This window comes from Armigeres subalbatus, unplaced genomic scaffold (genome assembly GCF_024139115.2).
Source record: "Armigeres subalbatus isolate Guangzhou_Male unplaced genomic scaffold, GZ_Asu_2 Contig1706, whole genome shotgun sequence".
NCBI lineage: Eukaryota > Metazoa > Arthropoda > Insecta > Diptera > Culicidae > Armigeres > Armigeres subalbatus.
In genome coordinates this window covers 1-220,225 of record NW_026942513.1, presented here as the reverse complement: position 1 = coordinate 220,225, position 220,225 = coordinate 1, and the positions used below count along the sequence as shown (strand labels likewise).

General features: G+C 41.3%; 3 protein-coding genes, 2 long non-coding RNA genes and 1 pseudogene across 5 annotated transcripts; 3 read left to right on the top strand and 3 right to left on the bottom strand.

Moving 5' to 3' along the window:
* The first annotated feature begins 25,857 nt into the window (after nt 1–25,857).
* Nucleotides 25,858–160,264, top strand: LOC134203233 (neurexin 1-like). Its single transcript, XM_062678115.1, is given in 19 exon segments — nt 25,858–26,663; nt 28,072–28,524; nt 28,815–29,010; nt 31,342–31,405; nt 37,093–37,253; nt 37,379–37,405; nt 53,326–53,484; nt 53,558–53,710; nt 102,048–102,176; nt 102,211–102,595; nt 102,661–103,037; nt 103,208–103,319; nt 142,501–142,648; nt 142,834–143,591; nt 143,655–143,833; nt 143,898–144,069; nt 144,130–144,362; nt 158,743–159,061; nt 159,126–160,264. Coding segments are annotated over 19 exon segments (5,970 nt in total).
* A 33,991-nt stretch (nt 160,265–194,255) lies between these two features.
* On the bottom strand, nt 194,256–195,290 carry LOC134203229 (zinc finger CCHC-type and RNA-binding motif-containing protein 1-like). Its single transcript, XM_062678111.1, has 3 exons — nt 195,025–195,290; nt 194,854–194,965; nt 194,256–194,798 (listed from the first exon to the last, which is right to left on the bottom strand). Exons 1-3 carry the CDS (start codon nt 195,138–195,140, stop codon nt 194,466–194,468), a joined length of 561 nt encoding a protein of 186 aa, XP_062534095.1. The 5' UTR covers nt 195,141–195,290; the 3' UTR covers nt 194,256–194,465.
* Nucleotides 195,291–195,664: 374 nt separating this feature from the next.
* Nucleotides 195,665–197,160, top strand: LOC134203231 (general transcription factor 3C polypeptide 3-like; annotated as a pseudogene).
* A 4,692-nt stretch (nt 197,161–201,852) lies between these two features.
* Nucleotides 201,853–203,723, bottom strand: LOC134203230 (protein gustavus-like). Its single transcript, XM_062678112.1, has 2 exons — nt 203,703–203,723; nt 201,853–202,930 (listed from the first exon to the last, which is right to left on the bottom strand). Exons 1-2 carry the CDS (start codon nt 203,721–203,723, stop codon nt 202,040–202,042), a joined length of 912 nt encoding a protein of 303 aa, XP_062534096.1. The 3' UTR covers nt 201,853–202,039.
* A 1,718-nt stretch (nt 203,724–205,441) lies between these two features.
* Nucleotides 205,442–206,286, bottom strand: LOC134203234 (uncharacterized). The gene is made up of 3 exons (XR_009977539.1): nt 205,961–206,286; nt 205,793–205,893; nt 205,442–205,730 (listed from the first exon to the last, which is right to left on the bottom strand). It is a non-coding gene; the product is annotated as an uncharacterized LOC134203234 (long non-coding RNA).
* Nucleotides 206,287–209,133: 2,847 nt separating this feature from the next.
* Nucleotides 209,134–210,633, top strand: LOC134203235 (uncharacterized). The gene is made up of 3 exons (XR_009977540.1): nt 209,134–209,253; nt 210,327–210,437; nt 210,494–210,633. It is a non-coding gene; the product is annotated as an uncharacterized LOC134203235 (long non-coding RNA).
* Nucleotides 210,634–220,225: the final 9,592 nt, after the last annotated feature.

Genomic DNA, 220,225 nt, shown 5'->3' with positions numbered 1-220,225 from the left:
AACAATGGGTTTGATAAAGCTGGTTGTAGCAGTTTGCCGTGACGAAGAGGAGTTAAGAGGTAGTCCAGTTCCTGGGAAGTTTGCGTACCGTTCACGCGAGAAATTAGGTGCGTCAAGACGATGGTAGATCAGTAAGATGATGCAAAGCTCGGCTGGTCTACAAATGGTTTTAACTTCGTTATGGGCGTAGCATCACTGGCTTCGGCCAGACATATACCAGTATTTGTTATCTGTCAGGAAAGCAGGGTCTACCACTAGCCGAATGTGACGAGGACGAAAGCATTGTTGTTTCGCGTGACGAGAAAGAGTTAGGAGTAGTCCAGTTCCTGTCAGGGAAGCAGGGTCTACTAATGGCCGAATGTGATGAGGAGGAGTTAGGAGTAGTACAGTTCCTGGGAAGTTTGCGTGCCATTGACTGACAGGGAGGCAGGGTCTAGCACTAACGATCAATCTGGTGCGTCCAGTCGGTGGTGGAGCAGTGAGGCGATATAAAGCTCGATCGAGACACCGCTGATAACGCGAACTCGCTGCAGTTCGAAGGCGAGAGATTACATCAAATATTGACTAAGGTTGTTTCTTAGCAGCTGCTTCACAGCAGCATTGTATCGACAATTTCCATAATGAGAGAACGATTTTTTCCCAGTTTCTGTGTTTCTACGTGCCATGTACAAGTTGGTCCGATTCCTGGTTTCATGTGAGTGATCAATGATCATGTCTCCGGAGAATGCAGTTGTGATGGAACTTGGTATTGTATAGTAGATTCTGCATGGTTATCAAAGTCTGTAGCTCACGCAAGGCTAAATTGGACTGGTGTACGGGGCTGCATTTGAATACAGGGCAAAGGTAGCAGATAATTGTGGTTTACCATAAACTATTTTCAGGCAGCGGTTTTGTGTAGATTGCAGTGGTTTCAAGACAGTTTTAGCTCCCCAGATAGGCACTAAATATTGCAGTTTAGACTGAACGAATGCTTGGTACATAGTGATGAGTTATTTCGTTGGAAGGAATTTAGAGATTCTCCAGAATATTCCACAATATATCGCTCCTAAGATTGTCCACATGAGCCTTCCAACTTAGAGTAGGATCGAATATCAATCCTACCCAAGTAACCATGGCGCTATATATGCTAGCAAATACTACAGCCATTAAAGTTGACTTAAAGTGTAAAAAGGCCCTTTTACGTCCGAAATAATGCTTCATTACTTTAACATGTTGCAATAAAACATAAGTAAAGTATCGCTGCATTCGTAATGCTGAACAAGTGTATCGACAGTTGATAAATGAATGCATCTTTACATCGTTAAAACTAATCTAATGCAATTAGCATTTAATATGCTAATCTTTGATTGATTACATGCAATAATTAATGCTTGTTGGTTACTTGGGTAGGTACTTGTAATGGCGAGTAATGCACGAGCACGGATTTTCGGATAAACTGATAAGGTTGTTTAAGTCGATGGTCTTTCGTGTCTGCTATTCATCATCGCTTTGGAGGGAGTAAAACGGAAGGGTAGGGATAAGCACGTCTTCTTCTCATTGGCATTACTTCCCCCACTGGGACATTGCCGCCCCGCAGTTCAATGTTCATTTAGCACTTCCAATTCGGAGACGCATCATGGAAGGAAATACTAACTACTATAGTAGTTACTAAACTGACTATCTTCAAAACGCTCATAAGACCGGTAGCTCTCTACAGACACGAGACCAGGACGATCCTCGTAGCAGACCAACGCGCACTTGGAGTTTTCGAAAGAAAAGTGTTGCGTACCATTTATGGCGGGGTGCAAATAGAAGACGGTACATGAAGAAGGCGAATGAATCACGGGTTAGAACAGCTGTTAGATAAATCATCCACCGTTCACATCGCGAAAATCGGAAAACTGCGGTGGGCCGGTCACGTACCCAAAATGTCAGACAATAACACTGAGCTGAATGGAGACGACTGTTAGGTACTGCACAGGTCATTCAGAATAAATAATAATCAATCCCGAACTATATATTTTCCGACCGTACAAAACAGAACTGAACACCCGGTCTAATACGAAACACGTTCATTATATATATATATATTAAAAATTTTATACAGATTTTGCAAGATTTTAATACAGAACTGTATTAAAATCTTGCATCCGCTTATTGGGTGTAGAAAATTAGAAAATGTGTTTAAAATCCGAAAGGAACCACTGGATAAATTCCAGATTGAACTTTAAGATAAATTCAGCAGGAAGTGCTTAAGAAGTTTCAGAATCTTCTGGAAAAGTACAAATGTGTTCTTTGAAATGTTTCCCAACGAGCTCTTCAAATCCTAGAAAAAATCATCCGTGATTTGTTAAAAAATTCTTCCTTGCATTTATTTCAATGTTCCTTCAGAAATTCCCCGAAGATTCTTAAAAAAAGCTCAAATAAAAAAAAAACAGATTCAGTAGAAATTCTTCCAGGAGTTCCGCTAGACCAGGAGTTCCTTCAGCTTTCCCCTAGAAAAGGTTCCAAGGAAAGGTTCCAAGAATTCAGCCTGCTATTCCCCCATAAAATCACTAAGTAATTCACCCGGAAATTCCTCCAAGAGCCTTTTCAGAAATTTCCCAACAAATTCCCCTATAAATGATATCGCAATTTCTCCAGAGACTCCCTCAACCATTTGTCAGGAAGTTCTTCAGGAATTTATCAAGAAATTCTTCTAAGGATTCCTACATTTTTTTATGAATACTCGAAGAAAATCCAAAAGACACTCCTCGAGAAAATCTAGGAGAAATGCCTGCAGAAAATTTATGAAGAGCTCTTGGGAAAATCCGGGAGGAAACTTAAGAAGAAAACCTAGAGATATTTCAAGGCAAACTCCTTGAAGAAATCCAGGACGAAGTCCTGGAGAAGCTCCATGAGGAATCTCTGGAGAAGAAATATCAAGATGAATTACTGAAGAAATTCCAAGAAAAACCCTGTAGTATTTCCGGGGAGCAATCTTGGAAAAAATCCAGGAGAAACTTTTGGAGGAATTTTCTCTGACAGGTTTCCATGAAGAATTCATTTATATATTTTCAGAAAGCACTTCTGGAGAAATTTCTGGAAGAAGTCCAGCTAGACAAATTCAGCAAGGATTCCAGCATTAATTTCTGAAGGAATTACCATTTTTTTAGAATTTTCGTAGGGTTTTTCAGTAGAATTTCTACAGGATTCTCCGGAACTCCTTCAGAAATCTTAGGATGCCCGAAGATTCATTTTCAGGAGATATCGGATCCATTGTCGAAGGAATTCCTAGAATTCCGAAAAAATTGCTGCAGGTAATTTTCGAAGGAACTCTTATAATTCCACAGGAAATCTTTTTGTATTAGTTGCCCTTGCTAGATTTACTAAAAGTCGCACTCTATATGATAAATCCTGCAAAATTTTTTGTTTGCCAATTTATGTCAAATTTTCAGCCGTAAGTGAACGAAGCTGCATTCTCTCTTATAGTGCCTGCAAGGTGAAAGCAAAATTTCTACCATTTATAAAATTGCAACCTCTCAACCAACTCTCAACGTTGAAAAAAAAACGCTACTAAATTTTTATCACGAAATTACTTTTGCATATTTTCCGCCCAAAAGTGCAGCAACAACAACGCAACAAACCCGCAGGGCATCTTTATTCAGGCGCCTTCCATAGAACCGAGTGAGAGGAAGAAAAAAAGTACCACAGCCATTTCTGCACTTGCACTCCATACCAAAGTTACTGGGGATACCACCTCCTACCAAGGACGCGGTCGGTGGACGATGTAAGTCACCCGCGAAAATGGCAGCGGTTTGCGATAAAAAATCGATTCGCCACCACCTTTTGCCGTCGCGTCGCGTCACGCTACCGCGCGCGCTCTCGCTGTTACGACGGGTTCGCCTAAAGTTATGCTAATACCGAAATCTTTGAGGTCGTTCGCGCTCGATGGGGCGGCGACGTAGGAATCCGCGCGGGATGGCACGCGGTTTGCGATGGGGTAATTTTTCCGGCGAACGGGCGGGGGCAGGAAGGAAGCGCAAGGGCAAAAAACGGAACTCTCAAGCCACACGCCATTATATGGCTCAATTTCAGGCTACCGCCCGTTGGCATTGGCGTCGTTGACTATTGGCGCGAGGTGGAACACAAAGCTAGTGGAAGGTGGCCGGGTATTTTGCTACCCACTATAGGTCATGTTCCGAGAAATTGCTTCTCATTCAAGCAACTGGAAGCCCGCTAATGAAAGTTTAATGCGTCGTCGTCGTTTTCTTCGATGTCGATGATGGCTAGGTGTGCAGATTGTGAGAAAATTTTACATAATTTGGTTGTCACCAATCGAAGTATGATGAAAATTGCTTTTAAATTTGTTTTATTATACCCATTTTGAGCTGATGGTGTCGTTTAAATTGGAATAGAAATACTAATGTTATTGCCATGTACAATTGGGCAAAGTGGAGATGCCTTTCAAATCTTTAACAAAATTATGGTGAAAATTAGTAAAAGTGTCTTTATATTTTCCACTATTATGAGTGTTTTGAATGAAATAATTTTCTACCATATCAAACAGACACAAAAAAACTCCTTCAGTCGATTAATATATTTCTACCGCTCAAAATCAAGAACCTCTTATCAACGTTCAATCCTTTGCATTCGTTCTCCATTCGAAACCACTTGCTGTCACAGCCAACCGACCAGCTGAGTGCCATCAAGTTAATTGGCTTGTCCTGTAGCTTCTGTACGTACATCTACTTGTCAGCATCATACGCACGCACCCTGCGACAGAACTGGCATTGTCACTATTGTTCCTGCCTCGAGAGAGCGAGACTGTCAACTACGATTTATCACACAGCTAATTATCGTTATATTGAGTGGATATTGCTACTGATGGTCATCTACAAGTGTAGGATGCCGCCGTCAAGTTTTTGCATATTTAACCGATTGATGAAATAGAGTTACCAAATTATTTGCCACAGGAATATTCCAGCGATTTGAACTACAGCTTCTTCTGAGTCGCACAGCATTTTGTGCGAATATGATTACCCTAACGCCGCACGGAACACGCTGGAAGCATCTATAGAAAAAACTCCCATTCAAAGCTAAATGACAAAGTTCCGTATTACAAAAAAATGATGAATAATGACCTCCGCTGCGTCGCCGGCGACCCTGCTCGACCCCACTGGTGGACTTAAGTACACCATTGGCCCGATTCTTGCTCGTACGAGTGCATGTACGGCAATAGCCATCAATCAATTGATTTTCGTTGGCTACGCCTCTTCCACACTGAACATACGGATAGACACATAGATATGCTAAACTCATTTTCCGGAATGAGAGCCGCGACTGGTATTATGGAATTTTCGCACGTTGTCTGACTGGGTCAAAGTGGAATTAGCCGATGATCTATGCTAAAGTAATGGAAACGGATTACATCATACTCGCTATGGCATGATATCTAGCCAAGGATTTGTGATTACCACTTACCCGCCATTAGATTATAATAACTTATCCAATTAATTTAACTCTGCAGGACATAAACGGTGCGCAGTTGGCCTGGGTAGGAAAGACACAGCAGTAACAATTCATGGGTGGCGAGTTGGATTCTCGGTCAGCTACGCTATTAGGAGCACTATGCTGCAAAAAGGCTTAGTTTAGGATGGAATGTACTGCCACAAGAACTACATTTCTCTATCAAACTCCCTTTTAGGCGGCGCCAGAGGTATAAAAGTCCTGCGTCTGGCTTTTTTTACAATCCACATATGCCTTCGGAAGAACAACCATCTTTCTAAGCTTGGTAGGAGACATGTAACTGCGCTGTATGATGGGTTGTCATCAGTAGTCAGAACAACCTTACACCTTCACTGTTGAATCTTGAATGTTTCGCTTTATTTCCAAATAAGTTTTATTCTAAATTAAGTCTACATAAGTCTACAGAAAATAACAGAGATAGAAGAGTGGGAAACAGAGTAAGAGATAGACGCCTGGACTGCTATTGACTATTGGTAATTGATATATGCTTGTACTGTAAATAATGAAATGCAACGTATGCGTTAAGGGTTGCGTTCCCACAGCAGGGTACGTTGCCGTCAACGAGGTTTGTAATTTGACCTTCTTGCTGGCAACGACTTGCCGGACGATGCACTCAGCATGGTGTCATCGTTTTATAGAATAATGATGATGATGATGATGATGATGATACTACCATCTATGGAAGCAAGGCACCTGCCGATAGCACTGGCCATATCTGGAAAACGATTTGATCATGATTATACTACTGTTTGTATTTCATCAAACTCCTGTATGAAGGGCCAAAATGGATGGGGTGGTTCCATAAGCAAAGACACTTATGCGAATCCACGGGATGAATAGAGAATCTCCTTCCAGAAGAAAGTTCGTACACACAATAATATAATCTAGCCCTCGTTTCCCAGATTGACCCAATAGATGAGGAGAAGAGCCCGCCATTTATCCACGAGATGTTAACAATAGGAAGTTGGCGATTCCACTCTTCCTATCCAAATCGCTTCAATCGGGTGCCCTGATGGTTTTTTATATGGTATTTAATCATACAGTTTCAATATAAGTAGGCAAGTATATAATGGAATTCTCTCACCAAGTTCCAATTCCATCCATGTCCTGGATGAGGGAGGACCTTTCCTCAACACCAGCTAGTTTTAGATTTATGCTGTCTTCCGAGTTAGAAAACCAATAGTTCGTCAAAAAATGTCCTGGTTTAAATCGGGGAATATTCTTGTTCAAAGATTGAAAAATAGGGTTCTTGATTTCTGAAAAGATGAAATGAAAAGACGGATGGCAGTATCATACATAATAACATGAACGTTTTGATGAAAATTAATATGTATTCTGTTTTTGTAATGTCCAGGAATTGGAAGCGTTGGCTAAGAGATTAGTAAAAAAAAACTGGGAAAATCGGTTGAAAACCACTGAGTCATAGCCATTCGAATAATGTATATAATAATGTCACTAAAATTGTATGGCAACCAGATGTTGGTTTAGTTGGTTCGTGAAAATTGAACCACTTGAAAATAGAGGTGTTATTGAGATATTTCAGATGTGAAATGATGATGCGTTTATATTACGACAGACATATGCAGGCTCATGGAAAATTATTTGGAATCTCTACTCAGATACTTTAAACTTGCATCAGGAAAACTATCAAGCAAACAAATTTCAAACAAACGCCTGAATATACAAGACGCCCTTACTTATTGGATAATTGATGGGCTATAGCACCTACTTAGGGCTTGGAGGAATAAAGCAATAAAGATGAGGACAGATTCTTCAGCACCAAGCATTATCACAAAGGAGGTAGCTTCATGGGAGAACAGATTCCTTGGTGAAGAATTGTTCCTCACGCCATATGACACTTTCGAACGAAACAGCAGGAAAATTAAATCAAACACACATTGATGCCGAGTTTCTTGCCTCAGTCATACTGAATTGCGCAGATTGCGCATTAGAATGAAAGTGGGAGAGAGAGGTATCTTGTTCAGACTCTCTTTTTCCCACTAACTTATATCAGTGTTTACGCAAAGATTACTCGCATCTGAAACACTGCCGATAAACGAAGGAAGCATTGTCATCTCATGGCATCTTACTGAACGATGCCTTCTCGCCACTGGCTCGGCTCTTGAAGCTCTTGAGCTCTACAACAAATGCTTCGTGTTTTCTTCTTCCGATTATACGACAATTCTCCGAAACCCAATTCTTCGAATGCAATTTCACACCGAATGTAACGTTTTCGCGAATGAAACAATTCCTAGAAAACAAAGTATCTCTTGCAAATCATCAATGCAATCGACTGTATGCGTGTCTCGTTGAAGATTTCACACGCTGTGAAAAAAATTGATTATTATCGAATTTTTATGTACCTACCTCTGTTTTTTTTCACAGAAAGTTAACCCAGGTTATATGAAATGGGGCACGGGGTATTTTTAAATATTTCAAAGGCGATTTTTTTTAAATACCTTCGCTTGCCCCAGAGGGTACCTCAGACAAAAATGCGTAATGGCGAATGTATGTATAACAATTCCAATTAAAACTTTATTATATTTTTTCAATTCTAATACTTTGTATTTTTAGATTGTTGATTTTTTTTCCAGTGAATCAACAATCTAAAAATATAAAAATTCACGTTGACCAAAACCCTACAAAATCTTTTGATTCCTGCGCATTCTAACTAATACAGTGTATGAAAGGCTGAGAGTCATACGATTATAAGGATAAACCTATCTATCTATGATAAAACGTCTAATGAACCAATTTTAAACATCTTCAAAGTAATCTGTCAATGTTCATCAAAATCCATGAATGATATTATTCTGAACGAAAATCTAGAATCTAAAGGTTCGGAAAACTTTATTTGAAAGACACGAAGGCTTGGAAGCCTCTTTTCAAGAGGCTCAGTAGCCTCCTTTCAAGAAAAGAAGCTTCCGAGCCTCCTCCTCGGCTCGGAAGCCTCCTTTCAAGCGGCTCGGAAGCCTTCTTTCAAGAGGCTCGGAACGCTTCTTTCAAGAGGCTCGGAAGCCTCCTTTCAAGAGGCTCGGAAACCTCCTTTCAAGAGGTTCGAAGCCTCCTTTCAAGAGGTTCGTAAGCCTCCTTTCAAGAGGCTCGAAAGCCTCCTTTCAAGAGGTTCGGAAGCCTCCTGTCAAGAGATTCGGAAGCCTCCTTTCAAGAGGCTCGGAAGCCTTCTTTCAAGAGGCTCGGAACCCTCCTTTCAAGAGGCTTGCAAGCCCCCTTCAAAAGGCTCGGAAGCCTCCTTTCAAGAGGCTCGGTACCCTCTTTTCAAGAGGCTCTTAAACCTGCTTTCAAGAGGCTAGGAAGCCTCCTTTCAAGAGGGCTCGAAAGCCTCCTTTCAAGAGGGCTCGAAAGCCTCCTTTCAAGAGGGCTCGAAAGCCTCCTTTCAAGAGGGCTCGAAAGCCTCCTTTCAAGAGGGCTCGAAAGCCTCCTTTCAAGAGGGCTCGAAAGCCTCCTTTCAAGAGGCTCGGAAGCCTCCTTTCAAGAGGCCCGGAAGCCTTTTTTCTAGAGGTTCGAAAGCCTCCTTTCAAGAGGCTCAGAAGCCTCCTTTCAAGAGGCTCGGAAGCCTCCTTTCAAGAGGCTCGGAAGCCTCATTTCAAGAGGCTCGGAAGCCTCCTTTCAAGAGGCTCGGAAGCCTCCTTTCAAGAGGCTCGGAAGCCTCCTTTCAAGAGGCTCGGAAGCCTCCTTTCAAGAGGCTCGGAAGCCTTCTTTCAAGAGGCTCGGAAGCCTTTTTTCTAGAGGTTCGAAAGCCTCCTTTCTAGAGGCTCGGAAGCCTTCTTTCAAGAGGCTCGGAAGCCTTCTTTCAAGAGGCTCGGAAGCCTTCTTTCAAGAGGCTCGGAAGCCTTCTTTCAAGAGGCTCGGAAGCCTCCTTTCAAGAGGCTCAGAAGCCTCCTTTCAAGAGAGCTCAGGAAGCCTCCTTCAAGAGGCTCAGGAAGCCTCCTTTCAAGAGGCCTGGAAGCCTCCTTTCAAGAGGCTCCAGCCTCCTTTCAAGAGGCTCGGAAGCCTCCTTTCAAGAGGCCTGGAAGCCTCCTTCAAGAGGCCCCAGCCTCCTTTCAAGAGGCTCAGGAAGCCTCCCTTTCAAGAGGCTCGGAAGCCTCCCCTTCAAAGGCTCGGAAGCCTCCTTTCAAGAGGCCTGGAAGCCTCCTTTCAAGAGGCTCAGCCTCCCTTCAAGAGGCCTGGAAGCCTCCTTCAAGAGGCCCGGAAGCCTTCAAGAGGCCTCGGAAGCCTCCTTCAAGAGGCCTGGAAGCCCTCCTTTCAAGAGGCTCAAAAGCCTCCTTCAAGAGGCCTGAAAGCCTCCTTTCAAGAGGCCTGAAAGCCTCCTTTCAAGAGGCCTGAAAGCCTCCTTTCAAGAGGCCTGAAAGCCTCCTTTCAAGAGGCCTGAAAGCCTCCTTCAAGAGGCCTGAAAGCCTCCTTTCAAGAGGCCTGGAAGCCTCCTTCAAGAGGCCTCAGGAAGCCTCCTTCAAGAGGCTCAAGCCTCCTTTCAAGAGGCTCAGAGCCTCCTTTCAAGAGGCTCGGAAGACTCCTTTCAAGAGGCTCAGAAGCCTTCTTTCAAGAGGGCTTGGAACCTTCCTTTCAAGAGGCTCCAGAAGCCTCCTTCAAGAGGCTCAGCCTCCTTTCAAGAGGCCCGGAAGCCTCCTTTCAAGAGGCCTCGAAGCCTCCTTTCAAGAGGCCTGGAAGCCTCCTTTCAAGAGGCTCGAAGCCTCCTTTCAAGAGGCTCAGAAGCCTCCTTTCAAGAGGCCTGGAAGCCTCCTTTCAAGAGGCCTCAGAAGCCTCCTTTCAAGAGGCCTCAGAAGCCTCCTTTCAAGAGGCCTCAGAAGCCTCCTTCAAGAGGCTCAGAAGCCTCCTTTCAAGAGGCTCAGAGCCTCCTTTCAAGAGGCCTGGAAGCCTCCTTCAAGAGGCTCAGATGCCTCCTTTCAAGAGGCCTGGAAGCCTCCTTTCAAGACGCCTGAAACCTCCTTACAAGTGGGCCTGGAAGCCTCCTTTCAAGAGGGGCCTGGAAGCCTCCTTTCAAGAGGACTCAGGAAGCCTCCCTTTAAGAGGCCTGGAAGCCTCCTTTAAGAGGCCTCAGAGCCTCCTTTCAAGAGGCCTTGAAGCCTCCTTTCAAGAGGCTTGGAAGCCTCCTTTCAAGAGGCTCAGAAGCCTCCTTTCAAGAGGCCTCCAGCCTCCTTTCAAGAGGCTCAGGAAGCCTCCTTTCAAGAGGCCCAGAAGCCTCCTTTCAAGAGGCTCAGCCTCCTTTCAAGAGGCTCAGAAGCCTCCTTTCAAGAGGCTCAGAAGCCTCCTTTCAAGAGGCTCGGAAGCCTCCTTTCAAGAGGCTCAGGAAGCCTTCCTTTCAAGAGGCTCAAGCCTCCTTTCAAGAGGCTCAGGCCTCCTTCAAGAGGCTCAGAAGCCTCCCTTTCAAGAGGCTCAGAAGCCTCCTTTCAAGAGGCCCGAAGCCTCCTTCAAGAGGCCCGGAAGCCTCCTTTCAAGAGGCCTGAAGCCTCCTTCAAGAGGCTCAGCCTCCTTTCAAGAGGGCCTCAAGCCTCCTTTCAAGAGGCTCAGAAGCCCTCCTTTCAAGAGGCTGGAAGCCTCCTTTCAAGAGGCTCAGAAGCCTCCTTCAAGAGGCCCGAAGCCTCCTTTCAAGAGGCCCAGAAGCCTCCTTTCAAGAGGCCCAGAAGCCTCCTTCAAGAGGCCTGGAAGCCTCCTTTCAAGAGGCTCAGAAGCCTCCTTCAAGAGGCCTGGAAGCCTCCTTCAAGAGGCCTCAAGCCTCCTTCAAGAGGCCTCAGATGCCTCCTTCAAGAGGCTCAGAAGCCTCCTTTCAAGAGGGCCTCGGAAGCCTCCTTTCAAGAGGCCTCGGAAGCCTCCTTTCAAGAGGCTCTGAAGCCTCCTTTCAAGAGGCCTCGGATGCCTCCTTTCAAGAGGCTCTGGAAGCCTCCTTCAAGACGCCTGGAAACCTCCCCACAAGAGGGCTCGGAAGCCTCCTTTCAAGAGGGCCTGAAGCCTCCTTCAAGAGGGCCTGGAAGCCTCCTTCAAGAGGGCTCAGAGCCTCCTTCAAGAGGGCCTGGAAGCCTCCTTCAAGAGGTCTGTAAGCCTGCTTTCAAGAGGCCTGGAAGCCTCATTTCAAGAGGGCCTCGAAGCCTCCCTTCAAGAGGGCCTGGAAGCCTCCTTCAAGAGGTCTGTAAGCCTGCTTTCAAGAGGCCTGGAAGCCCCATTTCTAGAGGGCCTGGAAGCCTCCTTCAAGAGGCCCGGAAGCCTCCTTTCAAGAGGGCCTGGAAGCCTCCTTCAAGAGGGCTCAGAAGCCTCCTTCAAGAGGGCTCAGAAGCCTCCTTTCAAGAGGGCCTGGAAGCCTCCTTCAAGAGGGCCTGGAAGCCTCCTTCAAGAGGGCCTGGAAGCCTCCTTTCAAGAGGGCCTGGAAGCCTCCTTTCAAGAGGGCTCAGAAGCCTCCTTTCAAGAGGGCCTCAAGCCTCCTTCAAGAGGGCCTCAGAGCCTCCTTTCAAGAGGCTCAGAAGCCTCCTTCAAGAGGCCTGGAAGCCTCCTTTCAAGAGGCTCAGGAAGCCTCCTTTCAAGAGGCTCAAGCCTCCTTCAAGAGGCCTGAAGCCTCCTTCAAGAGGCCTGGAAGCCTCCTTCAAGAGGCCCGGAAGCCTCCTTCAAGAGGCTCTGATGCCTCCTTTCAAGAGGCCTGGAAGCCTCCTTTCAAGACGCCTGGAAACCTCCCCTTACAAGAGGGCCTGGAAGCCTCCTTCAAGAGGGCCTGGAAGCCTCCTTTCAAGAGGGCCTGGAAGCCTCCTTCAAGAGGGCCTGGAAGCCTCCTTCAAGAGGGCCTGGAAGCCTCCTTCAAGAGGGCCTGGAAGCCTCCTTCAAGAGGTCTGTAAGCCTGCTTTCAAGAGGCCTGGAAGCCTCATTTCTAGAGGGCCTGGAAGCCTCCTTCAAGAGGCCTGGAAGCCTCCTTCAAGAGGGCCTCGGAAGCCTCCTTCAAGAGGGCCTGGAAGCCTCCTTTCAAGAGGGCCTGGAAGCCTCCTTTCAAGAGGGCCTGGAAGCCTCCTTCAAGAGGGCCTGGAAGCCTCCTTTCAAGAGGGCCTGGAAGCCTCCTTTCAAGAGGGCCTGGAAGCCTCCTGTCAAGAGGGCTCAGAAGCCTCCTTCAAGAGGGCTCTGGAAGCCTCCTTCAAGAGGGCTCGGAAGCCTCTCCTTTCAAGAGGGCCTGGAAGCCTCCTTTCAAGAGGGCTCAGGCCTCCTTCAAAAGGACTCGGAAGCCTCCTTTCAAGAGGCCTGGAAGCCTCCTTTCAAAGGACCTGGAAGCCTCCTTTCAAGAGGCTCGAAGCCTCCTTCAAGAGGCTCAGGAAGCCTCCTTTCAAGAGGCCTGGAAGCCTCCTTTCAAGAAGCCTCGGAAGCCTCCTTTCAAGAGGATCGGAAGCCTCCTTTCAAGAGGCTGGAAGCCTCCTTTCAAGAGGCTCGGAAGCCTCCTTTCAAGACGCTCGGAAACCTCCTTACAAGAGGGCTCGGAAGCCTCCTTTCAAGAGGGCTCGGAAGCCTCCTTTCAAGAGGGCTCGGAAGCCTCCTTTCAAGAGGGCTCGGAAGCCTCCTTTCAAGAGGGCTCGGAAGCCTCCTTTCAAGAGGGCTCAGAAGCCTCCTTTCAAGAGGCTCGGAAGCCTCCTTCCAAGAGGCTCGGAAGCCTCCTTTCAAGAGGCTCGGAAGCCTCCTTTCAAGAGGCTCGGAAGCGTCCTTTCAAGACGCTCGGAAACCTCCTTACAAGAGGGCTTGGAAGCCTCCTTTCAAGAGGGCTCGGAAGCCTCCTTTCAAGAGGGCTCGGAAGCCTCCTTTCAAGAGGTTCGTAAGCCTGCTTTCAAGAGGCTCGGAAGCCTCATTTCTAGAGGGCTCGGAAGCCTCCTTTCAAGAGGCTCGGAAGCCTCCTTTCAAGAGGGCTCGGAAGCCTCCTTTCAAGAGGGCTCGGAAGCCTCCTTTCAAGAGGGCTCGGAAGCCTCCTTTCAAGAGGGCCTCAGCCCTCCTTTCAAGGGGGCTCGGAAGCCTCCTTTCAAGGGGGCTCGGAAGCCTCCTTTCAAGGGGGCTCGGAAGCCTCCTTTCAAGGGGGCCCGGAAGCCTCCTTCAAGAGGGCCTGGAAGCCTCCTTCAAGAGGGCCTGGAAGCCTCCTTCAAGAGGGCCTGGAAGCCTCCTTTCAAGAGGGCCTGGAAGCCTCCTTCAAGAGGGCCTGGAAGCCTCCTTTCAAGAGGGCCTGGAAGCCTCCTGTCAAGAGGGCTCGGAAGCCTCCTTTCAAGAGGGCTCGGAAGCCTCCTTTCAAGAGGGCTCGGAAGCCTCCTTTGAAGAGGGCTCGGAAGCCTCCTTTCAAAAGGACTCGGAAGCCTCCTTTTAAGAGGGCTCGGAAGCCTCCTTTCAAGAGGGCTCGGAAGCCTTCTTTCAAGAGGGCTCGGAAGCCTTCTTTCTAGAGGGTTCGGAAGCCTCCTTTCAAGAGGGCTCGGAAGCCTCCTTTCAAGAGGGCTCGGAAGCCTTCTTTCAAGAGGGCTCGGAAGCCTTCTTTCAAGAGGGTTCGGAAGCCTCCTTTCAAGAGGGCTCGGAAGCCTCCTTTCAAGAGGGCTCGGAAGCCTCCTTTTCAAGAGGGCTCGGAAGCCTCCTTTTCAAGAGGGCTCGGAAGCCTCCTTTCAAGAGGGCTCGGAAGCCTCCTTTCAAGAGGGCTCGGAAGCCTCCTTTCAAGAGGCTCGGAAGCCTCCTTCCAAGAGGCTCGGAAGCCTCCTTTCAAGAGGCTTGGAAGCCTCCTTCAAGAGGCTCGGAAGCCTCCTTTCAAGAGGCTCGGAAGCCTCCTTTCAAGGGGCCCGAATGCTTCCTTTCAAGCGGCTCGGAAGCCTCCTTTCAAGAGGCTCAAGAGCCTTCTTTCAAGTGACTCAAAAACTTCCAATCGAAAGGCTTAGAATCTTCCATTAGGAGTCTCGGGAGCCTCTAAAAGTCCAAAAAATCTTGTAGGAAGCTTGATGTATAAACTTGTATAAATTTTAATTGGACAGTTCCACGGAATAACGAAAATTTCAGTCAACTTTTTGGAGAGCCATATATCTCGTTAGTTTTTAGGTTCGTTTCTAATATATCTTATGAGCTTCGCATATTTTCATTTACAGCGAAAAATATAGGGCGTACCTCAATAAAAGAATAAGTTCGCAGGGGAACCGCTGATCTACCCGATCAACCAAGATCTGAAACATGTTTTCGTGCATCGCTAAACATCCTAGCCAGTCCATCAAGCTGATAGGATTGATTGCCCGACACCAACGCCTCCTTAGTCACAGTCCATCGGTAGATAACTTGATATCAACTCAAGATCATTTTGGTGGACGTTGGATAGCTCATGATCATGGATATTAGGATCATATGCTGATTGATCCGGATGTATATGCCGATATTGAAGACATTACAAACGCCTTGGATGATCTGGTGGAAACCCTGGACTGAACTCGTCAATGTTTTGGAGAATCTTGAGCATCTTGTATTTCTGAAAATTGAACACTGGCTTAACGTACAGGGTAACAAAACAAAAAGTGTTCAGAATTATCAATTAATGCGGTATTGGATCCGAGCATTTCAGATTAATTTGCATGGTTTCAGAAGGGAAACATTACCATGGTCTAGGTTCTAGGAAAAGGAAGAGAAGGTTTATACTGGTGAATACCGCTATTTAATATGTTCGCATCACATGACAATATAATCCAATAAACAATGCAATTGCATTTCATAATCCATCATTGTTTTACATATATTATTAAAAACAAATGTAAAATGCATTCAAAGTTTGTTCATTCATAAATGGTACTAACTCGTTTTTAGACGTTTTCAGTATTTGAGCCAAAGTTTTGGCTGCTTGACAGGTCTCTTGCTCGATGACTGTTTTTTGACGGTTCGATTGGCGGCATCTACATATCCGCGTTTCATTTATCAAAGCCTCTAATATGACCCATCCGTCCCGAAAGGGTTGAACGTCTTACAGCTTTGCCGGGACGGTCTGCTTTGTTCTAATTATCTTTTGAAACGTCTCTGTCCTTAACCTTCTTCGTGACTTTTTTTGAAATATCTTCCACTAAGCGGCTAAGCGGCCACTGTGACCGACTCACAGAGCATAAACTTTATGTGCTTAATATCTCGACTGTGGTTATTTTGGGTCCCCAAAAACTTCATGATTACGAAACTAAGTTTCACATTCATTTTAATTTTCATCTGGCCAACTTACTTTTACCACATCTTCCAACTTATCTTCATTTTACGTGATTTTTTTTGTGGACCTAATTTCTTATGACCTTTCTATTTCTCTGCATCAGTAATACTCAGAACATTGATGTTAGTTTAGCCTCTGATTTTATTCGTGTCATGCGAAATGGAGAGGAATGTTTCTTTTTGTTGGAGAATCAATGCAGATTGTCCAGTGTGACCAAACTGCGAGGGATCTTTGCCGATCTCACCGCTTGGAAAGTTATCGGTGGAATGTTTCATCAGAACCAAAACGTATACGACTACGGCAGTGATTGCATATTTGTGATCCTGCTCATAATGATGCAATTTTTACTAAATAAAACTTCCTTCCTTCCTTATGTAGGTGCATTATAATGCATCATAATGTATACTGTTCGCCTGAGATTGCCTAGTTGATGAACGCACGGCATCAAACAACCGGTGGTAATGAAGGTCTGTTCGAAATGGGGGGATTAGATTTTTGTTTTAAATATTATCAAATGGTTTCTAAACGACTTTTCGGATTTTGGCCTCGGTTAGAAAAATCTTTCAATACGAACATCGTGTATGCCTTTACATTGTTGTTGAAATCTCAATCGATAGTCGAAGAAGAGCATCTACAGCACTTAACTAAAAGCCAACCAGAATCCTATAAGCCATTAACAAAATGGATGTAAATGCCGAGGAAAAGATGAAGAACATTGCATCCATTACCTACATTACCACCGCACTATCAACCCCACCAAACACGCTTCCTGGTGGTGATTTCTCGCTCGGCATGCACGGTTTGATAAATAAACCCCGACGTTAATTACTGCACCTCATTCCGTCGACGAGCACCGCCGCACAGACTTCACATCGTAATGCAGCCCATTCCTGACAGGTTCAATTACAGTATGTGCCATAAAAAGTTCGAGGGATTTCCGTTGTCGATTTTGACATATATAAAATGGCCATTTTCATTTAATTTTTTTTCCGCCCCATGCTTTGTAGTTTTTCGGTACACCCTAAATGGAGAGAAAGGCAAAATCGTGTTACTAAAATCCAACTTTGCAAGAAATGTTGGAAAACTTTTCCGACAAAGCCACGTGAAAAAGTTCTGATTACAGCAGCCATATAGATTTTCTATTCATGTGGCGCACATTGTTGAGTGGTGCCAAATTCACCAAACAGCCGCGTCGACTCGGGTACTGTTGTGGCGGTGAATCGTGACAGCATGAAATTAACTGGCGTGACGCGACTCGACGTCGATGCCAATGGTGTCGTCGTGGGGCTCAAGCCAACTAGGCAAACTGAATTCGATGAAATGTTTGGGGACATATTGGGAGAGCTTAGCATGGGGCGACATCCAACAGTGCGCCGGGAGCGGCCTCAAAAGTACTTATACTGAACGCTTATACTTACTTCATCCACGAAATTAACCGGGACCGGGCCGGGATCCGGCGTGTAGGTAGAACGACTAACGTTTTCACTCGGGGGCTCATTCTCCACTTCATTTCAAAGCCATTCGACGGTGAAATAGCGAAGGTCACGCCTGTGAGAGAATGTGAAATGATTAGGCATATGGTATTAGGAATAGGTACGTGTTTGTTTATGATTACAGCGGGTCACGAAGTCATGGGAACTTGGTCGTACTGGTAATCGAAAAGTCACGATGGAATAGTACTGCGAAAGCAACTGATTATTGGAACGATCAATTTAAAGACGATTGAATATAAAAAGAACTTAGCTTAGCTTAGGCCCGTGATTGTTCAAAATAAGTGAGATTGCCCAATGAATCAACTTAATGATTGGCATGCAATAACGGCACCGGTAGCCAGCAAGGAAGATGGATGGGATATTAGAAGAAGGTTTGTCCTGATGTTTAACTCTGCTTCTCCACAAAACCACAGGAAGGATCTCTTCTTTATTGTCGATTATATCGGTCCTAAAGAGTGAATTCTAAGAGAAAAGAAAAATTAAATCTCACACATCATCTCTGTACTGGCGAAATGTAAATCATGAATAGCGCGGATCCGAAAACTAGCGCAGCAGAAGGTAATCAACTGCCAGAAGCTTCAGGGCCCTCCTTAGCCGTGCGGTAAAACGCGCGGGTACAAAGCAAAACCATGCTGAGGGTGGCTGGGTTCGATTCCCGGTGCCGGTCTAGGCTATTTTCGGATTGTAAATTGTCTCGACTTCCCTGGGCATAAAAGTATCATGTGCTAGCCTCGTGATATACGAATGCAAAAATGGTAACCTGGCTTAGAAACCTCGCAGTTAATAACTGTGGAAGTGCTTTTCGTGATCGAGCTATTCCTGATGATGATGATGATGATACTACCATCTATTGTAGCAAGGCACCTGCCGATAGCACTGGCCATATCTGACAAACGATTTGATCATGATCATACTACTGTTTGTATTTCATCAGACTCCAGTATGAAGGGCCAAAAATGGGTGGGGTGGTTTCATAAGCAGAGACACTTGTGCAAATCCACGGGATGAATAGAGAATCTCCTTCCAGAAGAAAGTTCGTACATACAGTATTATAATCTAGCCCTCGTTTCCCAGATTGACCCAATAGATGGGGAGAAGAGCCCGCCCTTTATCCACGAGATGTTAACAATAGGAAGTTGGCGATTCCACTCTTCCTATCCAAATCGCTTCAATCGGGTGCCCTGATGGTATTTTTTTGGTATATAATCATATAGTGTTAATATAATTTTAATATAATTAATATAATGGAATTCTCTCACCAAGTTTCAATTCCATGTCCTGAACGAGAAAGGACCTTTTTTCAACGCCAGTTGATTTTAGATTTATGCCTTCAGAGATCGAAATGGTTTTCAAAAGCTCTTCAAAAGATATTCTGGTTCAGATCGGGAAATTGTTTCATTATGGTTCAAAGATCGAGAAATAGACTTCTTGATTTCTGAAAAGATTAAATAAAAAGACGGATGGCAGTATCATACATAATAACATAATTGTTTTGATTAATATGAATATGTATTCTGACTTTTTTGCCTTTCTCGTACAATGAACTTTTTTTTATCAAAAACTTTTTTTTTCCTTTTTTGCCTTTCTCGTATACTAAGTATACGTAAAGGCTATATGTTCACAAAAACAAAACAAACTTTTTATAGAAGGCTCGGAGACCCATAGTGTTATATACCAATCGACTCAGCTCGACGAATTGAGGTGATGTCTGTGTGTGTGTGTGTGTGTGTATGTGTGTATGTGTGTGTGTATGTGCTCACCAAAAGAGCAAAAAGTTTAGCTCACTTTTTTTGCACTTACCCTCAACCAATTTACTCGCAACAGGTTGCATTCGACGCATTATACTGCCCCATTGTTTCCTATTGAAAATTGGCCGGATCGGACTATGGGCTTGGAAGTTATGGCCAAAATACTTTTCCTCATAAAAAAGCGCGTAAAAAAGTCTAGCTCACTTTTAATGCACTTACCCTAAACGGATTCCCTCACAACAGGCTGCATTCGACGCAGTATACTGCCCCATTGTTTCCTATTGAAAATTGGACGGATCGGACAATAGGTTTGGTAGTTATGGCCAAAATACTTTTTCTCATAAAAAAGCGCGTAAAAAAGTCTAGCTCATTTTTAATGCACTTACCCTGAACGGATTTCCTCACAACAGGCTGCATTCGACGCAGTATACTGCCCCATTGTTTCCTATTGAAAATTGGACGGATCGGACAATAGGTTTGGTAGTTATGGCCAAAATACTATTTTTTACCGCACGAGAAAAGCATCATCACCGCTAGGTGGATTAATCTGGGTTTTTATATCGTTGTAATCAGAGGATTTATAAACGTGATAAGTACAAAACAACTATATTTTGGACTATGGTGGGCTGGTTATTCAACAAAAATTAACAATAACTCTGCAGTTATCTGATAGGTGGAAGAATACGTGACGCGCCTTACATTTAAAATACATTTTTTCTCTACACATAATATGAAATGACAAAATATGAAAATAGTTTGCTTATATGTGAATCGTTTGTTTAAGAATTTGCATATGTGACATAATTGGGGAAAATGAGATTTTTATACATTCTGAATCCTTGTCCAAAAATACGTATTCTGGCACAGAGATTAAATTTAGTTCGGAAATGTATGATTTTTTTCGTTTGTTTGAGAAACTACATATATACACGCACTTTGAAAACTACGGAGATTATGTAGCACTGCTTACCATTTCCGAAATGAAAGTGTGCCAGAGCGTTGAATAATGCCAGCATGTATCGAAGAAATTGAAAGATTCGGTGCCAATTTGTTCAAAAACAGTATTTTGTCGTTTTCTAGGAATTGTGTAAAATGACAAATGGTTCATGTATTAACTTAGCTTGTATTGTACAAAAGATGTTAACATTATGATTCTAAACGTTTAATAACATTTTGGTTATAATACAATATTGTAGGCATAAAATCGCGAAAATTTCAGATTTCTGAACTATAATGCTTTTCATATTAATTGAAGGAAAATACAAAAGCAAAAAGAACAAAAATTCTATAAGAATCCAAGAAAAGATAAGTGAACTGAACTTTGAACGTTTATATTTATTCCTATACTGGTTCTGAACCAATGTGCGATTATTTGCGTAGAGTATAAGAGGCACTGTATTTTGGAGTGCCAAGAATATTAGTAGCGTAAATTGGCGCAAACATCGTTCTATGAAAAGGTGGTTTTTTCGGACAGGTCAGGTGTTGATGAATGTTTTACAACATATGTATGTGACAATGGAAAATTGAATATTGTTTGTATAGATAAATTAAGAAAATTAATGCAGAGTCATATGTACTCCGTGAGCTTATTTGACATGATAGCAGCGGATAGCATAGATCCCTATGCTATCCTCTGCTCATCTCAATTCGTCGAGCTGAGTCGATTGGTATATACCCATAGTGTTTCCGGACCTCCTATCATAAAATCGCCTTGGAAGTGAATATATAGCCTTTTCGTTACACCTTGGTGTACGAGAAAGGCAAAAAACAAATTGTTTTGCTCCTTCATTCAAGCCCATGTGTCCATATCAATCATAATCAATACCCATTAACTATTTCAATATTAAAATATTTACATTCATCACAACATTTTAGATAATTTTAAAGTTTTTAAACATTTAAATTAGATAAATGATGTATCGTCATTGAAAATTAACTGATGAAATTTAGAGAAACAAATTACGGATTATACTCACCTGGATTTCCAGGTATTCAACCAGTTAAAACTCACCAATCCTCTGGCATTTTGTTTGATCAATAAAATTCAGTAGAGTCAGAATAGCGGGAAAGCTTCTTAAAGGTCCCACAATAATCACGAAACGGTCATCAAACCTTCATCTGCATGTCCGCATCTAATCGAAAAACGTCTCCGGAAACAACTGCATTAGAGCTGCAAGGTCCCTCAACAAGAACTTCGTCCCGTTACTATTGACTGCGTCCCGGTACTTTCGCAAGATTCCAAACCTACGGCATTCAACAGCATTGGCATTGGCAACAAGATTTTTCAGCTTTTCTTCTTAATCAAACTGGTACGTGAGAACCGTCGCTTGGTTTCAATTTTTTTTGTTCGCTCAACACATTATTTTTCTTCTTTGAAAAACGTTAAAATTCTTGACAGCTGTTAAAAATTGCTTCCGGCCACAATCGAGGCATACTTCGATCTCTTTTTTTTTCGTGATCGAGCTATTCCTGCCTTTAAAATCACAGATGACTCCCTGTTGCTCCCCGAACAGACGTTGATCATCAGATGACTATGCTGCCTTAATCGGACAAAGTGACATATGTGCCAAATTACAACATGCATGTTCTTCATTTTTCTGTTAAAGAGCTCGATGAGTACAACTCGTTAACACCATTTTTGAAAAATGGCGTATACGTCACTTTGTCAAATTACGTTAGTATAGGCCTGATTCATTTTTTGCCGGTGCGTCTAGAACGTTGTCTGCAGAAATCAGAGCCAACATCTCCTCAGTAAGCTAATTTACATTTAACAACAATAATTGGAGATATGCAGGGAGAGATCGAAGGCATACGTACGCCGGTGCATCGTTCATCAACGGCTCCGACAGCATACAATCAGGTGAGAATGAAGAATGTGGAAGCGACAATTGGAAACCGTGATGACCCAACAAATTCCAATTCAGACCTCTAGTGCAACACCATATGGTGCATTCGTCTCCAGTGCAACAGCTTTCAGCGCAGCAGCCGGCAGTCATCGGTGAAGCAGTATTCGATGCAGCAATGTATGATACATCAGCCTTCAGTACAGCAGCTTCCAGTGCAGCAGCCTTCGGTACGGCAGCCTAAAGTGCAGCAAACTTCGGTGCAGCGGCTTTCGGTACCGCAGCCTTCAGTCACTAGAGCAGCGGGCCACAACACTCAGTGTAGCAGCCGCACGAGAGTTATTATTAAACTTTTTTTTTTGCAGACGGTTAGAATGGAGAAGGGCCGTTTGGCCGAATACCGTTCGGCCGAATGCCAAATATACCATTTGGTTGGACAGACCATTAGGAAAGGGTCAATTAGCCGAATAGGACCTTTCACCGAATAGAACATTTGGCCACATTGAACATTTCGCTGAATAAGACATTGTTCGGCCAAATGACCAATTCGGTCAAATGTCCTATTCAACCAAATGTCCTATTCGGCCAAATGTCATATTCGGTCAAATGTCCTATACGGCCAAATGTATCAGCCGAGATGCTCAAAGCTGACCCCATGACATCTGCTCAACTACTGCATCGTTTATTTCGTAATATCTGGGACACCCCAACTTTCCTGGTCGGCTGGTTGCAAGGTATCTTAGTGAAGGTGTCCAGAAAGGGTGACCTGACTGTATGCGATATCTGGCGAGGCATTATGTTGGTGTGCACCGTTCTCAAAGTTCTATGCAAAGTTATCCTAGCCCGGATTCAGGAGAAGATCGATGCAACTCTCCGGCGGCAGCAGGCCGGATTCCGTACCGGAAAATCCTGTGTGGACCATATTGTCACGCTCCGTATCATTCTGGAGCAGATCAACGAATTCCAAGAGTCCCTTTACTTGGTACTCATTGACTAAGAAAATGCTTTCGACCGTGTCCATCACGAGAATATGTGAGGCGCCCTAAAACGCAAGGGGGTTCCTGAGAAAATCATTGGTCTCATCGAGACACAGTACGAGGCCTTCTCATGTGAATGATGCACAACGGAGTTTTGTCCGACCCTATCCGGGTGGTAGCTGGTGTGAGCAAAGGATGTATTCTATCACCGTTACTGTTCCTCATCGTAATCGACGAGATTCTGGTAGGTGCAATTGACCGTGAACCAAACCATGGAGCACCTAAACGACTTCGAATTGGCTGATGACGTTGCACTCCTCGCTCAAGTAAGCTCGACGACCTTGCCGAGCACTTCTCTTCGGCAGGCTTAGTCATCAACGGCAACAAAACCAACTCGTTGGATGTAAACACGGTGACCCCTTCCAGTTTCACAGTAGCCGGGCAACTAGTGGAGAATGTTGAAAACCTCCAATATCTTGGTAGCCAAATGGCGTCAGACGGCGGTACCAAGATCGACATAGGCGCACGGATCAAGAAAGCAAGGGCTACCTTTGCGAGTTTAAGAAATATCTGGAAAACAGGCAGATAAGTGAACGCACCAAAATACGAATTTTCAACTCTAACGTGAAATCTGTGCTGTTTTACACTAACAAAACATGGTGTGAATCAGTGGAGAACACTCAACGGCTGCAGGTGTTCATCAACAGATGCTTGCGGTATATAATTCGGGCCAGGTGGCCTCACAACTGGATCTCTAACAACGACCTCCATCGTCGGTGTCACCAGATTCCGATAGCAACATAAATTCGGGATCGGAAGTGGGGCTGGGTCGGCCACACTCTACGTAGGGGCGGAAACGAAATCTGTAAACAAGCATTAGACTGGAACCCAGCGGGACATCGCAGCAGAGGCAGACCCAGAGGCTCATGGCGGCAAAGCCTCAATAAAGAAATAAAAGAAGTCGACCGCAATCTAACCTGGCAACAGGTTAAAGCGATAGCTGGACATCGCTCAGGATGGAGATCTTTCAAGTCGGCCCTTTTCACCACCGGAGGTGTACAGGACCCATAAGTAAGTAAGTAAAGCTCAAACTTACTGTTGCATTCAAGGTTAAGAAAGGAGAAGGATCCAATAGCCGTCAAAACACGACTGGGGTGGTGGTGCATCTACGGGCGTCAACATTCGTGGGTGAGTGAAGCATACAGCTATCACATTTGCTGTTGTACAAGACTGTAGTCTACGGAAGAACATCAGCCATGTTACAACGAGGGATTCATCTACGAAACTGGAGGTCAACTGGACCTACGAAACGACAAATTTTATTATGTGTCATGTCACTGTTCGGCCCTCTCGGGCTACTCCCGTTTTTCATAGAGCCCGAATCCTCAGCCGAGGATGGCCAGAACTTCAGTGTTACTGAACTTCGTAGTGGAATTGAAAGCGAATATTGCACACTATGGCATATTTTCTTCGTTTTCTCTCTAAACATCGCTAAACCAAAACAGCTGCAGCAGGGATCCTTTACACAAGACAAGCTTATTGAAGCACAGTGTAGAATTATGAAACTCATACAGCGCGAGAGTTAACCGAATGAAATATCCACCCTCGAACGTAATAAATCTCAGAAGATGCCCTGGATCGGAAAAGTGCCTGGTTTCAGCTAATACCTACACTTGATGACACCGGTTTAATGTGGCAACAGAGCCGTATACTAGCAGGGAAGGGTGTGTACCCGGGTATCTTGCCGCCAAAGCACCGAGCAGTGAATGTGCTAGTGGAGAATTGCCATCGCCCTTACCTTCATGCGAACAATGAAACCGTCGTCAACGAGGTTCGTCAACGCTACAACATTGTGAACCTACACCAGGTTTTGAAAAAAAAAAATGCATTTCGGTGCCAATTGTTCAAGGTCCTCGTCCAAATGATCCATCGATGACTGCACTACCTCCAGTTCGTCTGACAACGAATGCTCGTCCGTTTAGCTACGTGGGTCTGGATTATTTTAAACCATAACTGACAAAAGTGGGACGCTCAAACGTAAAGCGATGGATCGCTCTCTTCACGTGTCTCACGGTACGATCAGTACAGTTTGTCAACGGCTATGTGCATCTCCTGTGCACGACAATTCATTGGCCGCCGAGGATCGTCAATCGAAATCTTCAGCGACAATGGAACAAACTTCCAGGGAGCGGGACATGGTCTACGAGTGCAAATCGATGAGGACCTTTCACGATTGTTCACCATTATGACGATGAAGCGGAGCTTGGGTGCTTGGGAAAGGCTGGTACAGTCTGTTAAGTCTGTTAAGCAATGAAACACGCCTAATTCGAGAGAATGTTGAACGACGAGGAACTACAAAAAACTAATAGTTAAAGTTGAGAGTATTGCTAATTCGGGGCCTTTGACATTGTCGCGACGAGACACCCCTGTCGTAGGTAAACTGTGACCAGTCATGGGATTGGTCACAACGATGGTCAAATGTCAGGTTAAAAACGAATAGCGCGAACGAAAGAGGAGAGAACTAAATTCGACACAATACGTGATCATTGCTGAGTCATCAAAATAGTAGTTCTTCGCACATTTGCTTCGATTAAAAGTAATATTATATACATTTTTCCCAATAAGATTAGTTATTCCAATTACATTTAGTTATCGTAAGTACCTTAATTATTGTATAAATACGTCGCCAGGTTTTACCAATACAATAAGGTACATGCTTACTACGCTATATAATTGACCGACCACGTATTCTAATAAGAATCACTCTCAGATCCGGGTTGAGTTTCATCGTACCTTAGTTAATATACATCAGAAAGGAATTAGAATAGACATATGATCTAAACTGTAAGTAGTAGCATTGAATTTACCTTGAACTTATCTCAATTTGAATATGTTATGTTAGGAAAGAATAGCTAATACGCACATTGTCGTTACAAGATCGTGAAGTAAAAAGTTCACCAAAACTGTGAGTATATCGCCTTGTAATATCGCAAAATGCTAATTAAAAGCATTTTTTAGCTTAAAACTTACCCTCAAAAAAACTGGTTTGCTCTTGAGATTTGGAATATCTACTCCCCCACAACATCCTTTAAGAGTTTTGTACGTGGGATTAAGATGACAGGACGTCATGACCGATCAGTGTATCAGTGTAAAACATGTTCCGGTCCGGATTCAGAAGTCGCTCATATGTTCTCATGTGACCAGTGTCGCCAATGGGAACACTTTCGATGCGCAGGGGTTGATGAAGCCATTAAACGCCGTCCATTCATCTGCAAAGAGTGCAGACAGGAAGCTGACTGCAATCAACGTGTACTGAGGGCCCAAACAAAGGGAATCCAGGGCATCAAAGACGTTGAAGCGAGATCAGAAAAATCCAATAAAGGCAGCAAGGTGCCGTCTATTCGTAGTGCCGGTTCCCAGTCGTCAGTCACAAAAGCGCAACTAGAACAACTGGAACTCGAAGAAGCACAGCGGAAGCTGGAGGAGAAGAGAAAGCTACTAGAGGAGGAATCACTACTACGTCAACGCACATTAGAAGCAAATCGTCTGCGTCTTGCAAAGCAGCAAACGATCCGACGTGAATCGCTAGAGAAGAGGAACGAAATTCTTCTACAGCTATCCGAACGAGGGAGTGTTGTGGAGGCCACAACGAATTCCGTTGAGAAAGTGTCAAAATGGTTGACAGCTCATCCATCCAGAGGGATGACCGACAGGAAATCAACAGGTGTACAAGGTGACGCTGTTACAACAATGGTTCCTCCGGCCCCGATCGAAGTACAGGATGCTTCGACTGTTATGATTGCGAAGCTGTCGCCACAACAATCTCAATGCCTGCCTGCTGAAAAAGGCCGTATCACGAGTATGTACCCGGTCAGGAATCCGGTCATCACTGAACCATTCGGTTCATTGTCGTTGAACAGGTTTGTACGAGGTGTGCAATCCGTTCCACGAGACGTTCGTTCCGTTACGGTCAGGGAGTCATTTCAACAATTTGTCTCGTCTTCACGCCCTCTTCATGATTCGGAGCCCATCCCCGCTAGAATTTCTTCTTGTCCACCGATGGTTTATCAGTCATTTAATCCACGAACAATAGGAGCTACTGCACAGTCGCAATCACATCTAGGGCCTTCTTTGAGCACACCCCTTCCAATACAATGCAAGGTCGCTTCCGAGGGCTTCGAATCTTCGTAATGCTATGGCAGTTCCAAGATTTCAGTATCGGGATCCCCCGGTGGAACACAGCCATCCCAGCAAGATTGTGAATCCATCTGCAATTATAAATCCACCTGAAATGCGATCTGGAAGAGAAACATCTTTGTCGGAGGAGCCTCCAGCGGTTCTCAACTCACAACAGATAGCGGCGCGACAAGTTGTTGGGAAAGACCTGCCAATGTTCAACGGAAATCCGGCAGATTGGCCGATGTTTATTAACAGTTTGGAACAGTCTACCGTTGCATGTGGATATTCAAACGCGGAAAATCTCGTGCGGTTACAACGATGCCTCACAGGACATGCCCGGAAAGCGGTACGCAGCAGACTTCTACTTCCAGCTAATGTACCTCACGTTATCAATACACTTCGAACACTCTACGGCCGCCCTGAACTACTAATTAGGTCACTCCATGAACAGATTAGGAGAACGCCGGGCCCTAGACAGGACAGGCCTGAAAGTATTCTAGAGTTCGGATTAGCGGTCCAAAATTTTGTCGACCATTTACAAGCCGCGCAACAGCAGGAGCATCTCTCTAATCCGATGCTGATTTAAAGGAATACAACCACGTGCTACCGTTTTGACATTCGGCGAATTTATGTCGAAGCTCGAAAGCGCGGCTAGCGAAGTTAGTTTCGAGCTTCCGGGACTTATCAAAAGCCAAAATGCCGGGAAGCAAGGACATTCAGCAAGAGTACAGGAAAGAGCACGAATTCAAACGCATTCCACGGAGGAGGCCCCTCGTGTCCAGAAAACGGGTGCGAACACAAAGATAATTGTGAAACAGTGTGTAGTTTGCGATCGCGAAGGGCATAGAGTTGCTGAATGTCTGAAGTTTAAGCAGTTGAGCGTAGATGAACGGTGGAAGACAATGCAAAGCAAAGGTTTGTGCAGGACGTGTCTGAACAGCCACGGTAAGTGGCCATGTAAGTCGTGGCGCGGATGCGGGGTTGAAGGATGTCAGTTAAAACATCACACACTACTGCATTCGTCGTCTACTACCGCGAATTAAGCAATCGTTTTCCACACCTGAAAGGACTACCGGTAGAAGGGTACGATCATGTTCGACCAAAGCTGTTAATCGGGCTTGACAATCTTCGCCTTGGTGTACCGTTAAGATTACGCCAAGGCGGATCACATGACCCTATCGCAGCCAAGTGTCTTCTTGGTTGGAGTATATACGGCAATGTGTCAGCCAACCCAACGCCGACCGTTACTGTTAACTTTCACATAACTAAGTCTGAAGAGTTACTAAACGAGCAGCTACGAGATTACTTCACATTGGAAAGCTGTGGAATCGCGACTCCTGCTGATAAACTCGAATCCGAAGATGATAAAAGAGCAAGGCGGATTCTCGAAGCAACGACACGGCGGATCGAAACCGGATTTCAAACAGGTCTCCTCTGGAAATTGGACAATCTAGAGTTTCCGGACACCTATCCCATGGCACTACGTTGTATGAAATCACTAGAGAAAAATCTGCAGAATGATTCAACAATGATGCAGCGAATACAACAGCAGTTAAACGATTTCGAACAGAAAAACTACATACACAAGGTTAGCGAGACAGAGTGGGTACTATGGATCAACGGAGAGCTTGATTTCTTCCTTTGGGAGTTGTCACAACACCAAAAAAAACGGGCAAGATCAGATTGATCTGGGATGCCGCAGCAAAAGTTGGAGGCATTTCTTTTTACTCCTATTTGTTGAAATGTCCCGATCTACTTACACCTTTACCGAGAGTCCTCATTGGATTTCGCCTGTTTCCAGTAGCTGTTTCTGGGGACATTAGGGAGATATTTCTCCAAATTAAGCTACAGCCGAAAGACAGAAATACTCAACTGTTCCTGTTTCGCCACAGCCCACACGAAGCAGTGCAGACCTATGCAATCGACGTCACTATGTTTGGGTCAACGTGCTCACCATCCTCGGCTCAATACGTCAAAAACGTAACCGCCGAACAGTTTTCCCGATACTATCCTCGAGCTGCAGTCGCCATCAAGGAGCACCATTATGTCGACGACTATCTCGACAGTTTTAGAACAGTTGACGAGGCGGTACGAATGATAAACGACGTCAAGCATGTTCACTCCAGAGGTGGCTTCGAGATACGTAACTTCTTGTCCAACAGAGCCGAAGTACTTTCCTATCCCTAGTTACGGTAAAGATGGGCGTGGCCGGGAGTAGTAATCCTCATGCTTATGCCATTTTTATCTTAGATTGGAATCAAGGGTAATTCCCCACCTAGATTTCCGATAGCAATCTGGATAAGGATTCCATAAGAAACATGAGTATCACTAGTGACCAATCTACGAAGTATACCGTAACAACGCTAACGCTAACAGAGCCGAAGTACTGAGACGAACTGGGGAGATCGAACCAGGACCGTCAAAGGATTCCGCTCTCGTGCGAGCAGAAATCATCGAATCTGTGCTAGGAATGAGATGGCTGCCAGAGGAGGATATTTTCTCCTACACGCTAGCATAGCGAAGCGATCTGCAACCGATTCTGAACGAACAACACGTTCCCTTGAAACGAGAAGTACTTAAGGTGGTCATGAGCCTGTTTGACCCCTTGGGCTTCTCGTCATTCTTTCTGGTGCACGGTAAGGTGTTGATGCAAGACGTTTATGCATCCGGAATTGCTTGGGATGAGAAGATCGGCGAAGTACTTTTCCAACGTTGGCGCCAATGGGTATCTTATTTCCCCCAGTTGGATACATTACGTATTCCACGATGCTATTTCCAAGATCCATTCCCTATAAATTTTGACCGGCTTGAATTGCACATCTTCGTCGACGCAAGCGATTCGGCATATACTTGTGTTGCGTATTACCGACTCGAAACGGAAAACAGAACTAGAGTAGCACTTATCGGCGCTAAAACAAAATGGCCCCGCTGAAAGTGTTATCCATCCCACGTTTGGAATTGAAAGCCACCATTCTAGGAGTCCGGATCCTAGACACCATTCAAGGCTTTCACACGTATCCTATAAGCCGCAGGATTCTCTGGAGCGATTCCAGTACTGTGCTGGCCTGGATACGTTCGGAACATCGACGATTCAACAAATTTGTAGAGGTACGAATTGGGGAGATACTTTCAGCAACCGATGCCCAGGAATGGAGATGGGTTCCTTCTGGAATAAATTCCGCTGACTAGGCCACAAAATGGAAAGTCGGCCCTGACTTCTCCTCAAATTATTCGTGATTCAGCGGACCGCAGTTTCTTTTTCAATCTGAAGAGCTCTGGCCTCAGCAAGCTAAGATACTTATCACTACCGAGGAACTTCGATTAAACCACGTACACTGCACAACTCCTCCGTTGATCGACATCTCCAGGTTCAGCAGATGGACCAGACTACACCGAACGATGGCCTTTGTACTTCGATTTGTCGACAATATACGACGGAAGTCCAGAGGTGACAAGCTCCACCGAAGTACTCTCCAACAAGATGAACTGAAGCGGGCCGAAGAAGTGTTGTGGAGGGTTGCACAGTAGGGCAGTTCACATTTCAAAAATGTTCGAAAATTCCAACTCCCATATGTCTATTAGCATCATTTTGATAATATAGGAGTCCTGGTAAAATTTCAGGCAATTCGGTGGCCATTTAGGGGTGGCGCGAAGTCAATTTATGTTTATATGGAAATTTGTATGGGAAAAACTGAAAATTAATTCAAATCCCCCTACAACTCTTAAATCGTGATGAATTCAAATAAACATCCCCAACCTCTATTTTTGGAATCTTTTTGAGCTCAACCAGTGGGTAACTCATTAATTTTGAATCATAGTTCCACTGCTACGTTGAGGCTAATTACACCATTTCAGCCATTTATCACATATTCACACTGTCAATAGAACCGTTCAATCCACTCATAACTAATGTGTTATCCAGAGGTCTCATTTATATAGATTCCAAAAAGGGTGTTTGGGGATTTTAATTTAATTTCATCACGATTTGACAGTTGTAGAGAGACTTGAATAAATTTTAAGTTTTTCCCATACAAATTTCCATATAAACATAAATTGACTTCGCGCCACCCCTAAGTGGCCACCGAATTCCCTGAAATTTTGCCAGGACTCCTATATTATCAAAATGATACTAATAGACATATGGGAGTTGGAATTTTTCAAATTTGAACTGCCCTATTGCACAGTCGGACTCATTTCCCGAAGAAATCGCATACCTTTCGGCCACAAGAGGATCCTCACCCAACGCCCGCCATGAGCGCGTTGCCAAATCCAGTTCCATCTACAAGAACTGGCCCTTTCTTGATGCAAATGGCGTACTTCGAATGCGTGGAAGAATCGGTGCAGCAACCTTTGCACCGACCGAAGCTAAGTACCCAGCCATTCTCCCCAGGCAACATTTAATTACGTTTCTCATTACAGACTGGTACCATCGCCGATTCCGCCACGCCAACCGTGAAACCATCACCAATGAAATGCGCCAGCGGTTTGAAATAGCGAAGCTCCGATCATTGATCCAAAAGATCGCCAAAAACTGTATGATATGCACAGTGAGGAACGCTGTCCCCAACCCTCCTGTGATGGCACCTCTACCGGTGACTCGGCTGCAACCGTACGTTCGACCGTTCACATATGTTGGCCTGGACTATTTCGGACCACTTCTGGTCAAAGTTGGCCGGAGCCAGGTGAAAAGATGGGTGGCCCTGTTTACCTGTCTCACCATCCGGGCTGTACACTTGGAGGTCGTACACAGCCTTTCAACAGAGTCCTGGGCTCTGTCCGATCTTCACGATGGGCCTTTCTCATTGCGCCCGTCTCGTCGCAACAGAACTGTGCAATAAAAATCCTATTCGACTAAATGTTGATGTCATATTAGAAATTCGGAGACAGTACTCGTCGATAGAAAATCCTTCCGCACGCGATGGCATATGATGATGATGATGATGGTCCCGCCACATACCCCTACAAAGGTTTGAGCTAGACGATTTATCTTTAAGATAATTAATTGAATTTAATTTTTCAACAATTTAATCAGATTTGCAAAACAAAACAAAAACGATCTGATTACCATCACAGATATAAATTTCATAACTTTCCATTACTATCCAGCAAAAATAATAAATGTAAGAAACTGTTTAATTCATCTACAGATTCTCATAAGTATCAGTAGTGATGCTTCGAGTTCATAAAAATGCAAAACTTGTGATACCTCTCGCACAGATTTCAAAAGTTCCACCAAGAATCGCGTTTCATGTTATTACAAGTAACGTTAGCCACTCGAAAGCATCAATAATAATCTAATAAACTATGTCGTTGTCAACAAAATCAAAACTTGTGTTACCGCTCCGTCGATATCAAAAGTTTCGGTATCAACCGCGGAAACCAAACTCTACTAGATAGCCTATTACTAATCCGCAGAATCATTGAAACAGCTGAAAAAGCGCAAGTCTGTACATAAATTCATTCATATCTGCTTTACGCGCGCGAGACTCAAACTTTTGTAGACTACACAAGAAAAAGGTCAAATTACAATTACGTCAATAAATATAAAATCCATCATCATCATCGAGGCGAACAAAATAGTTTATTAGTGCCTCAATAATTGAAAAACACAATTGTCCAAACAAAATATCCGTAGGTCAAACTTCGTCAAGATACAATAATTAATGATTTTTAAAAAGTCAACTAAGTAGCTGCTTAAAATACAGCTTTTACGTGTGAAACACAAAGTCTCTTGAATTGTGATAATGTCGTTGCACGTTTGATATGTGTAGGCATCGAATTGAAATCATTGATACCAAACAAAGAATTTTGTGAAGCTCCATGCAGAAAGTTGGGTGTTCTTACATCCTCCGCGTTTCTAGTGTTATATCTATGAATGTCACTTCCTCTTTCAATTCGATCACACAAATATCGAGGCAGCAAACCATTTACTACTTTGAAAATGAACACCATTGTTAAATACACAATTCTTTGCTTCACCGAGAGCCACTGCAATGGATGCAAAAAAGCTGAGGAAGTGAATCTGTTACATCTTAAAATCAAACGCATAATCTTATTCTGCAAGCGCTGCAATCTCGATATTTGTGTCTGATTTGCTAAAAACAAAATGGAAGGACAAAAGTCCAAGTGAGGAGAGATGATTGATTTGTACAACTGTATTTTACTAGCTGTATTTAATTCGTTTTTCAGTCGACATAGGATTCCATACTTCTTGGCTATTTTCTTGATGACATTGTCAATATGTTGGTCAAATTTCAATTTATCATCAATAATCACGCCAAGATATTTAATTTCCCGTACGCGATCAAGTGTCTCGTCATCAATTTTCACAGAGACATTATCAATTGAACGATTTCGCGAAATAACCATATACTTTGTTTTACTAATATTCAATTTTAACTGTTTGTACTTCAACCATCTACTTAAAGAATGCAAATCTTCATTCAAGTGTTCAATCGCTTCCTCCAGATTTTGAGCTGCAATGAATATTACAGTATCATCAGCAAACAAATTAATGTCACAATAACGTAAGACCCGTCGCATGTCATTAATGTACATAATGAACAAAAGGGGCCTAATACACTTCCCTGTGGTACACCAAGGTCATTCTCCACGGGACACGACACATAATCATTGAAAGCAGTCCGTTGGGATCTGTCAGACAAATAGCTTTCAAACCATTTGTATGCAGAACCCGAAATTCCAAAGCGCTTAACAGTTTCCAACAATAAGGGCCGAGAAATTGTCTCAAAAGCGCGTTTGAGATCCAAAAACACAGCTAGAATAGTATCTTTACGCTCCATATTTTCCTTCCATTTAGATAATACCAAGTTCAATGCAGTTTCACAGGAATGACCTTCCCTGTAACCTGATTGTTCCGGTATTAACAAGTTATTACTATTTAAATATGTAATTAGCTGGCCTTTAACTACAAGTTCTAAAATTTTCTCTAATGTGTGCAACATGTTGATGGGACGAAACTCTTCGGCTTTTTTGTATTGGAATCACTAGTGATTCCTTCCAAACATGCGGCACGTGCCCAGTTTGTAACGATTCATTTATAAGGTCCAGCAAGTTGCGTCCAATGACATGAAAGCAATCTTGAATAACTCTAGCATTAACATTATCAACTCCAGCCGTTTTACCTAAAGAAAAGCAAATGTTTTTAAGTTCTTCAAAAGTAATCGGGTGAAAACAATCAAATCTACAGTTAATATTTATCGGCTGTTTTATTTCATCAGGCTCATCCACTAACTCGATAGATCGGTTAATGGATAAGACACTATTGACGAAATAATCGTTGAATTTAGATGCAATTTCTTGTTCTGACTGTTCTAATGTGCCATTGAAAGTTATGGACCGCGGCTTGCAACTACTAGGCTTTAATAATGATTTCAATATTTTCCATAACTCTTTGCTGTTGTTTTGATGCTGATAAATTTTCCTCTGAATATACTCGCAACGTGTACGTGTCAAAGATTGCGAATATTTGTTCCGCGCTACCTGATACCTATTCCAATGATTTTCATTATTAGTTCTACGAAACTTTTTATACAATTTATCTCTTTTACGTTTCCGGCGCAAAAGATCTAAATTATACCAGCTGTTAGAATTATGCAAAGTTACTAACTTCTGTTCTACTAATTGATTGGTACAGGCTTTCAAAACGTTTGTAAGAACAGCTGATCTTTCATCTATATTACCGGAATTTTCTTGAAAATCCACGTTTCTTTCGACAAGACCCGAAATTGCTTGTTTAGAATATTTTCTCCAGCACTTCATTTTAATTAAATTACTATCATTACTATTATTGTCGGAAACGTTAATGACTAGCGTTTCATGATCAGTTACTTTTAAATCATCACTCGTTTCGCTAGTTACAGAATCAAAATTTGTATACACATGATCAATCAAAGTTCTACTGTGCTGGGAAATACGCGTATGAGAATTTACTTTTTGTTTCAAATTAAAAAAATCCGCTAAATGTTTCAAATGATTCGAATTGGAATCGTCACACCAATTGATATTAAAATCACCAGCAATTACATTTAATTTACTAGGATCTATAAATGACTCAAACCAGTTTTCTAAAATTTCAATAAAACGCTGGTCACTAGCACTGGGAGAGTGATATAAAACACCATAATTACCCATCTTCATGCCACGTACAACTGCAATGCCTAAGAACCAGTTTCCATCACAAACTTCGTTTAATTGAAGCTTGAACTGAACTGATTCTTTGACATAAATAGCAACACCGCCAGTGTGTCTAGAATGTGATAAACAAGCAGCTACACTATAACCCGGAATGCTATACTGATCAAATGCTTCAATGTCGACTATATGAGTTTCAGATAAAAACACTAAAAATGGACGTTTATCTTCTACAATCTTACGTAATGCAACGTAGTTTGTAGACAAACCCGCAATATTCAAATACAAAATACCGAATCTGCTCACATTTCTACTAGAACTTGGTTGCTATTCATTGAAACGTAAGCTGCTCTTTTTCCGTTCAACTAATCGCTTATAAACACTACACTCAGTACTGAAGGCACTGTGGTTCACGTCCAATTTCATTTTACGTTCGGAATTCATTTTTATACAATTGACACATTTCAATACAGTTGACGTGCATTCGGATGTCTTGTGACGATCGCTGCACTTTGAGCACGCAATGCTGTTTTTGCAATCCGTACTCATGTGCCCAAATTCTCCACATTGAAAACATCTCAAAACACTAATTTCGGGAACAACAAGGCACCGATCAAACCTTATGTTAACTTTTCTCGCGGTCAACAAACAACTATAAGTCTCTTTATCGACTTCAATAACAACATTGTTCTTGTTATACTTAAAACGTGGATTTTCATACATTCTTATTACTTTAACATCATTTATTGCGATGTCTTCATTCTGATCTTTCAAAATCTGAATGAATTCATCGGAAGAAAACTTATCGCACATTCCCATCACTTTTAGTCTTGGCACCGATGAGGGAACAACAGCATTATAGTTTTCACCCAGATCGCTTTGAATGCCATTTTTCACAACATCAACATTAAATCCTGTTGCACACTCAGCAATAATAGAGCCATTTTTCCCGTTTCTAAAGTTACTGATCCTGTGTGTTTTCGGATCCAGTTTACTATTCAAAAATTTACGAGTATCATCGCTACTCTGGTTGGACTCTTTCGGTTTAATCACAATGACCGGACGAGCCTTACGAGGGACCTTTACTTCCTTAGGCGCAGTGACTTTTTTCATTACTTTGACGTTATTTTTCCCAACATTACTTTTAACAATATCCGCGAAACTAACATTTTCTGGCATTGCAATATCAGATGTGTCGTCAACATCTTGTACCTTACGCTTTTTCGTTTTGGGAGTCAAATTAGGCCCCGTAAGAGCAAGTCAAACCACCTTCCTTTTGCCAGTGAAGATATATCAGCTTCCACACTGATATTCTTCCCTCCCCCTTCATACGGGAGCTTTGCAGAAGAAAGGTCGTGTGATATGTGCCATCACAAATATTGCCCTCCGCTCGCTTTCAAATCGACTTCTATAAAAACATTCTTCATGCCTGCCGTATCCTAACGGAACTATCAATTCTATACTTTCGCCTCTAATTCTATCATGAACATGTACGTCCAAGTTTGGAAGATGATATTAGCATTTCCATATAATTATACAACAGCTGCCCTTGCGAGAAGTTGTTCCAGAACCAGCTAATAACGATGGGATATCTTAATTTCCAGTTTGGAGAATTTGATTACAAATCTAATGTGTCGCCTTCTGTTCTGTTACTTTTGCAACAACATGAAAAAAATGTTAATAGTTTTTGAAAAAAAACAAAATGAATAATTTGATATAATATATACCTAATAATATTGTCCACAGTTATTAGCGACAAGATTGTCATGCAAATTGTTGAGACTTGAAAATTGTTGAGACCGAAAAGAATCTAAATGCATCCGTCTTGAACTGCTTCAATTCCTCGTATTTCTTATTGATTAGGTACGGAGCGGAAGGACTCACTCCGCCCCACTCCACTATTTAAGTCATGCGCAACATATGCAGCAATCACTATTAAACCCTACTATAATTTTGACCAGTAGCCATCTCACAAACTAAAACCCCTACGTTTTATATTCCTTTTTTTCACCACAGGACACGGAACGGACTACCTGAATTTGGCCCTCCGAGACGGTGGTGTTTCGCTGACGATGGGCCTCTCGAACGGCAAACAAGAGATGCATATCAAACCGGCTCGGGTTCGCTTCGATGATCACCAGTGGCACAAGGTCACTGTCCACCGACGGATTCAAGAGGTAACAAAAAAAGGCGGAAATCCATATCTCTCTACTCGATGGAACGTGAATAAAATAATGATTTCAATTTCATCCCCACGCTGCTGCTCTCCACGATTCCGGAACCCCTTTTTCGAAAAACGCAGATCTCATCAATAACTAGCTTCTGCCGGGTAAGTTTTCAGTGCAAAGTGCAAATTATCTCTTTTTCTAGCGTCGTACGCCTACTACAGGAGTGTGTCTATACGATCGAAGATGATGGCACCGTAGTTGAAACGGCAGATAATGAGTTCGTAGAATAGAAGGGCAGAAACTTTCCTTAATTGCAACGATGAGTTGTTTTACTGCATTCACTGCGGCATAGGTAGTTAGCTTTGCAGCTCAACGGGGAAAACTTTTAGCACGGAAAATGGTTTTCTGTTTGCTGCATTTGTTGAAGACGTGGCAATTACAGGAAAACTCGAACCTGATCACGGCATTTTATTTGTTAATGATGACTGTTGATTTATAAACGAACATATTAAATGATGTTCATGCATTAATATTCCATTCAATCACATAGGTCCGAAGTATTTTGCGAATTATGTAGGTACACTTCGGAAGCTAATTTTTATCAAAATAGGATTCCATCCGAACCCCGAATGGGATTCTATCCGAACCCCGAATGGGATTCCATCCAAATCCCGAATGAGATTTCACCCGAATCCTAAATGGTATTCCGTCTGAATCCCTTTAATATTCTGATCTATTGGGTAAATTGGATTTTCGAATGTAAAATAATTTCTCCTGTTACGCCGTGTATGACTAAACTCAACAAAAATCTCCCAAGTGAACTTTTCTGAAGAATTATTTTTTCGTTTCAAGAAGTCGGGTTTTACGTGAGATTATAACTAGACCAACATTGGAACAGGAGGCCAAAATTTATTCTTTACAGTTCTTAGTCTATGTATATAATATGATAAGGAACTGTAAAAATAAATGTTGGCTGCTACGTCCTTTTCTAATGTTGGTCTAGATAACAAGAATAGCATTCCGAAGAATATGTTTTGGATGTCCGTTCTCTGTGTTTGAACTTTGTCACAGCAACTGCCGTTCGACTCCGCATTATTTGCCGAATCATAAGTTATCCCCATTAATCTTACTCGCAGGACATAATTTATCCCATTCTCTTGGATCCCACGTCAGCATCTTTCTGTCGAACCTAACCACCGGAACAATGCCATCCCTATACCTGCCCTACCCCGTTCGGCATCCGTCCTCACATTGAAGCATCATCATTATTAAGTCCTCGTTGGCAGCAGAAGTAGCAGCAGAAGCAGCAGCAGCGATGGCAGGCAACTACTCACTCAACGAAAATAATGAGTAAACTTAATTCCAATTAGCGTCTCATTAATTGCAAACTTCTTCGTCGCAGAGCTATTACCGGGCCCAAGAGGTTGACCCCCCTGACACCCTTGAGGTTCTAACATCGCTGTTATCGTTAAGGATGGTGGAAAACACATATCTGTTACACACGTGTACTCTGCCGGAAAGGAAATAAAACTTTAAATGCTGAATGCAAACAAAAATGACAGCGATGCTGATAGATGATGAATATCATTTGCGTGGCTTAATGCAACTCGAACCGGTTTGAGGAGAGTGGCTTCTTTATTAGAAATTTGACATCAGTTTGATCATGTAAAACAGTTCTGTGCTTATGCTCAGTGAATTACTGGAGCATTGAGTTTGTTGAAATTCCTTCGATTGTCATAAATATTTATTTATTTACTTGTCTTCAAACTAATTGTACAGACAAATACTACTAGCTAACTATGCTACTTGTAAACATACACGTGGTCATATTATTAGCAAAATAAACGTCGACCACAAGTATCACATGGGCTGGTTTGTCCAAAAACGGTGCGGTATGCTGGAAGACGTAGGAAATCTGTATAGCGGGTTGATCCAGCACGAACGTTGATGTTGACATTACTTAGCACGGTTGGATAGTCAATGTTGTGGGACAGAGTATCGAGCATGACTATGAACAACCGTTGCTAGCCAGAGATGACAAATGAATTAATCCACAGCTATGCTCATAATGGGGGATGCGGGCGAGGTCATTCCACGGTAGTCGACGAAGCGCAAATCGAATGAAATTTCGCTGAATTCATTCGATCCGATTACTCTGCACTACATGATAAGGAGCCCCCACAAGGACAGCATATTCCAGTGTACTGCAGACCCGGACACAGTAGACAGTTTTCGAGCAGTATTATATGGCAGCAAAATAAAATTTCCATTAAAAATTAGAAATTTTCCATAAATAATTAGGAAATTGCCAATAAAGAGAGTAGAGAGAGGGTATGGGTATGAGCAATAAATAAATATAAAATTTCCACAAATAAAACAAAATTTCCATAAACAATTAAGAATGTTCCACGAAAACAAAAATAAATATGCAAAAGCAAAATAGCAAATTATAAAAGAAGAATTTTCCATAAAGAAATACAAATGTTCCACGGAAATAATCAATAAAGAGCAATAAAAATAAGAAACGGTGCTTACCCTTGTGACACTGGCGGCAGACAGACTATAATCGAAGACAGACGAACTTCTCGATCTCCTGAGCGATATTACGTTGCATTTTTTGACGTTGATTGCACCGTGTACCATTTTTTCAAGGTGTCGATGTTAGCTTGAAGGGCACAGTATTCTGCTAAAGACACATTCCAGCGGAAAGCAACACCATGTGGAGCCGACTTTCAGCGAGCAATTAGGTCTGCACTTGAAAATTAGCTTCGGGACATAAAATTGAACAGGTATGAAATTATCCGCCCATGGCTTAAGCGTTGTGAGATATCGTAAAGGAGGCGAATGTCCCCGGTTGCGGCGGCTCTCTCTCATTCGTCGGCCAGAGAGTCTGCCCACGCTCGCTTATCCCGTCGACATGAGCGTTTTAATTCCTTCTCAAGAGCCGCGTATCGTTGACGGGCTAAGACTTTGTCTCCTCTGGTTTTTGATCGCTCTATCGCGGCTTTGGCTTCTCTTCGCTCTTCTATCTTCATGCAGGTCTCATCGGTGATCCATTGTTTTCTCTGGGTGCGTAGTTCGCCCAGATTGCTCTCGCTGGTGGCGATGAAGGCATTCTTGATGGCGGTCCATTGGTCTTCTACGCTGCCACCTTCCGGAATATCTGCAGCACGCGTCTCCAGCGGCGAGGCGGCTTTGTACCAGTGTGGGGATGTAATGCCAATAAGAAGAAGGATGTTCCGGATGTTTCTCCAGGAATTCGTCCAGATATTCCTTCAGGAATTTGTACAGATATTCCTCCCGGAATTTCTCTTGATATTCCTCGAAAAATTGCTCCAGGAGTTCCTAAAAATATTCCTCCAGGCATTCATCCGGAAATTCCTCAAGGAATTCGTCCGGATATTCCTCCAAAAAATTGTCCATGTAATAGTCCTGAAATCTCACCAGATGTTTCTCCAGGAATTCCTCTGGTTATTCCTCCAGGAGTTCCTCCGGACAATCCTCCAGGAATTCTTCTGGATATTCCACCAGGAAGCCTACCGAGCCTCTTGAAAGGAGGCTTCCGAGCCTCTTGAAAGGAGGCTTCCGAGCCTCTTGAAAGGAGGCTTCCGAGCCTCTTGAAAGGAGGCTTCCGAGCCTTTTGAAAGGAGGCTTCCGAGCCTCTTGAAAGGAGGCTTCCGAGCCTCTTGAAAGGAGGCTTCCGAGCCTCTTGAAAGGAGGCTTCTGAGTCTCTTGAAAGGAGGCTTCCGAGCCTCTTGAAAGGAGGCTTCTGAGCCTCTTGAAAGGAGGCTTCTGAGCCTCTTGAAAGGAGGCTTCTGAGCCTCTTGAAAGGCGGCTTCTGAGCCTCGTGAAAGGAGGCTCTGAGTTTCTTGAAAGGAGGCTTCTGAGCCTCTTGAAAGGAGGCTTCCGAGCCTCTTGAAAGGAGGCTTCCTGAGCCTCTTGAAAGGAGGCTTCCGAGCCTCTTGAAAGGAGGCTCTGAGCCTCTTGAAAGGAGGCCTGAGCCTCTTGAAAGGAGGCTTCGAGCTCTTGAAAGGAGGCTTCTGAGCCTCTTGAAAGGAGGCTTCTGAGCCTCTTGAAAGGAGGCCTGAGCCTCTTGAAGGAGGCTCTGAGCCTCTTGAAAGGAGGCTCTGAGCCTCTTGAAAGGAGGCTTCCGAGCCTCTTGAAAGGAGGCTTGAGCCTTCTTGAAAGGAGGCTCTGAGCCTCTTGAAAGGAGGCTTCTGAGCCTCTTGAAAGGAGGCTTCTGAGCCTCTTGAAAGGAGGCTTCCTGAGCCTCTTGAAAGGAGGCTTCTGAGCCTCTTGAAAGGAGGCTTCTGAGCCTCTTGAAAGGAGGCTTCTGAGCCTCTTGAAAGGAGGCTTCCGAGCCTCTTGAAAGGAGGCTTCTGAGCCTCTTGAAAGGAGGCTTCCTGAGCCTCTTGAAAGGAGGCTTCCGAGCCTCTTGAAAGGAGGCTTCCAGGCCTCTTGAAGGAGGCTCTGGAGCCTCTTGAAAGGAGGCTTCTGAGCCTCTTGAAAGGAGGCTTCTGGAGCTCTTGAAAGGAGGCCTGGAGCCTCTTGAAAGGAGGCTTCTGAGCCTCTTGAAAGGAGGCTTCTGAGCCTCTTGAAAGGAGGCTTTGAGCCTCTTGAAAGGAGGCTTCTGAGCCTCTTGAAAGGAGGCCTGAGCCTCTTGAAAGGAGGCTTCCTGAGCCTCTTGAAAGGAGGCTTCCTGAGCCTCTTGAAAGGAGGCTTCTGAGCCTCTTGGAAAGGAGGCTTCTGAGCCTCTTGAAAGGAGGCTTCCTGAGCCTCTTGAAAGGAGGCTTCCTGAGCCTCTTGAAAGGAGGCTTCTGAGCCTCTTGAAAGGAGGCTTCCTGAGCCTCTTGAAAGGAGGCTTCTGAGCTCTCTTGAAAGGAGGCTTCTGAGCCTCTTGAAAGGAGGCTTCTGAGCCTCTTGAAAGGAGGCTTCCAGGCCTCTTGAAAGGAGGCTTCCGAGCCTCTTGAAAGGAGGCTTCTGAGCCTCTTGAAAGGAGGCTTGAGGCCTCTTGAAAGGAGGCTTGAGCCTCTTGAAAGGAGGCTTCTGAGCCTCTTGAAAGGAGGCTTCTGAGCCTCTTGAAGGAGGCTTCCGAGCCTCTTGAAAGGAGGCCTGAGCCTCTTGAAAGGAGGGGCCTGAGCCTCTGAAAGGAGGCTTCCTGAGCCTCTTGAAAGGAGGCTTCCTGAGCCTCTTGAAAGGAGGCTTCCGAGCCTCTTGAAAGGAGGCTTCCAGCCTCTTGAAAGGAGGCTTCTGGAGCCTCTTGAAAGGAGGCTTGAGCCTCTTGAAAGGAGGCCTGGGCCTCTTGAAAGGAGGCTTCTGAGCCTCTTGAAAGGAGGCTTCCTGAGCCTCTTGAAAGGAGGCTCTGAGCCTCTTGAAGGAGGCTTCTGGAGCCTCTTGAAAGGAGGCTTCCGAGCCTCTTGAAAGGAGGCTCTGAGCCTCTTGAAAGGAGGCTTCCCTGAGCCTCTTGAAAGGAGGCTTCCTGAGCCTCTTGAAAGGAGGCTTGGAGCCTCTTGAAAGGAGGCTTCCGAGCCTCTTGAAAGGAGGCCTGAGCCTCTTGAAAGGAGGCTTCTGAGCCTCTTGAAGGAGGCTTCCTGAGCCTCTTGAAAGGAGGCTTCTGAGCCTCTTGAAAGGAGGCTTCCGAGCCTCTTGAAAGGAGGCTTCTGAGCCTCTTGAAAGGAGGCTTCTGAGCCTCTTGAAAGGAGGCTCTGAGCCTCTTGAAAGGAGGCTTCTGAGCCTCTTGAAAGGAGGCCTGAGCCTCTTGAAAGGAGGCTTCCGGGCCTCTTGAAAGGAGGCTTCCGAGCCTCTTGAAAGGAGGCTCTGAGCCTCTTGAAAGGAGGCTTCCGAGGCCTCTTGAAAGGAGGCTTCCGGAGCTCTTGAAGGAGGCTTCCTGAGCCTCTTGAAAGGAGGCTTCTGAGCCTCTTGAAAGGAGGCTTGAGCCTCTTGAAAGGAGGCTTCCGAGCCTCTTGAAGGAGGCTTCTGAGCCTCTTGAAAGGAGGCTTCTGAGGCCTCTTGAAAGGAGGCTTCCTGAGCCTCTTGAAAGGAGGCTTCTGAGCCTCTTGAAAGGAGGCTTCCAGAGCCTCTTGAAAGGAGGCTTCTGAGCTCTTGAAAGGAGGCTTGAGCCTCTTGAAAGGAGGCTTCCTGAGCCTCTTGAAAGGGAGGCTCTGAGCCTCTTGAAAGGAGGCTTCCGAGCCTCTTGAAGGAGGCCTGGGCCTCTTGAAAGGAGGCTTCCTGAGCCTCTTGAAAGGAGGCTTCCTGAGCCTCTTGAAAGGAGGCTCTGAGCCTCTTGAAAGGAGGCTTCTGAGCCTCTGAAAGGAGGCTCTGAGCCTCTTGGAAAGGAGGCTTCTGAGCCTCTTGAAAGGAGGCTTGAGCCTCTTGAAAGGAGGCTTCTGAGCCTCTTGAAAGGAGGCTTCTGAGCCTCTTGAAAGGAGGCTCTGAGCCTCTTGAAAGGAGGCTCTGAGCCTCTTGAAAGGAGGCTTCCTGAGCCTCTTGAAAGGAGGCTCTGAGCCTCTTGAAAGGAGGCTTCCGGGCCTCTTGAAAGGAGGCTCTGAGCCTCTTGAAAGGAGGCTTCCTGAGCTCTCTGAAAGGAGGCTTCCTGAGCCTCTTGAAAGGAGGCCTGAGCCTCTTGAAAGGAGGCTTCTGAGCCTCTTGAAAGGAGGCTTCCTGAGCCTCTTGAAAGGAGGCTTCTGAGCCTCTTGAAAGGAGGCTTCCGAGCCTCTTGAAAGGAGGCTTCCTGAGCCTCTTGAAGGAGGCTTCCTGAGCCTCTTGAAAGGAGGCTTCCTGAGCCTCTTGGAAAGGAGGCTTCCTGAGCCTCTTGAAAGGAGGCCTGAGCCTCTTGAAAGGAGGCTTCTGAGCCTCTTGAAAGGAGGCTCTGAGCCTCTTGAAAGGAGGCTTCCTGAGCTCTTGAAAGGAGGCTTCTGAGCCTCTTGAAAGGAGGCTTGGAGCCTCTTGAAAGGAGGCTTCCTGAGCCTCTTGAAAGGAGGCTTCCTGAGCCTCTTGAAAGGAGGCTCTGAGCCTCTTGAAAGGAGGCTTCCAGAGCCTCTTGAAAGGAGGCTTCCGAGCCTCTTGAAGGAGGCTCTGAGCCTCTTGAAAGGAGGCTTCCTGAGCCTCTTGAAAGGAGGCTTCTGAGCCTCTTGAAAGGAGGCTTCTGAGCCTCTTGAAAGGAGGCTTCCGAGCCTCTTGAAAGGAGGCTTCCTGAGCCTCTTGAAAGGAGGCTTCCGAGCCTCTTGAAAGGAGGCTTCTGAGCCTCTTGAAAGGAGGCTCTGAGCCTCTTGAAAGGAGGCTTCCGAGCCTCTTGAAAGGAGGCTTCCGAGCCTCTTGAAAGGAGGCTTCTGAGCCTCTTGAAAGGAGGCTTCCAGCCTCTTGAAAGGAGGCTTCCTGAGCTCTTGAAAGGAGGCTTCCGGGCCTCTTGAAAGGAGGCTTGAGCCTCTTGAAAGGAGGCTTCTGAGCCTCTTGAAAGGAGGCTTCCGAGCCTCTTGAAAGGAGGCTTCTGAGCCTCTTGAAAGGAGGCTTCCGAGGCCTCTTGAAAGGAGGCTTCCTGACATTTTTAAAGGAGGCTTCCGAGCCTCTTGAAAGGAGGCTTCCGAGCTTCTTGAAAGGAGGCTTCCGGGCCTCTTGAAAGAAGGCTTCCGAGCCTCTTGGAAGAAGGCTTCCGAGCCTCTTGGAAGGAGGCTTCCGAGCCTCTTGAAAATAGGCTTCCGAGCCTCTTGAAAATAGGCTTCCGAGCCTTTTGAAAGGAGGCTCTTGAGCCTCTTGAAAGGAGGCTCTTGAGCCTCTTGAAAGGAGGCTCCTGAGCCTCTTAAAAGGAGGCTTCCGAGCCTCTTGAAAGAAGGCTTCCGAGCCTCTTGAAAGGAGGCTTCCGAGCCTCTTGAAAGGAGGCTTCCGAGCCTCTAGAAAGGAGGCTTCCGAGCCTCTTGTAAGGAGGCTTCCGAGCCTCTTGAAAGGAGGCTTCTGAGCCTCTTGAAAGGAGGCTTCTGAGCCTCTTGAAAGGAGGCTTCTGAGCCTCTTGAAAGGAGGCTTCCGAGCCTCTTGAAAGGAGGCTTCCGAGCCTCTTGAAAGGAGGCTTCTGAGCCTCTTGAAAGGAGGCTTCTGAGCCTCTTGAAAGGAGGCTTCTAAGCCTCTTGAAAGGAGGCCTGAGCCTCTTGAAAGGAGGCTTCCTGAGCCTCTTGAAAGGAGGCTTCCGAGCCTCTTGAAAGGAGGCTTCTGAGCTTCTTGAAAGGAGGCTTCCTGGAGCCTCTTGAAAGGAGGCTTCCTGAGCCTCTTGAAAGGAGGCTTCCGAGCCTCTTGAAAGGAGGCTTCTGAGCCTCTTGAAAGGAGGCTTCCGAGCCTCTTGAAAGGAGGCTTCTGAGCCTCTTGAAAGGAGGCCTGAGCCTCTTGAAAGGAGGCTTCTGAGCCTCTTGAAAGGAGGCTTCCGAGGCCTCTTGAAAGGAGGCTTCTGAGCCTCTTGAAAGGAGGCTTCTGAGCTCTTGAAAGGAGGCTTCCGGAGCCTCTTGAAAGGAGGCTTCTGAGCCTCTTGAAAGGAGGCTCTGAGCTCTCTTGAAAGGAGGCTTCCGAGCCTCTTGAAAGGAGGCTTCCAGAGCCTCTTGAAAGGAGGCTCTGAGCTCTCTTGAAAGGAGGCTTCTGAGCCTCTTGAAAGGAGGCTTCCTGAGCCTCTTGAAAGAGGCTTCTGAGCCTCTTGAAAGGAGGCTTCTGAGCCTCTTGTAAGGAGGCTCTGAGCCTCTTGAAAGGAGGCTCTGAGCCTCTTGAAAGGAGGCTTCTGAGCCTCTTGAAAGGAGGCTTCTGAGCTCTTGAAAGGAGGCTTCCTGAGCCTCTTGAAAGGAGGCTTCTGAGCCTCTTGAAAGGAGGCTTCTGAGCCTCTTGAAAGGAGGCTTCTGAGCCTCTTGAAAGGAGGCTTCTGAGCCTCTTGAAAGGAGGCTTCGAGCCTCTTGAAAGGAGGCTTCCGAGCCTCTTGAAAGGAGGCTTCTGAGCCTCTTGAAAGGAGGCTTCTGAGCTCTTGAAAGGAGGCTTCCTGAGCCTCTTGAAAGGAGGCTTCTGAGCCTCTTGAAAGGAGGCTTCTGAGCCTCTTGAAAGGAGGCTTCTGAGCCTCTTGAAAGGAGGCTTCCGAGCCTCTTGAAAGGAGGCCCGAGCCTCTTGAAAGGAGGCTTCCGAGCCTCTTGAAAGGAGGCTTCCGAGGCTCTTGAAAGGAGGCTTCTGAGCCTCTTGAAAGGAGGCTTCCGAGCCTCTTGAAAGGAGGCTTCCGAGCCTCTTGAAAGGAGGCTTCCGAGCCTCTTGAAAGGAGGCTTCCGAGCCTCTTGAAAGGAGGCTTCCGAGCCTCTTGAAAGGAGGCTTCCGAGCCTCTTGAAAGGAGGCTTCCGAGCCTCTTGAAAGGAGGCTTACGAGTTGCTTCGGAAAGAGCCTTTTGAAAGGAGGCTTCCAAGCTTCTTGCAACGAAGCCAAGCTTTTCGGAAAAAAAGCTTTATGTCTTTCAACTGGAAGCTTCAGAACCTTTAATTTTTTTTTTAGTTCGCAAGCATATTTATCAATATATTTTTTTTTTGAATAAGTTTTTATTGGAATTATAATACATCCGCCATTATGCATTTTTGTTCGAGGTACCCCCTGGGGTACATGTACCCCAGGTTGATAACCGCTGATCTAATATATGCTTTCATCTCATAGACTAGGTGTTCCGTGTTTTCTTAACACTATCATGCTTATTTGCTATGTTACATATTTGTTATTATTAATACATTTCAATTGCCTCTGGCAGTTGGGATTTTTCCGCAAACAACAATGATTTTCATGAAATAACTTTCACTGCGTGTGGTTTATTATGAATAATTTCTGAGTACCTGTTAAGAATTTTGTAAACCTTCTAGACAATAAATTACGGGTTCTGTTCATGAATTTTAAAATTTAAAATAAATTTAAAAATTGAAAATTATTCTTTTTCTGATTTTGTCACATTTCCTATTTTATCACCCCAAAATTCACCAGGGCAGTGATAACATCAAAATATCACTGTATTTCGCAGAAAAATAAACTTGTCATTCCAATTAAATAAACTCTTTATCTTACATCTAGACATGACAATAAACCAACACCTACTTCAACAATGACCTCCTGGCAGCCATTATTGTCCATTGATCCTGTATGAAACGTGTGGTAGCGCAATACAATGTCCCATTTCCTTTAGCTTATGAAAGGATAAAGGAGTTGTTCAACAACAAGAGCGAACACGACTGCTTCCAGTTGTGAATGTCATCATACTACTTCCAGCAGCATGAGTATAATATATTGTATGTAACTATAGAACCACTCAACCGCCAAAGTCAAAGACCTTTCCGGACAAACAAGTGGCGATGATGGGATGTCATTCGACAACGACGTCCCCACATTTGGCATGAGGAAAATTGGTCTCATTTGTCGTTGCCTCCTATCCTATACTGGATAATGGGAGAACTATAGAAAGGACCTCTAAGAATGTCTCACTATGTGCAAAAGTTGTAACGAATATCAACTTTGAAGAAAAATATACAATGAACGCATAATTTTATTTGTTAATATTTAGGAAATACAACCAATGGTCAAAAATATCTCTGTTACCCTATGAGCAAAGGATGTGCAAAGTGGTGGCTTACCCTGACAAATCGAACAATCGAATGCTTCTGCTGAGGCTGTATCTGAGCTCAGCTGATGAGAGCCGAAGGTTAAACTAATTTTCCAAATTCTCTTTTTCTGTGTGTTACCTCCCTAGGTGGGAGGGTGGCGTAAAAGCGAATTTGTCAGTTGTGCCACATTGAAATTTGGGACTCGGAAAACAATCCAATTTAGTTGTCAATTTCAGAAATGTTCAAGCTGATATCTCCAATCTAAACGTTCATAGCGGATGGATAGGATTTGGAGATAGAAGTCTTCGTAATTACTAGGTGCCAGATTTAGCTTCCCGATTCAGGGTTATCAAATGTAATGTAGCGTGAAAGTGATTGACATTGCTAGTCAGCATTCGTTGCCAAAAAGCATTTCGTCCTATATCCAAAGTAAATGTCATGTTAAACTATGAGTCATATGCACGTTCCTCTTTATTTGCCTTACAAAATGGACAAATCGGGTTTCCTTTCATGGTATAACGAATTGCGGGATGCCAACAGTTTGTGAAATGCGATTACTGCAGAGCGATTCCAAGCAACAGCATCAAAATTTAAGAAAATTTTTAATTCATGATTTTCTATTGAGTTGTAACTTTGCACAGTTTTTCAATTTCATCTAAATCGTCATTTTTCGATATCAAATCTTCATATTGAGTCACGACTAACTTTTCAAAAGGGTGTATGTGAAAATGGTTCAAAAATATTTGAAAAGCTGCACAGCAAAAACGGAATGTTCGATTATTATGATTTTTTCAGCAAAGTTAGGCAACTAAATGGTGATTCTTAAGAAAATGCGCACAGTAAAAAAAAAATTTTTTTGCCTTTAAAAATATCATTTTTGTCACAAAAACTCAAATATCTCAAAACCCTATCTTTTTTCGAACGTAATTTTTTTTAGGGAAAACGGTCCATTATATTAGCTATCTACCATAAAAATTTGGTGATGGTAAACTAATAAACAAAAAAGTTATGACATTTCAAACATTTCACAATTTTCACATATAGTAAACAAAAAAAAATTTCCGTGTATTTTTTTTTTTCAAGAGTCGCAGTTTGATGCTGATTTTATTGTTAAGGGCCTTGCGTGAGTTAAACAAGTTGTTTGTATGATATTCCATATTTATGTATTCATCGATATTATGTATATTATATGTATAAATATTATATGTATAAATAAATAAAAATGAATTAATATTATCCTAAGTATTAAATTAAATGTGGCAGTTACACAATGTTGTTATAGAAACTCTAAGAGTTTTGGGTTTGAATTTTGGTATGGGTTATGATATCATGAAAACAGTTTATTAATACTTATTTTTATTTATTTTATTCAAATTTTTAAAATATCGAACACTTTTTGAATTATTATCAGCACAGTTTGAGTATAGTTTTGCTTTAATTTTATTTTCCGACAATGGAATGAAACAGTGAAATTTTGGGTTCCTTGGATCGTTTTCGCGTTATTAAATTGTTCGCTGAGCTCTGAAGCCTTTATTTCGTACTCTTCAGTAGTAGTAAAACAAAATGATAATTTGGTTAAATCTTTTCTTTTCTACGATTTGCCCAATCAAAAGTTCTTTCGCAGTTTTAATTGGATGCTCACGTGCTTGGGCTAAACTTGCTCTTGTGGCCATGCGCTTTATTGTTCCTCCAATATGATCACAAGGACCTTTGCCATGTGATGTAGCGAAAAAATGCCATTCTGCATCAATTCCGTACATTGATTTAAATTGACATAGGCTCGAAAAATTCTTACGATTTTTGTACTGCGACGCTGCTCCATCAGACATGAAATATATCTTTTGACTTCTTTATGCTTATCAACGCGTAAAAAGTTAATCATTTTTCAATGAACAAGTTTACGGATACTGAATCGTGTCTTAAATCTTCGGAAATTATAATAAAACTTAAGTGTTCAATTTGCGTACTTCCATTAAAATAAATAACGAATGGATGAATTGTAGCTTGTTGTACGTTCCAGTGATGGGACTGCACTTCATCTTGCAATACAAAGCTGTAATTTTCAGAAAAATCACAAATGACTAAAATTCACCATTTTGTAAATGTATTTTTCGTATTTTTAAAAAGCTGGATTGTTCTGTTTTAATGAAATCGTGAGGGAGTAAACTTTCTAATTTCAAGCAAAAATATGACACAAACTCATCTACAGGTTTTACAATAGTTTCTATGTCACACCTATCCGTGGTCACCCATTGCTCAAATGATAACTGATCAATATATTTTTCTTCAAACTCAGCGAATAAAGTATTTTCCAATGATGAAGAATCTGGACAATCCGAACAAGATCGTAGATAGCAATTTGATGTTGTATTTTCACACAAAGACTACCAGTTAACATTTTAATATCCTTTGTTAAATTGATTCTTTTCAAACTATGTAAAATAAGATTAATATTCTCATGGGTTGTGCACACACACACATTATGTGTTCCTGAATTGGAAAGAAGCTTACATTGCCTTGGCCGAAGGCTTGCAAATGAGGAAAAACCTATTTTAATATTATCGTGAATTTCCTTGAAGCGTGTGTACGCTTCTTTCAAAGTCGTCATCATTAATCGTTTTTGGATTGCTTGACGCTTTCCATCTTTTTACTGATACATAATCTTTTTGACCAGGCATAGCTCGACTTACTTCATCATCTTCAAAATATTGAACTACTATTTCTTTTGTCTCATCTGTTAATGCAGTACTAGACCTAGTATTTTTGGTTGAAAGACAGTTATTCTTCAATTGTTTTGCCTCTTTTACTGTATTTCTATTGGTTTTGAACTCATCAATGGCATCCTGAATAGACCACGAACTTGGCAGCATCGACAAAATCAATAATTTTTCTTTCCTTGTCGTGGCTGCATTCGAGAACCTTTCCTTCATATTTATAATTACCTCATCGTAGTCTGTATTTTCCACATCATCAGGTCCTAATTTGAAGAGGTTTCTTCGTACAGCTTCGTTTATTTCACGGTATTTTTCTCCGGGTAATAAACGTAGTCCATCTTACTCCATTTAATCGGAGTCACTTTTATCCCAGCTATGCCCTCGTTAAAGCGTTCGATGTTGACCTTTTGGATACACTCATCTTCCGATTGATTTGTTGAAACAGATTTCGCTGATGGTACGGTGGCAAGGCTCTCAGCACTTAATACTTCTGGTAATTCCTCAGTTGTTGTCGATACATCTGGCAATTCCTCAGTTGCTGTCGTTTTCGAACTTCCTGCGCTCTGCTCAACCGATGATATACAGATTGCTCTTTTGTCAACGTTTAGACGGCAGGACGTGCAAATGCGTAAATTTGTATTCAATGTGGACATTGGAGCATAACCAGTCGCTTTCAGTTTATCTATGGTGCTTTCGGTGAGATTTCGTAACTCTTTTGAACACTTTTTTCCATCAAACGGCCTACAACAGTTGAGAAAGCGGCTACTCATGTTGTTCGTAATATTTCAATAAACAAAATCACTTTTAAGTTTTTACTGACTAGTTTGGTGTCATTTGCTTGACTGAAGAAAAAATTACTATAAGATCTTTAACAACCTTAGTAGTAGTAATTTTTGCTTTTTCGTGAGCATTGTCATGGTATGTACCTATCATGCAATTGATGTAGTTTAAGATACCCGTCTCCTCCCGATCATAAAGTCTGTTCGCTAAGAGGTATATTGGTTGCAGGTAAGCTATAGACGTACACGTGTATATAAATCTTTGATTTTGCAGCTTTTGTCTTAAAAATAACATTTCTGATATGTTTCTATCAACGTTATTATCAACAGGTTTCAACACTATTAAAAGAATTTTTCGCCAGTCACGTGCAATGAAAATTATGACACTATCAATACTTTTGATCACAACACTGGATCGTGTCTAAGTTTCTTATAGATGCTATGAATAATTAAATCAAAATATCATGAAAACAACTTGTTTAAATCACGTCCCTTAACAATAAAATCTGCATCAAACTGCAATTCTCGAAATAACTTACACAGAAAAAAAATTTTTTTACTAAATGTGAAAATTGTGAAATGTTTGAAATGTCATAACTTTTTTGTTTATTAGTTTACCATCACCAAATTTTTATGGTAGATAGCTAATATAATGGACCGTTTTCCCTAAAAAAATTACGTTCGAAAAAAGATAGGGTTTTGAGATATTTGAGTTTTTGTGACAAAAATGATATTTTTAAAGGCAAAAAAAATTTTTTTTACTGTGCACATTTTCTTAAGAATCACCATTTAGTTGTCTAACTTTGCTGAAAAAATCATAACAATCGAACATTCCGTTTTTGCTGTGCAGCTTTTTAAATATTTTTGAACCATTTTCACATACACCCTTTTGAAAAGTTAGTCGTGACTCAATATGAAGATTTGATATCGAAAAATGACGATTTAGATGAAATTGAAAAACTGTGCAGAGTTTCAAATATTTTCGAAATGGTCGCTCAGGATCGACTGACATGCCCCCGTGGAATGCCTCTGCATGCCTCCTAAGTCACCACATCACACAGCACAGTCAGAGAAAAGGATAGAAAAAAACGGCCGGAAACTGCAAATATAGTTAAAATCCAACTAGACCACCATCTGGGATCGGAACACTGCTGAACACCCGTCCCGGTTACCATCCAGCCATCGTTCTCGTAAACCGAGTTAAATTACTCGGAAAAGATCCCGAAAGCGGTTGCAGCAACGGCAGTGGCAAAGCCAAAGTTTGCTACTGCCTCTCTTACACAATGCTTCTGCTACACTTTGGACATTGCAACACACTCCCCACGCACACATTTTCTATGATAAAGTGAACAAAAATGCAAATAGCGCCATAAATTTCCAAGTGGAGGAACGGGCGGAACGGTAGCAGAAACGCACAAATTGGCGAAACTTTCTGCGCTTCATGTATTCTAGTCCGGGGGTGCCGGGAGACTTAGGTTCTTGTGTGGAATAAGTATGGGTAAAAGGAAATAAGCTTTCCATAATGGGCCAGCTCGCATCATCGAAGGAAATCGAGGAATGCTAGTTTTGAAAAGTTTCAACTGAGATGAAGAGGCAAAAGTAACAATCACATTCACATGAAGTTTTTTCTTCCATCAAATGGCAAACAGCATCAAACCAGCAGTTTTTAACTCTACGATCTTTACGAAATCTTTGGCAATGCATATACAAAACTGGTTGATTATTTTGCGAATGAGAGTTCTTTTTTTCAACTGGCGTCGCATCCTGAAACTTGGTGGAATTTTAGAAGAAAACGCATAAAAACATTCCTTTTAAACTGAAGAAAGAAGGGAAAATGAGACTTCTTAGGCAAAACGTGAAAAAAGGGGGTTTCTTGGCCATGTCGTTTTATTCCAGATGTTATCTATGATATTTAAATACATTCTATTCTGCCGAAATTACAGGCATTATAAAGTGGTTATCATTTTCCTAAATACTGTGTTCTTGATTCTTATCATTCCAGCTGGTTGCCGTCGTGGACGATGTCTACACCGACCATTCGCACATTGCCGGGAAGTTCACAATGCTTTCGTCATCCCGAGTCTACGTCGGTGGAGCCGTCAACCCTCGAGCCCTACTCGGCGCCCGAGTGCACAACAATTTCGTCGGATGTCTACGGAAGGTAAACTGCACCGTAGAACAAAAAAACGTACGTTGTACTTATGGAACTTATCTGGTTCGTATCCTTTATCCAGGTGGAATTTTCGGCCGATACTCTTCGGCTGAATCTCATCGATTTGGCCCGAACGGGCTCCAAGCTGATACAGGTGGCAGGAAGGGTGGATTATCAATGCCCAAGCGGTGATCCACAGGATCCGGTCACCTTCACCACGCGGGAATCATACTTGGTAAGTCCTGGAAAAAAGATGTTTATATTTTTAAACAGAAACTTAAAATTTATTGAAAGCATTGTTGTCCTTCACTGCATTTGCAGGTATCTATCACAATCATCAAACCCTACTTAACTATCCAGATCAGAGTGTAAAATAATCGAAAATTTTTGGTGAAGTCCATTTTTCTTCATTTGTCAGTTCACTTCCGACACATTCATAGTCGGCTCTGGACAGTCAATATTCAGTTGAATATTAGTCATTGAATATTTATGCACATTTTACAAATTGATAAATTATCTGAAATCTGAACACGTTTCAAATGAGTAAATAATGTACCTATCACATAGAACTGAATCCGATTTTCATCCGCGAGGCACTTTCAACGGTAAACATCAACATAAACAATGCTAATTATGTTTTTTTCTGCACATAGTAAACACACTCAGTGACAGTCGAATGAATGAGTTCGTGGAGTAGTCGTCTGACTATGTCATTCTATGTTTTGAATATTCATGCGATGTCTGTCAATATTCGGACAGAAGTTGCTTCATGAAGATGAATATTTTAAGCTCTGATCCAGATTACGTGACAAATTCTAAAAACATATTCTATGTACCTACTAAGAAAACCATAACAGAGGGGTGTGGAGTTATAGCGAAAGGAGGGAGGGATATTTTTGAGAAAAATCCAGTACAACTTCTGTACTACTGAAACGCTTTCCACTATAACTAAAACACATATTCTTTATCCTAAGCAGAGGAATCAAAGGGAGTGGGAATGTCAATGAGTAAAGAGGGAGGTGTGGGGAAGAGGTAAGTGCGCGGCGCTATGCACTATAGACCATTCCTATAATAATAAATGCACTTTGTTTATAGAATGATTTCAATTTTTTTCAAGTCATCTACTATTTTATGGTTACATATGGCCCAAAATTTTATTTACTTTCATATAACATCGAGTATTCGAAAATGTTTCAAATATTTGTCATTTTTACTATGAATTTTTACTTCCCATTGTTTTGAAGATTTTGAACAACATGTTTTTCAGCTATTACTTAAAATTGTTCATAAATATTTTTACTTACTCCATACGATCTATTTTTGGCACTCATTTAACAAGCATTATGGATTTTGAAAATTAAATAATTGCGATTTTTAAATAATAAAATTAAATAATTGCGAGGTCTGTGTCATTAGTGTCCAGATCAAACCCCAGGATAGAGCGTACCTGAAAATCGTCTGATTCTAAAGCCATATCCGTATTCATGAGGATTATTACGTTTTTGAAATAATGTTTGAGGTTTTTCGGAATTTTCAGGTCATTGAAATATTTTTTCAACCAGATCTCGTATTTAATGCAACAAGACAGACATTGTTATGTATCTGTATTGAAAATTGCATTAATTTAACAGTTATACGTTTTTCTTTAGGTAATTTTCCAAAAAACACGTTCCAACAATAACCCATCTTGCGCAAAAAAAAATTTTTGGTGGAAATTCGAACCTTCATATTTTGCTTATTTTGACGTAGGACTTTTTAGCTAAAAAAACGGAACTAGTATATCACGTGAAAGAGTATGATGTAATCTGTAGGAGGAATCGACATTTTCATGAAATATCAAGCGCCACTTGACCTGCCGACTATTTCTTAGTGTGTTTATAATTATCCTAACGGTCTATAGTACGTTGTAAAGAAAAAAAGCATATTAAGTTACTTACCTCCGCTGGATTCATCGCAAGTGTAGAAAGCCTGAAAACAAAAGTCTCTAATTATCGTCACTCGATCGCCGTTCTAATATGTTCTTGTGGGCGGGTGTTAAATGCAGAAAACAATATTTCTCAGAAAATATCATTTTTCTGAAAATGATGTTTCCACGAAACACAAAAATGACATTTTATTGAAAATAGCGTTTCTACTCTTGTTTCATTAACAGTTACTCGAAAATGACAAAATGACGTTCCGCCGAACATAAGATTTCTCAGACATTAATATTTCCACAAAAATGACATTTCCCCGAAAATGACGTTTGCTTGAAAATAACACTCCCCCAAAAATTACTTTTTTATTGGTAATGGTAAGTGATAATGACATTTCTACGAAATTATGATTTGTCCGAAAATAGCTTTTCCCAAAAAATGACGACGCCACGGTTGCTCTTGGCGGTGGCGACGGCGACTCGGATCGGTGCGATTCAAAATTATCATTTCATCGAACAATACCTTTTTTGAATATTATTTGCATGTCTCGTGCATTAATGGCAATAAGCATAATTTATATTGTACGCTGTTAGGTAATCCTTCTGGAATACCATGAGAAAATTCACCTGAGATTGCTTTGAAAAATTCTTCAGGAATTTCTTCACTATCTCATCCAGTGATTTATCCAGGATTTTTTTTTGAATAGCCTTCATGAATTTCTTTAACAGTTCTTCCTTATCCTGGCGACCACACAGCAAGCCCAAGAAGTAAATAGTGAATCTTCTTAGAAACCTCGCAGATAGAAACTGTAGAAGTTCTGGATGTACACCAAGCTGTGATACGGCAATATTCTAATGGAGATGTAATGCCAACAAAAAAAAAACAGAAGAGAAAATTCCTCAAGGACATATGTTAAAATCATATAGAAATTTACAGGAACTGATAAAAAAAATTTTCCAGGAGTTTCCCATCCAGGAATTCTGCACAGTAAAATATTATGAAAATTAGCCACGACGGAATTCATAATTGAATGTAAAATTCGGAAACAGAATTTGTACCAGATCATAATTTTAAGTTTCTGTGATATAAATGATAAAACCATTGAAATTTCAATTGAATATATCTTAATTTTACATGACGACCACGAGCACAATTTTTGGTGAGCGCGCACGTGGCTGTCAAAACAAATCAAAACAAACTTCACTGCATTTCATGCAAACCGCAGCTTGCACCTATTTTACTTATATAAGAATGAACCTAAACGGATATCTTCGCATATGAAAATAAAGCAGCCTTTATGATGCTGCATTTCATCGCTGCAACTCTTTGTTTTTTGCTTCTTCCGGCGAGAAATCTGTGATGCATTCAGCATACTGAGTCTCAAATGATTCCGTCTCGATGGAGATTCCGTGTCATGTAAATTTAAGCTATCGTTTAGCCTAATGAAGAATTATCGAATCACCAAAACGTTTAACCTGTTACACCTTGATCAACTCGATATTAAGAAGCGGAAATACCCGAGAGGATATCAAGTTCGGCTCTCACTCTGCAGACCAATGTTCGATTCCCATGCTATGCTCCTTTTTTTGTTTTCAAATAAAAATAAGAACTGTAAAATTCCAGCTCACGTAAATTTAAAACAACCTATAACTTCCTGTTGTTTACCACGGAGCAGATTTGTTACATCTACTTGAACTTCCGTTCAAGGTTTTTTTACAGGTTTTGTTCGTACTGTGTGGGACACGTATTATTCACTCCTCAGAACTTCTGGATTCCCTTAATCCCCAAATCTCATAGATAAGGAATTCTCGGAATGAATTGAAAAAACTGGGAGTATAAACCACCCTCACCCCGCAAATTCACAGGAAATCTTCTAGAAGGAACTTTTAGAAGTCCTATCGAAGGAATTCCCCAGAAGACAAGAAGAAGAAGCAATTAGAATAATAATAAAACAAGACTTAGAAAACTTCAGTTTTCGTGTTAATTAATGCCTCGAAAGTATGCTGCGAAAAGTCGCTGTGAAGGGCGATGCATTAAAATCAAAGAGATGGAACACTGAAATTGGAATATCCCAGAGTTTCTGAAGGAGAAATTCTCACAAATACAAATGTAAGAATATCTCACAACTTTTGTATAACGAGTTTCTAGAGTTCTTAAAGATGAATTTCTCTGAAATTTCCAGAGAATTTTAGAAAAATGGAATACCTGGGTTTATGGGGGGGGGGTTATTCTGCAGTTCTTTGGATTTTGGAAGCTTTGGAAGCCCAACGGATCGTTCTCCAGTTTTTAAAACAATTAGAAAAAACTCATCCTTACCGATACCGAAAAAATATGCATCTCAGCTCATACAACAATTGCCTGTAGTATAGCCCTTGAGCTCCTTGGGAGCTGCTTGCCATTTTATTCGTTTATGCTGGTTGTGTGGTCTATAGAATTGAGTTTTTCAAAGCCAGAAATACCAACACTATTGACTTCTCCAAAGGCAGAATCACCAACACTAATGTCACTGCGTAGGATGTATAAAATAAAAGTGGGTGGTAATCCAATTGCAGCAAAAACATCACAAACACTGCAAGAGGAATACATCGGATTCACGCACATTTTTATTCATTTGGAGATCTCAATTGAATTGGATGAACGTTCAACAATTTTGCCATTACCGTTCATCCAAGAATTCCCTGGAGTTTTGGTCTGAAGGTCGAAATCTTACAAATAACCCAGAAAATCTGATTCGAAAATTATTTTAAGCTTTTAGTGGAATGTATTTACTCATCATAAGACAAGTTTCTACAATTCCATTTAATTCCACTACTTTATTGTACCTTTTACAGATACGTATTTCGACCTTAACAGTAAGTCGAGTCAAGTACGAGACACTGAACACGGCCTTACTGTTGAGGTCAAAATACGTATCTGTGAAAGGTACAATAAAGTAGTGGAATTGAATGGAATTGTATAAACTCGTCTTATGACCAGAACATCTGTTTACGTAACGCTTTTTTTTTTCTAACAAATTGGGGGAGGATGAACTCCCAAAACCACCCCCAGGCACTGGAATTATTTCAACGGCGCGCCCAAAAGTCACCGGCGATGCGGTAAAGAAATTGCAGCGGCGCATCGGTCAAAACTTGTTTTTGAAATAAGTGTTGCCAAATTCGAAGAAAGCAGAAATGTTGATTGAAATCTTTCGTATTTTCGTATGAAAATTTTCATCTGTCACAATTTTCGGTCATGAATTTCTTATTGGAAATAAATCCTTTGTTCTCAATTTAAATATTTTACCATTCAAAAATACCAAATTTGATCGAGTTTTAATTTCAAACTACAAACTTCTTGAATTCATACTGTTTTTGCTATTCTTTCTTCCGACATTCGCACTATTTCGTATTTTATACGATTCACAATATTTTATTCTTTGTATAAAGTGTAAGGCTCAAACCTTAGCCTATTATGCTGTTATTGGGCACATTTATCGATTTAAATATTCATATATTGAAGATCTTACCGAAATTATGCCACCAAACGGCTTTCTTACTTTTGGTTATTACGCTAAGTATTCAAAAACAACAATAATGGTTCAAAATCTATTATTTAATCCATCAAAAGTTTTGTGCGAAATAGACTTTATGTTCAGTCAATTTTCTTAATCTCGGCTCTGGTGTTGCATGCTATTTCGGCTCATGAAATGTTGGTGCATTATTCACTGTAAATCATTATAATAATAGTATAAGTTTGTATAAGCAAGGTAGGCAATCAGGGCCGGACTTAGGGGGGCGGTGGGCCGTGGCCCCGGGCCCCCACAAAACTTATGTACCAAAACCAACCTTTTTTGTACATTTTGAGGCCCGCACAAACTGTCGGCCCCGGGGCCCCCTTCCGGCTAAATCCGCCCCAGTAGGCAATTATAATGTGCTGTTTCAAGTGAAAATCGTCAGCCGAATTTTGGCAACGAGTGTTCTAATATTGTTCAAAAAAGTTTTGATTAACTTTGTCACTATACTAATGAAAATAGTGAATTTAACATGAATGCTAAAATAGTGTGATTGTTATCCGTTCATCTAATTTGCGAAAATAGGTAAGTCAATTCCAAAAACTACATTATTGGGCAAAAGAAAAATCTCTTGCACTGCCTGCCTATTTAAGTGGCTGCTAACGAACCGAGTCAAAGCATTTTTTCACGCAGATCTCATTTCATTCAATTTTTCATGATTCATGCGCCTGCGCCACACAGAATTTTCTGGTCTCCCTCCGAGTATTGTACGCAGAGCTTTTCGCTCGAAAACCCCAAAAGCTCTCCGGTCGCCCTCCTTAACGTCCATGCTCCAGGTTCATAAAGAAACACTGGTAGAATCAGAGTTTTGTAAAGAGCAAATTTCGTTTCCGTTTGCTTGTAGAAGGTCCTATTTACATTAGCAATACTTCTTTTAACTTCGCGGGAAACGTCATTGGTACATGACACAAGCGTTCCAAGTTAAACAAATTCTTCAACAACTTTATGGTTCGGCCTATCCTTGCCGTCTCCCTCTTCAGTGGGACAAAAGCCTCCACTACTGTTCTGCGATTGATTCCAATAAGGTCGATGTCATCCGCAAAGCCCAGGAGCATATGAGACCGTTTGATGATAGTGCCGTTCCTATGCACTAGACCTCTTCATGTTTTCAAAAAGTATCAAAAATTCAACCGGTCAGGCAAGAATCACAATTCTTATGCCTAAATAAGTCTCCTGTCAAATTTTCAGCTGATTCGGATAAAATTTCGAGGTGGCTCAAGTCGATTTAGTGTTTTTGGGCTATTTTCAATTTTGGAAAAAATCTTACAAGAGATATAAACGTCGAAAACTATCGCACCAACCTCTATACGGAAGCTTTTGGTGTGCTCTACAAGTCTTGTGAACATTGCGATTCGTTCCGTTTACGTTTTGTCCATGTTAAAGTGATTTTCAAGCTTTTAAGTGCATAAAAATACTGTTTCTCCCGAAAGTCATTGTTCTACAAAATTCTTGAGTTTATGACAAATGATTGTTAATTTATTATATTATATTTCCTCTTTTTTCCCTGGAAATTTGACTAATATAATTGCCCATGTGCGATTTACCGTTAAATTCTTAAAAATCAGAAGCTGAACATTTGTCATAAATTTGCACGCTGAGATTTCTTTAAACAAGTTGTTCAAACAAAGAAGCTTCGATTTCGCTTGTTACTACAAGGCACTCAATGAAAGCCTGCAGACATATGATGAATTAAACAAAATTTGGAAGTCGTTTGTTTTAAGCATCAAATATCATATGATTTAATTTATGTTTTGTTCGAACAACTTGCTTGAAGAAATCTTAACGTGTAAATTTATGACAAATGTTCAGCTTCTGATTTTTAAGAATTTAACAATAAATCGCACATTGGCAATTATATTACTCAGATTTCCAGGGAAAAAAGAGGAATAATAATATAATAAATTAACAATCATTTGTCATAAACTCAAGAATTTTGTAGAACAACGACTTTCGGGAGAAACAGTATTTTTATGCACTTAAATGCTTGAAAATCACTTTAACATTGACAAAACGTGAACGGAACGAATCGCAATGTTCACAAGACTTGTAGAGCACACCAAAAGCTTCCGTATAGAGGTTGGTGCGATAGTTTTCGACGTTTATTTCTTTTGTTAGATTTTTTCCAAAATTGAAAATAGCCCAAAAACACTAAATCGACTTGAGCCACCTCGAAATTTTATCCGAATTAGCTGAAAATTTGACAGGAGACTTATTTTAGCATAAGAATTATGATGCTGGGCTGACCGATTGAATTTTCGATACTTTTTGAAAACATGAAGAGGTCTACTATGCACGCCAGATATCATAATAGCGCCCTCGAGTGCAATGTTGAACAATAAATTCGAAAGTGCATCACTCTGCTTCAATCCGTCTAAGGTCACAAACGAGGTTGACACTTCGTCTGCAATCCGAATACTTGATTTCGAGCCATCCAGCGTTTCACGTATCAGTCTAATCAGTTTCGCCGGAAAACCATGTTCAGACATTATCTGCCACAACTCATTTCTCTTCACTGAATCGTACGCTGCTTTGAAATCAACGAACAGATGGTGAGCCTGCAAGAAGGATGATCCCTCTGTAATTGACACACTTTAGTCTGTGCCCTTTATTATATATTGGGCATATGAGGCCATACAACCAGCTTGCAGGCAGTTCTTCACCCTCCCATATTTACTGGATAATGTTGTGGATCGATTGCTCTTATCCATGTTTGAAAAGCTCGGCCGAGATATCGTCCTTCCCAGCAGCTTTACTGTTTTTCAGCTCGTTTAGAGCCTTTTTTACCTCGTCCAGCGTTGGTGGTTCCACATCTTGACCGTCGCCTACTATGTCCATCCTGCTCCTTAATATACCTTCATTTCCACCGTTCAACAAATTTTCGAAGTGCTCCTTCCACCTGGCTGCCACTGGCGCAGTCTTATGCCATTGACAGTTGCTTAAAACCTCCGCATATCGTTTCTATCCATGTTCTCCTGCGCTTCAGCTATCACACTCTCTTCGTGTTGCCTTTTTCTCTGCGGTGAATTCGTTTCTCTTCTGCCCTTGCTACACTGTATCACTCTCTGTTGGAACGGGTACGAGCCACTAGCATTCGACTCCTAGCAGCATTTTTCTCGTCCGTCATTCGCTGGCACACCTCATCAAACCAACCATTTCGTTGGCGTCGTTGTGTAGTGCCTAACACTTCCTGCGCTGTTGAAGTCGCGTGGATCTTTTCCCACAATCGGTTGATGTCTCCAGATCCGGCGGCATCTCCTATTCACTCGTCTAGCAACTCCTTCAACTGACAAGCGTTGGATATTGAAACGCATCGTTCTGTTGTTTCGTGAATTCGGAAAGTCGCGCCCGAATTTTAGCAACTACAAGATAGTGATCCGAGTCGATGTCCGGACCTCTGAAGGGCCTTACATCTATAACATCCGAGAAATATCGTCCATCGACCAGCACGTGGTCGATCTGTGTGCAAGTGTCTCCACTCGGATGATGCCAGGTGTGTTTGCGGATAGTTTTACGTGCGAAGTGAGTACTGCTGATTGCCATCCCTCTAGCTGCAGCAAAGGTTACAAGTCGCAGGCCATTATCGTTGGTAGTGGAATGAAGGCTTTCCGTACCAATGACAGGGCGAAAGAAACTTTCTCTTCCGATCTGCGCATTTGCATCCCCGATGACAATCTTTACATCGTGTGTTGGCCACTCTCCGTTGGCCTTATCATAGAACTCGTACTTTCCGTCATCAGGCTTATCGTTCGTTGGGTCATAGATCCTGATCAGGCTATAGTTGAAGAAATTCCCCTTCATTCTCAACACGCAAATGCGGTCGCTTATCGGCTTCCACCGGATAATATGCTTCATCTGCTTCCCGATCACCATGAAGCCAACTCATCGTTATGCTCTGTCACCGCCGCTATAGTAGATGTGGTACTTAAATGTGTTTGCTATGGGTTCCACGGGCAGCAGGGACTATGTCCAAGGGCTTGACGATCCCTCCCCAGGCCATCTGCGAGTTGTGGGGCTTGCCCAGGATGTGGTGGGGTTTGACAGTGGGCCCTGTTAAACCTCTATAAAAAGCTGCATGTATCCGCAAGTAGGCCCCACCAAAGCGACCGTGTGCCGCTCAAAGCGCACAAGCCCAAGTCCTGGTGTTAGGTGGGACGCTAAACAGCCCTGACACGACGGCCCTCCGACGAGACAGGAGGTTTGCGCAGGCCCAATAAGCCGCCTAGAAAACCAATCATTACGAACAATATAAGAGATAATGCGACTCGATATAATCGGCAAAGACCTAGGCGACGAATACAGGATCACGATTGGAAGCTTGGAACATGGAACTGCAAGTCGCTAGGTTTCGCAGGTTGCGACAGGATGATCTACGATGAATTACATCCCCACAACTTCGACGTCGTGGCACTGCAGGAGATTTGCTGGACAGGACAGAAAGTGTGGAAAAGCGAGCATCGAGCGGCTACCTTCTACCAAAACTGTGGAACCACCAACGAGCTGGGAACCGGCTTCATAGTGCTGGGTAAGATGCGCCAACGCGTGATTGAGTGGCAGCCAATCAACGCAAGGATGTGCAAGCTGAGTATTAAAGGCCGTTTCTTCAACTATAGCATCATCAACGTGCACTGCCCACACGAAGGGAGACCCGACGACGAGAAAGAAGCGTTCTACGCACAGCTGGAGCAGACATACGATGGATGCCCACTGCGGGACGTCAAAATCGTCATCGGTGACATGAACGCACAGGTAGGAAGGGAGGAAATGTATAGACCGGTCATCGGACCGGATAGTCTGCACACCGTATCGAATGACAACGGCCAACGATGCATAAACTTTGCAGCCTCCCGCGGAATGGTAGTCCGAAGCACCTGCTTTCCCGCAAAAATATCCATAAGGCCACATGGAGATCACCTAACCAAGAAACGGAAAACCAAATCGACCACGTTCTAATCGACGGTAAATTCTTCTCCGACATCACGAACGTCCGCACTTACCGCAGTGCGAATATTGAATCCGACCACTACCTCGTTGCAGTATGCCTGCACTCAAAACTCTCGACGGTGTACAACACGCGTCGAAGTCGGACGCCGCGGCTTAACATTGGGCGGCTACAAGACGGTAGACTAGCCCAAGAATACGCGCAGCAGCTGGAAGTGGCACTCCCAACGGAAGAGCAGCTAGGCGCAGCGTCTCTTGAACATGGCTGGAGTGATACCCGATCCGCCATTGGTAGCACCGCAACCACTACACTTGGCACGGTGCCCCCGGATCAGAGAAACGACTGGTATGGCGAATGTGAGCAGTTAGTGGTAGAGGAGAATGCAGCATGGGCGAGGTTGCTGCAACACCGCACGAGGGCGAACGAGGCACGATATAAACAGGCGCGGAACAGACAAAACTCGATTTTCCGGAGGAAAAAGCGCCAGCAGGAAGATCGAGACCATGAAGAGACGGAGCAACTGTACCGCGCTAATAACACACGAAAGTTCTATGAGAAGTTAAACCGTTCACGTAAGGGCCACGTGCCACAGCCTGATATGTGTAAAGACATAAACGGGAACCTTCTTACGAACGAGCGTGAGGTGATCCAAAGGTGGCGGCAGCACTACGAAGAACACCTGAATGGCGATGTGGCAGACGAAGATGGTGGTATGGTGATGGACCTGGGAGAACGCGCGCAGGACATAATCTTACCGGCTCCGAATCTCCAGGAAATCATGGAGGAGATTGGCCGGCTGAAGAACAACAAAGCCCCTGGGGTTGACCAACTACCAGGAGAGCTATTCAAACACGGTGGTGAGGCACTGGCTAGAGCGCTGCACTGGGTCATTACCAAGATTTGGGAGGAGGAAGTTTTGCCGCAGGAGTGGATGGAAGGTGTCGTGTGTCCCATCTACAAAAAGGGCGATAAGCTGGATTGTAGCAACTACCGCGCAATCACATTGCTGAACGCCGCCTACAAGGTACTCTCCCAAATTTTATGCCGTCGACTAGCACCAATTGCAAGGGAGTTCGTGGGGCAGTACCAGGCGGGTTTTATGGGCGAACGCTCCACCACGGACCAGGTGTTCGCCATTCGCCAAGTACTGCAGAAGTGCCGCGAATACAACGTGCCCACTAGGGTGGTTCAAAAAATCGATTTTGCTCCACAGCGCTCGTTTGATTCTTTACCATGTTCTGAGTGTCTTCTGAAAATTTGAGCTCATTTGGATTAAAACTGATTTAGCACAAGCCGTTTCAAGTTTGCATGCAAATTAGTATGGGGAAATTTAGTTTTGCATTATACTGTTAATGACGCTTCCTCATTATGCGCAGGTTAAAAGAAAACCTACATAGCTAAAAGAGATACTCAACAGTTTGCACCCAACGAAAACCGCATGTTGATTAACCGCCCCAATAATTAGTAATCGATTTTAAGACAGGTTGCGAATCTTTAGTCATGATCGTTAAACTTCTTTGAGGGCATCACTGAAATGTGCAGTGCAACATAGTAGCCTGAATTTGTGTGTGCTATCTTTCGGGCCACGAGCAGCAATGTTGCCTGTTGATGAGTTATGCAATTAGCTCCAGAAAACATCGGTATAGATTAAATTCGATTACTAATTATTGGAACGATTAATTGAGATGCGGTTTTCACTGAGTGAAAGCTGTTGAGTATTCCTTTAAGCTATATAGGTTTTCTTTTAACCTGCGCTTGATGGGGAAGCGTCATTATCAGTATAATGAAAAAATAAATTTCCCCATACTAATTTGCATGCAAACTTGAAACGGCTTGTGCTAAATCAGTTTTAATCCAAATGAGCTCAAATTTTCAGAGGACACTTAGAACATGGTAAAGAATCAAATGAGCGCTGTGGAGCAAAATCATTTTTTTGAACCACCCTAGTGCCCACACATCATCTATTCATCGACTTCAAAGCCGCATATGATACAATCGATCGGGACCAGCTATGGCAGCTAATGCACGAACACGGATTTCCGGATAAACTGACACGGTTGATCAAAGCGACGATGGATCGGGTGATGTGCGTAGTTCGAGTTTCAGGGGCATTCTCGAGTCCCTTCGAAACCCGCAGAGGGTTACGGCAAGGTGATGGTCTTTCGTGTCTGCTATTCAACATCGCTTTGGAAGGGTAATACGAAGAGCAGGGATTAACACGAGTGGTACAATTTTCAATAAGTCCGTCCAGCTATTTGGCTTCGCCGACGACATAGATATTATGGCACGTAACTTTGAGAAGATGGAGGAAGCCTACATCAGACTGAAGAGGGAAGCTAAGCGGATCGGACTAGTCATCAACACGTCGAAGACGAAGTACATGATAGGAAGAGGTTCAAGAGAAGACAATGTGAGCCACCCACCGCGAGTTTGCATCGGTGGTGACGAAATCGAGGTGGTAGAAGAATTCGTGTACTTGGGCTCACTGGTGACTGCCGAAAATGACACCAGCAGAGAAATTCGGAGACGCATAGTGGCTGGAAATCGTACGTACTTTGGACTCCGCAAGACGCTCCGATCGAATAGAGTTCGCCGCCGTACCAAACTGACAATCTACAAAACGCTCATTAGACCGGTAGTCCTCTACGGACACGAGACCTGGACGATGCTCGTGGAGGACCAACGCGCACTCGGAGTTTTCGAAAGGAAAGTGCTGCGTACCATCTATGGTGGGTGCAGATGGCGGACGGTACGTGGAGGAGGCGAATGAACCACGAGTTGCATCAGCTGTTGGGAGAACCATCCATCGTTCACACCGCGAAAATCGGACGACTGCGGTGGGCCGGGCACGTAGCCAGAATGTCGGACAGTAACCCGGTGAAAATGGTTCTCGACAACGATCCGACGGGCACAAGAAGGCGAGGTGCGCAGCGGGCAAGGTGGATCGATCAGGTGGAAGATGACTTGCGGACCCTCCGTAGACTGCGTGGTTGGCGACGTGTAGCCATTGACCGAGCCGAATGGAGAAGACTCTTATATACCGCACAGGCCACTTCGGCCTTAGTCTGAATAAATAATAAATAATAATGGGTTCCACCGCCCGGAATTCACGTTCTCCAGTTCTGAACCACCGTATTTCTTGGATTGCTGCCACACTCACGCCGACCTTCTGCAGCTCACGAGCCCAACACGTGCGGGTTCATTCAATGTTCCCATGTTCCACGATCCGACTTTCCAATCGTTGTCCTTTATTCGTTGCCATTGAATCAATCCGTTTGATTTAGTTTTGCCTTTTTGGTAACTATAGAATCTTCGGTAGGCTACCTTACCAGGGTTGCGCTACATACAACGCGTTGAAGGGGCTGCCTTCTCGATGCTTCTCGATGCTGACACGATGCAGCATGGTATGCACAGTTTTGCTTACAGTCCCTCGCTGGCACTCGGACGATGATCAGCCGCCCCTAACAGGGGAACCAGACGCTCGATCAGATTTGCACCTCGGGAGAGCAAATCTCCCTTCCTTGTCAGCAAACGACCATAGTTCCCACCGGGGTAGGTTGCTCCCAGCCAGCGCCACGAGGAGGTAGGGATAAGAGTTGCTGGGTAAGAAACTCAAGACCGCGAAATGGAGTCTATTGTATTCCTTCAAGTACGCATTACCAAGCATTTGCCATGCCAATATTATTATTATTTTCTTAGACTAAGACCGAAGTGGCCTGTGCAGTACTTAAGAGTCTTCTCCATTCAGCACGGTCCGCTCGTCCTCGACCTGATCGAACCACCTTGCCGATTCACCGTCGGGTCGTTGTCGAGAACCAATTTCAACGGATTACTATCCGACATTTTGGCTACGTGCCCGACTCATCGCAGTCGTCCGATTTTCACGGTGTGAACGATGGATGGTTCTCCTAACAGCTGATTCAACTCGAGGTTCATTCGCCTCCTTCACGTACCGTCCACCATCTGCACCCCACCGTAGATGGTGCGCAGCACTTTCCTTTCGAAAACTTCAAGTGCGCGTTGGTCCCCCACTATCATCGTCAAGGTCTCGTGTTCATAGAGGACTATCGGTCTAATGAGCGTTTTGTAGATAATAAGTTTGGTACGGCGGCGAACTCTTGCGGAATCCAAAGTATGTACGGTTTCCATCCACGATGCGTTTCCGAATTTCTCTGCTGGTATCATTTTAGGCAGTCTCCAGTGAACCCAAGTACACTAGTTCTACACTAGTTGATGACTAGTCCAAACCATCGAAGGAAAGTAGTTACCTTCAATACATTTTTCAAATCATAATCTTATACATAATGATACAAAGTAGGAGAATGGAACGGACCTGGGATTAAACCCACGACCTCCTGCGTATGAGGCAAAAGCAGTTGCCATATGACTACCAAGCCCGTTTTATAATTTTCACGGACAGAATGTGAGAAAAAGTATGTATACTTTGAAAAAGCAACTTGTAAAAGCTATAGCCGTGCAACAGCTTAAACTTTTTTAGGGGTTGCCAAAATTTGCCAATTTTTTCGTGGATGCCGAAACTTACGATTTCCAGTGACTTTAGAGTAAAATCATCAGTGATTCAAATCGTTCGGGGCTGTCAGATTGAATATAAATCTGAACATTAATTTTCCCAGCAGCTGTTCTAGATTCATTTTTTTACCAGTCAACTGTCAAAAAATTAAAACTGGTATAACGCTCAGTTCTATTTTCTGCAGATTTGAACCACGAATGAATCACGAGATTCGAATATTTTTTAATTGTTTTGTCATTTTATCTACGGATCAATCCACTTTGCAGTTACGGCATCTTGCTTGGCAGCAACAGAATGATTTCATTTAATTGAAAAATTGAAAAACATGAATGGAACACTGCTGGGGAAACCAGCGAGTTTGTTCTTTTTTGCTCCAGATTCAAACTAGAATATTGGTCGAAAATTTGGAATTAAACTGAATCACTACTGTTTTCACTCTTTAGAGTATATCATTCTCTGAAATATGAGTCGCTCAAACCTGCATAAATAGAATCCGTTTCTTCGTGTCTTCATCAGCACTGACTGACAGCCGACCACAAAAAAGACCGCTACAACCACCGCAAATACCCAACTTCCCTCTGCCACAACCAGCTGCCAGCATTCAATGCATTCGCCATGAGCAATTTGCAACATTGTAATTCGAACCGTTGTTGCTGACGACGACGACGACGTTCAGAGCTTGATAGCAACAAACTGCCATCGTGGTCCTAATCATGGACTGAACACCAGAAGGATAAGTTTCAACTAAACAAAGCCAGCGACAACAGGTTTAGATCGCTTTTCCATGCTTCCGTCCGTAGTTTGCCTGACATCGTTTGAATAATGCATGGCGCGCTTGGCTCTCGGTCGGCTCTGCACACAAAACCGCCGATGAAAGCGTGGAATGCGTGTTTGTATGTTTGTTGTAATTACCCTCAACTGGAAGCTACTGCATACATCGTCGGTCAACTCTCATGAGTCAGTAAGCGATAGAGTTTGCTGATGAGCTGAAACGGGATAACCGCGAAGCAATGAGAGCGAAACGTGTCGGCCCGGGGTTCGTGCGGACATGCATGGCCAAAATGTGGAGCAATATATTGCCAGATTTTTCATTGGCGAAAAGGAGGCTCTTTAAGACTCTTCTAAATCAGATTAAGGTAAAGGTAGTTGAAAAGTAATTAAAAATCGTGAGAACCTGAGAATCTTCAAGAAAGATTCAAAACATAATCGTGAATTGTAAATCGCAAACCAACAACATACCTATGCGAAAAACATTTAGAACTCAAAGGCCAATCGAAATTGATTTATGGAATCTCCAAAGATATTCCCAAACGGAGTCTTAGGAAATCCACGAGTACTTAACTGTCTTTCTACATATAGTTGTACCAAACAAAACCATGTTCGATATTGTAATCCAATCGGATGAGTTGTTAATAAAAATCATCATTTTACTATTGTTTGTTTTTGACTGACAATTCCATTGTTATCATTTAAAGAGATCCTTGAGTATGTGGCCGCATTTTTTATTCAATTGATTAAAAAGTTCTTTCGAAATGTTTTTCTCCGTGAATGTTTCGGAAGCTGATGCAAAAATTCCTGCGGGAACTTGAACAGTAGGGGAAATGACGGCTTTGGCAGGTTTTGTTCTATTATTGGCAGGGGTTTTTCCATAACCAGTTATGCTCAAATTTGCCCTAAACATTCTTTGCATATCAAAGAATATTGTGACCCAATTTCATAAAATTTGGCCAACAAAAACTCCCCTGACACTAATAGAACAAAACCTGCCAAAGCCGTCATTCCCCCTATATCAATCTCAATGTCCCAACCAGAACAACTTGGCAAACAGATATGCTTTAGTTGTCTAATGCCTATACAAGGCACCCCATCCGGACAGATGTTGGAAATACTTTTGTTAACGAGTGATAAGGAGAAACCAATTAATGGAATTCTAATTGGATGTAGTGGAAACGGGCTTTTTGTTCATTTCGAAATCTAGCAGGAACTCTGCTAGATTATCGTTCTACAGATCTAGCGATTCTAGCACTGCTCAGATATAAAAAGGAAAAACCTCAAGCATATGTGCACAATCAAGACATTTATTCAATGGGTATCAATTAAAATAATGTCTTGATGGATATAAAAGTCATATGAAAGTCATCGTATGAAAATCATTGCCATCACTAAGCTGCTATGAAGATGTAAGTGGTGGATAAAATGAACATATGGAATGACGCATCATGATGTGTAATGCGACGCAAATTCAAAATTTAATTCTGACAAAGCGGAAATTTGTTCTAGCTGTGGATGTCTGTTCTCTGTGATTTATGTTCCATCCAACTGGCAGCATAAACATCCTAGCTACCTTAGCTCGGAGAGCTGTCTCTTCTCATTTCCGCAAACGCGTCGGGGTCGCTATCCGGACACGTTATCGGTCCATTATGATCGTAATAATTTATAAACTTTTCTGTCTGTGGTTGCTGCTTTTCTGGCTGAACTTTGCTACAGCATAGCTGGCCATGACGAGGGATGTTCAACAGCTCTTGGAACAAGTTTTAGTAAAATTGCTGTTGTCTAATTTGTTGTACATTGACTGTAATTTCAATACTATTTTAAGGTTTTCTTCATCCATTATGCAATATATAAAACCACAAAGCACTTAATCTGCAGCTACTTTTCACCATCCCAGCTTTCGATTGCGCTTTACGCCTTCTAAATCTTGCTGTATTCGTCCCATTTGTCTGATGTGCTCTACACTCGTCGTCTGATATCAAACGGATTAGAAACAAAAACTATATTTGCTAATCTAGCATGTGTAGCATTTGCTTTCCCATTCAAAGCGGATATACCTGTGGTTCAATCACCGTTTCAAATGGTTTGCCAATGATTTCCAAGTCCTTCACAATCTTACCTCGATTATTGAATCCGAATTTTCGCATGTGACTACGTTCTAGCTTAATTTACAGCAACAGGTATGAAAGTCGGTGGATGGCTTTGCCTGACGGCTTGCCTTCTAGCAAGATTCGACTGAGTTGGAGAAGTCACAAGAAATCATCACGCTGTTTTGCAAAACTGAATTTATCAACAATTTCGTAGGTATTAGCCGTGGAGCCCTCCGTAGCCGTGCGGTAAGACGCGCGGCTACAAAGCAAAACCATGCTGAGGGTGGCTGGGTTCGATTCCCGGTTCCGGTCTAGGCAATTTTCGGATTGGAAATTGTCTCGACTTCCCTGGGCATAAAAGTATCATCGCGTTAGCCTCATGATATACGAATGCAAAAATGGTAACCTGTCTTAGAAACCTCGCAGTTTATAAGAAGAAGAAGAAGCCGTGCGCAATCAACACTATACCGTGAGGCTTTAAAATCCGTTTAAATCCGTACAGTTTGTAATATATTCCACTTTAACACACATGGCGTATGATATAAGCGGACTGGGATTTGTTGTTAGGCAGAGTAGGATCTTCAGCACTCCTCCTTGATATGGAGATTACCATGGCCCTATCTGGAGACGAGCCAGTCTATGACTAAAACCCTAGTAGCACATATGTTCCACATAGGCTACTGCAACTCATAAGTGACTAAATTCAGTCACAATTAAGTTGCCGCAACCATTTTTACCAGTTTTGTGCTGCTCGGAAAATCTCCTTAATAAAACGCCAGCAAGCACAGCTTTGAGTTCTTTTCCAGACGGGTATTTTTATTGGCCTAACTACAGGGGGCTAGGGGGGGCTATAGCCCCACCTAGAACTAAATTGACCCCCCTAGAATTTTTGCCTCTTTGCATGAATATTGTTCTTATGTAACTCTCTGATGATATATAGGCGTAACTGCCAGGAATGAGTTCTCTTCATTCACATATCTCTCTCTACGAAACATTGAATCTATTTTAACAAATTTTCGAACTTCGAACAATTGTTATATCTTACGATAGGAATGTTAAACACGAAAAATAGTACGCTCCCTTGATTCTCCAGCGCCAGATATCATTACTTTAGGAAATTGGAGTAGGAACAGTGGTTCCATGCTGGTGCAATGCTGATTGAATAAATAATAGAAGCAACAGACTAAGAAAACAAATACAATTTCTAAAATTTTTAATGGGAAAAGAAAGTTCTGGTAGTATACTGAACTGTCTGTATGGTCTTAATATTGACATAGCATTAAATGTAGGACACATTGTTTAAGGAACACAGGGTGCTTAGCTTATCGGCATATTTCTAAAAAGATCCTGAAAAATTGGTTTTCTCAGCAAGTATTTAATCTTTAAATATTTTAAAGTTTTTACAGAACTTTGCGAATATCTTATATATAAAAATGAAATGGTCTGTGTTCGTATCCGCATAACTCGAAAACGGCTGGATGGATTTTTTTCATTTCTTCAGCAGAAACATTCGTTATAGTTTCCGACGGGTTTATATGATATTTCCTAATGCGAAAATTACGAGTAAAGTTGAGCAAATCGTGGAAAACTAAAATATGGGTTCGCATGGGAATTTTGCATGAGCATTTTCGCCTACTATGCAGGACAACGTCTGCCGGGTCGACTAGTATTTAATAAAACCTAGCGTTTTCATAGTTCTTAAAGATGCATGACCTTTCTGAAAAAAATATCAAAAGAATCTTTTCGAAAAAGTAAGAGCCAAATATTATATAATCATATGTCTGAATCGATCCAGATATTTTGTAAGCATTTCTTTCTGTAGCTTTGAATGGTGATTTGGGGGATTTTTCTGTTATTTCCGAAACGATAGTCTGAGCATTGCGTGGATATTTCTCTTGAGTACTGCTACTTTCGTCGACTACCAGCGCATTCTAATCCATTGATTTTAATAGTTGGCGTTAGTTACGCCAATGGGTATTTTGTTTTTACTTTAGCCGTGTTCCTATAGAAGTCGAGCGTTTTCCAACATCGGTATTGTCATTGGCGTAACTAGCCCCGACGCCTAGGGAGGCTATAAGCCCTTCATTTATTTTCTCTATTTTAAGCTTCTTTTAAAAAATTCTCGAACATTTTATCACCTCATTACGCTATCTTAGTGGTAATGTGATGAATACGGTCCAACGACCAAAGGCAATTGCGGATCAATTACACTCATCGATATCCGAATTAATCCTCCAGGGATGTTAAAGCAAGTCGGTAAGGGATTCCGAAGCAAATCATCGAAGGATTCCGAAGCAATTCTTCGAAGGATTCCGAAGCAATTCTTCGAAGGATTCCGAAGTAAATCCGATGCGAATACCGATGCAAACTGTCGATCGATTCTGAAGCGAATCGTCGAATGATTTGGGCGTGGGATTTCGAAGCAAATTGTCAGAGTGATTCCGATCGTCGATTGACTCCGAAGCAAATTATTGAGGGCTTCCGACTCCGAGGCAAAACGTCGAGAGATTCCGAAATAAATATTCAAGGGATTTTGAAGCAAATCGTCGGAATATTCTGAAACAAATCGTCAAGGAATTCCGAAGTAAATCTCCGAACGATTACGGAACAAATATTCGAATGACTCCGAAGGAATTCCGAAGCAAATTAACGAGAGATTCTGAAGCAAGCCCTCCATGGATTATGAAGGGTATCCTTAACAGATTCCCATAGAGTATCGATACCGAAAGCCAGGGTCAATTCTTCTGGATTCCGGTTGGAATACTTCGATGATTCTAGAAGGATTTTTTAGAGATTCTAATGAGAATTCTTTTCGGATTCTGATGGGAATTCCTCTCTGATTCTGATGAAAATCCTGCTCGGATGCTGATGGGAGTTGTTGAGATTATCATCACATAACATAAGTGGATCTTCGAACAAAATCCCTATCAAAAAGTTGACCCCCTTTCGGTGGGCCAAAACTGTTATAACGAGCGTCGGAAACATCGTTCTGTCATTCTCAAATGTAAACAAATACCATATGATCAGAAAATTAGAACACTTTGTTTCAAAGAGTACAAAGATCAGGATAGACAACCGATGTGTGGAGAAATTCAGTTTTAGCATGCATATATTTTAAACATTATCGAGAAATGGGAGATAATATCCAAAACAAATTTCTTCTGCGCTTCTCACAGCAATGGACAAGATATAAAATCAATATCGACATTTTCTGTATCTAAAATAGCTAGTTTTAGGCGATTTTACAACAATATCTTTTTTCTACCGATGACTAGTATCGAAAATGAAATAATCCTAAAACCGGTTCAATAAGTTTGTGTATGAATTGAAGAAAATTGAAGTTTTTTCAAAAAGTGTTAATTAAGATGTCGTTTCAAACTGTTCTACATTAGAAACTAATCTTTAAATATGGGAAGATCCATAAAGTACGTCACGCAAAAATTGGCGGTTTTCGACCCCCCCTCCCCCCTTTGTCACACTTTTTGTATTACACCTCTAAAACTTTTGTATGAGTCGTCACGCTGCTCGGAACCCCCCCTCCCCCCTAGGAGCGTGACGTACTTTGTGGATGGCCCCTATGCAGTTTTCGGCTTTTTCAAAAGGGTGACGAGGGATACACCAATGTTGGTTTACAAGTTGCAAAAATGAGTTGCGAAATGAAATGAGAAAAAAACCAAACAATTTTCAAAACTAAAGTTATATTATTGACTAGATGTCATTCTTGTTAATACTTTTATACCGTATAGACTGCAATGTTGAATATATGTAAATCCTCTAACCTTAATCATAAACCAAGTATACGAAAGCAAACTCGCGGGACGGCGTCGCTGTTTCAACACTGATTTACTTAATACGCTTTAACTGAGCATTAAGTTAGTTTGAATAACTTGACAAATTGCTTGATAATATTCTGGTAATAACGTTTCCAAATTTGTACGGATAAGGGGAAACATTGATAACATTTATTGTTCAAACAGCAAAACACTGATATTGTGAACCAATATTGTAATACTTCATTCAAAATTTTGGTGTTACTGTAGTATGATAAATCAAAGTTTTATGTTCAAAATATCTCATAGTTAATTACACAGTTTCAAAAGATTAATCGTATAATTATGTTAATAATCAATTTTATAATAATCATATAATTTTATAATGATTGTAACTGACCTTCATGAGTCGATATTGAAAGGAACAGTCGATTCATGGAAATATCGAGATGTGGAATAGAAAATCCTTGGAAAGCTCTTTAGATGGACCATCACAGTAACCCACAAAATATTGTTTTCATATGGCATAATTTACTTCCATGATCCGATATCGAGTCATAGAACATCATGGAGGTTTGACTGTAATCATTTTTATATTCAATGAACCAATGGTCATTGTAACTATTTGAGGCAACGAAGTTCGATTCTTTTGTTTGACAATTTTGCATGGTTATGCAGAAAGAAAGGTTTTGGCTCAATAATAGAGAGTTTCTTTACTATGTGCGTCGTCTTCTTCATCTTCTTCTGTGTCTAGTGGGCTTGGTAGTCTTATTGTTACCGCTTCTGCCTCATAGGCCATGTCGTTTCCTTTTCTATCCTATACCTCCATCTTGATATTCTAGCAGTAATTGCTAGAACAATAAATAAACGAAAAGATAGTTCCCTACATCAAATTAAAATTCCATCAATTGCTTTCTCCTGCCACTTTACCAACTCGTTAACTAAGACGAACCTGTGCTACTCGAACCTTATCCAAAAATGTCAATAAAGTCCGCAGAACTCGTGGCAAGTGCAATGTATATTCGGCTTGCAATGGTTGACTTTTAGAGTTGCATTGCTGCTTACTTTTCTGATTCACGGTGCCTGGTAAACGGTGACATCAAGATCAACGAATACAAAACGAGCTGTCTATCCTCGAGATCGGTGAATTTTATTACCAACTAGTCGACCCGGCAGACGTTCTACTGCAAAGTAGGAAAAAGTGTGCGTTGTGAACTGCCCAAAAAATCTCATTATTTTTGCATGAGGATATATCATATAAGCCCGTCGGAAACGACAACGAATCTGCTGAAGGAATGAAGGAAATCCATCCAGCCGTTTTCGAGTTATGCGGATACGATTTGATTTTTATTATTCAGAGATATTATTTACATCAACATCAGCACTTTAAATCATCAATATGAAAGTTTTGGGTTATAAAACTGTAAAACAATAAGAAAATTATTAAGCCTTTTTTGTGGATTGTCTTTACCTGTCATAAGACGATTTTAGTACTATTCAACTTTATTCCACCACGTTGTAATCTAAAAAAATATTTGGCTAATTATGGTGTGAATAATAATCAGATAAACAGTAAAAATCACGCGACCCCTTGCTAATTCAATATTGTTATACCATATCTTTTGACGTTTCGATGTTCCGTATAACACATTCAATCTGTTATAAGGGTACAACTTTTGACGTAAACCACGTCTAAGGGGAAGACTCAGATACAGGGTGTAAAACCGAAATTTCCAAATTCGAGACCGTCACGAAATTAGGATAGATTTCAAACGCTAATAGCGTCTTTATCTTTCGATGGATTTTCGACATTTGCTTATCAATCGATTCAGAAACTCTCCAGCAATTTGCCAATTCTATTGATACTATTGATTATCAACGTTAAACTATTGAAAATGTTGTTTCTTTCGAAACCGGGTGAAAAGTTCAAGTTCGTTCATAAATCCCCAACACGGACATCAGATTGCAGTAAGGTACGGGCCTTTTGATCCACTGCTTCGTTTTCCCTGTGTATAAAAAGCCCCGTGTTTCGCGTGCGCGCGTCATTTTCATTCTGGATGTCACGGCGAGCGGACCAGGGCGTCCAGAAGCGGTCCCAGTGACAACGGCTGTCTCAGCGGTGTGGTGGTGCGGATGAAATTTTTTCGGTCAGTGGTGGTGGCGGTCGTGGAAGCAGCAGCACATCATTTTCATCCGTGTCCCATCTTTGGCGGATCTGGCAATCGACGGCGTTCGTTGAGCCGAATCATCGGATGGCGGTCGCGCAGCCCAGTGGCTGCTGATAAGGCACATAAGTGGCAACTAATCGGTTCTTTTCAGGACTATCATTATATTTGGGAGGAAGGTTAAGTTGAAATAATTTCCTAAAGTGCAACCGTTAGGAACTGGAAAATTCTTCGGTGAAATTTTCTAGCGTAATTCGGAGTTGTATGATTTTAGTGATTGCGAATGTTGATATTAGACGAACTTTCTCCATAGAACAAAGCATAATTGTTTGGCATCGGTAGCGGAATCATAGCATTAGTGCCGGTCCGAGCATAGGCTGTCATCGAAAGATTGCTAATTTATTCACTAATGTGGCGTTTGCAACGATTTGGATGTTGTCGGCACAACATGAAATTTTCCCGCGAGACTAATTTTGTATTTTTTCTGTTGATTGAAAAAGGAATCGGTTCCGAGATGAACTTTATTCAAAGCGCAACGCTAACGTCGGTAGTTGAATCCCAAGTAAGTATCGGAAGGAGCCCATGCAAACAATTGATTCGCATTATGACTGAAAAAATTGTATGGCGTCAGTATTGATGTTTGCTACAGATTTTTTGACATAAACTTCGTCTAAGGGGAAGACTCAGATACAGGGCTTAAAACGGAAATTTCCAAATTCGAGACTGTCACAAAAATCAGGATAGATTTCAAACGCTAATAGCGTCTTTATCTTATTTTCGACATTTGCTTATCAATCGATTCGGAAACCCTTCAGCAATTTGCCAATTCTTTTGATACTATTGATTATCATTAATGCTTAATTTTTTTCCAACACAAATATGATTTTGAAAAACTATCACCGGCGCGTGCTTACTCGCAATCTACATGCTGATACTTTTACAGTTACATCAAACAACTGAAAACCGAAATACGCCACTCCAAAATTGCGAGGTGACAATGTTAAAAAGAGACAAAAGATAGGAAAAATAACACGGTGTGTAGTGTCTCCCCGAGTCACCTTAAGGGAAGATCCTTTAATTACGTAACACAAAAATTGGGCATTTTCAACACCACCTCCATCCCCCCTATGTCACACTTTTTGTATGAAGCATCTAAAAATTATGTATGGGTCGTCACACTTCGCCCAACCCCCCCTCCCCCCTCTAAGCGTTACGTAATTTGTGGACGCTCCCAAGAGCCACTTTCATTGATGGTAGCCGATCGTTAGTACTTCATATCAAATATCATATCATATCATAGCATATCAATGAATATTGTGGCCAAATTTCATAAAATTTGGTCAACAAAAACCCCCCTGACAATAATAGAACAAAACCTGCCAAAGCCGTCATTTCGCCTACATCATACAAAAAAATTTAAACTGAGCGCTGCTAATGTTAATGACGACGACCGCGCGACCCACACCTTCACCGGGAATAAAATTTCCGGTAGGAGCTCCGCCGATGCCGAAGGTGGTACCACGGTCTGCTCTCCGCGACATCTCGAAGAAAATGGCTCGCGCGCGCGGAAGAGCTGCTTTCTTGTAATCAATAAAGTTGAACCTGTAGCCACGCCCCTTTGGTGAGTGTGTGACGATTACACAATATTTGCAGTCATACCGGACATCAAAGAGGCGGGACTAATGAGCTATCTTTATTGATTATAAGAAAACTGCTCTCCCGCGCGCGCGTGGCCCATTCCAGTTCGAGACAGCAGCACGTACGGACGTGTTTTTTGTTCGCGCATTTTGACGTTAACTACGTCTAAGGGGAAGCCTCGGATACAGAGTGCAAAATGAAAATTTCCAAATTTGGACCGTCACGAAATCATGTAAGATTTCAAACGGTAATGGCGACTTTATCTTTCGACGGATTTTCGAGATTTTGTTAATCATAGATTCGGAAACTTTCCACCAATTTGCTAATTGTATTAAAACTATTCATTATCAACGGCAAACTATTGAAAATGTTATTTCTTTCCAAACCGGGTGAAAAATTCAAAAATAATCAATCCCGTTCATAAATCCCCAACACGGACATCAGATTGCAGTAAGGTACGGGCCTTTTGATCCACTATTCGTTTTTCCTGTATATAAAAAGCCCCGTGTTTCGCGTGCGCGTGTCATTTTCATTCTGGATTTCATGGAAAGCGGACCAAGGCATCCAGAAGCGGTCCTAGCGACAACGGCTGTGGTGGTGCGGATGAAAATTTTTCGTTCGATAGTGGTGGCGGTCGTGAGAACAGCAGTACATCTTTACATCCGTGTTACAAGCAGCATGCGTGCGTAGAGCCGAATCATCAGATGGCTGTCGCGCAGTCCAGTAGTTGTTGTTGGTGAGGCCCATAATTGGGAATGAATCGGTTCTTTTCAGAACCACCATTATGGTAGGGAGGAAGGTTAAGTTGAAATATTCTAGCGTGATTCTGAGCTCAATTATATGATGTTTGTCTAGCACTTAACTACTTTTTTTTGCTGTGGATTTAATTTTGAACAATGATTCAGTGATTGATAAGTGATTGAGAAAGTTGATATAAGACGAACTTTTTTCATAGAACAAAGCATAATTGTTTAGTATCGGTAGCGGAATCATAGCATTACTGCCGGTCCGAGCGCGCGTTAGAAGGAGAAGCTGCAAATATGTATTCGCATGGATGGAAATAAAACCTTAAACAAGTAGCAGGCCACCTACTAGAATTATAATCTTGATGGGAAATTTCACTTGACTGTTACTGCTATCCACGCGAATAATTATCGGCAGCGTCTTTTTATAACGCGCGCTTGTGATTCTGTTACCGATGGAAAACAATCTGCCATCACCAAGCAATTAAGTTTTACTTTGAACAAAATTCATCTCGCCTCAAGTTGTGACTTAAGAGCTACTTTCTCTGATGGTAGCCAATCATTAGTACTTCAGACAAGAAAATTTAATCTGAGCGCGAACGACCGCATGCACCACACCATCGATGAGAATGAAATTTCCGGTAGCAGCTCCGCCGAAGCCGATGGTGGGACTACGATCTGCTTTTCGCGACATCTCGAACGAAATGGCTCGCGCACGCGGAAGAGCTGCTTTTTTGTAATCAATAAAGTTGAACCTGTAGTCACGCCCCTTTAGTAAGTGTGTGACGGGTACACAATATTTGCAGTCATACCGGAGAACAAAGAGGCGGTACTAATGGGCCATCTTTATTGATTATAAGAAAACTGCTTTCCCCCGCGCGCGTGGCATTTCATTTGAAATATCGCGGAGAGCGGTCCCAGCATCGGTAGAGATGTCGCAAATTAATCGATTATTTGTTGTGATAATCGATAAATTTTTAAATCGATTACTTCCCAATGATTAATCTATTCAATAATCGAGAGTAATCGATTAAGCGGGATTTTACGACAACTATTAGATTTCGATTACTTCAATTAATCGATTCATCGTTATGATTATCGATTAATTTTGATTCGATTACTACACAACGATGAATCGATTCAATAATCGTAAAGAATCGAGAGTAATCGATTAGTTACTAATCGATTAATCGAGATTTTACGACATCCCTAAGCATCGGCGGAGTTGCTGAGCAAATTTTATTCCAAATACATATGGGATATTGGAAAAATCGGTTCTTCTCAGGGGTTCCATTATATACAAAGGAAGATTGAGGCGAGGCGAACTTTTTTCAAAAGCAAATTAACCGCTTGGAGACGCCATAAAGTTGCCTGGCGTCCGTAGCAGAATCACGAGCGCGCGTCGGAGGGATATGCTACAAATATGTGGATGAAGCATGGATGGCTTCAGTGGCAGTCAAGTTTAATTCTTTCAAGATTCTTATTTGGTTTTGTTATTCCAGGGTAGTGTGGTCGTTAGAGATTCGAAATATGCATTATTGGGAATTAATCGATTCTTCTCATGGACACCATTTTAAACACAGGAAGATTGAGGCGAGACGAATTTGTTCAAAGTACGACGTCGTAGCAGAATTACGTTGCCGTTCGTAGCAGAATAACGAGCGCGTATTGTAGAGAGCTGCTTCAAACATGTGTTCTTGCACTGGCACTAGATTCTTCATTTCACCAAACTGTTTTACGTAGTTTACGTCGGGCGGTCGTGTCTTGTACACAACCCTTATGATTTTTGCTACCCGAGTTACACATATGTTATGTGACCAAATGGTCAACAAAGCCGTATTGATCTGTCTTTATGTTCAAATTCACTATCATTAGATTGCACGTGGAAGGTAATTCAAGATCCCCATGGTAGTGACCATATGCCGATAGTCACCACAATTAAGAGTGACTATCAACAATCTGAGCCAGTTAATGTTCCTTTCGATCTCACGAAGAACATTGACTGGCAAAAATTTGCATCGGCGGTAAAAATTGGTATTGAATCAACTGATACTCTTCCACCTTTGGATGAATATCGATTCCTTATTGAGTTGATTCAAAAAAGCGCACTAGAAGCTCAGAAACGACGCGTTCCAAGTACATCTGTCATCAGAAGACCGGCCACTCCTGGATGGGATGATGAATGTACTAAGTTGTATTCTGAGAAATCTGATGCCTTCAAGGCCTTCCGTAAACACGGAAGGTCGGAGCTTTTTGAAGAGTATTTGAGGCTCGAAAGAAAACTCAAAAATCTTCTCAAGGCAAAAAAACGTAGCTACTGGCGACGTTTTGTCGAGGGACTATCACGAGAAACCTCAATGACAACACTTTGGAAAACGGACGGCAACATGCGGAACCGCATTTCCACCAATGAGAGTGAAGAATACTCCAATCGATGGATATTCAACTTCGCAAAAAAGGTCTGCCCAGATTCCGTACCAGCAGAACCGCCATTTCGAGAATCAGTCACTATCCCGGTTCTTTGGGTGGACCATTCTCAATGCTGGAACTTTCTATGTCTCTTCTTTCATCGAATAACTCTGCTCCGGGATGTTATCGCATAAAATTCAATCTTCTTAAAAACCTCCCAGATATCGCAAAAAGACGATTACTTGACCTGTACAACTGTTTCATGGAGTACAACATTGTGCCATCTGAATGGCGACAGGTCAAAGTAATAGCTATTCAAAAGCCTGGGAAACCAGCGCCTAATCACAATTCATACCGACCGATTGCCATGCTATCATGCATGAGAAAGTTATTCGAAAAATGATCCTTTCAAGAGTCGACCATTGGGTCGAACAAAATGCATTACTCTCAAATACTCAGTTTGGTTTTCGAAAAGGGAAAGGAACAAATGATTTCTAGCGTTGCTCTCTTCAGATATTCAGCTGGCCTTTACGCACAAGGAGCAATTGGCTTCAGTATTCTTGGATATTAAGGGCGCTTTTGATTCAGTTTCCATAGAAGTACTGTCAGACAATCTGCATAGTAATGGATTGCCCGTTATTTTGAATAATTTCTTGTACAATTTGTTGTCAGAAAAACAAATGAGCTTCACACTCGGCACTCTGACAACTTCCAGAAATAGCTACATGGGCCTTCCCCAAGGCTCAACTGAAACTAAAACTGTTGAATGATGACATCAACCAATCTTTATCTTCTAAATACCTTGGGGTCGTGTTTGATTCTAAATGTACTTGGAAACTCCATTTTGAGTATTTGATACAAAAATGCCGGAAAAGGATTAATTTTTTACGTTCTATCTCCGGAATCTGGTGAGGTGCTCACCCGGAAGACCTCATCAAACTCTATAGAACGACTATTCTCTCTGTTTTAGAGTATGGCTCTTTCTGCTTCCTCTCAGCAGCTGATTGCCACTTGATCAAATTGGAACGAATTCAGTATCGTTGTTTGTGTATTGCCCTTGGCTGTATGCATTCAACGCATAACATGAGCCTGGAGGTGCTTGCTGGAGTCACTCCTTTAAAGCACCGTTGCTGGGAGCTCTCACTTAGAATACTCGTCAAATGTGGAACAAGTAACACACTTGTCTTAGATAACTTCGATAAAATGCTTGAACTGACTTGTCGTTCAAGATTCCTTAGAGTCTATCTCAACTACATTTCTTCAGATCTTTGTCTTCCGCGTTATAATCCACCTCGAGTTCACTTCACCAACGACAGTTCCTCAATTGAATACGATCTGTCCATGAAATACGCTATTCAAGGAATACCAGATCATCTTCGACAAATATCTATTCCCTCCCTTTTTTCAGACAAATATGAACATGTCAATTGCAACAACAGATATTTCACTGATGGTTCTCGCATCAACGGATCCACTGGCTTCGGTGTTTTCAATGTAACTTCAACCACCTTCCGAAAACTTCAGGAACCGTGCTCGGTTTATGTTGCTGAGCTGGCAGCAATTAACTTCGCTTAGGGGATAATTTCCAATCAGCCCGTAGACCATTATTTCATCTTCTCGGATAGTCTTAGTTCTATCGAGGTACTCCGGTCGATGAAACCTGTTAAGCACGCATCTTACTTTCTTACAAACATAAGAGAGCAGATGCGTGTTCTGGTCGAAAGATCATTCAAGATTACCTTTGTTTGGGTCCCATCTCACTGCTCAATCTACGGCAATAAGAAGGCAGACTCGCTGGCAAAGGTGGGCGCACAGGAAGGTGAAGTTTATGATAGACAATACTCGAGCAACGAGTTTTTCCCATTAGTCCGTCAGAGTACTCTTCAAAGTTGGCAAAGAAATTGGACACACAACGAACTTGGACGGTGGCTATTTTTCATAGTTCCAAAAGTTTCTGGGCGAGCGTGGTTCAGAGGTGAGGACTTAAGTCGAGGCTTCATTCGCGTGATGTCGAGACTTATGTTTTTTGAAGTTTTTTTTTGTTCTGTCTCTGCTTTTTTGTTCCGTAGAGCTCCATAGCTCTTGCCATCCGGAAGATGCTCCCAGTCGAACCATTCCTCGAGCACGACGACACGCCACATCGTCACTCACGCCAAATTCCCGGATGAGAAGCTGAAATTTTCTGATCCCAAATCCTAAGCCCCGTCCATCCTTAAACATTGTGAACTAACCTCGAGTCACCACGAGTACGCTGGCTTCTACCCCCCCCCCCCCCTTACTAACCGTATAATAAAATGATATTGATTGTATATATCGCAAAAAACAATGGCTCCGTAAAGTGTAAACTTTTATCACAGGTTTTACGCGAAATAAATGAGATAAAGCATTCTATCGCTGTTTTCAAAGAAATAACGTACAGCGTCATCTACAAAAGTTATAGAACATAGGTTTATTTGCAGCATAAGTTCAAATGTCAAAACAAACAACTTTGTAGAAGAAAGTGTTGCTCTATGTCGTTTCTATCAAAGGATCTAGGTATGTTTCAACTTATCTAGATAAAAATAAAATGTAGGTCAGAGGTTTTTTCCTACGAATACAGCCTTTTTTCCTACGAGAGTACCTGCTGTCAACCGATTTAAGAATTAAGAAACTTTTTGAAATTTGAACATATCTTGTGTGCAGTTCTGCCTTCTTTTCAAATGTTCGGCTGACAATGAACATATTATCTGCAAAACAAACAAATTGACTAGATTTGTTTAAAATCGTACCACGGAGAATACACCCGGCTCTCCGTATAACACCTTCCTAGCAAGATATTGAACAATAGGTACAAGAGCACATACCCTTGTTGTAGTCACCGGCGGGACTCGAACGAACTGGAGTGTTCGCCCGAAATCTTCACACAGTTTTGCACACCACCACCCACTTCCGTTGTTTTTATCAGTCTTGTAAGCTTCCCAGGAAAGCTGTTCTATGATTTTCCATTTCATAATGATATAATAGTTCATAATTATTATATTTGTGTATTAGTAATATTTTTAACCATGATCATACACCGTTTTCTGATGTTGAAGTTTTCTGATGAAGTTCTCGCACATCCCTAATCCAACCAAATCTACCCAATCCAAACACGTGTGCCATGTACAAACATCAAGTTAGGATGATTGTCTTGCTGTGATAACAAAATCCTCCTCTATTTTGCCACCATCAGCAGTTTACCACGCCCTCGAGCGCCCGGTACTTCCGATTCACCTTTGCACAAGGTGATTTATATTCGGGGAAATCTATTTCGGGTGCGATGATGGTGTGTTGCTTCGAATTTTACCCCGAACTATATGGAACACTATTTAAACCGCAGCAGCTCACACGCGGAGATGAACCAACTGCATCGGTGTGGCTGAGGAGGATAACCTATCATTCGAGATGTCTGACATGTTTGAAATTTATTTTCCGTTATCATCCGTCATAATCACAAGAAATGTAGAATGGGATAACCCACTATCTTATAATCCGAAATTAAATTTTAATTCAATTATAGGTAGAGTATGTGGCTCAAACAGGCTCAAACAGCCTAATATGCTGTGATTGAGCACATTTATCGATGTAAATCTTCATATACTGATGCTATAACCAAAATTATGCAACCAGACAGCTTGCTCACTTTTGGTTATTACGTCAGGTAGTAATAAACAACAATAATTGTATACAATATCTTATTTCAGCCATCGAAAGTCTCGAGCGAAATGGACTTTATGTTAGTCAAATTCCTAATCTTAGATCTTGTGGTGGATGCTTTTTCAAATGAATATCGTATGCTGAAATTTGACATCGAGTGTTCCTAATGTTGTCCCAAAAAGTTTTGTCTATACGTTGAATCCATTCAGGATAATACTCAATTGAAAAAAGTGCACGAGTCTAGCGTAATGTAAATGAAATATGCTTGATACACTTTTTTAAAGAAGCAATGATAAACATCTCTCGACTAATCTTCAAGATACTTTAAAAACATGCAAACGGCATGTGACTGTAAATATATCCAATATTTTTGTTCCCGTTGACCGGATCGTCTCAAAAATACAAATCATTGCTGTAATCATAATCAACATTTGATAATTTGATCATTTTTATTGAAGGATACGTAGATTGATTTCATTGCTTCCAGTGCTAATGAAAGCGATTTTTTGATACGGATGAAATTACTCTTGACACATGTAGGGGAAGCAGTAGAAGTCCAGAAGCAGTAACCTTATATCCTGGAAGTAATCGAATAGAACAAGTGCGTGAAACAGAATCGTCTTCCGACATATCTACTCTGTAGAAATTGCCTATACTTTGACGTATCTGGTCAGCTTTTACATCTGATGCACAGTGCTGAAACGTGCTCTACATTTGACACACTTTCTTCCCACTTGCTCCCCGGGGACATATTTCTCCAATTCTATTTTGCCACCCCAGACCATTAGATTTTACTTCGAAAACTCAATCGTCCGACCTAGTTTCGGTTCGTTATTGTTTGATATTTTCGATGCCGATTGACTACGGCCCATAAGCCCCAGTGCCCAGTGATTTAAAAAAAGTATTTGGTCGACGAATCAAGTCTACTTTAACGTTGTATCAGGCACAGCAATTTTTATCCAAGAAAAAATCAATGGTACAAAATCAATTTCTGCTATCTATATATAATCGTTTTGAATACTTAACCAGGCTGATGCCAGTCATTTAGTCACAGTTCGAATGAGTCAAACTCTGACTAAATGATTCAATTGGAACCATCCCCGGTTGTAACAGCAATTATTCGATGACTTCTGTAGTTCACAAAACAAATTCTCCAACAGAAATACGAATTAAAACTTCCTTGAAGTCACTCCTCCAGTTTATATGCCACGATCAATATACGGTCAAAAGACATCCAAATCCATGACAGGTGACAAACCCTGAACAATCATAAACAACGCCACTTAAACTCACGTAGACTAACAGCCCACATTACCCGTGAGCACCAATAGTCAACAGCAGTCCTACATCATGAAAGGATTCCGAACTGAATAATTCAACCATTGCGCATCAGGTATACAATTTATCATAGCGTGACTTCCGGAAGGCCATCCCTTTCCTCCTTTTCCGTATACGAAATTCCTAGTGGCCAGAAATTTGTGCCTCGAGAACGGGATAATAGTGCCAGTTGTTGACTCGTTTCAGCTCCAGCAGCAGTCAACAAAGCTAACGGAAGCAGTTTCTAACACTGCACGACACTTGTAATTGAAATGGGGCCTAGGGTTACCAACGAAATGCGGACCCCATGATTTCGATTCGTATCCATCGGCGGCACCAACTGACCAACGTTCCAAGTGATAACTGTTCGAAAATATGTTCTTGCTGAGCTGGTTTCCCTAATGTTCGTCAAGCTCTACACTCTCTGCGGCTTGACCAAACACGATAAGTGAACGCAAATGTTTATCGAATGAGAAATAATTGCCGCCATGTCCGCGTTTGGCAGTAAGTCGATATGTGAACAAAGCACAACAGGCGAAGCATGGCATAAAATGCACCCACGCGGCATCACGGATCAACACAAGAAATCTTTAGTCAAATTATTCATGGCTCTTGATTCTTGAAAGAGTTGAGTTTCACTGAAATATGTATGGTGATTGTCTTCAATATAATATTGGTTCAATATAAAAACAAATTAGGATTTTTATCATTATGAAGGGTGCCGCTTTGCCCCACTAGGACTAGTGGAAATTGTACCATGCCCATTCCTAAGTACAAATTAAATGCCGTTAAAAGCCAATATTGCATGCTTTGTATGTATCCACATGTTGCAATGATTCGATGTTTGTGTTTGTATCGCGTTAAACATAGATATTTCGGACCATCTTTCCTTGCAACCACTGCATGAAATTGAATGCTAATGATTATTGCCTGCCGGTTGGATTGCTAACTGAGTAAATATTTAATCAGTAAATCTCCTAAAGTTTGAACTACACGTGTGAATGCAAACATGTGTACATTAGATGCCTAAAAACGATGTGGTGTACCACTAACAGGAACTGGTCAATCATAGGATCCGTGTCGATTTGGAATTCATATCTACATGAAATTGGGTAGACAACTGCACTATGTTCCAGGATACAGATTTACGCGAAAAGATGCATTTTACGCCAAAACTATATTTTTTTAGAAAAAACTGTTGTTCTACAAAATTGATCGAAATAGTAAGGCCATCATTATGGTGCAGAAAAAAAAGAGTGGCCCATCATACAAATAAAAATTAGAAAATATTTTTTTTATTTCTCGGAATACTGACATGTTACGTTCTACAAAGTTGTAGCGCAGCATATTCCAATAAATTTAGCTAAAAAAGCTTTTTTCTGTAGCTCTTTAGTTGGCTGATTTAGAGCAATTTTACCTAATTGGATTAGGGTGTACCTAAAAAAAACTGTGTTTATGATCTACTTTCTTTGTTTTTTCGTCGTCTTCGGGTGACTTTTAGAGCTAAAAAACCCAACTCAATTCACCGAGTAGTGATACTGCCTTTCTCGCATTTAGCCAAGACACCAACCTTATATGGCGCTAATACGGTTCGATATACCATTTCATGCATAACTTTTGAACGCAACGTTCGATCGTTATCAAATTCAATAGTGATCAACTAGGCTTTGCCTTCCTGTCGACTAAAACCAAGACCAAATTGTTGCAAGAAAATCGGTTGATGATTACTACATGAAAAGTTGTCTAATGTTTTTCTTAGATTTTGTGCACACACATACACACACACACATACGCACACACATACACACACACATACACACGGACAGACAGACATGTGTTCAGCTCGTCGAGCGAAGTCGATTGGTATATAATACTATGGTATATAGTCTATGGGTGTCCGAGGCTTCTATAAAAAGTTCGTTTTCGGAGTGAAATGATAGCCTTTCGGTACAACTTTGTTGTACGAGAAAGGCAAAAATGTAACTTTGGATAGGTAAATATGTACATTCAAAGTTAATTGCCTATATGCCGGGTATTAAGCCACCCGGAGTGGAAATTAATTACTATGTCTGAAACTTGATTAGGCATGTGTACAACATGTGATAGATTTAGTTCGGAAAAGGTATTGGAGGGTAACCGCCCCTTCGGTGGGCTTTGATCCCACGACCCCAGTTCGCTAGCCAGGTGCTTTCCCTACTAAGCAACGAAGGACCTCCGTCGTCCACCGCAGATTAGCGGGTACTGATGAAACCAAATTTCTAGCACCGAGCACCAGCCGAACTCTCGCAATACATTTTCAGAACTAACTCTCTCATATGTATTTTTGTACACATGCCAACCAAGGAGGATGAGTAACTAGTATTGTCCGGCTCCTACACACTTGCTTCATCAGCAACGGCGCTCAATGAAGTAGGGTTGTGTGAGGTTGTGCCAGTTTGGTCGTCAGATCCCGACCCGACCACACAAGCGAAGAGAGGACGACGGAGGTCCTTCGTAGCTTAGTAGGGAAAGCACCTGTCTAGCGAACTGGGGTCCTGGGATCAAAGCCCACCGAAGGGGCGGTTACCCTCCAATACCTTTTCCGAACTAAATCTATCACATGTTGCACATAGGTAAATATGCTCAATATCTTTTTCCGATCAGAAGTTATAATCGTTTTTCTGTTGAAATAACATTTTTTTCCAAAAGTTGATATCTCCGGTTGGGGCAAACCAAAAAATATGTTTACACGGCATTTGAAAGAGCAATTCATCAAGGTAAATGCAAACAGGTGTAGCAGTATGCCAATTTCATGATTCAGCCATCTTGGATTTTTATATGGGGCGGCCACCGAGTTTGTTTATGTTTTGCACTGAAAATGAATTTTTCACCCCCGCGCTAGTCTGTCCCATCTACTGTCAAAGTTTTTTTTTTATCTCAATTTTACTTACCAAAAACAATATTTATGATCTGCCCATTTCATTTTTTATTTTTCACAAATGCCACCTTCTTTTGGGACTTTTAAAAACGCGTGTTTTGCTATAATAGCATCGTCTATATATTCCTCCGTTGTATTTGTATTTGTATTTGTATTTGTATTTATTAATCTTTTCATCTGACTTTTATAGTCTTAATGAAGTAGTATATGGTATATGATGGGGAAAAGCCTACTTGAACCAGCTACATTTTGCCGAGTTCGAGAAGGCGTAAAAACCCCACATCTTTTGAAAAACATAACAGGACATATAAAGTTTACAAATTGACTTATAGAATAAAGGTAAAATCTAGAACTGGATACAAAAATATTCATAATACAGCATCAAAGAGGAGGCCAGTGAGATTCAAGGTCGTTGATCTCGAGCTAGTAATTCATGTTGAATTCGATTCCTGAATGTAGATGATGTGATGCCGTTGAAGCCCTAAGTTGAAGTGAGTAAAATTCGTTGAAACGCGCGGACATAGATCGGATCGGATCATGTATCCCATAGTTGACGGAACGAAAGTGCTGGAGCATAGATTCCCAGTAATGCTTTCAGACACAATGGATCACGGAACTCTTCGGCAATTTTAAACATAAATCCCAACTGCATATTTGCTCTAGCGATGATGTCCAAATAGTGCTGCTTGAATGTAAGACCAGCATCGAGGGTAATCCCCAGATCCTGGACACTGTGCGCACGAAGGAGAAGTTGATTATTCATAGTGTAACCAAATAAAATTGGATTCTTGTTGCGATGGTATGTGATGACGCTACATTTTTGCACACTTATCGTAAGAGAATTAGTGGACCACCAGTTCTCAAAGGTACTGACTAGATACTGGAGATGCATACAGTTTGTAACAGAGCGTATTACGGCGTACATTTTTACATCATCGGCATAGAACGTACGGAACTGTGGCGGGAGAATCAGTGCAACGTCGTTCAAGAACAAAGTAAACAGCAAAGGTCCCAAGTTGCTTCCTTGTAGGACGCCGGAATTGTTAGTAAAGTGGTTCGATTCAGCTGAACCAATTCGCACGCAAAGCTCTCGGTTCACAAGGTAAGATTCGAACCATCTGGTCAACACATCTGATACGCCCAGTTTGTTGAGTTTCGCAATTAGGATTCGGTGGTCCACACGGTCAAAAGCGGCTTTTAGATCGGTATATACAACGTCGACTTGAGCTCCATGTTCCATGCTCCGTAAACAAGACGAAATGAACGGAACAAGGTTTGTACAGATAGATCTCTTCGGATGAAAGCCATGTTGGTCTAGAGATATGTAATTTTTACATGCTGCAAATAGCGCATTATTGATAAGCATCTCAAATACTTTTGAACACGCGCAAAGAGAAGTGATCCCACGGTAGATTTCTGCATTTCATTTGTCGCCTTTTTTATGAATCGGGAACATGTATGAAAATTTCCATTCTTCGGGGAAAATGCCTTGCCTCAGGGATAGGTTGAAAATGTTTGTTAGTGGGGTAATGATCTCAAGAGCACACTTTTTCAATATACTTGAAGGGATTCCATCTGGTCCTGAAGCGTATGAAAATTTAAGCTTCTCAATGGCAAGTCTAACTTGTTCCGGAGTTATTGTGAAAGCGTCGAAGTTGAATACATCATTGGGAACATTCTGCAAGGCTGTTTTGACCTGATTGTCAGAGACAGATGCGTCCGAGAAAACGCTCCTGAATCTGTCAGCTAAGAGATTGCATTTGTCCAAACACGTACTAGCTTGACGATCTCCTAGAAAAATTTCCACTGTTAGTCCTTCCTCATTCCTCATAGTGTTCACAAACGACCAAAATTGCTTTGGATTTGAGCGAAAGTTTCGCTGAGTACGACGTACAAGGCGGCGATTGAGTAGGCGATTGTATAAACGATAATCATTGCTGGCCTGTGAAAACAGTCGTTTGGTAGTTGGATTACGGTTTTGAGAATATTTCTTCAATGCCGCTGATCTCCACCGTTTTAAACGACGAAGTTGAGCATTTCCCCATGCTGGTTTAGGCGGTGGTTGTTTTACAGGAACATTTTCAGCTATTGCGCGATTGATGACAAGTGTAAAGTACTTCACAGCTTCTTCTACATTCAATAAGGTACCGAAATACCGCCAATCAAATTGACTTAGCGTTTGTCTCAGTCCACTTATATTGGCTTTGCGAAAGTCAAGACAGTCCAGATCATCATCACTCTCGAAGCAGATCGGTGTTGGCAAATTGACGTAGGTTTCCAATGCCGGATGGTCGGCATCGAGACTTATTAGTGGCTCGACGGCTTCATTTATCAAACATTCCGAAACGGCTGGTTCGTTAACCAAAAGAAAATCGAGGAGTCGAGAATTTCTATTAAACACATGATTTAATTGTGTTAGACCATGCAGATTGAACCCATCAAGAAGAGCAGCACAGGTTGGAGATATGCTTGAATGTAGAATGTCCAGAGATGGCTTCTTGTTTGCTAGTGTTTGCCAAGCCAGGTGGGGTTGGTTGTAATCTCCGAAGATCAAAGCGAGATTATTTGGTTCAAGTCGCGACATCACACTTCCCATCGAATCAATGCAATGTAAATCACTCTTTCTATCAGGTGGAAGATTATATTCTTATTTTTATATTCTTATTTTTGAAAAAAACATGATTTCAGAAAAATTGGTAAAACTTGAGATAAAAAAATAACATATCTTAAATTTTTTGACGTAATAAAGAATATGAACTGCTCTTTCAAATGCCGTGTAAACATATTTTTTGGGTCTGCCCTAACCGGAGATATCATTTTTTGAAAAAAAATAATTTGGCAGAAAAACGATTATAGCTTTAGATCACAAAAACATTTTTGCCTTTCTCGTACAACAAAGTTGTACCAGAAGGCTATAATTTCACTCCAAAAGCCAAATTTTGATAGAAGGCTCGAAGACCCATAGTGTTATACACCAATCGACTCAGCTCGAAAAACTGAGCACATGTCTGACTGTGTGTGTGTGTGTGTGTGTGTAGCCCCGGGAATTTTTTATTGTTAAACACGTTTCATATAGAAGGACTTGACCGATTCGAGTGCAACTAGTTTCATTCGACGGAGAAACTTTCCTAGTTGGACACTATTGTTTTTGTTTGCTAATTACTCATTCGATTTGAATAATATTTCTATTTTTCTTTTAACAAATACGCTGTTTACATGCACACTTTAAGTCATTAATCAATTTAGCCATGACGCAATCCATTACTCTCATAATAATTGCTTAAAAATTACTCAATTATTGAGTAATTTATAAGCAGCGTGATAGAGTTGCATCAAATATTTTAACCGCCAAGATGTAGGCAATTAGCACAGCATTTACAACATTAATTCGAATCCAACATATCGAATCGAGAAAGGCATAATCACCACTTGGGGATAAATTTGGGTTTTTTCATTTATTCAGACTAAGGCCGAAGTGGCCTGTGCGGTATATAAGAGTCTTCTCCATTCGACTCGGTCCATGGCTACGCTACACGTCACCAACCACGCAGTCTACGAAGGGTCCGCAAGTCATCTTCCACCTGATCGATCCACCTTGCCCGCTGCGCACCTTCTTGTGCCCGTCGGATCGTTGTCGAGAACCATTTTCACCGGGTTACTGTCCGACATTCTGGCTACGTGCCCGGCCCGCCGCAGTCGTCCGTCAGTCGTTCGCGGTATGAACGATGGATGGTTCTCCCAACAACTGATGCAACTCGTGGTTCATTCGCCTCCTCCACGTACCGTCCGCCATCTGCACCCCACCATAGCATAGATGGTACGCAGCCTTTTCCTTTCGAAAACTCCAAGTGCGCGTTGGTCCTCCACGAGCATCGTCCAGGTCTAGTGTCCGTAGAGGACTACCGGTCTAATGAGCGTTTTGTAGATTGTCAGTTTGGTACGGCGGCGAACTTTATTCGATCGGAGCGTCTTGCGGGGTCCAAAGTATGTACGATTTCCAGCCATTATGCGTCTCCAAATTTCTCTGCTGGTATCATTTTCGGCAGTCATCAGTGAGCCCAAGTACACACATTCTTCTACCACCTCGATTTCGTCACCACCGATGCAAACTCGTGATAGGTGACTCACATTGTCTTCTCTTGAATCTCTTCCTATCATGTACTTCGTCTTCGACGTGTTGATGTCTATTCCAATCCGTTTGGCTTCCCTCTTCAGTCTGATGTAGGCTTCCTCCATCTTCTCAAAGTTACGTGTCATAATATCTATGTCGTCGGTGAAGCCAAATAGCTGGACGGACTTATTGAAAATTGTACCACTCGTGTTAATCCCTGCTCTTCGTATTATCCCTTCCAAAGCGATGTTGAATAGCAGACACGAAAGACCATCACCTTGCCGTAACCCTCTGCGCGCTTCGAAGGGACTCGAGAATGCCCCTGAAACTCGAACTACGCACATCATCCGATCCATCGTCTATCATATGTATTGTATTATATGCGGCTTTGAAGTCGATGAATAGATGATGTGTGGGCACGTTGTATTCGCGGCATTTCTGCAGTACTTGGCGAATGGCGAACACCTGGTCCGTGGTGGAGCGTTCGCCCATAAAACCCGCCTAGTACTGCCCCACGAACTCCCTTGCAATTGGTGCTAGTCGACGGCATAAAATTTGGTAAAGTACTTTGTAGGCGGCGCTCAGCAATGTGATTGCGCGGTAGTTGCTACAATCCAGCTTATCGCCCTTTTTGTAGATGGGACACACGACACCTTCCATCCACTCCTGCGGCAAAACTTCCTCCTCCCAAATCTTGGTGATGACCCAGTGCAGCGCTCTAACCAGTGCCTCACCACCGTGTTTAAATAGCTCTCCTGGTAGTTGGTCAACCCCAGGGGCTTTGTTGTTCTTCAGCCGGCTAATCTCCTCCTGGATTTCCTGGAGATCCGGAGCCGGTAGAATTATGTCCTGCGCGCGTTCCCCCAGGTCCATCACCATACCGCCATTTTCGTCTGCCACATCGCCATTCAGGTGCTCTTCGTAGTGCTGCCGCCACCTTTGAATGTATTACACATATCAGGCTGTGGCACGTGGTCCTTACGTGAACGGTTCAACTTCTCATAGAACATTCGTGTGTTATTAGCGTGGTACAGTTGCTCCGTCTCTTCACGGTCTCGATCTTCCTGCTGACGCTTTTTCCTCCGGAAAATCGAATTTTGTCTGTTCCGCGCATGTTTATATCGTGCCTCGTTCGCCCTCGTGCAGTGTTGCAGCAATCTCGCCCATGCTGAATTCTTCTCTTCTACTAACTGCTCACATTCGCCGTCATACCAGTCGTTTCTCTGATCCGGGGGCATCGTGTCAAGTGCAGCGGTAGCGGTGCTACCAATGGCGGATCGAATATCTCTCCAGCCATCTTCAAGCGACGCTGCGCCTAGCTGCTCTTCCGTTGGGAGTGCCACTTCCAGTTGCTGCGCGTATTCTTGGTCTAGTCTACCGTCTTGTAGCCAGCCAATGTGAAGCCGCGGCGTCCGACTTCGACGCGTGTTGTACACCGTCGAGAGTTTTGAGTGCAGGCATACTGCAACGAGGTAGTGGTCGGTTTCAATATTCGCACTGCGGTAAGTGCGGACGTTCGTGATGTTGGAGAAGAATTTACCGTCGATTAGAACGTTATCGATTTGGTTTCCCGTTTCTTGGTTAGGTGATCTCCATGTGGCCTTGTGGATATTTTTGCGGGGAAAGAAGGTGCTTCGGACTACCATTCCGCGGGAAGCTGCAAAGTTTATTATCGCAAAAAGATATTGAGCATATTTACCCATCAAAAGTTGCATTTTTTTGAGCTCTAAAAGTCACCCGAAGACAACTTTTTCGAGAAATCTAAAACAGAAACAGTAGATTGTGTTTTATTGAGGAACACCCTAATCCAATCAGGTAAAATTGCTCTAAATTAGCCAACTTCAGAGCTACAGAAAAAGCTTTTTTAGCTAAATTTGTTGGAATAGGCTGCGCTACAGCTTTGCAGAACATAATAGGTCAGTATTCCGAGAAATAAAAAAAAAAAGTCTATTTTTTTTATTTGATGGACCACGCTATTTTTTGATAGTATCATAATGATGGCCTTACTATTTCTAACATTTTTTTTAAATATAGTTTTAGCGTAAAATGCATCTTTCCGCGTAAAACTGTATCCTGGACCATAATGAACTGTTCCTGACGGAATACCCGATTTGTTGTTTTAACAGCTTAATTTCTTCCAATCGCACTTATTTATAAAGCTGGACGTAAAAAATTCGCCCAAGCAAAAAGGTAGAGGATTGTATCCTAGAAACAATCGTCAGTTTCACGTAGGAATACGTAAAGTGTAAATTATATGATTTTGAAATTCTGAATGCAGGTATTTACTGACGTGGATCTTAGACTGTAAACACTATCGATACCATCGTTGTAATTGAACTGCCATCATAAACCGATTGTATTTTTTTTATATAAAAATCTATTTATTTTTAATCAATCAATTCGCTATTTAATCAAGTCATTCGCATGTTGACTGAAAAAAAAAGAGGTTGCGTCAGTATCGGTCCAGGTGGTGGCCGTGACCGTCTTCCATGCATTTTTGCATTTTTTTGAGCGCCTCCCTCTGACGTGTGCTTGCGATTCTGCCACCAACGATTAGTATTTGCACTCTGGAAAAAAATCGCCACGGCTCAACTTTCTCGTGCTTAAAATGGTGGCCCTAAAAAGAACCGAGTTGTTTTCAATAGTGCGCTTTTCCAATCACAAAAGGAAATAAAATCAGAATCTTAGTATTTTACATTAATGCTACTGAGGCCAACGTCAGCCGCTCAATCATTTGTGACTGAAACCGAATAAGAGCGCTTGTACTTCTGCTACCGACGGTAACTTTATTCCAGTATCTCCACTAATTTTGCTGGAATGCAAACCAAGCCATTTTTTCTCAATTAACTTCGCATAAAATGCTGGTCCCGAAAAGAACCCATTTTGACATGAACCCACTTGACTACTGCCGCTGTCCGAGGCCCTCTCTATCAGCAATGCTAGATTTGAACACATTTGCCACTCCGCAAAACATTTAATGTTTGAAGACATTTTGAAGATTGTTCAGAATATTTGAAGACAAATAAACATATCTAAAGACAACCAACTGGCAAGCAAATAGAAAATATAATTTTATTACTTACTTGATACAGCTCTTCGATGAACCTACTCCGAATAAAGTATCCTTCTCCACTGGACTCGTTCCTGTACCAATCGCTTCCAGTCGCCCTGAACATTGAGCGCCCTCAGGTCCTCTTCAACTGCAAAAAGCCATGGTGTACGCGGCCTTCCACGAATCCTGCAGCCTCTTCCGGGTTCTCTACTACATATTATCTTCGCTTGACGTTCTTCTGGCACATTCGTCTGCCACGCGGTCGATCGAAGTGTGAGGGCGACGTCAGGAACTACAAGTAGTTTGCTTCTGGAGAGCGCTGTTGCCGAGAAGGTAGCACTATCGTATAAACGGGGTGGCAAGCGGGTGGAATCGCAATGTGGCTAGAGAACCTGCACGATGTCCACAGACATCGACCTAACAACCCAAACCGGTTATCCCAGAGCTTTGACAAATAAAATCAATGGGTCCTGGGTGGATAAAACAGATAAGGGGGTCCTCATCAGAAGGACTCGCTCCCTTTTCATTTTCTACTCTTCCCACATCATATCAATATTTCCCTTTAGCTGTTTCATCCATTGTGAGTGTTTTAGTGAAGTGTATGTGAAATGTAAGAATACATTTGATTTAACCGTTTGCATAAATTGTTTAAAAAAAAATACATTTATTGACCAATCGGCAATATAATATATTTGGGAAAAAGACGTTTGGCCGAATATACCATTTGACCGAATAGATCATTAGACCAAAAGTCATTTGGCCGAATGGGTGATTGGGCCGAAAGGGTCTTTGAGCGAAAGGGCCATTTGGCCGGAAGGGTCGTTTGGCCGAAAGGGTCGTTTGGCCGAAAGGGTCGTTTGGCAGAAAGGGTTGTTTGGCCTTAAGGGTCGTTTGGCCGAAAAGGTCATTTGGCCGTAAAGGTCGTTTGGCTGATAGGGTCATTTGGACGAAAGGGTCGTTTGGCCGAATGGGTCATTTGGCCGAAAGGGTCGTTTGGCCGATAGGGTCATTTGTATGGCCAAAAGTAGCATTTGGCCGAAAGGGTCATTTGGCCGAAAGAGTCGTTTGGCCGAAAGGGTTATTTGGCCGAAAGGGCCATTTAGCCGAAATGGTCATTCGGCCGAAATGGTCATTAGGCCGAATATGTCATTCGAAAAGATAAATTAGGAGTAAGAAGAAAAACGTCTCAATTCTTATTCCTCACCTCTCACTGTAAAAAATGAGGAACGTGAAGTAGGAGTAAGAAAAGAAAAGTCTCAATTCTTATTCCTCATTTCTCACTCCTCACTGTAAAAATGAGGAGCATGAAGTAAGAAGTAAGACGTCTCACTACTAGACCTGTGCGAAGATTGAAAATTTGTCGGCGGCGGCGCGATAGATCATTTTAAGCCAGCGGCGGTGACATGGCAGCGTCACGCCGTTGATAACTTATTTCAAGCAATAAAAATTTTCCGATTTTTTTCCACAAATTCATCCCTTAATTTTACCAGGAAGTACTCTGAAGCTGCTACAAGAATTGCTCCGAAAGTGCCTCCAGGAATTCCCTCGAAATTCCTCCAGGTCTTCCTCCTAAAGTTCCTCCAGGTATTCCTCCAGATGTTCCCCCAGGAATTCCTTTGGAATTTCCTCCAGGTATTCTTCGGAAGTTCCTCCCGGAATTCCTTCGGAAGTTCCTCCAGGAATTCCTTCAGAAGTTCCTCCAGGAATTCCTTAAAAAGTTCCTCCTGGAATTCCTTCGGACGTTCCTCCAGGAATTCCTTCGGAAGTTCCGTCAGGAATTCGTTCGGAAGTTCCTCAAAGAGTTCCTCCGGAAGATCATCCAGGAGTTTGTCAAGGAGCTCCTCTGCAAGTTTGTCAAGGAGTTCTTTTGGTTTCTACAGGAATTCCCCCAGGAGTTCCTCCAAAAGTTTCTCCTGAAATTTCTTCCGAAGTTCCTCCAGGAGTTCCTCCAGAAGTTCCTTCAGAACTTCCTCCAAGAATTTCTCCAGAAGTTCAACCTGGTATTCCTCCGGAAATTCCTCAGGGATTCCTCAGGAATTTCCTCCAGGAATTTCTCCGGAAGTTTCCCAATAATTCGTCTGGAAGTCCAGAAATGTCACCGTAAGCGCCTCTAGGAATTCTTACGTTATTTTCTTCAAAAAGTTTTCAGGAATTCCTCCAGAAATTCCTATGTTAATGCTTTAGGATTTCTGCTCAAGAAAGTCAAGAGAAAACCTGTAACTTCTTTAAAAATTACTCATAGAATTTCTCCTGAAATTCTCTCTGGAGTTCCTCAACAGCACTTTGTAAATTACTTCGCAAACTCCACATAAGCTTCCACCAGGGTTCTACAGATATTTCTTCTGAATTCCTTCTGAAATTCAGAATATCTTCCAGGAATTCTTGAAGAACTTGTATTGCAAAAATATTATCTAGAAAATCTTACGCGCATTCTTCTGGGAATTTTTCCAGAAATTCCTACCCCAAAATTCCTTCCGGGATTCTCCCGGAAAGTCGTTCACGAATAAATTATTCTGGAAATTAATTCTCCCGAAATTTGTTTAGGAATTCCTCCAAAAAATGTTTCCAAGAACTCCTTCACAACCTTCAAGAATCTCCCAGGCGTTTTCCACGGAAACTTCTCCAGATTTTCTCCTAGAATTCGCTCAGAAAACCATACAGGATTTTTCTAGGAAATTCCCTTGAAAACTCCTCCGGAATACCATAAGGAAAATACTGCAAGAATTCTCCCGCTTATTCTTCAGACTTTATTAGAATTAGTGACACGGGAGTGAGAGTCATCCACCTTATCATGCGATGCATGATTGTAACAACAATAATGTTGAATTGAATAAAGCAGTGAATCAGTGCTGAAACAACAACTTTGATGATTGAAACAACAATGTGTACGTAGTTGGATGCAACAATCGGAATGATTGTTTCAATCGTACAAGATTCTTCTGCGTGGTAAAGCAAGCGTCTGTAAACGCCCTTTTGTAGGCAATTATAGTTGGAATCCTAAAGCCATCATCACCGCTAGGTGGAATTATCTGGGTTTTCAACAAAAAAATCAAAATTTTAAACCAAAATAGATCAACCAAGACTTATCACATAATTATAGGTAAGGTTTTTTGTTATTATATTTGTTTGTGCTGTTTTGGCAGTTTGCTGTGAGTTCAAAAATTAAAGTTGATTTTATGACTTTATACATGCCACCACCTAGCGGACAAATTCTAAAATAAACAATACCTAATGTCAAAACACATGCCGCAAGCACAACTTACTTGAAAAGGTCAGGATTTAGTAACATAAGAATGAAAAATCATCTATGTTAAGGTTTTCAATCTTAAATGGGCATTTGCTTCAATTACGATTGTACCACAACAACTGCATTGAAAACTGTGGTCAGAAGAGACGGCAATATGTGGATAATCTGGGTTTATGATAACGCCACTATTTCTACTGCTAAATCATTATGTTTTTTTGCTATCCGAATATCTCTTCAGCTGCAGCAATGGCTTTATGTTCATTGAGCCTTCTATATTGTGTTGCTGGGAAATCAAGATTGCCATTAACGTCACACATGTATTTTATAATTGTCATTGAAGGCACATCGGTCCTTGTTTTAACAGCCTCACCAAAGAATGAATCGATTATGCGTCCATACCTTAATTTGAACCACTATAACTGTTCGGACGATTGATTTCTAGTTTTCTCCTTCGCTTGTATACAGTCGTCTTTGGATGTACTCCAATCTATTTCTTTCCCATACTTAACAAGATTTTTCAACGATTTTTCTGTCAAATCGGCATCAAACATTCTGCGGAAGCTAAGCAAGTTTTCTGCTAATACGCATACATCGTTTTCGTCGGCATTCAGTTCCAATGGCTGGAGTAAAACTTTGCTTGCTCCAACGTCTTGACCAGAACTTGTTAGCCTAAGTATAGGGTCCTTTAACTGATCAACAGACTTTCCCAGATTGTAGTTACGGAGCTCACAACTTGTTTCTACAGCTCGGCCAAAGTTGATTTCTTCTACGGGTTTATACAAATTAGATAGGCAGGAAGTTCAGTTACATAAATCTAGCAAGTAGAAAAAATGGGAATACAAATAGCATTTTTTGTTTGTTATTTGGTTTATATTTGGCCAATTTATTTCTTATCCAAACATGTTTCCCTTGCATAGCACAGAGCAAAAAGTATTGCTGCAACATGAGTGCAAGTTTCTCCAGCACCTACACTGCCGCTAACCGCAAGTCGAGCACATCTGTATATGGAGCCCCATATACAGATGTGCTCGACTTGCGGTTAGCGGCAGTACAGTACAATCACAATGAGCTGAGCGGATCTCATCAGGGTCTTTCTCCAACAATTTAAAAGCTTGTAACAGAATCCAGCACTCAGCAGGAGGATCATTAAGTCACATACTGTGTAATTTATTGGTTAATTTAATTCAAGAAATTACAAACCAAATCCTTGCCTTTCCAGAAACACCAAACGCATTTCCGCATTTCTTTGACGAATCCTTTTTCGCAACTTTTGGAATCCTTCGTATTGGTTTCCCAGTACGGAATGACAATGTATAGAGAAAGCGCATTTAAACCGTATCATAATCCACACACAAAGGCAATATTTTGGCATCGTGAGCAAACGTACGTGGATCTTTATCATCAACATCAACAATTGTCTTCTTTATAGCGTTCCAAATCTTAGCTGGTCAATGTTCCGGTTTATTTTGCAAGCGTGTTTGCGAAAACTTATCTATTTTCTATATTTCGAGAAGATAGAAAAAAATCCAACGAGGTCAAATGGTCGACTATCGGTGAAGTTGTTCCGCAAACGTCAAATTATTTGATACACAAAAAAAATGTTGGTTTATTTTTCCGTTGTGACGTTGATTATTGAAATCAAAGAGAATACTAAGATGTTCCACAAATAACTAATCAACGCTATACAATGTAGACTAACCTCTCCTTTCCTTATATCTACTCTACTTTCAGCTCCTCCCACCGTGGGATGTCTCCAAGCAGGGCATGCTGTCGTTCAAGTTTCGCACAAACGAACCGAACGGGTTGATAATTTTGAACACCGTGATACGACAGCCAAGGGTAAGATAAAAATCTCAGAACGTCATGTCGCTCAAATGGCTCATTATCTTTGCAGCCGGACTTCTTCGCAGTTGAACTGCTCAATGGACACATCTACATCCACATGGAGTTAGGCTCGGGAGCGGTCAAGGTACGGGCCTCCCGAAGGCGGGTAGACGACGGCGTTTGGCACGAGCTGTCGTTAAGGCGAAACGGTCGAGACGGAAAAGTGGGAGTCGATGGCCAGTGGAATGACTTCCGAACGCCGGGCGATTCGACGCAACTAGAGCTGGACAGTCCCATGTACGTGGGCGGCATTGGGCCTCCGTATGCGGATGTGGTCATTCCTCCAGCGATTTGGACGGCTACTCTGCGGCAGGGCTTCGTGGGATGTTTAAGGGATCTAGTGCTGTCAGGGAAACCGGTCGATATAGCAGCGTATGCTAGACAGCAGGATTCAGGTATGAAACAAAATGGAAGTCACAGCTCAGATAATTTTACTACTTCGAAGATTTACAATCTACAGGAGCCATCAAACCGTCCTGCCACATAGTTCCGACTCAATGCGGAGGGTCTGTATCCCCCTGCCAAAACGGGGGCCAATGTACGGAAGGTTGGAACCGACCGCTTTGCGACTGTTCCGCAACACTTTTCACCGGTCCCACGTGCGGTCGTGAATCAGCAACACTGGCCTTCAACGGATCGCAGCACATGGCCATCTGGATTGGTGGCACCCAGGGAACCCGAACACAAACCGAAGAATTGGTTATCCGGTTCAAAACGTCTCGCCCGGCTGGTCTCCTACTGCTCACCAGCGCCGAGACAAGTTCATCTGACCGGCTTGAAATCGGGCTGGTGGCTGGCCGCGTCCGGGCAAACGTCAAATTAGGCGAACGCGAGAAGGTAACATCCATATAGCTTCCACTTCATACCGACATCCGGAAACTCTCACACAAGTAGATTAGAACCTGAATGAAATTCTTTTTTTCTACTTTATCTACTTTTCCATCGAATTAATCGATAAATTAAAATCTTCTTTATCATCCGTTGTAACAAAAACAAACAACACGAAGAATCTGCTGGCTGGCCAGGGAGTTCTTAATGACAATAACTGGCACACGGTGAGATTCTCCCGGCGAGCGTCCAATCTACGACTGCAAGTTGACGGGGCACCTCCCGTCAGGGGTACGTTATGTATGTATCAACAGCACCATATTTTGCCCTATTACGTGTCGTGACGTGTCGTTTCTCTTTTTTGATGATGATGAAGAAAAAAACGAAAACAAAGCGAAAACGAGGCTCTCGCCTCGGATACGTTTGAATATTCGCTTCGTTTCTAGAAAAGAGCAATAATAATGAAACACTGAATTGGTATCGATCGAGCGGAAGAAAAATCGGTGTAACTTTTCACGGTCCCTCTTGGTTCTTTGCAACGAAAAACGATAAAAGTAAAAATTAAACCAGAGAAAGTCGACCCATTGTTCCGAATCCCATCCACTACAATCCTACGAAAACAACCAGACAATGAAAGCAAGAAAAAACTCATTAGCTATCATCTTTCGTTACTTCACCAGCATTTGCGACTGCCACAATCACTATCAAACAGAAAAACCGAACCTTAAACAAAACAAACCGCCAACAAAAGCGTGTCAATATCAAACTACCCCTTTCGTTCAATTGAATACAACCATTTTGTTTCATTCTGTTTCGCTGTTCTGCTACTATCATGTCCCAGATTATCATCATCACCTCATATCGTGCAGCTGGAAAACAAAATCGTTACAATCAAACCAAATTGCGAAGACTGAATAGGATATCAGGACAGCATCACAGTCGCCAATATGTACCCCATCGATTCACCACCCAGGGAAACAATTAGAAGTCATTATAATTTCCCATTCATTTTAAATGGAGCATTATCAATTGATTCACTTTTGATTTTGGTCATTGAACATCATCATCTGACATTACAATCAAAGCAAAAAAATGTAAAATTTTAACCAGACACGTGGCTTCGGATTCAATCAAGCGAGCGACACAAAAACAATACTCATCACAATCAGCCGTCATTGAGCTGAAAAATTCATTCTCACCCAACATCTGTTCGATTCGAATATTGCGCTGCCGACGCGGGGATGATAAGGGATGCGTCGATGAATAATAACTAACTGACAAACATGGAAATAGCAATAGCAATTAACATAACGACAGACTTACTTCCACTCCAGTGAACGAGTGCGTGCATTCAATTATTTTCTGTCACGTCGAACGTTCATAATCGTCACTGCTGCACAATGTGTAATTAACTCGTGGTTTCTAGCTTTATTGGTTTTTAGAATTGCAATGAATCAGTTTCGCGAACTAAAATGAATCAGTTTCATCTAGAGCTAGACTGGCCCTTTTCTTCGTATGAAATGTGTACAAATTGTTTAATATTTTGTTGTGTCGTAAATCTCGTTCAACTTCAAAAGGTTGCTGAACAAATGTTCGCCGTGATTATTTTTTTTTTGCGAATATGAGAACTAACCGTGAAGCGATCATGATTGGAATTCCTGACGGAACTTTAGGAGGACTTCCTGACGGAACTTCCTGAGGAATTCCTGACAGAACTTCAGGAGGAATTCCTGACGGAACTTCCGAAGGAATTTCTGACGGAACATCCGGAGGAATTCCTGACGGAACTTCTGGAGGATTTCCTGACGGAACTTCTGGAGAAATTCCTGACGGAACATCCGGAGGAATTCCTGACGGAACTTCTGGAGGATTTCCTGACGGAACTTCTGGAGAAATTCCTGACGGAACTTCTGAAGGAATTCCTGACGGAACTTCCGGAGGAATTCCTGACGGAACTTCCGAAGGAATTCCTGACGGAACTTCCGAAGGAATTCCTGACGGAACTTCCGAAGGAATTCCTGACGGAACTTCCGAAGGAATTCCTGACGGAATTTGCGAAGGAATTCCTGACGGAACTTCCGAAGGAATTCCTGACGGAACTTCCGAAGCAATTCCTAACGGAACTTCCGAAGGAATTCCTGACGGAACTTCCGAAGGAATTCCTGACGGAACTTCCGAAGGAATTCCTGACGGATCTTCCGAAGGAATTCCTGACGGAACTTCCGAAGGAATTCCTGACGGAACTTCCGAAGGAATTCCTGACGGAACTTCCGAAGGAATTCCTGACGGAACTTCCGAAGGAATTCCTGACGGAACTTCCGAAGGAATTCCTGACGGAACTTCCGAAGGAATTCCTGACGGAACTTCCGGAGGAATTCCTGACGGAACTTCCGGAGGAATTCCTGACGGAACTTCCGGAGGAATTCCTGACGGAACTTCCGGAGGAATTCCTGACGGAACTTCCGGAGGAATTCCTGACGGAACTTCCGGAGGAATTCCTGACGGAACTTCCGGAGGAATTCCTGACGGAACTTCCGGAGGAATTCCTGACGGAACTTCCGGAGGAATTCCTGACGGAACTTCCGGAGGAATTCCTGACGGAACTTCCGGAGGAATTCCTGATGGAACTTCCGGAGGAATTCCTGACGGAACTTCCGGAGGAATTCCTGACGGAACTTCCGGAGGAATTCCTGACGGAACTTCCGGAGGAATTCCTGACGGAACTTCCGGAGGAATTCCTGACGGAACTTCCGGAGGAATTCCTGACGGAACTTCCGGAGGAATTCCTGACGGAACTTCCGGAGGAATTCCTGACGGAACTTCCGGAGGAATTCCTGACGGAACTTCCGGAGGAATTCCTGACGGAACTTCCGGAGGAATTCCTGACGGAACTTCCGGAGGAATTCCTGACGGAACTTCCGGAGGAATTCCTGACGGAACTTCCGGAGGAATTCCTGACGGAACTTCCGGAGGAATTCCTGACGGAACTTCCGGAGGAATTCCTGACGTAACTTCCGGAGGAATTCCTGACGGAACTTCCGGAGGAATTCCTGACGGAACTTCCGGAGGAATTCCTGACGGAACTTCCGGAGGAATTCCTGACGGAACTTCCGGAGGAATTCCTGACGGAACTTCCGGAGGAATTCCTGACGGAACTTCCGGAGGAATTCCTGAAGGAACTTCCAGAGGAATTCCTGACGGAACTTCCGGAGGAATTCCTGACGGAACTTCCGGAGGAATTCCTGACGGAACTTCCGGAGGAATTCCTGACGGAACTTCCGGAGGAATTCCTGACGGAACTTCCGGAGGAATTCCTGACGGAACTTCCGGAGGAATTCCTGACGGAACTTCCGGAGGAATTCCTGACGGAACTTCCGGAGGAATTCCTGACGGAACTTCCGGAGGAATTCCTGACGGAACTTCCGGAGGAATTCCTGACGGAACTTCCGGAGGAATTCCTGACGGAACTTCCGGAGGAATTTCTGACGGAACTTCCGGAGGAATTTCTGACGGAACTTCCGGAGGAATTCCTGACGGAACTTCCGGAGGAATTCCTGACGGAACTTCTGGAGGAATTCCTGACGGAGCTTCCGGAGGAATTCCTGACGGAACTTCCGGAGGAATTCCTGACGGAACTTCCGGAGGAATTCCTGACGGAACTTCCGGAGGAATTCCTGACGGAACTTCCGGAGGAATTCCTGACGGAACTTTCGGAGGAATTCCTACGGAACTTTCGGAGGAATTCCTACGGAACTTCCGGAGGAATTCCTGACGAAGCTACTGAGGGAATTCCTGAATGAATTTCCGGAGGCATTTTTGACGAATCTCTGAAGGAACTTTTGGAGGAATATCTGAAGGAACTTACGGAGGAATTTTCGAAGGATCTTCCGGGAGAGTTCTTCTAAAGGGGAGAGAGAGAGAGGGAGAGAGAAACTTCTAAAGGTTTATGAATGTGGCATTTTAGCCTTCATAACGTTTCACTGAGCACTGGCATTAAAAATGCTATTGCTGCAGAAGTATGCGCCTCATTATTTTATTCAGTGGCGGCAGTGTCAATCGGCGAGGCGACTGTTTTATTTCGTTCTTTTATTGAAGATTATTGTTCATATTTTCTCGGTACATTTTGGAGACATTAAGAATCTTTCGAATTTCGCTGGAGAAATCTAACGAACTTCTTTAGAATTTGATTTCTGAATGTACAAAAATGAGGTTTTCCAGTTTTCCTAAAATATTATTTTGGACTGTTCCACAATAATGTTTTTCTCAAAAATCCTTTGAATTCCACAAAGAAAAAGTGTACGAAATTTCCCAATAAAATTGTTTGAAATTTTCGAGAGAAATTGTTTGGCCGAACTAACCATTAGCTAGAATGCCATCGGTCCAAGAATGTCATTTGTCCACAATGGACCACTGGTCCTTTTGCCGATAAAATTGATTTGCCGAATAGGTCGTTTGTTCGAAAATGCCGTTTGGCCGACATGGTCGTTTGACAGAAAGGATAATTTAGCTGAATATGTCATGATATGGTCGAAAATGATTTGCTGAACGGGTTAGATCTCAACCCGATCGGCCTAATGGTTCTTGCTGCCAAACAACCATTTAAGCCAAACGGCATTTTAGGCCACATAACCTATTCGACTGAACGATCAGTTCGTCCGAATGGCATTTTCGATCGCCCACTTCGGCTAAACAACATTTTCAACCAAATGACCCATTCTGCTAAACGACCATGTCGGCCAAATGAACAGTTGTCCATTTTGGCCAAATAACGTTTTAGAGCAGATGGGTTTCTGCCTAATGGTTTGTTTCGCCAAATGGCATATTTGGCCAAATGGTTTTTCCGAAAGTTATTCGGTAAAAAGCCATTTGTTCGAACGCCACTTGGTCAAATAATACGTTAATCCTAAAGTCATCTAGCCGAATTCTATTTGGCCGAATTCAACGTTTATAATATCGAAAATATCATTTGGATGGAAGCGACATATAGGTAGCTTGGCCGAAAAAGTCGTTCTCTCTAACAAATTGTTTGGCTAGAAATGCCGTATAGCCAAAATAATCGTTTTGCAAAAAATGACCTTTGGCCGAGCATGTGTCAATTGGCCGAATAGGTCTTTGGCCGAAAATGCTGCTTTGCCAAATTAGTCGTTTGGCAGGAAGCTTTTGGCCGACGGCTTATATGGTCAAAAATATTGACCCGTGCGGGCCTTTCTGTCAAAAGACCATTTCGACCAAAGAGAATTTTTGGTCTAATGATCCTTTCGGCCAAATGACCCTTTTGGCAAAACGACCAAATGGTGATTGTCAGCTTTTCTTACAATTCTGTATAAGAACCTACCAACATCTGTATAAGAAGTAAGCATATGCGAAATTGTCAGATGCTTATACAAATATTGTATTAAACCTTACTATGTTGCAAGCTTTTCTAACAATATTTGTATGAAAGCTTACATTTTTTGTGCTGATAAGAATCTAACATTTTCGCACATACTTACCCAGTAGAGTGATTCAAATTTTGACTTTTTCGCTCCCCTATCCTTAAACGGTTGTTTTTGCTATTTTAATAGTCCTCCCAAATTTTTAGCTGATTTGGATGTAATTTGGTTGTGCACGTGCTGTTTGAAGGTTATATGAAAATTACTATGAGAATTGGCACTTATGTAAAAGAATGTCAGTTGTTGTTGCGAAGCAATCTGACTTTTGTGAACAAAACTATAAAGAAAACAGAGATGCTCATTATTGATATTGATGTTATTCTTTTACGTGTTAAATTGAATTTCCCACAATTCAGTATTTCCCTAATAACTTTTGTTGCCAGCATCAAATCGTTTAGCAACAACGACGATATTTTCCCTTGTTAAATTTTCTATGTTGCTAACGTACTCATACATTTTTAGAGCTTAATGGGCAATGATGGGGAACGGTTTTTCACAAAAGTTACTGTTTTCATAGTAATTTTCATACAAGCTTCAAACTGCTTGTGCTCAGTCAAATTACATCCAAATTAGCTAATAATTTAGGACGATTATTAAAATGGCAAATGCCATCGTTTAAGCATAGAGAAGCAGAAAAGTCAAAATTTGAATCACTCTATTACCCAGTATACAGTATACAGATTTTGGTAGTTTGTACTAAGTATGATATCGAGGAGGTCATCCGAAGTGCTCAACTCCGTGGTTGCGATACGAATGCATTTTATTCAAGTCTAAGAAATCTATTGAGCCTTAATTCTAAACTACATAATTGGTTTCACAGAGACAAATCGAGAGAATGAGAGAATCGGTAAATAGGAGGCGCATGGTAACATCGATATGCGTTAAAATTATATTGCAGTTGACAACCCGTCGATAGGTGAAATTCAAGAATCATTTAGCCTGGGAATATTGAGCTTGGGAAAAGAGCATCGTTGGCGGTTGCAACATGGGCTATTGCACTTGGGTGTTCTTGCCCACGTTGCAAGACCTTGACGATGGGAATTATTGTTGCTGTGCCACATCTGTTGGCAATATGCAACTCAACTAATTTATGCACTTCATCTCCCCCTTTTAAGGAAAATGATGATCGTAGAGAAATCCTTTGAATTTTGAAGTTAATGTTACCAAACACCTTCTATGTTTTAAAAATTACTATACAATTTTGTGTAACGTAGTTTGTTTGTTAAAGTTTTGCAATTCTATTTTTATGCACTGTTTTTTGTTCGTTTGTTCCGCAATTTTTTATTTTTACATTCGGGTGGCTTATTGCTATCACTTCAAAAGGTCCATTATAAACTTTGTCTAATTTTCTATTGTTTTCAGTTTTTAAAAGTATTTTTTCTCCTAATTTAATATTTATGGGGTTTGCTATTTCTGCTTGTTTAGCTATTCTCCTATGTTTAGATTTGACTAAAAGTTCTTTTGCCTTATTTGCTACATATTGCAATTTAAATTTTAGTTCTGTATAATAATTGTCATAGTTATAAACTGGATCGATTTTGAGGGGTTCACTAAACTTCGAGGATAATTTACCAAATTACCAAAAACTAATTCGTATGGCGTGAATGTATGTTCAGTGTTGGGAGTAGTGTTGTAACAGAAAGTATAGAATTGAAGCCAAGAATCCCAATCATCGAGTTGCTCGTTAATGAATTGTCGAAGATATTCATTAAGGCATCGATGATTGCGTTCAAGGGCGCCAACTGTTTGGGGGTGGTAAGCTGTAGAAAAATTGTGGTTAATTGACAGTAGTTGACATATATTATTGAACAGTTCATTTTTATATTCTGTTCCTAAATCGGTCTTAATTAAAATTGGGCATCCGTATATGAGTATAAAGTGCTCAACAAATGCTTTTGCTAATGTTTGAGCTTGCTTATCAGGTATAGGTATAACATTAACATACTTTGTGAGATCACATTGTAGTGTTAATGCATATCTATTTCCTTTTTTAGTTTTGGTCATGGGGCCTATTGTATCAATGGACACAACATTAAATGCTTTCGTGGGAGTAGTGGTTTCAATGAATTTTTCTTTCGTATGTACCGTGTGTTTGTTTCTTTTACAATCAATGCAGTTCTTAACGAACTGGTTGATAGATTTTCGCATATTTTTCCAGTAGTATGTTTTACGTATTTTATTCAATAATCTTGTAGTACCAATATGTCCTCCAAGTGGGGATGTATGGTTCTCGAGGATTATTTGATTGATGTCATTTTGGTTTGAAACAATTATCGCTGGTGTATAGATAATTACGTCGACTTCGTTGTGAGATTGGTTGTATAATGATTTAAACTCTTCAGTATTTATCTTCGAAAAAATAATACTGTTCCTTGCAATTGCTAGCTTTTTAATATTCAAGTACTTGGCCATTTCGTTAATTGTGTCAATAATTTCTTTAAAGTCTTTAGTGGATGTGCACATCATTACAGAAAATTGCGCTTGAGCAAGATTCTTTTCAATTTTTATCATATATTTTATTGACACCGTTGTCTGTATCTCATCAATTTCGGTTATTAGTTTGGGAAGATCAAACGCATCAATGTTATTCACTGAATCGTATGCTCTAAGGTGATCAGTCTTTGGTCTATCGATTTGAGGGACAGTGCTGTGTGTTCTTCTTGTCTTAGACCTTGTGTGTAGCGGTAAAACCGAGATAACTTTTAGTTCATCTGAATCAACAATTACACGTGAAAGTGCATCGGCGCCGACATTTAGCTTTCCTTCTACGTGTTCAATATTGAAATCAAATTCTTCCAAATCAACTCTTATTCTAGTCAATCTTGACGAAGGGTTTTTCATTGTGAATAGATATACGAGAGGTCGATGGTCAGTTTTGACTGTAAACCTCCTTCCGTATAGATAAGGTCGAAAATGGGTGATTGCCCAGTGGATTGCAATTAGTTCTTGTTCTATGGTGGACTTATTTCGTTCACCTTTAGTAAAGGACTTACTTGCATATGCCACTGGTAAATAAATCTCCATGTGATTGTGTTAACATAGCACCACATGCCATTTTAGATGCATCGGTACATAAGATAAAAGGCTTTTGAAATCAGGAAATTTCAAAATTTGAGGGATAATAATTTGTTTTTAAAATTTCAAACGAATTTTTACAATCTTCGGACCATTCAAACTTAACATTTTTCGTAATAGATTGTTTAGGGGATGGGCTAAATCTGCAAAATATGGTATAAAACGTCTGTAATAATTACAAAATGCAACGAATCGTCGAACATCGTCTGCATTTTTAGGTGTGGGAAAATTACTAATTGCTGAAAATTTTGATTTATCGGGTTTGATTCCTTCATTTGAAATATGGTGACCAAGATAAGTCACGTCAGAACAAAAGAAATGACATTTAGCAGGGTTAAGCTTCAAATTACGTTGACGAAGCTTTTCAAAACAAGTTCTAAATTTTGTAAGTGATGATTTATGGAACATCCGATAACAATAATGTCATCGATGTATAAAAATGCACAATCCGCGGGAAGACCACTCAAAGCTATGGTCATCATCCGCTGGAAACTGTTAGGTGATATATTGAGACCAAAAGGAAGTCTCTTAAATTCGTAATGACCTGTTTCGGTGGAGAAGGCTGTAAATTGTTTCGAAGCATCATCAATTTCAATTTGATGGAATCCGGACATCAGATCTAGAGTAGAGAAATATTTTGCTCTACCTAACTGATCTAAAATATCATCAATTCTAGGGAGCGAATTTATCTCCTAGAATTTTCTTATTCAGTTGCCTAAAATCTATAACGAGACGCCATTTTTATCGTCTGTTGTAGATTTCTTTAGGGACAACAAGTATCGGTGAGTTGTAAGGAGATACTGAAGGCTGTATAATATCTCCTTGCAACATTTGATCAATTTGAACTTTGATTTCCTCGCGATGAATTTCGGGAAGTCTGTAATTTTTTATGTAAACCGGTGAATTGTCGGTGAGGTTTATAGTCTGTTTATAAAAATTGTTACATGTAAGATTATCAGTTTCCAAAGCAAATATGTCCTGATATTTCTTACACAAATTAATTACATTTGATTTTACATCTTGTGCTGATGCCTAGAATTGTCGCTTGGTAATTTATTGAAAGAATAAATTTCATAGTTTTCAATATCGAGTAAGTAACTAGAAAAATTTCGTTTAACCTTGACTGTTTCATTTGTAGTGTTCAAAAATTTCAAAAAGGGGTTGTTGGAATCGATTATTGAATTAGAGATAAACACTCCAGGGACTATTTCATTGGATTTTACTAAGAAGGTTTTATGAGTATCTCCGATATTTATGCGTCTAAACACTTCGCATCGAGGTGGAAGAAAAATATTACCATCCATGTCATCATGAATGGGGATTTCAAAAAATTCTGATTTGCATCTACCTGTTAGCATCCAGGTGTCATAATTAATTGAACAGAAATAATTGCATAAAAAATCTCTACCGAGTATTCCGTCGGTGGGAATCGGTAATTGACCATCAACTAAATGAATTTTATGTTGCAGTTTTCCTTGATTTGGTAGTAAAATATTTGTTGTAGCAGTACCTAATGTAGACACTGAATGGTCGTTGATTCCAGAAATATAGCATTGGTCATTAGTATTAACAAAAGTTGTGGGGAGTATTTTGCTGGCCTTGAAAATAGATATTTCTGCTCCAGAATCCACCAGTAAGGTGCATTCTGTTTCAAGAAAATCTAATCTCAGGACTACAAAATTACTACATGAAGGATTAATGGAGAAAAAACGCTTCACTGGCGATGTAGTATTTGTGCTAATTGCTGGGGAGGGATTTGTTGCTGCGTTTGCTGGTTGTTTGCTGTTCCCCCAATTTGTGGTTGGAGTTGGGGGACCTGGGAGTTTCCCTGGCTGTTGTAAAGAATGTGACGGCCAGGTGGTCCTTGGTAGCGTGGTTGGTGCTGATAGCTGTTTCCACCACGCCAATTGCCATTAGAACTGGTTCTGAATTTGTTGGAAAAATTACTATTGCCGTTGTAGCGGCCATTATGAAAAGAATTTCTACCCCGAGGTCGGTTCCCTCGGCCACTGAAACCGCGGCCACGACTTCTAATACCAATGTGGTGTCCTCTTACATGAAAAATTTGTGGTCGAGACGTTGACGGCTCCTGACTTTCGTTTTCTTGCAGTTTTTGAACTGCATCGCTAATTTTTCCGAAAGTTCCTGCTTTCAAAATTAATTTTGATTCAGGATTTTTTATTCCGGTGGCTAGCGCTTCAACACCGCGCTTAGTAGCCATTTTTTCGGCAGTATCTGCCGGAATATTTTCGTTAATGTATGCCGATCGTAAATCATCAGTAGTTTTTTCCACTGTCTCGCAAAACTTTTCAGTGGAAGAAGTTTGCCTAGCAGCTTTAAGCTTGGCTAAAACTCCGTCCGCTGAAATTTTTGCTCCACAGCGAAGTTTAATTGCAGCGATGATCTGTTGTAAGTCATTCAACTCGCCAATTGCTTGGCGCGCTGATCCTATTAACCTTGTTTTTACAAAACGTACTACTGTGGCTTTCGCGGCAGCCTTCTGATCAGCTGTTGCCGCTTGAAATTCCGCATCGACGGTGTCGGAATACAACGCGACAGCATCGACGAAAGCATTTAATTGTGCGGGGGAACCGTCGCGTCGTAGGTATTAACCAACGAGGTTCCCAATTTGATGTCAACGGTAGGCATTGACACAATTTTTCTGCAAGCTTTCTTTAATTTGATACAATAAACTATCACCAACACTGAAGTTACAATAGATATATAGTTTTTAGTTTCCAGTTTTGATTTAATCAATTATTTTATTTCATCGTACTCTAACCTAGACCCTTTTATGTAAAAGTTAAGCAAATTTTCAGGAATATATTTTTCGCTACTTACTAGTATCAACTCTAAATCTTTATAAAGCGTTGTAGCATTGGAAAGTTTTTATAAAAGTGTAGCCCTTTTATAATTTCTAAATGGAGCTTTCTTTAAATTATTTAGTATATTCGATAATTCTTTAATTATTTTCTGAATTTTATAATCGATTGATTCAAGATCCATTTACAAATTATGAAGGGGTTTTTTTTTTATAACTTCTTGTTACCTTATCTTTAAGATGTCCAAATGGTTGTTTGGGGACCACTTGCTCCGGTCTTCCAGTGCTGCTCGTACCGTTGCACACGTCATCTGACTCCGCATTGCCTGCTTCACACCTGCATCTCCGGTTTCGGCCTGGTACAGTGCACCACGTAGCACTGTGTCGTTGACCGTTGTCTCGTTGTTTCGGGGGTCGCTCGGGTCGCTGGGGTCGCTGGATCTTGTATCAAATCTGTTTTTTTGTTTTAAACCGATCACTTTTGTCTCCAACGGAAACTTAAATTTCTTCGTGCTCACTTGAGTGTCTATTGCATGGTCACTTCGTTTAGGTTGGCGAGTGATTTCGCCGCGATTCTTGTGGCACGCTTCTTCTCACGTTTAACTAGCATTTTGTATAGGGCTAGCGCTAATTGAAGGATCAGGAGTCCAATGATAATGTTTAACTTTAGCTCATGGTTAAGAAAGAAGTCTGTATGCACTTCTTGTGTATTGATGATCGTTAGATCATGATCTCCTTCTTGGGAAACTTTTGGAGAGGATTTTTGATTCCCCATGTTTCAATACACTTTCACTTGCTTCATAATAGAACTCGGGCGATATTTACGGTTCTTCCTTCGTCTCGAAATCACTCAAACACTTTTTCCAACTTTAACTGAAGTTTCCAACGTTCGTGAAATCACTCAAACACTTTTTCGAACTTTAACTGAAGTTTCCAACGTTCGCGGACTGAGCCTGCACGGTCAGCCATGTACTAAATATGATACCGAGGAGGTCATCCGAAGTGCTCAACTCCGTGGTTGCGATACGAATGCATTTTATTCAAGTCTAAGAAATCTATTGAGCCTTAATTCTAAACTACATAATTGGTTTCACAGAGACAAATCGAGAGAATGAGAGAATCGGTAAATAGGAGGCGCATGGTAACATCGATATGCGTTAAAATTATATTGCAGTTGACAACCCGTCGATAGGTGAAATTCGAGAATCATTTAGCCTGGGAATATTGAGCTTGGGAAAAGAGCATCGTTGGTGGTTGCAACATGGGCTATTGCACTTGGGTGTTCTTGCCCACGTTGCAAGACCTTGACGATGGGAATTATTGTTGTTGTGCCACATCTGTTGGCAATATGCAACTCAACTAATTTATGCACTACAAGTTTCTTATACAAAATTGTAAGCAAATCCAATAATTAGCGTTTGCGTGAATATTTTTGGAAACTCTTCTCCATAGTTTTATGCAAAGGTTTTCGAAATTTCAAGAGGAAACTACATAGGGCTTACATTGATATTTTCATGAAAAATTCTGTGGAGTTTCAACGGGATGTTACGGTGATATCAATTGGAAAAGTCTACGGGAATTCCACTGGTTCTTCGAAACGTCCACAATTATGCAATACATCAGAAAAAAGCACAACACAGGGCTCAAACTCGAGTCCACTGAGTGAGAGTCTGGCGTGCTATTTCTCAGCCGTTCTTGCTCCTTAAAAAATGAGTATAACCAAATATGTGTGAAATTATTATACTATGCCAATTGAGTAACATCTGTGTTCTCCAACACACGAAATGTTAATTTAAATTTAACAACACTGTATGACATGGGTTAGCCCCGTTTTAGTACCAAATAAATGGTAGGTAAATTAGAATTAATGTGATACACACTCCACCCAACCACCCAATCATTAAAGGAATTCTGCTTTGAGTGTTATACGGTGAAATGTTTTACAATTTATTGGAAATTTTGCTGAAGTGCCAACAAGAACAAGAGTACTCACGCACCAGCATCGTCACTTTTGTCATCATCTCACGGCAAGTGGAAGTCGCATATTTACTGCAACAATGGCTATAAAACGGCATGTTAATGGTCCTTTTAAACGGTATAAATTAAGGTGCGCCAATTTGGAGACCATTCCGACCACCCAGCAGCAGGGCAGGAGTCATCAGCGGTGTATGTTCCGTTCCATTAATAATGCGAAATAAAAGCGAATGCCGAAAGCCGCGCGTCGTCTTCGTTTGATGTCACTTCGGTAGGCCAACTTTTCCCTTGCGGTTACATTATAATGAAGTCACTTTCAACTCCGGTGCCCCTTTTCTTCCCGAAGTTGAATTGGTGGAATGTTCTGTCGGAAAATTCTTGCCAAAAGGGCGAAACATGTTGGATAAAAGGCAAAAGTATCACACCACCACCACCCGTATCGTGGACCAAGGGGTGGTGATCAACGTAGGGTGCACTGGACAGTTTCTCCGCTGCCCAAAATCGTCGTGGGCTTTCTGTCGCCTTCTGCAGCGTGGGGATGTAGGCTTTGCGATGCTGCCGGAAAAATGACATGCTGACTAACCGCATTGTTATAAGAAGTTTTCTCTGCGGTTGGGGTCGAATCGGATGGATATCCCAATCAGCTCGAGCTGATGTCATGAACCGAAAAAGTGAAATTAGGGCTCGAATTTAGTTTAGATTTTTTGTGCTAACTTTTACTATCACTTTGTCATGATGTTCACAGAGTTATTAGAAGTTGGAATTAAAAACGAATCCAATCACAGATTTATTCAAAATTTGAAAAATATTTAATATACAATCCATTATAGAAAACGTCAAAGTTCAACAATGGCCGGCTAGCGGTCACTTCGATTTTTGATTGGCACGAAACATGGTGGATCATCACACACAGCACGACATTTTTGTTTTGTTGCAGAACTGAACTGTCGCAGTCTTACTTGTGAAAAAGTGTCTAACTTAAAATATGAGACAATTTTGAAATAGTCTTGTTTTCAAAAATGATTTTGCTTCCTTGAAAATTCACTAAATATTCGTGAGTTTCGTCAAAATTTTCAAGTTTTTCAAGCAATACTGTTAGAGGCGCCAATTTCTACTAGCATGACAATCTTTCAGTTTATATCAGTTTACTGTTTAGCAGCTTCAATATAACCATTTTAATGAATTTTTACTATCAGTATTTTGTAGGTAGCTTGCAAAAAACTTACAAAAGGTCAATTTATAAAACTCCCCGCGTCTTTTTGGATATATCATTGACAGCCGTGTGCCGGTCTGAAAAATGATGGACACGTGAATATATGCAAGAACTCAGTTCAACGTGAACTAGAGAAATCATCCAAGTAGGTAGTTGAGAGGATTTTTTTTTTAAATAATACTTATGACGTTCGCAGGAAATTCTCAACAGGGCATGTTCAATAAGTTTATTCATAAAATGTATGATGTCTTGTTATGACGAGTTCGAATCTTGTTCCGGTCTAGAATGTTTTCAGGTTGGAAACATTCTCGACTCCCTGGTCATAGTGTATACATTGTACTTGCCGCACAAGATGCATACTCATGCAATGGCGGACACAAAAAAGCCTTCAATTAATAACTGAGGAAATGCTAGTAGAATGCTGAGTTGAAAAGCAGGCCAAGTTCCAGTTGGAATGAAGAGCCATTGAAGAGGAAGAGAATGAATTATGTCTTCCAGAAACAGATCCCCCCGGAACTACCTTCCAGTTTTACTTCTGGATGATAGACAGTACTAAGCGTACTCCTCCTAAAACGGGTCGTCTGAGCCCTTTGAGCCCATTTATCTTTTCCTTGTGCCATTCAGCATCATAACCTATTTCTTTTTAGCTATTTGGCTCTCTACATATTCGCAAGGTACTCAGTTAGCCCCCGGAGGCGGATCTATCCTGCTCCGACGGAAAGTTCACCTGCGTCAGAAGCTCCACCGTAAACCACGACCCGTCTCAACGGGTGACAGGGCGAGTGCCGAGGTCGATCCAAATATTCCGGGAGGAGAGAACTTTCGGTTCAATGGTGCCCCGACAACCCGAAGTCGGTGCATTCGTACGGCGCGGTCTACTCAGCTGGTCCCCGGCAGCGTGCCTAGCCTACTCCGATAACCGAATTTCGATACCCTTGAGCCATTCAGCTCCCGCCTCGGAACGACTCAGAAGTTCCTCGAAAGCGGAAGCCACCCCAAATCCCGCAGTTTCGCCACGTTCTGCGGCTACGCGGTCGCCGCAAGCTGACGTAGCTGGCACTGGCGTTCCCATACATAATCGACATATATTTTCCGCGGCGGAGTGCTCATGGTCCGATATCCGCAATGGCGACCTGCTGCTGCTCCGTGCGCCAACTTCGTTGTAGGATGTCGGCTATCTTGCGATCGCTCGCCACTGTTCTGGGTTCTGGCACATTTTTCTGACGAAGTTATCGGTGGTAGTGGCCATTCCGCATGACTCCAACATCGCACTCCTTTCCGTTGTAAACATGGATGAGCTGTAAACATGATGAGCTCAGCCGGTTTTGTCACGTCTGGGCATTGCGGACAGGCGGGGGAAGCCGCATGTTCAAAGCTGTGCACCTGAAGCATCCGTGGCCTGTTAAGAACTGAGTCAAGGTAAAGTTTAGCTCTCGATGAGGTCTGCTAATCAACGCAGACACACTTGGGACTAGGCGATGTGCCCACCTTCCTTCGTCGTCTTCCTCCACCAGCAGATTGATAGGCATCATGCCCGCGAGTACACATGCCACCCCGCGAGATACGGTGCGATATGCGCTATCAGCCAATGTGTACTCTCCACTCCAGCTTTCGTACGTTGCAGTTTGCGCTCAACACCGACACCCAGACTGGACCTCCGTATCGCAGTATTGAGACCGCCACGCTTGCCAAAAGCCTGCGCTTGCTGGAGCACACCCTAGAGCCATGTACTCCTAGTCGAAGCAACAAGTTCGCGATCTCCATCCGCACGCACTGTTGCATGCATTCCGCACGTCGAGTGTTATTACTGCACAGTAACGTATACCGCATCGCTTGCATTCGAAGGCGACCTCTGCAGTGTCAACCACCGATTCTATGGCACCTTGTAACCGTTCGCGAATTGTTTCGAGGTGATTTTAAAACACGGTGGCTTAAGCGCCACTCTCGAAGAGAGACCACCGGTTGTGTTCTCTATTTGCCCGACTTTTACAGACCCTTTACCTCTGGGGACTCTCGAACGGTCGCTGGCTCCAAAATTCCTTACGCTTAGAATACTCTACTTTTCCCCACCTACCTGAACTCGTTCAACCCGCTGTACCGTAAACGAAAAGCAATCTACGAAGAAAACTCGAGAAACTGCAGTCACGGCCAACGCAATGGGAGTGAATTTTCCCAGCCCCGTGAAACGCAATACAAATTAAAAATTCAAGCTAACTTCGAATTACTACACAACATTTATTCTACTATTCGGGTTGGACTATTTTTAACGGTATGGAATGGAGAAAAAGAGCTAAATCATGGCCATGAATCAACAAGCTCACATACCTGCGCAGGTTTTTGCTTCTCGTTGCACTGATGCGTTGGAAGTACTCCGCCGAGAAGATGGCGACAATGTCCTCCGACCAGGTTGTGGCGATGGCGGCCGATTGGCTTTGCCGCAGATGCTGCAGATTGGCACGCAGCGATGGAGGTTGAGCTCGATATATATGGCCGAAACAAAAAATGCGGAGGGAGTGGCGGCTCGACGGAAGGCTTCCGATTTCGGAATCGAGAGTAGTCCGGAATAACCGTTCCCTCAAGCTAGTAGCTTCCTTTCCCTAACGACCCGGCTTCGCGTACCTTTCCGGTTCACCGAGCGAGGACTAAAAGGAAAACTACTAACCGTCGGTTCGGGTTCGGTCCAGCGTACGTTTATTGACGACGTACGGGGACCGCACTCTCGGGAATGATCCACGGGAATTGGCTTGGGGATCTTACCTTCGACGGTTGATTGGCGACCGCCGAGTTTTCGCTTTGTGACGAGCGACTTCACTCCTCCTCCGTTTAACTACCTTTACAGGCGGGCCTTAACGCACGCTCGAGCTCTCGATATCCGTTGGACGAAATGGCGGGCCCTGTAGACGCCACACGCATTCCCATACTCGACTCCGGTCGAATACTCAAAATCCAGCCGTACCAAAAAGCGCAGTGCGCTGGAAAAGTCCAACGCGAATTCGTTTCATTAACAAAAACTTTACATTAAACATTACGCTACGTTAACTGTTAATTTTAGAAATTTGATTAAAACAGACACAGAATAATTTACTCCAATAATTCACTCCAATCACACTTTACCTATTAGTCAAACTAGCCAAACTCAACTTAAAATACTGAAAAACTTCGTAGCCTACTCGCAAACACTTCTAATTACCAGCCGTTCACTTAGGGAAATGATCGAGTTCTTGTCTGAATTTTATTTAAGAAACTTATCCTTTGAAAAGTCGTCAATTATTTTAAATTTGCGCCAAATAAATTTGAAATGGCGACAAAGAGTGCGCGCCTTAGTCGATATAAACGAGCACATAAGAACACTACAACAGTACATGGTCAATTTTAATTTGGATAATAATTTAGTCAAGACACAAACCTCGTAATCGACATACAAATAAAAATTCAAAATTCTTTTCGTCCGGTTTGCAAATCATTTACGTAATGTAATGTTTCACTATTTAATTAATTCTAAATAATTTCAATTTATGATTTTACTTAAAAAGATAAAAAACGTCATAAACGTTACAACCTAGAGTAGACCGTCCTCTCCGAAAGCCGAATTGCTCGCTCGATAATTCTCCCGCCTCCTCCACGTATGGCGACAGCCTGTTTTGGATCAACTTCTCCAGCAGCTTCCCTATTGTGTCTATTAGACAGATTGGTCTGTACGCTGAGGGGTCTCCTGGTGACTTGTCCGGTTTCCTGCAGTTCCGTGGTCGTACCTTCCTCGGCATAGTTTCGTCACACACTCGAGACAAGACCGCAACCAGTTCGTCGCCGCTCAAACTTTCCGTATTTTCTTCCAGACCCATAGCCTCTTTGAAGGTACCACCGTCAAAGTGGGCGACCTTCCAGTGGGCGGCCGGTAACCTTACCGTGGCAATCTGCGTCCCTTGCGGTCCTCCACCTTGGTCCTTGATGGCCGAGGCGATCTCTTCCGATGTCGTGACATCATCCAGCTGCTTACATTGCATTGGAGGGTCACTTCGTCATGTAGAGCCCTCACTTCTATACTCTCGCCTAGGACCTCCTGGGCTAATACTCCATATGAGGTACCGCTCGCCTGTAAGTCCTTCCTTAAGATAAGGATCATCTCACCCGCTCTCGGCCTCCTTATACTGCGAACCTCTTTACCGAGGTCAACCAGTTTCTCGACACTGCGCATCGCCTTGAGCACATCAGCCTAGCGCTCTTTCTTTGTTTTAATAAGCAGTGCTTCACCCGTCTCGCTAGCTCTCGCCACGTGCGTGTTTGCCGCTTTCTTTTTCGATTTCCTGGCTACCGTTTGTCAGGAACCGTCCGACGATTGTATAACATTTCACCGAAAACTATTTCGCCGAATTCATTTTCGCGGTTGAACATTTCGCGGAATAACATTTGGCGGTTTGTAACTTTTCGCGGTACGACATTTGGCGGATTGTACCTTTTCGCCGAATGACTTTTGGCGGAATGTACCATTTCGCGGAATGCACCATTTCGCGGAATATTAATAATAATAGCCTTTGTTCATTTAGCATTCCCACATTATTACCTGCGAGGTCTCTAAGCCAAGTTACCATTTTGTTTTGCATTCGTTTAACACGAGATTAACGAGACTATCCTTCAGCATAGGCTTGCTTGGCAGTCACGCATCTTCCCACACGGCTAAGGAACACCTCCCAGAATATTTAGAAGTAGTTTTCAAAATTTCAATTGCCCCTTATACCGTGCAGATACATCCATTTAAAGAAGACGTTACCCTTTTTTTCGCCTTATACCGGACAGACGCGTTCATCAAAAGAAGGCATTATCAATTCCTTTCGCCTTATACCGGGCAGATACATTCATTTAAAGATGGCGTTACACCTCCCTTCGCCTTATACCGGACGGACACGTTTCTTTGAAGAAGGCATTATCAACTCCTTTCGCCTTATACCGGGCAGATGCATCCATTTAAAGCAGGCGTTACCCCTCTCTTCGCCTTATACCGGGCAGATGCATTCTTTTAAAGAACGCATTATCAACTTTTTTCGCCTTATACCGGGCAGACGCGTTCATTTAAAGAAGGCGTTACCTCTCCCTTCGCCTTATACCGGGATGACGCGTTCTTTCAAAGAAGGCATTATCAACTGCTTTCGCCTTACACCGGGCAGATGCATCCATTTGAAGAAAACATTACCCCTCCCTTCGCCTTATACCGGGCAGACGCGTTCTTTCAAAGAAAACATTATCAACTCCTTTCGCCTTATACCGGACAGACGCATTCTTTTAAAGAAGGCATTATCAACTCCTTTCCCCTTATACCGGGCAGATGCATCCATTTTAAGAAGGCGTTACCCTTGTCTTCGCCTTATACAGGACAGACGCCTTCTTTTAAAAAAGGCATTATCAGCTCCTTTCGTCTTATCAGCTCCTTTCGCCGGGAAGACGTGTTCTTTGAAAGAAAACATTAGCAACTCCTTTCGCCTTAAACGAGCGGTAGATATGGTGGGGTTTCAGGTTTTGAAACCCGCACCCGAGTCGAGCCCGTACCTGATGGGTTCGAGTTTGAAAAATTAGTACAATATCGGGTTCGGGTCGGGTACGGGTTTAAGAAATAAAATACTGCAAATTATTTTATTCAGTTATGTTAATTGTGAGGCTAGTTTGTTGTTTGGGCTTACATTCTTTTTTTTATTTAAAGAGAACCAGAAAATATCTAGTTTGAATGTTTTGGGGGAAAATTTTGTGCGGGCTAAAATAATTTAATTATGTCGGGTTCGGGTAGAGTACGGGTTTACGAATGCAAAAATTCTCGGGAACTGGTCGGGTTCGGGTTTGCATTAAATCCAAAAAATAGCCCGGATTTCATGTAATTAAGCAGAAATCGGTAATTATTTGAATGATAATTATTCTAACTGCATTCCGCCAAATGGCATTCCGCGGAATGACTTTCGGTGAAAAGGTACATTCCGCGAAATGTCTTTCGGAAAAAACGGTGCATTCCGCGAAATGTGTTTCGGTGAGTTGATACATTCCGCGAAATGTCGTACCGCGAAAAAAAAATCCGCGAAATGGTTTTCGGCGAAATAGTATACAACCCCGTCCGACCGCTAGTTTTCTTGATCTGGTTGGCTTCCCTCCTCCGGTGGCCGACTGGCTTGCTTCGCCATTGCTTCATTCTTACGCCGTTCTCCCTTGCTTGCATCATTCGTGGGCCCGCTCTCCTGGTTTGCGCTCTCTAGACGCCTTTTTGCGTTCTGTGGATGGCTTAATGCCAGGTGAGTCCCTGGTTCGCTTGTCTGTCCTCTTTTCTGCCGCTCTGTCGCTGAGTGCAAAATCTAACGCCTCATGTGTCATAATTGTGGTACTATGGAAGGAAGTGGAAGCAGTCTGTGTGCTCTTCTCCGCTTTGCCACAGCCTTCCAGTCTAGCCGCAAGCATTTCATGTTCCTGCTTAGCAACAAGAACAAAATTGCGAAGCTTAAGCAGGCTCAGCTTAGACATATTGCCCCGTCCGTTGGTGAAGTCGATAATCGAGTTCACCATAACGACGGTCAAGCTCTGCAGGACGCCACTCGCCAATGTTTCGTCCAGAGTGGGGCGACCCTACGTTGTGTTGTTTTTTGTGGTGGACTCTCCGGGCGACGATTAAGCAAAACTATTGCCTCTACTTGGCTATTGATGCTGCTGCTTGCCGACTTGCCGCACCGTTATCGCTCTTCACGACGACTACTTCGCTACTCATGTTCTTCAGATCCATATCTCTCGCACCCGATGCGTTGGGTGAAGATCTCTCAAAACCTCTCATTGCGAAAGGGTTCACTTCCGTTGCTTTGTATGTCGGTTTAGCTGTATCCATGACTGTTGGCTCCCCCTTAGGGCTGCCCTCGAACCCAGCTGGAAAAGTCGCCTTTTTGATCCCATGGTTATGTTTGCTGATGCAGCGAGGCCATGCGGGGGTTGACACCTCGGTGTTCAGAGCCGGATTGGCGTAAGTTAGGAAGGAATCAACTCCCATCTGGTTGGTTAAGCCGGACGGCTGGATTGGTCCGCATGCCCCAAGGCCAGCCACGGTTTTACGGAACGGAAGGCAGCTGTGGCATTAGCCCACCCGCCATTTCAAGACGGTGTCACCGGGCTTTACTCAAGGAGTAGAATGACACAACGGTCAGCCCTTTTTTAATTGTATCTATCTCGATTTCCGCTCGTGTCCGTTGACATTGCCGTTTTCGAAGCTCCTGGGCTGGGCTGGGTCAAGGCAATTGAGCAATAGTTGCTGACTTCTAGCGGCATCGGTACATTTAGGAACGGGGACTACGTAGCTATGCTTCCAGTCTGCAGGAATGTTTGAAGTGTTTCTTGTAGAAGTGCGGATTTGCCACTGGGGAGCTTTTTAAGCATTGAGTAGCCCAACTCGGTGCCTGCCTGGGATGTGGTGGGGTTTGACAGTGGGCTCTGTTAAACCTCTATAAAAAGCTGCATGTATCCGCAAGTAGACTCCGCAAAAGCGTCCGTATGCCGCTCAAAGCGCACAAGCCCAAGTCCTGGTGTTAGGTGGGACGCTAAACAAACCTGACACGACGGCCCTCCGACGAGACAGGAGGTTTGCGCAGGCCCAATAAGCCGCCTTTAAAAACAATCATTACGAACGACACAGAAGATAACACGACTCGATACAATCGGCAAAGACCTAGGCGACGAACAAAGGATCACGATTGGAAGCATGGAATATGGAACTGCAAGTCGCTAGGCTTCGCAGGTTGCGACAGGATAATCTACAATGAATTACATCCCCGCCACTTCGACGTCGTCAAAGCTGTGGCACCACCAACGAGCTGGGAACCGGCTTCAAAGTGCTGGGCAAGATGCGCCAACGCGTGATTGGGTGGCAGCCAATCAACGCCAGGATGTGTGAGCTAAGGATAAAAGGCCGTTTCTTCAACTATAGTATCATCAACGTAATGCCCACACGAAGGGCCACCCGACGACGAGAAAGAAGCGTTCTATGCATAGCTGGAGCAGACATACGATGGATACCCACTGCGGGACGTCAAAATCGTTATCGGCGACATGAACGCTCAGATAGGAAGGGAGGAAATGCATAGACCGGTCACCGGACCGGATAGTCTGCATACCGTATCGAACGACAACGGCCAACGATGCATAAACTTTGCAGCCTCCCGCGGAATGGTAGTCCGAAGCACTTTCTTCCCCCGCAAGAATATCCACAAGGCCACATGGAGATCACCTAATCAAGAAACGGAAAACCAAATCGAGAACGTGGTCGACGGTAATATCTTCTTCGACATCACGAACGGACGCACTTACCGCAGTGCGAATATTGAATCCGACCACTACCTCGTTGCAGTATGTCTGCGCTCAAAACTCTCGACGGTATACAACACGCGTCGGAGTCGTCCGCCGTGGCTAAACATTGGGCGGCTACAAGACGGTAGACTAGCCCAAGACTACGCACAGCAGCTGGAAGTTTCACTCCCAATGGAAGAGCAGATGGCTGGAGAGATATTCGATTTGCCATTGGAAGGACCACAGCCGCTGCACTAGGCACGGTACCCCCGGATCCGAGAAACGATTGGTATGACGGCGAATGTGAGCAGGTAGTTGAGGAGAAGAATGCAGCATGGGCGAGATTGCTGCAACACCCTACGAGGGCGAACGAGGCACAATACAAACGGGCGCGGAACAGCCAGAACTCGATTTTTCGGAGGAAGAGCCACCAGCAGGAAGATCGAGATCGTGAAGCGACGGAACAACTGTACCGCACTAATAACACACGAAAGTTCTATGAGAAGTTAAACCGTTCACGTACGGGCCACGTGCTACATCCCGATATGTGTAAGGACATAAACGGGAACCTTCTTACGAACGAGCGTGAAGTGATCCAAATGTTGCGGCAGCACTACGAAGAGCACCTGAATGGCGATGTGGCAGGCAACGGTGGCGGTATGGTAATGAACCTATGAGCACGCGCGTAGGACATACGAGTTTCGGCTTCGAATCTCAAAGAAATCCAGGAGAATATCGTCCGGCTGAAAAACAATAAAGCACCTTGAGTTGACCAACTACCAGGAGAGCTGTTTGAACACGGCGGTGAGGCACTGGCTAGAGCACTGCACTGGGTAATTACCAAGGTTTGGGAGGATGAGGTTCTGCCGCAGGAGTGGATGGAAGGTGTCGTGTGTCCCATCTACAAAAAGGGCGATAAGCTGGAATGTAGCAACTACCGCGCGATCACATTGCTGAACGCCGCCTCCCAAATTTTATGCCGCCGACTAACGCCAATTGCAAGAGAGTTCGTGGGGCAGTACCAGGCGGGATTTATGGGTGAACGCTCTACTGTTCGCCGTACGTCAGGTATTGCAGAAATGCCGCGAATGCCCAACTGCCCACACATCATCTATTTATCAACTTCAAAGCCTCATGTGATACAACCGATCGGGACCAGCTATGGCAGCTAATGCAAGAAAACGGATTTCCAGATAAACTGATAAGGTTGATGTGCGTAGTTCGAGTTTCAGGGGCATTCTCGATTCCCTTCGAAACGCGCAGAGGGTTACGGCAAGGTGATGGTCTTTCGTGTCTGCTATTCAACATCGCTTTGGAGTGAGTATTACGATGGGCAAGGATTGACACGAGTGGTACGATTTTCTCGAAGTTCGTTCAGTTATTTGGTTTCGCCGACGACATTGATATCATGGCACGTAACTTTGAGAGGATGGAGGAAGCCTACATCAGACTGAAAAGCGAAGCTAAACGGATTGGACTAGTCATTAAAACGTCGAAGACGAAGTACATGATAGGAAGCGGCTCAAGAGAGGACAACGTAAGTCACTCACCACGAGTTTTTATTGGTGATGACGAAATCGAGGTGGTTGAAGAATTCGTGTACTTGGGCTCACTGGTGACCTCCGATATCGATACCAGCAGAGAAATTCGGTGACGCATCATGGTAGGAAATCGTACGTATTTTGGACTCCGCAAAACGCTCCGATCGAATATAGTTCGCCGCCGTACCAAACTGACTATCTACAACACACTTATTAGACCGGTAGTTCTCTACGGACACGACACTTGGACGAGGCTCGTGGAGGTGGGATGCAGATGGCGGACGGTACGTGGAGGAGGCGAATGAACCACGAGTTGCATCAGCTGTTGGGAGAACCATCCATCGTTCACACAGCGAAATTCGGAAGACTGCGGTGGGCCGGGCACGTAGCCAGGATGTCGGACAGTAATCCGGTGAAAATGGTTCTCGACAATGATCCGACGGGAACAAGAAGGCGAGGTACACAGCGAGCAAGGTGGATCAATCAGGTGGAGGACGATTTGCAGATCCTCCGCAGACTGCGTGGTTGGCGACGTGCAGCCATGAACTGAACTGAATGGAGAAGACTTTCATGTGCAGCACAGGCCACTCCGGCCTTAGTCTGAATCAAGAAGAAGCCCAACTCGTCTGGACCCGCTAATTTCTTCTTCACGTTCTGTAAGGCGAATTCAACATCCATAGAAAAGGGTCTATTAAACACTTTCATAGGGCCGGGGAGCAACTCAGCTCGTCAAGAAAATCCGTCCAGACTTCATCTTTGGCTTCCTGGATGGTTTTGCGGTATGCGCTACGAGTTGCACGGTAGGATTCCAGGATTTGTATCCTATCCGGGTGACCTTCCGGTAGCTTCCGGAGAAGTATTTTCCTATGTTTTTTGGTTGAAATCTCCATACTAAACATCAAATTGAAAGCGTCAGCTTATGTAGCAAGCAGTTAGGCTACTGCGCAGAAACTAACGCGCTCGGTAAAAAAAAAAAGTTATTGGAATCCGAGTTTGTTAATACAACCCAAAAATATTCCATAAACCATGAACTGAATTCCATCTCTTTTGGTTTTTATGAAATTCAATCAATTGTCCATTATCAAAACAGTTTATATGTACATCTTGTCATAAATAATTAAGCCTTTATGAGAATTATTTTAATTCATTGTTTCGATTTCCGATGGTCGTCATAATTACTGCATCTACAAATTGGTATTCATATGTTCCAATCATTTTCACCGTAACCATTGACCCTCGCGTACGTAACACAGAAAAACCCCTCACAAATGGGTTACACTTTTCATCATCGCACTTTGACCGAATCGAAGCCACGTGTTTTCCGCCATTCCGTAATTTATGTATCGAAATTGAAAAATATGCTCTTGCATAATACGCATATTCCCGTATACATTTTTATCATCGCGCCAGGTCCCATCCCAATAAGCAAACACAATCAATTACACCCCTGCCGATCATATACACGAGAAGCCGGGTTAAGTTGAATCGACCTGAAAAGTGCAACAACGAGGGGTTTTATACCTATTGGGAATTAATTTTTTATTTCGAATCAACAACTGACGACGACGACCACGACTGCTGGAAACAGCTTTATTATTGTGTGCAAAAAAACTGGACTCATCTGTATATATATAATCATTCGACTTTCACTAGAACTGAACGGCGCACATCGTTCAAATAGGTTTTAGCAAGTTTAATCAAAGCATCGCAATTCCATAACAAATTGGACGAATAAAATGAAACCGTGATTGGTATAGGTACAAAGGTAAACTTTATTTTCCGAATGTTTAACGTCTCAACCAGCGTCTGTTAGATTTTCTTACATTTCTGTATAAGAACCTACCAAAACCTGTATAAGAACTGGAAATATGCGAAATCCTAACAATCAGGTCTAGTTTAAATAATTAGCCCCAACTTCCATTTAATGATACAACTTAAATTTCAAAATTCAATGTTACTCAGCCGATTTCCAATTGATTTTCAAACTATTTTCTTTGTCTTCTTTGTCCAAAATGGTTCTTGTTTGACGTTTTCAGACGCGGTCTAAATGAATCCTACTCTGTTTTCGGCTACTTCGATTGCTGATTCAAGAAAAAGCTGTGAAACGGCAATGTTTAAGTTTTAGAAAAAAAGCAAGTAATTTGACTACATTTATTTGTAATTTTTTACGCATTTATAGGATAGCAGACAAGTCCTAAATTATAAAGGTCAAACGTCGTTTCCGAAACCTTTGTAATCCTTCTCTTATTGACTTCAACAGAAACATGCTTATACTTCTTCGTGCAATTTGTTATGGAATTCAGCACTACAATAATCACTATAAAAAGAGCTTCAACCATTTCGCAGATTGGAATTCAATCGATTCCATTTTCCATAAATACCATAATAAATACTCTCGTAATACCATCATCTATCATTTTTCATTCCACAAACCCACATCCTATACACCCTCCTGGTATGCCGAACCACATTGTCCCATAAGCTAAAAAAAATACAGAATTCTCAGATAAACCTACATTCACACATCCAAGCAGCAAAAAAACACAACCCCCAACGACGGACGGCGTAATGTGAAATTTATCGAATTTAATAACCAAAACCTACATCCGATTGGAAAGCTACAAATAAACAGCCAAACACCCACTCGAAACCCCTTCCGGTCAGGGCACAACAATGCGAAAAAAATAAAACACAATAACAACAATTTATTGGCTCATATTATAACCCATTCGGTAATCGGAAAACCCAGCAGCTCGCGATATACCCCTCGGCAGAACGAGGATCCGGTCAAGAACGCGAACAAACGTGGTCAGAGAGAAAAAAAAAGTCATTTCCAATTTCGGTGAAAAAAATTAATGAAAAGCAAATTCAAAACGAAAACACTCGAACGTCAGGGCGCTAATTTATTTGCACCACAATTTGAAACCAAAAAAAAGTATCTATTAACCGTTTTCAGTTAGTTAGATTTATTCTGTTTCCGTTTTAGATCTAAACTTTGAGTTTCTGTCGCATTTTATGCATCATTTTCTTACATATTTGCCCCATTGCTTGCTGCGATCATTGATATGCCCGTTTGACTAGATTGGAGTTCCGCAATTAATTTATCCTCTTGATTTTTGTACATTCTTAGATTTGCAATCGAATTTCATCATTTTGTGATTTTCATTTTTTTAGTTAGTAAATATGATATCGGATTCGCCTGCGGCTTCACTGGCATGCCAAAATTATATTACCCCGAATCAGAAACCAACTGCATGCGAAGTATTTACCAGCATAGAATCAAAACAGCCATGCAACCACCACGTCTTTTCTGAAAATATCGAACCATAACACCCCTCGCCTTCCATATTCATGAATCACTGCGATTAGTTGTTCCAAATTAGGACGAAGAAAAATCGGTTACCAATCGGAACTAACGTCACGCTTCTTCATTGGGAATTCAAAATTGAAAACAAATGTTCACTGCCCTCCATTACTTTCCCGCGCTACCTTTGCTACGATGTGTATAGTCCGCGCAAATTCACATTCAAATACGGTAGTCTTAAATACATTTACCATCTTAAGTAGCACCCCATGTACCTACATTCGTCCTAAGCAATGTGTTCGTACTTATAAAAATGTGTAGATTGAGAGAACCGTCGTAATCATCCATCATTTCACAACAATTGACATTCAAAACGATAAATTTTTTTATCGTTGTGGTTTTTCCTTTAGTTTACACACTCTATTTTACTTAAATATTCTTTATTTTTCTACTAGGATCTGTCGACTACTGACATGCCAGCGAGACGAACCCCTATTCTATGTACATAATTCCTTTAGTTGGTACGATGAAAGCATTCCAAAAGAAGGCATTGACACGTTTTCATTCTTGTTTTCAGTAGTACGCACTCTGAATCGCGAAGCATCAAAGCGCGCTGCGTTTTTCTCCATGAGAATATTTCTACGTATTTCGTCAAACGTTCCACTGCCAATGACTGCGCCTAGAGAGTACCTACTCGAGTGGTTTTCAAGAGGATGCGTAGGAATCTCTTATACGTCCACCGGTTCAGTGGCTTTGACAGATATCACATCAACGTTGCAGTGTCGGGCATTGCAATTTCCAAATGTGTACATTCATGCCATTTTGGATGTTCAAACACTTGTCTTCGAACTGGCGCACATCAACAGCAAGAATGTGCGTTGGAAATTAATAATGTTGCTCTTAATTGAAATTGAAAACCGAAATGGAACCGAAGCAGATAATACTTCAGGATTTTTACAGATCCTTTCTTCTGAATTTCGACGGCGATTCATCCCAAGTTCCAATAATTTTCAAACGATTTTTTTTTATTTGCGCAAGGAAATCTTCTTAAATTCCAAAAGAAATTCTTATGCATTTTCCACAGCAAAGTGTTATGAATTACCACAGGAAATTCATGAAAATTAAAAAGTAAACTTTCCTAAAGCGTCGAGAGAATTTATTCCGAGTATTTACTAAAAATTCTTAAAATTTTCAACGAGAAATTATTTCGAATATCTCAACCTTGCTCGCTGCGCACATCGCCTTCTTGTGCCCATTGAATCGTTGTCGAGATCCTTTTTCATCGGATTAAGGTCCAACATTCTGGCTATGTACTCATGCAACGCATGCAACCTCATTCTTCCAAATCTAGGTAATTACCCAGTGCAACGCTCTAGTCAGTGCACCACTTCTTCTTCTTATTGGCATTACATCCCCACACTGGGACAGAGCCGCCTCGCAGCTTAGTGTTCCATTAAGCACTTCCACAGTTATTAACTGCAAGGTTTTTTAGCCAGGTTACCATTTTTGCATTCGTATATCATGAGGCTAACACGATGATACTTTCATTCCCAGGGAAGTCGAGACAATTTCCAATCCGAAAATTGCCTAGACCGGTACTGGGAATCGAACCCAGCCACCCTCAGCATGGTCTTGCTTTGTAGCCGCGCGTCTTACCGCACGGCTAAGGAGGGTCAGTGCTCCAGTACCGTGTTTAAATAGATCTCCTGGTAGTTGATCAACCCCAGGGGCTTTGTTGCTTTCAGCCGGCCAATCTCCTCCTGGACTTCTTGGAGATACGGAGGCGGCAAAACGTATGTCCTGCGCGCGTGCTTCCAAGTTCGTTACCATGCCACCATCGGTTTCTGCCACATCGCCATTCAAGTGCTCTTCGTAGTGGTGCCGCCACCTTTCAATCACCTCATTCTCGTTCGCAAGAAGATTCCCGTTTATGTCCTTACACATATCGGGCTGTAGCACATGGCTCTTACGTGAACGGTTCGGTTACTCATAAAACTTTCGTGCGTTATTAGCGCGGTGCAGTTGCTCCGTCTTCTTGCTGGCGCTTTTTTCTCCGAAAAATCGAGTTTTGTCTGTTCCGCACCCGTTTATATCGTGTCTCGTTCGATCTCGTGCGGTGTTGCAGCAATCTCGCCAATGCTGAATTCTTATTTTCCACTAACTGCTCACATTCACCGTCATATCAGACGTTTCCCTGATCCGGGGGCACCGTACCTGGGACCGAAGCGTTGCTTCCAATGGCGGATCGAAAATATTTTCAGCCATCTTCAAGAGAAGCTGGGACTAGCTGCCTAGTCGGATTCAACATTCGCACTACGGTAAGTTTAGACGGTACGATTAGAATGTAGTCAAATTGGTTTTCCGTTTCTTAGTTAGGTGATTTCCATGTGGACGAATTCCTCGACCACCTCGAAGGTATCCCCGTCTATCGTAACACTGCTTCCTAGGCGGGCCCTGTCGCGCTCGGTTCCGCCCACAAGCATGGACATGAGGCATTCACCACCAGTCCAACTTTTGTTGCTTCACGTTTCAGGCGGCTGTACAGTTCTGCCACCTTTACAAATGTTCGCCCGACAATGTCGATGTCATCTGCGAAACAAATAAATTGACTGGATCTGTTGAAAATCGTACTCCGGCTGTTACACCCGGCTCTCCGCATGACACCTTCTAGCGCAATGTTGGACAACAGGCACGAAAGTCCATCACCTTGTCTTAGTCCCCGGCGGGATTCGAACGAACTGGAGTGTTCGCCCGAAATCGACTTCGCACACCACCCACCATCAGTTGCTTTGATCAGTCTGGTAAGCTTCCCAGGGAAGCTGTTCTCGTCCATAATTTTCCATAGCTCTACGCGGTCTATACTGTCGTATGCCGCCTTGAAATCAATGAACAGATGGTGCGTTGGGACCTGATATTCACGGCATTTTTGAAAGATTTGCCGTACAGTAAAGATCTGGTTCGTTGTCGAGCAGCCGTCAACGAAGCCGGCTTGACGGCTCCCACGAACACATTCACTAATGGTGACAGACGACGGAAGATGATCTGGGATATCACTTTGTAGAGGACATTAAGGATAGTGATCGCTCGAAAGTTCTCACACTCCAGCTTGTCGCCTTTCTTGTAGATGGGGCATATAATCCCTTCCTTTCACTCCTCCGGTAGCTGTTCAGTTTCCCAGATTCTGACTATCAGTTTGTGCGGGCAATTGACTAGCTTTTCCGGGCCCATCTTGATGAGCTCAGCTCCGATACCATCCTTACCAGCTGCTTTATTGGTTATTAGCTGTTGGATGGCATCCTTAACTTCTCTCAAGGTGGTGACTGGTTGGCTTCCATCGTCCGCTGAACTGACGTAGTCATCTCCTCCGCTGCCTTGACTTTCACTGCCTGTACTCTCAGTGCCATTCAAATGTTCCTCATAGTGCTTCTTCCACCTTTCGATCACCACACGTTCGCCGTCAAGATGCTGCGTCGTTAATGGCTGCTTTGACTGTATTCCAGCAGTCCTCAAGAGGGGCCCCATCGAGCTCACCCTCTTCCGGCAACGCTGCCTCGAGATGCTGCGCGTATGCAGTGGCGACATCAGGTTGCTTCAGTCGCTCTAGGTCGTACCGCGGCGGTTATTGATGACGGATAGTTTTGGGCGCAGTTTCACCATCACCAGATAGTGGTCAGAGTCGATGTTAGCGCCACGATATGTCCTGACGTCGACAATGTCGGAGAAGTGCCGTCCATCAATCAGAACGTGGTCGATTTGTTATTCTGTTTGCAGTGGTGATCTCCAGGTGTACCGATACGGAAGGCTGTGTTGGAAGTACGTGCTGTGAATGGCCATATTCTTGGAAGCGGCGAAATCAATTAGTCGTAGGACATTTTCGTTCGTCAGCCGGTGAGCGCTGAACTTTCCAATAATCGGTCTAAACTCTTCCTCTTGGCCAACCTGGGCGTTCAAATCTCCTATGATGATTTTGACGTCGTGACTTTGGTAGCTGTCGTACTCACGTTCCAGCTGCGCATAGAATGCGTCCTTATCATCATCAGTGCTTCCGGAGTGGGGGCTATGGACGTTGATTATGCTGAAGTTGAAGAACCGGCCTTTGATCCTCAACTTGCACATTCTTTCATTGATCGGCCACCACCCGATCACGCGTCTTTGCATATCGCCCATCACTATGAAAGCTGTTCCCAGTTCGTGTGTGTTGCCGCAGCTCTGGTAGATGGTATGATTACCTCTAAACGTTCGCACCATTGATCCCTTCCAACAAACCTCCTGCAGCGCTACGATCCCGAATCCACGGTCCTTGAGCACATCGACGAGTATGCGTGTGCGATGAAGTTGAGAGATTTGCAGTTCCACGAACCGAGTTTCCAATCGCTAGTCGCGGTGGTCTTCGCCGATGGTTCCGGTCCGTACTCTCTCGTTGATTGTTCGTTGCTTATGTTTTTTTAAAAGGCTGGCTTGCAGGGCCTGACACCAAACCCCCTAAATTTCCGGAGGACCATTCCTCCTTATTTCCGGTGGACCATGGTGCACAGTTTCACTTAGAGCCCCTCGCTGGCACTCGGACGATGCTCAGCCCCCCCTCACATGGAGAAAAGACGCTGTTGTGAGCCGATCCTGACATGGAGAACAGACGCTCAATAAGATTTGCACCTCCGGAGAGGAGCAAACCCCCCCTTCCCTGTCAGCATACGACCATAGTTCCCACCGTGGTTGGTTACCCGATCTTTCCCAAGGTTGCTCGTATCCCGGCCAGCACCACGGGGAGCTGGATAAGAGGCTAAGGACCGCAAGACGGGGTCTATTTTATTCCTTCAGGTACGCGAAGTACCAATGGTACGCTTTACCCAGCATTTGCCGCGAAGTAGTTAAGATAACGAATCAGTTCTCGGGAAAATACGTAAGACACGCGTTGCTTTTCCGTTTTTGTATCATCATGAATATGGCGTCGTTCAAATGAAAAAATTAGTTGCATACCATCAGACCGCATCGGTGCTGTGCGGTTCTTTCTCTCTTTGCGGAAGGAAGTTTTTAATACTACCCGAAGCTATTTTAATTTCAACAGTGCTTTTTAGCGCTTTTTGTACCCACTGATCCCGTTACGATCTTTGCAAGGACCCGTGCCTTCGTTTTACGTTGGACCCGTTTGCGGAAGTAAAATTCCGACAAGCGGTGGTAATCCTGCAGGGACACCGTTCTGGGAAAAAACCTCTCAGAAGGTCACGTCTCCACGCTCAGCAATGAGTATTAACAAAAACAAGAGGAAGGGGGAGTCTCTGAATTCTCCACTTCCTTCAGGTTTCAAGACCATCCTGCCCAAGCGCGGAAAAAATAGAAGGAAGCTGGAGACTTCAGATATTCATTCTAAATCTAACGTTGACATTGTTTCTTCTCCTATCGAACTGAGCTGAAATGTTCTGATCAAGGACGGAAATCTTCGTTTTACTATCAGTTGCATCGATGCTCAGTAGGCAGCTTCGTCATTGATTCGTGTTTGTTTTGATCAGACGCTCGGCAATGCAGGCACGAACATCTCGCAGCATGCTGTCAAACTTCCATACCAAATTTACCGCCCGATCCTCAATAGCCGATTGATAATCGAGCGTAAAAAATGAATATCTACCGGGGCTGAAATGAATATTTTGAATTGCGGTTGATTTGCACCGATAAATGATGATTATTTTACTTTATATACTAAACAGATGCATATATTTTAAGAATCTGACTTCGAAATGTTGAATCCATGCACCGCAGTATGGAATGATATTCATATTTTGAGATTTCAAATTGAATATCAATGTGCCAAGCTGAAGATTCATTTTGACACCGCACAAAACAACGCTGACACCGAGAGTCGTCGCTTGCTGCTGTTCGTGCACATGCCGTCCTATTCATTCGCACATTCAAATTCGGGAAGGACTAGCAACTTGATTGTGTGTTGGATGTCAGCTGTTTGAGTGTAGTTGAAATGACTTTTTCTGTCCCTGGTTCTGATTGTTCGATTTGATTGATGATGAAATTGATCAAATCGAATCTACCTTTAGCCCAGGTGATTCGATTCATGCGAAGAAACAACGGATTCCGCCAATCTGTTGTCGAGTTTTCTGGTTTTCGGAATGAAATCTTGAGTAACCTTCAGGGGATCAAGGTTTCATTTCAGATTGCTAGAAAGGGTGACTGCCGCGTTTTGCGGGGATCCTTTGACGATCGCAAACGTCTTCTTCAGTATTTAACTTAGAAACGCCATAAATTCTTCACATACGACGACAAAACTGAGCGATTGTTCAAAGTCGTCTTGAAAGGTCTCCCCAGTGATGATAAATCACTGGATGAGATTAAAATGGAAATTTCTCAATTACTTGGATTTTCACCAGTCCAAGTAATTAAGATGAAAAAGAAATCCCACCATGGTACTTCCCAGAGAGGCATTTCTCAAGATTTTTTTTTAGTTCATTTTAACAAAAGTGAACTAAATAATATGAAAAGTTTGGAAAAGGCCTGTATTATGTCTCATGTCCGTGTTACATGGGAACATTTCCGCAGGCCTGGGGGTAATTTCCAAAACCCCACCCAGTGCCGTAAATGCCAAAAGTGGGGTCATGGAACCAAACATTGTCACATGGATGCTAAATGCATGATTTGTGGTGGAACCTCTCACGCCAAGGACGCCTGTCCTGTGAGAGAAGATTCCAATAAATTGAAGTGCGCAAATTGTGGGGGCAATCATAAATCCAATTTCTGGGAATGCCCTTCACGCAAAAAAGTTTTGAATTCCCGTGCAAAATTGATGACGGGAAATTCCAATCGGATCCCAGATTCGGCGGGTAGAAATTTCGAGCAATTCATACCCACCACAATTTACAAACAAATCTAGCCGCTCGTCAACGGGTAGCAAGCACTTCAGTAAATTCCAATTTTTCCAATGTACCTACGTATGCAAACATCGCTGCTAGTAGACAAAATTTCTCTTCTCAAAATGAGGTTTATACCCATGTCCTAACGGAAAATAACGGTCATGTTGCCGATTCAGGTAGCATGACTGCTTCCGATTTTGATTTTTTAACTGAACAATTGCATCCCATGATTGATGCAATGTTCAAAGCAAATTCCTGAAGCTGTTCAGGTTGGTATAAAGTACACACAAAAAATTGTTATCGGACTCCGTTTCAATGGATCCAAATAATTGTGTGAAAGTTCTAAATTGGAATGTCCGCTCTCTAAAGGGTAAGGAAGATGAATTATTCAACTTCCTAACAGTTCATAATGTGCATATTGCCATTATAACAGAAACTTATTTAAAACCAGGACTCTCCATTAAAAGAGGTCCAAATTATTTTATCTACAGAAATGATCGTCTTGACAGCGCCTGTGCTGGGGTCACCATTGTCATTAATAGACGTATCAAACATAAATTATTTTCTTCGTTCGAAACCAAAGTTTTTGAAACCTTGGGAGTTTCTGTTGAAACAAATTTTGGACAATTTTCCTTCATTGCAGCCTACTTGCCTTTTCAATGCAATGGGCAGCAAAAGAATTAGTTGAAAGCTGATCTTCAAATTCTAACTCGCAACAAATCTAAATTCTTCGTAATTGGTGACTTCAATACCAAACACCGTTCATGGAATAATGCTCAAAGCAGTTCCAATGGTAAAATTTTATTTGAAGATTGTTCTGCGGGATATTATACTATTCAATATCCCAATGGCCCAACTTGTTTTTCATCCACTCGAAATCCTTCGACAATTGATTTGGTTTTAACGGATTCAAGTCAGCTGTGTGGCCAATTGGTAACTCATGCTGACTTTGACTCTGATCACATTCCTGTGACATTTGAAATATCACAAGAAGCCATTTATAATCCAATCAGCTCTACTTTTAATTATCATAGGGCTGATTGAGATTTATATAAAACGTATATCGATAGGAATTTTGATGTTGATATTCCTCTCGATACCAAAAGTGATATTGATAATGCTCTCGTATCTTTGACAAATTTAATTGTCGAAGCCAGAGGCATTGCAATTCCTAAATGTGAAATTAAATTCAACTCCATTATTATTGACGACGATCTTCAGCTACTGATCCGTCTTAAAAATGTGAGGCGTAGGCAATACCAAAGAACTCGCGATCCCGCGTTGAAAGTTATTTGGCGAGATTTGCAAAATGAAATTAAAAAAGTTGGATCCTAGTTCGAAACCCTTTTGGAAATTAACGAAAATTCTTAAAAAACCTCAAAAGCCAATTCCAGCGCTTAAAGAGGGAAATAAAATTTTATTAACAAATGGCGAAAAGGCTCAAAAATCTTTGTTTGCAGATGACACAGGTCTCTCAGCCAAAGGGCGTAGCCTTCGTGTCATTTGTAGTAGATTGCAAAAAAGTTTGGATATTTTCTCCACTTACTTGCAAAAATGGAAAATTTCCCCGAATGCTTCCAAAACTCAGCTTATAATTTTCCCACATAAGCCGAGAGCTTCTTATTTAAAACCTTCTAGCAGACATATTGTCACTATGAATGGGGTTCCAATTAGTTGGTCTAGCGAAGCTAAATATTTAGGACTTCTGCTAGATCAAAAATTAAATTTTAAAAATCACATTGAAGGCCTTCAAACCAAATTTAACAAATATATTAAGTGTCTATATCCACTTATAAACAGAAAATCAAAACTTTGTCTTAAGAACAAACTTTTGATTTACAAACAAATTTTTAGACCTGCCATGTTGTATGCTGTGCCAATATGGACTAGTTGCTGCAATACCAGAAAGAAGGCACTTCAGAGGATTCAAAATAAAATTCTGAAAATGATTCTGAAGTTGCCTCCGTGGTATAGTACCAATGAACTTCATAGAATTTCTAATATTGAGACATTGCAACAAATGTCCAACAAAATAATTTCCAATTTTAGACAAAAATCGTAGCAATCTTCTATTGCAACGATTAACTCCTTGTACCCTTAGTATAAAATAGGTTAAGATTAGTTTAAGTTGAAAACATTGTAATTCCTACATGGTTCAATTCAACCAGAGGAAAAATTCTAACTGCCAGAGGCAATTGAAATGTATTAATAATAACTAAAAATATAACATAGCAAATAAGGATGATAGTGTTAAGAAAACACGGAACACCTAGTCTAAGAGATGAATGCATGTATTAGATAATTAGCAAATAAAATTAGCAAAAAAAAAAATCTTCGCGAATTTTCTTCCGCTCTTCGCACACGCGGCGGAATACCAAAATGGCCGGCTCGAGCAGCAAAAACTTTTCGCTATCAAACTCCGCGGAGACCAGACCACTGGGCTCATAACCTGATGAGCACACCCAGGATGCAGTGGAACGGATAAGTCACCGGGAATTCGGAATCTAGTGGAGATGAACTTAGCACACGCGGAATACTTTACGGAAAAAAAAGATTTTATTCTGGAGCAACTAAGAACAATGTACACGCTTTTAACGATCGGTTTGTGAATAGAGTTAACGTCAAAAAACAGGCCTGTCCCCAGCTATTGGTTATCGGTAGGGGTGGACGATGCAAGTATAACTTACCAAAAGGGCGTAACCATTGTATTACCACACATAGTAGGCACTGGAGCGTTTCTCGCCTTTGTTTGCAGCGCCTTCAGCAGCTTTTTTAGTTTCCGAGGAGAATCCAAAGGGCCGAACCCAATCCGTATCTGAATCAGGCAGAACTAACTTATTCCTGTCTGTCTCAAGCGCGTCCCCTTACAGCCAGGCCTCTGATTCTCCAAATTCGTGAATTCGCACACCACTATACTGCCGTGAATCGCATATTTGTCCCATATGAATAGGAAACTTAGCAAAGATGGAACAGATATGCGGTTCATGGCAGAGCAGCTAAAGTCCCGGTACCTTCCATGACTACTGCAGCCCCCCTACACCAGCACGCGTTCACTCTTTTGACGCTGCAGTCATTTTTTTCCGGTTGAAATTTTGCTTAGTGCAAAAATTCCTTAACCGCAGCCAGTTGAACATCCAACATTTCCAACTTTTGTTGCAACTGCAACGGGGAATTCCTCTGATCTTCAACGGAAAATTCTTTTGAATGTTCACACACCTTACTTCACTTAGCAATCCAGCAGCAATCCTACATAATTTTTAGCGCAAATGTCAATATAATCAAGGCTAATTTTGTTTTTTTCGCGCGTAGTTACCGTACTCAGTGGTAATCAATTGAATGAATTTATGAAGAAGTAAACTGAGTAAGTCATTCTATGTTTTGAATAATCAAAACACGAATGTCAAAAGTAGGAGTGAATGTGCTTCATGAAAGTGAATATTTTATGCTCTGCTTACAGCAATCCTATATAATAGGAACATACATCTTTGGGATTTAAATAATACTATAGCGTAAGATATTACAAAAAAATCTATCTGCTTGGATAAGGTTGCTATTTCAGACAAAGCTTTTATTGAAGCTTGGCAATAATACTCCTTAATCGACTCAAAATTAAACGGACAGTGATTCGTTTCAATTGTTTTTGACTCTCTTCCATCTTTTGGCAATATGCTAGACATTCTTCCCCCAGAGACTGATGAATTTACTTCACATTTTTACTTAAGTTATATTTAACTACAACACGTTTTGTTTTACAATCTATTTTCATATTTATATTGTTCCGTGGTAGTTGTTCATGGTAGTTATCATCCACACAATCATCACTATAATGCAAAACTATGATGTAGAATACTTTCCCAATATTCAACCCTTAGATAGATTTTGTACTCATTTGTTTATTCTTATCAGTTTGTTTGTACCTTTTTTCACAAAGCACCCTCAACGACTTCAGTTCTGTTCGTTTTTGAATGCTAAATAATGCACTCCCAAATAATATACCACAACGTTTGAACGAAAACCCCAGATTCACCACGTGTCACCCAAAGAGCACCAGATACTCTGCACAAAACTCTGAATTCCCCCATCACCCACCACGTTTAACAGTCTAATTTTGAAATGTGCACCGTTTTGTCTGAATCCACTTCCATTATCGGAACAGCAGCCGTCGACACCATTTCCACCATTTTATTATTATTGTTATGGTATGGCAATAGAGATCATCATCCTCAGAAGCAATTTCATAAGGCAAATAAGTTCCGCTTTTTTTACGGCTGAATATTGTTTGATTTTCCCTTACCTGTGTTTCCTTCCAATGATCGGAATCCACAAATCTGGCACTCTGTTTAGTTCTTCCGGTGCACAACAAGAACGGAACGCTTTTTGTGTGTGTAAGACCAAACCGTCACCTGTGAACACGCCCCATCGATCCCCTCGAACACCCAAACTCACCACTCCCAGTCGGAACTTCTCCACTATTTCACGGCCACCACCCTGTCAAAATCCAATCAGAACAAATCAAATCAAACAAAACAGCCTTTCAACCCCAAGCAAGTTTCACAAGATTGCCTTTTAGTAATAAACCCATATGATATGCATTATGAAAAGTTTTTTTATTTACCAATATGCGAAATTCTCTCTCGAGCCCAGAGAGGAGAAACGAAACTGTTCATCGTTTTTACTAGAATGTGTCCTCTTCTTTCTCTTCTTATCTCTTTCTTCCATTTTCTCTGTGTGTTTCTTTCTGTCTCCATTTTATGTCACTTTCACATTGTAATTTCCTTTCCTTCATCGAAATGATCGCCGGCGAAACCAAAACCACACGTGGCATTTTTATTCACCACATGGCGGCACAATAATTTGAAAAAAAAAACACACAAACACACACGCGCCGAACCAAACACACTCACAAACCCACACCCTATCACGCGCGTCCCAATGATCAAACCGAATACCGAAAATCTAGCGGAAGCAATCCTCGGCCGGCACAGCACACTGGAGGTGAAGTCGCTGCATTTGGGCGGATTGTTCCACGCCGAGGAGGAGATCCAGATGACGGCCGCCATGCCTAACTTCGTCGGGCAGCTGCAAGGTTTCGTCTACAACGGACACCGGTGAGTAGAAGAGTTCAAATGATTTTATCTTTAGTTTTTTCATTAATGATTATCAATGAAGAATACAATTTAGGGCGGTTCTAAAGGTTTTCTGCTCATAATAACTGATTAACTACTTTCTTCGGTTAAGTAACGATATTACTGGAAGAAGATTACCAACATCTATATCCACATCTATTTCTCAGCTACATCGATCTTGTCAAGACGCTTGGTCCGGAACTTTCCGCGCTACCAACAACAACCTTCAAGCTGACGGCACGCTTCATCAACTCTCCACCGGGGTCGCCATACCTGCCAGCCACTTTCCGATCGAAGCACTCGTACGTTGGTTTGCCAATGTTGAAGGCGTACTCGTCCGTGTTCATCGATTTCCGGTTCAAAACACTGGAACCAAATGGTCTGCTGTTTTACAACGGTGGCAAACGAAGCGACTTCGTAGCCGTGGAACTGGTCAACGGTCACATCCATTACGTATTCGATCTGGGTGACGGACCAATCACAATTCGGGACAAAGCCAGGATTCACATGAACGACAATCGGTGGCACTCGGTCAGTATTCGACGACCGGGACCCAAAACGCATACCTTGGCGGTGGATGAATCGATCGAAATCTACACTGCCAGCGGAAACAATATGCATCTGGAGTTGGAAGGAATCCTATACGTAGGCGGTGTTTTTAAGGACATGTACTCGCGATTGCCGTCGAGCATAGCTTCCCGAAATGGTTTCGAGGGTTGCATGGCCTCCGTGGACTTGGCCGATACGACGCCAAGTCTGACAGAGGACGCAGTGGTGCCGAGTTCACTGGTCGTGACAGGCTGCGAAGGCCCCACCAAATGTAGTCAGAATGCTTGCGCCAACCGAGGGATCTGCGTCCAGCAGTGGAATGCGTACGCTTGCGAGTGCGACATGACTTCGTTTACAGGACCGACCTGCTACGACGGTAAATTATTTCTTGCGTTGTTGTTCTTTATGTCGAATAATAAACTCAATTTGTTCATTTCAGAATCCATATCGTATGAATTCGGCACCAACAAAGGGCTGATTCAATACACTTTCCCACCTGGACGGCAACCTGACACGGAAGAGGACAATGTCGCACTAGGTTTCGTAACAACTAAGTCGGACGCGGTGCTGCTACGAATCGAAAGCTTGACGACGCAGGATTACATCGAAATGGAGATCGTGAGTTTTCAGAACGTTGACATTGACATTATCCCACAACCAAATATTATGTCATTTGAAACAGGTCGAGGGCAATGTGTTCATCGTGTACAATATAGGATCACACGATCTTCCCCTAGGCGAGATCGGTGTCAAAGTAAATGACAATAATTACCATATCGTGCGCTTCACCCGATCCGGAGCCAACGCTACGCTCCAGATCGACGACTACAATGTTCAGACGTTATTTCCTACTGGTATGTATCGTTTGTAGACGTCCATCAACCACCAAGCTAACGCCGAATTTCCCGCTCCAGGTCACCAATCGACCAGCTTCACGTCAATGTCGAACGTCCAGGTCGGCGGTAAGATCTCCCGCAACGGACGCTCCCGTATCGAGCGGCCGTTCAGCGGAGTGATCGCCGGCCTCTCGGTAAACCGGCTACGAGTACTGGACCTGGCGGCAGAACGAGACCCCCACATCAACATGCGGGGCGATGTACAATTGGTAACTGGCGTTTTAGATAGAAATGACCAAAGAATGCAGCAGGTTAGAATTTTAAACAAAAAGCAATTCGACGACCGTTCAATCTAAGATCAAATTATTTAAAAATCAACCAAGACAACCAGTCGCTCTTTATTGTTTAAGTTTGTCGATACTCCTCTTCTGTATCAGTTCTGATTGTTTCGGTTTCATTCGGCGCTCTCTTTCTCTCTAGTGAAAATCATCGATCAATAGTGCAAAATTTACGCATTAACTTTTCCGTATTCAGCAAAAACTATTGATCTTTATTCGCTTCTTCATTTGCGCTCTTTAGTTTCAGACCAGATTTCCTGACACGCATCAGCGTTGCTCCATTTCGTTTGACGGCCATTCAAGGAAATGTGATGCTGATGCGGTTGCCCATTTTGTTCTTATCTTTCTTAGAAGTGTAAATGTCTGTTTTGTGCTGTCCCTTTTTGCGAATATCGAACTAATCGAGTATTTAACAATAGCTGAGTGTCTTTGTAATATGCACCATTTTCAAGATTTCCAATGCACCAATAAATATGTGAATATATATAAGGACCTTAACAAAAATAACCTCATGATTCTGTTGAGCGCGATTAACTGGATATTCCACTGTTTTAGTAGAGGAAAGTGAAGAGAAAGTAAATACTAACTAAATCCCAATTGTGAAATGTCGGTATTTTAATTGTCAATGAACCGATGTGTCAGCGTTACTTCATAACTGTACAAGCACCGGCATGCAACTACATTCTACATTGCATTGTGCTGATGAGCTTGCGACGAGCATATCTAATTAACTGAACAATTAGACTCAACAAATGAATATAATTTAGCTTCGTTTTCAAATCATATCAGTCTCAATTAAATTCAAAACCAAACCGAATTAAATCAAAATTCTGTTCAAAGTCAATCCAAACTCAATCCAAAACCAACCCAACTCCAATCCATACGAAAATTAAATCCAATCCAATTTAAATCAAATTCCAATTTGAAATCAACGTCGTAAAAATCAACCTCGTAAAATCAACCTTGTAATCCTAATCTAATTCAAATGCAAATCCTACTCCAATGAAAATACAATAGTTAGAAAATTATTTTAAGCTTCTAGTGGAATGTCTTTACTTCTCATAAGACGAGTTCGTACAATCTCATTTAATTCCACCTCTTGATTGTACCTTTAACAAATACGTATTTAGACCTCAACAATAAGGCCGTCTTCAGTGTCTGGTACTTGACTTGAATCGACGACTCGACAGTCGAGTCAAGTACGAGACACTGAAAACGGCTTTACCACAGACAAACAGACGTAACACTAGAAAAAATACCATCGACCATGACGATAACGTTGCGCGTTTCATAACTAGAGGCGTTAGCGTCGTAATCCTTCGAGTTTGACATTTCACTCCAGCGCCTTCTGGTGACAATGTCATACAAAAAAAAGTTTCGTGTAACATGCTGGCAAGATGGCGGTAGAGGAGTTGGGCGACGGATTTTTCAAAAAAGTGTTCAAGCTGTTACGTATGTTTGTCTGTGGCTTTACTATTGAGGTCGCAATACGTATCCGTTAAAGGTACAATCAAATGGTAGAATTAAATCTAATTCCAAATGAAGTTAAATCCATTTCCAATCCAAACCCAATGAAAATGAAATCCAAATTAAACCAAACTCCATTAAAACCAAACCTAAATCCAGCCATATCATAATTCCAAATAAAATCAAAATCCAATCAAAATTCGAACCATATACAATCCAGATCCAATAAAAATCGAATACAAATCTAAAAATTCCAATTCAAATGCAATTCAAACCTCATCTGAATATACTTCAAATTAGGTTTATTACCATTCCAAATCAAATCAAATCGAATCAATCCAAATGAATTCGAAATCCAACCCAAGTCCAAACCATTCAAAATCGAATAAGAATTCATATCGGAACCAATCCAATTTCAGTCCAAATCCTAATCTAATCAAATCAAAATTCAATCCATTTAAAATCCGATCCAATTCAGATCCAAATTAATCCAATCCAAATTCACATCGGAACAAATTCAATGTCAATCTAATTCTAAATTGAATCCAAATCCAATTAAAATCAAATCCAATCCAAATCTTATCCAAATTTAATTCAAATCTAATCATTAATTCCATCCAAATTCAATATACACTCCTTACAGGCGAGCAAGTCCAGGGCTGCAAGCCTCTAGAAAAAAGGCTAAAAAATTCTAAATTAAATTCTAATCCAATCCAAATCGAATCCAAAATCCATCCAAAAAAAATATAAATCTAAATCTTCCAAATCTAATCCAAATTTAAAAAAAACCTATTCAAATCAAATCCGAATTAAATTCGAATCCAATCCAAATTCACATCGAAACAAATTCTACTTCAATCCAAATCCAATTTAAATCCAAACCAAATTCAAATCCAATACAAATCCAAATCCAATCCAAATCCAATCAAAATCCAATCAAAATCCAAATCCAATCCAAATCCAATACAAATCCAATCTAAATCCAATCCAAATCCAATCCAAATCCAATTCAAATCCAATCCAAATCCAATCAAAATCCAATCCAAATCCAATCACAATCCAATCCAAATCCAATCCAAATCCAATCCAAATCCAATCCAAATCCAATCCAAATCCAATCCAAATCCAATCCAAATCCAATCCAAATCTAATCCAAATACAATCTAAATCCAATCCAAATCCAATCCAAATCCAATTCCAAATGCAATCCAAATACAAACCAAATCCAATCCAAATCCAATCCAAATCCAATCAAAATCCAATTCAAATCCAATCCAAATTCAATCCAAATCCATTCCAAATCCATTCCGAATTCAATCCAAATCCAATTCAAATCCAATCCAAATCCAATTCAAATCCAATTCAAACCCAATCCAAATCCATATCAATCCAAATCCAATCCAAATCCAGATCCAATCCAAATCCAAATCCAATCCAAATCCAAATCCATTCCAAATCCAATCCGAATCCAATCCAAATCCAATTCAAATCCAATCCAAATCCAATTCAAATCCAATCCAAATCCAATCCAAATTCAATCCAAATCCAAATCCATTCCAAATCCAATCCAAATCCAATTCAAATCCAATCCAAATCCAATCCAAATCCAATCCAAATCCAATCCAAATCCAATCCAAATCCAATTCCAAATCCAAATCTATTCCAAATCCAATCCAAAGCCAATCCAAATCCAATCCAAATCCAATCCACATCCAAATCCGATCCAAATCCAATCCAAATCCAATCCAAATCCATATCAATCCAAATCCAATCCAAATCCAGATCCAATCCAAATCCAAATCCATTCCAAATCCAATCCGAATCCAATCCAAATCCAATTCAAATCCAAATCCAATTCAAATCCAATCCAAATCCAATCCAAATTCAATCCAAATCCAAATCCAATTCAAATCCAATCCAAATCCAATCCAAATCCAATCCAAATCCAATCCAAATCCAATTCCAAATCCAAATCTATTCCAAATCCAATCAAACCAATCCAAACCAATCCAAACCAATCCAAACCAATCCAAACCAATCCAAACCAATCCAAACCAATCCAAACCAACCAAACCAATCCAAACCAATCCAAACCAATCCAAACCAATCCAAACCAATCCAAACCAATCCAAACCAATCCAAACCAATCCAAATCCAATCCAAACAAAATACAACCAATTCAAACCAATCCAAACCAATCCAAATCCCATCCAAACGCAATCCCAATCCAATCCAAACCAAATCCAAATCCAACCCAAACCAATTCAAATCCAATCCAAACCAATCCAAATTCAATCCAAACCAAATCCATTCCAACCAATCCAAACCAATTCAAACCAATCCAAACCAATCCAAACCAATCCAAACCAATCCAAACCAATCCAAACCAATCCAAACCAATTCCAAACCAAATCTATTCCAAACCAATCCAAACCAATCCAAACCAATCCAAACCAATCCAAACCAATCCAAACCAATCCAAACCAATCCAAACCAATCCAAACCAATCCAAACCAATCCAAATCCAATCCAAATCCAATCCAAATCCAATCCAAATCCAATCCAAATCCAATCCAAATCCAATCCAAATCCAATCCAAATAAAATACAAATCCAATTCAAATCCAATCCAAATCCAATCCAAATCCCATCCAAATACAATCCAAATCCAATCCAAATCCAATCCAAATCCAATCCAAATCCAACCAAATCCAATCCAAATCAAATCCAATCAAAATCCAATCCAAATCCAATCTAAATCCAATTCCAATCAAAATACAATCCAAAACCAATCCAATTCCCATCTAAATCCAATCCAAATGCAATCCAAATGCAATCTAAATCCAATCCAAATCCAATCGAAATCCAATCCAAATCCAATCGAAATCCAATCCAAATCCAATCCAAATCCAATCCAAATCCAATCCAAATCCAATCCAAACCAATCCAAACCAATCTAAACCAATCCAAACCAATCCAAACCAATCCAAACCAATCCAAACCAATCCAAACCAATCCAAATCCAATCCAAACCAATCCAAACCAATCCAAACCAATCCAAATCCAATCCAAACCAATCCAAACCAATCCAAACCAATCCAAACCAACAAAAGTCCAATCCAAATCCAATCCAAACCAACCCCAATCCAATCCAAATCCAACCCAAACCAATCCAAACCAATCCAAACCAATCCAAACCAATCCAAACCAAACCAACCAAACCAATCCAAACCAATCCAAACCAAATCCAACCAAATCCAATCCAAATCCAATCCAAATCCAACCAAAATCCAATCCAAATCCAATCCAAATCCAAATCCAATCCACATCCAATCCAAATCCAAATCCAATCCAAATCCAATCCAAATCCAATCCAAATCCAACCAAAATCCAATCCAAATCAAATCCAATCCAAATCCAATCCAAATCCAATCCAAATCCAATCCAAATCCAATCCAAACCCAATCCAAATCCAATCCAAATTCAATCCAAATCCAATCCAAATCCAAATCCAATCTAAATCCAATCCAATTCCAATCCAAATCCAATCCAAAACCAATCCAACCCAAATCCAACCCAAATCCAACCCAAATTCAATCCAAATCCAATCCAAATCCAATCCAAATCCAATCCAAATCCAATCCAAATCCAATTCAAATCCAATCCAAATCCAATCCAAATCCAATCCAAATCCAAATCCAATCCAAATCCAAATCCAATCCAAATCCAATCCAAATCCAAATCCAATCCAAATCCAAGTCCAATTCAAATCCAAATTCAATCTTAATTTTATCCAAATTCTATCCATATAAAACCCAATTCCATTCGAAATCTAATCCAACCCAAATTCAAAATAAATCCCTTCTAAATCAAACCCAAATTCAATCCAAATGCAAATTAATAAATCCATGTTCAAACCAAATTAAACTATAATCTAATCAAAGTCTACCTCAAATTCATTCCAAAGCCATTCCAAATCTAATCCAAATTTATTTTAAATTCAATTTAAATCTAATTCAAAACCAATCCAAACTTAACCCAAGTCCAATTCGAATCCGAAAAATTGAATTCCAATGCAAATCTAGTTACAATCCTTTTCGAATTCAATTCCAATATAATCCAAATCTGATTCATTCCTAATTCAAATTCAAACCAAATCTAGTCAAAGTTCGATGCTCGTTCATTAGGCAGAATGATCATTATGCCGCATGGTTATAAGGCCGAATAAGAAGTGGGAAGTGAGAAGTAAGACGTAACTAGTTAGAAGTGCGAAAGGAGAAGTGAGTAGTCAGAAGTGCGAATTAAGAAGAAAGTAGTGAGAAGTGAGAAATGAAAAGTGAGAAATTAGAAGTCAGCATAGCAAAGGGAGAAATAAGTAAAGAGAAAGAAAAGGGAATAAAGAAGAAGGAAGAAATAAGAGGGAAGCAAGCAAATGGCAGGAAGAAAAAAGAGTCAAGAAAAAAGAAAGAAAAAAGATGGACGAAAGCACAAAAAAAGATGAAAAAAGAAAAAAAGGAAAAGGAGCAGGAAAGAAGAAAAAAAGAAGAAAGATGAGAAAAGGAAGAAATACGAAAAAAAGAAGGAAGACAACGAAGAAAGCAAGAAAAAGAAATAAAGAAGGAAAAATAAAGAAGAAAAGAGGAAGAAGACAGAAAGCAGGAAGAACTAAAGAAGAAAAAGAAGAAAGCAGAAAGAAGGAAGAAGAAAGAATGAGAAAAGAAGGAATAAGAAAGAAAAAAGAAGAAAAATGAAAGAAAATAGAAAGAAGAAAGAAGCAAAAAAACAGGAAGGAAGCAGGAAAAACGGTAAAAGAAAGAAGAAAGGAAGAATTAGAAAAAACTAAAGAAGGAAGGTAAAAGTAAAAAGAAAGAAGAAAGGAGGATGAAATAGAAAAGAAGACGGAAGAAAAAGGAAAGAAGAAATAAGGCAGGAAACAGAGGAAAAAGAAGGAATAAAATGGCAGAAGAAAGATAGTTAAAGGAAGAAAGTAGAAGGAAGAAAGAAAAACGGAAGAAGGAAAAAAGGAAAAAGAAGAAAAAAGAAGGAAGATGAAAGAAGAATGAAAGGAGATAAAGAAGAAGAGAAGAAAAATGAAGAAGAAAAAAAGAAGAAGGAAAATGGAAGACTGCAAGAGAAAGAAAAGGGAAGAAGGGAGATAGAAGAAGGAAGAAAGAAGGAAGAAAGAAGGAAGAAAAAAAGAAAAAAGAAAGAAGGAAGTAGAAAGATGGGAGATTGAATAAGAAAGAAAGAATAAGGAAGAAGAAAGATAGAAGAAAGAAGGAAGAAGGATGAAAAGAAAAAAAGAAGGAAGACAGAAAAAGAAAGGAAGATGGCAAATGAGAGAAGGAAGCAAGAGTCAAAGAATTAAGAAGAAAGAAGAAACGAAAAATTAGAAGAAGAAAGAAGAATATATGAAAATTGCAGAAGAAAGAAAGAAAAAGGAAGAAGAAAAAAAGAAGGAAGAAGGAAGAAAGAAGAAGGAAGGAAGAAGAAGGACGAAGAATCAACTTCGACCTAATGACCATTCGGCCAAATGACCGTTCGGCCAGATTTGATCTGACGGCATTCGGCATAATGGCCTGATACCTCAAAATTTAATCCGAATCAAATACATACTCAATCCAAATTAATTTCAAATTCAATCAAAGTCTTAATTAAATTTATTCCAAGTCGATCCAAATCCAATCATTTCCACATCTCGAAATTCAATCCAAAATTAATCCAAATTCAGTCCAAACTCCATAAAAAATCCAAAAAAAATTAATTCAGGTTCAATACAAATCTATTAAAAAATCAAACCAAATCAAATCCAAATCCCTTCAAAATCCAAATCGAATCAAATCCAAATCTTATCCAAAATACATACAAATAAAATCAAAATTCAAACCAAAATCAATCCAAATTCAAAATAAATCCATTCCAAATTAAATTCGAATCGAATCATAATTCACATGGAAGCAAATTCAACGTCAATCCAAACCTAATTTAAATCAAATTCATTCTCAGTACAAATCTAAATCAAATCCAATCCAAACCTAATACAGATTAAATCTAAATCTAACCCAAATTCCATTCAAATCTAACGCAAATTCAAACCAAATAAAATCCAAATCCATTCCAAATGTATTCCAAAATCGAATTGAATCCAATCAAAATATAATTCTAATTCCACACAAATAAAATCTAACAAATAAATTCAAATTCAACCCAAATCCAAATCTCATCAAAATTCAAAACCAATCCAATCCAAATCAAACCCAAATTCAATCGAAATCCGAATTAATTCCAATCCACATCCAAATTGAATTCCAACCTAAATCCATATCGAACCAAATCCATGCTTAAGCCAAATTAAATTATACTCCAATCAAAATTCATTTCAAAGCAATCCTGAATCAAATCCAAATTTCAAATCTAATCTAAATCTAATTCACAACCAATCTAAGCTTAATCCAAATGCAATCAAAATCCATACCGAAATTTAATTCTAATCCATTTCCAATCCAAATCTGATCCAAATACAATACAAATTCAATCTAATTAAAATCTCTAAATCCGATTCAATCCCAACTCAAATCCAATCCAAATCCAAACCAAATCTAACCTGAATTCAATCCTAATCAAATCAATACTCAATCCGAATAAATTTCAAATTCAATCTAAGTTTAACTTTAATTCATTCCAAAGCCAATTCAAATCCAACCCAAATCAAATCAACTTCACATCTCGAAATTCAACCCAAAACTAACCCAAATTCCATACAAATGCAATCCAAATCTGACCCAAATTCAATACGAACCTATTAAAAAATTAACCCAAATTCAAACCAAATCCAATCCAAATTCATTCAAAATCCGAATCGAATCAAATCCAAATTTAATCCAAAATCCATCCAGATAAAATCTGAATCCATTTCAAATCCTATCCAAATTCCAATCCAAATCTAATCTAAACTAAAATTCAAATCCAATCCAAATCCATTCAAAATCAAATCGAATCCAATCCCAATTAAATAAAAAAATAATTCAAATTCTTCCCAAATGAAATCTAAATTTAATTCAAAACCAATCCATATCTAATCCAAATTCAAAATGAATCCCATCCAAATCAAACCCAATTTTAAAGACAAACTAAATTATTTCCAATCCAAATCCAATTCAATCTAAATCCAATTGGAGTCCAATCAAAATCAGATTTGAATCAAATCCATATTCAAACCAAATCAAACCCGAAAGAGAAAGACATTCCACAAATAAATTCCAAATACAATCTAATCGGCGCGTCGCCGTTTAAAAATTGTCACGCCGCTGATCTATAATTTTCCACGCCGATTTAAATTTTCAGTGGAAGCTTGGAAGCTTCAGTGCTTTTTCCGTATAATTTCCTGATAGATCTACACAACATTACGTTGAAACTCCAAATAATTTTTCGTGAAGATACCAATTATTTCCATGAAAATTCCATACAATATCTTGTTAAACTTTCGAAGAGCTCTTCGTAAAAATTAAGCGTGAAAATTGCGAAGGAGTTCCAGTTGAAATCAAAAAAAATCTAATCGAAATTGAATTTTTGAATTGGAAAGAGTTGTTCGGCAGAAAGTCACAAGGTTGAAAGTTGTTAGGCCGAATCATTTAACCGTAAAGACTATTTGGTAGAAGCCTACCCGAGCAAAGCTTCAGGGCAAATCGATAACTTTTTTTAATCTTGTGAAAACATAGAATTAAGTAAACATCTTGTTGGTCGTTAATTAAAATAACAAAACGTATTACGGAATTATCTTACTGTGACATCAAATTAAAACTGTTTCTGCTGTCGATAAGAGCAAATCGAAAACTAAATTTGATATTGGTTTCCGATAGCAAAATAAGTACACAGTTTGATGTCATATCATTTAATTTAGTAATCTACAACAAACTTTAGATCAAAATATGTAGTCAGTCATGATGATTTACTCAGATTTGAATCAATTTGATGTTAATGCTCTCATTATGTCATCAGACTTTTCTAGGATATCTAGCCTAAAGATATTTGGCCGAGAATGTCCTTTGGTCGAACAGTTCCTATGGCTGAAAAATTCGTGATTATGTCCTTCATCCGAAATAGTCGTTTGGTCGAGATGGACATTCGGTCGAAAGTGTCATTCGGCTAAATTGGTCATTTTGGGTATTTTCACGACAATAACGGGAGAATCTTTTGAATTTCACCTCAAAAAATTGATGAACTTCCCCAGAAAATTCTTCAAGTTTTTCCCAGAATATTCATTTGAAAATTATTTTCAAATTTTCCACGGGAACTATTTTCAAGTTTCGAGAACTTTACCAAGGAAAATTGTTTGTGATTTTACGGGAAGTTGCTCCAAATTTCTACAAGAAAACATTCGAATTATTCACGGAAAGTTCCTATTGAGTCTCTGTTGAGTTTTCTTGGTAATTTACACAGAAAATTGTGACTAGTAAAGGAGATGCTTTAATGTTGACTTCACCAATCTAGATTAGTTAAGACGGTTAGTTATCCTTATCCTTTATTAGAGTGTTTTTTTTCCGCAGGGAGAAGTCCATCATTAAACGGCTAGTTCGGCATAGCCATTGAGGATTGCTTTTGGATTTCTACAGAAGATTCATTCTATTTTCGATTAGAAATTCTTGATAACAATTTGTCCGGCCGAAGCGATCGTTGGCCAAAAATGCCGTTCAGCAGAAATAAATTTTTGACAGAATGGGCCATTTGGCCGAAAATGTCATTTGGTCCAACATACGGCCAAATTTCAATGACTAAACCTCGTACTGAACGGGTAATATGGTCAGAAATGGCCACTTGTTTGGCAAAATGGTCTTTTTGTCAATTGAACATTGAACAAAATTCTATTTTAAGTCGATGCTGGACTTTAAGCCAAAAGACATCCAGCCAGGTACCATTTATCAAACGTATCACGGAAACTGTTATCGGATCAAACCTGATTTGACCGAAGATGTAGTTGGGCTGAAACCGATGTAAAACCAAAAGGAAAATTTGGTAAAACAGGTACCCTAACAGGTCATTTGGCTGAAAATGCCGTTCGGATGGAAAATTCGTTTGACTGAATATACATTAGGGTGGCTCAAAAAACACTTTTACAAATTTTTTGATGGGCCCCCCCTCTTATTTGGTTCTATTTGATGCCCTGATGCTCTGGACAAAATTTCAGCCGAATCGGTCAACGTTTGGGCAGTGCTAAACTCGTTGGAAGTTTATATGGAAAAATGTATGCAGAAAAATCCAAAAACAGTGATTTGCAGTTGGACGACACAATTTACAATCTAGAATCATGATATTCATTCAGTTCTTGTAGAATTAAATACAGAATGTTATGCTGAAAACCGCGAGAAGATTAGAGTTTATTAGACAAAGATATTAGCATTTTACTGGAGTGTTGTAGGGGTGAATTTATTTCTTTTCAAAGGTAAAAGAAACGAAATTTGCTCAAACCCCACTTCAGATAAATGCGAATAACTTAGCCGGGCAAACTCTAATCTTCTCGCGGTTTTCTGCATAACATTCTGTATTAAATTCTACAAGAGCTAAATGAGTATCATGGTTCTTGACCGTAAATTGTGCCATCCAACTGCAAATCACTGTTTTTGGATGTTTCTGCATACATTTGTGCATATAAACTTCCAACGAGTTTAGCACCGCCCAAACGTTGACCGATTCGGCTGAAATTTTGTCCAGAGCATCAGGGCATCAAATAGAATCGAATAAGAGGGCGGCCCATCAGAAAAATTGAAAAAAGTTTTTCCCATATTAATTTGAGCCACCCTAATATACATCATTTGACCAAAAATGCCGATTGGTAAAAAATTTCATTTGGTAGAAAGAGCCATTTGGCCAAAAAATGTCCTTTCTGCAACCTTCTTTGAAAAGTGTCGTTCGGCTAAATTGATCATTTTGCAAAAAAGGTGTTTAGCCGAAAAAGTCATTTGACAGAAAATGCCGTTCGGCCAGAAGGGATCTTCTTCTTCTTATTGGCATTACATCCCCACACTGGGACAGAGCCGCCTCGCAGCTTAGGGGCACGTAAAAGAATAACAATCATTATCAACAGGCTGTCAAATTGCACTGTCGCGTCGCGTCGCATCGCTCGTCGCGTTTACTCTGGCTTGCCCCTTAGTGTTCATTGAGCACTTCCACAGTTATTAACTGCGAGGTTTCTAAGCCAGGTTACCATTTTTGCATTCGTATATCATGAGGCTAACACGATGATACTTCTATGCCCATGGAAGTCGAGACAATTTCCAATCCGAAAAATGCCTAGACCGGCACCGGGAATCGTACCGAGCCACCCTCAGCATGGTCTTGCTTTGTAGTCGCGCGTCTTACCGCACGGCTTAGGAGGGCCCCACAATCCAATCCGAATAGAGGCATCAAAAATACGCCTTGAATAAATTAAAGAACCGATAATGTGAATAAAAATGTTCGCATGGAAATTCAAACTCAAATCTGTTCCATATCCAAGGCAAGGTGGCGGCAGCGTTTAATGATTTTTACTATAAAATGTGGAAAATAATCTCTGAGCTGTCGCATTTTTTGTTACAATTTGTTCATTTGTTCTTAGACAGAAGCTGTACGACCGTGATCAGTTTAAATTTTAATTTTATTGGCATATCGGTCTTGATGCTGCTCGTATAGAGCAAGGGAGCAGCGTGTGTGAGAAAGCAGATGGGAAAGAAACGGAGTCTGAATGTTATCGCTAGGCAGCGACAAGTGTGAAAATGGTTTGAAAGGTGTTGAAGTATGCGAGGCCCATTTGAGAATAATTAAATTATCGAAGTGTCCGTCTTTGCCGTACATCCTTTCTGGGGATGGCTCGGGCAGTGAATGAAAGTCACTGTTACCGAGACTGGCAAAAACGGAGGCAACGATTCGCATATTTATTTATTCGGCTAATACTTAATTAGTTCTAGCGATCGATGTTCATCATTTGGAGAATCATCGATGGCCATACACGACCATCGATGATTCTCCAAATGATGAACATCGATCGCTAGAACTAATTAAGTATTAGCCGAATAAATAAATATGCGAATCGTTGCCTCCGTTTTTGCCAGTCTCGGTAACAGTGACTTTCATTCACTGCCCGAGCCAGTGTTTTGAACTTGATAAAAATCATCACAGAGAGTAAGCAACCCAATTGAAAGTGAGAATTGGTAATCCATGCAATAGGCGCTTATTATTTGAAACTGACTTCATCGTGGAGGCAGTGTCACTTAATCTTTATGAAGATGTCCGTGATGAATATAAATTGATAAATTGAACACTGTGTAACATAACACGTTGTTTGTTAGCTTGTTACTAATATTCAAGCTGATGCATCGAAAAATTATGATCGAAAAAATGCACCCTTGATCATATAATGATTGTTCTGAATAAATGATATTGAAAAATTTCACGTTTCACCCATAACGAAACTATATTAAACAGTAATTACACGCTTTTCCCTTTCCTCGCTAATTCAGGCATCTGTTAAAAATATGCTCAGAGTTGGAATTTATATTAATTTATTTGCGGTTTGCAATTTCCACACAGTTCTGTAAATAACTAAATATTTGATGGATCACTGGTGTTCGAAAATCAGAATCCCATTAAGTACATTCGTAGCGCAACAAGCCAAGGATTGATTCGAAAACGGTGATCCATTCAGTTACAGAGAGATGTTTTCGGCTTGATTTTTTAAAACTATGCAAGTTTTGTTTAAAATTCAAACTACTTTCAATACCCATCCAGACAAAGACGAGAAGCAGGACCCCCAAAAATTTACGACCAGTAAACAAACATGCATGATTGTTTTTTCTTTATAATTTGTAAACCAGCTGCAATCAAATCTTCTTATCTTCTCGTTATTACCCTCATCAAACGAACGCCATCAGCTCACGTTTGTTCGAACAATTACAAGTACAAACTCTGAACACTTTCTCCTTCAATCCACCAACTGGCACACTCACAGAACGCTCTACTCTTTGTAACTTTCTCAGATCTCTTACAAAAATCACAAAGAAACACAGCACAGAACAGTACAGTAATACTAAAATAGCATGAACTAACTGAATTCATCTTCTCATTTTTTTTGCATTTTTTTTTCTCATAAACATGTGATATCGGTGTCATAGGACTAAATTTTAATTTTTGAACGAACCTTTTTCCAAAAGCACATTTCTTTATATCGGAAATCGTTGACACGGGAGTCTAATTTATGTCAAATGATTAAAGTCAAGACATTTCGTGACATTCTTAAAGTTTCGTTTCCCACACATTGTGTTTAGATTCGAACAAGAATCTGTTGGCAACAGGATTCTTCAAGCAATCTTTGTTCATAATACATCCCGAATTGAGAAATAAGTTATTAGAAATAAGCCCCATGACGCCGAAATAATATTCTACAACACTGCCCATGTCCATAACATAGCTCATACGCAATAGTGAACCACACAAGAGTTCTCAAATTGGCTGTTAAATTTAAATAAAATAACGTTAATACTTTTGTACATTTCATTAAAGTCCTTAAGCCAATGAACATTATTTTATTTATACTCACTTCACAGCATCGCCACAAATAATCCTTTTTACGCCATTATGCACACTACTCCTTATCGCAAATCACAAACTCTCGAACACAATACCGTAGAATTTGTAATGCTTACCATTCTGCATCATCCGCACTATTGTCTATAATTACATTAATAACATATTTCGCTTACCGCATTTTTCTGAATACCTTACTGTCTTTCACCTAACAAAATATCCATTCGTGTGTTCTATCTAAAAATACCATGAAAGCGGATCGCCAACGGCGGTCCGCCCTTGAATCCCCCTCCCATGAATGTTAATTGAAGAACTCCTCAATCACTTTCAAGACTCCGGCTAGTGGCTACCCCGGCGTCATCGACGATCTGATCTTCAGCGGGGCCGGATCCGGTTGCCGCGGAGATGACGAGGACGAGTGCACGCCACCGTTCGAGACCGGCAGCGGAGACGACATCATCACACCGGTTTACGTTCCACCGACGAAGCAAACGACGGCGGCAGCGGGCGCCACTGGAGGCGGAAGCGGAGCCGGCAAAGGTAACCGAAGGAAAGACGAAGGTAAACTGTGCGATGACGAGGACTGTATACATGGATCCGGATCCGGTGAAGTGACGGAGGTGTTCACCGCTTCGACTGCTAAGAGTTCAGGTGAGTTGGTTCATTTGGGAAGATTAGTCCAACGGAGGTTTTATGGTGGATCTTATGATTGCAGAAACGAGTCCGGAAGTTACGTACACCACAGTTGACTTCGACAAGAAAACCGATGGTACAACTACGCTGACGACTCAAGGTCGGTCAGAAACGTACGCCCCAAGCGAAACGACACGGGAGATGGATATGACGAGTAGTGGAACGACAAATTACGGCACCAGTTCAGGAACCAGTGGAAGTAGCTACGGAACAACAGTATCGATTGGTACGACGGGTACAACGAGTGGCACGTCTAGTGGAACGAGTAGTCGAACGACGTACACTACGGGTACGACGTCGGGTTCAAGCACATATGGATCGACAACGCAGCAGCAGACCCCGTCGGAAACTACTATAAGCTATCGAGACCGCGATCGAGATCATATCCGAGAAACGACGCAACCTCAGGCGCCCACAACAACAGAAGATGACGAGGTCATAGAAGATAGAGGACCCGATGATGAAGATGGTACAGAAATGCAGCCACCCAACAAAGGTCAACGAAAGCCTCCGCCAGTGAAAGTGTCGGAGCCACCGAATCCGGAACCAGAGCCACCTTATAATGCCCATCCACCGGCATTCCCACCAACAAGGGTTCCGAAGCATAAAGGTGGTCGAATCAATTCAGAAGCCGAAGAGCGAACTGCCATGATTATTGGTATCGTAGCGGGAGCGTTGATCGCCGTCATATTGGTTATTCTGTTAGTGCTGTGGATCAAATCTAATGGAGATCGCTCTTACAAGACAGAGCACGATAAGAGCGGTCTTTACGGCACAGGTCCAAGTGCAGCGTTGTTGGGCGGATCGCACACCAATACACACAATGCTCACTACAATACGCATCAACAACAGCCGCACCATCAGCAACCTCCACATTACAATGGCAGTAGTGGCGGAGGAGGAGGAGGTGGCGGAGGTGGCGGTGGAATGGGACATCATGGTAACGGCGGTAACGTGCCATTGAATGGGTCTTTACGGCACCATCACAACGGCGGAAACGGCATGGGAGGAAGCGGGGCCATGGGAATGGGCAGCGGTGGCAGTGCTGCCAGTATGGGATACAACGGTAGTGATCGAGGCAGTATGCAATCGGGAGGAATGGGTCCACCGCAGAAACCGAAGAATCGCAACTCCAAGGACATCAAAGAGTGGTATGTTTAAATCCGCTCTCGGACGCTCTCTCACAAATACACATACGAATGAACGCACTCACACGCGCATCAGAGACGTTATATTTATAAAACCTTGTTTCCGCTGTTACTGGAAATGGATAACACAGGCGACTCACACACTCACAAGCGCGAAGTCACCCACGGCAGACTCATTAATACCTATCATTGATTAATTATAGTCGATAATTAATTAATAATGCAATTGTGATGATACAAACAAAAGAAAAAAAAGTAATGATAAGACAAACACACAAACACATACCTATCATTAATCGTTAAATTAACGGGAAAACGAACTAAACGGCGTCGGAAGATAATGTATTTGGGTCAAGCAAACACATCCAGCTAGGGTATAAGTGAAAACTGTAAATAGATACACAACAAAAAAAAGTACACGAATACATCCACACAGACTAGAACGGCAAGGTAACAAGTGTGACAAAAAAAATGAATGCGCGTTTGTAAGTGGTGTTTAGAACATAAAGTTGTGGATGAGGTTTGCAATCCCCGTTGCTAAGAAGATTTTACCCCAATTGAAAAATTCTTGTTATGGTCCGCCTTATGTTACGTTCGTTGATCTTGTTAATGTTCAGCTCTAATCATAATATTGTTCTTGTTTATTCAGAATTTACAAACAAAAAACAAGAGATTTAGGTACATTACCAAAATTTTAGGTTATATAAATGTGATTCGAATCCAACGCCAGTTCTATTCAAAGGCTTCATTCGTTATCCGCCTTTACAAACCGATAAATGTACGACGATATTTGAGTGTTCGTCTTTCCACCGTAGATGAAGTTTATATCGGAGTTGAAACTGGAGCGTATTCCAATTCTTTTGATTTTTGAAATAGTTTACGCAATTGATAGCGATCGAAACAAACCAACAGTGTCGTACGTTGAATGAAAGGTGTAATACACGCAATCACAAAATACACACCATAAAACAAAGTTACAACCGTAATAAAACTATATTTGAGATCGACTCACAAAGCGAAATTTAAACGAGCAAATTGTTTTCTGCACAAAAATTTAAGACTACTATAAACTGTAAGTGAAAAACCAAAAAAAAACGATGAAATCGACGTTGAAGAAGAAAGATCTACCGTGTAATTTTGAACGACCTTTAATAGTTCCAATTAATCCAAGCAAATCTCTTCAAGAAAAAAAAATCATTCAGCAACAAAAAACCAATGGTAAATGTACTCGTTTTTTCGTAAACTTAACTTTATGACGAAACATCAATCGACTCTGTTTTGCCTCCCCTTATTCCGTGGTTTCGCAGCTCTTTTTCTAAATCTTAAAACGCAATGTAAAAATGTCCCCGAGTACACAAATGGAAAATGGAGGCGGTCGTGGAATTCGTGAATGGGCCAGCAAACGAAACCAAAAACTATTTACACAATCACTATCACGTAAGCAAAAGTCAAGACAACAAATTCTAACTATTGAACGACGCGAGCGCGAGCGCGCGCGCACGAGACCCATAACTAAGAGAGAAAAAGTCAGACTCGAACTACCAAAACCGCCGGATTATTAAACTTGTTTTCGACTATTCGAAACGTGCACTCATTTCATTGACTTCATGAACTTTTTAAGTTATTCTCATAAATACGTTTGAATTTACTTTTCAACTGGGATATGAAACGGCGTTTTCTTGCGTTGACAAGTATCTATTAAATTGAAAAATAGAAAAATAAAGCAACTCATTTAAAAAAAATATTGTCACATTTTCAACAAATTAAACTAGTTTTATGCGATCCACCTTAAAACCATTCAAAGTGAAGTGTAACAAATAATTCCAAACCAGATTCGATAGATACGGGGAGTTGACTAATATCCCATCGTTATTAGCTGGATATGGAACAACTTCTGGCTATGGCAGCTGTTGTATAATTGGTAATACTTCCGTGTACTTAATGGAATAGTGTGGGTTCAAGTCCCACCGGCAATTCTCACAAAACACCTTAAAATGGCAAACTTTACTATATGTATCAAAATTAAACATCTTTTGCAATAAAATATCATTGATTTAATTTATTTTTCAATCAGGTAGTTAATACTCTGTGGATAAATTAAAAACTCTATTATGATTTTGAAATCTTTTTGCCTTTTTCGTACAACCTAGTTGTACCGAAAGGCTATCATTTCACTCCAAGAACGAACTTTTTATAGAAGGCCGGAGACCCATAGTGTTATATATCAATCGATTACACTTGACGACACATCCAGTGAACCAGTGATGAATTTTTCGGTCACGAAAAGTTTCCTCCTTACCGGAGTCAAACCTGCATTTAATAGTGCATACGTTTAGACGATTGACGTCGCTAACCGCACGGCCCACAAATTCATTTCCTTGCTGAAGCTTCTTCGCCACACGTCCATAGTTAAGCTGTGCGCCGCCGCGGCTGCCGATGACTTTTAAGCGCCACAATTTTTAACCGGCACGCCCCTGTAGTTTTTAAACCGCGCCGCCGATCAATTTTAGGCGTGTGTAGGACGGACACGGAAATAAATAATATTCAAGTACTTCACAAACTACATTAATATAATATTTTATTTTATTTAATTTTATTATATTTTTTGCCTTTCTCGTATACTAAGTATACGTAAAGGCTATATGATCGCTCCAAAAACAAACTTTTTATAGAAGGCCCGGAGACCCATAGTGTTATATACCGATCGACTCAGCTCGACGAATTGAGGTGATGTCTGTGTGTATATGTGTGTGTGTGTGTGTGTGTGTGTGTGTGTGTGTGTGTGTGTGTGTGTGTGTGTGTGTGTGTGTGTGTGTGTGTGTGTGTGTGTGTGTGTGTGTGTGTGTGTGTGTGTGTGTGTATGTGTGTGTGTCTGTGCGCACCAACCCAAAAAAAAATGTCACTCATTTTTTAGGTACTTATCCTTAACCGATTTACTCGCAACAAGTTGCATTCGACGCAGGATACTCTACCATTGTTTCCTATTGAAAATTGGTCAGATCGGACTATGGGATCGGAAGTTATGGCCAAAATACCCCTCTTTTATAGAAAAATTGATTAAAAAATGCCACTCATTTTTCAGGCATTTATCCTTAACCGATTTGCTCGCAACAAGTTGTATTCGACGCAGAATCCTGTCCCATTGTTTCCTATTGAAAATTGGTCAGATCGGACTATGGGATCGGAAGTTAAGGCCAAAATACTTTTTTTACGGAATAATCGCGTGAAAAAGTGTCACTCATTTTTCGGGCACTTATCCTTAACAGATTTACTCGCAACAAGTTGCATTCGACGCAGAATGATGTCCCATTGTTTCCTATTGAAAATTGGTCAGATCGGACTATGGGATCGGAAGTTATGGCCAAAATACTTTTTTTACTGAATAATCACGTAGAAAAGTGTCACTCATTTTTCGGGCACTTATCCTTAACAGATTTACTCGCAACAAGTTGCATTCGACGCAGAAAAGTGTCTCATTGTTTCCTATTGAAAATTGGTCAGATCGGACTATGGGATCGGAAGTTATGGCCAAAATACTTTTTTGCCTTTCTCGTATACTAAGTATACGTAAAGGCTATATGATCGCTCCAAAAACAAACTTTTTATAGAAGGCCCGGAGACCCATAGTGTTATATACCGATCGACTCAGCTCGACGAATTGAGGTGATGTCTGTGTGTATGTGTGTGTGTGTGTGTGTGTATGTGTGTGTCTGTGCGCACACGCCCAAAAAAAATGTCACTCATTTTTAAGGTACTTATCCTCAACCGAGTTGCATTCGACGCAGGATACTCTACCATTGTTTCCTATTGAAAATTGGTCAGATCGGACAATGGGCTTGGAAGTTATGGCCAAAATACCATTTTTTTTTTTAGAAAAATTGGGTAAAAAAATGTCACTCATTTTTCAGGCACTTATCCTTAGCTGATTTACTCGCAACAAGTTGCAGACGACGCAGGATACTCTACCATTATTTCCTATTGAAAATTGGTCAGATCGGACTATGGGCTCGGAAGTTATGGCCAAAATACCAACTTTTTATAGAAAAATTGGGTAAAAAAATGTCACTCATTTTTCAGGCACTTATCCTTAACCGATTTATTCGCAACAAGTTGCATTCGACGCAGAATACTCTCCCATTGTTTCCTATTGAAAACTGGCCAGATCGGACTATGGGCTCAAGAGTAATGGCCAAAATACTATTTTTTTAATGCACGAGAAAGGCACCATCACCGCTAGGTGGATTAATCAGGGTTTTTTAATAACATTTTAATACAGACGGGGAAGCTCGTACATGTGCGATCGCGTCGCGGTGCTTCTTACTTCTCACTGATCGGCAGTGGTGCCAGAAACCCCACAGGGCCCCTCCAGTTACACCAAAAACCTGACCCGATGTCCAGATTGTGTAACTTTAGTATGATGATCGTCTTGAGGATATTGGTTCAAATCTGGATCACATATGAATGCGGCTTTAAGACGATCTATTGATATACGCTGAAGTTTTCCAGAAATTAGTACATCCATAAACTTGTCATCCCGCCGGACAACTTTGAAAGGACGCTCATATGTATGTTGCAGTGGGCGTTTCACGGAATCTACTCGGACGAATACATGAGTACATGTATCCAAATTGCCGCTAACGAAAATCGGGCGCTTTTCATGTAATTTGGTGTTTCGAGGTTGAATGTTATCGAAAATCTGATATAGCATTTGGGCAAATTCCGTTCGATCAACATTTGCAAGTGCGGATTGAAAGAACTCCCCTGGAATTCATAAAGATTGACCGTAGACCATATTTGCAACCGAACACTGAAGATCATCTCGGTACGCCGTTCTGAGTCCTAGTAATATCATAAGGAACTTTTACCAATTCTTAGAATTCACACACATAATCGAAGCTTTTAACGTGCGGTGAAAGCGTTCCACGATACCATTTGCCTGCGGTAGTGCGAATATGGTGGATTTAAAATATATGCGACAATTCTCGAAACAAATCACTCTCGAACTGCCGTCCTTGATCGTCAGGTTCATCGGTACACCGAATCTAGAAATCCATGTTGTGTAAAATGCTCGCGTGTAGATACTGAAAACAAGTCTACGGAAGATTAAATTTACCGAGAGGAGATACAGTGTGCCGAAACAACTTTGACTTTTGGAAACTCACACAACGTTTCACAAAGTGTGCAATATCACGATTTATAGATGGCCAAACAAAGCGTTCAGTAATAAACTTCCTGGGGCCCTCCTTAGCCGTGCGGTAAGACGCGCGGCTACAAAGCAAGACCATGCTGAGGGTGGCAACATTTTGATTATGTTATCAAGTTGTAATGTGTATCAGGTATTTGTATATCTAGAACTCGCACACCTTCGATGCATCAGGAGGAAACAAAAAAATGTGGACTCGCGAATATGTTATAAAAATTTGTAATGGTTTAGAAATATTCCAAAATATCCCTATATTTTTTATTTTTTTTTATTTCTTTATTGGTGATTTTTTTAAAATAAGTTCAACACTGAATATCCCTAAGAGTATTTAGGATATTCCGTAGCTCTGGAGGTACTGGAAATTCTTAAGATATATTAACCTCAGCGAAGCATCTGAACTGAACTGAAGGTTTTTCTAAGGGCATACAAGTTTTATTCAGAATATCAAAACTCTCTTCATTATGCAAAGATTCTATGATTCTAATCAGAACCGTAACACAATGTCCTTAATATTCCTTTGCCTGAATTATACAGTTTTGGCTTAAAATGCAAGTTTTCATTTTAAATCTACAGTCTTTAATATCTTTGGGTTCCTTTTGGTATTCTAGAATTTATTGTCATATTTTGGTAATTAACCCTCTCAGGACGATTTTTTACATGGATTTAACGTACATATTTAGGGGTTTCCACTCGATCTTGCCAAAACTAGTATAGAAAGAACTAAAAAGTCGTACTTTTTTCGGGTGTCATAGGCCAAACTGCTCTGAAGTACATATCCTCGAAAGTATCAAAATCATGACAAGAAACAAAATGTCCTAAGACATGATATTATGGAGTTTTGAAACGACCGATCAACCAAGTTCTGAACGATGTATCCGTGCATCGCTAAGCATCCAAGCAGGTCCATTGAGGCAATGCGATTTCATTTATTACTTTCAAGACCTTCCATGAGTCGATGTTCTAAGATACGTTACCGACTAAAATGAAAACTCAGCCTAAAAATTTTTAAAAAATTTCCATAACAATTAGGAAATTTCCAATAAAGAAATCATGGAATTAGCAATAAAAAATATCAAATTTTCTACAAATAATGTAAAATTTCCTTAAACAATTAAGAATTTTCCACAAAACAAAAATAAATTAACACTTTTAAAACCAAAAATTACAAACATAAAAAAAGAATTTTCCATAAAGAAATCAAAATGTTCCACGGAAAAAATACAAACATTCCATAAATAAATCAATATTAGAAAAAAAATATTTCAAAATTTTCAACAAAATAAATATTTTTTTAACCAAAATATAAAACCTTTCCATGAAAAAAACAATAATGAGCATTGAAAAAAAGGAAATTTTCTATCAAAGAATATAAAAAAACAATAAAATTAAGCATTTTTCCATAGATTAACCCTTCTTTAAAAGCGTTTGAAGTTCATGGAAAATTTTATCAATTTGGTTGCTTTTCATTCTTATTTGCTTATTTTTTATTGCTCTTTATTGATGCGAAAGAAACCCAGCATTGTCCAGGTGTTGCAAATGTCACAATGAACTATTTGCAGCACCGCACTCTAGATCAATTTCCGTGCGTTTGTTTTCTTTTCCTCAACAGCTGACCAAAAATTGTATTTTAATGACTTTTTACATTTCCCCGTTAAATTCACTAACTTTTTGTATATACAAACATTGCGGATCCCAAAACGAATCAATTAGGGGAAAATCTTGCAAATCGGTCAACCGGTTCGCGAGTTAAATCGTCAAGAAGGAAATCTCAACTCATTTTTATTATATAGAGATTATGTGTAGATAAAAATATTTATTTTGTGAAAATTTTTGTAATTGTTTATTGCTAATATTGATTTATTCATGAAAATTTTGTATTTTTTTCGTGGAACATTTTGATTTCTTTATGGAAAATTCTTATTTTACAATTGCAGTTTTTGCTCTCAAAAGTGCTAATTTATTATTGTTGAATTTTTTTTCGGAATTTACGCTGGAGTTGTTTTGTTTTTTTTCATTAACAATTTGTAGCAAAATTTCCAAGCAAAATTTTTCACAGAGAATTGTTCAAAAATCATTCGGAATGCCAGCACTTTATCAGGATTGTATGAAGTAAAGTCAAAGTTTTTACAGGCAATTTCTTTACTGGATTTTTCCTGAATATCCTCAAGAAATTCTTTTGAAGTTTTTTTCTTGGATTATTGTAAAAACATTTTTCAAAATTGTAGCTGCAGTCCGCTAATGCAAAAGTGTCAGCGGCGTGATGCCAAAAACCATCTGCGGCGGTGGCGCGGCGGATTTTTTCTTTATATTTTCCCATTTTTCCTTTCCAATTTTTTTTGTGGAAATTGAGACTGAATCGCAACCTGTTTTTTCGTTTATTTTTTTTATATGAATGGGCTAAGGCTAAGATGGTCAAATAACGCAGATACGCATCGACGTTGCGACCGACGCTGCGTTACCGGTTATTTTCGATGCACACCTACACGGAAGAAAAAAAGTACCCAAAATTGAGTATTTTTAAACTTACTTTTGAGGTATTTTTTCTCTTCTCTTTCATCCACTCTTTCTTTTGTTGTAAAAAACAAAAGAGCCAAACAATCCAACGACGCCAGTTCAATACGGGAAGCCAATTTTTAGTTTTATTACCTGAGGTCGAAATTGAGTGAATTAAACTTAAATTTGGGTAAATAAATTTTCCGTTGGGTACTTTTTTAACATGGGAGTAAAGGCAAACTACTTCGACCCTACTTACTCAATTTTGGCTTCCCGTACGGATGTTCGAGGTTGGGTGAATTAAACTCACTATTGGGTAGTTTATTTCTTCCGTGTACGTCTTTTCAACGCTGAGTTGAAAAGACGCTACTTGGGCATCGGTTCTAAGATGCGCTTTGCGTTAATGATTTGTATTTTTTACACCGCTATTGTTAATCACCAAAAACTTTTCGTATAAAAAAAGACCACGTGGTTCGAGAGCAACACCCCCCCTCCCCTCATGTGGCTTATCGTGGTCATTTTGCAAACCCCCCCTCCCCCCATATATGACCACGTGGTTTCTGGACGGCCCCCATGCAGTTGTTCCATGATGGCTTCACGGTGTTTTTTAACGAATGTATTCTATGTATTCTATTTGTTTAGCCTCGTCTATGCTGGGGAAACTATCAAGGTAGTCGTCAACATAATGATTGAACACAATCCCTTCGACGGCACGTGGATGCTTATCTTCGAATTCCTTGGCGTTCGTGTTCTTGATATGTTGTGCAATGGCCGGTGAACATGTCGCGCCAAAGGTGGCAACATCCATTTGGAATACCTGCGGTTCATCGTCGGGGTTCACCCTGAACAAAAAACTTTGAGCGGGACGATCTTGCTTTCTAATGTTCACCTGGTGGAACATCTCTTTCACATCTGCGCTTACCGTTATGGGGTGCTGACGGAAACGGACATGGAATAGGACGAAGCACAGAGGTGTCACCATGTCCGGACCTTTGAGTAGTAGTGAATTCAGTGAGATGCCATCCACTTTTGAGGAGGCATCCCATATCAAGCGTACTTTGCCTGGTTTGTTGGGATTTGTTATCGCGCTTAACTGAAGGTACGATCAAATATATTCTATTACCAATTGAGTCCACTCAGGGTTCAGGCTGATTTGAAGAGACAACTCAGTAGCGCCGCGGTGTCACAAAAGGCAAGCCATGTAGCAAAGAGACATTCCGAGGGGCGCTGAAACGTATGATTCAATATGCAGTATAACATGTGGAAATTATATGCTGGAAATCATCCCATGACCCCATTTTGATATCTGAGATTAAAAATAAAATTTCGAAAAATGTAATTCAAATTTTCAAAAATTGTAAAATTATTGTATTTTTTGCAACTGTCGCACCCCTTAGCAATCGTTTTCAGGTGTTAGTCACCTTTTGCGACGCAAGATGGTGTGGATGTGCTGTCTCTTGCCTATTATATGGGGATTCACAAAGTGGTTAATATACTATATTGTTAATATACTATATTTGGTACCATACTCGCCGTGGGTCAACTTTTGACAATTCCTCCGCTGAAACCGGAGGTCTGATGTTTTGGTTGTGTTTTCGTATTATATGTGCAGTCTCCTCTCTTCTGCTTTTCGTTTTCTTCCCGTGATTATCCTTATGGCTGTCAGTGCAGAATTTCCAATGTTGGCTACGAAACAAACTGTGGTGGAGGTATACAAATGTCAGTCCCGTGGCTGAAACTCGGTGAGCATGCCATTTCAACTGGTATTCTTCGATTTGTTGATGGACATTATCATTATCGGAAGCTCTACTCCGTCGCACTTCCAGTGTAGTCCACACTCAAACCGATCTCCGACTTGTCTAGTACGTTCTTCCAATATGCGATTGGCTCATTTTTCGTATTCCGGAACCCCTATCCCTGCTGATTTAATACCCGCTTCTTCGAAAGCGAAATATTTCCTGAGAGCTGCATCAAATGCTTCTTCGCCTCCACACGCACAGATGAAGTAGCTGAGCTCCGTTTGGGTTTGGTTCCTCCGTCCACCGTAAACACACCACCCCAAACGAGTTTTCACGGCCACCGGCCTTCCACGTCTTCGCGTACTTTCAAAGGAAGCGACAGCCGTTGGTTATCCACACCGATGAGTACTTGAGGAACAGCGTTGCGATAGCCACGGATAGGAATTCCTCTAAGGTGTTCTAGGTATCCACCAGCTTTTCATTTTGAAGACTTTGTATAGGAAGATCCAATCGTTGAACCGTCTGGACATTTATCAAGCGATATTGATTCGAGTTACCGAGACCTGAGATGAGCACGGAGACAAGTTGCGAATCGCGTTCTTCTCTTGACATGTCTCCGATTCGCTTAGGACATAACGGTTTTGTGTGCAGAGATTAATTTCATTTATTTAGTTTACATCTAAACAGATAACACTGAATCAACAATTTGACGCCACAATACACGGTTCGAGGGCACATCTCTCCATCCTCGAGTGCACCCCACGCTCGCCAAGTCGTTTTGCACCTGGTCTGCCCACCTCGCTCGCTGCGCTCCACACCGTCTCGTACCTGCCGGATCGGAAGCGACCACCATCTTTGCGGGGTTGCTGTCCGGCATTCTTGAAACATGCCCTGCCCATCGCACCCTTCCGGCTTTAGCTACCTTCTGGATACTGGGTTCGCCGTAGAGCTGGACGAGCTCACGGTTCATTCTTCGCCGCCACACACCGTCTTCTTGCACACCGCCAAAGATGGTTGTAAGCACCCGTCTCTCGAATACTCCGAGTGCTTGCAAGTCCTCCTTGAGCATTGTTCATGTTTCATGTCCGTAGACGACAACCGGTCTTATTAGCGTCTTGTACATGACACATTTGGTGCGGTGGCGAATCTGTTTTGACCGCAGTTTCTTCTGGAGCCCGTAGTAGGCCCGACTTCCACAGATGATGCGCCTTCGTATTTCACGACTAACGTTGTTGTGAGCCGTTAGCAAGGATCCGAGGTAGACGAATTCCTCGACCACCTCGAAGGTATCCCCGCTATCGTAACACTGCTCCCCAGGCGGGCCCTGTCGCGCTCGGTTCCGCCCACAAGCATGTACTTTGTCTTTGACGCATTCAACCCAGTCCAACTTTTGTTGCTTCACGTTTCAGGCGGGTGTACAGTTCTGCCACCTTTGCAAATGTTCGGCCGACAATGTCCATGTCATCCGCGAAGCAAATAAATTGACTGGATCTGTTGAAAATCGTACCCCGGCTGTTACACCCGGCTCTCCGCATAACACCTTCAAGCGCAATGTTGAACAACAGGCACGAAAGTCCATCGCCTTGTCTTAGTCCCCGGTGCGATTCGAACGAAATGGATTGTTCGCCCGAAATCTTCACACAGTTTTGCACACCATCCACCGTTGCTTTGATTAGTCTGGTAAGCTTCCCAGGGAAGCTGTTCTCGTCCATAATTTTCCATAGCTCTACGCGGTCTATACTGTCGTATGCCGCCATGAAATCAACGAACAGATGATGCGTTGGGAACTGGTATTCACGGCATTTTTGAAGGATTTGCCGTACAGTAAAGATCTGGTCCGTGGTCGAGCGGCCATCAACGAAGCCGGTTTGATAACTTCCCACGGACTCATTCACTAATGGTGACATACGACGGAAGATGATCTGGGATATCACTTTGTAGGCGGCATTAAGGATGGTTATCGCTCGGAAGTTCTCACACTCCAGCTAGAGGTGTGTGCCGCCGCGCCACGCCGCCGCCGCCGACAGTTTTTGGTACGCCGCCGCCGCCGACATTTTTGCATCGGCGCGCCGCCGTCTAAAATTTGTTGCGCCGCTGATCTATAATTTTCCACGCCGATTCAAATTTTCAGTGGAAACTCCAAAGATTCAGTGCAATTTCAGTATCATTTCCTGATAGATCTCTAGAACATCACGTTGAAACTCCAGAGAATTTTTCGTGAAAATACCAACACATTTTAACACATTTTAACGGTTAAAATAACAAAACGTAATAGCAGAAATATCTTACTGTGACATCCAATCAAAAACTATTCCTGTCGTCGATGAGCGCAAATCGAAAACTAATTTTGATATTGTTTTCCGATAACAAAATAAGTACACAGTTTGATGTCATATCATTCACTTAGTAATCTACAGCAAAATGAGATAAAAATATGTAATCAATCATGATGATTCATACATATTTGAAAACAAATTACGAATCAATTTGATGCCAAAATCAGAATATGTTTTCTATATGATCTCATTATGTTTTCAGACTTTGCTACGGTAGCTAGCCTAAAGTTATTTGGCCGAGAATGTCATTTGGTTCCTTTGTCAGTTCCTTTGCCTGAAAAAATCATGAATATGCCCTGCGCCCGAAATAGTCGTTTGTTCGGAATTGACATTCGGTCGAACGTGTCGTTCGGCTAAATTGTTCATCTTCTTTTCTTTCTATATATATTCGTTCTCACGAACGGGCTGACCGATTTGCAAGATTTACTCACCAATCGAATCGTTTTGGGCTCTTTTGTGTTTATGTATATGAAAAAATATAACATTTTGCTGGGAAAGTTGAACAAATGCTATGTTTTTATGAATTCCATTCCTCTAGATTAATTAAGACGGTTGTTTTTTTATCCTTTATTAGAGTGATTTTTTCGCAGGGAGAAATTCATCACTAAACAGCTAGTTTGGCATAGCCAACTTTAAAACATCGGAAAAATGCTCGAAATTTTTGAGGATTTTATTTGGATTTCTTCAGAAACTTCTTTCTATTTTCGATTAGAAATTCTTGGTAAGTTCCATTGACCGAAAGCGACAGACGGCCGAACTGGTAATTTGGCCGAAAAAGCTGTTTTCCCTAACATGTTGTCCGGCCAAGTCGATCGTGATGATGATGATGATGATGATACTACCATCTATTGTAGCAAGGCACCTGCCGATAGCACTGGCCATATCTGACAAACGATTTGATCATAATTATGCTATTGTTTGTATTTCATCAGACTCCTGTATGAAGGGCCAAAAATGGGTGGGGTGGTTCCATAAGCAAAGACGCTTATGCGAATCCACGGGATGAATATAGAATCTCCTTCCAGAAGAAAGTTCGTACATACAATATTATAATGTAGCCCTCGTTTCCCAGATTGTCCCAATAGATGGGGAGAAGAGCCCGCCCTTTATCCACGAGATGTTAACAATAGGAAGTTGGCGATTCCACTCTTCCTATCCAAATCGCTTCAATCGGGTGCCCTGATGTTTTTTTTTTGTTTGGGATATAATCATATAGTTTCAATGTAATTTGGTAAATATATATAATGGAATTCTCTCACCAAGTTTCAATTCCATGTCCTGGATGAGAAAGGACCTTTCATCAACGCCTGATAGTTTCAGAATTGTGCCTTCAGGGATAGCAAACCAATAGCTCTTCAAGAAATGTTCTGGTTTAGATCGAGGAATGTGCTTCAGAAATAGACATCTTCATTTCTGGAAAGACGAAAAACCGGATGGCAGTATCACATATATCAACAATATATCAACAATATATATTATCGATCGTTGGCCAAAAATGCCATTCAACAGAAATAGTTTTTTGACAGAATGGGCCATTTGGCCGAAAATGTCATTTGGCCCAACGTGTCATACGGCCAAATTTCAATGACTGAACCGCGTACTGAACGGGTAATATGATCAGAAATGGCAATTTGTTTGGCGATACTGACCTTTAGACCAAATAACATTAAACCAGGTACCATTTAGCAAAACTAAACATTTAACGGAAACTATTATCAGGTCAAAACTAGTTTGACCGAAAATGTAGTTTGGCCGAAAGCAATGGACAGCCAAAAGGAAAATTTGGCCGAAAAGTTGTTTCCCCTAAACAGGTCATTTGGCTGAATATGCCATTCGGATCAAAAAGTCGTTTAACCGAATATATGTAGATCATTCGACCAAAAATGCCGTTTGGTAAAAAATGTAATTTGGCAGAAAGAGCCATTCGGCCCAAAAATGTACTTTTTGCAACCTTCTTTGAAAGTGTCGTTCGGCTGAATTGATCATTTTGCTAAAAAGACGTTTATCCAAATAGATTCGGGTAAACGTTCATTTCGGCTTAATAGGATTTGGTTAGATGGCCTTTGGCTTAAAGGCCAGTATTTACTTAAAAAGTAGAGAGGTTACGAAATTTCGTTCAACGGTCGTTTGACAATAGGCTTTTTCAACGTAAATGTCAAGGCCAAACGGATGAATATTTATGATTAAATTACCCGTTCAGTTATTGACATTTGGCCGTATAAGCTGTTGGTCTAAACGATATTTTCGGACAAACGTTCCGTTCTGTCAAACGACCATTTCAGCCAAAAGCATTTTTGGGCCGATGACCTATTCGGCCAAACGGAATTTCCCAAGAATTTCTTATGGGCAATACACTAGTCGTTCGATAACTGCAACATGTTTTCGTTTCGGTTAGCGAATGGCGTTCGATAATTGCGACACATACTAGACGGCAAACAATTGTCAGACGACGTCAGAATAGAAGTGCACCTTATTGTTCAGCGCTACGCAGCTATCATCGACTTTGACATCGTTTTGAAGCTCAGCTGTCCGATAACTGCAAAACTGATGTAACTATCGAAATGCAGCTAAAAGCATTTCAGTAAAGTGACATTCAGTTATCGAACGTCTACTGTACAAAGAATTTCCCGTAGAAATCCAATAATTTCAAACAATTTTTCGTTGAGACATTTTGAACAATTCTCCGCAGAAATTTTAAAAAAGTTTCCGATAAACTTACCGAGAATTACCGGACATTCCAGAGAGTTTTTCTTGAAAACTCCTTAGACTCTTAGAGTCTCCCGCGGAAATACTTAAGAATTTACTGTTTTATCATTGACCATGCCAAACTAGCCTACAATTATCAAGAATTGTTTGTGTAAATTTTGAAGTATACTCAACAGAAACTCAACAGGAACTTTTCATGAATTTCATAAGTTTTTCCTGTAGAAGTAAAGAACTTTTTTGTGAAAACTCTGAAGTGAACAGATTTTGGTCAGTTTTATATACCCCCCTCCCCAACGTGGACGTTCGCAGTATCACCCCTCCTTCCTTAACTTTCCACGTGGTATATGGACAGCCCCTCATAGATTTTTCTGGAGAAGTTCGTTAGATTTTTCATGCGGAATTCAAAAGATTCTTCTTTTAATGCCTTGAAAATATCCCGAAAAAATGCAGAAAAACGTAATGAAAAAATAGCCACGCCGATTCACGCCGCCGCCGGCTAAAATGGCTTTCGGCGTGACGCCGAAAACGCCGCCGCCGTCGACCAAAATTTTTACAAACGCCGCCGCCGACGAATATCGGACCGGCGCACACCTCTAACTCCAGCTTGTCTTGTAAAAGGGACAAATAACCCCTTCATTCCACGCCTCCAGTAGCTGTTCAGTTTCCCAGATTCTGACTATCAATTTGTGCAGGCAAGTGGCTAGCTTTTCCGGGAGCATCTTGATGAGCTCAGCTCCGATACCATCCTTACCAGCTGCTTTATTGGTCTTTAGCCGTTGGATGACATCCTTAACTTCCCTCAAGGTGGGGGCTGGTTGGCTCTCATCGTCCACTGAACTGACGTAGTCATCTCCTCCGCTGCCTTGACTTTCACTGCTTGTACTCTCAGCGCCATTCAAATGTTCCTCGTAGTGCTGTTTCCACCTTTCGATCACCACACGTTCGTCCGTCAAAGTGCTCCCATCCTTATCCCTGCACAATTCGGCTCGCGGAACGAAACCCATGCGGGATGCATTGAGCTTCTGATAGAACTTGCGTGTTTCTTGAGAACGTTACAGCTATTCCATCTCCTCGCACTCCTCTTCTTCCAGGCGGCGTTTCTTCTCCTGAAAAAGGCGGGTCTGCTGTCTCCGTTTCCGTCTAGAACGTTCCATCTTCTGCCGGGTACCTTGTTGCAGCGCGACCGCCCGCGCTGCGTCCTTCTCCTTCAGAATCTGTCTGCACTCTTCGTCGAACCAATCGTTCCGTCGACTTCGTCCCATATACCCGACGTTGTTCTCCGCTGCGTCGTTTATGGCTGCTTTGACTGTATTCCAGCAGTCCTCAAGAGGGGCCCCATCGCGCTCGCTCTCTTCCGGCAACGCTGCCTCGAGATACTGCTCGTATGCAGTGGCGACATCAGGTTGCTTTAGTTTCTGTAGATCGTACCGCGGCGGTCGTCGGTACCGAACATTGTTGATGACGGATAGTTTTGGGCGCAGTTTAACCATCCCCAGATAGTGGTCAGAGTCGATGTTAGCACCACGATGTGTCCTGACGTCGATAATGTCGGAGAAGTGCCGTCCATCAATCAGAACGTGGTCGATTTGTGATTCTGTCTGCAGTGGTGATCTCCAGGTGTACCGATACGGGAGGCTGTGTTGGAAGTAGGTGCTGCGAATGGCCATATTCTTGGAGGCGGCGAAATCAATTAGTCGTAGGCCGTTTTCGTTCGTCAGCCGGTGAGCGCTGAACTTTCCAATAGTCGATCTAAACTCCTCCTCTTGGCCAACCTGAGCGTTCAAATCTCCTATGATGATTTTGATGGACGTTGATTATGCTGAAGTTGAAGAACCGGCCTTTGATCCTCAACCTGCACATTCTTTCATTGATCGGCCACCACCCGATCACGCGCCTTTGCATATCGCCCATCACTATGAAAGCTGTTCCCAGCTCGTGTGTGTTGCCGCAGCTCTGGTAGATGGTATGATTACCTCTAAGCGTTCGCACCATTGATCCCTTCCAACAAACCTCCTGCAGCGCTACGATACCGAATCCACGGTCCTTGAACACATCGGCGAGTATGCGTGTGCTCCCGATGAAGTTGAGAGATTTGCAGTTCCACGAACCGAGTTTCCAATCGCTAGTCCCTTTTCGTCGCAGTGGTCTTCGCCGATGGTTCCGTACTCTCTTGTTGATTGTTCGTTGCTTATGATTTTTTAAAGGCTGGCTTGCAGGGCCTGACACCAAACCCCCTAAACTTCCGGGGGACCATTCCTCCTTATTTCCGGTGGACCATGGTGCACAGTTTCACTTAGAGTCCCTCGCTGGCACTCGGACGATGATCAGCAGCCCCTAACATGGAGAACAGACGCTGTTGTGAGCCGATCCTGACATGGAGAACAGACGCTCAGTAAGATTTGCACTTCCGGAGAGGAGCTAACCCCCCCTACCCTGTCAGCATACGACCATAGCTCCCACCGGGGTTGGTTATCCGATCTTCTCTAAGGTTGCTCGTATCCCGGCCAGCACCACGGGAAGGTAGGGATAGGAGTTGCTGGGTAGGAGGCTAAGCACCGCGAGATGGGGTCTATTTTATTCCTTTAGGTACGCGAAGTACCAATGGTACGCTTTACCCAGCATTTGCCGTGCCATTTATAACACTCTTGAAGATTAAATAATGGTCTTCAAGAGCGTTATAAAACTTAAAATGTTACTTGGGAATAGGACGTGCGTTTATATTTTCGCATACTACAGCGTGCTTGAAATGGCAATAATTTTCCAACTTAAAAGAAAGCTCAAAAGCAGTGAAAGGAACAATTTCCGAATACAGTCGCCACTCCACATCTCGATATTGAAGGGGGACCATCGAGATAACGAGAGATCGGGGAATGGGACGAAAACTGAAATGGGTATTAGATCGTAAACAGATCGTTGCTATGAAAAACGACAAAAAAAACAAATGTCATACCTTGTGTGTGATGTGTTTGTTATTGTCCCAAGGTGGTCTAGTAGCCTAGAATTTTGAATAAATATATCGACATAGGGAAAGAAATCCTGAACAAAATATTTATGAACAGAGCTCATCTAGATAGGAAGGCTATCGAGACGTAGAGAGCAAAAATGTACGTAGATCAGGGTTTGCAGAAATCGCTCTCAATAGATAATGAACAACGATAAAAGTGAGGCAAAAACTGTTCCGAATCATAACAAGCCATGATAAAAAAATTATCAAACTTGTATACAAGTGCGAAAAAACAGAATCGGATAGGCAGCCCCCACAGAAAAATGGTGATTCTTGCTTTGTTTTCGCTCCTTTCGTGTTGGTTACTGCACAGCTGTGTGGAACAAGTTGAAATGCATCATCAAAGCCAGTGCTCCCCGGATTTGGAGCTTTCTAAAAGAAATTTATCATGGGGTATAGCATCCCGAATCAGTTCTCTATCATGACAGCTTGCGATAAAAGTCTCTCGCGGTATGCTACATATCGTATATGTATACAGAGATGATAAGTGAGAGACTTGTTCTTTCTCTTTAGGATTCAATCCCTGATGTAGACTGAAGGGACCAAGCATACCATCGACATATAGGAAGAGATTTCCAGGTAAAGAACATCGAGATGTGGATAACCGAATGTAGTTCAATCGCATAAGATGATGAGAAATTTGGTATTTATTTTAGATAATTTTAGCCAAACGATCGCATCAAATTTGAAGCGCATGCAACCTGGAACGTAAGTGATGTGAATCTATCGACTTTTGATGTGTGGTTTGCCAGATAAGTCGTCACTACATGCTATTCGCAGACCACCAAATTGCCTATCTGAATAAGCGCAACTGTAGACAACTGTCTTGGGGCATCGCAAGGTAAGTTAGTTTCGGCGAGAATGGTCAAAACTAAGGTTTTGGTCAAAGACCAGGTGCGAGATGTACCATTCCAAGTTGTAACTCTTCGTGATGTCCACACGTCTGTAGAGTGGACGTCCAACCCTCCCTAACAAGCTCACCGAGACAAATCACTCAGGGTCGACACCAGTGCTGATAAATTTCCAGCCAGCAGGGTAGCAGATGTCGGTCACCGGTAGGTACCGACGGGATGCCAGCGATGGCAGAAGCTAGCAGTTATCTTGAGATGGTTGTCGGACGGGACTCGGGCTGGACCGGATGTCGGTTACGGACTTGTACCGACGAGACGCCAGTGAAGCCAGAGGCTATCAGCGTTCTTATTCTTAGTGTTAGCCCACGTGCCACTGCAAAAGAGACGCCAGTAATGGCGGCAAGCATGCCAAGTCGTCGCAGATCGTCAGACGGAAGACGGACTTGACTTGATGCTGATTACCGGCTTGTATTGACGAAGCGACAGCGAAGGCGGAAGCATACCGGTTTTTCTTGGAAAATTGGAAGCCTACCACCGGTTCACGCAGAGAAGATCCCAATATTGGTGGAATGCGAACGGTTCCGTCGTGGAGGTCACTCCGAGCGCTTGGCCCCATGTCATGTCCTTTTCTGTTCAACGGAGATCCCCTGAGGGCGATAACTTCGTGTTTCTCAGCCGATCGCAACCTAGGCACAACCTTCTAAGAGCGTGGACTTAAAGATAGATAAGATGAAGATAGCGACTTTCTGCACTTGATTGTCGGCGTTATTGGTGCTTTGCGACACACTTCTGTACACGTTAATGGTCTATTACCGACTTGCTTTTCACCCTCTCATCATTCTTCTTTTTTCGATTTCGGAGTTGGGGTTACCCGAGACAACTTCACTCGGATTTGGGGTTCCACAGTAAGCGTTAGTAATTACACTATTAAAGGAGGAATAGTCATTTTACTAATAACATTGATGCCTATACCCCTTGTTGGCACTGCATGCGAAGTTTCACAACTTTTTGGTAGTTTTTGTAGTTTTTATTCTTGGATAAAAGTACGTTAATTCTCAACGAAGGTATTGTAACCGTTTTTGGTCACAAAGTGCCAAGCCTAGCTTCAGCAGGAAGCTCTACAGCAAGCGTTAAGCGTACTCCAACGCTTCTTTTGATATCCAGACAGAATACATAAACAAAACATCAAGTTTGAGATGGCTTTCTATAATGAGTTGTATGATGTTTCGTTGTATGATGATAGAGAAGCCAGTCATGTGGCTTCTACTGCAAGTCGCCTTTATTGTTGCAGCGGCGGAATTGACATTGTTCACCGGATTGGCGGTTACGGTAAAGTGACTCGTTCGGTAAACCCTTCGCTTACGGCAGTTGCACGAGGTTTGTCCCCTCAGTAAGTGCACTTGGGATCAGGGACAATTTTCAAGTCAAAAGCTTCTCATACCGTATCGAGATTCGATCTCAGCATGGTCTGCAAACCCAAATGGTTGTGCAAACCCAAACGTCAAATCTGTCTCTTATGATATCTTATGATAGAGAAAGGCAGATTTACGAAAAACACGCCGGCCATTTGATCCACTGGTTCAAAATGCCAGCCTAAATTAAATCAGTCTTATGCAATTCTGCTTTTTGTGATTCAGCCTTTCTTGTTTCAGCCATTTGTGTTTTTCCACCTTTTCTATTCCGTCTTATGTGCCCTCCGCCATACATGCTTCTGTCATTTGAAGGACAACCCTCTTGATGGCATGCTCCCAATGGTTCCCGTCGCTTCGTTACAATATGACATTCAACGAAAAGGCAATCGTCCTTGGTACTAAAATCAAGTAACTTAGCGCTTCCGACCGCTGCTCCTCGTGAGTGCATTTGCAGAGCTCCTCGTTCTGAGTCGATACTATTTATATTTTATTATACTAAGTTTGATTGTCTATTGGTTACACATTATCTGAGCTAAGAGTTCAAGTTTTTCCGACATTTTTGATTAAGTAATTCTTCTATGAATACTTGGTTGAGCATCTATTGAGTACCACATCGTTTTTCGTCGAAAACTGCGTCTCTCGAGTCTCGACACGTAAAAATCTTTTTACGCAAATCACAAATTCAATTCCCATTCGTGGTATTGTCTACTATGAAGTTTGTCTCGATCATGCCGATTACGAATATGACTTACCACGCTCCTTTTTTGGTGCCAAAGCGTATACGCCACTGACCCAAAAAATTGCATTTTATCAGACAGATAACACTTCAATTGTTACAGTAACAAAAACCCTTCCCATTTTAATAGGTTAGGTTGACAATAGAGCCCATGTTGACTTTGAAAAGAAGTTGTACCTGGTTGAATTTGTTGGATAATTTCGCTCAATCTGGGAAATGCTTGAACGAGTCATCAATTCCGGTATTTAGCGGTATTGTACCAGGAATACATTTGAACGATCTATTGATCAAGCCCATTTCACTTACTAACCTCTACACTTTACTTACTTACATCCTATGGCAGATGAATATCCAATGAAGTGGAACGTGTATAATCTATCGTATTACCAAATCCAGCGTTTCTTTTTTATAACTCTACATTATCTTCAAAAACCATCATATACTGACTACTTACCATCTTTTGTCACAATATTCTTAATCCATAAAAATGGCCAGAATATTTTAATAAATAACAGAAAAAATATTTCCTCACATGCTTGAACTCTTTGTTCTTCTTTGTTTCAGGTTTGAATCCTGAAATAAAATTTTAATTAGTTGAGAATTTTTCAAGCTCATTTAAAAATCCACCTTCTGTTTTTCATCTAGCCCCAATCGCTTTTTGCACTACTTTCAGAGCAGCGTAAGGTTTTGAATGGAACTAAATCGATTTGATTTAGAACTGATGGATGCATTCCAGGTAAAAATTTGATCGCATCTTGCACTTTTTGTCATTTTTTTCTCTAAAAAGAAAAGCAAAATTTAATTATTTAGTGGGTTTACTAATGCCGTTTCAACAAATCTTACACATGCAGTGTCTTTTTTCAAATATTATCCCATTATGATCGCCAACATAGTTATTAACGGTATGGATTGCCTATAACCTTGTCAAAACTCGTCGACAAATCTAAGTTCTCTGAAAAAGTAAAAAAAAATTATTGTGTTTCATTATTTTTTTAATAAATTGATTTCAACATAAATTCTGGAATTATGACACAATTTAAATGGTTTTTAATTATTTTACAAAATCCTCCTCATTGGCCATCATCCAAATATTGTTTGAGCGCTAGAACAGTCATGCACACATTCGCAATAACTCATACAACACACAACTCACATAAGACTATTTTGACAATGGTAAGACAACATTTATCGTTGAGCAATGCCGTTCTCTCACAATACTTTTCAGCTAAGAAATTACATTTATACTAAAAAAAACAGAAACAAATTGCATTATCTAGAATGACAGAAATGCTTGTAAAGAGAAAAAAAACTGTATACAAAATTTACACCTACAAAAAGAAACAGCGAAACGAAAATCTAAAAAAGGTCAAAAATACTAAATGTTTCCACTCTCTCTTTAAAAATGCAAATGTAAACAAAAGTCCACGTTTGAGCAGTACTCTTCAATAAACTTTAAACAAGAATATATAAGAACAACAAATCATTCTTATGCAGTCAAATGACAAGGTTAGAAGAACAGCAGCGGTCAGTTTTGTGTTCCTACATCTACCAAACCCCGGATAGAATTTTTACGCACACTCGCCTCTCTTACACCCTCTCCTTAATGATAGAATCAACGAACAAAATAAGCTCTCCTTACTCTTCTAATTTATTAAATCACATACTCTTCGTTTCCGTTCCTATACTTAACTCAATATACAAACGACAGAACCTTAACTCGTACACATACACACATACAGACACACGACACTTTAATCAAGTAACAGCGCTACTTAGAAACAAATTGTATGATGAAAAATCTTATATGGAAGAACATATCAGTTTTATACCAACAACAACTACCAGTCTAATGAGAAAATGGAGGCTAGAAAAGACTAAGTATTGAAACGAAACGTCGCAACCGCAATCCCTGTCGAACCAACACATCCCATGAAACAATCAAAACACCATACATTCAATATTTGTTCAATCGTGGTCCGCTTATTGCGGTCGATCAATCCGCCGTCGGTTCGTTTAGACATTTCTTACGTCCCCTTGCTGCATCAAAGCCCGGTGTAGCACCAAAAGCAATTTCTGTCCAAAATCAGTTTTAATAAGTCGAAAGTATATAAAGCAACTGACATGTCATTTTGAGGCCGTAAATACCAATTTAACGACATAGCATTTCCAACAGGTGTCCAGTTATCGGAAAAGGCTTTAAAAAATACTATTTTTGAAAATATGTCGAAAAATTGATCTTCCTTGACAGAAAGATGCTGATGGAAACGTCGGGTATGAGCAGATTTTTGTGTTTTCGTAGAGACGTTTTACAATCGATATCATTCTCGACTGCCTATTTCCCCTAATCAACTCTTTTTAGATAGGTACTATAAATGTTTATAAATCCCTTCTTCACCGCAAACGTCTGCAGTTAGAATGATATAATCAGCGGGATCATCTGCTAATCGTTTAAGGAAAAGTTACCAATACATTGTAGGCAATCTCGCATTCTGTTAATATTCTTTCCAAAATCCTGACTGCAATAGAATCATCAGTAAGACAGAAACATCGAAGTGTCCGATCCCGCCTACCATGATTTGCATGTTTGGTTTTAATTTACTCAAAATGTGCCCCATTTGGAGCAGCAAGAGATTTTGAACCGATAAGAGACACACGTTTATCACACTAGAAAGCTGCTGCATTCGGTGCAGCGGCACAAATACACGAATGGAAGGATTTGACTGAGAACTTAGGAAAACGGAAAGCAAAAGTATAAACAAATGAAAATATATAGATAAGCTTACACTAGTAGCGGAAGAAAATTTAAAAAAAATCAAGTAAACAAAGGAAAATGAAGCTTTAAGTTACGACCCCTCGATACTGTGAATGAACAACACACGATACAGACGCTAATGAGCAAAAAAACATCTTCGGAAGCTACTTTCTCCCCTGTTGGTATGTAAAAAAAAGCTATGCATTTACGAAAACCCCGCAAACATACACCCATACATACAGATCTGAGCGACAGAAACCCCATGATGTATAAAAAACAAAACAGCGCGTTGCAGGAGCTATACTGCATCCACCATGTTATTTAATTTGTTAAGTTGTAGAATTTGTATAAAAATTTAGAGAAACAAGAAAACAAATAAGATGGAAAAACAATAATTACTGATAATTATTACTTAACTAACACTGGAAGCAAAGAAACACAAAATGAAGAACTGTTGAAGACAACAAACTAAAAACGACCCGAAGTGTGGAACACAAATAGTCTCGAAATTTGTTTCCCTGATTGATGTAAACTGGACTCAAACGAACGTAAAAACTCAACATTAAATAAAGAAAAAAAAGAAAAACAGACCGAGACAAAGCCACAAAAAGAACGAACACAAGGACTTTTTTCATGTTAGCTGTATAAGTTGATGTTTTAGTAGTACCAAAGAACGGAATACCAAACTGTTAGGCAACAGAACCGGAAAAAAAAATTTAGACCACAAAGTCAATCACATTTTCACAAACACGAAAAGGTGCAACCGATTAAGTTCCTTGTTTTTTGATATTTCAGTTTTTCTACACAAACACGTCTGAGAAGCTCTTTTCGTTGCTGTACTATATTATGGTAGCGGCTAAGCGAAAGAATAAAACGCAAAAACAAAAAAAAAAAGACAAACCGAGAAAAACACTATTCATTAAGGTGATGAGACAAAAATGTATATTTGAAGAAGAAACAAAAAGAAAACTGCAGTTTTGTTGCTGAAATAAAGATTAAAAATTATATAAAGGTCTGAGGTGTTTTCATTTCTTCGAAATGCTCTATTTTTTTCATTTATGTCTTCAATGTCGTGCTATTGGCATATGGAGCATGAGCATAATGACCGCACAATTCGTAGTTGCTACTCCTTGATTGACTGAACTTGCGAAATTGTACAGAGAACACAATGAATGGGGCTTGGGATTAGCTACCCATTCTCAATGTACACGTTTCGGGAGCTCGAATATTTAAAGTCAATAAGGCATTTACTTCTAATGTTTTGTTTTGGTATGATTCTGCGTGAACATTCCGTTAGGTCCGAACACCAAATAGTGTTTGTAAAGTTTTAATTTTCATTCGTGTTTTCTTCAGCATTTCGTGCTTAGAATGCAATGGTATGAATAATCTAACGACACGTTTTAAGAATCATATGACAAACTTTGTTCTAAAACACTGGTAGACGAAAAGTACAGGCAGAATTGATGATGGGACCCATCGGAATGTTCAGCGCGAAATTGCCAATCAAACGGGCTCCCACTAATTGTCAAAGTAGATAAACACGAGAAAAGCAGCTGTTTCAATCTGTCTCATAAAATACCTTATAACGGCGCCGGCCAGATTAGGGGCCCTCCCCTGCGGTAAGACGCGCGGCTACAAAGCAAGACCATGCTGAGGGTGGCTGGGTTCGATTCCCGGTGCCGGTCTAGACAATTTTCGGATTGGAAATTGTCCCGACTTCCCTGGGCATAAAAGTATCATCGTGTTAGCCTCATGATATACGAATGCAAAAATGGTAACCTGGCTTAGAAACCTCGCAGTTAATAACTGTGGAAGTGCTTAATGAACACTAAGCTGCGAGGCGGCTCTGTCCCAGTGTGGGGATGTAATGCCAATAAGAAGAAGAAGAACGGCGCCGGCCACGTCCTTACGGTCATATAGGAATGGAAGGATTGTTAGTCCGACTCTCGTTGCTACTAGAGACCGAGTATACCTCTGCATCTCCACGATTGTCTTGGGATAGGATATCGTTTTAGTTGCAAAGGATAATTTATCTGGATTCACTTTGGTAAGCAATGCGATCTATGGGATGGGAAATAACACTAATACGCTGTTTCGCGACGAGTTAAAGTTTAAACATGCACGCCCGGTGGCATATGATAACTGAGGAGATTCGCGTTTTGGACGAACGAACGGCTCTGTACACACTTGTTCGATGGCTACAGCAAACTATTGAAGATCGCGCTTGTTTCGACCGGAGCAAAGCGCAATACATGCGCATGAGCCACCGAACACAAGATAGATATTTTATATCTTTCCCGACGACTAAAACACGCACTGCACTTACTTGTTCGATGGCTACTGCAAACTATTCAAACTACTGAATATCGTGCGTCTACTGGAGAACCACGATTGGACAAGAGACAAACTTTCACTTTCTGATTTATTTACTCACCCGTGCAAAGCAGAACAAATTTACGACGACCGGCCGATCCGCTTACTAAAGAAACACGACCGGACAAGAAAAAAACAATCGCGGTCAGCGATTATTAACGAGCTCGGTGGTCTAGTGACTACCGCTTCTTCCTTATACAAGCAGGAGATCATGGGTTTAATTCCAGGCTCGTTCCAGTAAAAATAAGTGCCATGGACTACATCACTTGAGCAAAAAAAGTTCATCCAAAATGAGCAACAAAACATCACGGATATGATCAAAACATAAAGAAAGATGCTCTTCTTTGTGGAAAAATGAGGAGCGGCACTCATTGAGAGAAACCTCTTTGAGGAGCATTATTTTTGTTGTTCTTTCCAACTGAACGTACAGAGAAATGAAAGCACACTTCTGTCATACCATCGCTACCCGCACAACAACCTCACACATACAAATGAACACCATTCTATCTTCACATTAATTATTTACTGCTTCAAAGCAACAGGCAGCTTGATGTAGGCAATTCTACATTTATCTGGTTAGCAATTACAATTTGCAAAGATATTATTGACGAAATTATCTTATACTAGGCGAACCTGTCCGATCTCGCTCCGGTTTTATTTTTAATCTGTCAATCATTTAGTTGATTGAAGCGTCGCACACTAGATCGATTTTAGTTCGAGCTTGATGGCTTTCTTCAGAACTCATAAAACCGTTGCATTTAGACAACTTCTCAACTTTCCCCGGCAAATCGATCAACTAAATATTAGTATGTACAAACACAGCTGATCCCAAGACAAATCAATTAGTGAGAAAATCTTGCAAATCGGTCCATCCGTTCGTGAGTTATATTGCCTCAAAAGCAATGTAAACTCATTTTCATATATTGACTAGTCGACCCGGCAGACGTTGTCCTGCATAGTAGGCGAAAATGCGCGTTCTGAGCTGCCCATGCGAAGTTTCCATACGATTCTTAATTTTAGTTTTTCACGATTTACTCAACCCCACTAATGTTTTTCGCATGAGGAAATATCATATAAACCCTTCGGAAACTACAATGAACGTTTCTGCTGAAGGAATGAAGAAAATCTATCCTGCCGTTTTCGAGTTATGCGGATACGAACACAGACCATTTCATTTTTATTATATAGAAGATGATGATGATGATGATGATGATGATGATGATGATGATGATGATGATTGAGGAAGATGGAAAGGGAAGGGCCAGGGAGCGATCTAATGAAACTAATTGTTTTATTTATATAGGCTTTATGCGGCTTTATTATGGATATATGTAATTTAATCATTTTTAAACTGTTGACACCTTTACACATTCATGTTATGTAAATCTTATCTCCAGACTTCTCGAAACAAGGAAAAGTTTTTCCTGGAAAACTATAATGATGCAGTTAGCAAATGTGTGTTCAAAGCAAGGGGAGCGGAACAAGTTTTTCGAAGCTGAAAAAGACTGCATATCCCACTAAAAGACGGCATATGATGTGTGGATTTTGTCGTCTTTTACTGCATTTTTTTGGCATAGGAAAACATGTCGTTCCCCTTGGGTTAGATTTTCTTTTACCTAAATTCTTTCCTCTCAATCGCGAGATAAACACTTTTAGACTCCCTGGTTCGTGGTAATAGGTGGGTAATTGAAACTTTTGTTCCGCAATTTTTAAGACCAAGTGGCCACCGGCAAAGGGGAACAATACTTTTTTCAGATACATTCAACACCACAGAGTATTTCTTCATCTTCAAAACGGGATCAACTGCGATGAACTTTGGGTGCCGGAACTAAGCTCAATTTTCCTGAAAATACATATGCAGTTCCGTTACTCAATATTGAACACACACGATTGATAAATACTTACAACATGAATTAATTGTAACTAAAAATTGTTTTCAAAGATGCAATTTAATAATGAATTGGAAAAACCGCCCAACACCATACATAAACAAAATATTATTTTTTGATTGACTTTCGTGTCTGTTTTACTATAAATTATAGAAATCATAACTATGAACAATCATGGTTGCAACCATGCGCATAGTAACATTGGCTATATTATACACAGTAAATTCAACCGTGGGTTATAGTAACAGTTTGACAGCTCACACATAGTAATATCGACTAGGTATCTGTATAATTCATTACGTTTATCAGTTAACCACACTATTCTAAGGCATAGTAATGCTAAACAGGTATCTGTTGTCGCATTTACTACAGAATTTTTATCAGTGTAGTGACATAAAGGCAACAAGACCTTCTTCAAAATATTGTGTAAACGCGTTGAAACGCGTGAGACCCAAAATCCGCATAAAAAGGAAGCCTCATATTAAACCGCATGAAAAGCGACTCTAGTGTATACCGTTTTGACCGATTAATACAAGATTTGTTCGACTGCTTCAATTTTGAATGAAAATTATTAAGCTCTTTCAAGGGAATGTCTTCAACGTGTAAAAATTAAATGGAACAGTCCTAAACACGCATTATGACAGTGATTGAATTGTTCTCTAAACAAATACGATAAATACAATAACCTACTGGCTACCGTTAGATTAGCCAATTAATTATCATAAATTTATTCGCCACCACCAATTCCGTCCTCCGGAAAGAGTCTCAAAGATACTCAATGAGCAACTTTTTCCTCACCTCATTGAGTCAAACCATTTAGTTATCATTGAGAAATGAATATATTTCGGAGCTACCCGAAAAAGAGAGAAGCGCAAAAGTACAAAAGAGAAGTGCAAAGATTCGTGTGTCGAGAGTGTCGCGACCGTCCTCTGACATCTCCATGCTCTGCATATCCGTGCTCGGTCCGGCTTACTGCAGTGAGGAAACTCTTAGAAACTCACTGCAGTAGCGCTCGAGCATTTTTTTTCTTCTCCTGATTCGCTCTGAAGAGCATTCCATCCCTGGCTGGGTTACAATCTAATGCAGGGATGCCAGATATACAGACATGTCTGTATTTATACAGACTTTTGGTCTTGCATACAGACATCACGCAGATTACAGACATTATACAGACTTTTGATTGATGTTACAGACTTTTACAGACATTTGTTATTTTTATAGGAAAACCGAAGCAAAAAATATCATAAAAACCTGAGAATCTTAGATGATGATTTCAGTATAAATTAAAACCTAATGTTGCTTCTGAAAACATTACGTAGAGAATCCTGAGAGAACAACACCAAAGAAAATCGAATCAATTTTTCTGAGGACCCCGGAATTTTTCGTTCGGTATTCTTTAAGTAAGCCTGGAATATACCTAAATATATATTCTTTGGAATAATTGTACAAACTTCATAAAGATTTTATAAGTAATTCGAAGGTGAACTTGGACACTTGAATGGAAGAACTTGATTTTACAAGCATCCGCTGACAAAATGCTCCACAGAGTTGCTAACGTCACAGACATTGCAGATAGTACAGAAAGGGCTCCTGCCGAAATTATGCAAGGGCCGCCTGTGTCCGATTCGGAGCCGGGAGATGATCTGCTGTTCTTTAAAATAGGGAACCTATGTCCACGCCGATGTGGTCCCTTTAATTTTCCGGAGGTAAACGGATGTAGTTGTCCAGTTTTTCCCAGTTTTCTCAAATGATTTTCTTCATGCAGGTTTTGACATCACCAAACGGGACGGATGTCGTGAAATGTTGGCCCTGATGTCCGACTTCGGCAAGGAGATCCGCCTTGTTGTTGCCAGGCACTCCGCAGTGCTCCAGGATCCAAGGGAAGGTCGTGTTCGAGAACATGTTCGCTAAGATGCTTTGGATTCTATTGTGCTTAGGCTTATCACTCTGGAATGTGGAGATGGCGCTGGCAGAGTCTAAAAGTACGAGGATGGGTTCCCTGGACGGGTAGATGACGGCACCGTGGCTGCTTCAGCCGAAAAAATGCAGCTCATATCTGGGAGGCTGTCCGAGATAGTGAAACCGGTCCCAGTAACCCCAATGCCGACTCCACCCATCCGTAAACCTGTGTTCATAGTTATGGAAATATCTGTGGCTCAACCACCGCTCTTCTAAGAGCCACGGAATTGTCACCCCTGCGGAAATTGCAAACTATTTATATTCGCCGCAGGTCGTAGTGTGTCGATTCCGGCCCCCTTCAGCTAGGAGAGGGACCTTGTATTCTCCAGCAGTGGCTGCGGCGAACGAGCCGGCTAGCGGCAAATGGCCGCCAGCGTATGGTGGCAGAAAGGCAGAATGCCAGCCTCGGCACAGGCAGACTCGGCTGGTGCTGCGAGTAGCAATTCTGAGGCGGCTCGAACGTAGGAATTAAAGGACCTCCTGTTGTTGGTTCGATGAGGATGAGACAAGGTCCGAACCACGCTGTCTCTGGTTCGACAATTTACTTAGAGTTCGCGGAAGTTCGAAAGGAAAGAGAGTCTCCGATCAATGGAGACTCCGAGAACTTCCACAATAATTTTGTTGGAGATGGGTTAGTCACCCAACCAGCGTAATGAGGACGTGTCCTCGAACGCACTTCCTGGTTGCAGAGTATACCAAGTTGCGGACAAAAGCTAGGAGGTTGCTGGAACATTCCCATTCTTGCCACTGTTAGAAATCCTGACGAAGGCCTTGGAAATGTTCTAGATCCGCGTGCTTGCCGTCGTTGTGCAGTACATCTTCCAGATATGCGAAGTATGTGCCCGTGCTTGTTAGCGAAAGCAGAACCTATTATCGACTTCTAATTTACAGCTGCTGATTTACAAATCTTTCCACGGCTTTGAAGACACCTTTTGTCAGAAAAATTGGCCGGTACATTGTGACACCTCGAAAGGAAATGTTGTTTTTGTGGATGGGTACAACGAGGGTTTTCCGCCATTCATCCGGAAAGATTCGATCAGACCATGCTTGGTTGATCAACCCCAGAAACAGATTTTGGCGGAGTTGGGAAAGTTTTTGATGATAAAATAACCAACCATATCGAGACCTGATGATTTTCCATTACTCATTGAGAGAGTGAAGGCAGCTCTGAAGCAAAAAACGCAGAATTGAAATTGGCGTTTTGTGAATCCGTGGGGACTTGAAAAATGGAGAGTGGCCGCTGAATCTCAGCTGGATAATCGCTAACGGAAACTAAATGAATTACAATTATTTTTATTATACATTATTAATTATTTCATGCAACGAAATCTTATTTCGAATTTCAGATTATTGAAGCCTTGATATTCGATGATATCAAAAACTCGATCAAAAATGTATGGTTTTGAGTAGAGGCCTTGATAAGAGAAACGCGGATAGGTATGTGCCGCCAATCGAACCGTCAAAAAACAGCAGCCAATCAGGCAAGAGACCTGTCAAGCAGTCAAAACTTCGGCTCAAACACTGAAAACGGCTAAATTCAATTTAAAAACATTTACGAATGAATAAATTTTGAATGTAATTTCAATAATAGGGTTTCTCACCCCATTCCCGGCCTAACATGCGCACGACTGCATTATTTAATTGATATTTATGGCTAGGGGCAACTTTTCTGAATTTTGTGGGCCGTGTAATATTGCGATGGGGTTCACCTCTGCTTCAAAAATAGTTATTCTTGCTAAACACCGCTTGAAAAGCTTTTATTTGATTTAAATTAACATGGTGCAGCACTCATTTCAGTCATAGGCGATTGCTTATCCGGCATACCCCAAATCTCCTCGGCATACGCAATATTTTACTCAATCTCTCAACATCTTACTCTCATTCTCTCTCTCGGGACGGTAGAAAATGCGACGTAAACAAAAATATGCACGTTCCACGACAACAAGATGCCAGATGGTATTATTCATAATCATTTTTATTTGGTTGAGAAGATATATTTACTCATCCAAATTTCTTCCAAACACTTAAAAACAATATCTTTTTCACCTTTTGAAATCGAGAGAATTATAAATAACATGATAGCGTCAACGTATTAGACAGTTTTCCTATTAACGATGAAGGATTATCTTCATACTAAAATAAGACTTATGGCCTTTTGGCAGCACTGTACAGCTAGAAGTTCTTGGGCCGAGGTGATTTTTTGTTCGGTTTGAGGATACATTTTGAAATGTATTCCAATATGTTTATATAAAATCTAGTGATACGAACAATTACAAAAGATTGAGGTGCGTGAGTTTAGCATTATTGTGTGGTGATAAAAAGCCTGAAGCAATGGTTGTATCGAGCACTGTGACGATTTTCAGGTAGGTGTTTATTTGATGATACCGTTTTGTAAAAGTGGAAAGAATCACTCCGGCTCAGTGGTGTTGCAACGAAGAGCAAAAATTTGAAATCTACATTTTTATTTTCTATAATTGGATCGATTAGGAGTGAAATAAATGGTTGAAAAATATTGAGTATTGTGTGAGATAAATAGGAGACTTTTTTAAAATGATCAATCATAAACCTACGGCTACTAAACAGTATAAATCATTAGCTTTCTGTGCAGTGAGCCGGGAATGGGGTCCATAGGCCCAAGTAGTGATTTACCCTATATGCAAATCAGTGATAGATTATGAAACGCAATTGCTTTGTTTATAAGCTATTTTATAGAAAGCTCAAATGACAGGAGACCTAACACTAATATTTACATTTTACAAGGAACATTTGCGAAAATGGAATGAAATGATGATGATGATGACGAAATGATGATGGTTTGCATGCAAATTTACCAAAACAAAGACCGAGCCGTTCACTCAAAATTTCGATCAGCTGATCGGATCTGTCTCATAAAATGGCTTATTGGATTCTATTGTCATGTGATGTGAACATATTAAATAGCGGTATGTGAAATTTTACTTGGAAAAACCATTTCTTCCTTTCCATGTGTTGTTCTTTAATGAAGAAGATTGACTGCAGTGTTGGCAGAGTTACATTTTCTATCCGCGTTTCTCTTATCAAGGCCTCTAGTTTTGAGTAATTTTCTATTTCCAGTATAACTCTGCAGCACCATACAGACAAATACAGACATTTTACTGAGATTAACACAGACATTTAAAAATTGTATCTGGCATCCCTGATCTAATGCTTGTATGCACAGTGTTGGGAAATGTACAGTAAAACACTGTGATTATGCGAATGTTTACATTTTATCCGGTCAAATTTCATGCACCGCACAAACCGAAACAGTTTTCCAAAAAAAATGTAGGCCTCATTGTGACATTTTTTTGCCGATAAGGCAAACTGTTTGTTTACTGCTGCGTGAGAGTCGAGCCGTCGGTGCGGTCAGCATTTGCATGAGATTTCTTGTTTCGGTTCGTGCGCAGCTCAAACAGAACAAAATCGGGTTTAATTGCCTGTGGCGCAAAGCAAAAGAATGCTAGCCGTTGGTACTAATTAATTAGTTCTAGTCTCTAAAATGAACAAGGAGTAATGAAATAATCATTTACTACCAAAAACGGTCATACATCTTGAAATGAGCGTACAGAAACGTTAATTGTGGGGAGAGAAAATAATAAAATCATGTGCTGACTGTCGTCTGCTTGGTCGTGGCTGCTGCTGCGGCTGCCGTGGTTTTGTTTTTATTTTACTGCGTGGCAGAATGAATGATAAACAGAAATGTCAACCGTTCCCATCCCTGCTGTATGCACTTTTCGTTTCCGCCCCTACGTATGGTATGGCCCTCAGAGATGCATTCTGAACGCGAGAACGCGTGTTCGTGTTCAAAACGTTCACGTTGGCTCTTATTCTGTTCAGGATGCATCTCTGGTGGCCCTACTCAATTTCAGTAGCAACGGATCTGCCCGCGACCTCCTCAAGGCCATCGAAGGTACGCGTGCGTTTTCCAGAATGAAGCAAACAGGGTGGCAGATTCATCACAGAACGATGTCATATGTCTATTAATGTTGTTGAGGTGAGCACGCTGAGAACAGAGCTGCGGTAGCTCCCTGTCCACACCTTTGAAATTGTTGACATTGTGACAGAGCAAGGCGATGTTTGCTACTGCGCCCAACAAACCGTTTAAATACAGCTATGAAGGCATCGATCGCTGACCCGTTCGAGATGCACCATGGTGGCCATGTAGACCGAGACGAGGACGTATGCTCGAATCTGTGCATACTGAGGACTTGAGACAAACCGGCAGGAATAGGGGCACTCGGTTTAAAATGCGCCAGTCAGCTAATACGAGCCATTGGAATTTCTGGGTTATTATTATTTAATACTAGCAGACCCGACGTATTTCATTTCGCCTAAAATTTATTTATTCTCTGATTAATTCTTGAGTTATGAAGAAATTGATGTTTCATTTGTATGGGAGCCCCCCTTTATAAAGTGTGGAGGGGTCTCGAACCATCTTAAGAACCTTCCTCGGCCCTAAAAACCTTTGCATACAATTTTTTACGCAGATTTGTTTAGTAGTTTCGGAGTCTATAAGCTTCAGACAGACAGACATTCATTTTTATGTATATAGATATATAGATTTCTTCATACTAAGTGCCGGAGTGGCCTGTACAGTACAAAAAAGTCTTCTCCATTCAGCTCTGCCTCATATGCTGTCATCAATGATTGTAGAAACAATAAAATGGCTATATCATCACAGTTTAATTTAGTAAAACTTAATCATCATCTACTTCTTCATCGTCGCTGAAGTACGCACTCTTCCTATACTTGACTCGCTTCGCCGCTGCAACTGATGGCGAACTTTCTCCTGATTCGTTTCCAGCGATCATCATCGTCACTGTCCCAACCGAAATCGACCGTAGAATCTGCCCTTTCGTCGGAAAATCTTTTTCCGACCGAATTTTTATTTCGACCCTTAGTTGCTTTCGGTGGCGATTTATCGCCGAGTACATTCCGAGGACAATTGTAACTCAAATGGCCTTGCTCGCCGCACTCGTAGCAGCGGCTTTTGTCCGGGTATTCACGCCGTTTCGAAAACCCCTCCGCCTTGCCGTTGTCTTTGGCAATACTGGCCTTCAACGTACGACCGAACATCTACAAAATACATATGTTGATGTTTGGGAAATAAGAAAAATCTTCAAAATCCTACCTCAGTATTATTGAGTGAAGTGCAGCACACATCTGCCTCCTTGGCGTTGGAAAAAAGAACAAAAGCGACACCCTTGCTCCGCCGGGTTTGCTTGTCACGAAGGATAGTAACTCTTCAGAGAGGAAACTCATTATATCCTGATATGTACTCTACAATCCCAATCTAACTCACCTAACGACTTGTCCGTATTTTTCGAATATCTTCCGAACATCAATGTTGGTCAAATCGAACGGAAGATTTGATGTGTAGACTGTGTTCCTGGTGGAAGCTTGTGAAGGTTGACTCATTTTGCAATCAGATTCAAAATGCCGTTAATAGTATGTCTATGCCACGTGCATACATCATCGATTTTTTCTTAGTTGATGAAATGATATTTAAAATCAGGTTCAATTTATACCGCCACTGGTGAGTTAACACTCCGTCATACTGTTTACAAACACAATGTTCGAATTTCGAACATGCATCATTACCGTCAGCAAAGACGACAATGGGCCAGAAAATCTCAATCCTTCATTAATCGAAATTAGTTTTTTTTTTGATAAATATCTTGGCTGTGCATATACACAGCACATGTTTCGAAATGGACAAATTGATATGAAATTTGTGAAAAAGAATACACGTGTCTTGGAGGCACTCGAACCAGGAACTAATAACCGGGATCCGACACTCGGAATTTTTCGGTGTTGCGCTTAATTCTAAATCGGTGTGTAGGAGTCCTAGGTATACAATTGAAAAGACACTAAAGACGCTGTCAGTTATCAGTTTTCCCCATATGTTTTTCTCACCGTGCATTATTTACTGACAGCATTGATGTTTTTGTTTTTCGCTTGTCATTCTCGTTTCTCATAATAATAAATATCATCTGCTGCCGATCAGTCCGAGGCGGAAAGTGTCGTTGAGGAACTGGACGAGTTACAGCTGGACCCGCAGGAACTAGCCCAATTCGTCGAAGCCAATGAAATTCCACTGCCGGGTGAACCGAGTACATATAAAATATGGCTGCCACTCCCCGAAGATCACGCAGGCCCACGGTCGCGTCGACGTCGTTGTAGGGATTGAGACGGAGGAGACGGCCCGAACACGACAGTCGTCAGCCCTCCCGGAGTCGGAAACGGACGATGAAAACCCACAGCGGAACGAAATATTGATCAATAAATTTGTCGCCGGTGAGATCAGCTATACGGAATATCAAGCCCGTATGCAGCAGGGCGGAGAAATGGACTTGGAAGAAGAAAAATGGGCGACACGGCGAAAGTTGGCCAAGAAGTCTTCCTGATTCGAAAAAGATTTTAAAGCGGATTGATGCGTTGAGGGGAAATTTGCAAGGTAAAGGTTGACGGCAAAACTCCGATGAAACGATAACGAAGGTTTTTGCCACCGGCTTTGCAAGGATCGAGCCATTTTTTGCTACTCCCGTGGACACGCCGAGGTGGCTAAAAAAGTTATGTTTTTAGATTGTGCGACAAATGCCGTTAGTGCACGAGCCGTTCGTCACGTTAGCTTAAATATATGAAACGAAAGATCCGAAAAATTTCCTACAGTTTTCGCTAATCGCGGCCATTGCAACCTTCAACATCCAACTGTGGGTTCGCATTACGGAGATATCCGAGAATCTAGGTAACCTTAGCCGGGCGTTGATGTGCTACGCCCGGACCATCAAATAGGATCCGAAAAATTTTGATCTACGAATGAAACGTGTTCAGTTGTTGGAAAAGAAGGGTGAAGAGAAGCAATCTTTCAAATGCCTTTTGCTATGCTGCCGTCCATTTCGAAGGAGCGAAGGGGAGAGTTTTTGGTGGAAACGGCCTAGAGGCTGGCCAAAAAGTTTCACGAAGAGTAGCTATGGACGCCATGGATCGCGCTTATGGAACATTAGACGTTCTAATGGCGCACACCAACGTAGAGGTTCATGAGATGGTCAACGAGGTAGAAGAGAATGATTCCAATGCCAACAAAGCGATTTATTCTGTGATTATTCCGAATAACATGGTACTGGACTTCCGTACACAATTGACCGTGGTTCTGGTTCACCTGAATTGCGAACATCTGTACGATATGATTGTGGAGAACATTTTTATTAACATCAATGTGGAAGAGGCTGGGGATTGTTATCTGGATGTTGCGGAATCGATGATGAAAGATCTGCGCGTTGAAGCTTCTAATTCGGTTGATTTAAAGTAAACGTTTTTCGCTGGCAGCCATTTGCGTTATGCTGATTGTTTGCATGCGCTCGGGAACTATGACAGCACTATGACAGTAATCAAGGCTAGCTCCCACTCCCACACTAGAACGTCCGCCAACTTGTAGGCGGCAATGTACTTGGGCAGCCGGGTCAAAGTTTTTTTTAAGCGATAGTTCCTGCTGTTCTGCAGGAAAAGCTGGGAAAATTAATTTACACAATGAAGTTGAAGAGCAGCCTGAGATGTGAAAGTGGATCAAATTGAGATAAAAAAAAAGATTCCACGTTCGATGAATAAGTCTGATTAAACACATCCGGACTTCAAGACACCGTATGGATTCCTGTTTACTTGTGGTACGTAAAATAGATTTGAAGAAAGGCAGTGCTGCAGTTGCGAACGTATACCTAACTAATCACCAAAAGTTGATTATAGCCGTTGCTGCTGGTTGAGATTGAAGGGTTCTCATAGCAGTATTCAGCGACGAAGACTGCCAGTCCCATAAGTACAGCGCACTACAATCTGGTGTAGATGTAACTTTGCTGACCGCTCACAAATCAACTATTTTGACAGCCTTACCAACTGGGAGTGCTAATTCAGAGCGATTTCCCAGGTGGAGGAGAAATATGTTTCCGATTTGACAGTTGAAGTACGTCGAAAAGACCATATTGGCCACACTAATAGAACATGACCTACTGATACGGCTCCGACCTGTCGTGTTCGGCATGGTGTTCTAGTGAGTTTCTCTTGAGGCAGCCTAGTCGTCCAAAATATCGAGCGGGTCTCTTGTTCTGCGGCGTTCTGGGAGGAGAAGCGTCTGTTGAAGCAGATACTTTACTAGTTGGAGGCTGTGGCGCAGCTGATACTTTTTACGCCGAAGATGTCTTTTCTCGCTAGGGATGTCCGCTTTGCCGCCCTGGAAGGTGATGCCTTTTGAGCGATGTATACTTTTCTGGCAGGTGGTGGAGACCAGGGACTGTATGTCTGCTCCAGCTGTGCGTAGAACGCTTTTTTCTCATCGTCGGGTCTCCCTTCGTGTGTGCAGTGCACGTTGATGATGCTATACTGCCGTGAATCGCATATCTGTCCCATCTTTGCTGGGTTTCCTATTCATATGGGACAAATATGCGATTCACGGCAGTATAGTTGAAACGGCCTTTAATCCTCAGCTTGCATATCCTTGCGTTGATTGGTTGCCACACAATCACACGATGGCGCATCTTACCCAGCACTATGAAGTCGGTTCCCAGCTCGTTGGTGGTGCCACAGCTTTGGTAGAAGGTGCCCGCTTTGCCCGCTTTTCCACACTTTCTGTCCTGTCCAGCAAATCTCCTGCAGCGCCACAACGTCGAAGTTGCGGGGATGTAATTCATCGTAGATCATCCTGTCGCAACCTGCGAAACCTAGCGACTTGCAGTTCCATGTTCCAAGCTTCCAATCGTGATCCTTTATTCGTCGCCTAGGTCTTTGTCGATTATATCGAGTCGCATTATCTCTTATATTGTTCGTAATTATTGGTTTCCCAGCGGGTTATTGGGCCTGCGCAAACCTCCTGTCTCGTCGGAGGGCCGTCGTGTCAGGGCTGTTTAGCGTCCCACCCAACACCAGGACTTGGGCTTGTGCGCTTTGAGCGGCATACGGTCACTTTGGTGGGGCCTACTTGCGGATACACGCAGCTTTTTATAGGAATTTAACAGGACCCACTGTCAAACCCAACCACATCCTAGGCAAGCCCCACATCTCGCAGATGGCCTGGGGAGGGATCGTCAAGCCCTTAGAATCCACCATTGAACCAACTTACAAATTAAGCAACCAACCACCCAATTATTCACCCATTCTAGCAAGCTACCAATCAACTAATCGGCCAATCAAGCAACCTACCAATCCACAAGCCTATCAACCAACCAATGAAGCAACAAACTAATCAAACAACATACCAATCAAGCAACTAACATTTAACCAAGCTACCAATCAAACAATAAACCAACCAATCAATCAAGCAATCCAATCAACCTTTCAAGCAACCAACAAAAAAACCATTCAAGCAAGCTACCCATAAAGTAAAATGGGCAACCATCCTATTAAACAACCATCCTATCAAGCAACAATCAACCAAATCAATCAAACAACCAACCAACCATTCAAGCAAGCTACCAATCAACCAATAAATCAAGCAACCAATAAATAATAATAATAAAGATCTAAAAAAAAGCAACCAATTAACCAATCAAGCAACTAACCAACCAATAAACCAATTAGGCAACTAACCTATCAAGCAACTAACCAATCAATCAAACAATCATTCAAGCCCACTTCCAATCAATCAAGCAACCAATTAAGCATCCAATTAATCAATAGAGTCACAAACCAATCAATCAACCAATCAAGAAATCAAACATTTAAGCAAGATACCAATAAACTAACCAACCAATAAACCAATTAGGGAACCAACCTATCAAGCAACTAACCAATCAAGTATTCAACCATTCAAGCAAGGAACCAGCCAATAATTCAACCATTCAAGTAAGCTACCAACCATCCAACCAATCAATCAAGTAACCAATTATCCAATCAAGCAACTAATCAACCAAACAACAAACGAATCAAGTAACCAACTAAAAAATCATTCTAATCCACATCCAATCAAAGCAACCATTAACCAATTTACCAATCAAGCAACTAACCAATCATCCAACCAACCATTCAAGCAAGCTACTAATCAACTTATCAACCAAGCAAGTAATTTACCATTGAACCAACTAACAAATCAACTAATCAATCAACCAACCAACTAATCAATCAATTATTCAAGCAATCAAAAAAACAACTAATCAACTAACCAGCCGACCAACCAATCAAGCAACCAATCAACCATTTAGGCAAACTATCAATTAACTAACCAACCAATAAACCAATTAGGCATTCAGCGAGCTACCAATCAACCATTCATTCAACCAACTAACAAATCAAGCAACCAACCACCCAATTATTCATCCATTCAAGCAAGCTACCAATCAACTAATCGAAGATTAAAAAAACACTTTAATATAGATTTAAAAAAAAATCAACTAGTCGGCCAATCAAGCAACCTACCAATCCACAAGCCTATCAACCAACCAATGAAGCAACAAACTAATCAAACAACCTACCAATCAAGCAACTAACCATCCAACCATGCTACCAATCAAACAAACCAATCAAGCAACCAACAAAAAAACCATTCAAGCAACCAACAAAACAATTAATGAACCATTCAAGCAAGCTACCAATAAACTGAATTAGGCAGCCATCCTATTGAACAACCATCCTATCAAGCAACCAATCCTTCAACCATTGAAGCAAGCTATCAATTAACCAATGCGATTCGTACGTAAACAAGAATATGGAATGTGACCAGATGAAACAAATACTCTCAGAATACATTCCTATGGACTTGTTTTGCAAAATCATGAAGTTTGATATGTCGCAAGACAGGTTTCGGAATTGATAAAAAAGCGGCCACTTCCCCAGGGAAACAACTTTCCAGGGCGCCCCGGAATATGACCAGATGGACCAAATACCCTCAGAACAAATTCCTTTTGACTTGTTTTGCAAAATCATAAAGTTTGATACGTCGCAAGCCAGATTTCAATATTGATCAAAAAGTGGTCACTTCCCCCAGGGAACCAGCATTCCGGAATGTGACCAGAATGACCAAATAGTCTCAGAACAAATTCCCATGGACTTGATTTACAAAATCATGAAGTTTGATACGTCGCAAGCCAGGTTTCAGTAATGATCAAAAAGTGGCCACTCCCCCCAGGGAAGTAGCATTCCAGGGTGTTCCGGAATGTGACCATATGAACCAAATTCCCTCGGAACACATTCCTATGGACTACAAAATCTAGCAGTGTGATACGTCGCAAGACAGGTTCCGGAATTGAACAAAAAGTGACTACTTCCTTCAGGAAACCAGCATTCCAGAGCGCCCCGTAATGTGAACAGAATGACCAAATACCCAAATACAAAATCATAAAGTTTGATACGTCGCAAGCCAGGTTTTAGTATTGATCATAAAGTGGTCACTTCCCCCCGGGAATCGACATTCCATGGCGTTCCGGAATGTGACCATATGAACTAAATTCCCTCAGAACACATTTCTATGGACCAATTTTGCAAAATCATGAAGTTTGATACGTCGCAAGACAGGTTTTGGAATTGATCAACAAGTGCCCACTTTCCCAGGTTTCGGAATTAGCCTGCTCTTCTTTCCCCCGTCCTCCCCTATATAGTAGAAATACAAAAAGAATCCTGTAGGAGTTCCATCTAGGTTTTTTTATGGGATTCGGGCAAGAATTCTGGCATTCTCAAAAACATAATTTTTCTTCGGATACTTAAAAGTTCCATATGCAATGCTTTCACGTAAGAACTCCAGTCAAAAGCCCTTAAACATTTTCTATTAAGATTTCTATTTCAATTTTTGCGGTTGTAGAACATGACACAAACAGTGTCTATCCACTTGAAATGTTCGACCAGGCTACTTGTAGGGACGGTGTGCCGGATTCCTCCAGTTTAATTGGACTGGTAATAAGCCATTTTATAGAAAACTCAAATGACAGGAGACCTAACACTAATATTTACATTTTACAAGGAACATTTGCGAAAATGGAATGAAATGATGATGATGATGACGAAATGATGATCGTTTGCATGCAAATTTACCAAAACAAAGACCGAGCCCTCCACTCAAAATTTCGATCAGCTGTTCGAATCTGTCTCATAAAATGGCTTTATAAGCCCCACGGGTGTGGGGAATAAAGTGAGTCTGAAAAATGCATTCGCATTTGTTGGTTACATTGATGGATAAAGTGGAACGTATTTCTTATTTCATGATAAAAATAAACAACGGGTATGGTGATAGGTTCATAGGTTGGGCTCATTAAACTGCTAAGACAGCATCGAGCTGTTATGGGCCTTGGTTGAAGAGCGATGTAGGCTTTGGTTGGTGAGGCGGTGGTGAGCCTTCGAAATTAAGAAGAGCAATGACACTGGCACCACCACTTCGAACCGTTCAAACTAGGGCAGCGGTGGTCGGACTCGGAGGGCACCAGTGGCTTAAAGTTGTCATCTTGGCGAACAATCTCTAGGCGGTCTATCATGTCGAACTCGTCCATGTCTAACGCTACTAGGAATTTGTCCTGCACTAGGAAGGTCTCGTCTGGCTGAAGTATCGCTGGGTACGTGACGCCGGGGCAGGTTTTCGAATTGTGGTACAGCATATTGCGCCCCAAGTCCCAGCCCCAACTCTGGTCGTTCGAACCGACCAGACTTTGATAACCTACGGAGTGGAGTGGTGCCTCGGATGTGGAAACACCGATCACAGCATGCGTACCTCGCTGCCGCGTCGACCAGAACACTTCCCACACGTGCAGTCCCTTGGTGAAGCCCACCTTGCCCCGTATGCAGTCTGTGCTCTGTGCCACCGGGTGCCGGTGGAATGTCATCTTGTCGTCCTCCTTCACAAACACATTGAGCGAGCGGTCCTCCGAGTTCCAGGAGTATTTGATCGGCGTTTCGCGAGCGGCCGGTGGCATATCGAGCAGGAGATCAAGTCGGGCCGGACGCTGGAAGTGCGCCGCCAGTTCGTGTGGGATCTTCGGGATAAAGGGCGATGGTTGGTCACGGCTGCTGACCGTTTTGACACCTCCACTGATCTTTTGGCCCATGTTCATGCCAGGATGAGCCCCGCTATTAGTACGACTGCTGCGGGTGCTTCGGATGGCAACCTTGTACGAAACTCGAATGCGTTCAAACTCATGGGGATCGATGCGGTTCAGGACCACGCGGGGCAGTAACGTTGAGGTGGATGGCGATATACTCTGTGGACGGCGGCGATCGCTTGACCTTAGCACCGGACCCGGCTACTTTTGTATCTGCAAGGAGAACAAAACGGAAATGCTGTTAGTGATTTTTGTTAGCGTGGAAGTAATAAATAATAACAAAAAACTTTGTAGGAATTTTAGCGATCTAATTTAAATATTGCCATCCTATCGCAGATCGTCAGACAAATTAACACAGGTTGATATTGGGTCCCAATTAGGAGTCAGTAAGCGTAGCCCTTGTTTACGGAAATTGAATTAAGTTTTAGCTTTGAAGCCATATAGAATTAACATTGAACAGCCTGGCGCAAATCAGGCAGATTAAGAAAGGTTGATATACTTGCTTGAGATGGCCGTATGGATTGCAGTTTTTACTTTAAACAACAAAAACAATTGGACAGCTTTGGACAGAAAACGTAAATAAAACGTGACGTGAGGAATCTGTCAAAACTCACAGCAAACACTTTCAAATAAATTTACCATAATTTGAGTAAAATACACTAGCGCCTCTGGCGGTGCTGGTCTCGTCAGCTCATCTGGGTTGCATGAATTTTAAATCGGTTCTTCGGGACTCCGATGTCCCGGTTATTAGTTCCTGCTCGAACCCTCAACCTCCTACTCTCTAGATAGGCGTGATAACCCCTACACAACACCACTTAAGGTCACGTTTGCGAAAAAGCCATCAGAATCCGAGTACCAACCTCCACCGCGGTTAGCTCTCCTTTTTGCAAATTGAATATCTTTCGGATGCTTAATTTGTCCAATCTTCACATGTGCTTTACTGTTGTATATCCACATAGTCAAGCGAGCATACATTGTTTATTAGCGAGAACATCACACTCTATGCCCCAAACAACGGGCTGGGCGGATAATCAATTTTTAATTATATGGAGCGTAAGAAAATGGTTGACCCCCCTCCCCCCCTAAAGTGCTTACGTAATTAGTGTATGACCATATAGGGCACTGCACGGGCTACTTTGTCTCTTTCGCGCTGCAAAGAAATTTGAAAACAACAAGGCCAGTAAATGTCAAAATGTATGAAGAACGAAAAAGAAACAGATTTTTACGTGCAGTGCCCTATAGAGGGGGGGGGTCTGTAGAGTAGTTTTCTACACATCTGACTCTAAATCAGATGGTCATGGGTTCGATCCCCACCCCGTCCACATCCTTTAGTTATAAAAAGGGACAAAGTCTATATGACTATAAACGAATACGAAAGTCTGGGGACATTAATATGAACAAGTAATAACTGTAAGTCTCCTGACACAAAAACAGAAAAGTCGATAAAGAAGAGAGCAAATAATTGTGAACTCCACAGGAGTATAAATAGAAATAAGATGGACATATCAAGGGCCTCATACGCCTGTCACTGGCGAACAAAGCTCGTGTACTCTGCATCGAAGCTTAGAACCGGTGTTAGGGCGCAATCGTTAATGTGAACATCTTTATATTCGGTTAGTTACTGCAAATAAATTCTTTTTCGAGTTCCTATAATCAAGCAGGTATCTCAAGCATACCACATCGTTATATTGCTGCATGATTGAGTATTTAATTTTGATAAAATATCGAAAACAAAAGTGTGCATAAAAATTGCCTCGCCATAACAAAAAGGTGGTAGAGAATTAACACTGTTGTTTACAGTTTAGAACCAAATCCAGATGTCGCACATGTTGGGGTAGGGATTCAGTGCTCCACCTTCTCCCCCTGGGACATATGGCCTGCGATGCCAGTCCAGGTAGGTGGGTGTGTGCACAAAAGAAAGCACCACCCAAACAGAAAGAAGAAGAAGAAGAAGAGTGCCCTATAGAGTGTGAATCAATCACACTCTGCTGTGCCCAGGGGGAGCCGTGTAAAAAAATCCCATACAAAATGTTTGCAAAGTTTCTCCATTTTGCATGATTCGTCGAGAAATCATAAAACTTTTTTACACGGATTCTTAAATATTGAATTGAAAACTTTTTTTTACACGGAACGCATCCCCTGTGTAAAAAAGAATCGGGTGTATGCTCCCATTAACTATTGCGCCCTAACACCGGTTCTAAGCTTCGATGCAGAGTACACGAACTTTGCTCGCCAATGACAGTCGTACGGAGCCCTTGGCTGTGCCAAATAAGGCTTGCTTGGCTAAAGCATTTCTCGCTTAATTCAATACCAAATTTTCAAAACGACTTATCTGCTTTTGTAAACAAAGATTCAAACGTCGATTTGTCGAATCTGAGAACACTCCCACGCAAACCAACACCATCAACACATAGATGAAGACTACACTGATAGCAACGGCATAGTAACGTTCACCATATTGAGGGTAAAATTAAAAACATTTTACCACTTAATTTGTGCAGAACGCAGCTCGTATTTACTTCAACTGTGCTTGTGGTTAATTTTACTATGCATTATCAAGATATGAGAGGTAATAGATTAGACTATGTTATTGTCAATTCTACTACGTGCTGGTGATGTTGCACATAGTAAATTTAACTGTGAATATGTTACGCGGTTTACTATTGATGAAACAGGTATAAGTGAAAAAAACAACAAATTTTAAGTCCGATTTGTATTGAATTATTATTTTTCAACGTCATCGTAAGGATATCTTTTCATAAAATTCGTTTTCCGGATAATGCACACGACTGGGGAAACGAAACTGCTGGATTTCGTTTTAAATTTACGCTACGGCAAAAAAACAAACTCGTTGTGCTCCGGGGCAATGAGGTCCTTTGGATTTCTTAAGCGGCAGCAGCGGCATTCGTTCGGAAGGTTTTGATCCGATTACGGGCGGGGAAAAGTTTGGCGAGCGTTTTTGTGTGGATGGCTGGGAAAGTGGTAAACGCAAAACATTTTCCTGCAATAATATAATAATTATCAAATCTTCACTGTTTCTTTATATTTATCAAATAAACTTACCTTTACATCATATGCGGCAGAAGAGTTTCAGTGTTCCAGATTAAATAATCTCATATAAGGAAGCTCGCCGATGTTGCAATAAAAACAGTTCCCAAAGTATCCTGTAGATATCGTTAGAATTTGAGGCTTATTATCTCTGTGTTTTCAACCGTTTAACTATTAACTCACCAGTAAGATTTATTCATTGGTTCCATTAACAATGTCCGAAACCCGATGATCTTTCGACATTTTCTATATCGGAGCAGCAAATGACTCGTGGCAACGGTGAAAACTCTACCCGTGACTTTGTCAAAATTGCTAAACGGCAGGATAGAATTTATTTTTTCGTAAAAACGCTGCGCAGTTAAAGTTACTATGCGCAATAGTACAAATAGTAAACAATACATAGTTATGATAACTATACTGTGGTTGTTTTGAAAGATATCATAGTTAGAGATACTGATTCGATGCATAGTAATGATAAACATGTATGCGTTGATGATTTTACGACACAATTATTATCAGTGTAGAGATGTCGCAAATTAATCGATTATTTCGATTAATCGATTAATCGTTGTGATAATCGATTAATTTTGAATCGATTTTTACCCAACGACTAATCGATTCAATAATCGAGAAGAATCAACAGTAATCGATTAGTTACTAATCGATTAATCGGGATTTTACGACATCATAAGGATGTCGCAAATTATGCGATTACTTCGATTAATCGATTCATCGTTGTGATAATCGATTAATTTTTAATCGATTACTACCCAACGATTAATCGATTCAATAATCGATAAGAATCGAGAGTAATCGATTAGTTACTAATCGATTAATCGAGATTTTACGACATCTCTAATGAAGACTTCGGCTACCGTTTGACGGTATTAGTTTGCGTGGGAGTGCTCTCAGATTCGACAAATCTACGTTTGAATCTTTGTTTACAAAAGCAGATAAGTCGTTTTGAAAATTTAGTATTGAATTGTTTCCAACGAAAGTTTTGAGGGTTATAACAGAGCTTGTGACAAGCGCGGTGTCATTATCATCTAGAGACATAGGCCGTTTTCATAATTGAAAAGCAATATGAAAAAAATAGTGCCCGGGACATCCTGGCTACGATCTGGCGATGAGCCAAACAATAGGATGTCAGTAGCTTGGTTATAACTGATACTAATTGGCGAATAAAGTTTGCATGTGTGAAAAACTTTTTTCATTTTTTTAGATGGGCCGCCCTCTTATTCGGTTCTATTTGATGCCCTGATGATCTGGACAAAATTTCAGCCAAATCGCTCAACGATTGGGTGGTGCTAAACTCGTTGGAAGTTTATATGGAAAAATGTATGCAGAAACATCCAAGAACAGATTTGCAGTTGGACGGCACAATTTACGATCAAGAAGCATGATACTCACTCAGTTCTTGTAGAATTTAATACAGAATGTTATGCTGAAAACCGCGAGAAGATTAGAGTTTATTAGACAAAGATATTAGTATTTTACTGGAGTGTTGTAGGGGTGAATTTATTTCTTTTCAAAGGTAAAGAAAAGGAAATTTGCTCAAAAACCACTTCAGAGAAATGCTAATAACTTAGCCAAGCAAACTCTAATCTTCTCGCGGTTTTCTGCATAAAATTTTGTATTAAATTCTACAAGATCTGAATGAGTATCATAGTTCTTCATCGTAAGTTGTGACGTCCAACTGCAATTCACTGTTTTTGGATGTTTCTGCGTACATTTTTGCATATAAACTTCCAACGAGTTTAGCACCGCCCAAACGTTGACCGATTTGGCTGAAATTTTGTCCAGAGCATCATGGCATCAAATAGAGCCGAATAAGAGGGCGGCCCATAAAAAAAAATGAAAAAAGTTTTTCCCATACTAATTTGAGCCACCCACATTTGTGCGTTTAATATTATCCCTTCAAGACGATTACAGTCTTCAAGTTAGTGGGAGATCTAGAGCTTCTAGTTGAAGATGAGTAAATGGAGTTCAAATCGCGAGACTCAAATTGGATATGTCTCGGGAACTTTTTCAAATCGGCGTATGTAACATTTTGATCAAGCTGAGAAAATGAGCTTGAAAGTTTTCAGATTTCATTTTTATTCCTATTTAGAAACTAATCATTTTTATTGCAATTGAATACACCTCAACGATACATTATGAAAAGGTTCATCTTCACTGACCCTGAAATCTGCACTGCGTGTGAACATTTAAGTTATTTTGATAAAAATATATGTTACAACGTTCTGCAACAGATAAATCACATACGTCGTTTTGATACGTCAGCATGGCCGAGGTCATGCTACTTTCGTCGAAATATTACGCTGCTCCGTACGCTGCATTGTTGATACGTCGAAATGTTGCGTCAAGTTGAAACGTTTCACGCACATGCGACAAAAAATTGCAACACTTACAACACGACGTAACAACATTTGCTGCAGAAAAACAACGTAAAATGTTTTTTTTTAACGAAAATCAGAATATTCAAACAACATGCTTAATTTTGAAATCAGTGATGAAAAAGTACAAGCAGACGCACGTTTCAAACTATTTGGTTGTTCGAAAAAACTTTTTAAAGTACATTTTCTGCTAAGCGGTGTATGTGCAATATTTTCAACAATGATGTTACACCGTTTTGCAAAAAATTGATTTACATTTTTAAAAACACATTTTCATGTAGCTTTGAAGATATACACATTTTTAGATGAATTTGATGTCATATGCTGTTGAAAACGGGTTTGTTTACAATTTGCGACATACGCCGTTTTGAAAAAGTACCCGAGATGTTATTATCACATGTTCTAATGTTCTTGAGAATTCCCGGATAAAAATTTACAGTAAATTGTATGACATAACCCATTGAAATACAATAGATTGTGTGGTAAACAATACAAACTATTGTATGCTTATTGTAAAATGTTCACGGTTGTAAAAGATCTTTATTGTACGTACGTTAAAATAACAATATATTTAAATGTTTCCGATATATTCTATTATATTTTTGTTGTTCGCTTATATTTAGTATTGCTCATCCAAAAACTAAACAAATTTTAAAAGTATTCGGTTTGGATGATCTGGAAATCCGTCTAATGTTATTGAATTAATATAATTTTGGAATATTTCATGGATTTATTATATTGATGAAATAACAATTGAAAACAATAAAATTACAATAGCTTTGTTTGTTAAATAAATAAAAATGTTATACCGATTCTCAAGTATATATTTTCATATTGCAGGTCTTGTTGCAGGTCTAGAAATGTTATGCAATACAAATTTGATTTGAAAAAATGAAAGGGAACAAAAACTTTTGCTTATCATTTTACTCGAGAATGGCTGGATTCATTTGAGCGTGTACAGTTTTGTTTATAATTAGTGAAGAGATGAAAATAATGAAACTGTATGGTGTAGAAAGTGTCTTTTTCATTACAGTTTCTGCTGCTGGGCAAGCGGTAGATCACTATGGCTTCTGTACCGTGGTAAGCATCTGAAGTGTTGAAGCGCGTTAGAGCATTATTACTAGGCGCGAGTATTTTGTTCACCCTCACTGTACTGCAATTTTAGATGAGTCACTCTTTTTCGCATCGGTCACTATTTTCGGTATTTTCGGTTATCATTTTTATGGCTGCATTCCGTATCGGTGACGTTCGACGTTTGATAGTTCATCAAATAGTAGCGCTGTTATTTGGTCAATTTGGTCACCTGTCAGCTGCGCTACTGTTTTAGCAGCGCGTTTAGTAGCGACCGGTAACGTGTCAAGTAATTATACTGCGCTGACAAACGGTTTATACTCACCACCGGTAATCGTAATCTTATATTATCAATTTCCCACCTTATCGGCCGCGACGATTTGAAATCGTCGCAAAGCAAATCGTCGCCGAAATCGACGCCAGCAAAAATGGCCATAGGATCTGTCAGATCAACTGTGAACAAAATTGTTTGATTTCAATAATCACATTATTTCCCGAAATTTAGTATTGCGCATAAGCCCCAAAATTTTATTCCCACCTTTGGGTTTCCGCGCCTAGCACCCAGCGCCAGACTCGGCGACAAGGTGATTGTTGTCAAGTTGGTATTCCTGGTTTTTGACAACTGATGTCGATTGGTTGTGTGAGTGCACCGGTGTCAAAAAATAGAGCTTTTAGCAGAAAATTTAATTGTCAAATGCACATTTTGACAGTAATATAGATGTATGAGTGAATAAAATGTGTAAATGCTCTATCGCGGAAGCAGTCGCTGAAGACAAGTGTCAATGATTTCAGTGACGAAACGAAAAGTTTCAATGCAAAAAGCAATACTATTTTTCATGCATATTTTCATAATTTGACTTTGAACTACCACAGATTGAAAATAATGATATTGGCGACGATTTTAAAGGTGCTTAAAAAGTGATCGGCGCGTTTTGTTACCAGCGAAACTGACAATATGTACTACAAAAGTTCAATGTACATAATGAACGCAGTGGTTCATCCCGGACAAAAAATAAATGAAAATTTTATCATCATAATACCTGATGACATGCCTGGTAACATGTATCCTTGTTCCTTTACAGAAATGAAGCTTATGATAAATAAAATACTGCTGCTTGCTGGTCACTGATTCAAGATCGTTCAGTGGCTACCATTGGCCAATCTCACCAACGGGATCATAAGAAATGATGCAGGTATTTTTTTATTTTCTTCTCGACGTATTTTTTCTAATAATTTACATTTTTCACAGGTTTATATCTATATGTATTGTCTATTCGGAACAAAGTTAGTACGCTTTTTAAACCGATGTTGGATTTTTCTCCAGATACAGGCAACCCACTTAACTTTGGAAATAGTGCGCTAGATTCGTCTAAAGATATGCTAAACAACCGAAGGAAAATAAAATAATTTGTAAAACAATTAATTGTATTGTATTTTTATTGTAATATTGGAGTATAATGTATTATAAATCCTGTTGTATTTCTATTGTAAAACAATAGAAACAGTAATTGAAAACATTTAAAACACAATGTTTTCTATTGTTTTGTCGCTCGAAATCATCCCATTGAAGTACCGTAAAATCAATTGTTTTGCTCCGAATTTTGTATGGAAATTTTTCGATTTTTTTATTGTAAAGATACATAACAACCCCCCTTTTTAATTGTAAAAGTCCCATTTACCATTCATTTTATCGTGGAAAACCATTATTTCTCATGTGATTTTATTGTCAAAATTCCATTATATTCAATGGTAAAAATTATGTTTTACATGGTGTTGTAACAATAAAACTTATGATATTTTAATGATATTTTTTATCCGGGTTCCCTGGAGTTTAGGTTTCTTTTGCGCTCGATAATGGTGGCCTCGTGAGTTCCTTTCTGACGTTCGATATTTACTTCTTTTAATCAATGTAGGCTTTGATTCATTGGGAATATTGGCACTCATGAAGGTTCAAACAAATAAACGAACGTCAAATATCTATTTCCTCTCAAAGTTTATATGTTGCACAGACCCATTTAGCTAATATTTAAATTCTATTTTCTAGGATTGAAAGAGCTGACCGCCCTAACGGATTCCCGAATATAAGAGATCTTTCACAACTGAAATTGACACTCATGATTTGTTCGGTTTTTCAATTTTCTTAAAAACTGTTATAATTTGTTGTATTTATTGCCCGGGCAAGTTCATCGAGTTACATGGAGCAACAAATCTCCCCACCAGTGTTGTGCTGAATCATTGTCAGACGATAATTATTGCAATTTTCATGTGAAAACTTCTCACGTGAAAACAGTAGGCGAGTTGTCGACGGCGACAACTTCTCAGATTATGTACTCAAACGATAATAAACACAGAATTTTCATTCAAACATTAATCTTTACTATGATCAGCTAATTGTCAACAGTCCCGTTATATCTTCTATTTGGCGTTATGGTTTCATGGTAGTAAGGAAAAAGTGTTCAAAATGTAACGGTAAGTGCTTCAAATCAAGATACGATTTTCAAACGATTCTTGATCGCTGGCGAGTTTTTATCACTTGATAATTTAAAAGTAAGATCGCTGGTGAGTTTGATCATCCTTGATTTTTTGAAAATTTGATTTTTCCCAACCCTGTTCCCCACAACACTCCTCAAGAACAAAATTCTGTCACATTAAAAATCAACAAATTGTTATATTAAAATGGACAGTTCTGTTTTGCATCAAGTCCTACTTATTCAACATGCAGGAAAATATTTAACTAATACCTGTATAAGAATCGAAGAATTCCACACACGCTAAACTTTCCAAAAGAATTCTTAAAGCTGTAATAGTCAGCCGAATCCAAGGTTCGATTGGAAATAGTGTGTGGTAAACCTATGTTAAATATAAGTAACTACTCCTTTCGAGAATGTTGCCTTATGAATTTAGAAAATAATAGTTAATCATTTTCATCTGCAGATAAATATTACACTAATTCATCTTAGCTTCTTTATTCCATAATACTACTTGCGTGAACTAAACAAACCACTATGTTAAGGATTTACTATTTTCTTATCATTAGTTGCATGTTTATTATACCAAAACTCTTGTAAATATAGAAAAATCAATTATTTACACATTACACATTAAATTTACGTTCAGTTTGCGATTTTCTGCAAATTGACAAATGGGAAGAAGATATATTCGAAATAGGTACCTATCCAGGTTTTTATGCAAGCTATAAATCTACGGTGTTGCTTCAAATTTGACATAAGCTGTGTACAGATTTTATGGTTTGATCCTTGGGTCAATCTTGGTAGCCGTGAATTTGTGCTAAAAATTCATCTGTCACTTGACACATGTTTTTGAATTTGTTTGAAATCCTGAAAACTGCTGATGCAATTGGTACCTACTAATAATTATTCAAAAATTTCAGATATATTGGTTTATTTGAAAAATCAAGGTGTATGCTTTCACTTCTTCTTCTTCTTCTTCTTCTTCTTCTTCTTCTTCTTCTTCATTGGCATTACATCCTCCACTGGGACATTGCCGCCTCGCAGCTTAGTGTTCAATTAGCACTTCCACAGTTATTAACTGCGAGGTTTCTAAGCCAAGTTACCATTTCTGCATTCGTATATCATGAGGCTAACACGATGATACTTTTATGCCCAGGGAAGTCGAGACGCTTTCCAATCCGAAAATTGCCTAGACCGGCACCGGGAATCGAACCCAGCCACCCTCAGCATGGTCTTGCTTTGTAGCCGCGCATCTTACCGCACGGCTAAGGAGGGCCCTGTATGCTTTCACAGTCCGAGCAAATCCGGAACTGGGACCATTGCTGATACCCTGACTGTGTTGAAGCGAAAGGCGCAGCATGAAACGGTCCGACTGGTACTGTGTAATGGTGTACTCGAGGTCGATCTACAATGGAACTACCACTCCAGTCCAACGTTTATCGTGCTCGCTCACGAAACACCGATTTTGGGATTTTGTATCCAAACAAGCATTACGGATGTTACTAGTCATCACGTTGAAAGAAACGCCCACGGCCCGTCATTCAGGAGCCTTTGGTGTCCAGAAACTGGAACCAAAACTGAAATATGGCTCTCTAACTTATATCGAAAGCAGGCCATCAACGAAGGAACTTGGGTGGCATTGTGAATCTCAACGCAAAACGAGCTGATTCAGACGACTGGTTTTGGTTCGACTTTGGCCTTTTGGCGGGTTAAATTAGAGTTTATTTGCTAGTTGAGTGAAAAAATATTAATTAAATACACAATTTTCTTGACGTGAAATCTTTTCGGCCATCTACTTTCATGAAACATAGTGTATCATTCTGCTATAGATGACCCTGGTTTCAAGCATGCATCCGCCGACAGTGAATGATTTTTTTACTCTCTTTCGTACACTAAGTGTACGTATTTTTAGGAATGCGATCCACTTCCAGCTCCATTAATCCAAATTCACCTAAATATTTTTGTCATTATTTGACAACCGCAAATAGCTAGGACTTGATCAGTCCAAATATTGCTCGATAGTTAGTAGGGGAGACTGGGTAGACTTGATCCCCTTTTCTGATTTCCGATGTATCACAGCCAAAAATGAATAAACATACGCATTTTCCACACAGACTCTCTAAGAAATATAATATTTAACTTTCCTGATGCATGACAGTCCTTAAATTATTGTTGTTATTGATACACAATCGATTTTTTGGAGTGCTGTCAAAAATCGACTTTTCAAATATTCGGGGGAAATTGATCCCTCTCCAAGAACTTGCTTTGATAAAATTAGAAAGGTGCCCTCAGGTTTTTTAAATATTTTTCCTTCAAAATACGCGGAATTTTCGAATTGCTGTGCGTATACGTGAACGATTTTTGTTATTGAATTTGACAGCAAATGCAATTTTAAAAATTGGGGAGACTTGATCCCCATTTTATGATATCTACGTAATAAATCATTTTTCCTGACAACCCTTCATCAAATCTGTCAAATTTACAAAAAAAATAGGAGTCTGAGAATAGATTTATATTTTTTTGAATTTTTTCGCCAAATTTTTGTATGGGTGACTAATGGGGGATCAAGTGTCCCCATATTGAGGCAATAACTTCAAATCCAAATATCCTAAAACTTTGATGGAATGTTAACATTTTCATCAGTACAGATCATTAAGCATATTTATGACTTTGTGCTGTGAAATAATGAAAGCATTTGGTCATTGTTATGAAAGTTGTTCAAATTTTGCTTGGCCAATAAAAAAATCTTTTGGAAGGTCAAAACATACAAACCGCCCTGCAGAATAAATAAGGTTGTCAATCCAAAAAATAACTCACCACATAAAGGTCATTTGTCCAGAGGATCAATACTAAAAAATACGCTAGAACAAAACTACTTTAGTCTTCGATAAAACAGGGGGTGATCAAGTCTCCCGGGGAATCAAGTCTACCCACCTTCCCCTACTGGTGCATCAAACTAATCGGACTGAATACTTGGCGTTCGCACTGAGACGGTTCTGTAACGTTACCATTCCCCAGAGTCCCATTTCTCTAAAAACTACTCCCCAGAATGCATCATTCCTCAGGTAACTATTTCCCATGATAAACTATAAACATAACACAAATTTTCAAATGTGGGTCTAACATGTTTAGCAAATCCACGTAACGCACACTTCAAACTGTTAAACAGCATTGTATATTTATGTGAATTTTTATGTTTTAATAGTAATATCCGCTCTGCCGCTCCGGCACTTTCGAACTGTCGGAGCCACCAGATGACTTCCGGAAAAATGGCAAAGGATACGGCAAATGCAAAAATTATCGCCAACTATTTGTACACATTCGGCGTATACGGCCTAATAGCTGCATACTTAACTGGCAATTCATGTTTGTTCAATAAATTAATCCATCTGAAATAATGAAAAAATATATATTAGACTCAAATATAATTGTAAGAAAATAGAAGAATATTCAATCTCAACCCAAAACAAAAATTTGTTTGACAAGGCAAACATTCGGGGGCTGCCAAGGCAACTAAGATTCCACTATAAAATCTGTACACAGCATGTGTCAAAATTGCTACCATAGTTGATCCGTGGCTATAATAAAAAGCTGGATATGTATTTACTTGGAAAATATAAGATATTTTCGCACATTTAGACCCTATACCCACGTAGCGTATTTTCAGCGCAAGGTGCATGCAGCGTTAAAATAACGAAGGTGTGCATCGACGCGGTGACACTGCGTTACCGTCTTTTCCCGATGCACACCTCCGTCTTTTTAATGGAACGTACACACGGTCAAGCAGTTTGACCAACATTGACTCCACCTCTCGTTTATTCAAACATCCATCAAGTTTTACCAACAGCGGCACGAACAATCAATTTATTCCTATTTATTCGACCAACAATATCACACACGAACGACCAGAGCGACAACTTGAGCACCGACCATCAAAAAATATATAGGGGTTTGTGCAACTTCACTATAAATGCTCGAACATGTTCGGCGAACCTTGACACCACCTCCGACAACTGAAACCAAAATCAAACCGTTTTAATTTTTTCCAACCGAGCCGCCAACTGTCAAATGGTTGTTCGAACAACTTCACACACGTTCAAACAAATTGGGCTTGCATGCCAGTGCGTATATGCTTATTGAACCAGCTTGGGTTAATATGGACGATAAGGATATTGCAAAAGTCTTGATTGAGCTGATAGATACCGTGGGCGGAACTCCAGAACTTTTTGGAGCACCTTGAGCATCCCGTATTCAAGAAAAATGAATTTGCATGATGCGTATATGCTTATTGAACCAGATTGGGTGTTTACCGACGATGAAGACATTGGCCAAAGCCTTGATTGATCTGGTAGATGCCGTGAGCTGAACTCCAGAACGTTTTGGAGTACCTTGAGCATCGCGTATTCAAGAAAAATTGATTTACATGATGCGCATATGCTTATTGAACCAGATTGGTTGAATATTGACGATAAGGCATTGGCATACGTGCCTTGATTTGATCTGGCAGATTTTAGCTCTAATAACATTGACGGCTCCAATTCTCTCTCGTATATTCTAAACATCCATCAAGTTTTACTCAACAGCGGCACGAACAAATGGGTTATTCGACCAATCACCACATCACACACGAACGACCGAAGGCACCAAGGAACCGTTCAAAAATTACGTCCAAGGTTTTAGGGGGGAAGGGCGAGTTTTGTGACATTGATTTGTGACAGGGGAGAGAGGGGGTTCGTCTTTATGTGACGTCCATCCACAAGAAAAAATAATGCTGAAAGCATTTTTAGGAACAACTTGCATTTTTAAAAAAACGTATTCAAACTGTTAAGGATTACATAACTCACGTTATGTTGTATAAAAATAGTGTACGAAAAGAAAAACCAAAATAATCGCCATAAAATAAAATGACACACGCTTTTACGTACAGGCATGCAGGGGAGGAGTCAATGAATTTTGTGACAGTTTCATGACAGGAGGAGGGGTTGAAAATGCTGAAAACGATGGACGGAATTTTTTGGGCAGTCCCAAATTGAGCACCAACTATCGAAAATATATGAGGGTTTGTTACAGCTTCATTACAAATACCAAAACGCTGTTCGACAGACATCACTTGGACTCCCGCCCCCCGGACAACTCAAACCAAAATCAAACCGTTTATTAATGCCCAACCGAGCTGTCAACTGTCAAATGGTTATGTTTGAACAACTTCACAATACGTTCAAACAAAGCTTTGGCAACCGAAGTGTTTTCTTGGGGCGGAACACGCTCGCCACAAACTGCTTGACCGGTGTGTACGTTGCATTAGACACTTTCTCGACACCCCAACAAGATGAATACATCTACTAGGAATTATTCCAATTTGCCATAGATTACGATTCAGCCATCTTTGACAAAATCCTTTTACTCATTGAGTTACTTTTCGGGTGCTATCGTCTTTCTCTCTGCAGAATTAATTTGCATTTTAAAGAATAAATTGGATTTACTGTCATTTAAATGAGTATGAGTCCACTTTATTCTCCCAAAATGGGTAAATTTACCTCAGCAGAGAGAGACAGAGATAGCAAACGAAAAAAGTACCCATTAATGAGTAAACGTGTTTCTCCGTAAGCTGGATTTTTAGGTATTAGGAGGTAGCCAAAGGGTTTATTGTCGTTTTGCACTGAAAAATACCGAATTTGTCACCCTGCCTTCTTTTCTTTCCATAAAGCTTGGCAGATTAGGAAGATTACACTATGCTCCTTTTCAATGGTTTTAGTTCTGTATCCCATGCCAATTTCTGAAAACATTTGTGCAAGGATCCCATAGGTTTTAAATTGGAATGAGGTCTGGGGATTGGCAAGGATGCGGGATCTTTGATTTGTCATTAGTTAACATCTATATACTTTTTTATATGGGAAGAATCAGAGTCTATTATATATAGTTACGCAAAAAGTGAAGCCAAATCTTCCTATTGAACTGATGATTATACTGATGATGATTATTATGGCGAATTAAAACGCATGAATTGAAATGTATTAGATTTGTTCTAGAATCAGTTTCAAAAACTTCATACCACCCCCCAATACGAAAGTAGCAACAAGAAACTCACGTGTTTGTACTCTGTGGGTGACTTGGGTTATCGAATTAAAAAGCTTTGAAAGTGAACACTCTCGTGATATCACCTTGAATGGTTGAACAAAAAATGAAAGTTGCAAAACACAATAGACCAGTGCATGATGACGAGAAGGACAGTTCACAGAGCATTGTTTCAGGGGACTTAGTCTCTGGAGCAGCTTCCGGAAAAACTGTTTTGCGAATAATTAAGAATATTGAAGTCTGCTGTGGTGGATTTACCAGGTAGAATCAAAGCATTATCACTTTCAGAAATATTCGGATCAAAATGATTTTGAAACGAAAATTACGGAATTTCTATTTCCAGCTGATCGATTTTAATTTCCAACACCCTGTAAACAAGCTCTGTGAACTGTCAAATAATTGAGGTTGAGTCAAGATCTTTGCATTGGTCAGCCATAACAGAGGATCATTCAGAATAAGTGTTAAAGAAGATCCTCTTGCGCAACTCTATATAATAGGCTCTGGGAAGAATGTTTTGTACCGTTGTTTTGGAAACATTCAAAATTGGATCTATGACTCAATTGAACGGAGTTGGATTTATCCTTAAAAATGTCCAAATGAATTAAACGATCAGTGTCGTTTGCACTGAATTCAACCCCAAACCATAGAATAGAGTGATTAACGTCCGCAGAAAAAATTGCCCTGCCGGAATATTTTGCAAGAACTCGTATATTTCTGCTAAAATACCTATATGCAAGAATTGGAAAACTATGATGTTTTCATGTCGATGCGAAATTTGAACTTGCTTTGACGCGAATTTTCACAATTTATTCAAAAATGTGATAAATATTGTGTAATACTCATAAAAATATAGTAACAGTGATTATGTATTTCTATACATTTTGATGAAAATTATAGTTTTGAGAAAGTGGTAGAATCAGTTTCATAATGGCTGTCAAATAGATACAACGGTAGAGAAAGAAAAGATGTGTGTCATCTTGTCACTATACGCGTACAGCGTGATACGAAAATCATTGCGCGGAAATCATGTCTGTCGATAGTATTAGCATTCTATCCTCGCAAAAGATGTTCCGCACAGCGACAATCTTTATCTTCTAATTAAAATATTTATCTTTTATGTCGTTTTCGGTTTTAAACCTGGTCAGGTCAAGCTGACTCTCGACTCTGAATAACCGAGCGAAAAACAGAATCAGGGATCGAGTCAGTATGATGGTAATGAAATGAAAACTTAACTCTTATCATCTGGTTTTGTTTTCAATTCATGCACTTTTTATCAGCTGGCAGAAACAGACATATTTTAAATACTGAATTTTTGTTATTAGTGTTCTTTTTTTTTTCTTGTTTTATGAATTGTATGGGGAAATCAGACGTTTCTTCTGTGTAATTGCCAATGACTAAAACTGACTATTAATCCATCAATGAAATTAACGCATTAGAGCTAGGATGAAATGACGACGGCAATGTGGATTGCCGTGAAAGATTATACGCGCCAACTGTACTTCCCTGGATAAACCTATTATGCTGATTTCTATATGGCTTTTTGAGCGATAACAGTGATTGTACATAGTAGATTTAAATTAATCAATTTTGGCTATTGGAAATGGAACAGAACAAAAAGAAATATGAAAGCAAGGTGAGATTTGGGGCCTTTTATTTTAAAAAAAACAAAAGGAATCAAATCGCATTAAGTAGCTGAACAGCATTATTTTTTTTGCTTTTTGAATTTTTTTGCTATTTTTCCCCCAAGAGGGGACCTTTAGGGATAAATTGCGATTTTGTCAAAACTGCAAAAACCAAATATATATGGTGGCTCAAATTAGTATGGGAAAAACTTTTCTCTATTTTTTGATGGGTTGCCTTATTGTTCATCGTTCTATGCTTGATGTCTTGATAGCTCTGATTGTAATTTCAGCAAAATCAAGGTTGATCGGCTATGCCACTAAGCTCGTTGGATGTTCCTTATGGAAATATCCGAAAACATCCAAAAAACACAGATTGCAGTTGTAGCTGACAACTTATGATGAAGAACTACACTGATACTCCATTTTCAGATCTTGAAGAATTTAATACAGGAATGTTATGCAGAAGAGATTAGCCGTCGGCTAAGTTAATAGCATTTCTGAAAGTGGGGTTTGCAGCACTGCTTCTTTTTACCTTTGAAAGAAAACAATTCACCCTACAACACTCCAGTAAAATGCTAATATCTTTGCAATAAACTCTAATCTTCTCGCGGTTTTCAGCATAACATTCTGTATTTATTCTACAAGATCTGAATGAGTATCATGGTTCTTGATCGTAAATTGTGCCGTCCAACTGCAAATCACTGTTTTGGATGTTTCTGCATACATTTTCCTTATAAACTTCCAACGAGTTTAGCACCACCCAAACGTTGACCGATTTGTGAAATTTTGTCCAGATTCAGGGCATCAAATGAA

What these genes read in the sequence shown, in the direction of transcription:
- LOC134203230 (XM_062678112.1), bottom strand. Translation starts at nt 203,723, where the DNA reads ATGTTCTCGCTAATAAACAAT. An exon ending in TGTTCTCGCTAATAAACAAT is followed by an intron (nt 202,931 to 203,702) that starts GTATGCTCGCTT and finishes ATACAAAAGTAG; the next exon opens with CCGGGTCCGGTGCTAAGGTC.
- LOC134203229 (XM_062678111.1), bottom strand. Translation starts at nt 195,140, where the DNA reads ATGAGTCAACCTTCACAAGCTTCCACCAGGAACACAGTCTACACATCA. An exon ending in AAATACGGACAAGTCGTTAG is followed by an intron (nt 194,966 to 195,024) that starts GTGAGTTAGATT and finishes TCCTCTCTGAAG; the next exon opens with AGTTACTATCCTTCGTGACA. An exon ending in CTTCACTCAATAATACTGAG is followed by an intron (nt 194,799 to 194,853) that starts GTAGGATTTTGA and finishes TGTATTTTGTAG; the next exon opens with ATGTTCGGTCGTACGTTGAA.